Genomic DNA, 263,098 nt, shown 5'->3' with positions numbered 1-263,098 from the left:
AGTCTCAATTACCAGCTTCTAAACTAATCTTGTTTAATCTGTAATCTATTCATCTTCCCTCTTCAACCTCCCCATATTGCTTTGAAGGAATCCTAGAAAATATGCTTCTTTCGTAAGTATTTTGGTATGTATTTTTAAAAGATAAGGACTTCTTAAAACGCACCCGATGAATACCATTATCACATCAAAAATTTATAATTTCCTGATATCAAATATTTAGTTTTTGTAAACAGTTCGAGTCAAGATCCAATGAAAGTTCATGTTAATGAAGTCTCCCACTCTAATTTTTTTTTCATTGCAGTGTATGAAGAAAATAGCTTTTTTGCCCTGTAGTTCCCCAGATTTTGCAGTTGCATCCTTTTCATATCATTTAACCAATTTCTGTGGCCTTTATGTTTCCTGTAAGTTTGTTTCGGATCCACAGACATAATCGGATTCAGATAATTGTCTTGTTGGATGGGGACAGTATTTATAGATGGTGGTATTCTTCCATCAGGTGGCAAATAATGGGTAGTTGTCTCTTCTTGAGCTACTAGTCACTATTGATCAGCGCCTAGATCCGTCAATTTAACGGGTTACAGAGTGACAGTATTTTTTCATTTGTTTGATGCAGTACAGAAACTTGGTCACTTGTATTTGGTTATCTAGGGTGTGCGTGTGTGTGTGTAGGAAAGATAAGGTAAATTATGTTTGATTCTTTATTTGTAAGTTTCAAAATAAGTTGCTTCACTACCATCTTCTAGTAGTGACTAGTTTTGCATTTTTTCCTTCTTTGGCTTTTTATTATTTTATTATTTTTTAGGTTCTATGAGCCTTCATATAATTTTTCCTTTCCTGGAGAAATCTAAATGAAAACAGTTTTTTTCCAAATTTTAAAAATTTAAAAAAAAAAAAAAAAGGATGGGCACGGTGGCTCAGCCCTGTAATCCCAGCACTTTGGAAGGCAGAGACAGGCGGATCACAAGGTCAGGAGATTGAGACCATCCTGGCCAACGTTGTGAAACCCCGTCTATACAGGGAAAAAAAAAAAATCACAGCACATCTAAGGAGTGCGATGGAAAAGGCAATATAGGAGTGATAGAAACTAATGAGAAGATTTGTATACACTCATGCAGGCAAATTAGGATAGGGGATGGGTAATTAATACAGTATCATAACTGATGATTAATACAGTATCATAACTGAATTGGATTTCTTTTTTTTTTTTTTTGACAGGGTCTGTCACCCAGGCTGGAGTATAGTGGTGCAGTGTTGTGATCTCAGTGCACTGCAACCTCTGCCTTCCTTGCCCAAGCAATCCTCCTACCTCAGCTTCCCAAGTAGCTGAGATCACAGGCATGTGCCACCATGCCTGGCAATTTTTTTTTTTTTTTTTTTTTTTTGTATTTTTGGTAGAGATGGGGTCACCATGTTGCCCAGGCTGGTCTTGAACTCCTGAGCTCAGGTGATCCACCCACCTCACCCTCCCAAAGTGTTAGGGTTACAGGCATCAGCCACTGCACTGGCTTCCAGTGTGTGTTTTCATAAGATGGAGTTTCTCTCGTTGCCAAGGCTGGAGTGCAATGGTGCCATCTCGGCTCACCACAACCTCTGCCTCCCAGGTTCAAGTGATTCTCTTGCCTTAGCCTCCCAAGTAGCTGAGATTACAGGCATAGGCCACCACACCCGGCTAATTTTATATTTTTTAGATGAGATATGGGTTTCTCCATGTTGGTCAGGCTGGTCTCAAACTCCCGACTTCAGGTGATCCACCTAGCTTGGTCTCCTAAAGTGCTGGGATTACAAGCGTGAGCTTCTGTGCCCAGCACAATGCTTTTAAATATTTTTTGAGAGAAGGTCTGGCTCCGTTGCCTAGGACTCATTGCTACCTCTGCCCGCCCCCATCCCCCCAACCCCCAGCTGGCTCAAGTGACCCTCCTGCCTCAGGCTCCCTAGTAGCTGGGACTGCAGGCATGTGCCACCATGCCTGGCTGATTTTTGTAGAGAGAGGGTTTCACCGTGTTGCCAAGCTGGTCTCAAACTCCTGAGCTCAAGCAGTCCGCTCCCTTTCAGCCTCTCAAAGTGCTGGCATTACGGGTGTGTGCCTCCGTGCCTGGTCAGCTTTTTTAAAAGATGGGGTCTTGCTCTGTCACTCAGGCTGAAGTGCAGTGATGCAGTCAGTGAACTTGGGATCCCAAGCTGATGGATCACACAAAACTCTCAGTGGTTGCTTGAGGTCCTGTAGTCAGGAAAGGCAAACACACTCTTGTTAGCAGAAATTGCAGGGCCTCCTGCTACAGGAGACTTAATGTAACACTAAGTTGCTAGTTGGTTTCTTCAAGGGACAATTGAACTCAACATTGCTGTCAGGACATCAGGCAGCAGCAATTGGATCAGTCTTTGTAAGTGGGAGCCCTTGCTGCTGGACAGGCATAGCTTTCATCTCTCCCTCTGGCCACTCCACTCCTGTGCTTACTATACCCATACTGCAATGGTGGATGACAGACTGGCTGATGTCAACCATTGGCTAAATCCTACTTGGTTAAATCCCTCTTCCCTCGTAGATACTGTCTGGTAGGCATTAACATGTCACACGAGATCCTCACATTCTTTGCCCATAACCCTGTCTATGGGAAGGGCAGGCACAGCAGCTTGAGGCCTTTGGCCTTTGTTACTATACAGGATAACCTGTATCTGACAGGCAAAGGATGTCATGTAGGGATCATGCCAGTTACTGAGTGTGTCAATTCTAGTTACACATCAGAGACGGTAATGACCAGCTGAGGGATCCACAGCGCGTGTGCCGCTTTAATGTGAGCATTTCATGTTACCTAAATATAACCTAACGGGCACTCCATACCTCCATGTGCACCCCTCATGATGATGCTTTAGGTTTCTGGGCACAATGTCAACTTGGACTCTGTATCCATCAGCCTTCAAACTATTTATGCATTCCCTTTTATCCGGTGTCCAGTAACCTGAATAAATCGCCATCATTTTTGCGGGGGCAGGACTGGGGAATTGTAGTTGGTACTTGCTGGGTTGTTGCAAGGTCCTTCTTCCTGGAGACTGAACCTCGTGACTGCAGAGGTAATCAGGTTAAAATGCAGTCATCAGGGTGGACCCTAATCCAAAATGATTTAAATAAAAGGAATGCATAAAGGGGAGATGATAGGCAGAGATGGCATCTACAGGCTAAGGAAAGAGGCCTAGAACAGCTTCCCTCACAGACCTCGGAAGGAATCCATTCCACCACCTTAATTTTGGACTTGTAGCATCCAGAACTGTAAGACAATACATTGCTATTGTTTAAGCCACCCAGTCTGTGGTATTTAACAGCAGCCCTACCAAACTAACACAATGGCCTGCTCTGATAATTCAGCAGGACCCTCTAAACATTTCTCCTTAGCATGGTCAGCATAAGCTTTGTACAGTTGAGCTTTGTCACTACAAGAGAAAGGGGCGACTTTTCTCAGGTCTGGCATGCTTTCCCTGGCTGCTTATTACCATCCCGTTGTCAGGCATGGCTCAGCCCCAGCTGTGACCCTGAGTATGCAGTCACTCAGCCAGCTTGCAGCTCTGGCCTTGGCCCTGTGAATACCTCCCTAGCTGACAGGTGGCTCCCTTTGAGCCTGTCCTTCGGCCTGGGCTCACATAGCCTGGGAAGGTGCTCCCTGCTTGTGGCTGCAGTTTTCTGTCCTCTTGTACTCTGGAAGGGGGGTGCCAGCCTCAGCCCACGTGAACCCCAATGGTGTGTTTCCTTCTTGCCAGTCCTGGCCATGATTCCCTGCTTGCCTGTAGCAGCCTGAATGTGCCTCAAAGGAATGTTTTCCGGAGACTGACTCGGCTGTCACCCAGGGCCATCCAGCAAATGTCCCTGCCATACAGTGGGCTGCAGCCACACCTCCACAAGATCTGAATCCCAAACTTGGGGAGAGACATACCTATCCAAGTTTGTTTCTTCCTCGGGTACTTTCCCTTCACCCTAGGATATCCTATAAAGTTTTCTCTATCCATGTGTAAGGTCATCCCCTTAGACCTTGACTCATACAAAGAGTGATATGTAAGTTTATATTCAGATTTTTTTTTTTTAAAAGACATTTTTGCTGTTGTCCCCTAGGCCGGAGGGCAGTGGCACAATCTGAGCTCACTGCAACCTCCACCTCCCAGGTTCAAGCGGTTCTCTTGCCTCAGCCTCCCGAGTAGCTGGGATTATAGGTTCCAGCCACCAAGCCCAGCTAATTTTTTACATTTTTAGTAGAGATGGGGTTTTGCCATGCTGGTCAGGCTAGTCTCAAACTCCTGACCACTGGTGATCCACCTACCTCGGTCTCCGAAAGTGCTGGGATTACAGGTGTGAGCTATCATACTCAGCCTATATTAAGGATATTTAATGCTTAGCCCTTTCCGCTACTTGGCTGTCTGAATGCTGGTAGCCAGGTTTATTCTTCCAGCCAGGAGATGAGAAGATTCTGTGCAAAATGTGGCAGCTGATATTGGGGGTCTCCAGGGAAGCTGCAGTTTCAGGAATGCCACAGTCAAGAAATCCTACTCTGTGAACCAGTTGCTTCCAGTCAGCTTCTTGTCTCCCTTTTCAATATGTGCAGACAGGCAAGGATGGCATTTGAGGAATGCCTCTAGGGTGAAAGGCAGAATCAAAACCCACAACCCCAAATAGAACAAAGTGGGATTGTAAAGGGGAAAAAAAAAAAACAAAAACAAAAACAAACAAACAAAAAAAAAACAAACCATTTTTAAGGAACTGCCACTAATATCCTCAGGTTTTGAAAAAAAAATTTTTTTTGAGATGGCATTTTGCTCTTGTTGCCCAGGTTGGAGTGCAATGGTGCAGTCTCGGCTCACCGCAACGTCCACTTCCCAGGTTCAAGCGATTCTCCTGCCTCAGCCTCCCAAGTTGCTGGGATTACAGGTGCCTGCCACCACGCCCAGCTAATTTTTCTATTTTTAGTAAAGACTGGATTTTGCCATGTTGGCCAGGCTGATCTCAAACTCCTGACCTCAGGGGATCTGCCTGCCTCGGCCTCCCAAAGTGCTGGTATTACAGGCATGAGCCACCGTGCTCAGCCAGGTTTTGAAATTGTAAAGTTTTTCTCCATCTAAGAAAAAGAGGCCAGGTGCAGTGGCTCATGCCTATAATCCCAGCTCACTGGGAGGCTGAGGTGGCCAAATCACCTGAGGTCAGGAGTTCAAGACAATCCTGACCAACATAGAGAAACCCTGTCTCTACTAAAAATACAAAATTAGCTGGGCATGGCAGCGCATGCCTGTAATCCCAGCTACTTGGGAGGCTGAGGCAGGAGAATTGCTTGAACCAAGGAGGCGGAGGTTGCGGTGAGCCGAGATCGCGACACTGCACTCCAGCCTGGGCAACAAGTATGAAGCTCTGTCTCAAAAAAAAAAAAAAAAAGGCATATTTAGAAAACAAGACCTGAAAATAGAAATTAAAAACTCAATAGACAGGTTAGAAGATGAAGTTGAGGAGATCTCCTACAAAGTAGTACAAAAAGAACAGCTGGAAAGTAAGAAAGAAAAGACCAGAATAAAAGGCCTCAGATCTGAATAATGAGCATGCCATAAAGAGAACTGAAGAAACAGCAGAGGAAATCATTAGTGAAGCAATTTAAGAAAATTTAACTGAAAGCCATGGCTTTCAGTGCCCAGCACAATATATAAAAACAGACCCACACTAGGGTATGTCATTGTGAATTTCAGTACAAAGAATATCTGATATAAAAAAGAATTTAAAAGTTTCATACACAGAACTGAGAATCTGAATGCCTCAAATAACATCAGATATTAGAATAAAGTAGATCAATATGTTTAAAATTCTGAGGGAACGTTATCTCCAACTTCACTTAGTGTAAGAGTAGGTGGAATAAAAAGGCTTCCGGGCATACCAATTCCCAAAAATGTTATTTATTTTCATTTTTTGAGATAGGGTGCAGTGGTATGATCTCAGCTCATTGCAACTTCCACCTCCTGGGTGCAAGTGATTCTCGTGCCTCAGCCTCCCAAGTAGCTGGGATTACAGGCATGCACCACTAATGCCCAGCTAATTTTTAAATTTTTGTTAGAGATGGGGTTTTTACTATATTGGCCAAGCTGGTCTCGAACTCCTGGCCTCAAGTGATCCACCTACCGTGGCCTCCCCAAGTGCTGGGATTACAGGCATGAGCCACCACATTGGCCAGCAAAAATGTCACTTCTTATGTGCCTTTATCAGGAAGCTGTTCCTCAACCATGAGGGACTAAATAAGGAAGACGCAGGGTGTACCAAAGAAGGGAACTCCCAAGGTGACAGCATACACAGCAACCAGTCCAGACAGGAGCCAGTCAGGGGTACTTGAACATTTTAAGAGGAGATTTATACATCTGGAGAGTTTCGGGTTGAATAAATGATTGGTACAAAGAACACTAAGAAAAAATTACTGATTCATAACAGAATCATATCAGCAAGAAAGGGAAAGTCATAGTCTAATTCATGGCTCAGCTGTGATTGGCATGTCATTGTCATAATAATGTAAACATGGGTTATTAACTAAATTCATGCACGCCCTTATTGGGAAGAGGAGGAGTTGAGGGGTGTTGATGGTAGTGAAAGAGATAGTCCTCATCTACCATAGTGATGAGATACTGATAATGCTTAAACATGAATAATTTGGAAGTATCTGAGATCTGGAGATGAGAAGAAAGACAGTGGTTGTTTCTGGAGAGTGGAAAGAGTGTGAAGTGGGGAAGGGAACTGCTGGTTTCTCAAGCATGTTTTCTAGAGCTTGTTGGATTTTTGGGGGTCTCAGACTATTTTGCCATCAAGCTCCCCTTTGAATATGGTAAGCAACTATGGGAAGTACAGTCAGCCCTCCATTTCCATGAGTTCCACATCTGTGGATTCAACCAACCAAAGATGAAAATATTCCTGGAGGGAAAAGCCAGGTGCAGTGGCTCACACCTGTAATCCCAGCACTTTGGGAGGCCAACACGGGAGAATCACTTGAGCCCAGGAGGTCAAGATGACAGGGAGCTATGATCATGCCACTGTACTTCAGCCTGGTGACAGAACGAGACCTTGTCTCAAAATAAATAAATAAATAAATAATTTTAAAAATTGAAGAAGAAAAAAATATTTGGGGGAATAAAAACAATAAAAATACAATTTAAAAAATAATATAATAATTATTTACCTAGCATTACATTGCAATAGTTGTTATAAATAAGAGATGATCTAAAGTACACAGGATGATGTGCGTAAGTTATTTGCAAATGTTATCCTATTTTATATCAGGGACTTATGCGTGTGTGGATTTGGATATCTGCAGGGGTGTCCTGGAACCAATCCCCCTCAGATAGCAGGACAACTGTACTTCTTTTTTCTTTTTTTCTGAGACAGGATATCACTCTGTCACCAGGCAGGAGTGCAGTGGTGCCATTACATCTCACTGTGGCCCCAACTTCCCCAGGCTCAAACGATCCTCCCACCTCAGCCTCCCAAGTAGCTGGAACTACAGGTGCGTGCCACGATGCCTGTTAAATTTCGTATTTTTTGTAGAGACAGGGTCTCACTATATTGCCCAGGTTGGTCTTGGACCGCTGGGCTCAAGCTATCCTCCTGCCGTGGCCTCCCAAAGTACTGGGATTATAGGTATGAGTCACCATACCTGGCCAACTGTACTGCTTCGTTACCAAATGAATGCTTCCAAATTTTGAAGATTTGGAGGAGAAGCTTTAAAAATATATATAAAATACATATAACATAAAATTTCCATCTTGACCAGTTTTTTTTGTTTCGTTTTGTTTTTTTTCTTTCTGGAGATGGAGTCTCACTCCATCACCTGGTGGCGCAATCTCAGCGCACTGCAACCTCTGCCTCCTGGGCTCAAGTGATTCTCCCACCTCAGGCTACAGGCGTGCACCACTACGCCCAGCTAACTTTTTATTTTGGTAGCGAGTGTTTCACCATGTTGTCCAGGGTGGTTTCGAACTCCTGAGCTTAGGCAATCTGCCCACCTCGGCCTCTCAAAAGTGCTGGGATCACAGGCATGAGCCACTGTGCCCAGCCTTGACCACTTTTAAGTGTACAGTTCAGTAGTGTTGGAAAAGAAACAATTTTTTAAAAGAAAATGTACACAGAAATCAGTTCAGGACTGGAAATGCTAATACCTTTTGCTTTCATGGTCTGCACTGACATATTTGTTTAATGTTCTTTCATTCATATTAACTTGCCAGAATAATGTTAACATTAAAAACTTTCAAATGTTTCCACTGTAGGTAAAACTAGAACCCATTACAACTGCTAAAAATATTCAAGAAACTCGTTTTTCCCCCCACTTCACAGTTAAGAGCCATTTGAAATGAAAAATGAAAGAATGTTTCTAAATCTAAGCAATCTCAAATAAATGCCCATTGTTTCCTGAGAGACAGACAAGACATCATCAGTATGAGTGACAGAATAACACCCACAATAACATCTTGGATATATTATTTGCTCTCTGAATAAAAAGTTAGGCAGACAGCTTTTCTATACAATAACCGGAATTGTGCATGGTCCCCCTCCACATTGCTCTGAAAATGAACTTTTGTTTTATGCAGATGTAGGCGAATTAGAATGAACAAAGGCCCGCATTTTAAGGCTGAGAACATTCAACTGAAAATTAAAAATGGATTTTTCTTATGTTAGACAGGAGAGCAAATGTAAATGTTTTGCAGTGGGCAGGCTAAGGCAGACCTGAGGCCCCAGAGTTGTCTCCTTTGAAAGTGGCTGGCTATTGGCAAGTATTAATATTTCCTGAATGCTCCCGTCAAGGGTCCTCACATGGCCCATCAGAAGGGATAAACAGGAAGAAGTCAAAACCACTTTCTTGTCTCCTCTGGCCCAGTATCTACACAAAGAACCAACTGCTTTTCACACTCATTGTAGTAGCTGGTTTGTTTCAAGGTCTGGACCACTTGCTAGAGGATTGAACCTACAGAGATCTATCTATGGGGTTAGGCCAGGGGTGGTGGCTCACACCTGTAATCCCAGCACTTTGGGAGGCCAAAGTGGGCGAATCACAAGGTCAGGAATTTGAGACCAGCCTGACCAACATAATGAAACCCTGTCTCTACTAAAAATACAAAAAATTAGCTGGATATGGTGGCAGGCACCTGTAATCCCAGCTCCTCGGGAGGCCATGGCAGGAGAATCGCTTGAACCTGGAAGGTGGAGGTTGCAGCAAGCTGAGATTGCACCACTGCACTCCAGCCCAGATGACAATGTGAGACTCCATCTCAAAAGAAAAGAAAAAGGAAATCTATTACATATTAACATAAGTAACATTTTCATGAGAAATAGTAACATGCTCCAAAATTATAACATTTAAGGAGAAGAGTAGCATTGTTTACCTTTTACAAATCACTTTAATATTGGGTTTAATGTGAGAGCTGGATTCTGATATCTGCTTTGGCATTTAATCTGTTGCAATCTATTAGTAGAAGTATATATATGTATTTAAAAACAGCCTCATTAAGATATGTTGGAAAACAAACTCACAGACTCCTGAAAAGGATCTTAGAGACCCCAGGAATGTTCGGCCACTGTTTTTTTTCTTGAGACAAGAGTCTGATTGTGTCATTCAGGTTGGAGTGCAGTGGTGCAGTCACAGCTCACTGCAGCCCCGACCTCCTGGGCTCAAGCGATCTTCCCACCTCAGCATCACAAGTTAGCTGGGACTACAGGCTTGTGCCCCGACACCCAGCTAATTTCTGTATTTTTTGTAGAGACGGGGTCTCACTGTGTTGCCCAGGCTGGTCTCAAACTCCTGGGCTCAACAGATCCTCCCTCCTCAGCCTCTCAAAGTGTTGGGATTACAGGCTTGAGCCACTGTGCTCTGCCCTCAGCCACATTTTAAGAACTACTGCTCTAGGCCAGTGAGACCTCCCCTGAAGAAGAGGTTGGAATCATCCTCCCCTGGAGCACAAGGCCATTCAGGGAAGGAGTGGATGCCTGAACTTCCCACTGCTAGGAAGGAAAGAGGAGTAAGTGGATACTGTTAAGAAGAAGGGAAGATAATGACTGATAACCCTTTTCCAAACTTTTCTCTAGAACACACAGTAAGCTTTTTTGTTTTTAAATTTTCACTTAGCAAAATACACCTACCATATAAATTACCTTCCTAACTTTTTTTTTATTTTTTTATTTTTTTGAGACAGAGTCACGCTCTGTCACCCAGGCTGGAGTGCAATGGCACAATCTCAGCTCATTGCAGTTTCTGCCTCCTGGGTTCAAGTGATTCTCCTGCCTCAGCCTTCCACGCAGCTGGGACTACAGGTGCCCACCACCATGCCCAGCTGATTTTTGTATTTTTAGTAGAAATAGGGTTCTCGCCATGTTGGCCAGGCTAGTCTACAACTCCTGACCTCATGATCCGCCCGCCTTGGCCTCCAAGAGTGCTGGGATTACAGGTGTGAGCTTCTGTGCCAAGCCTTCCCAACCATTTTTAATGCACAGTTCAGTGGCATTAAGTGCGTCTTCACTGCTGTGCTACTGTGAATAATGCTGCTCTGAACGTGTGTGTGCAAACATCTATTCGAGTCCTTGCTTTCCATTCTTTTGGGTATAGACCAGATGTGGAACTGCGGGATCATATGGTAGTTCTATTTTTGCTTTGTTGGGCAACTGCCATACTGTTCTCCATAGAGACTGCATCATTTCACATTCCAGCTCGAGGGGGTAAGGGTTCCAATACTCCAGATCCTTGCTCACGCTTATTTTTGTTTTTTTGATAGCAGCTATCCTAATACAAGTGAGATGGTCAGAGTAAGCACAAATTGATGATGTCATTTTCCCGGTAAAATTCTACCACGGCTTTTAGCTCCCTTGTAAAGTTAAAGTTCACGATGATTAGGACTGGCAAGGCCCTGTTGTTCGGACCCTGCCCTCCTCTCCGCCTTCCTCTCTTCTCCTCCTTGCTCACTGTTCTCCAGCACACGAACCTTTCTGTTTTTCGAACACGCCAAGGGGCTGCCATCTCAAGCCTTTGCACATCCTCTTCCTTCTGCCTGGAAACCTCCATTTACAGCTTCCCAAGACTGGCTCTTTCCCTTACTCAATTCTCAGCTTCAACGCAGGGACTTCCCGAACACTCCCCTGCCAATCACTGTCACATCACCTTGCTTTCAACGTTTGACAGATATTTTTTGAGCACATATTCTATGACAGGCCCTATACTAGCTGCTGGAGATAGAGCAGTGAACAAAACAGGCTAAAATCTATACTTTTATGCAGCCTACATTCTAGTGATGGTCTAAAGTGCATAATCACGACTGCAATTATCTTGTTCACTTTCCTAATATCTGTGTACTGGCTGGTCATTTCAGTGGTGTTTATAAAGCAAAAGAGTTGGAATAGCCCAAAGGCAGAATAGTAGAGGTTAGTTTTTAAAATTTATAGTTCATCCTTATACAAAACTATAGTAATAATATGAAATAAAATTATAGTTCATCCTTAATACAAAGCCATAATTATAATATAAAGCCCTATAATGTAAAACCATACTTCTGTTTCATGCGCTGCCATGGAAAAGTGACCAAGATATACTTGTGTTGGACACAAGGTTCTATTCTCAGTCCGCTTAGCACCTCCTAGACCAGGCGTCCCCAAACTTTTTACACAGGGGGCCAGTTCACTGTCCCTCAGACTGTTTGAGGGCTGCCACATACTGTGCTCCTCTCACTGACCACCAATGAAAGAGGTGCCCCTTCCTGAAGTGCGGCGGGGGGCCGGATAAATGGCCTCAGGGGGCCGCATGCAGCCCGCGGGCCGTAGTTTGGGGACACCTGTCCTAGACCCTCAGCCTCTTATTCCTGCTTAACACATAGTTCTACCATTTGAGCCCATTTGCTTGGGGAGAGCAAGACTGTCACCTCTTGCTACCACTACAATGTATTTTTAGTAGAGACGGGGTTTCACCATGTTGACCAGGATGGTCTCAATTTCTTGACCTTGTGATCCACCCGCCTCGGCCTCCCAAAGTGCTGGGATTACAGGCTTGAGCCACCGCGCCTGGCTCCCAGGTTTTAAAAATCAATGTCATATAGATAAATTAACTTAACACTAGTTACGAAATCATCAAATTTTGCCCTTCAGGAACAGATTTGTGACTTTCAATGACCAATATTTATTTCAATAATCATTCAATACAATATACAATACAATGTCAATACGTTTTATGAAATCTGTGGTATAAAATGCTGTATGATGGAAACAAGTTTATCTAACCAAAGATTTAGGAAGCAGTTCTCTTTCTTTAAGGCCACAATATTGCTGGGTGCAATGACGTGCCTGTTGTCCCAGCTACTTGGGAGGCTAAGTCCAGAGGATCATTTGAGCCCAAGAGTTCCAGACTGTAGTGAATTATGCCAATCAGGTGTCTGCACTAAGTTCAGTATCGATATGGTGAACTTCGGGCAGTGGGGACCACCAGGTTGCCACAGGAGGGGCGAATTGGCTCAGGTCTGAAATGGGGCAGATCAAAACTCCTGTGCTGATCAGTAGTGGGATCGTGCCTGTGATCCCACTGCACTCCAGCCTGGACAACACAGCAAGACTCTGCCTCAAAAAAAAAAAAAATGGCTACAGTATTCTGGAGAAAGAAGAGTAAATGAAATTAGACTAAAGGAATGTTGTAATTTCTAAAAAGATGAAAACAAAAAATGAGAAAAATCTACACGGCATCTTTCAGGAAGATCTACAACATTCATGTATACATGCATGTGTATTCTAAGCACTTCCAAAACAATCCAAAATATCACTGTGGCATAAAGCTAAACAATTCACTACCAGCAGCTCAAGCCAGCCTGGTCTTTTAGTTCTTGTTTAGTTTGAGACAGGATCTTGTTCCCCAGGCTGGAGTGCAGTGGTGTGATCTCGGCTCACCGCATCGACCTTCCAGGCTCAGGTGATCTCTCACTTCCACGTCTCAAGCAGCTGAGGCTACAGGAGATGCCACCACACCTGGCTACCTTTTTTTATTATTATTATTTTTTGTAGAGACGAGGTCTCACTGTGTTGCTCGAGCTGGTCTTGAATTCCCGGGCTCAACTGATCTTTCCACCTCGGGCTCCCAGCGTGCTGGGATTACAGTTGTGAGCCACCTCACATGGCCTACTCTGGTCTTACTGGCTAGCCTACAAGGGCAGATCAATGCTGCACCATTTTGAATGCTTCTAGAAAAAGAAAAAGAAAAAGAACCAGAAAATTAATTATATTTATAGAGATTGGAAAAAGCTCTATGTATTAAAAACATTAACCATGATCCTTTTTTACATATTTTACAAATATCTTCCATTATTTTCATTTGCTTTTTAATTCTATTTATGTTGTTTTAACTCGCAGATGTTTTACCTTTCTGGTAGTAAAATCTGAGTCACTCCTTTATGGCTTCTTTCCTTGCCGTTGTATATAGAAAATTTTTCTATCTTAAATCAACTAGTAACCACACATAGTAACCATTTCTCTGTGGAATTCCCTAGAGTGTGAATACAAACTGTGGCTTTCCAATGTAAAATCAAGGTGGTGGTGCACAGAAAGACTCCATTTTCATGTAATAGCACCGAATGAGCTTTGCACTGCTCCAAGGTGATCTCAACTACCCAGGCGTGGGGTGCCCAAGTGCTTGACTCTCGTGGGGGATATGGGATCATCAGTTCCATGGCTTCTCCGGGTCCTACAGGCTGCTGCTACACTCTCTGCAAAGCAGCTACCACAAATACTACGGCAGACCCTTGGGGGTAAGACGTTGGGTTTTACCTAAATCTATAGGTAGTTAGGATGCATGTTTATGCTGTATTAACGTGTGTATATTCATTCACACAATTTTCTTCATAAGGCTTCAAAGGACTGAACAACAACAAAAACTAGCTTCAAAACAGTCTCCTACAGTAGCAGAAAATTAGATAGGGATGGGAAAGAACATTAACAAACAAAACCAAATGTCATTATAGGTCAAAACCCAGAATTTTCTATGTTTGTGAGTATGTGAGTGAGAATTAGTGAAGATGAGGAAATTTACAACATGCAGATGGGCTAATTGGTAATGAGTAGTAGTGAATTCATTCTAAGCATTTATTGAATTCAAATGAATTCCAAGTAAAGGGCTCTGCTTTCGGTCCCTTGTGAGAAAACATGGAGCCTACAGGAGGGAGGATGGCATTTTTAAAGGTCTTTATTTTGGTTCTACATTGAGCTCACGAAGGGTCTGGATACAATTACATCTCTTTTTTTTGTTTTGTTTTGTTTGAGATGAAGTCTCACTCTGTTGCCCAGGCTGGAGTGCAGTGGTTCAATCTCAGCTCACTGCCACCTCCACTTCCTGGGTTCAAGTGATATTCCTGCTTCAGCCTCCTGAATAGTGGGAATTACAGGCACGTGCCACCACACCCAGCTAATTTTTGTATTTTTAGTAGAGACCGGGTTTCACCATGTTGGCCAGGATGGTCTCAATCTCCTGACCTTGTGATCTGCCCATCTCGGCCTCCGAAAGTGTTATGATTACAGGCTTGAGCCACCACGCCCAGCCCCGGATACAGTTACATATTACAAAAGTTATATATTAGCAAATATATATATGGTTATATATTAGCAAATGTAATATTGTTCCCTGTGCCACATAATTATCAAAAACGCCTTCAGAATTATTGCAGCCACCCTCTGTCACATTAGAAGAAGATATGAAGTTCATCAGCAGCATGCGAGTGTGTGATGACAAGGTGGGGTGGTAATTAGTTGCTAATTAGAACTTGCTGAAACATTAGGGTAATCATCATAGGAAAATCCCACTCAATGTTTTACGTAAGTTAAAAATGCCCCAGGGTAGCTATTAATTTCTGAAAATAGCAGCAGGCATGAGCACTTCAGATGAGGTTAATCAACATTTCTATTACCTATTCGGTTTCTAGAGATTACAATTTTAGATTTTTAATGGAACAACATCAGTCTGGTATTTATACCCAGATTATGTGATTTATAAATTTTAAAACATCTCATTTTATTATAAAGCTGCTGTCAAGGAGAAAACAGGTTTTAAAGAGAATTTGCTTCAGTGAACATTTTTTTTTTTTTCATATTGGATGCAGTCCTCTTTCTTTTTCCCTTGGAGAGTTTTTTTCCTTTTCATCAAGAAAGGTACTTAGGTAACCCACACACATGAAGGTATAAGCAGATCTTAGAGACAAGTCACGTGGTCCTTATATGAACCTTCACTTTGTAGTGATACATTTCAGATCTTTAAACAATAGAGGCTGGGTGTGGTGGCTTACACCTGTAATCCCAGCACTTTGGAAGTTTGAGGCAGGAGGATGGCTTGAGGTTAGGAGTTTGAGAACAGCCGAGACAAAAAATAGGGAGACCCTGTCTCTACAAAAAAATTTTAAATTAGCTCAATGTGGTGGCATGCACTTGTAGTCCCAGCTACTCAAGAGGTTGAGGCAGGAGGACCGCTTGAGCCCAGGAACTCAAGGCTGCAGTGACCTATGATCGGGCTACTGTACTTCAGCTTGGGTGACAGAGCAAGACCCTGTCTCTTATTTTTTAAAATGTCTATGATCTCTTAGTTTTTGAGTCAGGCCTCTGGCAATAGCTTTCCCAGGTGTCTCAGGCTCTCGGTCTCTCATGAGCCTGCAATGAAGCTGTCAGGCAGGTCTGCGGTCTCATCAAAAGACTACACTGAAGTGGAGTCCACTCCCAAGCTCACATGCCTAGTTATTGTCAGTCTCAGCAAATCCACTTCCAAGCTCACTGATGTGGGCCTCTCCAAACGACTGACTCACATGGTGCTGGCTCTCCCCACAGCGAATGATTCCAGAGAAGGCCAGAAAGAGTCACTGCATCTAAAATGGAACCGGAAGTATTTTGTAACCTCATCTCAGAAGTGACAAACCATCACTTCTGCCATAGTCTTGTCTTTAGAAGTCAGTCGGTTCAACCCACAGTGAAAAAGGGGATTATGCAGCAATCCCATTACTGGTTATATACCCAGACAAATATAAGTCAGTCTACTGTAAAGACACACGCACGTGAATGTTCACTGCAGCACTATTCACAATAGCAAAGACATGGAATCAACCTAAAGGCCCAATAGTGGCAGATAGAGTAAAGAAAATGTGGTACATATACAAATGGAATACTATGCAGCCATAAAAAGGAGATCATTTCTTTTGCAGGAACATGGATGGAGCTGGAGGCCATTATCTTTAGCAAACTAACTCAGGAACAGAAAACCAAATACTGCATGTTCTCACTTATAAGTGGGAGCTAAATGATAAGAACACATGCCTCAAGTAGCTGGGACTACAGGCATGTGTCACCACGCCCGGTTAATTTTTTGCATTTTTAGTAGAGACAGGGTTTCACCGTGTTAGTCAGGATGGTCTTGATCTCCTGACCTGGTGATCCGCCTGCCTCGGCCTCCCAAAGTGCTGGGATTACAGGCGTGAACCATGCCACCTAGCCTTACTTCTAAAATTTTATCTGTCTATCTATCTATCTATCTATCTATCTATCTATCTATCTATCTATCTATCTTGCTCTGTTGCCTAGGCTCTAGAGCAGGCGTCCCCAAACTTTTTACACAGGGGGCCAGTTCACTGTCCCTCAGACCGTTGGAGGGCCGCCACATACTGTGCTCCTCTCACTGACCACCAATGAAAGAGGTGCCCCTTCCTGAAGTGCGGCGGGGGGCCGGATAAATGGCCTCAGGGGGCCGCATGCGGCCCTTGGGCCGTAGTTTGGGGATGTCTGCTCCAGAGTGCTCTGGAGTGCAGTGGTGTGGTCACAGCTCACTGTACTGCAGCCTCGACCGCCCAGGCCCAAGTGATCCTCTCACTTCAGCCTCCCACCCAAGTAGCTGGGACTACAGGTCAGCATTACCATACCTGGTTAGGGTTTTGTTTTGTTTTTTTGGTTTTTTTTGTACAGACCCTGTCTGTACTCACTGTGTTGCCTAGGATGGCCTCAAACTCCTTGTCTCAATCCTCTTGCCTCTGCTTCCCAAAGTACTGGGATTACAGGTGTGAGCTACCACACTCAGCCTTTTAAGTTAGTTTTAATTTTTTTCACTTGCAACAAAAGTGGTCCTGACTTTTGTTGATCCAGATGTGATGAATCTGGAAAAGTGATCCAGATGTCTCAAATATTCTAGTTTCCCTTAATAAAGCCATCGTAATAATACCTTTTATGAAGGTATCTATATATGTTAAGTACATTCATATTTTTGAGCCTTATTAGTTTAAGACTTAGAAAACTCACCTCCATGTGTTCCCTATTGTGTGAACTACTACAGATAATACCTTCTTGTAGGCCACAGTGGCTCATGCCTGTTATCCCAGCACTTTGTGAGGCTGAGGTGGGCAGATCACTGAGGTTGGGAGTTCAAGACGAGCCTGACCAACATGGAGAAACCCTGTCTCTACTAAAAATACAAAATTAGCTTGGCATGGTAGCGTATGCCTGCAATCCCAGCTACTTGGGAGGCTAAGCCAGGAGAATCGCTTGAACCCAGGAGGCAGAGGTTGCCGTGAGCTGAGATCATGCCATTGCACTCCAGCCTGGGCAATAAGAGTGAAACTCTGTCTCAAAAAAAAAAAGAAAGAAAGAAAATATCTTCTTGTTCCACTTAAGTTCCCCAAGAGCAAAGAGAAATGCCTTAATTATTATAATACTTCACATCTCACACAGCATCGGGTCACATAGTAGATCCTCAACAAAGGAATTTTTTTTTTTTTTTTTTTGAAAGATAGGGTCTCACTCTGTAGCCCAGGCTGAAATGCAGTGGTGCAATTGCGGCTCTCTGCAGCCTTGACCTTTCAGGGCTCAGGCAATCTTCCCATCTTAGACTACCAAGTAGCTGAGAATGCCAACAGGCACATGCCACCATGCCCAGCTAATTTTTGTATTTTTTGCTGAGATGGGGTTTTGCTATTTTCCCAGGCTGGTCTTGAACTCCTGAGCTTAAATGATCCTCTCACCTTGGCCCCCTCAAAGTGCTGGGACTACTGGTGCGAGCCACCCTGCCTGGCCTATGGATCTTCTAAGTATAATTTAGATGATTTTTCCCAAAGTTCAATATCTTATTTTTGTCCATGCATATAATATTTTCTCCCTATTCACATGGCCTCACACTAACTTCAGGTTATTCTCATATAGTGGCGATTTTCGTAATCAGAAGAACTTAATGTCACTGTACCTACCCACCTTCAATAATTCATAAAAATAGTGAACAACGATAGTCATAGGGGAACGCCAGTGTTTACACTCATTCCTCCAAGAAGTACCCTTTCTTCCTAAGCCATTGTTTCTTGTCTCTAAGCAACTTCCTCGTGCATTGCACCGGTCTCCATCATACCATGTTGACTCAATTTTTAAAACAGCCTTTTGTGTGGAGCTTTGTGAAAGGCTTTTTGCAAATCTAAATAGATGCCATTCATGAGCTTTTGTCCCTATGCATATGTGCCTCCTAAAAGAGCTTTAATAGATGGATGAAGCCAGTTTCCTCCCATTGAAACCATACGTTCTCCTCCAGCTCCTTCCTTGACTCTGGCAGTCATATTGGCATGCAATTATCTTTTGGGGGAGCAGGGCTCACAGCCCTTCCCTGTTGACCTGCTTTGATTGGGTTTTTAATCCTTGTGCAATATTGTAGAAGAATGCAGGGTTAAGATGACCAAAATTGGCCGGGCGCGGTGGCTCACTCCTGTAATCCCAGCACTTTGGGAGGCTGAGGCGGGCAGATCACCTGAGGTCAGCAGTTCGAGACCAACCTGGCCAACATGGTGAAACCCCATCTCAAAAAAAAAAAAAAAAAAAAAAGATTACTAAAATCTAACTATCCTAAAGATACTAATCACTATGGTTAAGTTCACATGCTGAGGTCAGAAACAGGGAAACACAGACTTATGTGTGGTAAATATGGGCAGAGAAAAGGAAGTAAGGTTAGAAATACAGGAAGCTGGTGGTTGTCAGTCAAGGGTCAGGAATGGTTTAGGGTCATGCCCTTTAAGAATTTGACAGTTCTCCATTTCCCTTTTCGTTAAATTCTCTCCTCCTTTGATTCCCTCAACGCCCTGCTCTCATCCTAACTTGGTATACGTTCCTCCTCAGACTCCTTCCCTGGAAGCTCTTCTTCCTGTCTCTTTTTTTTTTTTTTTTTTTTTTTTGAGACGGAGTTTCACTCTTGTTGCCCAGGCTGGAGTGCAATGGCGCGATCTCGGCTCACCGCAACCTCCGCCTCCTGGGTTCAGGCAATTCTCCTGCCTCAGCCTCCTGAGTAGCTGGGATTACAGGCACGCGCCACCACGCCCAGCTAATTTTTTGTATTTCTAGTAGAGACGGGGTTTCACCATGTTGACCAGGATGGTCTCGATCTCTTGACCTCGTGATCCACCCGCCTCGGCCTCCCAAAGTGCTGGGATTACAGGCGTGAGCCACCGCGCCCGGCCCTTCCTGTCTCTTTAATGTGGTTTTCTTCCAAGTTCCAGCCTTGACTTTATCTTGTCTCCCTTTACAGGTTCTCCGTTGTCAACTTCATACATTCCCGTGGATTTAGGTAAACATAGATTAATAGAATAAAAATGGACATTTGAGCTTTAGATAAATCTATCCACCTGCCTAGTGTAGATTTCCACACTGATATCCCAGACACTCCATTCTTAACATGTCCAAAAATCAAAGGCATCATCTTTATATAAGTTAAGGCCTTTTTCATTTTATGTGACAAAAAAAAAAAAAAAAAAAAGAAAGAAAGAAAAAGAAGAAGCCAAATAGCCCAGGGAGAGAGCTAAGCTCAGAAACAACTGGAACCAAGACCTGGAAATTGCAGTGACTTTCTTTCTTCTGCAATAATTTGTTTATTTATTTATTTATTTATTTATTTCCTTTCCTCTTCTTTCTTTCCCTCCTTTTTTTTTTTTTTTTTTTTTTTTTTTTTTTTTTTTTGAGATGGAGTCTCACTCTGTCATCCAGGCTGTAGTGCAGTGGGGCAATCTCAGCTCACTGTAGCCTCTGCCTCCCAGGTTCAAGCGATTTTCCGGCCTCAGTCTCCTGAGTAGCCAGGATTACAGGCACCTGCCACCATGCCCAGATTTGTTTTGGATTTTTAGTAGAGCCAGGGTTTTGCCATGTTAGCCAGGCTGGTCTCGAGCTCCTGATCTCAGGTGATCAATCTGTGTTGACCTCCCAAAGTGCTAGGATTTACAGGTGTGAGCCACTGTGCCTGGCCCCTATTATTTTTTTATACTGGGAATATTTTATATCCTCCTTCTAGCTGTTGAGGTTTATTCATCTTTGATTTCTGAATGTAGCACAGCAACTGAAACAGCAGCAACCCATCATGTGCTGGTTGAAATCAATTGTTTCTTATATTTCAGTGACTATTTAAAGTGAAACATTGGGCTGGGCACTGTAGCTCACACCTGTAATTCCAGTGCTTTCGGAAACCAAGGCAGGAGAATCACTTGAGCCCAGGAGTCTGAGTCTGCAGTGAACTATGATTGTGCCACTGCACTCCAGCCTTGGCAACAGAGTGAGACCCAGACTCAACAAAACAAAGTGAAACACTGTATTTTTTATATATCTATATTTTATGGCTTATAAATAAAACCATTTATTTAATGGTTTATATATAGGTATACATTTGCCAGCCTAGATTGGACTATTTCAAAGTACGACATTTTCAATTAAAAAGGGGAAAGAAACTGGTTATCAACTACCTTAACGCAAGATAAAAATATAATATGAAATTAATGAAATTGATCATCATTGACTTCAGTAGGTTGTTGGAATATGTGCAAGATGTCAAATCACGGTTTTTTTCTTATTTTGGGAGTAAAGCTTCCCAGGTCTCATTGCTGTCCCTAGAAGTAGCTGTCTTTTAGGATATATTGAAACATTATATTTGGAATTTTTGTCTCTTCTAGTCCTACTCTTCCTGCTTAGCAATATTGTTATTGTTATTCACAATATGGCAGAGAGAAACTTATGTATGAATCATATTTATATAGCACCTAGAAGCACTCAAAATATGCATTCCACTATGCCTGAAATTCCAGCACTTGACACTAATTCATTTTTGTTAGGCAATATGTCTTCAATAGCTCTCTATTAAAATGCTGATACTCCAGAGTGAAAGAGAGAGAGAGGGCATGTAATAAAAAAGTAATGTTTGTGAAAGACTTTTTATGTTTTACTGCTTTGGGAAATTAGAAAAGATATTAGTTGATTCAGATATAAGGAGGGAAAAGCAGATTACAAAAAGTAGCAGGTACAATATGGTATTGAATATGAATTCATGAATCATATTATATTCATAAATCAACTCATGAATTCATATTCTATACCATTTTGTACCTGCTACATACATATGTGTGTGCAGGAGAGACATACAACAAAAGGCTATACCGACACACTGAGTGGTTTTATTGCAAGTGACATGTACTACTCATTTCCTCATGCACACGCACACAGTGTTTTTTCCACAATTAACATGCCCTATTTACCTATTTTTGTCAGTTTTTTATACAGGTTAAAAAAATAAAGCACTGAGGCCTGAAGTAGGTTTAAGCACCAAAAAAAACCCCACAAAGTCACACTGAAATCTGTAGCTCCGCATCAGATCCCACACAGGTTTAATAATCTTCTCAGGGAAAACAGATGCCAAACTTTTAGGCTGGGCATGTTGGCTCACACCTGTAATCCCAGCACTTTGGGAGGCTGAGGCAGGACACAAATTGTCCCAGCAATGTGGACTTTGTGGACAAAATGTGCATAGGAGAACCCGTATAGTCCACAAAGGGTGCATGATGGAATCCCACAGGTCTCACTCCTGGCAAATCGAATGTAAAATTTATTTTTTGAAGTAGTGTTCTAAGCAAATTATTTCATCCTCAAACAACACTATGTGACAGGCAATTTTATCATTTCTATTTTAAAGATGAGGAGCTGTGGCCAGAGAGGTTGTGTAACTTGCTCAAAGACATTCAGCTAATAAGTGGTAAAATTTAGATGAGAGTCATAGTCTGGCTCCAGAGTCTGTGTGCATAAGATTATATGACTGTAAAACAACAGCTGCATCAAAAACACAGACATTGGACTAAAAGTTTCATTTTCTTGGAGTTTTCTTTCTTTCTTTTTTTTTTTTTTCTGAAACAGAGTCTCACTCTGTCACCTAGGCTGGGGTGCAGTGGCTTAGTCATCTTGGTTGGCTGCAACCTCCACCTCCCAGGTTCAAGCAGTTTTCTTGCCTCAGCATCCTGAGGATCCAGGATTACAGGCACCTACCACCATACCCAGGTAATTTTTGTATATATAGTAGAAATGGGGTTTCGATAAAAACCCTGTTTGGGGTCTTTACCCAGACTGGTCTCCAACTCCTGGGCTCAAGCGATCCGCCGGCGTTGGCCTCCCAAAGTGCTGGGATTACAGGCATGAGCCACCTCACCTGGCCCAGCTCCAGAATTTCTGCTTGATTCTTTTTATCTCAATCTCCTTGTTAAATTAATCTGATAGAATTCTGAATCCCTTCTCTGTGTTATCTTGAATTTCTTTGAGTTTCCTCCGCAGAGAAGCGGAGGTTCAGCAAGCTGAGATTGCACCACTACACCCCAGCCTGAGCCACAGAGTGAGACTGTTTCAAAGAAAAAGAAAAAGAAGAATCCAGGAAAATGAAGCTTTTAGTCCAATGTCTGTGTTTTTGATGTAGCTATTGTTTTACAGTTACATAATCTTATGCACACAGACTCTGGAGCCAGACTTGCCCTTATCTAAATTTTACCACTTGTTAGCTGAATATCCTTCAGCAAGTTACGCAACCTTTTGAATTCTCTGTCTGGAAGGTCATATATCTCTGTTTCTCCAGGACTGGCCCCTGGTGCCTTATTTCATTCACTTGGTGAGGTCATGTGTTCCTGGATCGTCTTAATACTTTTAGATGTTTGTTTGTGTCTGGGGATCGCAGAATTAGGTATTTACTGCAGTCTTCACTGTCTGAGCTTGTTTGTAACCATGCTTATTGGGAAAGCTTTCCAGATAACTGAAACAACTTGCGTGCTGTGATCTAAACTGTATGTGCTTTAGGGGGAAATCTAAGTTCAGTAACACTGTGGTTCTTTCAGACTTGTAACTACCTGATGTTCTTGGATGAGACTGGAAGATTTCTCTGGATTACAAGACAGAGACTCTTGTTCTCTCCCTTTTCTTTCTCCCAAACAAGCAGAGAGTCTCTCTATTCTGAGCCACCTGAAGCTTGGGGTGGAGTAATATAAGCATGTCTGTGGCCATCAGGGATGACTGTGCTGGGTCAGAACTGAAGCCAGCACAGCACGGAGTCTTTCCTAAGGCCCGCCGTAACCACTCCCTGGCTATGGCCTATGTTCACTCACAGCCTGGGGCTCTACAATCAGCATGTGGGAAAGCCAGCCAGGCCTGTGTGCTTTCCTTCCGGGTGGCGAGTTTCCCCAGTTCCCAGGCAGGTCTAGATGCCATCCAGGAGTTAGGGACTAGAGTGGAAAACCTCAGAAGTCTACCCGGTGTTCTACGGTTTTGCAGCTGAGCTGACACTCAGACCACAAGATGCCGTCCTTCCCACTCTTCCCTCCCCTTTCAAATGGGAAAGGAGCCTCACCCCGTGGCCAGTGCCACCGCAGGCCCACAAGCAGCACTGCCAGACTACTGCTGACGTTCCCTTATGGTCCAAGGGCTCTTCAGTCAGCCGGTGGCGAATGCTGCCTGGTCTGAGGCTCACTCTTCAGGCCTATGAGCTCCTCTCTGGCCCCAGGCAGGTCCAGAAATGCTGTCCAAGAGAAAAGTCCTGGAATCAGGGACTCTAAAACCCTGCTTGTTGCTCTATCCTCCTGTGGCCAACCTGGAACCGAAGGTGCAAGACAAAGTCGTCTCTACTTTCCCCGCAGCTTCTCTAAAGCAGAAGGAATCTCACCTCACAGCCATCACAGCTAGGAACGTGCCAAACTCCACCTGAAGCCAGTCAGTCTCAAGAGTCCCACCAAAGACCCTTGACACGCTCTTACAGTAGGTAGCTAGTGAGGCATGAGCAGAGCAGGAGAGGGCACTTCCCTGATAGGAATGTCAGGCGACCATCAGGTGTTGGCAGGCGGTTGTCACACTGTCTCCCTAAAATAGTAATTGGTCACAGCCAGGGCCAGGGAAAGGCAATCTCCCAATAGATAGAAACACTTGAAACTGGTGCTCAGCAGCTTCCCAATAAGATCTCGGGAGTTCCGTGAGTGGGCTCAAGCATGCACATTAAGAAGCAACTTACCAGAGATTAACTGCTATATGACCTTCCGGGGACATGCCACTAGTAAGGGAAGAATGTCTCCAGTGAGCATGCGTACAACTCCACTACACACTGAACATGCTCACTTCTCAAGTGCTTGCAGGCCACTGGATATGTGAATAGCCCACCCTAAGGGAAGAATCAGGAGAGAAGGGAGGTAAGACCCCATAAGTAAGCTGATGTATAAAATCCCAGGTCAGGTCAGGCTGTGCACTTGTCTTTCAAGTTGCCTGCTTTGCCCTCTTTCAAGTGTATTTTCCTTCTTCTGTTTGTTCCTGCTCTAAAGCTTTTTCATAAACTTTCACTCCTGCTCTAAAACTTGTCCTAGTCTCTCCTTCTGCCTTCTGCCCCTCAAATTCTTTCTTTTGGCCAGGTGCAGTGGCTCATGCCTGTAATCCCAGCACTTCAGGAGGCCAAGGAGGGTGGATCACCTGAGGTCAGGAGTTCGAGACCAGCCTGGGCCACATGGTGAAACCCCATCTCTATTACAAATACAAAAATTAGACAGGCATGGTGATGGGTGCTTGTAATCCCAGTTACTCAGGAGGCTGAGGCAGGAGAATTGCTTGAATCTGTGAAGCAGAGGTTACAGTGAGCCAAGAGCATGCCACTGCACCACAGCCTGAGTGACAGAGCAAAACTCATTAAAAAAAAAAAAATTCTTTCTTCTGAGGAGGCAAGAACTGAGGCTGCTGCAGACCCACCAGTAACACACTTTGGTGTCATGACTCAGATACATTCTACCACAAACATATTTTGGTGCCAGTTGATTCTGATAACTTCCACTGCCCACATACTTTGGTGCTGCATGATCAGATATGTTCCCTAGTGGCAATAAATCTCTATGCCCTGCCTTCTCCATGTGGAGACATTCAACCCCTGTACATGGTTTTCTTCTTCCTGTCTCTCTCCTGTTTACTAACCAACCCCCAGAACAATTCCTCTCAGCCATATGTGACTCTGCTCCCCTGGGCTGATCACTCAGCTCATCCTGACGGGGGTGAGCTCCTCACAGGGGTGGGAAGGACATTGAGGTTCACACTGATGCATTAATGGCTTTCTTGGATAGGGGCTCACAAGAGTGGTAGGGCTAAAGCCTAAAACTGTGCAATGTCAGGTTTCCTCTTCTTTTTCAGCTTAAATTTACCAAGAACCCACACTGCCTATTCTGTTTTTTTTTTTTCATGTGTGTGTATGTTGAAATGGCCTTGTGCACCTGCCGGACCACGTGCCTTGGGGGCAAGTCTGCCTCTTTGCTCTCACTTTGCCTGCCACATGGCTTCCTAAACACACACTCCCTCCTCGTTCTTTGTGTGTCCGTGCCTTTTAATGTGTTTGCATGGCAGCAAAGAAACGAGCTCCCTTGCAGATATCCCCTGAGATTTATACTTGTTCTTACCCTACCAGCCTGCATGACTCTAACCCTTTCCCTGTCTGCTGGCGCATGGCCAGGACACACACTAATTGGAGCTCCAGCTCCGCCAGCTCCGCCAGCTCCTTGACTTACCATATGCTTTTTGTTCCTGTTATGCTCCAAGGCCAAGTTTTCCAGTGGGATTTGATGTAGTTTGTCCCCCTGCACAGGGCCTCAATCCAATGCCTTAAGAATCCCACCTATTTGCTTTTTTGAGTTAGCACTCCTTTGGAAAGGAGGGGATAACCTTCTTTTACCAATTGCAACTTCTTGCCCCAAGCCCCAAGTCCTCTGGAGGTTACTACTTTGCATTAAGAGGGCAAATAAATGGGGCCAGGTGAGGTGGCTCACACCTGTAATCACCGTACTTTGGAAGGTCGAGGTGGGCGGATCACGAGGGCAAGAGTTTGAGACCAGCCTGGCCAACGGGGTGAAACCCCATCCCTACTAAAAATACGAAAATTAGCCGGGTGTGGTGGTGCACACCTGTAATTCCAGCTACTTGGGAGGTTGAGGGAGGAGAATTGCTTGAAGCCGGGAGGCAATTTACAAAAGATCTGTGAGTTGTAAAAAAAAATTGTGAAAGGAAATTTATGAAAGAAATGCTATACAATTTTAAAGGATATTAGACCTACTAAATAAGTGTTTCATAAACTGCCACTATGACTCTTAACTGTACAACTTGCCTGCTTTAAAGGTAGGTAAGGCCTGGGGACATACAGAATTAGCCATGCTCCCTAGCTATGCTAGAAAGAGTCAAACCTTATCTGCATTTCTGTCTGGCATCACGGACTCAAAATTTAGTACATTATTAGAATCGCTTACTTACCAGGTTCTCACCAAAAGTAAAAGCTGCTAAGAGTTAACAGCGCAACATGTACCTAAGACCACTGGAAAAACAGTTTTACATGCATGGAAAGTAAAGAAGGTAGAATGTGCTTTTGGTAAAAGATTATAAGAAGGCATGGTAATGTGGGGTTTTTGCCTAGTTTAGAGAGTTAAAGAATTGTTTTAAGTTAGATAGGATAAAGCTAAAGGTTTGAGCAAGCTGTGGAAGGTTTGTGAAAGATTAATCTTGTAAAAAGTTCTGTGTGAATAAATTAGCTAAAATTAAAATTTATTCATAAATTGAACATTGGAATAAAGACACACATAGTTTTCTTAGAGTATTATTCTGCTCTTTAACATAAAATTCTAAAGGATTATAAAAAGTTTACAAAAATTTTACCTTGGCTTGACATGGTGGCTCATGCCTGTAATCCCAGCACTTTGGGAGGCTGAAGCAGGTGGATCACCTGAAGTTGGAAGTTTGAGACCAGCCTGGCCAACATGGTGAAACCCCATCTCTACTAAAAATACAAAAATCAGCTGGGTGTGGTGCCATGCACCTATAATCCCAACTACTCAGGAGGCTGTCGCAGGAGAATTGCTTGAATCTGGGAGGTGGAGGTTGCAGTGAGCTGAGACCACACCACTGCACTGCAGCCTGGGTACTTAACTGGTTCTTTAAGTAATATGAAGGCTGTGAATCTTTTCTTTTCTTTTTTTTTTTTTTTTCCCTGAGATGGAGTTTTGCTCTTGTTACCCAGGCTGGAGTGCAATGGCACAATCTTGGCTCACCGCAACCTCCGCCTCCTGGGTTCAGGCAATTCTCCTGCCTCAGCCTCCTGAGTAGCTGGGATTACAGGCACGCACCACCATGCCCAGCTAATTTTTTGTATTTTTGGTAGAGACGGGGTTTCACCATGGTGACCAGGATGGTCTCGATCTCTTGACCTCGTGATCCACCCGCCTCGGCCTCCCAAAGTGCTGGGATTACAGGCGTGAGCCACCGCACCTGGCCCGGCTGTGAATCTTTTCTTTTGGAGGGAGGAAGTGCCATTTGCCCCCATTACTGAAAACAAAACAACCAACCAACAACAACAACAACAAAAATTTTACCTTATGGTCAAAGTGATTAAGATGGAATCGATTTGTCAACAAGGTTTAGTTAAGAGCTGGATTTAGTACACTAATGCTCAGGTAACATTTGGTTTTCTTTGGACTCCATTGTTTAAGTGTTTTATTGGCATGTGTTCCAGAATTATGCAAAACTCCTATGATTCTAAAATAACTTAGTATACGTTAGTCAGTCAGTAATAACTATACTTGTTATGTTAAATTATTGTGTGCCACAGAGGTAACAAATTTCCTTGTCAATTTTATCTTTGACTGTGCCTGCCCTAAAACTTTTTGTCATCCACAGACAATTGTTGCTTTGTTTAAATCCTCTTTAAAAGGCGGTTTTATGATCAGCTCTAGGACTCCAACAGGTGCTCTTAAATGCAGGTTTCTGATAACTTTGGAGATTGTGACACTAGAATAAAGGAAAAAACTTTCAGGACTCTCCTGGAGAGCTAAAGTGTTCAGGAATATCAAGCAGAATGAGTTAATTGCATGGACTAAACTAATAGAAGACTGAAATCATCCTCATGACTTTTTGCTGAACACATTGCTAATTCTCTGTCAAAGCCAAGAAAATTTTTCTTTGAGCTATGTACAGATTTTAACAATTGACTCAAGTATATACCTGTGTATTAGTTTGCTTTCACACTGCTATAAAGAAGTACTTGAGGCTGGGTAATTTATAAAAAAAAAAAAAAAAAAAAAAAAAAAGAGAGAGAGAGAGATTTAATTGACTCATAGTTCCACAGGCTCAATAAGAAGCATTTACTGGGAGGCTGCGAGAATCTTACAATGATAGTGGAAGGTGAAGGCGAAGCAAGGACCTTCTTCACGCAGTGGCAGGAGAGAGAGAGAGTGAAGGGGGAAGTGCCTCACACCTTCAAACAACCAGATCTCCTGAGAACTCATTATCACGAGAAGAGCAAGGTGAAGTCCACCCCCGTGGTGATTCAACAACCTCCCATCAGATCCCTCTTCCAATGCTGGCAATTAAAATTCCAGATGAGATTTGAGTGGGGATACAGAGCTATACCATATCATTCTGCCCCAGCCCCTTTCAAATTTAATGTGTTTCTCACATTTCAAAACCAATCATGTGGCCAAACTGGTGAAACCCCACCCCTACTAAAAACATAAAAATTAGCCAGGCATGGTGGTGGATGCCTGTAATCCTAGCTACTTGGTAGGATGAGACAGGAGAATCATTTGAAACCAGAAGGCAGAGGTTGCGCCACTGCACTCCAGCCTGGGTGACAGACTGAGATTCTGTCTCAAAACAAAAACAAAAACAAACCAATCATGACTTCCCAACAGTCCCCCAAAGTCTTAACTCATTCTAGGATTAACTCAAAAGTCCACGTCCAAAGTCTCATCTGAGACAAGGCAAGTCCCTTCCACCTATGAGTCTATAAAATAATAAACAAGTCAGTTACTTTCAAGATACAAAGGAGGTATAGGCATTGGGTAAATGCTCCCATTCCAAAAGTGACAAATTGGACAAAATAAAAGGGCTACACATCCCTTGCAAGTCCAAAACCCAGGAGGAGAGTCATTAAATTTTAAAGCTCCAAAATAATCTCCTTTGACTCCATCTCTCACATCCAGAGCATGCTGATGGAAGGGGTAGGCTCCTAAGGTCTTGGGCAGCTCCACCTCTGAGGTTCTGCAGGGTACAGCCCCAGTGGCTATTTTCACAGGTTGGCGGTGAGTGCCTGCAGCTTTTCCAGGTACATGGTGCAAGCTGTCAGTGGATCTACCATTCTGGGGTATGGGGTGGGGTGGCCCTCTTCTCATAGCTCCACAAATCAGTGCCCCAGTGGGGACTCTGTGTGTGGGATCCAACCCATTTCTTCTCCAACTGGCTTCACAGAGGTTCTGCATGAGGGCTTTGCCCCTGCAGCAGACTTCTGCCTGCACATCCAGGCATTTCCATACATCCTTTGAAATCTAGGTGGAGGCTCCCAAACCTCAACTCTTGCCTTCTGTGCACCTGCAGGTTTAACACCGTGTAAAAGCTGCCAAGGCTTGGGGCCTGCACTCTCTGAAGCAATGGCCTGAGCTGTACCTTGGCCCCTTTTAGACATGGCTGGAGCTGTAACAGCTGGGATGCAGGGTGCCATGTCCTGAGTAAAGAAGCAGGGCCCTGGGCCTGGCCAAGAAAACAATTTTCCCCTCCTAGGCCTCCAGGCCTGTGATGGGAGGGGCTGCTGTGAAGGTCTCTGATATGGCCTTGAGATATTTTTCCCATTGTCTTGGCTATTAACATTTGGCTCTTCTTATGCAAATTTTTGCAGCCAGCTTGAATTTCTCCCCAGAAAACAGGTTTTTCTTTTCTACCACATGGTCAGCCTGCAAATTTTCCAAACTCTTATCCTCTGCTTCCCTTTTAAACATAAATTCCAATTTCAAACCATCTCTTTGTGAATACAGATGACTCTATGCTGTTAGGAGCAGCCAGGCCAAATCTTGAATCCTTTGCTGTTTAGAAATTTCTTCCACCAGATACCCTAATTTCTTCTACTCATCGCTCTCAAGTTCAAAGTTCCACAGATCCCTAGTGCAGTACCACAATGCCACCAGTCTCTTTGCTAAAGCATAACAAGAGTGACCTTTGCTCCCGTTCCCAATAAGTTCCCATCTCCATCTGAGACAGTCTCAGCCTAGACTTCACTGTCCATACCACCATCAGCATTTTGGTCACAACCATTCAACAAGTCTCTAGGGAGTTCCAAACTTTCCCTCATTTTCCTGTCTTCTTCTGAGTCCTCTGAACCCTTCCAACCTCTGCCTGTAACCCAGTTCCAAGGTCACTTCCATTTTCAGATATCTTTATAGCAATACCACACTCCTGTTACCAATTTTCTGAATCAGTTCGTTTTCACACTGCTATAAAGAACTACTTGAGCCTGGGTAATTTATTCTAATAAAGAGAGTTTTAATTGACTCACAGTTCCACTAGCTTAAGAAGAAGCAAGACTGGGAGCCTCAGGAAACTTACAACCATGGCAGAAGGCAAAGGAGGACCTTCTTCACATGGTGGCAGGAGAGAGAAAGCATGGAGGGAGAAATGCCACACACTTTCAAACAACCAGATCTCATAAGAATTCACTCACTGTCACAAGGAAAGCAAGGAGGAAGTCCACCTCCATGATTCAATCACCTCCTACCAGGCCCCTCCCCCAACACATGGGGATTACAATTCAAGATGATACTTGGGTGGGAACACAGAGCCAAACCATATAAACCTGTAAATAACACTTGAAACATATTTGTTTCTCTGTATCTGATTTCTTCAGAATTTGGAAACTATTTGTGAGTATTCTTAACTAATGGGAATATAGTTATTTGCATAAGTGGAATAAGAATCTGTTTTCCTTTGCAACAGGACACAATTGGAGAAACAATTACCAAGGCTTTGACTGGAATGACATGCGTTCCTTTAAGAAATCAAACGATTATTATAGAGACTATAAAAGCCCCCTGGGAAAACAGGCCTCACACCTTGTCTACACAGTCCCTGTTCAAGGTTCCTGATCTGTGGTAAGCAAAGAATATCACTTTCTAACAGGACCTAGAACTCAATTTATCTTGAGACTTCAAGAGAAGAAAAATTTACCCAGTTCATACAGGTATTTGATGGCAGCAACTCATGGCTTGGCTTAAGGCTTTAAAAAGAGTGTTAGGCCAGGTGTGGTGGCTCACGCCTGTAATTCAAGCACTTTGGGAGGCCCAGACCAGCATATCATCTGAGGTCGGGATTTTGAGACCAGCCTGACCAACACGGAGAAAGCCAGTCCCTACTAAAAATATAAAAAATTAGCCAGGTGTGGTGGCACATACCTGTAATCTCAGCTATTTGGGAGGCTGGGGCAGAAGAATTGCTTGAACCCAGGAGGCAGAGGTTGTGATGAGCCGAGATTGGCCATTGTACTTTACCCTGGGCAACGAGAGCAAAACTCCATCTCAAAACAAATAAATAAGCAAAATAAAATAAAATAAAATACACCCATGGGAGCTCATTTGCCCTTTCCACCATATGAGGACGTAAATGAAGGTGCCATCTATGAATAAGAAAGTGGGTTCTTAACAGACACTGAATCTGCTGGCACCTTCTTTAAAACATTTGTAATTTCATTTTCATTTTTAGAGATGGGGGTATCACTTTGTCTTGCCTTGTCGCCCTGGCTGGATTGAAGTTACGTGTTCATAGGTCACTGTAGCCTCAAACTCCTAGGCTCAATCAATCAGATTCAGCCTCCTGAGTAGCTGGGACTACAAGCATGAGCCACCATTCCCTGCTATCTGCTGGGAGCTTGGTCTTGGACTTCCCAGATACCAGAACTGTGATAAATAAATTTCTCTTGTTGATAAGCCACTTCATTTATGGTATTTTATTTAAAAAGCCTGAACAGACTAAAAAAGTTCCCCTGCCTTTTTTCCTCGTTTTTTTTTTTTTTTTTTTTTTTCTAGGACAGAGTCTTACTTGTTCCATCACCCAGGCTGGTACAATCTCAGCTCACTGCAACCTCTGCCTCCTGGGTTCAAGCCATTCTCCTGCCTCAGCCTCCTGAGTAGCTGGGATTACACGTACGTGCCACCACACACAGCTAATTTTTGCATTTTTAGCAGAGACAGGATTTCACCATGTTGGTCATGCTGGTCTTTAACTCCTGACTTGAAGTGATCTGCCCACCTCGGCCTCCCAAAGTGCTGGGATTACAGGCGTGAGCCACTGTGCCTAGCCCCGCCTGCCTTTTTTGTCTTTTACAATATCGAAAGTTTTGAGGAGCTCAGGCCACTTTATTTAGATTTTTACTAGTTGACTTTATTTAGATTTTTACTTTTCTTTAAAAATTAAAAAAAAAAAAAGTTTTGTAGGGATAGGAACTTGCTATGTTGCTCAGGCTGGTCTTGAACTCCTGGGCTTAAGCAATCAACTCACCTTGGCCTCTGATAGTGTTGGCATTACAGGCATGAGCCATTGCACCTGGCCTAATTTAGATGGTAAAGGATTGTGACAGTGTTAGTAAATTTTATGACAATTTAACAAAGAGAAATTCCTAAATCATTTGCACTAAGATTCATCCTGTCACTTTGCAGACTATGCTAAATTTTGAATATGAATAAATCTCATTTTAAGAACTAATACCCTAAAATTGCTTAATGACTTAAATGTGCTATTATGTAAAAGTAGAAAACAACAAATACTGCATTTTTTCCTGGTGAAAGGAGAAGCAGTTGAGACATTTTAGTGCTATTTTATTTTGTCATTTTTGTTTTATGATCACAGGATTACTTAAAAAGGTGGATGGCTGGGTGTTGTGGCTCACGCCTATAATCCCAGCATTTTGGGAGGCCAAGGAGGGAGAGTTGCTTGAACCCAAGAGTTTGAGACTAGCCTGGGCAACATAGTGAAACCCTGTCCCTACAAAAATTTTTTAAAAATTAGCCAGTTGTGGTGGCATGAGCCTGTAGTCTCAGCTACTCAGGAGGCTGAGGTGGGATGATCACTCGAGCCTAGGAGGCTGAGGCTGCAGTGAGCTGTGATCTTACCCCCACATTCCAGTCTGGGTGACAGAGGAAAAAGAAAAAGGGGGCCTAACTTTTTCACAAGCACAATACTTGTGTGGTGAATACACAAAGTCAATTTTTTAATGTGTTCAGCAGCTGAGATGGTTGTATACTTCCCCATGTGAAATGAAACAGAAAAACACTTGTTGTTTTAGAACCCCAGAATATGCATGAGAGAAAGACATGCATTTTTTCCTGATGAAAATGACTTCATTTCACTTCCGGAATTTCAAAACTACCATCTGGTAGTCAACCCTGTTTTTCCACCAGATGGCAATAACCCATAATGGGTGAGCAGGATGAATGGAATGTACACAAAACAGTGCAGGGTGTAAGCATTAAAAGGGCTGTGAACTTGAAATGTGGTAATGTGGGAAAAATGAGGAGTCCCAAGAGAAGGGGATACATAATGGACTGCTTACTCTGGCACCCTTGAAGCTAAAAACATCCATCATAAAAGGGCTCACATCATTTCAGAGCAAACTTTAAAAGCAAAAGCGTTCCATTATTATTATTATCATTTTGGTTTGTTTTCAGAATCAGATATTGTAGAACAGCTGATAGAGTAGAAAAATTGTTGATATTTAAATTGTGCTGGGCTGGGGCACCTTAGGGGCAGTATGGTGAGTCAGAATCTGTACTAAAAAGATATTGTATGTTCCTAACAGAAGTGATAAATTCAGAGAAATTATTTTAGGAAAAAGGAGGGAACCGGAAGAACTGCTGATAAAATCTGCAGGCCACTTCTCTTCCCCTCCACCATCACTTCAAGAATCCTGCTGACACCTCACACTTCTCTTCCCAAATCTGTTTAACTGGGTATACCTACTTGGTTTGGATTTTAGGTGGCATAACACAACCCAACCCAATGCTATTCAAACTCATGTAAACAATTGACAGTACGCTGCAGTCCCAAATTACCATACGGTTTTCTCTTTTGACAGGTCTTATGTAAAAGGACTTCCCCCCCTACTAAATATCTGTCCTCTTCTCTTGTTCTGGGTTCTTTTTCTGAGAACTAGACATCTCTCTGATGAAGGCTATGTTGTTCTTTTTGAAGACTAAATAATACTAATTTTTATCATTATTTTTATCACTTTTCTTTCTTTTTGAAAATTCACAACATGGGCCTGGGAGACTGGAGTGGACAGATCACCTGAGCTCAGGAGCTTGAGACCAGGCTAGGCAGCACAGTGAAACCCCATCTCTACAAAAATCACAAAATTATCCAGGCATGGTGGCATATGCCTGTAGTCCCAGCTACTAGGAGGCTGAGGCAAGAGGATAGCTTGAGTCCAGGGAGCAGGTTTTGAAGTCAGCCGAGATCTTGCCATTTCACTTCAACCTGGGCAACAGAGTGAGATCCTGGACCTTGCCTCAAAAAAAAAAAAAAAAAAAAAAGAAAAAAAGAAAAAAAAGAAAGAAAGAAAAGAAAAAATAAAAATAACAATATAGCCACTCAATTAAATTTTAAAAAGAAGTTCCAGCTTGTCAGATAAAGATTAGAATCTTAAATAGACTGGAAAGAATATAAACAAAGGTGGTTATTAGGGCACATGCTTACACAATTTCACAGGAAACAGAAACAATTCTTTTTGTTTTGGTAAGTACATCAATGATCTATTTAATATAGATGAAGATGTACATAAAACAACAAAGAAATGAGATGTAGGCAATTAAGGTTTCCTTATATGGCACATTTTTAAAGGCTACTCTAATTAAAGCTGTTAAGCTCTTCTCTCTCTCTTATGTTCACTGTAAATGTCTTAAGGAATCAATATATAACTTTTAAAAATATGAAAAAGTAAAAAGAAGATATCAATCTAAAGACAACTAATATTAATATTTTTAGTATATTTTCTTTCATAGTTACTTTTTCTAAAAATAATTTTCTTCATCTTAAAAAAATCTGATTATTTTATGGGTATTTAATAGCATTCATGACCTCATTTCTCATATTACATGATAACGCAAGTCTTTTCCTAGGTGATTAGAAACACTTGCTAAAACAATTTTAATTGCTTCACATGTTTCAGTATGGTGAGCCATATTTTAATATATTATTGCACATTTATTTAGTTTTTCCTTTTGCTATTACAAATAGCACTGTGATGAATGCTTTGGTGTATATAAAATACTTTCCATATTTAGGCTGTTTAGGATGGATTCCTAAGAGTGAAATTACTAGTTCAAAAAGCATAAACATTTTTAATGTTTTGACTTTTATTTGTATCATTGCCAATTTTTTTTTTTTTTAACAGAGCTGAGTCCATTTACACTGCTCCTAGCAATGTGCGAGAAAGCAGCTGTCACACTGATGCCATTACTGTATTGTTATAAAAAACAACGAACCAAACACTTTGGGTCTCTCATTAGTGTTTTAATTTACATATCTTTGATTACTAGTGAGATGGAACCTTTTCCCACTGTTTGTTAAACAACTGAATTTCCTCTTTTGTGAATTGTCTACTATGTCCTTTGTCTGTTCATCTCTTGGGGTCTTTGTTATCCCTATTTACATAGAGAACTGACAAGCACTACCCAGAGAAAGGCCTTCTGTATGCCAGACCATGGAATTCTTCCTCATTTAAGTTATTCCAGACTCAGCATTCAAACAGCAATGTGAAGGGGAAACCAGGAAGAGCGAAAAGATCAGTGACATATTTTTCTGTGCTGTTCAAATGAAAAAAGGTTCATCTTACTGTAGTAAAATGGCTCTTTTCCTTTAACTAACCCAGTACTCATTTTAATACTGTGTATTGGAAGTTTTGATCACTTTTCAAACAATTCATTATACATTATATAACACCAGGAGTACATCTCACCATGACTCACTGCAAAGCTATGGTGGTTACGCAAAGTGTTGCCATGCCGGGCTCATCTTTTTAAAATGATTTAATCAGATGTGATTTTAATTTAATTTAACTTGATGGAGTGTCATATTTTATTCTGTAGCCACTTCCTGAAAGGTTGGCACTTCCATATACAGTTTTTCTTCTGAATGTGATTAGAGCAAGTACAAGGAGGGGATATAAATGCAGACTCCTGGCTGGGTGCCGTGACTCACACCTGTAATCTTAGCACTTTGGGAGGCTGAGGTGAGAGGATCCCTTGAGGCCAGGGGTTTGAGGCTAGCCTGGGTAACATAGTGAGACCCTGTATCTATTGAAAAAAATAATAAATAAATAAATACAGACTCCTGGCTTTGAAGTGAAGGTGGTTCCGCTGAACTATTCTCACTCTCTGTACTGCAGTGTCCAGTCCCAGCCCTCAGTAACATGCCTGCCATTGGCAATGGCAGGGCTTCAAGCCAGTAAATAAGATCAGGAGTGGTGGCTCATGCCTGTAATCCCAGCACCTTGGGAGGCTGAGGTGAGAGAGGGCATCTAAGACGAAGAGTTTGAGACCAGCCTGGCCAATGCAGTGACATTTAAAAAAAAAAACAACAATAAATTAGTCTAAGACTGCCTTTGTTCCACTTGGTCAGTTATGGAACCTTCCTAAACTTCCCTATCTGAAAAGTGGGCATAATAATGGTTCCTCCCATCCAAGATATATTTTAAATGTTATAAGAGAAAAATATTTAGAGGATGAAAGCAAGTGTTAAGTATTACTATATTATAAGAAATGTTATTTTAAAATGTAAGAACCAAAGATAACTTCTTTTGTCAAATATCTTAAGGTCATAAAGAAAATCAAGACCTATTAGGACTGAATAGGATCTGAGAATCAGCCAAGCCAATCCTCCCATTTGACAGAGGAGAAACTGAGATCACGGGAGATAATATCCAAGAGAAGACTTGTCCAAGATGGCGCTGCTAATTAACAACAGAGCTAGAATGCTAATTGGAGAGCTCCATCAAGAAATCCCCTCAAGAAATCTTTCTACTGCTTCTTCTCGCCATCCAGTGGGTAGAATGTTACAACTAAGTACTTGCAAGTAAAGAATTCCATATTATTTCCTTATCATCTTTAACAGAAACTGGTTTTGGCTCATGCCTATAATCCTAGCACTTTGGGAGGCCGAGGTGGGCAGATCACTTAAGGTCAGGAGTTTGAGACCAGCCAGACCAACATGGTGAAACCTTTGTCACTACTAAAAAAATACAAAAAATTAGCCAGCCATGGTGGCAGGCACCTGTAATCCCAGCTACTTAGGAGGCTGAGGCAGGACAATCACTTGAACCCGGGAGGTGGAGGTTGCAGTGAGCCAAGATCGTGCCACTGCACTCTAGCTTGGGCAAAAAGAGCAAAACTCTGTCTCAAAAAAACAAAACAAAAAAACAAAAAACTGTTTTCGGAACTCCTCTTTTATTTTATACCTAATAGTGAAAATAACTAGTATTTAAAATACGGCAAAATACATAAAGTTTTCTGACAACAGAATGTAAATTTGGGTAAACTAAAAACATTATATAAAAGTTAAAAAAATAAATATCAAAGAGCATATTTCAATCAAACAGAAGCCTCTTTTGAGTCACACTTGCAATGCAGTCCCGTTCTGTATCAGCCAGTGGGGTACCGCAAACACACAGGAGAACGAAGGTCAGCGAGATGAAGTGGAACCAGTTTGACAGAGAATATGCAATCTTTGCAATCTTGTTTCAACAGACTGATTAATATGAGAAGAAATAAATTTGTTAGCCACTAAGAAGGGCTCCGGAAGCTTTGTGATTTAAGAGAAGCACATCATAAAAGGGAATCTACCCCTTTTTCAGTTAACCATTGAAGTGAAGGCATGGAAAACTCTATAGAAATAAAGTGGATTTGCAACAAGGAAATTCAATATCAACACTTTGAAGGATCTTATTCATAAAAGACTGGCAAAGCAGGCAGCAACTTGGTTTATTTGTGTGAAGCTATGGGAAACTATTTTTTGTTTTTATTTGTATAGAGATGGGGTCTCACTATGTTGCCCAGGTTGGCCTCAAGAGATCCCTCAATGTCTTGGCTTCCTAAAATGTGGAGATTACAGGTGTGAGCTACTGTGTCTGGCTGGAAACTATATTAATAGATACTTTCAATTGGTTAAGTGCTGAAAAACATAATTATAAGTAGTGCTAGGGAAGCCACATGCTCGGATGGAGAGCCAACACAATTTGTCTGTCAAACTCAAGGGAGACGGTTTTTGTTTTACCCCTTTTCCCCCAATTTCTTTAACGATTACACAACTTTTGCTTTCTTTCATATATTTTCCCCCATATAAAATAGGATTTCATATATATATTTAGCTATAGAAAATTATACTTCTCTCATTCTACACACACACACACACACACAGACACACACACATGCGCACAAAACAGAAAGTTAATCAAACAGAAAAAAATGGTCAGAAAGTTCTACATGGGAAAGACTTTTCTGGTACCTTTTTTTTGTGTGTGAGATAAGATCTTGCTCTTTCACCCAGGCTGGAGTGCAGCGGCACAATCTCGGCTCACTGCAATCTCTGTCTCTTGGGTTCAGGTGATTCTCATGCTTCAACCTCCCTAGTAGCTGGGATTAGAGGTATGTGCCGACATACCTGGCAATTTTTTTTTTCATTTTTAGTAGGAAGGGAGTTTCACCATGTTGTCTAGGCTGGTCTCTAACTCCTGACCTCAAGTGATCCACCCGCCTTGGCTTCCCAAAGTGCTGGGATTACAGATATAAGTGACTGCGTCCAGCTATTGTAGTGCTTTTTCTAAGTAGCCATATTATTTGCCTATTTCTCTTTCTTTTGTTAAAATAAATATTTTGGACTTAGCACACCGTGGATAGTGAATAGATGTTTCAGAGTCAGAGGACAGTTCACTTTGATTTCACAAATTTTACAGAATATGCAAAGTACAGAGGCTTTACCACATCTCTAGATTTGAATGTGGTAGTCCTGCCAATTCTAGAATCTGTGATGTTATACCGGGAAATGAAAGCTAAAAATATCTAACTTTAGCCATTAATTTTAATATTTTCTCTCATTAACCTTCAAACAAAACAAATAACATGGTGAAAAATGTTCAAAGCTTTAAACTTTCCCACTGACCTTATACCCCAAAGATCAAAGTAAAGAATACGCTGTGATTGCCTAAAAGACAAAAAGAAGAGCGATCAAGGCTCTGCATTAATCACGAAGTGAAAATTTGTCTTAAAATCAATCAAAATAGACTTGGCAGGAATACCGAATGAAGCCAACACTTTGCTCTTGTGAAACTCACAGATCGCGTAGTGGCTGCATTTTGTGTCTCATAGAATGGTGCCTCCAGCAATGTGAGTGAGAGCACTGGTATTTTTCTGACTCATAAGGGCAGGAGTGTGCCGCCCGCTGAATCACCCTCCTCATTTTCTGGGGTGCCTGGATGTTCCAAGACATTCATGGAGGATTAAATGATGGTTGCCATGACAGCTCCCTAAATGCCGTCATGATAATATCAACGGCAATGGTATGAGTGCTCCCTGAATGCTGACTTATTTTCCCTTCCAAAACCTCAATAATTTTTATAATCAAAGTTCTTCAATAACTATGCAAATCAAAGAAATTAGTAAAATCATTTTTTCTTAATTAGATAGGTTGCTGTATTAAGATACAACTCGGCCAGGCGCGGTGGCTCAAGCCTGTAATCCCAGCACTTTGGGAGGCTGAGGCGGGTGGATCACGAGGTCAAGAGATCGAGACCATCCTGGTCAACATTGTGAAACCCCGTCTCTACGAAAAACACAAAAAATTAGCTGGGCATGGTGGCGTGTGCCTGTAATCCCAGCTACTCAGGAGGCTGAGACAGGAGAAGTGGCTGAACCCAGGAGGCGGAGGTTGCGGTGAGCCGAGATCGCGCCATTGCACTCCAGCCTGGGTAACAAGAGTGAAACTCCGTCTCAAAAAAAAAAAAAAAAAAAAAAAAAAAAAAAGATACAACTCATCTCTTTCTATAAGATTTATTCTTTTGAGTGAATGGTAATTGACATATGATGTTGTTCATTATATTTTTATAAGGTAGAATGCATAATATCAAAGTTGGTATAAAAATGGAAAGTTCTCACAATTTTTTAAAGTTGTGGAAGCTTGAATTTGAGGACACAAGTCTGAATTTTTTAAGCATTAGCTGGCATTAAGGTCCCTCTCCCGCTTCCATTCCAATGATTTGAGACATCAGTGAGTAGAGGCAAAGGAAGAACTTCCTTGCAAACCTGCATTTTTATTTTAAAAAATCTCACTGTTGGGAGGTTGCAATACCTTTTAGGAGTACTACCTTAACGCGTCAAGTACTGAGCGTCAGTTAGAGAACATCACAAAACTTTCAATGACCTGGACGCTTACTGAAATGTCTTCACTGAATGTTTTGAAACTAGGTAACTCTTGAGTCTTCCTTGCTGCTTTGTGATAGGGTGTCATCCTCTTTTCATTTCACTTTCTCTTAGGATGTTGGCTATTACTTTTTTGCTGAGATGTTCCTGGAATCCTTCTAATTTTAGTTGCACAAACATTGATCAAAGAACCTGTTATGTTCCCAAACTGTTCCTCGTTAGGAAAGCAGTGAATCAAGTCAGGGTCTTGTCACAGAGAAGTCCACTCAAATGAATTTAACGGAAACAGACTTAAAGATGGGTTATTCACAAAGGTTAGGGTAGGGTTAAAGGAACCATTAAGAGACGGTGACACAGGAAGCGTGACAGATCTAGAGGGAGCAGGAACCACCTTTATCATTTATTGACATGATATGCCATATGCCAGGTTTTGCTCCTCAAACTATTTTCCATGAAATCCCCTTGTGATCTCTTTCTAAAACGACAAGGGCGTATTGCAAAAGGGAAACTGTGCCGTGACAGGAATGTGCTGATTGTATTACCTCCTTTTATCCTCCCACCCATCTCAATATACCAATCATATGGATTTTAACACTATAATTTGTTTGTATGTTTTTATCTACTGTACTAATTATATAAATTTACATGAAGTTTTCTCCGCCAATGTACTTACTGTTGGATACTTCTAGAACCTCCAGTGTAATGTTGACTAGGAGTGGCAAAAGCAGGTGTTTTTGCCTTGTTCCCAATATTAGAGAAGCACTTTTATTTTTGAATCAAGAAATACTATTTTTATCTTAGCTGTGTTTCATATAGAAACATTGTATGCCCCAATGTGACAAATAGTAAATGTTTTTCATGCAGTCTAAATGATCTCAAATAATGAATTATTGATTGCTGATTTTTATTAAATTTAGGGTCACTTCCTTAGAGTCTATATCTGAGTGAAACTAAAATGAGTATATAATTTGGAGAATAACAGCAGAACAAATGATCAATTAAAATATATCTGAACTTTGATTGGCTGATTACACATTTTAAATTTGAAGACCAATCACTAAATTTTCTTCTATTAGGTAGCCAGGTCTACATAATTTTGGAAAAAAAAGCTCTAGGTGACAATCTGTCTGTTAGCCCTTCGCTATGTTGAAGTCAAAATAAAATATAGAGATGAGTCTCTAAATTAAGCATTTTATTTAGGAATCACAGAATTGCAATTCAGAGCATACACACAGACCACAGAGGCTTTCCAGAAGCCCAATGGACAATTCCAAAGTCAATTTTAGGTTAAAAAACTTTTAAATTAGAATTTGGTTTTGGGAAAGTGTAAAGATGTTAAAAGGCTTAAAATATTTAATCAAAGTAGAATTACATGCCATTGAGAAGTAATAGCCATTTATTTAATCAGAGTGATTTAAAAAAAGTCTTCAAAAGCAAATACAAAAAGTAACATAGGCCAGGTGCAGTGGTTCATGCGTATAATCCCAGCACTTCGGCAGGCCAAGGTAGGCGGATGGCTTTAGCTCAGGAGTTTGAGACCAGCCTTTGCAACATGACAAAACGTCATCTCTACAAAAAATACAAAACTCAGCCAAGTGTGGTGGCATGCGTCTGTAGTTCCCAGCTGCTAGGGAGGCTGAGGTGGAGGAATGCTTAAGCTTGGGAAGTGGAGGCTGCTGTGAACCAAGATCGCACAACTGCACTTTAGCCTGGGCAACAGAACAAGATGCTGCCTCAAAAATAAGTAAGACTGGAAGGGCGTGGTGGCTCATACCTGTAATCCCAGCACTTTGGGAGGCTGAGGTAGATGGATCACCTGAGGTCAGGAGTTCGGGACCAGCCTGGCCAACATGGTGAAACCCTGTCTCTACTAAAAATACAAAAAGTAGCTGGGCATGGTAGCACATGCCTGTAATCCCAGTTACTTGGGAGGGTGAAGTAGGAAAATTGCTTGAACCCAGGAAGCAAAGGCTACAGTGAGACAAGATCATGCCACTGCACTCCAGCCTGGGTGACAAATTGAGATTCTGTTTCAAAAAAAAACAGAACCCCGGGCGCAGTGGCTTACACCTGTAATTCCAGCACTTTGGGCGGCCGAAGTGGGTGAATCATGAGGTCAAGTGATCAAGACCATCCAGGCCAACATGGTGAAACACCGTCTCTACTAAAAATACAAAAATTAGCTTGATGTGGTGGCACACACCTGTAGTCCCGGCTACTCGGGAGGCTAAGGCAGGAGAATCACTTCAACCCTGGAGGTGGAGGTTGCAGTGAGCCGAGATCATGCCACTGTACTGCAGCCTGGCAACAGAGTGAGAATTCTGCCTCAAAAAAAAAACCCCAAAAAAACACCAAAAAAACCCACCAAAGAAATCTAAAATCAAAAACACAGTTGAGACAGAGAAAAAAAAATAAAACAACTTGGCTCTGTATTAAGATTACTTAACTTTTTCCAAGGTTTTTTCAAAACCCTAATAAAAACAGGAAAAGTCAAGAAACTACCTTATAATATAACGTATCTGTGTTTTAGGCTGATTATTTAAAAGGTAAAGAAAAACCTCTTGTGGCTGGGTGTGATGGCTCATGCCTGAAATCCTAGCACTTTGAGAGGCCAACGCAGGCAGATCACTTGAGGCCAGGAGTTTGAGATCAGCCTGGCCAACATGGTGAAACCTCCTCTCTACTAAAAATACAAAAATTAGCCGGGCATAGTGGCACATGCCTGTAATCCCAGCTACTCGGTGGGCTGAGGCACGAGAATTGCTTGAACCCAGGAGCTGTAGGTTGCAGTGAGCTGAAACCGTGCCACTGCACTCCAGCCTGGGCAACAGAACACGACCCTGTCTCAATAAAAAGAAAAAAAGAGAAAAACCCTGTCTCAAAAAAAGAGAAAAACCTCTTGTAGTATGACGTTTCTTTTCATGGGATGACTGTTTGAGTTGCCTGGAAGTCAAACTTCATGAAAAGATACTAGCATTTAACACTGGAGGAGTATGTGACTAAGGTTACAAATATACACCACGTTATAGAAGAGTCATGTAAACAAGAAACCTGTACCTTGAGCAGGAGTGTATATGGCTTGTAAATTTGCCTAGTTACACAGAACAACTTTGACACACCAAGAAAAGCCAAGAGTACAGAATCAAGTCATACCAGAGGAAGCATTGTTCTCTTGGGACTTTAAGGCAAACATGCATCAGGACACAACACTAGAGTCAGAACTGGGGAAAAAAAAAGCTACAGAAATTGGTCAAACAGTTGAGAAAGAAAGTCACTGAGATATTACACAGAGCTAGTCATTTTCTTATGTTTCTTTTAAAGAAAAATCCCTAAAAGTTAACTTGTTGTGCTCGGTATACAGGGAACAATGCATTTTACTCTCATCTGTACATTTATTTTTAGGTGAAACTCATATTTTATGATCTTAAAGCAGCAAGTAAGGACAAATATAATCTTGTCTGGCCAGCAAATCAAGCCACTCCATACCCCCAAATGCGTGCTAACAATTTTGAAGACATTTTCATTTTTATCAACAAATCTAAAATTAGCTGCTTATCAAAGATTTACTTAAGTCTTGTGAACTAAAAAAATTTTTTTTTAAATTAGTTACTATATTTTGGATAAAATATTTGATTTAAGCACTTAATTTTTCCTTTTAAGTCAAATAATTAGGGTTCTTTTATATATTTTGGTAGAAAATGATCATAGGCATATAGAAATTAAAAAAACCGTAAAAACATACAAACAAAAACAAAGATCATACAGTTTTTTGTTTGGTTTTATTTTTGAGACTGGGTCTTGCTCTGTTGCCCAGGCTGCAGTCCAGTGGCACAAACATAGCTCACTCTAGCCTTGACATTCTGGGCTCAAGTGATCCTCTGGCCTTAGTCTCCTATGTAGCTGAGACCACAGGTGTGCAACATGCCCAGAGATTTTTTTCTTTTTTTGTAGAGATAGGGTCTCACTGTGTTGCCCAGGCTGGCATATAGTTTTTATTGAAAGTTTATTCTTGAGTAAAGCATAGTAATATAAATTTACTGGTTTATAAGAAGACAATTGGATTCAAACCATATGTTTGACAACATAAGATAAAGCTAAACTTTAAGGTTTTTTGTTTTGTTTTTTGTTTTTGAGACAGAATCTCACTCTGTCACCAAGGCTGGAGTACAGTGGCACAATCTCAGCTCACTGCAACCTCTGCCTCCTGGGCTCAAGCCATCCTCCTCCTCAGACTCCCAAAGTGCTGGAATTACAGATGTGAGCCACCACACCCTGCCAGAGCTATTCTAACAAGATTTACACAGTATTTTCTTGGTTTCTGTTACTCATCCTTGAGAATAAGAGTGCTGCCTTTCATGGAAATTTCATCTTTTGCTTTCAAGAAACTGCATTAAGGCCAGAATAACTACAGAAATACTATTAAAACTATAGTTTTGTCTGGGTGTGGGTAGCTCACACCTATAATCCCAGCACTGTGAGGTTGAGGCAGGTGGATCACTTGGGGACAGGAGCTCAAGACCAGCCTGGCCAACACAGAGAAACCCTGTGTCTACTAAAAATACAAAAATTAGCCATATAGGTGGTGCATGCCTATAATCCCAGCTACTTAGGAGGCTGAGGCACAAGAATTGTTGAATTTGGGAGGTGCAGGTTGCAGTGACCCGAGATAGTACCATTGCATTTCAGCTTGGGTAATGGAGAGAGATTTTTGTCTCTAAAAAAAAAAAAAAAACCCTAGAGTTTTAATGGTAACTATTAAGAATAGAGTCTTATTAATCAGTATGCCAGAAAAGCTGAGGAGTTTTGGAAAAAGAGAGTTTGGCATATAGAGGGATAAAGGGGAGGAGGTATAGGAAGGGGTGGGAAAAGTTTTGGGGGAGAATGAGTCCCAGGTAGCTTTGTGACATTACTTTGCAGTGAGGCAATCTTTGTCTTGAATGTGAGTTTTTGAGCCTCAAGATACCAATTGAGATATTCATCCTACTTGGACTATATGATTTCATAGATGTGACCCTTTATTTTAGTTCTAAGAAAAATGGACTGTTGTAATGATCCCATAATATTTCAGCATATCAACTGGAGTCTCAGAAGGGGTAACTATTTTGGCATACCTTTGAACTTTGAGAACCCATATGTAAATAAATTTACTTAAGCAATTTTGTTTAATGCTGAATACACAAAAACTAATTATGCACACACACACACACACACACACACACATATATATATACACATACACACACACATAGAGATGGGGAGTCTCACCATGTTGCCCAGGCTGGTCTTGAACTCCTGGGCTCAAATGATCTGTTTGCCTAAGCCTCCTAAAGTGCTGGGATTACAGGCATGAGCCACCGCTCCTGGCCACAAAAACCAATTTCAAATATAAGTCTGTAAATGAATCAGAAAATAAAGTATGTACTCCCCAAGAGGGATGATAAGCCTTCTTTAACAAGGGAGAGAAAAAAAAATCCCTTTTAAACAGGAGTCCTCATAACCAGGAAGAAAAAAGTATTCATCTTAACCAAATCTATAGCAAGGAGGGAGAAAGTTCCTCTAAACAGAAGATTTCATAACCAGTAGTGAGTAGGTTATTTATTCCCAAATAAAACTGAACTAAACCAAAATAAAAAATATGAGTTCAAGCCAACAGAGACTCACCATGGGGAAAAGAGGTTGCTCGTAGAAGTTTGGGGGCTCAAGTGTCTTGAATGTGGGTACTTCATGCCACATTCCAGAAGCTAATTCTGTGAAGTGAGTCTGCTTGGATCCCACCTCTGACACCAAGTATGTAGAAATCAAAATAAAATATAGAAATGAATCTGTAAATTAAACATTTAATTTGTACAATCAACTATTACAAATACTAATTACGCTTTAAAAAAAAAATTTTTTTTTTATATGACATCTCGCTCTGTCTCCCAGGCTAGAGTCCAGTGGCATGATCTCGGCTCACTGCAACCTCTACCTCTTGGGTTCAAGCAATCCTCCTGTCTCAGCCTCCTAAGTAGTTGGGATTACAGGTGTGTGCCACCACACCTGGTTAATTTTTTTTATTTTTAGTAGAGACGGGGTTTCACCATGTTGGTCAGGCTGGTCTTGAACTCCTGATCTCAGATGATCCACCTGCCTCAGCCTCCTAAAGTGCTGGGATTACAGGCATGAGCCACTGCACTTGACCACAAATACTAATTCTTTATGCCTGTATTTGTCTTTAATAAAAGTGTTAATTAAAACTGATCATACTAATTTATATAGTAAAAGCAGTGAGATTTCACCAAGAAAATAATTAATAAATCTCCTAAAACTCTTAAAGATGTGTTACATAAATCTGACCGCTATTGTACTCATGATTCTCTTTGAGTTTTCTGAAAATGAAACCCACAAATAAATATAATCGAATACTGAAACGTATCAGACAAAATCAGTTACAGGGCATCTGTGTAACCCATGGAAACAAGAAGCAGTTGATATCACAAAGCGGGCGAGTGAACAGATAATCAGAGAAACACATGCCTTTAGTGTTTTTCCCAAAATATATTTTGTTGACCTTAATTAGCAGACAAAAGACCCATGAAATTCTAATTTTATTAAAATGGAGGATCCAATTTGTTAAAACTTGTTCAAGGAAGGCTCTACTAAACTTCAAGAAAAATAAAACACTTCTGATAATTTATATACAGTTCATAAAATGTATACCAAGCCTCAAAATAAATGTAGTAACTGGATTTTAAATTATTATGATAAGAAACAGACATTATTCAATCTGAACTTAAAAACTCGAGGTTTTCAAAAGTTTGCCTATGAGTACTTGTTTATCTGATTATTATTATTTTTGAGACAGGGTCTCACTCTTTCACTCAGGCTAGGATGCAGTGGCATGACTTTGGCTAACTGCAGCCTCCACTTCCTGGGCTCAAGTGATCCTCCCACTTCAGCTGAGACCACAAGCGCATGCCATCATGCGTGGCCATTTTTATTTTTTATTTTTTTTGTATTTTTAGTAGAGACGGGATCTTGCCATGTTGGCCAGGATGGTCTTGAATTCTGAGCTCAAGCAATCTGCCTGCCTCAGCCTTCCTAAGTGTTGGGATTATAGGCGTGAGCCACTGCACCCACCCAGCCTTCTTGATGTGTTTATTTTAATCAGGTAAACTTTTTTTTTTTTTTTGAGACGGAGTTTCGCTCTTGTTACCCAGGCTGGAGTGCAATGGCGCGATCTCGGCTCACCGCAACCTCCGCCTCCTGGGTTCAAGCAATTCTCCTGCCTCAGCCTCCTGAGTAGCTGGGATTACAGGCACGTGCCACCATGCCCGGCTAATTTTTGTATTTTTAGTAGAGACGGGGTTTCACCATGTTGACCAGGATGGTCTTGATCTCTCGACCTCGTGATCCACCCACCTCGGCCTCCCAAAGTGCTGGGATTACAGGCTTGACACCGCGCCCGGCCTTAATCAGGTAAACTTTTATAAAACAGATGAAGGCCGGGCACGGTGGCTCACGCCTGTAATCCCAGCACTTTGGGAGGCCGAGGCGGGTGGATCACGAGGTCGAGAGATCGAGACCATCCTGGTCAACATGGTGAAACCCCGTCTCTACTAAAAATACAAAAAATTAGCCGGGCATGGCGGCACGTGCCTGTAATCCCAGCTACTCAGGAGGCTGAGGCAGGAGAATTGCTTGAAACCAGGAGGCGGAGGTTGCGGTGAGCCGAGATTGCGCCATTGCACTCCAGCCTGGGTAACAAGAGCGAAATTCGGTCTCGAAAAAAACCACAAAAAAAACAACAAAACAAAACAAAACAAAACAAAAACAGATGAAGTCCGAATGTTTTAATAACAACAAAAAAGATGCCAGAAAAATTTTAAACATTTTCACTATATGAATAGATAAAACATTCTGATATTTTGAATATCAAAAAGTTTAAATATGAAGTCTATTTCTTATGCCTTCCATCTACTGTGTTCTTATATCTCAACAGTTAACTTCGTTCTAGTTTAATACATATGCAATTTAATATAATATTCTGTACCATATTTCTGCATTTTTCACGTAACAAAAAAATCTTGGAGATATGAATGTTAAAGAACTCTTATTTATTTTTTATTTTTTGGTTAACAGCTGTACAACGTTCAAACATACGGCTCTATCATAATTTAACTAGTATCCTGTTGGTGGATACTTAGCTTGTTCCCTATCTTTTGCTATTCTCAACAATAAAAAACACCTTGTGATTTCTTATATGTGGAGACATCTGTGGTATAAATCCCTAGAAATGAAATTCAAGGCTCCAAGTATATATGCATTTGTAATTGTAACAGATACTGCCAAATTCCTGTTTCTTTATAGCGCAGCCCAAGTAGTGATGCCAGATACAATTTTATGCTTTTTCATTTAGAAATATACAATGAAAAGTAGGTTACTTATTAAAGAATTAGAAAGAAAGTAGGACAAGTTTATACAGAGTACAGACTACATTTTCACCCAAAAATACATTCAACAGGAATTTATTGTGCATCTACCTATGCCAAGTTCTTTTAGGCACTTGGGATATATATACACAAACAAATCAGACTCAAATCTCTGCCTGTGTGTGGAGCTTCTATTTCAATTCTCCATTTTGGAACTCTCTGGTACTTCACAAGAAGCCAGTTAAATGTCAAAATCCTGAAAATGATCTGTTGAAATCCTGAGCACAGGCGCCAGACATATGCTACAAGTGTTATTTAAAAACTCACTAGAGGCAATGTTGCATATGATCATAGCTCTCCATCAGGTTCTTTTAAAACAACACACTAGAGAGAAAGCTCTTTTTATCCGACTCCATCTGCTGTTGGTGGTGATCAGCATACTGTGGGCATTGTGCTATCATCCGAGATTAGGCTGTGAAATAGGAAGTGGAGTTACAGGCAGATCAGCAAGTGTGTGCAAACTGTTGAGTTCTTTCTCTTGCTGAAACCAAGGGTGCCTAATTCAGGTTTGGAGAGGAGGGAAGATAAGGTTATCAGCACATTCCTATCAGGGTCGTTTCCTTTTTGCACTGCTCTTGTTTTGGTTTCATAAGGAGAATACAGCAGAGTCTATGGAAAACAGTTTCAGAAGCATACAGGCAATACTCTTTATACTGAACAAATACATGAAAGCAGAACGGGTTAGAAACTGAGGGAGACAAGGCGGTGAACGCCAAGGACTGTGAGAAGCGAATGCAAAGATAGAGAAAGCAGAGTCTCAGGTTTATTTATTTATTTTTTAAAAATACTCATAGTAAGCCTCTTTCCTTTCTAAATGGAGAATATATTGACACTTTAGCTCGCATTAGACTTAATAAGGATGTTGTAAACCACAGTTGTTAAAAGTCTTGCCACTGCCCTATTGGATTCTTGGCATCCTGTAAGGAACGATTCGGAGTTCAGCTGGTTGATAAGGAAGCCAGGGATCGTGACATCTACAAGCACAAAGTGGAGCAAAGAAAAGAACCAAGTCTGGAGAACAGCTCTCGAGCGCTCGAATCACATATATGCTGGGTGTCTCCCCCCGCTTTCTAGTCTCTATTACTAATAAATATTTCATCGTGACACCACAACAGGCACAATCAACCACTGGTTAAAGAATGAGTCATTTCTCAACTTCCAACATCTCTCAGTTATTTTTTCTCACACTCATTGAATTCTAGAGCTAGAAGGCGGCTCATTTGAGAACTGAGGTTCAAAAGACTGACGTGCCAATACATGGCAGAAGCCTCTCGCCCGATTCCCATTCCAGCTGAGCTCCTGCTGCCACAGGCGCTTCAAAGACCTTCCAGACGTGTGACTTCCGGGCTCGGTGCGGCCCCACTGCGCACCGGGCAGACCCTGGAGCCGCGGGCCCGCGGACGGCCGAAGGCGGCCCGGCTGGGTCCGCCCCGGAGCGGCCGCCCGCGCCCAAGGGTCTGCCCGGCACGCGGCGTGCGCGGCGGGTCCTGCCCTGTGCGCCCGCGGCCCGGGCCACCGACTCAGTGCCCCGAGTCCCCTGCCGTCCCCCCGAGGCGGCCCTTTTTCGGGTGTCCCAGTGGCCCGTCCAGGCCCGTGGACGACGGACCCACGCCCAGCGGCAGTGCCAGGCGCCGAGGAAGGGCGCGGCAGGGCCCGCGGCGGGTCGTCCTTCCCCGGGCTCCGTTCCCGCCCCCCCCGGCGCTCCGTCCGCCCTTCCCGGGTTTTCCCTACGAGCGTTTTCCTGACGCTTCCCAGTGCTTGTTTACAAAGTGCCGAGCCCCTCGGCCGCGGGGCCAAGTCCCCGCCCCGCACCCCGCGCCGCCCCCGCCCCGCCAGCCCGCCGGCCCAGCGCCCCGCGCCCGCCCCGACCGTCCGGGAGCCCCGCGCCCGCCCCGCGCGGCCCGTCACGTGAGCCGCCCGCCCCGCCCCCGCGCGTCACGTGAGCCCCGCCCCGCGCCCCGCCCCCGCGCCGGCGCGCTCCGACGTGCCCTGGAACTTACCCTCCCTCGGAGGCCAGCCTGCGGGGACCGGCCGGCCGCGGCCGCGCCGTGTGGAGGCTCCGCGAGCTCGCGCCGCCGACCCGCAGCCGCCGGGCGGGCTGAGGAGGGAGCCGCCCGCCGCGAGGCCGCCGGGCTCCGGGTGAGGTGCGAGGCGCGGGTCCTGGCGGACGGAGGGGCGGGTTGGCGAGGCGCTGCACAAAGGCGCGCCGGGGCCCGGGCCGTGCCCGCCGCGGGCGGTGGAGTCGGGGGGAGCCGTGTGCCGGGGGCGCGGCCGCGGCGCCGAGGTGCGAGCCGGTGGGGGCCGGGCGCGCCGCGGGGGGCTCCGGGCGCGGGGGCGGGCGCCGCGGGGAGGGGGTCGGCGCAGCCCATTGGCTGACGTGGGCGAGAGGGTTTAAATGAGCCGAAGTTGTGGCTCCTTTGCCCGCTGGGTTTCCTGACTTCCTGTGTGAGGGCAGCGCCCGCCGCCCCGCCCCCGGGGAGGAGAGTGTGAGGGTGCGCGGGTGTGTGTGCGAGTGCGGGCGAGCGCGCGAGTGTGCACCGGGCGGGTGTGTGCGCGCGAGTGTGCACCGGGCGGGTGTGTGCGTGTGTGTGCACGGGGCGGGTGTGTGCGCGTGTGTGTGCACCGGGCGGGTGTGTGCGCGTGTGTGTGCACAGGGCGGGTGTGTGCGAGTGCGGGCGAGCGCGCGAGTGTGCACCGGGCGGGTGTGTGCGCGCGAGTGTGCACCGGGCGGTGTGTGCGCGTGTGTGTGCACCGGGCGTGTGTGTGCGCGCGCGTGTGTGTGCACAGGGCGGGTGTGTGCGCGCGTGTGTGCACAGGGCGGGTGTGTGCGCGTGTGTGTGCACGGGGCGGGTGTGTGAGCGTGTGTGTGCACCGGGCGGGTGTGTGCGCGTGTGTGTGCACAGGGCGGGTGTGTGCGAGTGCGGGCGAGCGCGCGAGTGTGCACCGGGCGGGTGTGTGCGCGCGAGTGTGCACCGGGCGGTGTGTGCGCGTGTGTGTGCACCGGGCGTGTGTGTGCGCGCGCGTGTGTGTGCACAGGGCGGGTGTGTGCGCGTGTGTGTGCACAGGGCGGGTGTGTGTGCACAAGGCCGGCCCGGCTCCTCCAGCGCCCTGGGCCCGCTCCCTAACCGCGGTGGGGCTCGCAGGCCTCCGCCCACCCGGGCGCCCACCTGGGGCGTCCCTCTGGGGCGTCCCTCCGGTGCTGTTGACCTTAAACCGGACACTTTCTTCTTTGCGGTCTTTCTCGATGCCCCGCCACTGCTGGACGGACAGGCCTTCGCTCCCCTCCAGCTTCTCTGGGCGGAATCTCCTCAAAGTCCTTGAATTGAAAAATCCTCTTTACCAGCGTGCTGCCCGCCTCCCGTCTCGGGGGAGCTGGTTGTCTTCTCAGAATGGCTGTCCTTTACGCCTTGCTACTTAAGTGACTGCAGACCCTCTGAGAAGAAATGGCCACACCGTCATCGTTAGAGAAAAAGGCACGCCCTTCAGCTTTCGAGGCGTGTGATGTTTTCCTTTTGACTGCAGCTGCAGTTTTATAAATGCATTTGCAAAGGTTAAAGCCCGACGTGGAAAGGACCTTTATCGAAAGTTCTCCTGTCATCCCGAGTGAAGTGTTTGTTGTGAGCAGAGGCTTTTAGCACTCGAATAACACGATTGCTTGTGGCTGGCTTTATGGCTAATCATGACATAGAGAAGTTTATTTTATCGACTGTTTAGGCATTCGTTCCTAAAGGGAGGTCCTGGAGGAAGGAAGCCTCACGCGGGCTCTGGTTCCCATTCTGCCACCCGACTTCTAGAGGTTAGACCTAGGGAGACTCCTGGTGTTTCAATGGAAGTGTTAAAAAAGTATCTAACTTCTAGCCACGCCTCTTTAATACTTAAAAGTCGGGAACGGTGGTCTAAATGTGTATTTACTTGGGCAAATCACATTTTCTTTACTTGATCGATAGGAGGGTGTTTTACAGATTGGGTCGTCGTCTTCTGCCTCCTCTGTTCTGAATAGGCAGTCTCGCTCCTGGCGCAGTGTTTTTTTCTTTGTTTTAAAATTGCCTTGGAAACGTTTCAGAGCAGAGTTTTGTGAGCCCAGAGCAGGAAGTGATCCCAAGCCATGCCACCTGAAAAGCCAGACCCACTGGGCACATTTGTGCGACCCCTGGTAGTATGTAGCCACTGCTGTGAAGGTGTTTCTCTGTTGGGGAAAAATAACCCCCAAGAGTATAATGTAACATATTATGGGTGTGTGTATATTTATGCTTCAGTATTTGTTGATAGATTTCTGTTCGTATTTTATCAACCACAGAAGCCAGAGAAGATTGATGAGTCACCCATTCTTAAGATAATGCCGCCTGTGTAGATTAGTTGTTCATATGTAGTGATCAATACATTACATCTCTTTCGACTTTATGTTTACTAATACCAGTTGTTTTGAGGTGCAAATGAAAATAGATAAGTGCTGTAGAAAATAGATAAGTGCAGCATGTTACCTGTAGTTAATCATTTGGCTTTAGTATCTGCTTAGTAGTTTTTTAATAGGCTGAAAAAGTGAGCTTTACAGATTTTTAAGTACTTTATGTAAGTGACATTACTGAAAATAATAAGGGTGATTAAAATCTTTAAATAGAGTAAAAACTGTTAATAGTGGTGATCCGTAAAACCATTGAACAGTAGTACTAATATTTTACTTACCTGAGAAAATAGGCATTACAGTTTTATAATAAATCATGGGAGAGAAAAGTGAAATTAAACTTTTGTCCTGTATTTAACAATTTTGGCTAGAATTGCAAATATGCACTATTTTGTAGTGTGAATCAGATGTGAAATGTGTGGTAGTACCACATAGCATCACTGTACTTCAAATCGGGCTTTTCTGATTATCTCTTTTGAGGAACCTGTTGGGCCATTGTCTTTGCTTTTTTTTTTTCCTTTCAGTCACCTGGCCCTGGCTCACTGGTATATATATGGCTTTGCTGTGATTCAGCCATTTCCCTATTACTTTCATTGACTTCATGGACTTAATGAATATCCTGCAGTTTCATTTTGCAGTTGATTAGCTTTTTATTTGAACTGAACTGCCAAACGGTGTATTCGCTAAGCCTCCCTCCCCCGTTGATAATCTAGTGCTTCTCAAACTTTAATGTACATAGGAATCGCCTGCACTTCTCTAATATCCGCTTGGTCATGTGAATGCTGTTCTGCCAGACTACAGACCACTGTTTTCCAGTAGAAATATAATGCCTATGTAAACTACTGTGTAGTGGGTGCTGTGGCTCACGCCTGTAATCCCGGCTCTTAGGGAGGCAGAGGCGGGAGGATAACTTAAGCCCAGGAGTTCAAGACCTGCCTGGGCAGTATAGTGAGACCCCATTCTCCACAAAAAGGAAAAAAACAGACAATAACAACAACAAAAAATAAGCATAAATTACTGTGTAATCTTAAAGTTTCTAGTATTCACATTATAAAAAGTAAGCACATGGAAAAAAGAAATAGATGAAATATATTTTACTCATTCACAATATCACTTTAACATGTAATCAATATGAAAATTATTAATGAGATATTTTATGTTCTTTACACTGGACCAGGTTTTTTGAAATATAAAGTGTGTTTTACGCTTAGAGCTTATTGGGCACGTTTGATTAGTGGCTACTGTGTTGAACAACAGTTTTGGAGTCTAAAGTCTAGACCAATGTTATTCTTAGTGTATTTTCAGATTGGCCCCATCAGCAGTCCTTGGGAATGTAAATTTTAGGGCTCCACCTCATACTGGTGGTTGTTAGATTATCTAGTGCTGGGGCCTGTAGTCTGTGATTTGAAAACTCTCTGGGATGTGGCTACACAGTGTATATCTGGCATCCTGGATGGTACCCTGGAACAGAAAAAGGTCATTAGGAGAATGCTAAGGAAATCTGAATAAAGTGTAGACATTGTTATGTGTCAGTTTGGGCTCATTGAATACGACAAATGTACCATACTTACGTAAGTTGCTAACTGGGGAAACTGGGTCCAGAGTACATGGCAACTCTCTGTACTATCTTTATAGTAATTATGTCAATCTAAAACTCTTTTAAAATAAGTTAATTTTTAAAAAAGTAGTTCTTCAGATTATTCCATTGTTCACTAAACGTTTGAGTATTCAGTGATCTAGATGATTAATCACTTACACTACTGTAGCCTGGTTGGGCAGGATGGTGGCTAGTATTGGGTCTGGTAGGATAATAATAATAGTATTTTTGTAATAAGAGCTAAAATTTCTAAAGCACTTGCCATGTACCAGGCTCTGTATCAAGTGCCTTACACAGGTTTACTTATTTAATTCTCCTAATATGCAGTATGTATTATTAATAAGCTCCATTTTACCGATGGAAAAAAACTGAAGCTCAGAGAGGTTAAATGACTTGTCTGGAGTCATACAGCTAGCAAGAGAGAGACAGGATGTTTTATAAATTATCAGTGTGTTTGTAACTATTTTTCTACTCACAGCTTTTCCTTCCTTGAATAAATACCAATTAATATAGATACTCTGTGATGTCTTAAAAGTTACAAAGTTCTTTTTCTTCTTACAAAGATCTTTTGAGTTTATATTGTTTCCTTTGTTTTACAGACAAGTTAAGGTGCCTAGGGTCCTGAGAGCTGATAAATGGCAAAGCCTAGATTTAAATTTTAGACCTCTGACTTCGAGTTGTATGCTCTTTTCCTGCATTGCAGTAGAATTTAAAGTATGTTACGAGGTTAGAGTGATATCTTTTAAAGTTGGTTGAAAATTTTCTATATTTTGCTACATATTTTTAAAATTTCAGTTTTTTGAAGATATACATAAAATACACTAATAGTCAACAATGAAAAAGAAGGAACTGTGGATACAACATGAATGAATCTCAAAGCGTTAATCTAAGTTAAACATGTCAGACACAGAAGGCTATGTACTATATATTTGTATTTTTCTAGTATCACAGCTTTTTCTTCCTTGAGTAAGCAGTGATTAATGTTATGCCATCTATCATGCTTTATATCTAAGTGCTTTTTTCACATTTTCTCTTCACATTCTTACAAGGATCTTTTGAGGTTTGTACTGTTCCCGTTTTAGAGATGGATTGTATCACAATTTGTATTCACAAGTTCATAGTCCTTTGAGTTTTCAATTTCTGGCCGTTATGAATGTTAATGTAAGTGTTTTGTATGGACTTACGTTTTCATTTCTCTTGGGTAAATACCTAGGAGAGGGATTGCTGGATCATATGGTGAGGATATGTTTAACTTTATTAGAAATGACCAATTGTTTTCCGAAGTGGTTGTACCGTTTCGCATTTCCACCAGCAATGAAGAGAATTCCAGTTGCTGATATCGTACAAATGTTCTCTGTGTTTCTGAAAGTCATCTGGTAGGTGGGTAGTGATATCTGGTTGTTTTATTTTGCATCATTGGGGTTTTGTTTAACAGTTTTTTAAAAATACCGTTTTGAGATGTAATTGCTGTGTAACAAGCTGCACATACTTTAAGTGTAGAATTTGAAGAGTTTTGACATACGTATATACTTGGGAAACCACCAACATTTTCAACATAATGAACATACCTTTCACCCGTCAAACGTTTCCTTGAGCTCCTTTGTAATTCATTCCTCATGTCCCCTGGCAACTTTTGCTCTGCTTTCTGTCACTATCAATTAGTTTGATTTTAGCAAATCAGTTTTCTAGAATTTTATGCAGATGGACTTATGTAATTTGATTCTTGTCTGGATTTTTTTTCACTCAAGAAAATTATTTTGAGATTTACCGAGTTTGCTATGTATCAGTAGTTCATTTCTTTCTTTCTTTTTTTAATCTCCAATATTTATTTATTTATTTTATTGCATTTTAGGTTTTGGGTTACATGTGAAGAACTTGCAAGACTGTTGCATAGGTACACACATGGCAACGTGATTTGCTACCTTCCTCCCCTTCACCTATATCTGGCATTTCTCCCCATGCTCTCTCTCCCAACTCCCCATGCCCCACTGTCTCCATTTCTTTTTATTACTGTGTCATATTCCATGTGTGGATATACCACAGTTAGTTTATCCATTCACTTGTTGATTGACGTGTGAGTTTCTCTTTGTTACAAATGAAGCTACTGTCTTTGTGTGGACATAATGCTTTAATTTTTGTTGGTAAAATACCTAAGAGTAAAATCCTGATTCATGTGGTAGATGAATATTTTACATTTTAAGCATCTGCCGAACTTATTTCAAATGCTGGTTCTGTTTTACATTCTTACCAGCTTTGTGTTTGAGTTCCAGTGGCTCTGTATTCTCAAAACCACTGGTATGCCCCATCTTAGCCATTCTATGAGATATGTGGTGACATTTCTTTTCAGTTTTAATTTGCATTTCCCTGATGACTAAAGATGTTGGGCATATTTTCATGAGGCTATTTAAATACCATGTGTAGATCTTCTTTGGATAAGGCTGTTTAAATCTTTTGCCTTTTTTTTCTGTTAGACAGGGAGTTACTGTGTCACGCCCGGCTGGAATACAGTGGCACGGTTACAGTTCACTGCAGTCTCGAACTCCCAGGCTCCGACAGGCTTCCCGCTTCAGCCTCCCAAGTAGCTGTGACTACAGGTGTGCAGCACTATGCCCTGCTAATTTTTAAACTTCTTTTGTAGAGACAGGGTCATGCTATGTTGTCCAGGTTGGTTTTGGACTCCTGACCTCAAGTGATCCTCTTGCCTCAGCCTCCTAAAGCACTGCAATTACAGGTGTGAGCTACTTTGCCTAACCTATGATTTTTCTTTTTTATAATGTCTTTGTCTGGTTTTGGTGGAATGGAGTTGGGATGTTTTCTCTCTCCTTCAACTTTTTATTTTTATTTTTTTATTTTTTGAGAGATTTGTGTAAAATTGGTATCTTTACATTTTTGGTAAAATGCACCAATGAAGGTGCTTGGGCCAGTTTTCTTTGTGGAAAGCTTTTAAAGACTAATTCTGTTTGTTTAATAGATAGAGGAGTATTTAAGTTATCTGTTTATTCTTTAGCAAGCTTTGGTTATTTGTGTCTTTCAAGACATTTGTTAGAAGGGCATGTTAGCATGCACCTGTGGTTCCACCTATTCAGGAGGCTGAGGCTAGGAGGGTTGCTTGAGCCCAGGGATGATTAGAGGCTGCAGAGAGCTTTGATAGTGTGTTGCACTCCATGCTGAGCAACAGAGCAAGACCCTGTCTCTTAAAAAAAAAAAAAAAAAAAAGATATTTGTCCACTTCATCTGTGTTGTTGAATTTGTTGGCATGAAGTTGTCAATAATATTTTCTGTTTTCCTTTTAATATCTTCAGGATCTGTAGTTATGTCTGGTTACCTTTTTGATAATAATTTGTTTCTTTTTTTGTTCTCATTAGTTTGGCTAGAGTATTGACAGTTTTACTGAACTCTCTCTGTCTAAATCTCTTTCTCTGTGTGTGTGTGTGTGTGTTTGAGACTCGAGGACTTGCTCTGCCTACCAGGCTGAAGTGCAATGGCATGGTCTAGGCTCACTGCAGCCTTTGCCTCCTGGGCATAAGTGATCGATCCCCCTGCCTCAGCCTCTTAAGTAGCTGGGACCACAGGCGCATGCCACCACACCTGGATACTTTTTTGTATTTTTGGTAGAGGTAGAATTTTACCTTGTTGTGAGGGTGGCCTTGAACTTCTAAGCTCAGGTGACCTGCCTGCCTCGGCCTCCCATAGTGCTGGGATTATAGGCATGAGCCACTGTGCCCAGTTTTACTGATCTTCTTTAAGAATCAGCTTCTGGTTTCATTGATTTTTCTCTAACATTTTTATGTCTTTTTTTTTTTTTAACTGCTTTCTGCTCTAATCTTTTTCATATCTTTTCTTCTACAAACTTTGGGTTTAATTTGCTCTTCTTTACTTTCTTAGAGTGGAAGCTTATGGCATTGATTTGAGACTTTTTTTCCCCTCTGGCATTTAGTGCTGTAAATTTTCTCTGAGCACTACTTCAGCTGTATCCCACAAATTTTGAAATTACATGTTTTCATTTTCATTCAGTTCACATTTCCTGTTTGGTTTCTTTTTTCTTTTTTGAGACACTTTCACTCTGTCACCCAAGCTGGAGTGCAGTGACACAAACTGCAGCCTCGACTTCCTGGGCTCATGCAATCCTTTTACCTCAGCCTCCTTGGTAGCTTGGCCTACAGGTGCGTACCACCATGCCCAGCTAGTGGCTTTTTTTTGTTTTTTTTTAGTTTTTGTAGAGTTGGGGTCTCACTAGGAGTTCAGAACTTGCCAGGTTGGTATTGAACTCCTGGCCTCAAGTGATTCTCCCACCTCTTGACTTCCAAAGAGCTGGGATTACACGGGTGAGCTGCCTTACCCAGCCTGATGTCTTCTTTGACTTCTGACTCACTAAGAAATGTGTTGCTTAGATTCCTAAAACAATTTTGGTATTTTTAAGATACTTTTTAAGAGTTTCTAACTTAATTTTATTGTGATTACAGAACGTACTTTTTATGATTTCAGTTCTTTTCAATTTATTGAGTTTTGTTTCATGGCCCAGAATGTGGTATACAGGAAAACTTAGGTTTATAAGAAACTACTAAACTGGCTGTACTATTTAGCACTTTCACTAACACTACATAAATGCTCTAGTTTCTGGTATCCTTGCCAGCACTGTATATTGTCTTTTTTAAAAAAATAAATAAATAAATAAATAAATAAACAGCTTTATTGTAGCTGATGTGTAGCAATATCTAATTTTGATTTTAGTTTACATTATTGGGGTTTTTTTTGGTTAATTTGAAGAAAACTTACAAATCATAGAGTGTTTTTCTTTTTTCTAGTAGATGACAAAATGTTCTGAGGGATTGGTAATAGTTCGTTTGTGTGCTGCATACATGCCACTTTTCGGTTTTCTAGGAGTTTGAATGTTTATTTGCTTTTTAATATTTACTTTTTTTTTTGAGATGGAGTCTCACCTTGTGGCTTTTGAGTAGATAGGTATGCAACAATATCTTTAGTGAAATATACATAACGTAAAATTTACTGTTGTAGGCTGGGCACGGTGGCTCATGCCTATAAAACCAGAACCTGTTGTAGGCCGGGCACGGTGGCTCATGCCTATAATCCCAGAACTTTGGGAGGCCAAGACGGGTGGATCACAAGGTCAAGAGATCAAGACCATCCTGGTCAACATGGTGAAACCCTGTCTTTACTAAAAATACAAAAATTAGCCAGGCATGGTGGCGCACGCCTGTAGTCCCAGCTGCTTGGGAGGCTGAGGCAGGAGAATTGCTTGAACCCAGGAGACAGAGGTTGCGGTGAGCTGAGATCACACCATTGACTCCAGCCTGGGTAACAAGAGCGAAACTTTGTCTCTCTCTCTCTCTCTCTCTCTCTCTCTCTCTCTCTCACACACACACACACACACACACACACACACACACACAAAATTACTGTTGTAATTATTTTTGTGTGTACAGTTCAGTGGCATCAGATAAATTAACTTTTGTCTCTAGAACTTTTTCGGCTTCCTAAACTGAAACTCCATACCCATTAAATAGTAGTAACTCCCTGTCGCTGTCTTCCTCCATCCCTTGGTAACCACCATTCTGCTTTCTGTTTCTGTGAATTTGACTACTCTAGGTACCTCATAGACTTGAAATCAAATAATATTTGCCCCTTTGTGGTTGGTGATATCCCTAAGCATAAATAGTCTTCAGAGTTCATTCACATTGTACTGTGTGTCAGAATTTCCTTCCTTTTTAGGGCAGAATAATGTTTCATTTTATGTATGCATCACATTTCTTTGTTCATCTATTGATAGATACTTAGTTTGCTTCCGCCTTTTGGCTATTGTGATTCATGATGCTGTGAACATGGATATACAAATACGTGTTCGACTTTCTGCTTTCAGTTGATGTGGCTGTATATACCCAGAAGTGGAATTGTAGGATAATATGGTAATTGTATTTTTAATTTTCTTGAGGAACTACCAAACCGTTTTCCCTATTGGCTGTACCGCTTTACATTTCCACCAGCAATGCAGAAGAGTTTTAGTTTCTCCACATCCTCACAAACATTTGTTATTTATTTAGTTATATGTATTTATTTGAGACAGAGTCTCACTCTGTTGCTCAGGTTGGAACCGTGGCACAATCCCAGCTCACTGCAGCCTCAAACTTAGACTGGAGCGATTCTTTCACTTCAGCCTACTGCGTAGCTGGGACTACAGGCATGGGCCACCATCTCTGGCTATTTTTAAATTTTTCTGTGGAGACAGGACCTTGCTATGTTACCCAGGCTGGTCCCAAAATCCAGGGCTCAAGTGATCCTTCTGCCTTGGCCTTTGAAAGTACTGGGATTACAGGCATGGAGCCATTGTACCTGGCCTATGTTTTAATTTTTAAAAAATGATAGCCATCTTGTTGGGTGTGAGGTGGTATCTCAGGTGGTGTGTTTGCATGTATATTTTATTTCCCTAATGATTAGTAATATTCAACTAATTTAAAAAAATATTTTTTTTAAAAAAATTATATATATATATAAATCATTTAAAAAAATATAATTCAATATTTTTTTGAAACAATTAAATTGAAGATATTTATTAAATAAAAAGGTTACACTATGATTTTTACACACTGTTGAAACAATGACTTTTATTTATTTATTTATTTATTTATTTATTTATTTATTTATTTTTTTGAGACGGAGTTTCGCTCTTGCTACCCAGGCTGGAGTGCAATGGCACAATCTCGGCTCACCGCAACCTCCGCCTCCTGGGTTCAGGCAATTCTCCTGCCTCAGCCTCCTGAGTAGCTCAGGTTACAGGCATGTGCCACCATGCCCAGCTACTTTTTTGTATTTTTAGTAGAGACGGGGTTTCACCATGTTGAACAGGATGGTCTCGATCTCTTGACCTTGCGATCCACCCGCCTCGGCCTCCCAAAGTGCTGGGATTACAGGCTTGAGCCACCACGCCCGGCGACTTTTATTTATTTAAAACCAGCAGTAGTACCCATTACTCTCATAATGTTATAGTTAAGCCTTGCTAGTTCCAGAAAATAAATAGGGTAAAATTTTAATATTTCCCTAGGTTTGTCTGCTATAAGGGAATTTCAGAGTATGAAGGTAAGATGAAGCAGATACAGAAGAACATTTTTAGATACTGATAATTTTTCCTTGGAATTTAGTTAAAATTTAGTTTCTTCTCAAAATTCTGTCCTTCTATCCATAGATTTCTATTTTAGTAGCTCTAAAAGAACTAGGTGAGAGAAGAAACATCTTTGCATGTGCTTACGGGCCATTTATATACAGATGCTTCTTTTTTTTTTTTTTTTTTTTTTTTTTTTGAGACCGAGTTTTGCTCTTGTTACCCAGGCTGGAGTGCAATGGTGCGATCTCGGCTCACCGCAACCTCCGCCTCCTGGGTTCAGGCAATTCTCCTGCCTCAGCCTCCTGAGTAGCTGGGATTACAGGCACGTGCCACCATGCCCAGCTAATTTTTTGTATTTTTAGTAGAGACGGGGTTTCACCATGTTGACCAGGATGGTCTCGATCTGTTGACCTCGTGATCCACCCGCCTTGGCCTCCCAAAGTGCTGGGATTACAGGCTTCAGCCACCGCGCCCGGCACAGATGCTTCTTACTTTAAGATGGTATTGTTCTGATAAACTGATCATAAGTCAAAAATGTAGTGAGTCAGAAATGCATTTAAATTAGCCTGAGCAACATAGTGAGACCCTCATCTCTTAAAAAAAAATAAAAAATTTAGCTAGGCATGGTAGCACATACCTGTAGTTCTAGTTACTCAGGAGACTGCGACAGGAAAGTTGCTTGAACCCAGGAGTTTGAGGCTGCAGTGAACTATGATGGTACCACTGCACTCCAGCCTAATGGACGGAATGAGACCCCCATCTCTCAAAAGAAAAATAAAGGTATTTGATACTCCAGTAAACTCACCATAAAGTCAAAAAATTGTAACTGGAACCAGTGTAAGTCGGGGACCATCTGTATCTTCTTTTGTAAAATGTCTACTCAGGTTCTTTGCCCACCATGACTCTTCATATTCTAATGTTTATTTGAAGTAAATGGGCACAATTTAAACATTATAGAGTGTTTGTTTTCTCCTTTTTTTGGGTGAGTTACTGATATCTGACACTAGAACTTTGCAGTGGCCAAACTTAAATAATTGCTGCACTTACAGAAGTATTTGCCTTTGTTTTGTGGATTATATCTTTCTAAGACATGGGGATTGGTAAACGCATGAAAGTGATTGTAAGTCATCATTTAAGAGATTTTCTTTAAAGAGACTAATGTGTATAGTTTCAGAATACCTGAATAGCTTGGGGAGGAGAAGATACCTGGGTAGCCAGTAGTGTTGTGAAGTGAATGTTTTTATTCTAGAATAAGTTGTTAGGAGAGTGAAAGTTCCGTTGAATTTTTATAAAGACCAGAGTAATGATTTCTTTCTTCCTTCCTTTCTTTTTTTTTTTTTTTTGCTGGGGGGACTCAGTCCGCTTTGTTGTCCAGACTGGAGTGCTGGAGTATAGTGGCCCGATCTCGGCTCACTGCAACCTCTGCCTCTGGGTTCAAGCTTCTCCTGCCTTAGTCCCCTAAGTAGCTGGGGTTATAGGCATGTGCCACCACACCTGGCTAATTTTTATATTTTTAGTAGAGATGGGGTTTCACTATGTTGGCCAGGCTGGTCTCGAACTCATGACCTCAGGTGATCCACTGGCCTCAGCCTCCCAAAGTCCTGGGATTACAGGCATGACCCACCACCCTACTGGCCTGATTTCTTCTTATTATGTAACTACATGGAATAAGTGTGTGCCTTCCCCAAGGAACATCAAGAAGGTGGTACTATGTGATCAGGTAGACAAGATGTCCCAGAGACAAGATAAAAATTTTATGAACTATAAAACGGTTATAACTATAAATTCTGTGAACTATAAAAAGGTTCCTGTTTTTAAAAATTATAGAACATTCTTATTAAGAAATTAAAATATGGGACTTGTGGTGATGAGGGGTGCAGAAGGAAGAAGCCTTTGGAGTGCAGCTAGAAGGGAGTAAAGAGAAAGCTGAAAAATTTAGACACAGAATGATTGTCATAGAAGGATAGTTGTTTTTTTCTTCTTCTTCTTCTTCTTCTTCTTCTTCTTCTTCTTCTTCTTTTTTCTGAGATGGAGTTTTGCCCTTGTTACCCAGGCTGGAGTGCAGTAGCATGATCTTGGCTCGCTGCAACCTCTGCCTCCCAGGTTCAAGTGATTCTCCTGCCCCTGCCTCCCGAATAGGTGGGATTACAGGCATGTACCACCATGCTCGGCTAATTTTTGTATTTTTAGCAGAAACGGGGTTTTACCATGTTGGCCAGGATGGTCTCCAGGTGATCTGCCTGCCTCAGTCTCCCAGAGTGCTGCGATTACAGGCGTGAACCACCACGCCCAGCTACAAGGATAGTTTTAAAGGCTTATAAGGTGGAACTGTTTTGGACATAGGGAGCTTTTGATGAAATAATAGAATCTGAAGGGAAATGATGGTTAATCTGTTGGCTCAAGAAAAAATTCTTTTTGTTCCTTAGATTTATTTATTTATTTTTACTAATTATGTTTTTTTTTTTTTTTTTTTACTTTATAGGCTCTCTTCTTGGTATCTTACATTGTCATATTAACGCTCTCTTAGTGTGGGCAAGGAGATCTGAAGGGATGAAAACACAGCTTAATCTTTGGTGTTTTTTGATCAGGAAGGGCTTGGTCAGGGCTGTTTAATATAAAGTATTGAGTTTGTGAATTTTTGTTTTGTTTCTGTTTTTTTTTTTTTTTTTTTTTGAGACAGGGTCCTATTCTGTTATCTGGGCTGGAATGCATGAACAGCTCACTGCAGCCTCTATCGAACTCACGGGCTCAAGTGATTCTCCCACCTCAGCCTCCTGAGTAGCTGGGACTGCAAGCATGAATCAACATGCCTAGCTTTTTTTTTTTTTTTTTTTTTTTGTAGAGGTAGGGTCTCACTATGTTGCCCATGCTGGTGAATCAAAAAAAAAAAAAAAATATGGCAAATTCCTCAGTTTCTACTTTGCTGTATATCTGTATATTGAAGCCAGGTGCAGTGGCTCGTGACTATAATTCCAGCAGGTTGGGAGGCCAAGGTGGGAGCATTGCTTGAGACCTGGCATTCTAGACCATCCTGAGCAAAATACTGATACTCTGTCACTCCAAAAAATTTAAAAATTTAGCTGGGCATGGTGGCATGTACCTGTGGTCCTAGATACTCAGGAGGCAGAGGTGGAAGATTGCCTGAGGCAAGGAGGTTGAGGCTGCAGTGAGTTATGATGACACCACTGCACTTCAGCCTTAGTGACACAGTGGGGTCCCATCTCTCCAAAAAAAAAGAGCCTGAATATTTGAAGATTTGAAGATAGAAGAACCATTCAATAATGGAGAACCCTAGTACTTTGTAAAAAATTGTACTTTATGTTTTGGTGAGAAAAGCAGGCATTGTGATTTGCTATGAACTCAGTGTTTAAAGGTAAAGAACAAAAGAAATATGTCTGTAAGTTGTTTAAATTATTTAAACATGGAACAGCATAATGTAAGATTTTATGAATATGAGATAGCTATGCATTAATTTTAACTTGAGTTTTAGGTTCAGAACACAGTTGCCTAGTAATAAACATTTAAATCAAGTACTTAAAATCTAGTTTGGGGGAAAGTTATTATGGCATTACAGGATGCCCTGTACCTGCCGATCTTGCATATTTCTTGCCCTTTTCCTAGAATCAACCATTTTTCTGAAGACCTCTGGTCCTTTTATTTTGAGAATGATGCAAGATGCCACAGCTGAGTGCTAGGTGTATTTGTTGCTGCTAGCATGTCATTTTTACTGACAGCCAGGAAATACGTGTGTGTGTGTATAATATCAAGCAGTGTATATACACATCTGTAATATTTCTGTATAACCACTTTATATATTTGTGATAAACTAAAAATGACTTCCTACTGATGTCTCCATGTCTAATCAATTGGTTCATTCTAGCCTCCTTCTCTTGCTTATCTGTAAAATTTCACTCCAACATTGAGAAATCTGGTGCCTACTATCTACCATTCAGTTACTTAAATTGTTTTATTCCAGTATACATGTAAGCAGCATCAAGTTTTTTAACTCATGCCCCTAAGGAAAGAACTTTATCTACTTTTGTGCAGTTCCTTTTGCCGATTTTTCCTTTTGCAATTAAAATTATTTTTAAATTTTTTGTAGGTCTAGCCTTACTGTGTTGCCCAGGCTGGTCTCAAACTCCTGGCCTGAAGTGATCCTCCTGCCTTGGCCTCCCAAAGTGCTGGGATTATGGGTATAAACTACCATGACCAGCCCCTTCTGCCTGTATTTTTATAGACTCCACTGATTTCCAAAGTAACTTATGTCAGCATTTCCCTCCCCCACTGAACCTGTTCAGTGAGGTCATTTCACATATTTGTAGTACTGTTAGATTCTTGTCACATCTGCTTTCCATCTTGGGATCTTGCCCCTGCGCAGTGGTATTTTTAAATTTGCATACATTGGAGTTCATGCTTTTCACTGCAAAGACCAGTGGGCTTTGATAAATGCATAATGTCATATATCTACCATTATAGTATTACTGTATACAAAATAGATTTGACTTAAAAGCATCATCTGTCCTTCACCTGTGGAATTCTCTCTCCCCTTCTCCTGCTCCAGACAATCACTATCTATGGTTTTGACTTCCAGAATGCCATAAATTGAAATCATTCAGTATGTGGCTTTTTCATACTGGCTTTCATTAGCAACATATATTTAAGATATATTATGTTTTATCATGGTTTGATAACTCATTTTTTCTTTTCTTTCTTTCTTTTTTTTTTTTTTTTGGAGACATGGTTCTGCTCTGTTGTCCAGGCTAGAGTGTGGTGACATGATGATGACTCACTGCAGCCTTGACCCCTGGGGATCAAGTGATCCTCCTGCCTCAGCCTCCCAAGTAGCTGGGACTATAGGTGTGTGCTACTACACCTGGCTAATTTTTTGTTTTTTCTAAAGATGGGGTCTTTCTTTTTTGTTCAGACTGATCTTGAACTTTTGGTCTCAAATGATCCACCTGCCTTGGCCCCCCAAGTACTGGAATTACAGGCATGAGCCACTGCACCCAGCCCTGATTTCCTTTTATCACTGAATAATAGTCCATTGTATGGATGTCTCACAATTTGTTTGTCCTTTGTCCTGTTGAAGGACATCTTGCCTTTTTCCATTTTGGGACAATTATGAATAAAACTACTATACACATTCACGTGCAGGACTTTTTGTGGACATGTTTTCCACTCATTTGGGTAAATACCTAGCAGTGTGATAGCTGGATCCTATGGTAAGGGCATGTTTAAGTTTGTAAGAAACTGCTAAACTGTCTTCCAAAAATTTTGCATTACCACCAGTAAAGAATGAGAATTCCTGTTTTACATCCTCATCAGTATTTGGTAATGTTAGTTTTTGGATTTTAGCCATTCTAATGGGTGTGCAGTGGTCTCTCATTGTAGTTTTAATTTGCAGTTTTGTTATAATGTTGAGCAGTTTTTTAAGTGCTTATTTGCTCTGTATGTGTGTGTATTTTTTATTTTATTTTATTTTTTTGGTGAGGTGTCTGTTCAGATCTTTCACTCATTTAAAAAATGGAGTTCTTATTGAGTTTTTAGAATTTTTTGTATATTTTGGATACAAGTCTGACAGACTTGTATTTTGCAAATATTTTCTCTTTGTGTTTTCATTCTCTTAACAAGTGTCTTTCACAGAGGACAAGTTGTTAATAGAATACTAGCTTAATTTTTTCTTTGAAGGATCATGAATTTGGAGTATCTAAAAACTCATCGCCAAACCAGAGATTCTATTTCATCCTTTTGAATTGGAATATTTTGAATATTTTATTTCTTTCTTGCATTTAAAATTATTATTATTATTATTATTATTATTTTGAGATGGAGTTTTGCTCTTGTTGCCCAGGCTGGAGTGCAATGGCGTGATCTTGGCTCACTGCAACCTCCGTCTTCCAGGTTCAAGTGATTCTCCTGCGTTAGCCTCCCAACTAGCTGGGATTACAGGCATGTGCCACCACCGGCCCCCCACCCCCACTAGCTAATTTTTTGTATTATTAATAGAGCCAGGTTTTCTCCTTGTTGGTCAAGCTGGTCTGGAATTCCTGACGGCAGGTTATCTGCCTGCCTTGGCCTCCCAAAGTGCTGGGATCACAGGCATGAGCCACCACGCCTGGCCTAAAAAAGTAATTTTTTTTTTTTTTTTTTTTTTTTTTTGAGACGGAGTTTCACTCTTGTTACCCAGGCTGGAGTGCAATGGCGCGATCTTGGCTCACCGCAGCCTCCGCCTCCTGGGTTCAGGCAATTCTCCTGCATCAGCCTCCTGAGTAGCTGGGATTACAGGCATGGGCCACCATGCCCAGCTAATTTTTTGTATTTTTAGTAGAGACAGGGTTTCACCATGTTGACCAGCATGGTCTCGATCTCTCGACCTCGTGATCCACCCGCCTCGGCCTCCCAAAGTGTTGGGATTACAGGCTTGAGCCACCGTGCCCGGCCAAAAAGTAATTTTTAAATACTGAGTAGATTTTGGGTAATGATATGGGAGGTTTTTTTTTTTTTTTTTTTTTTAAATTTTAAGTAGAAGACATGTCTTCCTGTGTTTCCCAGGCTGGTCTTAAACTCCTGTCCTCAAGCAGTTCTTTTGCTTTGGCCTCCCATAGTGCTGGGATTACAGGTGTAAGCTGCCATGCCTGACCTGAATTGGAATATTTTCTACATTCTTATAACATTCATTTTATATTGTCTACATTCTTATAACAATCAAGAAAAAGTCATTAAGTCCACTCTATTTCTAAGACTTCATGGCACAAATCTTTTAAAAATACCCAATGCAAATGTCATTTTAATTAAAACCTGCTTGCTTCCTGAAATGCTTCCGGTATCATTTACTAATTTTTGTTTCAGATTCAAATTTTGGTTTTGAATTTACTTTACCAGTTTACACTTGATTATATTTCTGCCTGCTTTACAATTACCCTATTATTTCCTTTTTTTTTTTGGAGACAGAATCTTGCTCTGTCACTCTGTCGCCCAGGCTGGAGTGCAGTGGCTTGATGTTGGCTCATTGCAAACTCCGCCTCCTCGGTTCCAGGGATTCTCATGCCTCAGCCTCCCGAGTAGCTGGGATTGCAGGTGTGTGCCACCATGCCCAGCTAATTTATTTTGTAATTTTAGTAGAGACAGGGTTTTGCTTAGTTGGCCAGGCTGGTCTTGGACTCCTGGCCTCAAGTGATCTGCCCGCCTCTGCCTCCCAAAGTGTTGGGATTATAGGCGAGAGCCACTGGCCTGGCCCGATTATTTCCTCTATCCTTTTTGCTGTTTTCTGTTTTTGCTATTTCTTTATGGCCAGAATGGTTTATAATAGAATCACTAAACTTTCCTTCTCTTCTTTGATAGCCTACCTAAATTCAGATGAGAAACATCTTATATTTTGCATCTGTTTTTCTTATTTTAAACATTTTTTGTAGAGACATCATCTCACTATGTTGCCCAGGCTGGTCTCAAACTCTTAACCTCAAAGGATTCTTCCACATTAGCCTCCCAAAGGCGTGAGCCTGTGTGCCCAGTCCTTTTTGTTGTTGTTGTTGTTGTTGTGGTGGTGTTGTTAAGAAAGCAGGGAATATTTATTTAAAAAAAAACGTAGTGCCTAGTAATGACCTATGATTTTTGTTAAGTGTACAACTTAATGGAAGTATTTGATGGAATGATTTATTCTGCTGGAACTTATACTGGAATTGTTCTTTACTGTTTCATTGTGCTCATTAAGATTAATTGATTTCTGCAGTAGGGGTCTGGTTAGCGATTATTAATTTTAAACAAGTACTTCAAAAAACTACTTGGAGGATTTAATGCCAAGTATCCGTGCTTAAAGTGGTAAAGTTGCTTAATATTTTATATATTTGAAGCTATGTTAATATTTTATAGTTAACAATATTAGCATTACTAAATAGGTTATACGTATCTCAATTGGACTTAAATTGTAAACTCATTAATTAAGATATATTATGTTTCTTTAACTTTCTGTTTACTTTACTTTTTTCGATATACCTGGTAAGGATATCATGCTGAGATATGTGGTTGGTTAAAACAGATGTCCTGGGGAGGAAGACAACATTTGCTGAACGGTATAATTTTTGGTAGGCTTCTTGGTATTTTTAAATGGGAAGAAAATTTTAAAAATTGGCAGATAGGAGGCTTTTAGATTATAAAATAGAATGATAGGAAATTTGAATCTGCCTTGGGGGCAGAGAAGTAAAATATATAAGCAGGCATGTGTGTGTGTACATATGTGTATGTGTGTTGCTGAAACATGAGGAAAAAGTGTCTGGAGAAAGGGAGAAGGAAGAAAACTGGTAAGAGGCATGAAAAGCTTGTGTGGGCATTTTTGACACTGCTAAGAACAGCATCCGGGTGTAGCAGGCAGTAGACAGGCAGACGTTGTGTATTCTGGGAGTTGGATACTTAGTAGTTCTAAGGGTGTGGGTTAATATGGATGGAGGTGTGTGGTGATGGGTCAGAATAGAATACATTTCAGTTACAGGAGTGTCATCCTTGGACAGCATTGTATTTGACTGAGCAAACTCTTAACCAAAATACTTTAGGGTAACAGGATAAACAGCGTTCAACTTTCTCTAAAGAATAGAATCTACAGGTTTGGGGAGTAGAGGAAGAAACAACCCAAAATTAAAACTGTAAACTTTTGTTTCAATACAGCTTATGTTTATAAGTAAAAATAGCATAAATTATTCACACATTTGCAGAGACTTTTACCTGGATCTAAATTTTTAGTGCCATCCCATAATAATTTTAATTATTTTTTTTCAGAGAATTTACTTGATTTATTTTTATCCTTTCTGTGAAGTTTAAATTTCATCTTTTTAAATGTAAATTATTTCATGATTTCATTTCTGCATTCTCAGCACATTTTAAAAAATTGATCACACTGTTTTTAATTGTTTACAATCTGGTGTTTTGAAGTACATATACGTAGTAGAATGGCTAAATCTAGCTAATTAACATTACCTCACATAGTTATCATTTTTGTGGTGAAAGCACATATCCACTTTCTGCAGTTTTCAAGAATACAGTGTATTGTCATTTACTGCAGTCACCTCCTGTACCTCTTGATATACCTTGCTGTATCTCTTGAAATATATTCCTCCTATCTGATGTAATTATAAGTCCTTTGACCAATATCTCAGCATTTTTCCCTCAGGCACTCAGCTCTGACTACCACTATTTCACTCTCTTTTTTAGAACTCATCTATTTTTTTAAGATGAAGTTTCGCTCTTGTTGCCCAGGCTGGAGTGCAGTGGTGCAATCTTGGCTCACCGCAACCTCCGCTCTCCAGTTTTAAGTGATTCTCCTGCCTCAGCCTCCTGAGTAGGTGGTATTACAGGTATGCAGCACCACACCTGACTAATTTTGTATTTTTAGTAGAGACAGGGTTTCTCTATGTTGGTCAGGCTGGTCTGGAACTCCCGACCTCAGGTGATCTGCCCACCTTGACCTCTGAAAGTACTTGGATTATAGGTATGAGCCATCACACCCAGCCTCAACTTCCTTGAGATCAGTTTTTTTTAATTCCACATATGAGTGAAACCATCTGGTGTTTGTCTTTCTGTGCCTAGCATATTTCATTTAACATAATATCCACTGGGTTCATTCATGTTGTTTCAAAAGGCAGGATTGCCTTCTTTTTTATGGCTGAAAAGTATTCCATTGTGTGTATATGTGTATGTATATACACATGTATCCTTTGATGGACAGTTAGATTAATTCTATGTCTTGCCTATTTTGAATACCGCTGCAATAAACGTGGGAGTACAGATATGTCTTCAACATACTGTTTTTATTTCCTTAGGATATATGCCCAGTAATGGGATTGCTGGATCATATAATAGTTCCATTTTTAATATTTTGAGGAAGTTCCATATAGTTTTCCATTATGGCTATACTAATTTTCATTAACTGTAATAGTATATAAGGGTTCCCCTTTCTCCACATTCTCACCAGCTTATCTTTTGCCTTTTTGGTAATACCCATTCTAACGGGTGAGGTGCTTTCTCATTGTGGGTTTTTGATTTGCATTTCCCTGATTAGTGATGTTGAGCATTTTTTTCTTATACCTGTTGGCCGTTTGTGTGTCTTCTTTTGAAGAACATCTATTCAGGTCTTTTGCCCGTTGTTTAGTTGGATTATTTGTTTTGTTGTTGTTGTTTGCTGTTCAGTTGTTTGATTCTTTATCTCTTTTGGATGTTAGCCCCTTGTCAGCTGTATAGCGACATGCAGAGGAATGAAGCTAGACCCTTATCTCTCACCATAAAGAACAATCATTTCAAAATGGGATTAGAGAATTAAATATAAATCCTAAAACTATGAACCTGCTATAGAAAGAAAACATAGGGGAAATGCTTCGTAACATTGGTCTGGGCAAGGACTTCTGGACATGACCTCGAAAGCAACAAAAGCAAAAATGGCAAATGGCATTATTATTATTTTCTTAATAAAAAATTGTACTAAAAGCATTCAGAATTTTAACAAAACAACTGCAGCTTTTTGTTTTTGCGATTACAGAGTGGTATTTAGTTAACAGAAAATTATTTTGTATAAGCTGCATAGAGACAACTGCAGATGAAGAAACTACCATCTCCATATGTAACTGATTTTTTCTGTGCACCAAATACCTTTAAATTCCATGCCATTTTATAGCCACCATATTATGCCACGAAGGTTAGTGGCTATTGAAAATACCACCAGGACAGGGCTATCTGAAGACACATTTGGTAGTGTATTAACTGTACAAAAAAAGAGAAACACTGTACAGTTTGAAAACAAATCTTACACAACCTTACATTTCAGTTTTTTCTTCAAAAAGAGTGAGTTGTGTATAGGCGAGGGTTAAATGCTTTATAGACAAAAAAACAAAAACAAAAACAACAAAACCTAGAACCACCTGATTTGTCATCATCTTCATGTTTATCTTTATTTTCCTCCCCTTCATTTTCCTTATCTTCCTTCTTTTTCTTGCCTTTTTTTCAGCCTTAATGACCCCTGTTTTTTTTTTTTGGAGCATCAGTCTTTAGCTTGATATGCAGCAATATCATTCTTGTATTTTTCCTTCAGCTTCACAACCATCTTTCCATAACATTGCTTGTCACCTGCAGCAGCAGCATCTGCATCCCTCCCAGTTTCTTTGCGATATTTCCAGTGGATAGGCCAGGATGTTCACCTTTTATTTTTGGCCCAACTCAGAATGGAACAAGAAAAAGGCCAAACAAAGGAGGCCTCTTGGGTGTCTTGGGATCCTTGAACTTCTATTTTGTTTAACCTTTAGGAAGCATGTAGGTTTTCATTTCTCATTCATAATTGGCCTGGTTTGTCTTTGCCTGTCTTCACATTTTCCCTTTTCTTTAGCAAACATGGTTTTCCACCTCTTTGAGCACTTCATAGAAGACCCTGAGAAGCTGAGTGAAGCATCTGGGTGCTTCTCGTGCTCCTCCTGGCAAGTTTGCACAAAGAACGCATATGATGACATTTTGCTTCGTGACTTCTTTGGATCTTTGTTCATGTTTGGTTATTTTTCTTCAGCAAGGCACAGAGTTGCTCAGTGCCTGTCTGGCTCACACTTGCCCTGGCATTGTTTCTGTGGAGCTCAGTGTACTGCCGACACATGGGATTATATCAAACAGATGCTTCTGCATGGCAAGGGAAATAGTTGACAGAATGAAGAGATGACCTACATAATTGGGAAAATATTTGTAAACCATACATTTAACAAGGGGTTAATATTTTCATTCTTTCTGAATCTATAATTTATAATACGCTTTTTTCTTTCATTTTTATGTGGCTCTTCCTTGACCTTGGATTGTCACATGTAGTTCCTGCTATGTGGCTTTCTGTATGTTTATAATTTTAATAGTTTATCTTGGGGCTTCCCAACCTCTTTCCCCACCCTTCACCCTGGTATTGACTAGAAATCTGTCTTAGCTCTTATTTTTTATCACATTGTGTTCACTCTTGCTCATTTTACCTGCCTTGGTATCTAACTACCTTTTTTATAGAGATACCTTTTGGCTACTTCTCCATCTCCTTTGCCCTCCTACTTCTCGTTGCCTTTAACTAAAACTCTAGATTGGATGTCTCTTGTTTAACCTAGTGGAACCAACTTCCTTACCTTTCTCCCTAACTCCTTCTTCGTACTTTGTAGTCACTGGGGCAGGTGTCGTCATAAAGTCTGGCAGTGAAGGAGATTGAACGTGGACTGGCCTTTAACCCATTGTTGTTCTCCAGCCCCATAGTTCCTCTCCCACCAGTGTGCAACCACATAGCTCACTTATTATTCTTCATCCTTCTTTTCTCCATTCTTATGGGTCAATGTCTAACTAGCTATAATGTGTTTGAGCTGATGTAACCTTCTGAAAAGTAGCTGCATATTCCCTCACTCATCTCTGTATCTTCAAAGATATTTCTTGTTATTTTATTACTTCCCTGTAAAAAAAACAAAACAAAACAAAATCACCCAAGAATAAGCATTTCAGTGTAAAATTTTGAAAAGTTGTGAAAAATTTGTATAGGTAAAGGATCAAAGCATATAGTGTCCTGGTAATGCATGAACATAACAACTGAACGTCAGAAAGGTGAGAATTCCTGTTTACTGTGATGGGAAAGACCATGGGGTGAGCATATTTGGCAGAGCTTGAGTAGGATAGAGATGGGAATACATTTTAGATATGATGAATTTGAGGTATTTATTGGACCACCAAGTAGATTTGATTGTTATGTATCAGTAGTCATTTTTAATCTAGAAGAATCCCATTCCCTTGATGGTACTTTTTTGAAGAGTTCAGGTCTGTTTTCTAATAGAATGTCTCACATTCTAGATTTGTTTGATTGTTTTCTAATAGTTACTTAAGGTGAAACGTGCTTTTGACAAGTATACAACATAGGTGACATTGTGTGTCTCTTACTGCATCACATAGACATCAGGTTGCGTAAGTGCTGTTAAGTTTGATCATTTGGTTAAGCTTGTGCTGCCAAATTTCTCCATTGTTAAGGTATTTTTCCCTATTTAAGTACGCTGGGCACGGTCGCACCTGTAATCCCAGCACTTTGAGAAGCACAGGTGGGTGGATCATGTGAGCCCAGGAGCTTAAGACTAAGCTGGGCAACATGGTGAAACCTCATCTCTACCAAAAATACAAAAATTAGCAGGGTGTGGTGGTGTACACGTGCAGTTCCTTCCACTCGGGAAGCTGAGGTGGGAAAATAGCTTGAGGCCAGGAGGTGGTGGTTGCAGTGATTCCGCATTGTACGGCAGCACTCCAGCCTGCATAGCAGAGTCTCAAAAATAAATAGCTGGGTGTGGTGGCTCATGCCTGTAATCCCAGCATTTTGGGAGGTTGAGGTGAGCAGATCGCCTGAGATCAGGAGTTTGAGTCCAGCCTGGCTAACATGGTGAAACCCTGTCTCTACTAAAAATGCAAAAATTAGCCAGTCATGGTGGCTCATGCCTGTAATCTCAGCTACTTAGGGGGCTGAGGCAGGAGAATTGTTTGAACCCGGGAGGCAGAGGCTGCAGTGAGCTGAGATTGTACCACTGCACTCCAGCCTGGGCAACAGAGTGAGGCTGTCTCAAATGAACAAACAAACAGTGGACAAATGTGTTAGGACACCTAATGACTTTTAAAATATGTTTTTATTCTCTTTACCTATTCAATACCATAAACTTGAAAAGCAGTTCTTTTAACAGTTTTATAATACAAGAGTTTTTTTTTTTTTTTTGAGATGGAGTTTCGCTCTTGTTACCCAGGCTGGAGTGCTATGGCGCGATCTCAGCTCACTGCAGTGTCCACCTCCTGGGTTCAGGCAACTCTCCTGCCTCAGCCTCCTGAGTAGCTGGGATTACAGGCACGCGCCACCATGCCCAGCTAATTTTTTGTATTTTTTAGTAGAGACGGGGTTTCACCATGTTGACCAGGATGGTCTCGATCTCTTGACCTTGTGATCCACCCGCCTCGGCCTCCCAAAGTGCTGGGATTACATGCTTGAGCCACCGCGCCTGGCAAGAGTTGTTTCTTATGTAATCAGAAGTTTACAAAGATGCTTGTCAGAATAAAAAAATAAGGGACAAAACGAAGTTGAGACAGTGTAGAAATGTAGCGGGAGAGGGCAGTGGTAAAGCCAGCCTCAGTGGCTGTTGGTGGTTGTGTTTGCACATGTTTGGAGGGTGGTGCTGACCACAATCTTGATGTATAAAACTTCCCTGGCTCTTTATAGCTGTTATTAAAAAAGTTTTGCTTCTAAAATTATAAGCAGCGTTATATTCTTAGTCTTATTTCAGTGATCTTGGTTTGAGTTAATGATCTTTTTTTTTTTTTTTGCAGGTTTAAATGTGATACTGGTATAGATCTCCTTGTTCTAAGGTAATATTTTATTTTTTTGAAACTGTATTTTATTAAATTTGTTAGTCAAGTAGTTGGCCTAGAAAATAAATTTCGGTTACTAAAATTGTATCAGTGACTAATTGACTTACCACCTAGCCTTATAGGCTTTATCTGTCACAGAGAATATTGTTATCCTGAGGAGAACAATGGTTACCACACCTGTAGTGTACAGTAATGTGCTTAGTACTTGTGTGTTGAAGAAAATTAGTAGGTTGTTATGGAACCTCAGGTTTACACATTTTTGGTAAATCTCAGTTTGCCTTAGGATCCTTGAGCATTGGGTTGAATGCATTTCTTTCCTAGGGCTGTTGTAACAAACACTACAAACTGGGGTGCTTAAACAGCAGAAATTTATTTTTATTCTCTCACTGGTCTGGAGACTTGAAGTCCAAAGTCAGTTTTGGCAGGGCTGTGCTCCCTCAGAAGGCTCTAGGGGAGAATCCTTCCTTCCTCACCCCTTCCCGGCTTCTGGTGGTTGCCCGCAGTCCTTGGTGTTTCATGGCTTTTAGCTGCTTCACTCCACTCCAGTTTCCGTCTCTCTCTTCAGATGGTCTTCTCCCTCTGTAGCTTTCCTCTCTGTAAAGCGCCTTCTCCTTTTTTACTTTCTTTCTTTCTTTTTTTTTTTTTTTGGAGACAGAGTCTTGCTCTGTCACCTAGCTTGAAGTGCGGTGGCATGATCTTGGCTTACCACAATCTCAACCTCCCGGGCTCAGGAGATCCTACCTCAGCTTCCCAAGTAGCTGGGACTACAGGTGCAAGCCACCACACCCAACTAATTTTTATAATTCTTGTAGAGGCGGGGTTTTGCCATGTTGGCCAGGCTGGTCTCAAACTCCTGGGCTCAGCCTCCCAAGATGTTGGGATTACAGGTGTGAGCCGCTGTGCCCTTAATCTCCCTCTCCTTATAAATGCATCAGTCATTGGATTTTGGGGCCCACCCTAAACAAATAAGAACTTGTCTTAACTTGATTACATCTGTAAATACCCTCTTTCCAAATAAAGTTACATTCCCAGGTCCTGGGGTTAGGACTTGAACTATCTTTTGGGGGAGCACAATTCATCCACAGATAGGTGAGAACTGGCTTATGCTATAGCGACATGAGGATGCAGTGATCATTTAAACATGTAATGTTATGTTCTAGGAGGTACTAAAATATTTAGGAATTTGTATAGAAATAAAAGTAAATGCATATTGGTTATTATTAGTGAGCCTTTCTTTCTTTCTTTCTTTCTTTTTTTTTTTTTTTTTTGAGACAATGTCTTGCCCTGTCGCCAGGCTGGAGTGCAGTAGCGCAACCTCTGCTTCCCGAGTTCAAGTGATTCTCCTGCCTCAGCCTCCCGAGTAGCTGGGACTACAGGCACGCACCACCATGCCCAGTTAATTTTTGTATTTTCAATAGAGACTGGGTTTCACCGTGTTGGCCAGGATGGTCTCGATCTCTTGACCTTGTGATCTGCCTGCGTTGGCCTCCCAAAGTGCCGGGATTACAGCGTGAGCTACTGCGCCTGGCCATTAGTGAGCCTTTCTAAGAAGGTGAATGAGATTTGAGGGAGTCATGAAAGGAAGGAAAGTTCTTCTCAACTGTTCTGTCTACCTGGTTAGCGTATATTTACTATTCTAGTTATTGGCTTTGGTTTTGGTCATAAGAGACTGAAAAATGTAGATTACAGTTAGAATGAAAGTGTTTTTAATGTAGCAGTACATATTATATTAGATACCCGTTTGCTTTTTGGGATTTGAAGTAATGTTCTTTAAATGGCCTATACTGTATGATGCTTGTGAGTAAATACCAAATCTAGTTTCCATTAACTTTTTTCTTTATTCTCTTCCTCCATTTAAATGAAACAGCTATCTTCATCCAACAACCCATAAAGCCATAATGTGGCATAACATCCTTTTTGAGAGGTGAATATTATTGAGTGAAAATGGCTGACAGAAGTGGGAAGATTATTACAGGACAAGTATATATTGAGGTGGAATATGATTATGAATATGAAGCAAAGGACAGAAAGATTGTGATAAAACAAGGGGAGCGGTACATCTTGGTGAAAAAGACCAATGATGACTGGTGGCAAGTCAAGCCAGATGAGAATTCCAAAGCGTTTTATGTGCCAGCCCAGTATGTGAAGGAGGTCACGCGCAAAGCTCTGATGCCACCTGTTAAGCAGGTAGCTGGTCTGCCAAATAATTCCACAAAAATAATGCAGAGTTTGCATCTTCAGAGATCAACAGAAAATGTGAACAAATTGCCTGAGCTTTCAAGCTTTGGAAAGCCATCGTCGTCTGTTCAAGGAACAGGTCTTATTCGTGATGCCAATCAGAATTTTGGACCCAGTTATAATCCAGGTCAGACTCTCAACCTAAGTCTGGACCTGACCCATAATAACGGAAAGTTTAACAATGACTCACATTCTCCTAAAGTTTCCAGCCAAAATAGGACACGCTTATTTGGTCATTTTCCTGGTCCAGAATTCTTGGACATAGAGAAAACTAGCTTCTCCCAGGAACAATCTTGTGATTCCGCAGGAGAAGGCTCTGAAAGAATACATCAAGATTCTGAATCTGGTGATGAACTTAGCAGCAGCTCCACTGAACAGATAAGGGTAAGATTAAAAATAGAATGAGGAAACACTTGTACCACCCTAGTAAAAACATTAGTTACGGTTTTTCTTTTAATTGAAATATTTGTGAGAGTTAAGACTTGTTTTGCTTTGTATTTTCAGAGTACATGGGTTCTCTCCTGATTTAAAGAGATAGAAAATATGTGAAATAACTTGTGGAGTTGATAAAGGGTTACTTTTTGGTTTTCATAATTATTTTTATAGCATTACAGGACTAGATCTACTTTAAGTGTGGAAACTATTTTTTCCCCTCTCTCTATTGATTATGTATAAAGCAGAGGGGATTTACTTAATTTATTCAGTAAATGATGATATTTCTTTTAATAGGAAAGTTTTTACTCTTTTCTGCCTGTACCCATTTTAACTTGTTTCCAAGAAGTCTTCAGGTGATAATGGTTATATGAGGAAAGATGTCATTGGAATATTAACTGCTAACTTTTGTCTTAAGTGTCTTAAGTATCCACACTTGATTTCAGTGCATATTACCTTGGAAAACATTTTCTGTTTTCATGTTTCTTTTTTTTTTGTTTTTGTTTTGAAGATAAGGTCTCGCTCTGTCACCCAGGCTGTAATGCACTGGAACAGTCATGGCTCACTACAGCCTGTACCTTCTGGGCTCAAGTGATCCTCTTACCTGAGCTCCTTCCCAGTAGCTAGTACTACAGGTGTGTGCCACTACACTCAGCTAATTTTTAAAAAAATTGTTTTTGTAGAGACAAGGTCTCACTATGTTGCCCAGGCTGGTCGTTTCCTGGGCTCAAGTGATCCTCCTGCCTTGGCTTCTAGAGAGCTGGGATTATAGGTGTGTGCCACTGCACCTGGCCTTTTTTTTTTTTTTTTTTCTTTTTAACCTAACTTTCTTTTGAGATTAGGTCTATGCCATTTTATTTCTTGAGTGAAGTGAAGACATTGTAGAAGTACATGCATGAAGTTGAAACTTGAATATATTTTGAAAAGTTTAATTTTAAGTGAATTTAAAAATAATGAATTTTTGATGTAAAGCTCTGTTGTAAGATTATTCATCAAGTCTGTGAATAATTGTGAGGTGTGCCCTTAAGTGAGGTCTGATTGTCATGGAAGTATATTCTTTCTGGAGGTTGTAATTTTCCTTGTGACATTTTGGAATGAAAATAGGAAAAAGGGAAGACTCTCTGGAAAAACTTCTAGTGTTTGAGATGAAGGAAGCTACATTAAATAGCTCTGTCAGTTTATCATTGTGTGTGTTAATGGGTTTTGATTAAGTCTTTATGTGATACTCTGACATAGAATATATAGCTATTTTTCTATATATAGTTCCTTAGGGAATTAATGGGCTTTAGGAAAGACCGGATTCCATCCAGCCATCACCACTATTTCACACTTCAAATTATGTTTTATATTTATGTACACACACAATCCTATGTTTCTTTCATTACAGTCACCTTAAATTAAATTCACTGCCCTAGAGTTCCATGGCTTGTAATCTCTCCTGGGGCCTTAACACTGTTTGGAAATCCTTTTAGATTTCTCCAGCCAGCCCTCTTCCTAATTCTCCATGGCAGCTGTTTTAAACCTTTTCCATTTTCCTTAGTTATCTGATTCACTTTTCCATGCTCTCGTGAGAAGATAACCTTGCCTTCCACTGTACTGCAAACATGAAAGCCATGGGATGGAAACTACTTCAACTTTGGGGAGCCCATAGTTAATAGTAGGCTTTAGATTGGAATCTGTTCCTGTATCACTTGTCAGCTGTGTGATAATCGGGGAAAATTACTGAACCTCCTTGTTTTAGTTTCTTCATTTTAAAGTTGGACTCTCAGGGTTCTTGAGGCACATGATAAATGCATTATATATTTATTGATGCTTAATAAACTATCCCCATTTTAAGTGGCTTAAAATAGTAAACATTATCACTTGATTCCTGTGAGTCAGTAAATCAGAAGTAGGTTAGCTGGGTGATTCCGAAGGCTAGGGCTGTCTCCCAAGGTTGCAGTCCTAATGAAGGCCGGGGCTGGAGGAGCTGCATCTGAAGATGGCTCACTCATGTGGGGCTAGTTGGGCCTCTTCATGGCTGCTTGTGTGTTGTTTATAGCTTTCTCCAGATGGAGTAGAGAGAATGTGGTAGACACTGCATTGTCTTTTATGTCCTCTTTTGGAAATTGCCCACTGTCATATCCAAATGATTGTGCAGTTCAACCTTCTTCTGTGTGGGAGGAGACTACACAAGGGTGTGCATACCAGGATTTGAGGATCTTTGAGGAGCCCCCTTGGGGACTGGCTATAACAATATATACCATGAAATATAGCTGCCATTATTATTGTTGTTATCTTATTATTTCCACCATCAGATCTATAAATACACCTGTATCAACAATCCCCTTTTCCCCCAGTACAATGCAGGCATTTCATGTTCAATCAAAGAGCATTTTCTTCTTATTCACTCTTCCTACATTTCACTCACCTTGTGCCAAAGATTATACAGTATTGTGCTCATAGGGTTTTAGACTTGTTCTCAAGTGTTTTTCAGCATTTACATTTGCTCGTGTTTTTCTCATCTTAGTAAGGCTCTTCTTCAGCTGCGCCTTCCCCTCTGAGTATTGTTTTATCATCCTTTTACCTTTATTGGTGACCTTTGGAAAGCGTGGTATGTATTTACTTTTCTTCATTTCCTCATTTCCCACTCACTTGGTAACCTCTCTAGTGTGATTTCTTGCTCCATCACACCACCCAAACAGTTTCTGCTAAAGATACTCATGGTTTCATTGTTGATACATTTACAAGGCAGTAAAAAGAATTTTAGTGTGTGCCTCTAGTCCCAGCTATGCAGGAGGCTGAGGTGGGAGGTTAACTTGAGGCCAGGAGTTTGAGACCAGCCTGAGTGACATAGTGAGACCTCGTCTCTAAAAAACAAAACCCAAAAATCTCTAAAAATTTTATACATAATACAACTATCACAGTCAACAAGATTAATGATCAGATGCCAAACTGAAGTAAGTTATTGGCTGGGCACGGTGGCTCATGCCTGTAATCCCAGCGCTTTGGGAGTCTGAGGTGGGTGGATCACCTGAGGTCAGGAGTTCGAGACCAGCCTGGCCAACATGGTGAAAACTCGTCTTTACTAAAAAATAGAAAAATTAGCTGGCCGTGGTGGCAGGCATCTGTAATCTCAGCTACTCGGGAGGTTGAGGTGGGAGATTTGCTTGAACCTGGGAGGTGGAGGTTGTGGTGAGCGGAGATCACACCACTGTACTCTAGCTTGGGTGACAGAGTGAGACTCCCATCTCAAGAATAAAATAAAACAAACAAACAAATAAATAAATAATTTTTTAATTCAGGCATAGCCAGGGTGTAAATATTATTAATTTTCAGTGTATGGCTTGATGAATTTTTACTTATGTATATACTCCGTAACCCATCTCAAGCCCCTTCCACAATATCCACACCGTCAGCTCCTGCATCTCTCCTAGGAGGTTTTCATTTTTCTGACTTATGTCACTACCGATCAGTCTTCTTTAATTAAACTTTTTATTTTGAGATAATTGTAGATTCATAAGCAGCTACATGAAATAATTTGGTGGCTGCGTGAAGTGGCACATGCCTGTACTAGCACTTTTGACAGGCCAAAGTGGGAGGATTGCCTGGGCCCAGGAGTTTGAGACTAAACTGGGCAACACGGCAAAACCCTGTCTCTACAAAAATTGGTTGGGTGTGGTGGCATGTGCCTGTAGTCCCAGCTATTTGGAGGCTGAGGTGGGAGGATCATTTGAGCCCAGGAGGCAGAGGTTGCAGGGACCTGAGATTGTGCCATTGCACTCCAGCTTGGGCAACAGAGTGAGATCCTGTCTCAAAATAATGATGTTGATAATTTGGAAAGGTCTCTTGTACCTTCTATCCAGTTACCTTTAATGGTAGCATGTTGCAAAACTATACTGTAATATCACAATCAGGGGTTTTATATTGGTACAGTTAATATGCGGAGCATTTCCATCACCACAGGGATTCTGTATGTTGCCCTTTTACAGCCATAACCAATTCCCTCCCACCTTAACCCTCTTTAACCCTGATCGCCACTCATCTGTTCTCCATTGCTATAATTTTGTCATTTGAAGAATTTTATATAAACGGAATCATACCTTTGGGGATTGGCCTTTTCATTCAGTATAACTCTGTAGACTGAGCCAGGCTGCTGTGTGTTATCAATAATTTGTTCTTTTTGTTGCTGAGTAATACTCTATGGTATGGATGTACCATAGTTTAACCATTCATCCATTGAAGAACATCTGTGTTATTTCGAGTTTTTGGCTGTTGCAAACAAAGCTGCTATAAACATTTCCCTACAGATTTTTATGTGAATATAACTTTTCATATTTTTTGGATATATGCCCACAAGTGAAACTGCTATTCATAAAGTAGTTGCATGGTTAATTTTTAGGAAATAGTCAAAGCATTTTTACAGAGTATACCATTTTACAGTCCCACTAGCAACGTATGAGTAACCTGGTTCCTCTGTGTGCTCAGTGTTTAGTGTTGTCACTTTTTTTTTATTGTAGCCATTCTGATAGGTGGGTAATGATATCTCATTTTGATTTTGATGTGCATTTCTCTGATGGCTACTGATGTTGAATATGTTTTCGTGTGTTTATTTGCCATTGATACATCCTCTTTGTGGAAATGTTTCTGCATGTCTTTTGCCCATTTTCTAATTGGATTGTTTGTTTTTTTTTTTTTAACTGTTGAATATTTGAGAGTTTTTTTCTTACATAGTTTAGATAGTAGCCATTTGTCAAATACATGGTTTGCAGATATTTTCTCCCAGCATGTAGCTTGCCTTTTCATCCTCTTGATAGAGGTTTTGTAGAGCCAAAGTTTTTAACTTTGATGAAGTCTTGTTTATCGGGTTTTCCTTTTGTGGAATCGTGGTTTTGTGTTAAGTCTAAGAACTAGTTTTAACTTTGTGGAAGTCCAGTTTATCAGTTTTTCCTTTTATAGATCATGCTTTTATGTCAAGTCTAAGAACTCATAGCTATATTAGGCTTCTCTGGAGAAATAGAACTGATAAGGGAGTCTATGTGTGTGTGTGTGTGTGTATACAGTCATGCACTGCATAATGACATTTCAGTCAGTGATGGACTGTATCTATGATGGTGGTACCTGAGATAATACTGTATTCTTAATGTGCATTTCTATGTTTAGATACTCAAATACTTAACCATTTTGCTCCAGTTGCCTACAGAATACAGTACAGTAACAGATTGTACAAGTTTGTAGCCTAGGAGCAGTAGGCTATACCATCTAGTTTTGTGTAAGAACACTCTGTGATGTGTGCCCAAAAATGAAATTGATTGTTACATTTCTCAGAAAATATCCCCATCGTTAAGTGATGCATGAAGTCCAGAATTTGCAGTGTGGACTGGCAGGCTAGAGACTCAGGGAAGAGCTGATGTTGCACTTCAAATTGATACACTTGTCTGGTGGCAGAATTTCTTCTTGCTTGAGGTAGGTCTGTCTGTTCTATTCAGGCCTTCGTTCGATTGGATGAGGCCCACCCACATTTGGCGGCGGGGGGGGGGCGCAATCTGCTATACTCTCAGTCCACATTTAAAAGTGTTAATTTCGTCCAAGTAAAACCACACAGTCAAAGAAACTTGCAGAATAATGGAAATATCTGGGTATTGTGGCCCAGCCCATTTGACACATACAATTAACCATCACAGAAGCCTTAGATCCTGAATGCTATCTTATTTTTTTTTAAGTTTATAGTTTCACATTTTATGTTTGAATTTGTAATCCTAAAAAGAAGAAGAATTTTTTTCTTCTTTTTTTCTTCTTGCTCTGCCGTCCAGGCTGGAATGCAGTGGCACCACCGTAGCTCATTGCAATCTTGAACCCCTGAGCTCAAGTGACCCTCTCAGCCTCCTGAGTAGTTGGGACTACAGGCATGTGCCACCATGCCCAGCTAGTTTATAATTATTTTGTAGAGATAGGGTTTCACTGTGTTGCCCAGGCTAGTCTTGAACTCCTGGCCTCAAGTGATCCTCTTGACTCAGCCTCCCATGTTGGGATTATAGGAATGAGTCACTGTACCTGGCCATGAGTTTAATTTTTATATGAGGTGTGAGCCTTAGATCAAGGTTCTTTTGTTTTCGCCCATTGATAGCTAATTATTATAGCACCATTTTTTGAAAAGACTGTCTTTCCTCCAATAAATTGTGTTCTACCTTGGTCAAAATAATTCGGGCTCCTTTGTGTGGATCTATTTCTGAGTCCTCTATTCTGTTTCACTCATACATGTCCTGCCTTTAATAACCATGCAGTCTTACTTACTATAGCTACACAATAAGTCTCGAAATCAGGTAAACTAATTCCTTTCCCTTTATTCTTCTTTTTTAGAATTGTTTTTAGCTATTGTGGTAGGCTAAATAATACTTACCAAAGATAATAGGTCCTAATCCCTGGAACCTGTAAATATTACCTTATTTGGGAAAGGGGTTTTTGCAGTTGTGATTAAGTTAAGGATCTTGACAAGATCATCGGAACCCTCTGTGTAATCACAAATGTCTTTATAAGAGAGAGGTAGAGGGCACTGTACACAGAGAAGGCTATGTAAAGAAGAAACAAAGATTTGAAGATACCAGCCTTTAAGATACGAGTGATGTGGCCACAAGCCAAGGAATGCCAGCAGCCACCAGAAGCTGGAAGAAGCAAAGAGGGAATTCTCCCCTTTAGCCTCTGGTATACATATGCAGGAGTGTTAGAATTGTTAACTTGTACGCCTGTGGAATGTGACTTTTATCAACTAGAATATAGTATTTATGTACTAGAATATAGTAACTTTAGTTGTCCACATTCTACACATTTTCAAAGCTTTTGAGATTAGCACCTTTTCTCTTATCTTGGTTTAAGGAGGTAGTTTCAACCTTTTTTTTTTTTTTTTTGAGACGGAGTTTCGCTCTTGTTACCCAGGCTGGAGTGCAATACCTCGGCTCACCGCAACCTCCACCCGCTGGGTTCAGGCAATTCTCCTGCCTCAGCCTCCTGAGTAGCTGGGATTACAGGCACATGCCACCATGCCCAGCTCATTTTTTGTATTTTTAGTAGAGACGGGGTTTCACCATGTTGACCAGCATGGTCTCGATCTCTTGACCTTGCGATCCACCTGCCTCAGCCTCCCAAAGTACTGGGATTACAGGCTTGAGCCACTGCACCCGGCCTAATTTGTATTTCTTAATAACAAACAATGTTGAGCATCTTTTCATATGCTTATTATTTTGCCATCTTTTTATCTTCTTTGGTGAAGTGCTTATTCAGGTATTTTGTCAGTTTTTAATTGGGTGGTTTTCTTATTGATGAGTTTTAAGAGTTCCTTGTATGTTTTGAATGTAAATTCCTTAATCAGATAGATATTTTCCTAATACTTCCTCCCAGTCTGTAGCTTGTCTTTTCATTCTCTTAACAGTGACTTTTGTAGAGCAGTAGTTTTCAGTTTTAATAAAGTACAAAACTAAACAATTACTTATCTCTTGGATCGTATTTTTACTGTTGTATCTAAAAATTCATTGCCAAACTAAAAATCACCTAGATTTTCTTCTTCAATTCTAGAATTTGTATAGTTTTTCTCCTTAAAATATGGGCCTGTGATCCATTTTTAATTAATTTTTTGTGAAAGGTGTAAGGTGTTTATCTAGGTTCATTTTCTTCACATATATCCATCTAATTGTTTGACCATCATTTGTTGTAAAGACCTTTCTTTCTCCATTGAATTGACTGTTCCTTTGTCAAAGGTCAATTCACTATATTTTTGTGGGTATTTTTCTGAACTTTTTATTCTGTTCCATTGATCAGTCATTCTTTTGCTAATACCATGCTGTTTGGATGTAATGTAGCTTTATAGTAAGTGTTGAAAATAAGTAATATGTGTCTTCCTACTTTGTTGTACTTCAGTATTGTGTTGGCTCTTCTAAGTCTTTTGCTTTTCCATGTAAGGTTTAAATTTTACTTTGTCCATATCTACAAAATAGTTTGTTGGGATTTTGATTGGAATTGGGTTGAATCTATAGATCAAATTGGAAAGAATTGACATCTTAACACGAGACTCTGGTAATCCATGCACAAGGACTATGTCTTCATTTATTTAGACTGCTTTTGATAACGTTCATTAGAGTTCTGTAGTTTTCTGTACCCTTTAGCTATCACCCCACTGTCCTCTATGCCCCGCACCACAAATCAACCGTTAATCTACTCTCTATCTCTGTAGATTTTCTTATTCTGGACCTTTTATTGCAGTGGAATAATATTTAGGTGGTCTTTTGTGACCGGTTTCTTACACTTGGCTAAATGTTTTCAGTGTTCAGCCATGTTGTAGTATGTATCAGCACTTCATTCTTTTTCATGGTGGAATAATCTGTTGTTTATCCGTCTGCCACCTTTGGAGCATTTCAGTTGTTACCACCTTTTCTGGTCAGTATGAATAATTCTGCTGTAAATGTCTGTGGACATGTTTTTATTTCTCTTTAGTAGATACCTAGGAGTGGAATTGCTGGGTAATAGTGCAAATTTGTGTCTAACTGTTTGGGGAACTGCCAGAGTGTTTTCCAAGGTAGCTGTACCATTTTACCCTTCCACCAGCAATGCATAAGGGTTCCAGTTTCTCCACATCCTTGTAAATACTTTTTATTATCTGACTTTTTGCTTACATGGTTTTCATTTGCATTTGCTTTATGATTAATAATGTTGAACATCTTTTTATATGTTCATTTTCTATTTATATATTTTCCTTGGAGACATGTTTATTCAAATCCTTGGCCCATTTTTAAGTTGTGTGGCCGTTTTATTACTGAGTTGTAAAAATTTGTTATATAGTTTTGGTAGAGGTAACTTACCAAATACATGATTTGAAAATACTTTCTCCTGTCTCCCAGTATCTCTTCTGTAGTTGTTTTTTCATTTTCTTGATAATAGCCTTTTTTAAAAGAGACGGGATCTCACTAGATTGTCCAGGCTGGAGTGTGGTGGCTATTCACAGGTGCAGTCATAGTTCATTGCTGCCTTGAACTCCTGGGCTCAAGTGATCCTCTCACCTCGACCTCCTTAGAAGCTAGGACTACAGGGTATACACTACTGCACTGGGCTTGATAATGTCCTTTTAATCACAAAAGATTTTAATTTCGGTGAACTCTGATTTATTTTTTTGTTTTTGTTGCTTGTGCTTTTGGTGTTATATCTAAGAATCTATTGCCATATCTGAGGCCATAAAAAGATTTACTCTTAGGTTTTCTCTTGTTTTATAGTTTTAGCTCATACATTTCAGTTTCTGATTCATTTTGAGTTACTTTTTATGTGTGGTGTCAAGTTAAGGTTCCAACTTCATTTTTTTCTATTTAGTTGTCCCAGTGCATTTTGTGGAAAAGACTGACTGAATGGTTTGGTACCCTGTTGAAAATAATTTGACCAAAGACACACGGTTTATTTCTGTACTTTCAGTTTTATTCCATTGATCTGTTTATCCTTATGCATGTACAAGATTGTCTCGATTACTCTTGCTATGTAGTAAGTTTTAAAATTAGAAAGTGTTAGTCCTCCTACTTTATTTTCTTTTTCAAGAGTGTTTTGTCTCTTCTGTGTCCTTTGCAGTTCCATATGAATCGTGGAATCAGTTTCCGTAAAGAAACCAGCTGAGATACGGGTAGGGATTGCCTTAAGTCTGTAGATCATTAGGGGAGTAATGCCATTTTAACAATATTAACATTCTGGCAGAGCAGATCTAGTTGCACTGATTTCTCTCATTTTTAAATTTTTTGAGACAGGATCTTGTTCTGTCACCCAAGGTGAAGTTCAGTGTCGCAGTCATAGCTCGCTGCCTCCTGGTTGAGTGTGCAAGCAATACTGGGCTCAAGCAATCCTCCTGCCACAGCCCCCCAAATAACTAGGACTGTAGGTGTGTGCTACCACACCTTATTATTTTTTTTCTTATTTAAATTTTTTGTAGAGTCAGGGTCTCAACTTCATGGCCCAGGTTGGTCTTTGGTCTTGAACTGCTGGCTCAAGTGATCCTCCTGCCTTGATCTCCCAAAGTGCTGTGATTATAGGTGTGAACCACCGTGCCCAAGCCCTCATTTTTTTTTTTTTTTTTAAATGGAGTCTTGCTCTGTCACCCAGGCTGGAGTGCAGTGGCATGATCTCAGCTTACTTCAACCTTTGCCTCCTGGGTTCAAGCAATTCTCCTGCCTCAGCCTCCCGAGTAGCTGGGATTCCAGGCATGTGCCACCACATCTGGCTCATTTTTTATATTTTTGGTAGAGATGGCGTTTCACCCTGTTGGCCAGGCTGGTCTAGAACTCCTGATCTGCCTGTCTCAGTCTCCCAAAGTGCTGGGATTATAGGCGTGAGTCACTGCACCTGGCCCAGCCCCTCATTTTTATTTGTTCAAGAAAATGTTTATTTCTACTTAATTTTGATGCATAATTTCTTTGGATGTAGAATGCTAGCTGTAATTATTTTCTTTCTACCCTTTAAATATTTCGCCCCACTCTCTTGCATGGTTTCTGAGAGAAGTTTGCTGTAAGTCTTACATCTTTGTTTCTCTGTAGTTAATGTGTTTTTTTCCTTCTGGCTTCTTTCAGGATTTTCTCTTCATCTTTGGTTTTCTGCAGTTCAAATACGATATGCCTTTGTGTAGATTTTTTAGTATTTATCCTGCTTTCAGTTTGGGAAGTTCTCTTGGCGTATCTGCAAGCTCACTGATTCTTTTCCCAGCTGTGCCCAGTCTACTAATCATACCACCAAAGGCATTTTCTATTCTGTTACAATGTTTTAATTTCCTGCATTTTTTTTTTTTTTTGATTCTTAGATTTTACAACTCTGCTTAGGTTACTCATTTGTTCTTATAGGTTGTTAAATTTTTCCTTTAAAGACCTTAACATATTAATAGTAAATTTTTTTTTTTGAGACAAGGTTTTGCTCCGTTGCCTAGGCTGGAGTGCAGTGGTGCTATCGTGGCTCACTGTAGCCTTCACTTCTTGGTTTTAAGCAGTTTTCCCACCTCAGCCTCCCAACTAGCTGGAACCACAGGCACCTACCCCCATGCCTGGCTAGTTTTTATATTTTTTTTGTAGAGATGGGATTTCACCGTGTTGCCCAGGCTGGTCTCAAACTCCTGGGTGCAAGCGATATGCCTGCTTTGGCCTCCCAAAGTGCTGGGATTACAGGAGTGAGCCACTGTACCTGGCCTAATAGTAGATATTTTAAATTTCCTGTCTAATAGTTCCATCTGTGCCACAACTGAGTTTGATTCTGATGCATGCTTTGTTTCTTCAGACTGTTTTTTTCTTGCCTTTTGGCATGCCTTGTAATTTTTGGTTGAAAACTAGACATCATGTATCAGATGACAGGAACTGAAGTGAGGTATTGGGTTAATCTGGGTAGAAACTGGATTGCCTTTAATGTTTGTTGTAGTTGTAGGTACCAGAGGCTTTAAACTCCTCAGACATCAGTGTTTTAGTCTCCAAGAGCTTTTCCTTAGTATCTACTTCATGTAGGCCCTTTATCCAACTTCCACCCTGTGCCCCTCAGTCCAGTGTTAATGTACTGGAGACCTGTTGGAGTGATGGTGAAGTGTGGGGAAGGGGGGATAGTGTTCTGTTAGGGTTAAATCTCAGCCTTTAGTGTGTATGTGTTATTGAGCTGTGAACTTCACAAGTTTCTCTTAGTTTACCTTTTCCCTTAGGCAAGACCAGGGATATAGAGTCTGGGAAGTGCCCTTTCCTCAGGTGGGATAAGGCTCTGGTAAGCCCTTTTAAGTCTTTGTAAGTCTGGGAAGTAAGTCGTCGTTGGGATGAATGACTTGGGCTTATTTCATTCTAGTTATTTTCCCCTCCCCTTGTCAGAGCAATGGGAGTACACCTTGGCTTTTTACTATAGGAAGCTGGTGTTTTTGGAAGTAACCTGCAAAAGTGTAAGGTCCCTCTTTCAAGACTGCCACTCCCAGAAGTTAGTCATTCTCATCCAAGTCCACATGTATCTTCTAGCAATTCGTTGAAATTACCATTTAAATGTTCCTTCCGGTTTATAGCTCCAGGGTTTCTTTTCCAGGGAAATGGATCTGTGTGACTCTGAATTCGCCATGCTCTCCAAATTTTGAGGTAGTGGTTTGTCTTGTGACTTTGGTTCTGTAACAGGTCCAAGAAATAATTATTTTCAGTTTGTTCAGCTTATGTCTTGATGTTAGGATGAGAGTGATGACTTCTAAGCTTGCTACATGTCTGAGCTAAAATAGGAAGTTGTGTAGTTGATTTTTACATTCATCTCGTATCTTGCCACCTTGCTTGACTCATTGGTTCTATGAGATGTTTTTGTATGGTTTATTAAGAACCATACACTTTGCCGAAGTCCTGTTTTTTCCTCATAACCTCACTGATGTTCCTCTAATATGTGTGTCTTACCAATCTTGAGTATCAAGTTTCCCAGGTCCCTGTCTTTAGAAAGTGTCATCTAAAACGGAGGAGCAGAAATAAGACTTTTCTTTATGATGCGGACATGGTGCCAGAAGGATAATTGACAACCTGACGTTTAGGAGGAAAGCCAGAAATCTATAAAGCTTAGAATCACATTATTTTAAAAATGCAATACTAAGTTTTATGATGGCGACCATAAATCCAGAAATGTTTACATTTATTGTATACTCACTTTTTATGTTGGCATATACGTTCGTACAAGGAGTTTATTCATTAAAGATAAAAAACTAACACGTTTCTGGCATTTGAAGCCTAATCTTACATTAATTTGGAAAATTTTATATATGGAAAAACTCATCAACCAGCATTTCAAGGTGCTATTTTCATAGTATAATGAGTTCACAAAACCAATTCCCAAATTTGTTATAGATTTGTGAGATACACAGATTTCTCTTCAAAGAATCAGTCTGTTAGTACGTTAGGCTCTCTTGTTCTTTGATTCTCCATTTAAAGTTTAAGTTTTAACTTCCTTGTGGTTTCAGTAAACAACCTTTTTCACCAGTTCTAATCAGTAGTTCACATCTGTTGCTCTAGTCTCCTACTCTGTCCTGACTCATCCTGGTCCCTGTTCTGGTCACCTGCTCTGGTCACCTGCCCTGGTCACCTGCTTTGACCTGAGTCACCCCTGGTCACCTTCCCACCAAAACCATGCTTCCCACAAACTACCCACCCCGCCACTCCAGCTTGTACCCCTGCTTCAAAATAACCAATTGGAATTAGCTTAGACTGTGTGGTCCAACCCTAGCCAGTAGGGGAATGACACAGCAGTAGGGGCTACCAGCATCAGGAATAAGAACCCCTTGTCCAGGTGTGCACTTGCCCATGCTCCATCTGTGAGATGCACCCTTCTATAGAAGTAAATTGCCTTGCTGAGGAAATTTACATTTGAGTGCTACTTCTTTTACACACTGAAAATTTACATATAACAGATTTCAGCTTTAGTTCTAATTGAAAACCATTTAAATGTTTCCTTTTAGTCTTTTTTCTAAATTCTGTGGGCTGCTAATACAGGTGTTTAGTGTATTTTAAAAATATATTTTTAAGTATATATGCATATATTTGCAAAGTATGAATCATGCTGTATGTGCAGTTTCACTATCAGGAAAAGTATTTCTATAAAATGGAATTTCAGTTAAGAATGCTTGAGGAATGGGATTTTTCTTAGGCTAATTGGATTTTCTGGTTAATTCAGGATTAGGTATAAAGTCCTTTTTGTTTTAATGTTTGTTAGAGATTTTCCTAAATCTATTTCTACATAGACGGTACTGAATCTAAAAACAAGTATAAACTGGCTTTGAATAGCCAGTTAATAGTGTCCCCTTTCATCCAAATCCTCGCTCATTGCTCATAAATCTTTTTGATAAGTCCTCTCTTGCCACACTCCTGGAACCATGGAGTCATTTAGCTTTCTTAAAATTTTCTGAAATGCTGCTTTGTCACCAGCCCAGTCTTACCATAGACTTCCTACTTAATTCTTTTATTGTTTAGAGTGTGTCTGAAGTTAGGAATCCTAGGCAATTTAAGGGCTTAGTCTTCCTTTAGTATCTGTGATTTCTGCTACATAATGGCCTAAGTAAATTTTGGTGAATTAGAAAACCTAATTCTGAGTATTTATAACATAATAGTTTTTGGTAAAACATACTTGAAGTTCCAGTCATCTTAGAAAACAAACTATTTGTAGGTTGGAATTATTTTTGTCTTTTTGAGCACTAGTGTAATTGTTGCTTTTAGTTTTTTAAAAATCTAGGATAATATGGGGACTGAACTTGGTTTGGGACTGATTTTGCTTTTCAGATTTGGGGTCTGCTACTGCTTTGCTGATCCTTAGGTGAGACACTTAATCTCTAAGCCTCATTTTTCTCTCCTCTAGAAATGGACCTCGGAATTGTCATTAGGTTTAAATGAAATTCTGTTGGGAAACAGCTTATGTACCTGGACTCAAAAAGAGGTACTTCGCACAGTATTAGTTCTGTTAACTACACAGTAATGTAGATCAGGTAGTGTTGGAGATTAGAATGACTAAGCACAAGTATGTATAAGAATTTCATGGCTCTTTAAGATCCCATGGTTTTTTCTGTTTGTTTTCATTTATGTATATTAAAGTATACAAAAATCTGTCCAGGCATCGTAGCTCATGCCTGTAATCCCACCATTTTGGAAGGATGAGGTGGGTAGATCACTTGAGGCCAGGAGTTCAAAGACCAGCCTGGTCAATGTGGCAACACTTCCTCTCTACTAAAAATACGAGAAAAAAATATTAGCTGGGCCTGGTGAGCATGCCTGTAGTCCCAGGTACTCGGGAGGCTGAGGTAGGAGAATCGCTTGAACCCAGGAGGCAGAGGTTGCAATGAGTTGAGATCCTGCCACTGCACTCCAGCCTGGGTGACAGAGTGAAAGACCCTGTCTCAAAAAAAAAAAAAAAAAAAAAAAAAAAATTAAGAAAAGATATCAAAATCCTTATTAGATTCATTAACCACAGAAGATAATTTTTTTTTTTTTTTTTTTGAGACCGAGTCTCACTCTGTCCCCCAGGCTAGAGTCCAGTGGTATGATCTTGGCTCACTGCAACCTTCATCTCCCAGGTTCAAGTGATTCTCCTGCCTCAGTGTCCTGAGTAGCTGGGATTACAGGTGCATGCCACCATGCCTGGCTAATTTTTGTATTTTTAATAAAGACAGGGTTTCACCACATTGGTCACGCTGGTCTCGAACTCCGGACCTCGTGATCTGCCCGCCTTGGCCTCCCAGAGTGCTGGGATTATAGGCATGAGCCACTGCGCTTGGCCATAAAAGATTAAGTTTTTAAGTGGTTGCTGGATTTTTATACCTTAAAAGTTATTAAAAACATTTTTAGAAAGTAGTATTTTCACTTGAGTGCAAAGTTGAGCTTTGTATTATTCATTATACTAATTAGTGGTAACATTTGTAGTGCGTTGTACTTTTTTGCACAGAAACTGAAGGTCACTTAGATGATTATGTGACTGGCAGAGCATTACTTAATCAAAGCAGTTGACAGATGATATTCAGTGGCTTTGCCATAGAAGGCTGGCCAGCTAAATGACTGTCAGATTCTGGGTTTTCTAAATCCCTTTGCCTAGAATGTGTAACCTAGTATTAATAGTACTTGATTCTTAGGCCAGGCGTGGTGGCTTATGTCTGTAATCCCCACACTTTGGGAGGCTGAGGTGAGTGGATCATCTGAGGTCAGGAGTTCAAGACTAGCCTGGCCAAAATTGCAAAACCCCGTCTCTACTAAATACACGAAAAATTTAGCCAGACATGGTGGTGGGCACCTGTAATCCCAGCTACGAAGGAGGCTGAGGCAGGAAAATCACTTGAACCTGGGAGGCAGAGGTTGCAGTGAGCCAAGATCGTGCCATTGCACTGCAGCCTGGGCACCTGGGCAACAGAGGGAGACTGTGTCTCAAAAAAAAAAAAAAAAAAAAAAGAAAAGCCCTCTTATGTTCACCTCCCGTTTGTCTTTTCTCCAAATCAGCTTCAGAACTTCCGTTTTGACCCTTTTCTCACCTTTTTATTTTCTGAAACAAATTAATCTCTTTTTCTTAACCTTTCTTTCCTAAACTGTGCGCTTCTACCTCATGATTCCTAGATGCAGTTTATCTTATATTTTATATTTATTTACCTTTTTTTCTGCTTTAGTCCTTGTGTATTAGAACTCTTAATTTTAAGTGCTGGAAACTCAACTGTGCCTAGCTTAGACAAAGGGGAATGTTGAGGCCCAGGAGACCCAAGTCAAGGTGGGGTTTATACATTTGGACATTAGGAATTATTGGAACTAGGGCCTTGTTCACTGTCAGGATGCTTTTTACCTCTTTGATCTCTCATTTCTCCTTTCCTCTCCATGATTCTGGTATTCTTTCAAAGAGATTTCTTCCACATGGCTGTGGACGAGTTCTGGCACCTTCCAGGATCACATTCTTAGTTTTTAAAATTAGAGTATCCATTTTTTCTTTCCTTAGTTCTAATTGAGAAAATCCCAGAGAAAGAGTCTGGCTTTGCTTGCCTTGGGACCTGTTTAGACTTACGGCCAGGAGCTCGATTGGACCCCACCCAAACTGCCTAGGTGGGATTGGAGGAGAAGGAGTTCCTCCAGAGAAGTGGTTGGTTGTTCCCAAATAAGGGAGACATGTAATTGTTCCCACAATAAGGGAGAGGTGCCAGGCAGACAAAATAGTAGTTGTCATATCCTCTTTTTCTGATTGTGGGTCTCTAGGTCTTCCCATATTATATGTATTCTGTACCAGGCCAGTCATTGACACCAGCTGCTGTGAAGACCAGGGAGGGAGCTGGCAAGGAATAGGGCACCCAGACTTATTCTAGTTCACCATTGGAAGTTGTGAAGATTCAGACTTTGAGTAGAGAGGAATTCTGTGTACCGTAAAATAGGAAGGGCAAAATGATACTCCCTTTGAATGAGATTTTGTGCATGTCTTTCTCTCTCCAGATTGTAAAGTCCTTAATGCCAAAGATTGTGTCTTATTGATCTAAGAACGCTTTGACAACAGGTAATGTAGTAAATAACCTGTTGTATAGTGAAGGGAATACCGATGTGATATGTATACCATGTGACAAAGGGTGAACTTGTGATGCTTCATTTTATGTGTCAGCTTGGCTGAGCCACAATGCCCAGATATTTGGTCAAACATTATTGTGGGTGTTTTTTTGAAGGTGGTTTTTTTTTTTTTATGAGATTAACTTGTAATTTAGTGGACTTTGAGTAAAGCAGATTACTCTCTGTAATGTGTGTGGGCCCCATCCAATTTGGTGAATACCTTTGTTAAAACAAAGACTGACCTTCCCCTGAGCAAGAAGAAATTCAGCCAGCACACCACTTTTGGAGTCAAACTGCAGCTCTTCCCAGGATCTTCATCCTGCCCCTCTACCCTGCAGATTTCAGATTTGCCAAGCCTCCACAAGTACATGAGGTAATTCCTTAAAATAAATACATCTTAAAATAAAACTCTTTCTGTCTCTGTCTCCCTGTATGTATACACATACATCCTTTGGATCTTCCTGGATCTGTTTCACTGGAGAACTCTTGACCGATATACAGGGTATAGCTACTGACTGCTCTACACTTTCATTATCACAATTAGATACTCCAAGAGAAAAGCCTGAAGTTCGTATGTAAAATGCTTTGCAAAAACTTCTCAGCCTAGCTTAGTTCTTGGGCCAGTTATTCTGGTTGCTAGGTTAAGCACTGTCAGTCCTTTTGTGAGGTGTGCAGGGTAGTATGATTGACAGTTTCATCAGAATCACATCATTTGAGGGGGAGCATAACCGAAGAAAGTAGCGGTGGTGGTGCTAGTACCCCAAAAAAGGGCAGTCGAAACCAATAAATGTTTATTTAGAAGATTTACTGTACATTGGAATATATCTATCTTTTGGAATATGATATCAATATATTTTTTATATTTCAGAATTCTTGGATACTGTATAAAGTCATTTGCATGTAAATTTCCATCACATCTGTACGTGGATTCTGATGCTGGAATATTCATGTGCTTCAATCTATTATTAAAAAAAACCTTAGATGGTATGTTTAAAGGCTAAAGCCACAGTGTCAGTTGGCTTGGACTGTCAGGAATTTCTCTTTCTCTGTGTACATATGTATCTATACAAACACAAACACATAGATAATTGTATTATTGTAGGAGAGTAGCAGTAAAAAGTATGGTTGGAAAGCTGGCATAGAGTCATTAAAAAAATGTGTACATTAAAATGTTCTGTGTTTTCACCCTGTTTTCTTTCTAGAGAAGAATTTGCTAATCTAGGTGACATACCAACAAAAACAACAGATGTGGAAACATTTTTGCATTTTTGTTGAGAAAAATCTCATTTGTATGCATAGAATATCTTTAGCAGTTCCTTCAGTAAATGCCAAACAGATGGTTTAAACTCAGGATGACTACTCAAATAATTTTATCACAACAATTAGTTTGAAGTCTGTTATAACAACAGTCAAGATCAGAATTTTAGAAAATGATGAATGTAGGTTGGTGTACATTGAAGGGGTATAGGAACAGGCTTCTGAATCAGAAAATTGGTGTCACAGAATCTACAAAAGATTCTTAACTTTTGAGGCCCTCTTTTTGTAAGCTATGGTTGAATAACTGCTTGTCTTTTTTTTTTTTTTTTTTTTGAGACGGAGTTTCGCTCTTGTTACCCAGGCTGGAGTGCAATGGCGCGATCTCGGCTCACCGCAACCTCCGCCTCCTGGGTTCAGGCAATTCTCCTGCCTCAGCCTCCTGAGTAGCTGGGATTACAGGCACGCGCCACCATGCCCAGCTAATTTTTTGTATTTTTAGTAGAGACGGGGTTTCACCATGTTGACCAGGTTGGTCTCGATCTCTCGACCTTGTGATCCACCTGCGTCGGCCTCCCAAAGTGCTGGGATTACAGGCTTGAGCCACCGCGCCCGGCATTGTCTTTTTTTTAAATTAAAAATAATTTTTATTTTGATACAGTTTCTTACTCTGTTGCCCAGGTAGTGTGATCTTGGCTCATTGCAACCTCTGCCTCCCAGATTCAAGCGATTCTTGTGCCTCAGCCTCCTGAGTAGCTGGGATTATAGGTGTGCACCACCATGCCCAGCTAATTTTTGTATTTTTAGTAGAAACTGGGTTTTGCCATGTTGGCTAGGCTGGTCTTGAACTCCTGGCCTCAAGTGATCCACCTGCCTCAGCTTCCCAAAGTGCTGGGATTACAGGCTTGAGCCACTGCACCTGGCCATTTGTCTGTATATAGCATAATAGAGTGGAGATTCAAAACATAAAAGTTGTTGGAAAGTAGGCGAAGCAGGTGGGAACTCTTGGGTTTTTAATGTGATAGAAAAATAAAAAGCCAGAGGCTATTCGTTAAAGTGAAAGATAGATGAGAGAGTGAGAGGGTATCTTCAGTGTGTCAAGCACTGGATAGGTACTTACATGTGTGATTGCTTCACAGCTGTCTTGTAAAGAGGTATTTTCTTTTTACATTCAAGAAATAGTTTCCTATTCCTAGGTTAAGAAGTCAAGGAAGGAATTATACCTTTTAAAAAATACTTAAAAATGATTACATTAAAATTTTGCTGCTCTTGTTTGGGAAATTTTACTTGAAGGAATAACTGACGCACTGATTATTCATGCTAGGACATCAGATGTTTTCTCAAAAATGAACAAAGTAAGCATGTAATTTTAAAGAGAATTATTGATTTTTGCTTGAGGAAATACTCTACTCTCCATGATGTACTTATTTTACATTGCATGCCTGTATCAAAACATCTCATGTGCTCCATAAATATATACACTTATGATGTACCCACAAAAATTCAAAATACTTAAAAAGAAAATAATTGATTCTTATTGACTATGATAACATTCACGCTTTCTTAAAATTTATCAAGAAATGATGTGGATGGATTACTTGAGCTCAACTGAAGATTAGAACTTTGAAAACTCAGATTTGCTGTCATGAGCTTACAGATTCTCAGTCTCAAGACTCTCCTGATGAAAGCAGTGGTGAAATTAAAGTTTTTGTTTTTAATGTTGTTTAATGAAATGTTTCGACATTTGTAAGATAAGCAAAACTCAGTTACCGAGTGTTCTTTAAGTAAGCAATGTGCAGTGAGTAAGAGAGCCATTCACAGTGCAAGGTAGACCAGTGGGTTTTAATGTGAGAAAGCACAAAAAGTTAATTGTCATGATTTTTGGATTCCACATTGCAACTCATCTTTAAGAAACCACCACTTGTTGAGTTTGGGTGGAGTGTCTGAGAAGAATGTTCACAGTTGTATGAAAAAGCTGTTAAAGTAATATTTCTTCCTTGTCTGACATTTCTATAAGGACATTGTTAATACATACTTCAAAAAAGTTGCAAAATATTGAACGTAGAAGCCAATGTGAGGATCTAGGCAATAAAGAGATACAAAATGTAAAACATTTAACTGATTTTTTTTTTTGGAGGGGAGATTAATCACTTTTTCATAAACACATGTTAATATTTAACAGGTTTATTTTTAAATGAACTAATAAATTTTTTTTAGTTTTAATTTCTAATACTAAATATCAGTAGATATGAACTCACATAGCTAAATTCTTTGTGAAAATTTGTATCAGTTAATTTGCAAAGAAGCAGTCTTTTAATGATACATAGAATTCTTTTTTTTTTTTTTTGGGTGTAAACATACATTCCATGTTACAAACTATAGTAATATTCGTGTATTGGAACTTGTTTTGGCTTAGAAAAAGTTTAGGCCAGCAGTGGTGGCTCATGCCTGTAGTCCCAGCACTTTGAGAGGCTGACGTGGGTGGATCGCTTGAACTAAGGAGTTCAACAGCAGCCTGGGCAATGTGGTGAAACCCTATCTCTACAAAAAATACAAAAAAAATTAGCCAGGTGTTAATGGCGTGTGCCCTGTAGTTCCAGCTACCTAGGGGGCTGAGTTGGGAGGATCACTTGAGCCCAGCAGGTGGAGGTTGCAGTGAGCTGAGATCGCGCCACTGAACTCCAGCCTGGGTGACAGAAATACTTTTTTTTTTTTTTTTTAACATAAGGTCACATTCCTGAAATGAAAACACAGTATGAAAATACTCAATTTTGAGATGTGAAAACCTTCAATGTGCAAAAATAGGAATGACAAGAAGTGAGACTTATGTTTCTAGTAAGGATGGAAAGAGGAAGAAAATATTTTCTGTAGTTTCGGGTCAGACTGTTTTAAATATTTTTGTGCTGAAGTTGGAAAATGGAAAGCTTAAAAAATCTCTGCTGTGTTGGTGCTGCTTTAAGCATGATATGCAATGTGAGAGATAGCCTGGTGAGAACTGTTGATAAAATATTGAAACCATTTCTCACCTTTTATCTATTTAGCTGGTTGAACTAAAATTTGAAGCAAATTTAGGCAAGGGGATAATTAATGTAAGTCTTAAAAGAGCAGATATTTCTTAACACAGAGAAACTTCAATCAGTTTCTTGGGGGACAGAATATTTTGCTCTATTGAAATTTCCTTAGTAAGACAGGGATATCCAATATCTGGTTTTCATTTTCTACTTACTAAAAGCGTCCAGTGTGCTAGATAAATGCAAAGTCTTGCCTAGTTTCTGTCACCCAGGCTGGAGTGCAGTGGTGCGATCTCGACTCACTGCAACCTCCGTCTCCCACGTTCAAGGAATTATCTTGCCTCAGCCTCCCAAGTATCTTGGTTTACAGGCATGTGGCACCACACCCAGCTAATTTTTGTATGCTTACTAGAGACAGGGTTTCACCATGTTGGCCAAGCTTGTCTGGAACTCCTGACCTCATGATCTGCCTGCCTCAGCCTCCCAAAGTGTTGGGATTACAGGTGTGAGCCACCATGCCCAGCCTAGTTTCTGCTCTTAAGGAGCTCATAGTTTTGTGCATTTTTGCCCACTCTCCAGCGTTATTAAAAGTAATATGTAAGTTTATTGGCCCTTTCTTTGAAAAATTCACGTTTTCAGTTATTATTTTTTACTCTTAGTTCTCTTTATAGTATTATATTTGTTAGTGTGGAATGTCTCCAGGTCATACACATTACTTTTGGAGAAAAATATAATTATACCATCAGGCATCAGTTGCTAAACTCCCCTAAAATGGAAATATTGGGAAAATTCCAGGTAGCAATTTGGTTAGATAGGCTCTGGCTACTAAAATATTTTAAACATAGATGTTTATTCTTAGTTTATTTTCATCTGATTTAAAGAATACATCTAAACAAAATTTTTTCCTGTTCTTTTAAATTTGAAACATTTGTTTCTTCTGTTTTATGAACACTTATAGTATTCTTAATATGCCAGTTATGAAAATATTTTACACTGTGGCAACAAATGTATTTTTTAAACACAGCTTGAAGAAGTGGTTGCTAATACTTTTAGTACTTGGTAGGGACAATATGGATAGTGAGTAATAGCCTGGACTTTGGAAACAAATACACCTTCCTGGTTTTGAATCTTAGTTAACAACTTCCTCATGAAGAGGAATAATTAAGCTCCAGCTTATTGAGATGATTGGCAAGATGACTCAGTCAAGTGCTCAGAGTAAATGCTTAATAAATCTTTAACTTATTGTTTCTGTTGTTGCTAAAGGAAATTGCATTTCAATAAAATGTTCAAAACTTTGTGTACTTCTATTTGAGACCCGTTGAAAGAGATTTTCTGACTTTCAAAGCAGCTAGCAAAAAATCTTAAATGTATACTTTGCATATTGCTTTAGAATTGATGTTTTATGGGTTTTCTGTGTGTGTTCTGTGCTGGCCTCTTATGTGTCTGTGAGCCCAGGACGTTTATTCTTGTTTTTCAGCCTATAGGTATAATGTTACTGCTTTAGGCAAGTTTTTTTTTTTTTAAACATATATTGCCCATTACATGTATATTATATTTGGTGGTTAGTCCTTTGTCAGTTTTAATATTCTTATGGAAAACCGATGTGGTACAGTTTGTGTGTGTGTGTGTGTGTGTGTGTGTGTGTGTGTATGTGTGTTTTAAGGAACTCATGCAGTCATGGACACATTGCCGTAGTCTCAGATACTCAGAAGGCTGATGGGGATAGAGGAGGAGGAGGGGAAGGTGGGAAAATCGAGGTCAGTGCAGGTTGGCTCACTGCATCCTTGACCTTTTGAGCTCGAGTGATCCTTCCACCTCAGCCTCCAAGTAGCTGAGACCACAAGTGTGTGCCACCACACCTGGCTAATTTTTGTATTTTTTTATAGAGACAAAGCTTTGCCACATTTCCCAGGCTGGCCTTGAACTCCTTGAGCCCAAGCAGTCATGCTGTCTCAGCCTCCCAAAGTGTTGGGACTATAGACATGAGCCACCACGCTCAGCGAAAAGCTCTTTTAATATTTAAGAAGTATAATTTACTTAACAAGTGAATATATGGTTATAAAATTTATAGAAATACAGTTATCAACCTGATTGAAGTATTAAAGGTAGAACTTACTGATAATTGCCGGGGGTAGTTTGATACAGTTAACTTATGTGTATTTAGTTATATTACATGAAGTGATATTAGGCTGTGTTTTCTAGATAAACATTTTTCTGAAACTATAGCAAGACAGGGCATTCAGAAGTAGAATCTGCAATGTATTCTTTTTGTTTCAGAAATGTTTGAACCCATCAAATTAAGCAAAAGTGGGTTTTTGTTTGTTTTTCTGTAGAGATGAGATTTCACTATGTTGCCTAGTGTGGTCTCAAACTCCTGGGCTCAAACAGTCCTTCTACTCTGGCCTCCCAAAGTGTTGGGATTACAGGCGTGAGCCATTGCACCTGGGCAAAACAAAAGGTTTTGAATACCAACTTGAGCTCGGGATTTTAAGAGCACATTACGTTTTTCATGCATATTTTGCTAAACATTTTAATCATTGTTTTATTTGCAAAGGAAGAGAAACCACTGATGGGAAAGAACAAAATAAAGCAAAACCCATGACATCAAATAAAGAATAATGAAATATTCATATACTCATTTAATATTTATTGAGCATCAGCTAGGTACCTTGTATTGTGCATGGTTCAAGGAATATGATGATGAGCAAAGAGCATATCTTTTAACAGAACCATGCTTATGAATAAAATACCTGATACCTAGATAGAATGGTATATTATTTCTATTGCTTTCCTATTATCTCTGATAAGAAAAAAATTAAACTTAACTGGATGCTCCCTGACTTCTGGGTGTTGTTAAAGGTACCTGCAGAGAATGGTCAGAAACCTTATAGAAGCATGTAGGCATCATCACTATAACCATTAGGAACTTGGAATACATAGGGTATCCCAATAGGATTCTAGTAGTGTAGGCACTGATGGTATTAGTTATGGGATTTTTCTGATTTTAAAATTGCCAGCTTAGTGTCAGCCTGATAGTCTAGAAAGTATTGTCTTTTTTAAAAATGCTAGAGCCAAGTGTGAGCCATATTAGGTGATTTGTGGAAATGTAGGTAATTAGTAGGATGAAGCAATGAATAGGGTAAGATTGAGGTCAGAGGAGAAATATGTGGGGAAGATTAAGTTATATAAGTTAAACACTTTTAAAAGGTAGAAATTGTCTATTTTGTCTATTTGACTTGAGCCAACTACTAATAAAATTATATTTTTAAAATAAAATTTTTCATTTTTAAAGAAAACCACTCAAGTTTTTTGTGATAATTATTTCCATAGTTAAGAGAAATATTCTGATCTTTTTGTTATCGTTGTTTTGAGAGAGGGTCTCGCTCTGTTGCCCTGGCTTGAAATCTCTGCCTTCCAGGTACAAGTGATCCTCCAGTCTGAGGCTCCCAAGTGGCTGTGACTGCAGGAGTGTGCCACCACACCTAGCTAAGTTTTGTATTTTTTTTTGTAAAGATGGTGTTTCATCATGTTGCCCAGGCCGGTCTTGAACTTCTGAGCTCAAGGAATCTGCCTGCCTGAGCGAGCCTCCCAAAGTGCTCGGATTACAGGTGTGAGCCACTGCACTTTTCCTTATTCTTGTCTTTCTTAATACATATTAAAATTTACATGTAAATTAACACAGTTGAAATACACTGTTAATGATAAAGTGACACTTTGGCCTGTGTTCTATTTTGCATAGCTGAAATAGCTGAAGAATATTTCATTTTCTGTTCATTCTCTCTGATGTACAGAAGGGGACTCTTAATGTCAAAGGAATGGAACTTCGTAATTATTTGAAAGAATTACTTTGGAAGAATGAAGAATATATATTCATCTAATTCTTGTGTACATGGTTTTAACAAAATCTAGCTTAAAATAGTGAGTGTATTTTCATAGGACTTAGCAAACATTTTCTGTAAAGAGCCGAGTAACAAACATTTTAGGTTTTGTGAGCCATGTGGTCTCTGTTGTAAGTATTCAACTCTGCCGTTGCAGCATGAGAGCATAAGTGTAGCCAATATGGAAACAAAGGAGCATGGCTTTGTTTCAACAAAACTTTATTTACAGAAGAAGGCAGCAGGCAGGATTTGGACCATAGTTTGCTTATCCCTATACTATAAAGGAATATAGGGAGCTGCTGTACTTTTAAAATTTTTTACGCTTTTTGCCTTATTTTGATAAACGTAAAATATAGTAAACATTCAAATACAGAATTGCACAAGCACTGCTGTACAGATAATAACTAAGGCTTCTGAAACAGAGGTGTCTTATGTGATTGGTCAAAAAGCTAATCAGTTGGTGTAAGGAAGTCCAAATTTTATTTATTGAAGTAGGTTTAGGAATTTTAGTTTGAAATTATGGAAGTCCAAGACGTTTGAAAGTTGAAAAATCTGTGTAAAGGATCACAGCCTGTACCTATTATGATTGTATTATGATTACAACCTCATTCAGGATGTCAACAGAAGTTACAATTGGGTGGTGGATTTCTGCTTTCTTTTTCTTTTTCAACTTATTCTCTGTTTTCCAATTTCTAAGAGAAGGCTACTTTTGACTTTTGTATCTATATTTCATAATTTAAAGAAGATTATGTATAACATTTTGTGCAGCTTAATCATCACTTTTCTGGTCAGGAAAATGCTATGTTTTTTATTTTTGTGAGACAGGGTCTCCTGTGTCACCTACGCTGGAGCTTACTGTAGCCTCCACCTACTGGGATCAGGGGATCCTCCCACCTCAGCCTCCAAAGTAATTGGGACTACAGGCATGTGTCACCACACCCAGTTAATTTTTGTAGAGACAGCACACAAATTGATTTTTTGTAGAGACAGGGTTTCTCCATGTTGCCCATGCTGGTCTCAAACTGCTGGGCTCAACCTGTCTGCCCACCTTGACTTCCCAAAGTATTAGGATTACAGCATGAGCCATCTCACCCAGCTGGTTTTAAAATTTCATTATCTTTTAAATATCTTCCTTAAATGTGACAGATTTTCTTTCATTATTTTATTATGCTTATTTTGAAAAGCCTTGTTAAGTACTTGTGATGTAGAAGATACTGATAAACACTCAAGTAATTGTAACACATACATTGGGATCATAACTTGTAAAAAGCCTTCTATTTCACCTTTTAAAGTGATTTTTTCTTCACTGGTAGTTTTGTTAATGTAATTTAAATGTGTTTTGTGGAGAAAAATAATCTGTTTGTCAGATACAATAACTTACTAGCCAGCTTTTCTTTATATACAATCAAGTGAGGAGTGTGATCTTTTTGACTTTTTGGCTTCAGATTTAATGACTTAAAATGGGAATTGATCAATGTTAGTTTTCCTCTAGAAACTATAGGTAGTTAGAAAAATGGAATGGATACTTTATAATAGTATTTTATTCTGATGTATTTCTATTGATACATAGGTAGGTTTTCTATTAGTGTGTTTGCCAAAACAGAATACGAAGACTGAAAGCTGGGACAACCAGACTTGTTTCTTCCTCTGGGTAGCACTTTGTTCTATTAAAAGGAACCAGGCATCTTTATGCTACTTTCAGTCTATCTCATTCTAAAGTGCATCAGTGTCCCAAAAGGAAACACTGGGCAAGAAGTTAGTAAATCTTAACTGACTTTAGATCTGCCACTGAGCTTTCTCGTTTGCCTGTTTGATTTCTCCTTGGGATGTTGAGATGCCTGATGAAAAAGAACAAGCATGGAACCAAAAGGAGCTGACACATGTCTCAAGTGATCTTGGAACAGGATAGTGATTCTTTAAATGAGGATCAGGAGTTAATCTGACTTATGGAGAAACTGAAGAAACATGTCTTTTGTATTTTAGAACCTTTTCTAAAAATTCTGAACTGAAAGCTAGTTTGAGAGTAGGGGTGGTGTTAACTTCCCTAAAAGGATTCTCAAGACCTTGGAAAACAAACTGCATTTGTGACTAGCACTTCCTGTAACACTGGAGTATACGTACTAAGTGAATTTTTGTTTCCTGGACTTTGAAATATGAGGAGAATGTTTTATATTTCTTTCTTTGGGGATGGGGGTATTTGAACTAAAGAAAATGAACTAAATTGCTTTTAAATTTAGCTGCTGACGGATTTTTTTTCTCCGCTTTTGAATAATGGTCATCAGTGCATATATAAGATGTTGTGGAGAAGAAAACATGTAAAGTATTAGTGGGTTTTTGTTTGTTTTTAGATGGAGTCTCACTCTGTCACCCAGGCTGGAGTGCAGTGGCATGATGTCAGCTCACTGCAACCTCCACCTCCCAAGGTCAAGCATTTCTCCAGCCTCACCCCATAGGTAGCTGGGATTACAGGTGCGTACCACCACGCCCAGCTGATTTTTGTATTTTTTAATAGAGATGGGGTTTTGCCATGTTGGCCAGGCTGGTGTCGAACTCTTGTCCTCAGGTAATTCGCCTGCCACAGCCTCCCAGAGTGCTAGAATTACAGGTGTGAGCCACTGTGCCCGGCCTAGTGTTATTTTTTGATAATGACGTTTATAGAGCAATAGGTAAGTTTTATTTGAGCAGTTTTAAAAGAGAAGGGCTCTGGGTACATACCCCAAAGAATTGTAAGCCAGGGGCTCAAACAGATGTTTGTACACCATGTTCATAGCAGAATTATTCACTGTAGCCCAAAGGTGGAAGCAACTGTGTCCATTGATGGATGAATACATTAATAATAAATATACACATAGACATACACAATGGAATATTATTCAGTCTTTAAAAAAAAGGAAATTCTGACACATGTTAAATGAAATAAGTCACAAAAGGACAAATACTATATAAAGCTGCTTACATGAGGTGCTTAATCAAATTCATAGAGATAGAAAGTAGAATGGTGGTTGCCAGGGATTGGGGAGAGGGAGTATGAGGAGTTAATGTTTAGTGAGGATGGAGTTTCAGTTTTGCAAGATGAAAATAGTTCTGGAGATGGATGGTAGTGATGGTTGCACAATGGTCTGAAAGTATGTAATGCCACTGAACTGTACACACAAAAATGGTTTAAATGGTGCATTTTATGTTATGTATATTTTATTACAATTATTTAGTGAAAAGACAAAAGTGCTGGAAATAAATAGTGTCTAGACAGGCCTCAGTTTATAGAACTTTAGGATGAATTGCTCAGTTAAAGAGGTGGTGAACTTTTGACCACTGTCATTATAGAACAGTCCTGTTCGACCTCACCCATCCTTCCCTACCAAAACCAACTCTGTCTTTTTCGTTAGCAATTTGGAGAACTTGCTTATGGAAACTGTATTCTCATTGTGGCTTTTTATGAGGATTATAATTCTAAACTTAGTGACTATATTTCTGCTTAGACTGAAGCCAAAATATCTGTGACCTTGAATGAATTACTCCTCCTTACCTACTCAAGATTTCTGGGTAAACTTTAAGTTTTGAGTATTGACCTCCATGAGTATCATAAGTGTTCTGTGCTTTTAGAGCGTAGCTAGAGAATTTCTTAAAGATCATTCCAGAATTGTTAGATGTCTTTAAAATTAATGGCTCCTTTTCTCCCATAAGCATTTTCTTTTTAATCTCGTTTCAAAATAGATATACTCCTTCTAGAATAAATTAGAAAGTACAGATAAGTAAACAAAAAAACCCAGCCATAATTCCATGACTCAGAAATAAGTGACAGAAGCTTACATATGGTCTTCTGTCATTTTTCTGGCAAATACATGAGCATGTATATGAATTTTTTTTTTTTTTTTTTTTTTGAGACAGTCTTGCATTGTCACCCAGTCTGGAGTTCAGTGGCACCATCTTGGCTCACTGCAACCTCTGCAGTTCAAGAGATTCTCTTTCCTCAGCCTCCCGAGTAGCTGAGATTACAAGGGCCTGCCACAATGTCCAGCTACTTTTTGTATTTTTAGCAGAGATGCAGTTTCATCATGTTGGCCAGGCTGGTCTTGAACTGGTGACCTCAGGTGATCCGCTTGCCTCAGCCTCCCAAAGTGGTGGAATTACAGGTGTGAGCCCGCATGCCTGGACTGACTGTATTTTTTTTTAATACTTAAAGATTCATATTATATATGTCTAACTACCTATTTTAAATATCTCTTGCTTAACAAATTCAGGGCTTAGGTATTTTTTGCCCTGGTAAAAAATGACCATTAAAATGATGGAAAATTATCTACTTTTAATTTTCTTTCTCATAAAGTTTTCAAGACAGTTTTAAGAAAATAATGCTTTAAAACTTGTAATTACACACTAAGTCTGAATTTAATAAAATAGATTATCCAAGCAGCTGTGTTATGATTTTCTCATGCATACTTGTTAATGAATTGGTACAGATAGTTAGAAACCTATTTATGTAGTTGTGTTCATTTGAAGTGAACACAACCTTTTCCACTACCTTTTCCTTAGGTAGTGATTTTTCAAAATTTTTGTCTTCTGAAATTAAACAAACAAAAATAGTTATTAGAAGGTGAAAGACAGAAAAAATGGTATGTTGGTCATTTAAATGTGCACCTTAAAACGATGGATCAATTTTTTAATATTTTTGAAATTCATGATTTGTTTTGCTGCCCCCAGAAACCTCAACTTCTAAGTTTAGATGTATTCATGTTGTTAATGCTTTCAACAAGTAATCACAGATGTAGTTTTCTCATTTGCAGTTGTACCATTAACTTTTTAATCTCTAGAAATATCAGCAACAGAGTATTCTTTAGTCATTCTCTGAATGCTGATGATGGAGTTACCATTCAAGTCCCCAGGGAGGGAGATTTATAATAATGAATGGCAGTGTACCAGGTCATTGCATGTTGCCTTACCAGCATAAAATAGTAACTAAATCTTACTATTTCAGCATAATGTCTCATTTAATTTTCTTTGCTTTACTGACCAACAAGGACATACATATCTGGATGAATGCTTTTAACACAAATTAATAATGAAGTTTCATCATTAAATAGTAGTTTCTAGCAGCTAACACATTTACCTTTCAATTTCTTGAAAAATTCTGTGGATTGGGAAAACAGTTACTGAGAACAGGAGAATCATCAGAGTCTGTGTCAGGGCTTGAGAAGGGGTCTTTGGTGTATTCATTTATTTCTAGGATTTGAGAATATGTAATGATAAGACATGGTCTTGTTCTTAGCTCATAAGTGGCTTACAGTTTAGTGGGAGAGACAAAAATGACAATTAATTATAATGTAGTGGGATGGGGGCAGTCCTACAGGTGAATACAGAATGCTGCAGATTGGTGCTGGCCAACAGTAGCCACTGGTTATGGGTAGTTATTGAGCACTTGAATGTGGCTAGTGAAACTGAATAACTCCAGTTTTAACTTTGTTTAATTTTAATTATTTATTATAAGTTAAAATATAAAAACTGATTCTGGATTCATTTATTGGGAAACTTCGGAGAATGGAATAATTTGGATTTGTAAGTCTACTTTTTCAACTATACATTTTAAGACATCAAAACATAGATAAAGTATTTCTGATGAAAATTTAGGATCTGAATTGAGATGTACTGTAAAATATACACTGGATTTTGAAGACAGTCCAAAAATATAAAATATCTCAATAATTTTTGTGTTGATTATATGGTGTAATAATATTTTGGATACATTGTGTTAAATATATTTTTAGAATTCATTTGATCTCTTTTTTTTACCCTTTAATGTGGCTAGTAGAAAATTTAAAATTATATACCTGGCTCATGTTATATTTCTATCAGACAGTGATGCTCTAGATTCACAGAAAGCCTATGAATTCTGCCTTTGGGGAATAAGGGAGCATTTCAAAGAGTTTGAGTCTGTTCTTTATGGTTTTGAATGTGGTTTGGTAATTGGGAACTGGTTGTCTCAGAGGAATAAAGTAAAGATTTAAAGGTGTGGGAGGACAATAGTATGCATTAATAATAGAATTGTGAATAGTATGTGAATTTTGGAACAAAAGATATAGGGAGAATGGCAATAAATGAGGCAGAAAAGATTGGGACTGGAGTATTTAAGAGCCACAGTTCTCTGTAAAGGTCTTTGGACTTATTTTATAGCTAATGAAATTTTCGTTGATGATTTTAAGCAGGTGAGTAACAAGATCAGATTTGTGCTTTTAAAGAATAACTAGTGGTACCATGGAGGATCAAGTGGGTAAGGCAAAGAAATGGGGGCAGTAGACCCCATAGGTGATTTTAGTCATTCAGTAAAAGACAAACTAAGGCAGTTTATCTTGGGATAGGAGAGGAAGAAATTCAAGATACATTAGGATAGAGAATTAGTAGTACTTTGTTGGGGAAAAGAGAGAATACAAAGATGACTTTGAGAGATCTCTGGTTAAGGAGTTTATGATACTATTATTTGAACTAGTGAATACTGTAGGGTAGTATATTATGGAAGAAGGTTGAGGAAGAGGATGTAGTGAGTTTGAGGTACACATGGAATATCCATACTGGTAGGTCTTTAAGAATACATGTCAGTAGCTCGGGGAGAGGAGGATGTTTCAGTGAGAGATTGTGGTTTTATTGAAGCAATGGAATTTAGGTAATAGATTTCCCAGAAGACTATAAAAACAGGAGTAGGGAGTTAATTTTAGTGTGTGGATTTCATGATAGCTTATTTAGTTATATAAAAGTAATTTTCACTCAGGAACTTACTGAGTCTAATTTGTGCAAATGCTATACGACACTCTGAAGATGAAGAGACAAGACAAATGTTTCTGCCTTAAAGAGAATGAAGTTCTAGAAGTAAAGGCAGACAAGTAAATCTGGGATTAGAGTTTAGTGTCATAAGTACTGTGATGAGCTACAGAGAAGTAAGGCTGGGGAGGAAAGGTTGCGTGTGAAGGCGTGAAAGAAAAGACTGGAGAGATGTGGACTTGATCTTGATGGGGAAATTTGTCCTTTTTGGCAAATCTTTTGCCCGTAATAAACTTCTTTATCTTTTAATTTTTTATTTTTTTTAATAGAGGGTTTCACCGTGTTGGTCAGGATGGTCTCGCACTCCTGATCTTGTGATTTGCCTGCCTCGGCTTCCCAAAGTGCTGGGATTACAGGCGTGGGCCACCGCGCCTGGCTGCCTGTAATAAACTTCTGACTGCACTCCCGTGACTCTGTGTACTGGTTCCTCTTAGTTCCTTTATTCCTTTTCACTGTGGTATCTGTCACCTCTTCTCTGTCAACCCTCTGGGTACAGATGGATAGTCTTTATCAGCGGTTGTAGTTTATAGCCTGTCATGATTGCTACAATAAACTGCTTGCAGCTGTTACTGAGAGGGTTGGTAGCAGAGAGATGACTTCATCAGTATGTTTGTGTATGGCTTTTTATAAACAAGCGTTTGTCAGACATCACAGCTTTTCTACCTGATACCTGCCTTATTATTTATTGTCTTTGTCAGGGGAGGCAGGAGAAATGGTGACAGATCTGTGATGGTGTGAAGAGACTGTTCAGGCTGTTGGCCAAAGTGATAAAAAGAGAGCGGGAGGACAGAAGCAAGCTGTAAGGTGAAGGCTAAGTTTTAGCATATGAATACAAGGTATCCAATCCTGTAGTAATAGAGCACCCTTGAGTTGCTGTAACTAGAAAATGACCTGAAAAAAAAATCAGTAAGGAAGATCATGTGTGAAAACTGATGTCTATTAATGATATCATGATAGTGAATTCACTTAGTTACCAGTTGTGTTTCCTTATTCAAAGGCTGTTTTCCATTTCTGTGTGTTATAGCCTAAGAACAGTGAGGGGTTGCTTGTGCTTGAAGTGCCCTTCACCACTCTCTTGACTTGCTCCTGTTTTCCTTTAAAGATGATGTTTTAGTGTGTGGATTTCATGATCGCTTATTTAGTTATATAAAAGTAATTTTCACTCAGGAACTTATTGAGTGCTAATTTGTGCAAATGCTATGAGACTCTGAAGATGAAGAGACAAGACAAATGTTTCTGCCTGAAAGAGAATGAAGTTCTAGAAGTAAAGGCAGACAAGTAAGTCTGGGATTAGAGTTTAGTGTCGTAAGTACTGTTGACGACATCTGCTGTGAACTTCTTTCTGCATGCTGTGTCTCACCTCCTCTCTCTGTGTAGCGCTGGGTTTTTCTGTGCTTCTAGAGCATCCTGTACGTTCCTCTCTGCAGCAATGAGCTGTGCCATTGGAGTTATTTTGTCCTCGTTACTAGGCTCTTGGCTCCTCAAGGACAGGGATTGTCCTATTTTCATCTACTGCCTCACTCATAATTAGTACTTAAATGTTATGTAAGTAAACCATGAAAATATCAGTATACTTTCTAGAGCTTGAAATCTCAATGTAATCATGCTTTAGACAGGAACATTAGAATTTATAAGTTTTTATTTTCAAAATTACTAAGGGTAGTGTATGTTTTTTCCCAAAAAATTTGGCTTTAAATGACTTTTCTTTTACAAAGTTGTATTTTTCAGGTAATACTGATCATGCAGGTTTTTTTTGTTGTGAAACTAAACAAAATTTGTGAACTAAGATGAGTTTTAGTTCTGTTTTAGCTGAGTATTGTCCCGTTGACAGATTTTTACTTTTTGTCCTCTATTATGTTAACTGGCCCAATGTTATAATTTATATAGTCGACATAATTATTATTATATAAAAATTATGGTAAAGGAGACTTTGTTTAAGCAGCTAAATTACAAAAATACATAAATGGCTTTTTTTTTCTGTATGATTTATAATAGGATTTACAAAATAAGTTCAGTTTTAGAGCCTGATAACAGTCAGGCTAAACATTTACCATTTATGTAAATTTTTTTCCATAAGTCTGAATCAAAGGTATGATTATAGGCTGTAGGGATTTATATTATTCAGTAATATAAATATAATTCTGTACTTGTAGTAAGAAAGATACCTGAGTATTAATACTGAGTAGCATGTGCTGATTAAGAACAAAGAGGTGTAGCTCCTTAGTATGGATTCTCCCATTCTCAGAAGTTTATTATAGAAGGAATTCTTGAACTAATGTCAAAAGTAAAAAGAGGACAAATCTTAGTATTTTTTGGTATTAGAAAGTAACGACGCAGGTAGAAAATAAGTTTAAAGTTACTTTATGGTTCTCTACTTTTTCTTTTCAGTGGATAATGGGAGGATTATTTTAGTCTATCTATAAAGTAGAATAGGCCAAGTCTTTTTTTAAATATAAAATTAGGTCATGTGCAGAGGTACTGGTCCCAGTTCAGTTGTTAATTAATGACAGATATAACCCATAAAATTAACTTTGATTTTTTTGGGGGGTGGGGGGTGGTAGGGCAGTATTTCTTTTTTTTTTTTCCTCACGGAGTCTCACTCTGTCGCCCAGGCTGGAGTGCAGTGGTACAGTCTCGGCTCACTGCAACCTCCACCACCCAGGTTCAAGTGATTCTCCCACCTCAGCTTCTCCAAGTACCTGGGATTATAGGCAACCACCACCACACTTGGCTAATTTTGTATTTTTAGTAGAGACAGGGTTTCACCATGTTGGCCAGGCTAGTCTCAAACTCCTGATCTCAGGTGATCTGCCCGCCTCAGCCTCCTGAAATGCTGGGATTACAGGCATGAGCCATGGCACCTGGCCAGTTTTTTTTTTTTTTTTCTTTTTAAGTATGAAAAATCCATTTATTTTTGTTGGTGACAATTCATGAACCAGGGTTCTTATAAATATTAGAAACCTGATTTTTATTTGACTCATATATTGGAAGTACCCATATCTTACTGCTTATTCATTTTAACTCTTCTTTGACTTATCTGCAGAGTAACAGCAAATGGTGGTATGGACTTAAGAATTGCCTTTAAGTATTTATGTTTTTATAATACAAATTTATTGGGCTGAAGATACTAGTTTGCCTTAAGTCCACTCAGGAGGATTGACTTTTATTACTGTCTTTTCATTAATAGTGTACATAAATATCACAGAATACTTAAAAATATAATTTTTGTTTTGAGGCAGGATCTTACTCTGTGTCACCCAGGATTAGAGTACAGTGGCTCACTGCAGCCTTGACCTCCTGGGCTCAAGCCATCCTCCCACCTCAGCCTTCCAAGTAGCAGGGACCACAGGAATGTGCTACCATGCCTGGCTATTTTTTATTTCTTGTAGAGACAGGGTCTCTCTGTGTTGTCCAGGATGGTCTTGAACTACTGGGCTCAAGTGATCTTCCCGCCTCAACCTCCCAAGGTGCTGGGATTAGAGGTGTGAGCCACCACACCTGGCCCGAAAATATATATTCTTGACTAACCCCTGACGACTATTGCCACTTTCCACCCTCATGTGATTCTGATGATCCATTGTCCACCTGTGAAGAAACACTAGTTTCTACAGGGTTAATACTATTGTCGTCACTTTTCTAAGTGTGGTTGACTAGACAAGTGCCTATCTGTCCCACATTCTTGTTCCCAATCAAACTTTAACGGTGATCATTCTCGTTATAATAAAATTGGGAAATAAAGCACAAAGAAGAAAGCATACATAATACTATTATCCAGAGAAAACTAACAGTGTTTTAGTTTGTTTCTCTCTATGCTTTAAAATTTAATTGGAATTTCATTATACTGTTTTATCTTCTGCTTTTCTTAGTTGACCTTATAGGTTTTTTTCCCTGGACCTGCTGATGGCAGATAATACAGTTTTGTTTTGTTTGTTTGTTTGTTTGTTTTTGAGACAGAGTCTTGCTCTGTCACCCAAACTGAAATGCGGTGGTGCCATCTCGGCTCACTGCAACCTCCACCTTCAGGATTCAAGAGATTATCCTGTCTTAGCCTCCCAAAGTGCTGGGATTACAGGCATGAAACACCGTGCCCAACCAGATTTTTTTTTTTTTAATCAGAAATCATTCATAGCATTGTCATTACTGATACAGTATTGCCTCATCTGTTGAGTCATGTTTTACTTAATTATTTTTCTGTTGTTAGATGTTTAGATTGTTTCTGATTTGTTTCTTATAAATAACACTGGAATGAACATCTTTGTTAGGAAAGCATTTTTTTTCTGTCTTTAGGAATTTTCTTCCTTTGCTCAGGGTTGTAAAAATATTTTTAAAACCTCTTGAAACGTACTGCCAAACTTTTCCAAAAGGGTTCTGCTGATTGAAGTTACCAGCAGTAAACTGGAGTTGTTACATCCCACCTTCACCAGCATTGAGTGTATTTGTTAAAAAACATATTTTTGGTTTCTTGGAAAAGACAGTGCATTATTACATAACCATCCCTTGCTGCAGTTAAATATATATTTTGTGCATATGTAAAAATTAGTTTGGTATTTTACACTGAGAATTTTTTATACCAAGAACCTATGTTTTCAAGCATGAGGAAAATTGTTGGTAATTAATCAGTGTTAATTCCTTTGAATTTTTCAAAGGGTTGGGCAGTTAATAATAAATACATGAAATACATGCACTTTCTTTTTGCCAGAGATCAGAGTATTTCACACATACAGAGTCCTCGTCTATTTTTTCATACCCTTTGAAAATTGAAGGTTTAAGCTGATTTTAAGTATGGAACTAATTCAATAAGAAAATAAGGTTCTTATTTCTGCTAGAAACTAACATTTTACCTTTCATTGTTAATAAACCTAACTATCTGTTCATCTACTTATAATTACTGTTAAGACTCTAGGTTTCAAACATAAGTCCACCTCTGTTTCTTGGTTTAGCAATCTTGAAGAATGCCATCCAACTTTAGATTCCCTGATGAGGGGCCAGGTGCAGTGGCTCATGACTGTAATCCCAGCACTTTTGGAGGCCAAGGCAGATGGATCACGTGAGGTCAGGAGTTTGAGATCAGCCTAAGCAACATGGAGAAACCCTGTCTCTACTAAAAAAAATACAAAATTAGCTGGGTGTGATGGCGCATGCCTCTAATCCCAGCTACTCAGGAGGCTGAGGCAGGAGAATCGCTTGAGCCTGGGAGGTGGAGGTTGCAGTAAGCTGAAATCATGGCATTGCACTCCAGCCTGGCCGGCAAGAGCAATACTCTATCTCAAAAAAAAAAAAAAAAAAAAAAAGTGTGGGGGTGTGTGTGGGGGGAGCATTTCCTTCAACTTTTTGTGTTCTCAGTGTTTGATGTTTATAATTATTTCCATTTCTTGTGTTATTCCCAGTGTTTGTCCTGTTCATTCACCAGGATTGCTAGACTCTGGGTTTCCCCTTACTAGGCTGATTTCTGCAAACCACTTCCGGGCACAAAGGCTGGGAGTGGTAGGATTCACCTTGTTTGTTTCTCTCTCTCAAGGATTACAGTCTGCTGCTGCTTGTTGTGCAATGCCTCACAATACTTGTTTCTTGTGTGGAGAGTAGACCCACAGGACAAACAAAACTCTTATGGCAAAATATGATGCAAAGAAAACCACATGAAAGAAGTCACAAAACGTTTCTGAAGAACCCCAAAAGTTAACCATCAACAACATAGAAAACCATGATCCATGATTCTAGCAGGGAAGTCTCTATATTTTAATGTCAATTCTGCCTAAATTGTTTTAAAAAATCAATATTCAACATCCTTAAAAGAATTTTCAACACAGAATTTTATATCCAGCCAAACTAAGCTTCGTAAGCAAAGGAGAAATAAAATCCTTTATGGACAAGCAACTGCTGGGAGACTTTGACACCACCAGACCTGCCTTACAAGAGTTCCTGAAGGAAGCACTGAACATGGAAAGGAACAACCGGTACCAGCCACTGCAGAAACAAACCAAATTGTAAAGACCATTGACACTGTGAAGAAACTGCATCAACCAATGGGCAAAACAGCCAGCTAGTATCATAATGGCAGGATCAAATTCACACATAACAATATTAACCTTAAATGTAAATGGGCTAAATGCCCCAATTAAAAGATAGACTTGCAAATTGGATAAAGAGTCAAGACCCATCTGTGTGCTGTATTCAGGAGACCCATCTCACGTGCAAAGACACACATAGATAGGCTCAGAATAAAGGAATGGAGGAAGATTTACCAAGCAAATGGAAATTAAAAAAAAAAAAGCAGGGGTCGCAATCCTAGTCTCTGTTGGTTTAAAGTCTGTTTTATCGGAGACTAGGAAGCAGGGGTCGCAATCCTAGTCTCCAATAAAACAGACTTTAAACCAACAAATATCAAAATAGACAAGGGCATTAGATAACGGTAAAGGGATCAGTACAACAAGAAGAGCTAACTATACTAAATACATATGCACCCAGTACAGGAGCACCCAGATACATAAAGCAAGTTCTTAAAGACCTACAAAGAGACTTAAGACTCCCACACAATAATAGTGGGAGACTTTAACACGCCACTGTCAATATTATACAGATAAACAAGACAGAAAATTAACAAGGATATCCAGGACTTGAACTCAGATCTGGACCAAGTGAACCTAATAGACTCTCCACCCCAAATCCACAGAGTGTACATTCTTTTCATCACCACATCACACTTATTCTAAAATTGACCACGTAATTGGAAGTAAAACACTCCTCAGCAAATGCGAAAGAATGGAAATCTTAACAGTCTCTCAGACCACAGTGCAATCGAATTAGAACTCAGGATTAAGAAACTCACTCAAAACTGGACAACTACATGGAAACTGAACAACCTGCTCCTGAATGACTACTGGATAAATAATGAAATGAAGGCAGAAGTAAAGATTTCTTTGAAACCAGGGAGAACAAAGACACAACATACCAGAGTCTCTGGGACACATTTAAACTAGTGTCCAGAGGGAAATTTATAGCACTCCATGCCCACAAGAGAAATGAGGAAAGATCTAAAATCAACATCCTAACATCATAATTAAAAGAACTAGAGGAGCATGATCAAACAAATTCAAAAGCTAGCAGAAGACAGAAAATAACTAAGAGCAGAACTGAAGGAGATAGACACACAAAAAACCCTTCAAAAAATCAATGAATCCAGGAGCTGGATTTCTGAAAAGATCAAAAAAATAGATAGACCGCTAGCCAGACTATTAAGAAGAGAGAGAAGAATCAAATACATGCAATAAAAAATGATAAAGGGGAATATCACCACTGAACCCACAGAAACAGAAACTACCATCAGAGAATACTAAAAACCCCTCTATGCAAATAAACCAGAAAATCTAGGAGAAATGGATAAATTTCTGGACACTTAAACCCTCCAAAACTAAACCAGGAATAAAGCGAATCCCTGAATAGACCAATAATAAGGTCTGAAATTGAGGTAGCAATTAATAGCCTATCAACCAGAAAAAGTCCAGGACCAAATGGGTTCACAGCCGAAATCTATTAGAGGTACAAACAGGAACTGGTACTATTCCTTCTGAAACTGTTCCAAACAATAGAAAAAGAGGGAATTCTCTCTTAATTTATGAGATCAACATCATCCTGATACAAAAACCTAGCAGAGACAGAACTAAAAAAGAAAATTTCAGGCCAGTATCCATGATGAACATCAATGCAAAAATCCTCAATAAAATACTGGCAAACTGAATCCAACAGCACATCAAAAAGCTTATCCATCACGATCAAGTTTCATCCCTGGGATGTGAGGCTGGTTCAGCATACGCAAGTCAGTAAATGTAATTCGTTGTATAAACAGAACCAGAGACAAAAGTGAAATGATTGTCTCAATAGATGCAGGGAATGCCTTTGACAAAATTCAGCAGCTCTTTATGCTAAAATCTCTCAATAAACTAGGTATTGATGGACCCTATCACAAAATAATAAGAGCTATTTATGACAAATCCACAGCCAGTGTCATACTGATGGACAAAAACTTGAAGCATTCCCTTTGAAAACCAGAACAAGACAATATGCCCTCTCTCACCACTGCTATTCAATATAGTACTGGAAGTTCTAGCCAGGGCAATCAGGCAAGAAAAATAAATAAAGGGTATTCAATTAGGAAAAGAAGAAGTCAAATTGTCTTTATTTGCAGACAACATGATTATATATTTAGAAGACCCCATTGCCTCAGCCCAAAATCTCCTTAAGCTGTTAAGCAAAGTCTCAGAATACAAAATCAGTGTGCAAACATCACAAGCATTTCTATACACCAATAACAGACAGCCAAATCTTGAGTGAACTCCCATTCACAATTGCTACAAACAGAATAAAATACCTAGGAATACAACTGTTAAGGGATGTGAAGGACCTCTTCAAGGAGGACTACAAACCACTGCCCAAGGAAATAAGAGAGGATACAAAAAGATGGGCACTTGCTCATGGTTAGGAAGAATAAGTATCATGAAAATGGCCATATTGCTCAAACTAATTTGTAGATTCAATGCTATCCCTATCAGGCTACCTTGACTTTGTTCACAGAATTGAAAAAAAACAAAACAAAAACCAAAACTTCAATTCTGTATGAAATCAAAAAAGAGCCTGCATAGTCAAGACACTCCTAAGCAAAAAAACAAACAAAAACAAAGCTGGAGGCATCATACTACCTGACTTTATATACTACAAGTCTACAGTAATCAAAACAGCATGGTACTGGTACCAAAACAGTGTTGTAGACCAGTGGAACAGAACAGAGGTCTTGGAAGTAACGCCACACATCTACAACCAGCTGATGTCTGACAAAAACAAGCAACAGGGAAAGGATTCCTTATTTAATAAATGGTGTTGGGAAAACTGGCTAGCCATATGCAGAAAGCCGAAACTGGATCCCTTCCTTAGATCTTATACAAAAATTAACTCAAGATGGATTAAAGATTTAAACATAAGACCTAAAAAAAAAAAAAAAAAAAAACCCTAGAAGAAAACCTAGGCATTACTATTCAGGACATAGGCATGGGCAAGGACTTCATGACTGAAACACCAAAAGCAAGGGTAACAGAAGCTGCAATTGACAAACGGGATCTAATTAAACTAAGGAGCTTGTGCACAGCAAAAGAAACTATCATTAGAGTGAACTGGCAATCAACAGTATGGGCAAAAATTTTTGCAATCTACCCATCTGACAAAGGGCTAATATCCAGAATCTACAAAGAACTTAAAGGAATTTACAAGAAAAAAACAACCCCATCAAAAAGTGGGCAAAGAAAGACACTGATACAGCCAACAAGCATATGAAAAAAAGCTCATCATCACTGGTCATTAGAGAAATGCAAATCAAAACCACATTGAGATACTATCTCATGCCAGTTAGATCATTAAATCATTAAAAAATTAGGAGACAACAGATGCTGAAGAAATGTGGAGAAATAGGAATGCTTTTACACTTTGGTGTGAGTATAAATTAGTTCAACCATTGTGGAAGACAGTGTGGCGATTCCTCAAGGATCCTGTTACTGGATACCTACCCAAAGGATTATAAATCATTTTATTATAAAGATACATGCACATGTATGTTTATTGTGGCACTATTCACGATAGCAAAGACTTGGAACTAACCCAAATGCCCATCAATGGTAGACTAGTTAAAGAAAATATGGCATATATATACCATGGAATACTGTAAAGCCATAAAAAAGGATGAGTTTATGTCGGCTGCAGGGACATGGATGAAGCTACACACCATCATTTTTAGCAAACTGACAGAAGAACAGAAAACCAAACACTGCATGTTGTCACACATAAGTGGGTGTTGAACAGTGAGAGAGAACACATGGGCACAGGGAGGGGAACATCACACACCAGGGCCTGTCGGGGGGTGGGAGGCTAGGGGAGCAATAGCAAGTGGATGGGGAGCTAGGAGAGGGATAGCATTAGGAGAAATACCTAATACCTAATATAGATGACGGGGTGATGAATGCAGCAAACCATCATGGCTCATATATACCAATGTAGCAAGCCTGCACGTTCCGCACTTGTATCCCAGAACTTAAAAGTATAATAATAATAGATAAAGAGTCTCGCTCTGTCGCTCGGGCTGGAGTGCAGTGACTGTGATCTCAGCTCTCTGCAACCTCCCCCTCCAGGGTTTAGGCATTTCTCTGCCTCGGCCTCTGGAGTGGCTGGGATCGCAGGCACCCACCACTACGCCTGGATAATTTTTTTATTTTTAGTAGAGACTGGATTTCACTGTCTTGACCAGGCTGGTCTTGAACCCCTGACCTCCTAATCTGCCCACTTTGGCCTCCCAGGGTGCTGGGATTGCAGGCGTGAGCCAGCACACCTGGTTCATCTTCTTTAAAACAGATGATTGGGACTTGCCAAATGATGGTGGCGTTGGAGGATTGGGATTGTTAGTAAATATCTGTAAATTGCGACGGGTGTAGTGGCTTGTACCTGTGATCCCAGCACTTTGGAAGGCCAAGGTGGGAGGATTTCTTGAGTCCAGGAGTTCGAGACAAGCCTGGGCAACATGGTGAGATGGCAACGTTCCATCTCTACAAAAGATAATTTTTTAAATTAGCCAAGTGTGGTGGTTTGCGCCTGTGGTCGCAGCTACTCCGGAGGTTGAGTTGGGAGGATCGCTTGAGCCTGGGAGTTTGAGGCTGCAGTGAGCTACTGTCACATCATTGGACGCCAGCCTGGGCAACACAGTGAAACCCTATCTAAATGATAATAATTTGACAAATAAACTGTCTCTTAATTTTTAAAAATGTAAACTGTTTAAACAACAGGAATTGTTTCTTGAAGATTTAGTAGAGTTTTTGTCATTAACATCGTTTAGAAAATGGCTGTTTTTTGGTATCTTTATTTCCCCAAGTTCTACTGAAGTATCAGGAGCAAAGTAAGAACATCTTTAATATTGGTCAAATAAATATTTTCTAGATATTCTAGGTTCTGAGAAATGATTTACCATATAGAATTTTTATATTAGCAGAATTTGTTTTCATTAGAGAAAACAAACTTTCTAGGATATGGAATTAATCTGAAGGAGAAATGATACCTGCCTCCATGGTTAGATTTTCTTCATAAAAAGATGTTGTTTAGTGATAAATTTGAAGCTAACATTTAAAGGGAAATAGTCAAATGTGCACCACTGAATACAGTACTTGTGTAACTACCATGTGTAAGAAGACCAAAAGTGACCATTTTACAAACATGTATTTGTGTTTTGGGTTATTTTTTACTGTTTTCGCAGTTGGAGCTTACTCTGTGATTTACACTCCATTATTTGGAGACAAATATTTTTACATGTTAAAGTAATTTAATTTCAATAAAACTGATTCAGGGTTTCCATTCACATGCTTCTTTTCAAATTCAGTATTTTAAAGTATTCATAAAACTCTAGATACATTACAGAAATGATTGAACATCTGAATATAATTCTAGGATTTATAGGGAAAAGCAGCGGTTCCTCAACTAGGGCCAGCTTTGCCCCCAAGGGACATTCATCAATGTCTGGAGGCTTTTTAGTTGTCACATCAGAGGGCGTGTGTGTGTGTGTATGTGTGTGATGTGTGTGGCTTGTGTGCATGCGCCCCTGTCATCTGGTGGGTGGAGGTCTGGGACGCTGATAAACATCCCACAGTGCAGAAGATGGCCCTCACAACAAAGAATTTAGTGTCTCAAAGTGTCAGCGGTGCTAAGGTTGAGAAACTCTGTTGTAAAAGGAAAATATATAGTGTGTATATTTATACAAATTCATAGTATTTATAGTATATATAGTGTATATATTTATACAAATACGAATACATAGTGTAAGCAGGTGTTCTCAGACGTGTGCTTTTTTTTCTTCAGCAACTGAAGTTCTGTGTGTAACCTAAATACGATTTACAGTGTCCTTATATGAGGGGTATGACATATCCTGCTCTTGACTGACATCTAGTGAGATACTTAAAAGTAAATAAAGCTGTAGCTTAACATTACGCATGTAAATCAGAGTTACTACCAATTCTTATTTTTCTACCGTTAGAAAATTTACAAGTAAGGAAGCTAGGAAGAGATTAAATGATTTGTTTATAGCCTCTAAGAAGTTATACCTGAGAAGGACTAGAATGTAGTAAATTCTTAGCTTAAGTATTATTCCTCTTTTATGTTTCACGTATATTCCTGATTTAATGTTAGGGCTTAGAATATGAAATCTTTCTTTTGATAATTCTCATAATAAAAACTACGCCATTCATATGTAAAACTTTTTATATTTTAAAAGATTGCCTAAAATCATAGAACTTGAGAGCCAAAGACGACGACCTTGGTTGTTTAGTCCAATTTCCTCATTTCTTGAGAGAACAAATGTCAGCTTCAGAGAGGTAGAGTGATCTTACCCAATATCATACAACTTGTTAGTGCTAGATCTTAAATTAGAACCCACGACTCTTAGCTGTTCATCGCATTTTCTTTCAGGTAAAGGAAAGTATTATGCATACTTTGGATTCAGTTTGAAGCTTTTAATTTTCGATCAAACTATGAATATTAAAACTGTTAAATTATTATTTCCTTAGAATATATGCACCTGTATATATGTTTTTAAATTAATTAGTATTAGGTTTATAAATCTTCTTGTTTCATTTAATTTTGACCTAAATGTTATATCAATTTAAACATGAAATTTAAAAATGTTTATTTCACAGGCAACCACACCTCCAAATCAAGGAAGGCCAGATTCTCCTGTCTATGCTAATCTTCAAGAACTGAAAATATCCCAGTCTGCTCTTCCCCCACTTCCTGGGAGCCCGGCAATTCAGATTAATGGAGAATGGGAAACTCATAAAGATAGCTCAGGGCGTTGCTATTACTATAACAGAGGAACACAGGAAAGAACTTGGAAACCACCTCGTTGGACTCGGGATGCAAGCATTAGCAAAGGAGATTTCCAAAGTCCAGGGGATCAAGAGGTATGAGTGATTCAGGAGCAACCACAAGTTACCAGATTTTCTCTTTTCATTATTCAGAAACCAAAGAAGTAAATAGTTTTGTTTTTTACTGTCAGCATGTTAGAACACTTGAGTCTCTAAGAAGATTAAAAATTATTTCCAAGCTTTACTAATACTATTGCTGGCTACTTCCTTATCTCTGACTAATGGACATCTGCTAATCTGATAGTGTGTGAACTTGTTCCAGAACTGGGGTTAAGTTGTTTAGTGCCAGTGCCTTCCCTATGTTTTAGAAGATACTATTTCAGTTGTTACTGCACAAGCCAATGACATTATACATTTAATTTAATTCAATTTTTTAAGAGATGGAGTCTTACTCTGTTGCCCAGGCTGGAGAGCCGTGGTGCAATATCTCATTGTAGCCTCAAATTCCTGGTCTCAAGTGATCCTCCCACCTCAGCCTCCCCAGTAGCTGGGACCACAGGCACATGCCACTGGCTAATTTTTTTAAACTTTTTTTTTTTTTTTGTAGAGATTGGGTCTTGCCGTGTTTCCTAGGCTGGTCTGATACTCATGACTTCAACCAGTCCTCTTATCTCAGTCTCTCAAAGTGCTGGGATTACAGGCATGAGCCACTGCACCTGGCTGTCCAGTGACATTTTTTAGAAAAAAATGGAAAACATGTGACACAGCTAAATAAATGGAAATAATATTTTTCTCTGTTGGCTTAGTATGGCTACCAGACTACTTCCCAGTTTGTCAATCAGTGGTACAAGACCATTTTTTTACTTATATATAAGGGAAATAATTATAATTCCTTTGCTACAATTATTCTGTTAAGTCTAACAATTTGCTTTAAAATCATTTTCTCTAACAAGTGTCTGTACTCTTTTTCTCCTCCTGGTTTTGTCTTCCTCCATGCCTCTTGCAGGATGGTGCAGTGAATTGGCCAGCTGTATTTTCAGAAACACTTATCTCATTAGTCTGGCAAGAAGCCTTGGGGCTATTTAGATGTACAGGAGTAACTTGGTAGGATTGATGGAACAGAGTGAAATCCTGCCATTTAATAGATTGAGCCTCTCCACCTGCATAGGACATTCTGCTCTTATAGAAAGCAGCTAGCTCATACAAATAAAAGTAGGCTTCAGGTAGATAGGAGCTAGAAAAATCAGGGAACACATCTTGTATTTAGCAGACTCCAAAAGCTTTTTGTAGTTAACTCTTTTCTTGTCCCATTTTTCTGTTGGTTTATTTATAGCTTTAGTTTGGTAGTAACTTGTGTTTTTAGTGTTCAAGTGAGAGCAAAAATAGAAAAATCGTTCATGTTTAACTATTAATAAGAAAGGTAAGGGCTGTCTGGGTCTTGGTGTTGGCATTCATTTTGCACCTGGTCTCTCAGTCTCCCTTCTTTCTCTTGGTATCTATGTCCCTGTTGTGTCTGTTTTCCCCCAACTCAGAATCTTAATATTTTTCCCTTCTCAGAGGGAATAACTCCCCATACTTATACTTCTGCTGGGGTAGGGATGGGCTACACACCAAGCAGCCAGGTATGTGGAAGGAGATTCTGGCAATATTAGTCCTTATTTTAGTACCACTGCTTTCACTCCCGTTTCAGAAATACCTAGTGTTGTCAGTTCCTGAGCTATTTGCAGATTCTGTTCTGTAAGCTTGTCGGGTTTCATTTTCCCCCACTCTCCTTCATTTTTGTTCATCTGCTTGACTGTTCTCACTGTTGTTGTGGGATTGCGTCATTTTAAGAATATTTTGCTGTTGTGATTTTAGTGGAGTTTGAGAGGGAGCAACTGTTGGCTCTTCTATCTTAACATAGAAGCTTATTATTTTAGTATTTATTACCCTAGAATAATCATTCGTAAGTAGGGCTGATTTTGCCTTCCAGGGACATTTGGTAAAGTCCGAAGATTTTTTTGTTGTTGTCACAGTGGGGAACGTGCTACTGACATCTAGTGGGTCGAGGCCTGAGATTCCGCTAAGACAGGATCTTGTTATGTTGCCCATGATAGACTCAAACTCAAAGTCTTGGACTCAAGCAGCCCTTTTGCCTCAGCTTCTCCAGTAGCTAGGACTGCAATGCACAGCTTTAGCATGCGTAATTTATGCATAGTCTAAAGTTTATCACTATCTTCTTGTTCCTTAAAGCAATATAGGATATGTGTGTGCTGTTGTGCTGTTGCTGTCATATGTTATATTTCTATTTTTAGTTCCCACGTTGTTGTACATGACTCCTAGAATTAATCCTGATTTTTGCCACTTTGTTTTCTCACATTTTCTTCTTCTGTCATAGATATGAGTCTTTTCTTGGCGGGAGACAGAGGTTTGCTCTGTTACCCAGGCTGGAGTACAGTGCTGTAGTCATAGTTCGTTGCAGCCTCAAACTCTGGGCTCAAGCCATCCTCCTGCCTCAGACTCCCAGGTAGCTGGGACTACACGCGTGAGCCACCATGCCTGGCTATTTTTTTAACTTTTTGTATTAATATTTTGTATCCTGGTTTCACTATGTTGACCAGGCTGATATTGAACTTCTGGGCTCAAGCAATCCTCTCACCTTGGCCTCTCAAAGTGCTGGGATTACAGGCATGAGCCATTAGTACATGCTTTTAATTCCTTCATGAGAGTATGTTAGTAATGGAATCTTAGTTTTTGTCTAGAAATTTATTTATTTTGCTTTTATTTTTGAAGAGCATGGGTATATAGTTCTAAGTTAACTGTTTACTTGTTTATTTTTTCCTTGTTCATTAAAGATTTTATTCTCATATTTTCTGGCATCCATTGTTGATGGTGAAAATTCAGATGTCAATCTGATTGTCTTTCCTTTAAGCATAGTTTGTCGCTTTTTGTGGGCTGCTTTAAAGATCATGTATCTGTATTTTTACTGTGATGTAACTGGTGAAGGTATTTTTAGTTTCTGCCAGGACTTCGTTGGGATTTCTGAATTTGGGGAGTCCTGTCTTTGACCAATTCTGGAAAATTCTTAGCTGTATCTGTATATAGACTTGCCCCATATCCTCTTTCTTCTTCTAGAACCTTGATTAGATGAATGTTTAATCTCACTGTGTTCATCTGTGTGTCTCTATGCATCATTTTCAGTATTTCAAGATCTAGCCAGCTTCTGTCTGGTATTTTTCTCTTTGTGTATACCTTCATTTGATGTTAAACCAATTCTTGAATTTCAGAAAGGTATATTTTAAATTTGTTTGGGGGAGTTTATTTGCTTGGGAGAGTTTCCTGATATCACTACTTTGAAAAGTTTTAAACCTTCAACAATTTGAAAAAATAGTACAGTGAACATTAATATGCCATGTACTATTCATCTAGATTTACCAATGGTTAAAATTTTGCCACATTTGCTTTATTTGTCTCTCTCTCCCTTCACTTGCCCAAACACACATACACACATGTGTGTAATGAACGACTTAAAGCAGATAATATATTTTACGTATTAGGACTTGTTCTAGTAAAACCACAATACATTTATCATACCCAAGACATATAACATTAATATGCTATTTAATACATGGAGTTGTCAAGTAATACCCTTTATAGTTTTTTTTCCTTCAATGAAGGATCAAGTGAAGATTATATGTTGCATTTATTTGTCATCTCTCTCTAGTCTTATTTTCTATTTCATTTTTGTTAATTTCTGTATATAAAGTTTTAGAAAGTCTGATTATACCATTTTTCTACTGACTGTCACTCAGGGTGTTTTGAGAGTGTATCTGTTTTAATGTGAGGTTATAGTTCTTGGAAAGTCATAAGTAGGAAGTCTTTAATGTTGAGGTTAAAGGTGGTTTCCTTCAGAGGTGAGTCTCTTCTGCTGTATGCCTAGGGAAACTATGAATATTTAAAAGTAACATCTTTAGCTTTAGTTTTTATAAGCCACACAGGTAGTGTTAATAGTAATCTGGATTTCATGAAGACTCTTGTGGCTGGAGTGTCCCCTTATTTTTCCCTAATTGTTGGGAAAATTTTCTATGATTTTCCTAGTGTGGAATAAAGGGATAAGATGTGTTTATGGTTCACCCATAATTTGTGGGTATAAGTCTTTGGAGTTCCCAGCTCTGTATTGCGGGATATCCTTTTAGACTTCCTGCTTTTGGTAATCTTGAGTCCAGTTCTCTAACACTCCTACATGGTCTTGAAAACTAACATTTTAGTTTGGGGTCTGGCAAATGCCTTCAAGAGGAAAGCAGGTCTTTTTTTTTATTCTTCGTGACTCTGTTGATTCTTGTTTCCACTTAGCTTTTGACCTCTGAGTATTTAATTAACCTTTCGTTCATGCATTATTTTTAAAAAGCATTTTATGTAACATTTTTAGCAGTTTCTGTTCAGATGATCAATTGGGATACCTACCTGCCATTCTACAATAAATGGAACATCTGTCATAGCCCACTCGTATTTGTGCTAGGTTACCTTTGCTGCACAGTAGAGCCCAAAGTTACTGAATTGGTTACATCTTTGAATGGAGTTACTAGGTTTAGAATAGTTAACATTTGTAGAATGCACACCAAAAATAATCTTAACTTTTATTTAACTGCCATTAAACAACTATTTTTCAGTAGAGAATATCCAGATCTTAAAGTCTGTTTCTGTAGTATAATATAAAGCATATCAAGATATTGGAGGTTACTTTTCATGGTAGAAGAGAACATCAGATTTACTCTGCAAAAGTTGGAAAATTACAATGAGAATTTTGTCAACTAGAAACTCATGTCTTTGAAAAATTCTGTGATTTTAATTATTTCTTAAATTAATTTTACTAATTCAGTTGCCCTTTTTCTGTTTCTAAACATTTTATTGCACTTCTCTTATCTATGAGCTTGCATTTTAAGTTGCCTCAGTTAAATAAAAAGACTACTCCTGATTTTTGAATTAGGTTTTCAATGCTTAACAATGTATTTGTTGTAAAACACATATAATTCACTTTATGCAGTGCTTATGTGAAGTTGCCTATGTTTTTGTGAACATATTAATATTAGGCTCTTTATATCTTTAACTACAATGTTGAGAATCTACCCCTCTTAGTGTTTCAGACCAAATTATGATGATAGAAAATATGAATGAATAAGTTTTACTTGCCGAAACTATTCTACCTAGAGGTAATAGAATTATTTGTTGCACATAATTAATAATTCTTATTAAATAATAAATAATTCTTAAATGAATCTTAAGTGCAGAAAGCAAATTGCAATTTAGTCATATTATGGTGCCTCTTGTCAGTAGGCATAAAAAGTTGCTAAATTTTCCCTTCTAATTTGCTTCTCTCATGTGTCTGCAGTTTATCATATGTACCTATATTATTTTCTTCTTCTTCTTTTTAATAAAAAATGGAGATGAGGTCTCACCATGTTGCCCAGGCAGGTTTTGAACTTCTGCACTCAAATGATCCTCTGGCCTTGACCTCCCAAAGTGTTAAGATTACAGACGTGAGCCACTGTGCCTGGCTCCTATATTGTTTTTATACAGAATTTTTTATTTGTCTCTCTGTATTATGTTTGAATTTTCTCAATATTATTTTTTCTTGTTTTGAAGTTTAGTTTCCAGCAGTCTTTAATAAGCATTTGATTGAATGGGTTAGAAAATTTTGCCAATAAAATATAACACAAATTACAGAAAAATAGTTTGAGATTTATTTATTGAGCAGTGTTGTTTGCCCCATGTGTCTATGTGCTTGTGGTACATGAGAGGGAGCTCAGTCTAATGAAGTTCCCTATTGCCTCCTTTGTTTACACATAGATATGTGTGCAAATACCCACTCCTCTCATTTTAAAACTTGATTCTAGTTCAAAAGCAGCATTTAAGAACATTCAGTCTCTCCTTAGTCTGAAAACATTGTTTTCAGTTTTATTATGGTGAATTTTTCTAGGATTGCACTAATGTGATAAAATAACTGCTATTAATTTTACCTCACCACTTACAGTGTACCATTTAAAGACTCATCAATTTATTTTCAAAAATCAAATATCAAATATATTTTAGATATCTTAGTACTTACAGTCAAATAAAATTGATTCATTAGACTTTCAACTGCTCCATGTTTATATTCAAAGAAGAAAAATTCTTATGTTTCTGACTGTTTGTAGCTTCTTTCATCAGAAGAAAACTACTACAGCACTTGTTACAGCCAGTCAGATAGTCAGTGTGGTTCTCCTCCAAAGGGTTGGTCAGAAGAGTTGGATGAACGTGGGCATACCTTATATACCAGTGACTATACTAATGAAAAGGTACATTCTTTTTTTCTCATCTAGTGTTTTTTGGCAAAATTCTCTCATAATAGTTTTAGTAGTATTTAAGAAAAATTATGAAAATATTCTTTATCGTCACTTTATAATCATGCCAATTGACAATATGAAAATCAGAATAACTGCTGATTCATGGTTTTAAATTGCTAAGGATGATAGTGATTTTTGTGGTCTTGATACCCAAGGAAGACCTTTTAAGAGTACACCTGTTAAATGTTATTTGTTTAGATTTCTTCAGTAGGCATATTTCTTTACATTTTTCTGAGGGAATAGTTTTTTGGAAATAGTTTTCTCTCTGTGCCATTATTGTACATTGTCTCACTACCTATTCTCCTTTTTCTATTACAATCAAATTTATGTAAAACAAAAACCATGAATCTAGTATTTTATGATTAATTAGTTTGGAAATGAATATTGACATTTTTTGTGTGTATTGCTTCTGGTATCATTTGAGAAAACAGCTGGTTGATTGTGCATGTTCTGAGAAGATACGCTTGGGGATAAATGGGGTAGGCTTTTATCCCTCTTTCCTGCCTCAATTATTTGGCATTAGAACATACGGAAGCAGTTTTTTCATTTATTTCATCCTCAAGATCATATGTTTGTATTAGTAATACATAGCCTTTTATTTCCTCGTATTTTCTGTGTTATATTGCACGATGTTCTGTTGTTGCAGTTATTTAAATTTTGTTGTGTTTGACCACAGAAAGTAATTCCTAAAGGTTTGCATGAAATTAGGCTTTAAATGGTTTAGTCGTACACTTAATTGAAAAGCAATTCCCTTTGTCAGTTCCTCAAACCATTCTGTGTTCAGAATGGGAGTGTACCTGTGTTCCAGTGCATATGTACATCTGTGTATCTTTATGTTATATGTTGTTCATTGTTAAGTGGTGCTTGAACAACTAGCCAGACATTGGAGAAGAGAGAGAGCAAATAAAGTCTTGTTTAATAATGAGTATAATTATTCTTACCGAACTTAAACTGCAAGTCTGTTAGTATAATTAGTAAGTTAGAAATTTTTGTTGCAATGTTCTTGAGCAAGTAGAATAAAATTCATAAGAATTAAATCTAGTATCTCTGATAGTAACTCACTGTAATTTAGATTTAATTTAAAAACACCTGTTCTGTTTTTATAGTGGCTCAAGCATGTTGATGATCAAGGTAGACAATATTACTACAGTGCAGATGGATCTCGGTCAGAATGGGAATTGCCAAAGGTAATAAACCTTAATGCCAAATTTCTATTTAAAAATAGTAGATGAAGTAATACCTGGAGATGGTTTCAGCAGATTTATTTTAAAATCTTCATTCTACTTGTACAAAGTAGCAAGAATAATTTTTTTCAGAATTCACTAAGAATACTGAGTAGTATAAGTTTTCTAAGATGTACAGGTATCTTCACTGTGTGATATTGATTATTCCTATTCAGAATTTCTTTTTGTTTAACTTGAAATTGGCCTTTACTGATTCTTAGAAGAATTCTCTTCAGTTTCAATAATGCCATCTTATATCTAGTTGTGTTGAGTATATTGATTTAAAGTTGCTCTTATATTTAATCATTTTTTAAGAGAAAGAAAAGTAACTCAGTATTCAAGTTTATCCTCTTATGTAAATGTATATTATAATTGAGCCACTCATTGGCTGAGACATAGGCAACATGTGATAAGATGTCCTAGGATTTAGTTGGACATCTCATTCTGGACAAGTGCACCATGGCTGCTGAGTTTATCTAAGGCAGTAGATTTCCAAGTGGTCATATGTATATCACTGTTGGTGCTTGAAATAATTTTAATTGATATCTGAGCAAACATATAAATTTTAATTGTTGCATTATTTTAATGTTCTAGAAAACAGTTAAAATTAGCAAACAAATATGTGGTGTCAATTGTTACATATACTTTAGTTTTTAAAATTTGTCTTTTCCCCAAAGTAAGTCAATTTAAAGAAAAATATTAATAGTATAAATGAAATGTGGATCTAGAAAAAAACCACTAGATGTTACTAAATTGACTATAAGTTGGGAAACATCTAGTAAACTAGTATTAATAGTGCTATCTTCTTTATGTGCATGCTATCTGGCCTTTAATTATTTTATGAAATTCTAAGGCTTGTTTTGGGTAGGATGAAAATGAAATACATATCCTGTAATTGATTTTTAAGAATACCCTTGTGAGTCTGAATTGACCAAGTAGCAAAAGAGAGCTCCATTGTAACTGACAGCTTTTACAATTTTGTGATCTCATGGAACAATATGTAGGTGGCTATAGTGGAAAAGTTCACGGGTGTTGAAGATGAGGAGATAGATAAAGGAAATACTGGTTCCTTTAATTTGTTTATGAATTATAGCCTCAGAATTTTCTTGTAGTTTAGAAAACTTGTCACATCTTCAGATAAGCATTTTTTGATCCTTTATCACACATTTTATGTAGGTACTTTCTCTTTACTCAGCAGAAAAAACTATTCCATAGAATTTCATTAAAAAATACATGTAATTTTTTTTTTGGAGATGGAGTCTTGCTCTGTTGCCCAGGCTGGAGTACAGTGGCATGATTCTGGTTCACTGCAACTTCTGCCTCCCGGGTTTAAGTGATTCTTCTTGCCTTAGCCTCCCAAGTAGCTGGGACTATAGGCGTGCACCACCACGCCTCACTAATTTTTTGTAATTTTAGTAGAGACAGGTTTTCACTGTGTTAACCAGGATGATGTCGATCTCCTGGCTTTGTGATCTGCCCCCCTTAGCCTCCCAAAGTACTGGGATTATAGGCATGAACCACCGCACCTGGCACCTGGCCCAACTATTCCATATTTTAAACAACTCTGTTGTTTGAATTACACTTTCTAAATTAGGAGTCATATGAAAATGTACATTTATATGATAGGATTGTTTTTAAAAATACTATTTTCAGCTTAACATATTAGTATTAGTGAAGATAATTTTAGTATTTTAATTATAAGAGCTCCTGTATAAAAAAAGTTAAGAAGCTATTAATATTATCACATTGTGTTTTTACTTCATCAATTGTAAAATACCACGAATGAAAAGATCCAAATAAAAAGTCTATCTAAATGTGCCACAAATCACGTATTTCAGGGTTGAATGTTTGATCAAATTACTTTTTAAAATTATGAAACATAATTCAATAAAACATTGGTGGATTTTTAAATTTTTTTTTTTTTTTGAGACGGAGTTACGCTCTTGTTACCCAGGCTGGAGTGCAATGGCGCGATCTCGGCTCACTGCAACCTCCGCCTCCTGGGTTCAGGCAATTCTCCTGCCTCAGCCTCCTGAGTAGCTGGGATTACAGGCGCGCACCACCATGCCCAGCTAATTTTTTGTATTTTCAGTAGAGACGGGGTTTCACCATGTTGACCAGGATGGTCTCGATCTCTTGACCTCGTGATCCACCCGCCTCAGCCTCCCAAAGTGCTGGGATTACAATTTTTAAATTTTTATTATTAATTTGTATTTTTAGAATGTGATTCTGAAGATAAAACCTTATTTACCCTTGAAACTTTGAAGTAGTGCCAAGCACTCATAACTCTGTAATATTTTTAAGAATTATAGCTTAGCAGTTGTGATACTCTAGCAACAGTTTTTTAAAGTTGAATATTATAAAAGGCTTGATAACCTGCCATTTTATTTTCTAAATAGTTCATTGTCTTCCAATAAAACTTTTAAGTGGGGAAATCATACCTCAAGCTTAATAGGACTGTTACCAACTTTTAGGGGAAAGGAGATAAACATAATAACATAAGCAATTTATTAATGTGCTATGAAGAAGTAGTAGAATACCTCAGATACTACTCTTCAAAATTGGTACCATTTATTTTTAAAAAATTTAGTGATTAATTTGGAAAGAATAATTTTATGGATCATGATGGCCAAAATGTATAATAACTTATATGTTGGGGTAAGAATATTGTTCTGGGGGGATGTAATTATTCAGTATTGAAAACTATATATAACAGGGATTGGTTCTGTTAGGCTGTTCTAGTAGGGGTTATGCTTATACAATACAAGATTTGATTTCCACTTGAAGGAACCAGAAGAAAAATATGCTGAAAGTTTAGTTCACTGAAAATGATTTAGGTTATAGAAGACTAATACTTCATTAGCATAATAATTAAATACACATATTAAATTTTTTGTTCCACTTGACAGATTTGAATTGTAGCTCCTACCAGTACCTCAAATACCAGTTGAGTTTTAGAGAAATCTTCTGCTGTATCTTTCTTCAGAGTGGGTTCTGATTCCCTGGATAATGGCCTCAATCACAAGGCCTCTTTTGAGCGATTGTCCCACGTTAGGGTCCTTTGAAAGCAGAGATTCCCAGGATAGCCTAGTATCAGGAAGAATCTGGAGCCTTAACTGGTAGCTAAATATTTCTATTGGGTTTCTTAATAACTCACTTCTATAATTTCCTTGGTCAGAAGAACTATAGGCTGCATTAGGAAACCTTTTTGCTTTCAGAGATACCTTTAGTGAAAGAAAGAAAAGAGGCAAGAGACTGAATCAAGACCTCAAAAGGTATTTTATAGCAATGGAAATGGGTACTGATTGTGACCAGTGTTGAATCCTCAGTTTTGTGATACTATTTTATTTTCTGCTGCCATTTGCTGCTTAGCATAAATTGTTAGAAGGTCTTGACAGTTTCTTTAACTCTCAGTTAAATTGGATATGGAGAACAGGTTTGGGTTAAATACTGTAGAAATGAGGAAATAAGGAAAAATGTTGTAGAGTCACTATCTCATAGATTGTTACTATATGATAAAAACAACTGCAGATTACATTCTGCACTCTAAGCAATTTAATACTTACTTAGTAAGTCTAAGATAAATCCTGTCAAACTTGTAGCCTCCCAATGCAAATATTAAAATTTAGTTTAACTGCTGTTTTCTGATTACGTCTTTGGTGTTCAGTATTATGTGATATGTTGTGATAAATGCAAATACATAGGATATGGTCCTATGTATTTGTTATAAGATTGGAAAGAAGAAACATATTCATATGACAGCTGAGTAAAATAGAATATATATATAAATACAAACACTCTGGATTGGGTGTAGGAGAAGGGAACCACAAAACTATTAGAGAGGAAGGAGGATTGAGAGAAAGAAAGAAAGGAGAGTAAATGAAGAGAGAGAAAGCAAAACATTCCTCACTCACAGTGAAGTCTGCTGTTCAATATTTCAAATAAAATGCATGAAGAAATCAGTGCTGTTATTATAGACAGAAAAATCAAGAATCAGGACATGTCATTCACTCCAGATGAAAGTAATGTTCATAATAATTTAATAAAGGCTTAAAATTAGGCTGTGGATGATCAAAGTTAAATGAAGACTTTCATTTAAAAAGAATAAGAAATTGGGAAAAACAAAAACATACATGAATAGGTAAATAAAGAAAAATCTTTAAGATGAAAAAACATAGTTATTGAAATAAAAAATACAGTCAGTAGCATAAACTTTAGACAGGGACAGAAAGATAACAAATGTGAACGCATAGTTAAGAAAAAAGGAGAGTGAGTTGAAAGTTTCCTATGTTCGTATATTAGGAACTCCAAAAGAAGAAAATGGAAGAATGGTGCAGAAGCAATATTTGAAAATACAATTTTTAGGAGTTTTCTAAAATTGAAGGAAGACATGAGTCTTTAGAAAATATGCTTTGAATACTGTCAAGGGTAGATAAAAATAAATCAACATGTCAACCAATTTTGCTGGATCTGCAGAACTTCACAAGAAGGAGACAATCTTAAAAACCATCACAGGGTGAAAGGACAGATCATCTACTGCAGTAGATGGTAGTATCATTGGATCCATTCTTTCTTTAGTATTAAGTTCTTTTCTGTGTACCATTATGGTGGCCTCCTACTGTGGGTGGTGGGGGAAGGAATTGTCCTGTCATTAACTGAGTTCAGCTGTGTGGCTTGCTTTCACTGGGACGTGAACAAACATGACACAAATAGAGTATTGACATGGGCTTGTAGTCAGGGCTTGCCCCTGCACTTCTGCCATTGCTACGAGAAGAATGTGCCCAGGCTAGCCCCCTGGTTCTAGGAGGAGGATGAGAGACAGAGTTGTGTAAATGAGCCCCTCAAGATCAGCCAGTTTTTAGCCAACCCGCAAATCTGTGGCAATACATTATCAGCATTTTAAACCAAGTAAAGCACACGCTCTCTGTTTATTATACCTACTCTGTTCCAGGTGGACACCGCAAAATAAAGCATTTCCTTCTGCATGATATTATGTTATGAAGCCCGGTCAACCATCCCTAACCAACGCTGTTGAAACAGCACTCTCCCCGTCCCTGCCTGGGTGCCGTGGAGACTATGGGGTGGAGCCCTGTTGACTAGGCCCAGAGTACATGCAAGGAACCCTGTGATTCATCCGCCCTGTGCACTAAATGGACAACAGCAACAGGGCAGCACCCCACGCTGTCCCAAGCAGAGTATGGGAAGAGGATTATGGAAAGGAAGGAGCCAGAGAAAGGATTTCTAAACTATGTATAAGGTCCTAGACACCATTCCCAGAGGCCTATGCATGAAAGCAACCAGAATTAACATAGCAAAAACTTTGAGAACTGAAACATGATGTAGCGTACTGCCCAGGTTTCAGACTGGCCTCTGAGTAGTGCACAAACAGGGCAGATCAGAACAGTAGTGAAAAGATTAATAAAAAAGAAAGAAAGAAATTGACATTTGAACTACGGGCCATAAAAGCAGGCTGAGATATGCATTCTGGACGTAAACAGGATTCACAGCCGGCTAAAATATGCCTGAATAGAAACCAAAGTCTTAATAGTACTCAAAACATCCAAATATAACCTGGAATTACTTGTCATACCAAGAAGCAGGAAAATCTGAACTTGAATGAGAAAAGACAATCAGTAGATTGGTGACACACCAAGATGACAGGGATGAATGAGTTATCCCATAGGATTTTAAGTCAGCTTTCATGAAAGTGCTGTAGCAAGCAATTGTAAACACACTTGAGGTAAATTTGAGATAAATGAAGAGGTTGGAAGTCTCAGCAAAGAAATGGAAGATACACAGAAGAAACAACGGGAAATCTTAGAGCCAAAAATTAAATACTAGGTGGCTCAATAATGGAATGGTGGTAAAAAAGTAGATGATCCATGATCTTGAAGATAGGTTAGTAGGAATTATTTAGTTTGAACAACGGAGAGACAACAGATTTCGGGGGAAAAAAAAGCAAAACAAAAAACAGTGCCTCAGAGACCTGTGGGAAAATACAAAAGTTCTAACCTTCCTTTCATTGGCGTTCCAGAAGGAGAAAGGAAAGAGTGTGAGGCAGAAAAATACTTTGAAGAAGTAGTATTTGAAAACGCCCCAATTTGGCAAAAGACAAACCAGTAGAGTCAAGAAGCTAAATAAACACCAAATAAGATAAACCCAAAATCCAGGCTCATCGTAATCAAAATTTCTGAAACCTTAAGAACCCCACTCCTCCTGACAATGTCTTAAAAGCCTCTCAGTGAAACAATACATTACCTTTAGGATGATAATAATTTGACTGAAGTGAGTGCCTTATTAGAAGCTATGGAAGCCAGAAAGAAGTGGCATAACATTTTTCAAATGCTAGAAGAAAAGAACTGCGAACCCTTCTGCAGTAAAAATACCCTTCAGGAATGAAAGTAACATAAGGACATTTTCAGAATGAAACTAAACTAAGAAATTTATCCCCAGAAGTCTTGCTCTCAAAGAGTTGCTATAGGAAGTCTTTCAAACAGAAGGGAAGGGTTAAGAAAACTTGTAATATCAGGAATGAATAAAGAACAGCAGAAAGGTTGAATATCTGGGAGACTTTTGTCCTGGGTGTTTAAAATTGTGTTTGACATTTGAAACAAAAATTATAACATTTCTGAAGTAGTCCTGGTATGCAGTAATGATATTTAAGACAACTCTTTCATAAAGAGGGAGAGAGTAAAGGGATATAATTTTTGGTAAGGTTTCTGTATTCCACTAGAAGTAGTTAGATGTTGATACTAGTAGACTGATAAATTATGTATATTATAATCCCGAGAGCAAGCACCAAAAAACTGTAACGAGAGGGTTAAGAAACTGTAGATATTTTAAAATATAATTGCTCAGGTAGCCCACAGGAAGGTAGGAAAGGAGAAACAAAATTAATGATAAAATGCTAGACTTAAATCCTAACATTATAAATAATTACATTAAATGTAAATGTTCTAAACACATCTGTTAAAAGATTTGCAAAACGGATATAAAAACACTATGATCCAAGAATATGCTTCTATAAGGAAATCACAGTTATTTATTTAGAGACAGACTATTACTCTATTGCCCAAGCTAGAGTACAGTGGTGAAATCTCAGCTCACTGCAGCTTCGGCCTCAAGCAGAGCTTGAAGTTCAAGTGTTCTTGTGCCTCAGTCTCTCGAGTAGCTGGGCTTACAGGCATGCACCACCAAACCTGGCTAATTTTTGTATTTTTAGTAGAGACGGGCTTTTACCATGTTGGCCAGGCTTGTCTCAAACTCCTGACCTCAGGTGATCCGCCCACCTCAGCCTCCGAAAGTGCTGAGATTACAGGCATGAGACACCGCAGCCAGATGCAAATCACTTTCTTATAATGACACATTATGCTAAAGGTTATCTATTAAATAATCTGCAGTAAGTCTCATACTTCATGGTGAGATTACAGAAGCTTTCCCATTAGAGTTAGGGACTAAACTAGAACGTTTCTATCACTGCTTCTATTCAACAATTTAAAAAAGGAAATAAATAATGGAATTAAAAAGGAAGGATGCAGTTGGGTTTTTTTGATTATTAGAAAATCCAAGAGAACCTGCAAACTTAAAACTGATGTTCAGCAAAGTTACTGGATATAAAATTAACACGGAAACTACCCATTTGTCTAGTAAAAAGTGAGTTTGAAAATGTGATAGCAGTAAAGGTACTGTTTACATTAGCAGCAGTAGCAATAAGAGTTGTAACTAAGAACGTGTTTATTAAAGATCTGTAAGATTTTAATAAAGAAAATTTCAGAACAGAATAAAGGAAGACCCAAATAAATGGTGCAGTATACCATCATGATCTTGGATTGGAAGGCTGAATTTTATAACAATGACCAAATTAATCTACAAGTCCAGTGCATTTCCATTTAATACCCTTTCCCTCACTTTATAGGAAATGGAACCTATAATATATTTGCAAACAAATATCCATAAAGAGTCAAAATATTCCTGTATAGGGAGTAGTTGGTGGGTGGGGGACAGGAGAGAGAGAGTTCCAACTATGGTAATTAAGTTGGGATAGTAAAGGCACATGTATAAAGATTGGATGTGGCATTATAAATCAGTGGAGTTAGGGAAAATTTGGCTCTTAAAAAAGAAAAAGCCAAGTGTGCTGGCATGTGCTTGTAGTCCCCGCTATTCAGGTGGCTGGTACAGGAACATCTTTTGAGCCCACAAACAAAAACAAACACACACTGGTTTGCGTCACCTGAGATGTTGCAACAACAACTGAAAAGAAAACATATCAATGGAGTAAGCATGGACTAAGTAAGAATGTTACTAAGATTATTGGTTATTCACGTGATAAAAATGAAAATAAAAGTAGATCTTGACCTCACTTCATGCTCAATGATTAATTTCAGTTAGATTAAAGAAATAAATATAAGATGTAAACCTTTAAAGACTGTGGAAGAATATATCAAATTATAGGAAAGATTTCTTGAACAAAATTCAGAAGCCTATATAAAAGGAAAGATTGACAGATGTGACTAGATTAAAATTAAACAAAACACCTTCTCTATGTAGGAGATGTCATAAACAAAAGGAAAAAGATGGGCTATGGACTCGGAAAAGATATATTCAACTCACATAGCTTAGAAAGATTTAGAATCCAGAATATGTAAAGAACTTACTAGTTCATTTTGAATTTAATGTTCGGTTTAGGTTTTTAAAATAATGCTTATTTTTTATTTTAGTAGAAGAGGTAGAAGTAGAAAAATTAATTTATCTGATTTTATTTTATAAATTATGATAGTTAATATTTATTAATGTACTATTTTTATACTTTGTTCTTTAATACTTTGATCTTTACAGCAACTCTGTGAATGAGATGATATTTCTGTTATACCTACTTTACAGTTGACAAACCTTAGACTGAGTAAGATTAGATATTTTGCCAAAGATAACACTAATTTGGTCTCTGTAACACCAGAGTCTGTGATCTTCTCAATTGTGCCACAGTTCCGGTTAAAGATGAGAAAACTGAGGCTAGAAAATGTATGGAGATGTTATATGATGAACTTTGCCTAACAGTCATTGTCATTTGGAGCCAGGATGTTTAGATTCCACTTTGGTTTCTATTGTTTATGAAGTACATTTCATGTTTTTTGCTTTGTTTTGTTTTAGTATAATGCTTCATCCCAGCAGCAAAGAGAAATAATTAAAAGTAGGAGCCTGGACAGGCGACTGCAAGAGCCAATAGTATTAACAAAGTGGAGACACAGCACCATTGTATTGGACACTAATGACAAGGTAGGACTGTTGAGATTTTTGGCAAGTTCTTTGCATTATATTGTACAGTGAATTATAACTATTTGTACTAATATTTTATGTGTTTAATAAATATGATTAGCTAAAGCATTTGATTTTTTTAAACTAATTTAAGCTCTTGATCTGCATGTTTGTTGAAATGTTTCTACATTGTTTCTTTCTTTAACCAAATTGCATACTTTAATGACTACATATTTGTGTATTTAGCATCAGTTTGTCATGAAGTAGGTTTTGGTTGGTTTGGTTTTTGCACAATGGACTGACTTATCTGTGGCTTACTGATGTGTATACCTTGATACATTTGATCCTAGTAGATGACAGATTTTTCTTGCCTACCTTATTTTAAAGTCACATATCTGTTATCCTTTGTCTTCAGTCTCTAGGAGATTTCATAGGGAAGACGTTTAATTAATTTTCCTCATCCCAGGGAATATTGGAATTCTGTTCCCTTTGTTTTTCTAAATGCTCTCTGCAGAAGGCAATTCTATTATCAATCTGATAAGTCATGTTCTCTGTTTAGAGGGACTAATTTTAATGCAAACATTAGAATGGATATTTTAAATACTTCTTTAGAAGTTACTTATTCACAGTGCGGCTTCATTTGGGGGATAAGTTGGGAACTTAGTATGAATTTGCAGAAATTTAGGCATGCTCATGTTCAGATGTGAAGGTTTTTTAACCATCAGGCTTCTTATAGCATGATTAACAGCTTTCCTGTAATTTTTATGTGTGTTCGGGAAAGCAATGAACCATCTGTAAGGCATATTTCATTATGTTCGGATACTTTCAGTCCTGAATTATGATAGTTAATATTTCCTTTATAAGTAATCTCAATTGATCGGTCAAAACAAGTGTAATATTTTGGTGCTACAAGTGACTATAAAATTAGACTTTGTTAAATTTAAAGGTGGAGTGGAGCTGTAGAAACAGCCTTCATACATGCGTATTAGGTAGACTAATAGAAAATAATGAAAGTAGCTGACTAGTTTCCAGTTTGTATTTTGTAAGGATCTTGTCTTGAATGTAGAGACTACGTTAAATGAATGGCATTCTGGAGTCTGTGCTATTGAAGATATGCTTGAAAATGTATTAGTATTGAGATTAATCTAGGTAAGTAAGATACTTAAGAGATTTCTAATAGGAAAAATTCATTCAACCAAGAACCAGATTACAATTCAGGATAAATAGGAAACTACCAAATACCATATACACTGTTCTAAGGCAAACCATTATTGAACCAACTCCACCACCTCTTCATACTGAAACAAATAGGATGATTATTTTGATGATTTATGCTTACAATTTCTTACTCTTTTTTCTTTTTTTTCAACATCAAGCAATCTTACTCCTTTTTAATCTCTCTTGATTCATTTTTTAAAATTAATTTTCAGTCAATTGCTTTAAATAACTTGTATGCAGTTCTTATTACATTTCCTCTTTCATCTCATTGTCCCAGAGTTGCAAGAATATGATTTTTCTGAGTTTAGAGATTTACTTATTTTTGGTAGAAATGTCTTTTTTTTAACCCGTCCCCTTCCCCCCCTCCCCACTATGACCTTACCCTTTGCAAATGGATTCATAAGTTTCTTAACATAGGGCAATTTTTGAGGTTTTGACAAAGGCACTGACTACTAGAACAAACTAGCTAATACGTGATAAGGGATGAAATATGTATAACTTAAAATGTAATCACAGCAACGTAATACAGATGCTCTGCAGCTTATGATGAGGTTACATCCCAGTAAACCCACATAAGTTGAAAATATCATAAATTGAAAATATCACAAGGTGAAAATGCATGTAATACACCTAACCAACCCACTGTACGTCATGGCTTAGCCTAGCCTACCTTAAATGTGCTCTGAGCATTTACCTTAACCTACAGTTGGGCAAAATCATTCGGTAGTATGGTACACTGTAGAATATCAGTTGTTTTCCTTTGCAGTCTGTTTACCCTGGTAATCAGGTGGTTGACTAGAAGCTGCAGCTAGATGCCTCTGTGCAGCATTGTGAGAGAGTGTCATATTGAATATTGTTAGCCCAGGAAAAGGTCAAAATTTAACGTATGTTTTCTAGTGAACGCCTATCACTTTGCCACCACCTTAAAGTTGAGCAGTCATGAAGTCAAGGACCATCTATTATTGTATAGCAAATGTTGTTGTGATGACATAGGTCCTAATTCACTTGGCAGATAACCTTAGAGAGGTAGATGTATGTATATCTGTGTGTGTATATGTGTCAATGCATCTGTTTGTTTCTGCTTTTTTTTTTCTGTTTTTACTAAAACCACTATTCATAGATATTAAGATGTATATTTACATGCATATATCTAAATATAGATAAATGTATACATGTAAAATTATTTCTTGTTTACAGTAGTTATGATCATATATACATTATTACTTTATTTGTGGTTTTTATGTCTGTGGGACTGAATGTGCTGTGAAAAATATCATAATTATCAGTCATTTTATTCTGTTACTTATTTTCTAGTTTATGGATCTTCGGCTCTTATCTCTTTCTCATAGTATTTTACTATCTGGCAGTCCTAGGAATCAAAAATTGATCTGATTTTATCAGAAAAAATACTTAAGTGAAATTTGGACCTTAAGTTAAATTTTTTGAAGTTTTTTTATTCGATGTGATTTTAATATTTTCTCCATTAATAGTGCCTTTTTGATTGATTTATAAGCTTGTCCTTTCAAGGGTTTCCATGTAAACTTTCACTGCTACCTAGTTTCTATATTTACAAATTGTGTAGGATCTAAACCTGAAGACATTTTTCCAAACGAATAAATGTTGAGTTAATGGTTTTTTGCAAGTGTTACTTACAACAGATTCCTCGGTTGGTTGACAGTACCTTCTCCAGATTTATAAACATAGGAAACTAGGATGATACATACCTAGAGACGAATGTTCAAAGGAACTTTTTGGTTTGATAGAAAAAATTGCTAATAGGTAATGGTGTATAGTTTAAAAAATTATCTTTTTCTGAAATTATTCAAAACATCTAGGGAAATGGAGAAAATTTAAGTGGAGGTAGGCTGTTGCTACCAAAAATAACTGTTCTTCTGTCTTACCTTCCGTGAATAGTCCTGTCAAAGTAGTCCTATTATTTGTAATAGAAATCATATTCTGTGTTTTAATATTGACAAAGCAGACTGCTTAAAAAACAAGCTATCGGTTTGCTCTAATGATACTCTTGTAGGCTTAGACATTAAAACTTTTTTTCCTGGGGAGTTACTAATCTTTAAATCTTAGGTTTCTTTCTTGAATTTAAAATACCTTATTTCCAAATTTTAGCAAGTTTCCTATGAATTACCTTACATGCTAATAGCAATTTCTTATATAGCTTTTGACTAAAATTAAATTGTCTTTCTGGCATTTGCCAGGTTACTTCTGTGACCTTGCCTAATCCTGTGTATTTATACTTACCATACCAAGAGCAAGTTAGTATCATGATTATAACATATTTATCCAGAAGTGTTTAGGTTTTACTTATTTTAAATATGGTTAATTCAAACTGATGTAACATCATGATTCTAAGGCAGCATGCATCATTTCTTTTGAGTAATTCCATGTGCATTACTTAAATGTAACTATAATTGCTATAAAAGCACTGTATTTTATAAACCTTTTATAACATTTATAGTTTTCAAATCAGTACCCTGTTAGCTTTGGAGCTGAATATAGATGGAAAATAACAAGGAAAAAATTTCTTATTCTCTCTTACTAAGCTCTCCCACTGTGAGTAGAGGCAGAAATATAGTTATATAAAATAGAGTAACTTTTTTCATTACTTATTTCTTGTAGGAATCTCCACCTGCCTCCAAACCCTGCTTACCTGAAAATGAGTCTTCTCCCTCCTCACCAAAGCACCAAGATACAGTTAGTATGATAGAAGCATATCTTATAATGTAGTCCAGTTATTTCAATCAATTTTAGCAAATTAATTTACTCTTTAATGTTAAAATGGACTTCTATTAAATTTCATTGGTTTTTCTAAAAAATCACAATCAAAATAAGTTTAGCAATCAGATTTTATTGATTTAAAAGTCCCGCTTTTGTTTAAAATATGGTGTCTTATATGATTAAATTATGTGCCATATTTTTGAGTGATGGACTTATATTTGTTTTTAAAATTATAAAAATTCCCAGGCAATACTATCAAATTATCCTTTACTCTTTTTTCCTCAGGCCAGCAGTCCAAAGGTAAGAAGCATTCATTTCCTTCTTACTGGGCATAGACACCTTCATTTTCTGTGCTGTAAAGTATATTGCCAAGTCTGTGCCAGATGAATATTGGAAATAATGTAGCTCAACTGTTAAGTTCTCCTAAACTGGAAAACGTCCGTGTGACTTCTGTTAAGATACCTGTCTTAACGCTGATGAAATTTTACTTGATTTCTGTATTTATACTCCCAGTCTTTTTTATCTGTTGCTGATCATGCTGTTCCCCTTCAGTGGGTTCTGGGTTTTTGTTGTTGTCATTGTTGTTTTTTAAATAGAAACAGGGTCACACTGTGTTGCCCAGGCTGGAGTGTAGTAGAGCGATCATAGCTCACTGCAGCCTCAGTCACCTGCCCCACCCCCACTAGGCACAGGTGATTCTCTCATCTCAGCCTCCCTAGTAGCTGGGACCACAGGTATACACCAGCACACTTGCCTAATTTTTTTTATTTTTATTTTTTGAGATGGTATCTCACTCTGTTGCCCAGGCTGGAGTGCAGTGGCACAATCTTACCTCACTGCAACCTCCACCTCCTGGGTTCAAGCCATTCTTCTGTCTCAACATGCCAAGTAACTGGAATTACAGGCATGCGCCACAATACCTGGCCAATTTTTTGCATATTTAGTAGAGATGGGTTTCACCCTGTTGGCCAGACTGGTCTTGAATGCCTGACTTCAAGTAATCCACCCGCCTTGGCCTCCCAAAGTGCTGGGATAACAGGTGTGAGCCACCATGCCCAGCCTACTCAGCTAATCTAAAAAAAAAATTTGTATAGAGATGAGGGGTCTTGGTATGTTGCCTAGGCTGGTCTCAAACTCCTGGCTTCAAGCAGTGCACCTGCCTTGGCGTCCCAAAGTGCTGGGATTACACATATAAGCTATTGCACCCAGCCTGTTTTCTTGTAGAATGAAGCCCTAAAATTCCTAATGAGCACGAGAAGGCCATGCATGCTCTGGCTCCTGAGTGCCTCCACTACCTCGTCTCATATTTCCTTTTTCCCTTCTTGCTTGTTGTCCTACTACACTGCCCTTCTTTCAGTTTCTCAAAGTAGTCTGCCTTTCAGCTCAGGGTCCTTGCATGTGTCATTTCCTCTGCATGCTGAAACATTCTCCCCCACATCTTTGCCTGGTTAACTTCTGTTCATTCATCAGGGCTTAGTTTGAACCTTACTTCCTCAGATAATTTTATTCTAATTGTGTGGGTTAGGCAAAGTTGTCCTAGAATATTCTTTATAGTATTTGATTATATATTATTCAATTACATAAAATAACTTGATTATTCAATTACATAAAATAACTTGTCATTATTTATTTCTTATAGGAACCTCCAACTCTCTCTTAATGTCTGTCTTCCCTACCAGACAGAGTAAAGCTTCATTAGAGGAGGAACGTAGTTACCCCACTACCTCCCTCAGTGCTCAGTATGGCTGCTCAGTAAATATTTGTTGAATAAATAAGTGAAACCTTAAAGCTTTTTAAAAGACAAACATTTATCATGGCTTCTCTAGTTTATGAAGTTATAATAGACTGTTGTTTATTAGGATACTTCAGATTTCTTAGAGGTAAAGATTTCCACAGATACTGTTTCATTTTTTCTAACTTTTTCTCCATTCGCTAGTATAATCTGGTCTTTTTGGCTCTAATCAAGGGTTGTACACATTTCCTTCTGATGCTGGCTCAAGGGGTCACCCTGCCTAGAGTGGGCCTTGCCTTTTCTATACATAGTTAAATCCTGTACCTCCATCAAGATGGGACCTTCTTCATCTCTGAACTCTGAAGTTGCTAATTGTATTGAATAAGTGCAAGTTGTTATACGTACCTCTAGTCTCGCTGCCAGGTTTTAATCTCCTAAAAGAAGTTTAAATAGGAGATAGATAGAGACTACATGTATCCTTTTGCATTATTTACTGGATAAGCAAACATTACATCATGATAAAAGTGAACCTGATTTTGGTGGTTTTGGCAAGAATTGCCATATAAATCTAAGGCACTGTTACCACAGTACCTTTAATCCATCAGTTTATCTGGAAAAAGCAGAAAACCCTTTAAAATTATTTTAAATGTAGATAATACACAGTTTCCACAAAAATCTGTTTATACATTATTTTTATTTTGTTAAAAGAGAATTCCTAAGTAATCCTAGAAACACAAATTTTTAATGTTCGACATGCAGTTACAAGGACTGTTTGCAAATTACTTCACCACCCATTTATCCATTTTCTGAAACTTGACAGCAGCTAGACCATGCCAGACTCACAGTACCCTCTGATGGCCATCACAGGGAACTGCCTCGCCAATGTTTCTTCTGCTTCAATCTTTTTTTACCTTTAGGTGAAAAAAACAAACCACCAAACAAACCAGAGGTGGTTCTGTGAGGTGGTTCTGTTTTTCCATCACCAGATGGTGTTCCTTTCTTCCTGAATGCTCTGTCCCTGCTGTCGTGGCCTCCCGTCGAGCCTTCTGCCCTTTGTGATGTCTCTTCACTCCCTCTGTCCTCTGGTTCCTCCTCTGCACTTGCTTGGCTTCTAGTAATCTTGCCTTTCTTTCCCACTCTTACCCAGTTACTACAAGGAGATATTTCCCTCTTTCTTTGCCAATTAAAATCTGATTGGTCTAAAGGCTTAGTGATAAGAAAGAAGGAAGCTACAAATTTAGAAGTGAAAGTGATAACACCATCATGGTTAGTTCCCTAGTGTCACCTTAAAAATCTCTGCAAATTGCTCATCTTTCAGTCAAACCAGATTTAAGATTTCGTTCCTTAATAGAAATTTTAAGCATGTTAACTTTTTCGTCTTTGCTGATTTTTAAATGATTGTTACTTTTTGTAGTCCCTTTAAATCTGCTTGAAATAGGCAGTCTATGCATTTTTTTAAAAGTCACTAATACATTTTTTTACAATTTGACTACAATATGGATTAAGTAGGTTTTCGTGGCTGATCTGAGAAGCTATTCTTTATTTGTTCCAATGTATCTATGAGAATATGCATTTTAAAATTCCCAATTACTGAATACTGAGTAAAGTTTTGGAATATGCAGTTCAGAAACTTGAGCTTTGATGTTGTATGTCCACTTATGGTATTAATATGCATTAATCAATTTAGAGAAAAAGATATTTCAAAATTTAATGAGTATTAAAGTATTAGTGGACAAGTTTACTTATTTTTTCATTGAATGTTACTATACTAAGGCCTTTTTAAAAAACATGAATGTTTATTTTTGTAACAATTTGCTTTTTAAAAAATTTACTTTTATTGAGGTAAAATTTATGTAATATAAAATTAACCAGTAACCATTTTAAAGGGTACAATTCAGCGGCATTTAATGTATTTACACTGTGTTCAGCTGTCACCTCTGTTAGTTATAGAACATTTCATTACCCCAAAATAAAACCCATACCCATTAAAAGTCACTCCTCATTTCACCCCTCCCAGCCCCCTGCCCTTGATAACCACTAGTCTGCATTCTGTCTCTATGTGTGGATTTACCCATTCTGGATGTTTCATAACACTGGTGTTTTTCCAACACTATAGGTACAATTGTGCAAGTTCATTTGTTCTATATTTTAAAATGTCATTATTACACGATTAACTGAAGATGAGGATTTTGATCAGATGTATTGATTTTGGTATAGCACACTTGTTAGCCTATATTGAGAAGTACCTACTTTACTAAAAGAATACAACATTGATTAGAAATTCTGGAACCTGCAAAGTAATTATGAACCTGTGAAATTTTTCCCAGATTACCTGGTAGAATTTGAAGTTTATTGTTTTCTTGCCTGTTAGGACATAATATTGTTACTCAATTTAACCATAATTTGCTAGTCTTTATTAAAGCATTTCTGCTTATTTTTAATATAAAGTTTCTTTTAGAGTATCAAATATTTAGACCAACAAATACTCATGTATAAGTTGGTATATATTTTATGGGACTTAAGATGTTTTTTATGAAGCTTTCTTAGTAAGCAATACAAAAACATTGGTTGAGTTTGATGCATATTATGTGGAGAAAGTATACTAAGTAGTATGAAATAAAAATCTGTTTAAATGTTTTTTCTCACTTTCACCTGTGTATTCAAACCTATATTACCCATCTGCCTATTTATTTTTATGTCAAATTCAAAAACTTAGGTATTTAAAAGTTAAAGCTTTATTTTCTCTGTTGCTGACCTTCTTATATTTCTTTCTTGTTAAGTACTGTTAATTTATTGGTAAATTACTTCAAATATGTATTGAATACCAGCTACGTGCTAATGTAGTACTAGACACTGACTATTGATGAACATAACAGATATGGTGCCAGTTTATGGCCTAATAGAGTGGATAGTGAAGTAATAAAAGATATGTAATTGTACCTCACATTAAGTATAGCATAGTCCATTGGGGCTGTTATAGCAAAAATATAAATAAACAACAGAAATTTATTTCTCACAGTTCTAATGGCTGAGAAGTCCAAGATCAAGGCACTAATAAATTCACTGTCTGGTGAGGACACCTTTCTGATTCATAGATGGTTCCTTTTTGCTGTGTCCTAACGTGGCAGAAATAACAAGGGTTCCCTTTTATAAGGACACTAATTACATTCATGTAGGCTTCCCCTTCATGACCTGATCATCTCCCAAAGACCCCACCTGTAGGTACCATCACATTTGTGATTAGATTTCAACATATGAATTTTGGGGGACACAAACATTTAATCTGTAGTAAATTCAGTGAGGAAGACAAACTGAGGCAGTCATAAATAATGGGAGGTTTACTTAAAAGTGGTCAGGAAAAGCCCTAAAGTGACATTGAAGTTGAGATATCACCATTTACCCAGTGCTCAAGCTTGGCGATTTCCCCAAGATCTTTGCTCTCACCCTCACAAAAGTCTCTGTCAGTTTTATCTCCTGAATCTTGTCAAATTGAGCACCTCTTCTCTCTCCCTGCCACTGTTCTAGTTCAGATCTTCATTGTCTCTCATAGTAATTATTAAAATAGTGTTGTAGTTGGTTTCTGGTCATGCTTCCTTTTCTTACTGCACTTAAAATAGTGTTGTAGTTGGTTTCTGGTCATACTTCCCTTTCCCTTACTTGTGCTACCTCATTTCTTGCCACTTCACCTCACCCAATACTTTGAGGGAATTTAAAGGCCTTCAGTATGAAATACTGTCTTTAGCCCCTGTGCCTTTCACTGTTGGTTGTTTTTACCTCCTCCCATTTCTGTCTAGCTGACTCCTGTTCCTTAGTTCAAGTGTCAAGTTACCCAGGAGGCTGTCTGACTTCCTTCTTTCTCTCCTAGGTTGGGCGAAGCATCGCTTTCTGGTAGCACGTATCACATTGTATAGGAATTGTTCTTTCTGTTTGTACGTTTTGAGTAGAGCAAATTTTGTTCTTTATGTTCAAATTAGAGTGATTAATACTTAGATCATTAGTACTTGGGTCTTGATCCCTGTAAGAATTTGGTGAAAGTTCTGGACCTTTTCTTTGAGTGATGCATGTATACATGCTCAGTTCTGTGCCAGTTTCAGTCCATCCATTGATTTCGGTGAGAATCCCTGATCTAGACTCTCCCTCTCATCCTTAGGCTTAGGCTATCTGTCACTACTGCTGCTTCATCCATTTTTCTTCTTGTTTTGATGTCTGTGTTTCCTTCCTGCCTCTGCTTTTTTTTTTTTTAAACAAATTCAGCTGTGGCATTTTTTAAAATGGGCTTAATTCCCACCTCTCTGCCTTTCAGTTCCTGTGTTCCCTAGCTCAAGTAATCAGTGCCCATCTACTCAGATTAATGTTGTTACTTAGTTTCCATATAATTGACAGATTTCTTTTCTTACTGCTTACCAGAGGTACAGGCAGCAAATTAAAAATGTTCTTATTTAACGTCTAATGTGGTTTCCTTGCTGTGATTTATTGAAAGTCAGCCCTCAACATGAGGGTTTATAAGAAAAAAAAATTTTCACATACTTATAATTGTTATTGATGTTTTTGTTGAGCAATACAGTTCTTATGAAAAGTGTCAGACTTGCATATCTAAGGAGATTTAAGCTATGCTTTATGAAAAAAATTCAATAAAACTTCATATGGGCTATTTCCCAAGTCCCCAGTATACCAAAAATGTAAATTGACATTACAGTTTGTCAGCTTTGTCTACAGATGTAGTTTTTATCAGATCAGACAACTTTCAGACATTGGTAGAAAAATACTCAATATTATGTTTATCTCTTGTGCAGAAAAATTTATATTTTATGTTTAAAGTACATTGAAAAAATATAGCAGAGGAATCAGTTAAATAGAACTGGGGATATTTCTTCCTTGAGAGAGAGAGTTTGTGTGTATGAGTGCTTTAGTTGAATTAAAATTGACTATTGTTTCATGTACAGACAGTGCTTACTAATGTTGAATGATCACTGAGGGCTCAGCTCATTTTTGTTAAATTGATTTGCTTCTAGGAAACTAAAGCAGTGAGAAACTGCGTGATTTTCATCTGGAAGAATTTTAAGATAATATTAACTTTTAGCACAATGGCTTTTGCCTCATAGGGTTTGATGATAAAGCTTGTGTCACTTGTTTTTGACGTCAGCTGGCTGATAATTCCAGTTTGTCTAGAGCTGAATTCACAATCTGATAATATGCTTAATGAAGCACATGTTAATTTTATTATACTACATTAAGGCAAGTTCTGTGCATGATACCAATTAACTTTTGAGTAATTTATTAAATACAGTCACTGTATTTGGTTGAAAGATTTGAAGGGATATTTTTACATTTTGATAAAGTGATTATATTGAATAATTTTCAGATTATATAGTTGTAAAATAACAGCAAAGTAAATCATTCCTATTTTGTAGAATTTATTCTTGTAGCATTGTATTACTTTCTTTGAATAGAGAGACATAAATTATTTTAGAGTGCTGCTTTATTCATATGGAAATCTAATTTGATAGCAAAGTATCTAATAGCTGCTGTGACTCAAGGAGATAAGAAAGTGTTTAATTATAAAATTAAGAAAAAAACTACAAAAGTTTTAAGAAAGTTATATTCTTAATATCTTCCAGAACTACACGTTACACATTGACCAATCTTTTCTTTTAAGCTAATTTTTAGAGAACGACAGCATGTTGATTCAGTCCCATGTAAGAACTTGGACCTCATTGTTGATGTAAGTGATATATAAACAATATTACTCTGTTCCATAGGATCAAGAGAAATATGGATTATTAAATGTAACAAAAATTGCCGAAAATGGGAAAAAGGTTCGGTAAGTATACAAGTCATTAATGTTCTTACATGATTCATCTGATTGAAATAAATTAAAAATTATCATTATAATTATATTTTAGTATAAACAATAGGTTCTGAAGAATCTCTCACCATTTGTTTTCTGTGTAATCACGTATGTAAGATTGTCATGAAATGTACTAAAATTTTTCTTTGTCTTGACATACTGGCTAAATAAAATTAAGAGCTAATAAGGAAGAGGGTTCTGGGGGTGCCTTTGCATTAATATTTTTTTTTCAGTAAGCAATAAATGAACATGGTAAAATCCAATGGTACACTAAATATTGAGTGAAAAGTCAGTCCCTGAGCCAGCATTAGTTCCCCTCCCCAGAGGCAACCAGTGTTAAGTCTCCTGAATTCTACTGCTTTCCTCCAGAGATAGGATATATATGTATATGTTTGTATGTATAGAGATTAATTTTTTAAACACAATCTTTTCACAGTTTGTCTTGGAGATGGTTTCACTTCTTGCCCGTAGAGCTGCCACATTGTTTTTAAACTGCTGCAATTGTATATTGTTTGGCTGTACAATATAGGGTATTTACCCATTATTTATTTGCAAGTTTTTAACTACACCTATCTATTGGTAGACAAGTTGGTTTGTCATTTTTGCTAGTACATGTAATATTACATTTAGCATCTTGCATGACTCATTTTGCAAGTATGCAAATCTGCCCATAAAATAAATTTTATAAAAAGTGGAATTGCTCGGCCACTTGCAAAGTCATTTCAGCGGTGTTCCAAATTGTATTATAAGATACTGAATCCGTTTCTGCCTCCAATAGCCATGCATTCCTCCACACTTTTCATCAGTTTAGTATGTTGTTAAATTCTTTTATTTTTGCCAGGAAAGAGAAGAGAGATTATATTTTCATTTGCATTCCTTTTTAGTAGGTTACAGTTTCATAAACTGTTGGTATTTCCTTTTTTGTTGAATTGTGTCTTTATACCCTTTGTCTGTTTTTCTATTGGATTATTGAATTTATTTGGTTAATGTGTAGTACCTCCTAGTGATTTAAGGAAATTAACTCTATGTAATATAAGTCGCATTTAAAGAGTTTTAAATTTACATGTAGTTGAGTTTTTTAGGTTTGCTTTCATTGAACTGTTTTTGTCAGATTTTGGTAGTTAGGTTTTTTTTTAAGTGCTCTGAAATAGCTTTATAAATACTGCAATTATGAATCCCCTAAACTGTTCTTTGGTAGACTTCAGTTGTGAATTGGGTCTTTATTTTTCTCTTTCTCCATTTTGGGAATATGTAGTAAAGATAGCTCTTGGGCTGTTTTCTTTGTTTTTGTTGTTTTTCCTGTGATAAATAGCCTTAAGATTCTCTGCTTCTTTTGGAATACCTTTTTCAGTTTATATTTTCCTAAGGAAATCATCTATTTCATCATTCAAATGTATTAACATAGAGTTGAGGAAAATAGTCTTTAATTTCCTGTATATTAGTGGTTTGAGACTCCTTTAAATGCTTAAAAATTATTGAATATTCTAAAGAGCCTTGGTCTATATAATATTTAATAATATTTATAATGTATAGGTTATATCTATAGATACTGTGAGAAATTAAAACAGAATTTTTAAGAATAATTCTTTAAAAACCTATTACAAATCGACACAAATATTATTATGAAGAAAAACTTCTGTTTTCTAGGACAAAAAATTTTCCATAAGAAGAGAGGCATTATTTTGCATTTTTTGTAAGTCTTTAGTATTTGGCTTAATGGAAAACAGCTGAATTTTCATCTCTGCTTTCAGTCAGTCTGTTGTGACATATTATTTTGTTTGAAATGTGAAAAAAAATTCTCCCTTTCACAGCTGAAGGTGGAAAATGGAGGAATATTTTAAGAACCTTTTCAGATAATTGTGCATTTTTCTGCTGCTCTGAAACTCTCCAAATGGTGGTTTGTGGAGGGTTAGTTATAGTGAAGACTCGGAAAAACAACCAGTGAATGGTTCATACTCAGTTACATTAAAATCCATTGGTCTGTGTTACACTTGAATGAATCCTTGTCCATGCTTAATTTTGTAATATTTTGTAGGTCATTTGTAAAATACTAGTTAACTAACTTTGCTCATTTCTCAAATGTTTACACAGTTTATTTTATAGTATCAAAGAATCACAAATCAGTACTATCAGAAAAGTATTGGGAAATTGTCAAATCCACTGTAGCAGGTGTCAAGTGTTCCAAAATTCTACTTTCTGTTTGAAAGCTTCAATTTTTTTATGGTGGTGAAAAAAATGCATAAGTTTGCTATATTAATCATTTTAAGTGTACATCTCAGTGGTGTTAAGTGTATTCACATGGTTGTGCAACAGATCTCTAGAACTTTTTCAGCTCATAACACTGAAGCTCTACACCTACTAACACTAATTACCTCTTCCTTCATCCCCCAGCCCTTAGTAACCACCTTTCTGCTGTTATTTTGACGACCTTAGATATTTTGTGTGAGTGGAATGATATGGTATATGTATGATTTTTGTGACTGGCTTATTTTGCTTGGCATAACGTCCTTGAGGTTCATTCATGTTGAATGATTTTTTTTTTGTCTATAAATAATTTTTTATTGTCTGTAAATAATTGTTTTCTTTGAGAACTTCATTTATTTTTAAAACGATGTTTGCCTGCCACATATCCAAGTCTGAATAACTATAGTGTGTCCATCAGTTGTTTTTTCAGGAGAAAATATTGGGTTCCAGGGGGAAAAAAGTGACTAATTCACCTTGCAGCTAAGTCACACAAGTACTTAGTTTTTAAAGCAATCATCATTATTTCACTATTTAAATATTCAGTATTTGTTCTCAGATACATATTTACTAGTTCTGCAGTTTTTCTCATTTTGAAAATTGGACTAAAAAAGCTTACTTAAAGTGGAAATAGGCTAATTTAAGTATTTTTCATAGTAGGGAGTCAGTAGATGATATGTAAAGAAATAGAGGACTGAGAATATAAAATGAATTTACAAATAAAATAAATACTCCCAAAATATCTTGACATCCAGAAAATAAAATCAAATGATGACAGAAAAAGCACCGTTTATACTGTCAATATCAGTAAATGTAAATGGACTGTACTTATCTATTGAAAGAAAAAGGTGCTCGGACTGAAGCGTAAAAAAGCAAAACTTAACTAAGTTTTATATGTAAAAGAAGTTTTATGTCACCTAAAGATGATTCAGAAAAGTTGCGGGGGAAAAAAAGCAATAAGGTGTATCAGAGGTATACAAAGTAAAGCAGGACTAGGGATCTCAGTCGGAAGTTCATCCCGGGGAGAGCACTAAGCATTACAAAAGTGGTATTTAAAATGGTAAAGCATGTGGAGAAGTCTCAGTGACCATGTAATTGTCAGGAATCACCATTCACCCAATAAAGTGGCATTAACTACTATAAGCAAAAAAAAATATGAGAAATAAATGGAAACATAGAAACTTAATAGTAATTAACTTTGTTTCACTTCTCTTAATCCATAAAGTTCAAGTAGAAATAAAAAGTAATAAAGTAGGTCTCATTGTTAGATACTAAATTCTGCATTCTGAAAAGAGAAAATAATCCTCCTTTAGAGGTTTTTACAAAATTGGCCACATGTTTAGCTATAAGGAAAGCTTTAATAAATTCCTGCAGTAGACAGATTTGACATTCGTTTTAGCTTCCTAGCAACTGAGTCCCCATATAGGGTAATTTTAATTTATTTTCCTATTTGTAAATACTGATCTATACCTGCTGTTTGGAAAGTACTGTGCTAGGCCTGGGGTAGATACAAAAATAAATAAAAGCTGTTTTCTTTTTTCAAATAATTTATAATTCCTATGAGAGAGAAATATTTACATAAAAATGTCGTAATATGACAAGGAAGGGAGAAGTGGAGGGGAATCTGGCTGGGGTATAGTATTCAAAAGCTTTAAAGTTCTAAATAGGGGCACTGATAATAACATGCTATGTGAGTTTTACTTCTGTCTCTGGAATTAGGACAGTAGATCAGTGGACATTTTCTTTAAAAGTGCCAAATTATACCCAAGTCTTAACATTACTTACCTCTGGAGTGTGGATTGAAGGAGAAGCAATGGGATCCCTTTTCCTTTACACATTTCTGCATTCAGAGTTTTTGCGTGCCGTATATGTGTTGCTTTTGTAATGTAGGAAACTTTTTTTTTTTTTTGTTTTAATATCATGTGGTCCATCGGTATGCAATTCATTGTATGCCTGTAATACACCTAGTATCTACTACCTGGGTACTCCAGCCCAATTAGGAGAAGGCAGATAGCCAAGAAATGTAAAACAGTCTGTATAAAAAATTAGGTGAGTGAGGGAAGCATCTTTGTCTAATTTTTACTTGCAAGTAAGAATTCTTAGCAAATACAGTATTCCATTTGTGTGGCTTTAAAATAAATTAGTGTCTTTGATCACGAAGTGCTGTATTAATTTCACATGAACATAATTACATGTATCATTTATTCATAGTTATTCTGATAACTTATTTCTCTGATTAACTTCATTTGTTTTTGGGCCCTCATGATTAGGTTTGTACCATAAAATGACTGTGCATTTCATTAGTATCTATCTATCCCCAATAAAAACAGTTAAAATGTCCACAAGAACTATAAATGGTAGATAATATTGATAACAGCTAAGTAGGTCTTAATTTTTTGAATCTGGCTGAAAGAACTTGAGAGCGAAGCCTTAATCGGTCATCTTTTTAATTACAGAAAGAACTGGTTGTCTTCTTGGGCAGTGTTGCAGGGTTCATCTTTACTTTTTACCAAAACTCAAGGAAGTAGCACAAGTTGGGTAAGTATTTCTTCTTTTTGGAGATTTTATACATGTAAATTATGTACCCACCTGAATTTCAGGGGGTAATTTCCAGTCCTTTTAGTTACAGGTAGTGTGCAAATAAAAAATAAATAAAATTTTCTTAAATATTCATTTTAACTTAGGAGAGAAAAAGGACTAATTAGGACATTGTAATTAGTTGTATTATTAAAAACAACATTCTATTTTATCCATTCAACTGAAAAGTGGGCTTATTACTTGGACATTATACAGCAAATACATTTCTTGATTCATTTTCAGGATATTAAAGCTTTCCTGTGTTTGTGACTCTGCTATTTCATGTATTTAGTCAGAAAATAAGCAGTAATATGGCAAGCTGTATCTGAAATTGTTATCTGACCCTTGGTTACAAATCAGTGATTCAGGTTTGTCAATGTCTGTATTGTCATCCAGCTTTCAAAAGAAAAAGAAATGTCACCATTACTTGTGGGGTTTTGAAGCTTTTTATTTGTTTGAGTGCTTACCTTCATTATGCTTCAATTGCTTCTTCAAACGCTAAAAATTATAATTTGTGACATAATAGCTACATTTTTTGAATGCTCATTATGAATCCCACATATGTTCTTAGTGCAGAGGATTGTATACATACTGTCTCCTTAATGCTGGGATAACTATTGCTCTGATTTTGCCCTTCCCCCATCATAGATGAGAAAATGAGGTATAAAATAGTTAAGTATAGTAACTTACTCAAGGTCTTGGAGCTACCAAGTGGCAGATCTGGGTTTAGAACTTTGGCTTTTTTTGGTTCTGGAATCCATGCTCTGGCTATTTCTTTTCTTTTCTTTTTTTTTTTTTTTTTGAGACGGAGTTTCGCCCTTGTTACCCGGGCTGGAGTGCAATGGCGCGATCTCGGCTCACCGCAACCTCCGCCTCCTGGGCTCAGGCAATTCTCCTGCCTCAGCCTCCTGAGTAGCTGGGATTACAGGCACGTGCCACCATGCCCAGCTAATGTTTTGCACTTTTAGTAGAGACGGGGTTTCACCATGTTGACCAGGATGGTCTCGATCTCTCGACCTCGTGATCCACCTGCCTCGGCCTCCCAAAGTGCTGGGATTACAGGCTTGAGCCTGCTCTGGCTATTTCTAAAAGTGTTTGGTAATTGAGTTTGAGGTGCTCATGCTCAAGTAAAATTTAAAATGAAATTATTCTAAATGTGTTTGGTCTGCCTCATGTTCTACTGTAACCAATATTTTCTTACACTTACTGAGTTTCTTTAAAATTAATACAAAACCTATGGATCTTAGGTTTGATGAAAGAAAAGTTCATTTATAAAATTTAAGCAAATTTTCGCCATCCACATTTATAATGCAGCCATATAACATGGTTCTGAACCCTCAATGCCAGAGAACATGTTATTCCTCAGCTTCTCTGATACAGAAACCTAAAAATCCACATGAATTGAACTCAGATGTGAACATTTTAGATCATTTTTTTCTGTTTGGCTTTACTAACCCTTTAATTTGCTCCCTGTTCAGCCACTACAGTAGAAATGACCTGCAAAAGGGTTGAAATTTTGGTTTGATATATCTTAAAGTAATTGATAATTATCTTTCCCCTTTCCCCCTGAGGTGAAACATGTGGGGCTCAACCGTGTAACTGTTTTCTTCTTCCTACTTATGGCTCAACTTTTATTTGAAATTGAGTGAAGAAAATGAATGAAAGAAAAGGAATGGAGAAGGAATGAGAGATTAATAAGTAGTTTTTAAAAGTATCTGAAGAAAGCTGGATAGTGGTCACTTATTTGATAATTACTGATACTTAAAGATTGGAGGTTGTGGCAGGTACAGATGAAGCCAGTAGACAGAGCATCATAGGTAGGCAGGTTTGTACATGATTTTAAAAAATGAAAACTTATTTTGAATTTGAAGATGTTAAATGATACTTTCTAGTACATAATCATTAGTACAGAATGGTTACTTTTTTTTTCATTTAAAGTTTCATTTTAGAAGATCTTACATGAGTCAGAACTTATGATTAAAACTAATACTGACAAAGGAGGTGAGGTATGTGTTTATCTGCCAAGGTTGTATTACTGTGTTACCATGTGGCAATAGCTGAAACATACTTTAAAATTTACTGAGCTAGCCAATTTTGAAATTGTAAAATTTTCAATGAATTTTTAATTATAAGGATTCACTATTTGAATGTTTACCTTTAAATGACATCTTATTACTATTGATATATTATTAATAATATAATCATTTCAGATAGGTATAATTTAAAAAACATAACCACACCATTTTATAGTCTCAGTAAAATCTAAGATTAAAGATGTGGTAAAATGCTTGGTTGTACGGTCGATATTCATAAATATCAAAATTTAGAGAAACATACAAGTTGCTCTTTAACTCTGGAATTAGGATTATCAGAAAGAAAGTTAAAGAATTGTAGCTTTGTTGATCTGCTCAGTCACCAACTAGATCTATTATAGGTAAAATGTCTTCTATTTATACAGCAGAATCACATCTTACCTGAGGACAAGATTCTAAGACTGAAATATAAGCCAAAAAACCAACAATCAACTCTAGTGAAAACTGCTCTTTTAGGAAGATGCTATACAGAAGCTGATCTTTAGCAGAGCCCATATTTCCTTTGGTGTTAGAAGGAATATCTTTTCCTTCATTTGAGTTTGAATGGCTTATGTTAAGGGGCCACATTATAGGAAAAATCTATATAGTTCTTTAAAAATTAGATGCACACTTAGTACAAAAACTTGAGATCCACTGGAGGAAAGCAGTTTCAAATCTTGTACTCACTCCAGGGCATGTACTCATTGATAGAACAGAGCAGAGTCACCCACATTATTCAAAGTTCTATTTTTTAAATTATTCATGCTTTGAATTGATATATATATATATATATATTTTGCAGAAAATGAATGCTTAAAATTGTGTAAATGAAATGCACATAGGCTGCATGCAATTCCACTGCAATTCCACTTTATAAGAAATTGGTGCTGTCTCATCCAAAAATCTAGTGAGCCTTTCCTACTTCTCTAGGACTGATACCTTCCAGTGGTTTTCTGGAAAACAGTTATCCATTGGATTGTTATATCAGTAACATAAACTTATAGTTGTTTTTTCTTATCCCATTTCACCTCAGAAATGTATGTGTGTATGTTTGTTTGTTTGTTTGTTCAATAGACCTAAAAGTCTGCTGTGTTCTGGACATTATTAAGCTTTGAGTTTAGAAATAAATAACATGGTCCCTGTCTTCAAAGCTTACGTTGTAATGGGAAACACTAACAAGTGAACAGGTTCAGTGGGACATGAAATACGTTTTGCTTCTTAGTTATCATTCATCATATTCTTTGAGCATTTAAAAAAATTAACCCATAAATATTCAAACATTCATTTGTAGTTTATTCAAACATTCATTTGTACGTGCTTTCAAATATCTAAAAATAGTCACTCTTTTGGACCAGATAATTATTTGTTATGGTGGGCTGTCCTGTGTATGGTAGGGTGTTTAGCAGATGACTAGCACCCTGCCTGTAGTTGTGACAACTAAAAACATCTCCGTATTGCCAGATGTCCCCCAGAGGACAAAATTCCCTGTCTCCTAGAAGTATCAGTGTCCTAGAGGAAGGAAAAGACAGGCTAGATGGTAGGGCTACTCCCTACTTGGAAAGGGACACCCGAAGATACTGCTCAGCAATTCATGAGGTGAAAGCTCAGGGGCTTTTGGACAGGATCTATCAAGATCGTGGCGGGCCCAACAGGACTCCTCTCAATGCCTAACACAAGTCTACTTAAGATAAATTCTATAAAGCACTCATCTTAAAAAATAAACTTATGTAACAACAATCAGGATAAATTCTAGGACCTTTGCAAAAATATTTGGAAATTTAGCTTTGCTTAAATTGTATGTCTGCATATGGAATTGCATCCTTGACCTGTCTGGTTCCATTATGCTTTTCTCTTGTGTGTCATTTTGCCATGTGCGTTGTTATGATATCATCATTTTCTTCCCTTTTTCATCAAGTCCTTCTGCCAACAAGGCTCAGTCTCTGAGCTCTTGCTTTCGCTGCTTTCTACTTGGAAAAATTCTGTCCGTCATCGGCCTGCTGTTGCATATGTAAAGTCTGATCCTGTTTCAGCCGTCACTGTATGTGTTCCTGTTGCATGCCCTTTGCCACAATAATTCTGTTTTCTTTGCCATGAATACGTTGGTGGGAGGTTGATTACAGTAGAGAAATGTGGGACTAGATTGTGGAAAAGAATAACAAAAGGTTGCCAGCTATACTAATTGTGGGGTTTTTTGTTTGTTTGTTTTTTGTTTTTTAGCATTCCATGTCATGTCATTGTATTTATATTTAATTGCTGTATCTTATTTGGTTGCTTATTTGCATCTTAGCTTAGAGCTAGCCATCTACAGCATGTATAATGACAACAAATTAAATAATTGATATGTGTTATTTTGTTAACTATATGTTCAAGTTGGATAATAACATTTGCAATATATCATTTCTGCTCAGAAAGTTGTCTGTACCCAACATACAGCTTTATCTTTAATTTGTCTTTTGATCGACAAAAGGTACTTAAGGCAAAGACTTTGTAGAATACAGTTAACATTTCTATTGTGGTTTTTATTATGATTCCATAAATTCCATGTAATATCCTAAAATTTGCCTTTAGTCTACTAATAAATTTTATGTTAACTCCTAAATTTTGTTAAAATTAGTACTTTAAATTCATACTGCTAGCTAAAAAGATGTAAAAGGGAACAGGTTAAGGCAAACTACATTTGAAATGTGAAGCTCCTAGAGTAGAGTTACTGTGATTACAAATCGTGAATAAGTTATCACAAGGTTAGGTAAGATAATTTCTAATGACAAGTTAATTTGACTTGAAAATGTTTTAACAAATGAAATTCTCTGTAGGAAATATTTATAATAGATTTTTGTGATCTTTAGGTTACAATTCAGTAGACCTTACAGGTTTTAAAACCTTTAAGCCTTTTAATACCGTAGGACTGTTACTTTCTATTCTTAGTTAACAGACTAAACAGAAATTTAAAGATGTCATGGTAAAGTAGTGTATATTTAACATAAATTTTCTACTGTTTTTGCTAATCTTTTCCTTCTGTAGTTAACAAAATATAATAGCTGGCTACGTACTTCTTCTTCTGAACCTATCCGTAACAACTGTCTTCCCATTCTTTTCATAGTCCTCATTAAGTTGCTGAAGCTTTATAGCATCTGTCTCTAGTCACAGTATCTAACAAAGACAAAATAAAAGAACATGGGACTTAGTGTTTTCTGTTTCCACAAGTTATTGTTAACAATGTAACTCAATAAGGAAATACTTCTAAAGGACAAAATCAGTTTTAGAGAACATTTATGAGGTGGAAAATGCACTTGTTATCTACCTGATATTGTTTATTACATATATTAGAGTATTGCCTTTGTGAACATAACATTTTACAAAGTCGTGTGTAGTGTAGGATAAATTCCAAGATACATAACTGCCAAGCCAAAGTATACATACATTTATAAATTTGTGAATATAGCATTACCAGTTTTTCTTTTCTAGGAGTAGTTCCAGTTCATATCCCACTTGCATATGAGGCCTTTTTAGTCCATAGCCTGACCAACATAGTTTTGAAAAAAAATTTTTCCATTCTTACAGTAAAAAAAGATTTCAGTTTGGCTTTTTATGTATATATATTTTATATTATGATGGAAGTTGAGTAATTTTATTTTGTTTTCTATGAATTGTATATTCACATATTCTAGATATTTTTCAATTTTAAAGTAGAAATTGTTACTTTATAAAGGAGAAAAGAATTTGAGAAAATCTATTTGATCTATTAACAACATAAAATTGTTTTTAGTTCCTTTTGAATACATATACACATGATGATCACATGAAGGTATTTTTTTTCCTTTTTCAAAAATTAAGTTTGGGAGTAATCAGTCCAAACCCGAGTTCACAGTGGATCTCAAGGGAGCAACAATTGAGATGGCGTCCAAGGATAAATCCAGCAAAAAGAATGTATTTGAGGTAATACATTTTTATCTAAGTAAACTCTAGTAACTAGATGTTCTGTTTTTTTGAACTATTTTGGGAAATTGTTTTTCATTGTGACTAGTTAAGGAAAAGTTGGTGATTAAGTTAGATGGTATCATAATTTAAGAAAAGACTGATATAAAAACTGACTTATTTGCATAAGTTGTTTGAACTCATTATTACAAGCCTTTGTTTTACGTATCCTTTTTCCAGCAATAATAAAAAGGATGTGCTTCCCTTTACTTACCAAACCTAATATTAAAAGATAAATTAAGAGGAATGTTGGTAAGCTGGGAAGCCATGTATGTGTGTGGAGGCAGAGGGCATATGTAATATCTCTGTATCTTCCTCTCAGTTTTGCTGGAACCAAAAACTGGTCTAAAAAAATAAAGTCTGTTTTAAATAAACCTTTCCATTTTATCCTTTAAAACCTTCCCCAATAATATATGATTCTGTATTAGTTGCTTCTTGCTGCGTAAGAGGCCATCTCAAAACTTAGTAGTTCAACAAACAAACAGTTTTGTTTGCTCAGTCTGGCCTGGGCTGAGCTGGGTGATTCTTCTTCTAATCTCATTAGGACTGTTCATGAGGCCTCAGTCGTCTAGTGGCGTTATTGGAGCTGCATGATCTAAGGTGATTTCATGGCTGGTATTGGCTAGTTGTTGGCTAGGCCTCCTTCTCCACAAGATCGCTCATTCTCAAGGGGGCCACCCAGGGCTGTGTCAGGTGGCGACCTCAGGGTTCCCAGAGGGTGAGGGTAGAACCTGCAGGGCTTCTCAGGGCCTAGATTTGGAAGTCACACATTACTTTCAGAGATTTCATTGGTTAAGACTGTTTAGGATGTTAGCCAAGTATTGAGTTGTGGGGAGAGAGAAGCTGCTGTTGACAGAAGAGCAGCAACGTCTGTCCCATTGCAGAAGGGTGCGGTTACAGAGCTCCAAGGCTGATTTTGTGGACAGCCTTCCATATCCCAGCCTCTTTTTATAGCCTCATGTCTCAGGCCTTTCCTATTCTGTTGTGTAGACAGATTGGTTTAATTGCTGTTTTTCAGGTAAGCCTAGGTTTTCCGGTCTGTCTGATTTGTGCTCTTTATTTTTCTGCCTCTAGCACCAACCCATGCCAATCTTTCCATGCCAAATGCTCCCTTTCTCCCAAGACCCATGACAAGCATCACCATAACAATGAGCCTACTTCTTTATTTATATTTAAATATTATTTATATTTAAATATTTATTTATATTTAATATTTATTATTTATATTTAAATATTTATATTTATTATTTAAATATAAATAATAATATTTATATTTAAATAATATTTATTTAAAAATAAATACTTTAAAATAAATATTGAGCTCGCTTCTGCAGCACATATACTAAAATTGGAACGATACAGAGATTAGCATGGCCCCTGCGCAAGGATGACATGCAAATTCGTGAAGCGTTCCATGTTTAAAAAATTTTTTTTAAGTTAAAAAATATATATAATAATAAATATTTAAAATAATATTTATTTTAATGTACTTGGGTTATCATTTGTCAATTATTTCCCTCATTAGATGATTACAATTTTTTTTATTTTTCCTTTAAGTAGAGAGACTGTGTTTTTCCTTTATATAAGAACCTATAACAGAACAGAGTATCTTATGTGCAGTGAACATTCAATATTATTGGCATGACCAGCTCTAAAAAAGTACATGAAATAAGTCACTATTTCCTGAATTAGCCTTGTAGTTTCAGAAGGTAAATCCAGAATAAAAACTGTTCCATGGTCAAATAAATTTGAGAGGCAGTGTATATTTTATTCTTATCTTAGAAAATCACAGTGCACCCTAGAATATCAAAAGCCTGTGACATCTTGAAGGAGAGAATCTAGTTAGATATAACTTTTTCAATAATTGTTTTTTGAGGGTACCTTTTAAAAACAGTATTTGTGAAACTATGTTTGAGGAATATGTCTTTCAGAAAGTTGCTTGGAAAACATTGCCGTATCTTCCTCTAGGGAAAAAAAATCAGTTTTTAATCGGAAAATGGGAGGAGCGGTTTCCACAATGTGTCAATATTATTCCTCAATTAAGTGCAAGAAACTGCAAAACAGAGATTGTGCATAAATTAGTTATTGCCTTCATATAGAATAATACGTAGTATTCTTCAGGTCATGATCTGACACTTAATTTGTAATATTTCTGCCCAAAAGGGGTGTGATATTTATCTATGATGCCCTTTGAACTAAGCCATTATATTTACTTACTAATTAGGAACTATTGAAAGTCTTTATGTATTCTTTCTTCTGTATTTTTTAGCCAGAGAGACAGAAAAAAATTTCTCAGGTTGTGTAAAAATGTCATAGATTTTATTTCTTTATTCTAATTTAGAATGTACTGCTTTGATACTTGAACTGATTTTTAAGTGATAAACCATACTAGTTTCAGCGGGTTTTATGGCATTTGTATGATGGTATTTGGGATCCTAAATTATTAGATTTTTATGAGAATTTATTATGAGAAACAACTTTATGTTTTATTCAACTGATACTACTTTAAACTAAAAAGGTATTCCATAGCGGTGTAGTACTTTAACCTTACATCATTATTACGTAATATATAGCATCATATTATAATCATTACATTATTATTACATAATATATAGCAGCTACTCTTGGTGACTTTAACTTTGAATTAAAGATATTCATGTATTTTGCTGAAAGCACAAACCAACCATATTTTTTTTTTCTCCCTGCTTTTCTCTAAAGCTGAAAACTCGTCAAGGAACAGAACTGCTAATTCAGTCTGACAATGACGCTGTTATTAATGATTGGTTTAAAGTTCTTAGTAGCACAATCAATAATCAGGTATGTCTTTAACTTAGGTAAAATTTTTACTTCAGAGCTGTTTTTTTTTTAATTGCTTATTTTATATCCACATTGCAATCTATATGTGAAAAGACACTTTATATATGTTTTGACAGAGATGGATAAAACAGTGGTCAATTTAGCAGCCCCCAGGGGACGGTGAATGATTTAACATTCTGACTTATGTGATATTTGCTACCAGTGGATTTGAAGTAATGTTCACATCAGGCATTGGCTGAAAACAAATAGTTCAGAAAGAAAGGGTAAATGGTGGTTAGTACATAGTATTTATTCAGTAACTGAGTGAGTTGGAAATAATACTATTTGGTGAAAGAGGAGGTCTGAGGTAAACTTGTGAGATGAATGAAGCTGCAGTCTGTTCGTTCTCATTTTTTCTTTTCTGGTGAGATTCCCTGGTGTTTCTGCCCCTCCCCTCCAAGCTGTTCAGTATCCTTGTGTTGCTGGTATGTATCTTCTTCTTTATGTAAAGCAACCAAAGAGATTCCCAAGTTTACATTCGGCAGGTATATTAGTAATCATAGCTCACTGCAACCTTGAACTCCTGGTCTCAAGCAATCCTCCCTTTCAGCCTCCCAAGTCACTGGGACTACAGGTGTGTGCCACACTCTGTATTCTCCTTTTCACTTTTCCCCATATGAGGACATGGCTCTTCATTGGGGATCAGATTATATTAATGACAGAAATGAAAGATAATACTTATGGGAAGTAAAAGAGAGCTTGAACTCTTCAGCAAATCAGTTATGAAGCTATGTATAAATCCTTCCTTTGGAGTTTGTAATATCACATGATATTTCTGAATCTTGTCCTTTCTTTTCCATTTATTCCTGAAACCATGAGGGCAGGCCTTGTATCTTCATACCAAGATAAGAGTAACCTCCTAAACAGTTTTTTTCTTATTTAATCTCACCCATCACTGATTCATTGTTAATGCCGTTGCCATGTGAAACTTTCTAATGCCAATTTTCTAATCCCCTACTGCACAGAAAGCTGTGATTCATTAAAATTCAACAGTGTAGGCCCAGCCTATCTTTTCAAATTGTACCTTCTGTTTTACCCAGTATGGACTTTCAGCTCTAGTCACAGTAATATATTCACTGTCTCTTGAAAGCAGGTATGCTTGCATTCATTAATAAATATATGAATGCCTTATGCACTGGGGACATACTGCACTTTCCTAGGCTGAGGTTATAGTCAAAGACAGGTAACAGTTTATATAATGAAATGTGATGAGTGTTATGGCAGGGGTGTACAACATTCTATAAAAACACCAATTAAATAGGGCTGAACCTAGTGTATTAGTTACGGAAAGTGGGTTTTTGTTTCGTTTATTTTATTCCCTACAGGCTCAGGGAATAAGCCAAGTGAAGAGAGATGATTTTATATGTGTGTGTGTGTGTGTGTGTGTGTGTGTGTGTGTGTGTATTTTAATTTTTTAAATTATTTTTATTTTTTTGAGAGAGTCTCACTCTGTCACCCAGGCTGGAGTGCAGTGATCTGATCTCAGCTCACTGCAACCTCCACCTCCCGGGTTCAAGCCTGCCTCAGCCTCCCAAGCAGCTGGGATAACAGGTGCCCACTGCCACATCTGGGTAATTTTTTGTATTTTTAGTAGAGACAGGTTTTCACCATGTTGGCCACGCTTGTCTCAAATTCATGACCTCGAGTGATCTGCCCACCTTGGCCTCCCAAAATGCTGGGATTATAGGCGTGAGCCACTGCACCTGGCCTATAGTTTTGATTAAAAATTTTTGTCCGGGCGCAGTGGCTTACGCCTGTAATCCCAGCACTTTGGGAGTCCGAGGCGGGTGGATCACGAGGTCAAGAGATCGAGACCATCCTGGTCAACATGGCGAAACCCCGTCTCTACTAAAAATACAAAAACTAGCTGGGCATGGTGGCGCACGCCTGTAGTCCCAGCTACTCAGGAGGCTGAGGCAGGAGAATTGCCTGAACCCAGGAGGCGGAGGTTGCGGTGAGCTGAGATCGCACCATTGCACTCCAGCCTGGGTAACGAGAGCGAAACTTTATCTCAAAAAAAAAAAAATTTTTTTTTAAATACATACTGTTTCCAAAGTGTCAGAAGATATCAAGGACTAAGTGTGGCAAGAAGTGCAAGACCTCTGCAGGGAAATTACAAATCTTTATAGAGAAACACTGAAGAAAACCTAATTAAATGAGAAGTATATCCTGTTCGTGCATTAAAAGATTCAATAATGCAAAGATAATAATTTTCTTCCAAATGATTTATAGATTTGAGATACTTGAATCTCATTTAAAATCCCAGTAGTTTCTCTGGTAGAACTTGACAAGTTTATTCTAAAATTTATGTAGAAATGCAGAGCACTAAGAATACCTAAGACAGTCTTGAAGAAGAAAGAAAAAGGACTTGCTCTGTCATATATCAAGCCTTTAAAAAGCCGTATTAATTAATAAGTGTGGTATCCGTACAGGGATAGACGTACATACCTGTGAAACAGAATAAAGAACGTAGAAACAGACTCACATACTTGTGGACACCTTACGCCAGATAGAGCACTGTAGAGGAAGTAAATGGTGCTCGTGCAGCTGGGAACCCAAGAAAAAACTGGAACTCTTCCTTACACCATCTACAAAAATAAATTCCAGGTGGAGTAAAGATCTCCATGTGAAGGCAGACAAAGTTTTTTAGCTTTGAGAACTCAGTTCTTTATTCTGTACAAGTGACCTTAGTTAGGTTATAGATGAGCTCTAGAATTTCTTTTTTTTGGAGGGGAGACAGAGTCTTGCTGTCGCCCAGGCTGGAGTGCACGGCACGATCTTGGCTCACTGCAACCTCCACCTCCGAAATTCAAGTGATTCTCCTGCCTCAGCCTCCCAAGTAGCTGGGATTACAGGCACATGCCACCATGCTCAGCTAAATTTTGTATTTTTAGTAGAGGTAGGGTTTCAACATGTTGGCCAGGCTGGTCTCAAATTCCTGACCTCAGGTGATCCGACCACCTTGGCCTCCCAAAATGCTGGGATTAGAAGTGTGAGCCACTGGGTCTGGCCACTCTAGGATTTCTTTCAGTTGACATCCATGTATTTGGAGTATGAGTCTTGTCCTGTCGTTACAGTATAATACTCTTGTCAGGTCCATGTGTAGAAGTCTTATACAGAAGTCACAGAATGTAGCTCTACTGTGTTTTTCAGCATAGATTATAGCCTCACCTTTTAAGTATTAGTGTCACTAATATGCAGTTGATTAAAATGAGGCAAGATAGCTTCATTATCAGCGTAAACTCATTATCCTGTGAATTTCAACAATAATTTCTTTTTTTTGAAATCAAAATTAATGCCATCTAAAGAGAAAAAGGTATTTATCAAATATGTAAGTCATACATACTGTATACTAATTGGCTTCCTAAAATTGTTTGGAAGAACCATTTACTAATCATCGTAAGAATCATGCTATTCCAACAGTAGTTATTCTAGAAGTGTAACACGTGTCTGGGAAATATCTGACCCACAGGCAATAGAGAGTGATGAAGGAATTGAGGAGGAGACACCGGATTCTCCAGGAATAGAAAAGCATGATAAAGAAAAGGAACAGAAGGATCCTAAAAAACTTCGTTGTGAGTTGTCCTTTTCCTATTTTGCTAAGGATTTGAGCTTATTCTCTTAGCATTTCAAAGGTTTTATATACATAAAAGCTGAATGGAATGTCCAGTGTTACCAAAAAGTGGTGCAGCTAACCAGTTGCAGTCTCGGCGTCAGTGCTCTTTCGTGTTAACTTATTGTTGTCGTTTTTCAGCCTCATAGTATGCATCCTATGGCATCATATTCATTTTAAGATATTGTGCTACTTTCAGAGAAGGAATATAGTGCATTTTTGTTGAGGCCTCTAGGAAAGTGAACTTTATTGATTTAAAAATATATGCTTACTATTTAAGATTCTATATGGAATCTTATACTTTAAGCAGTCAAAAGTCATGGGATATTTACTGTGATTTCCTTCTGGACACCAGGCATCCATCTGTCTCTGGACTAGGATATATCTGTGCATGTAAACAGATGCAAGCATTTCTGTCTTCGGATCTTACTGCAGAAAGGAGCATAGCGAAAGCCAGCAGCTTTAAGAAAAGCGTTTTCTAATGTTGGGCTCTTGTGAATGACATTGCTTAATTAGGCCATTAGCTGTGACTTGGTACTTTGTTCAGTCTATTTTAACAAATCCACATGTTTAACTGAGAACTTTTTGGCCTTCATATTAACTGAATGATTAGAAAATCAGTTCTGTTTTTCTGTATTTCTAATGAAGTTTTGGCCTATTACTGACATTGTCAACATGTAGCAATTCAGCATAAAAATGTGATTATTTTTTATTCCATATTATAGATTCTTTGTGCTTTCAGCTTTCCCCAAATAGAATTATTTTCAAGAAATATACCTTTTGAATTTTTGTCACTATAACTGAAAAAGAAATTAGGACTAAAGGCAATAAAAGACATTTTCCAGGTGGTTCCATTCTTAGCTCAGAGTACAAATAATTACAATGAAAGTTAGCTTAAAGTACAAGTATAATAGTTATGATGGTTCTATGTCTGCATTTATATCTCTGTATATCTTAGGTGTCACATATCTCCAGTTTTCTTCTTCAGTAAAGATAGGGATTTTTTTGTTATGCATTTTATGTATTTTTACTTTTTAATGGTCATTTTACCTTCTTAAACTGATGTAGAATCAATGAAGATAAGTAGTTAATCATTTATGAAATAATATGTTAGAGTAAATTAGGGATGTCTTGGCAGATATACCATAGAAGGTACAGTTGTCATGTTTTTAGTGATAAAAATGAAATGTTTGTTTGGTGTATAACTTTGAAGTGGGGTCTGTGTTAATGTAATTCTTCACATCTTATCCTTAAACCACATTAAGCTAAAGTAACTGAACTGTACTATGATCTTGACATATGAGGTTAATTTGTTTTTGCATGCTAGCTGGAAAAACTTTTGTCAAAAAACTTTATTTTTACAAATGCTTATTATGTGTCTTTTTGTGTTAAGCCTTGAAAGTATCTACAATAGATTCTTCAGAACAGAAAAAAACAAAGAAAAACTTAAAGAAGTTTCTCACACGACGCCCCACTTTGCAAGCTGTTCGTGAAAAAGGTTATATTAAAGGTTGGTAGGAGAAGTATTGTTGATAATAATGAATGTTGGCCTACATCAGAAATAAGATGTTTCAAATTAAAAACAAATCTTTTCAAACAGTAAGAATGTTATTTATTCAAGTATTCAGATGCAATGATTAAAAGACATTTAAGTAATTAAAATAGATTTTTTAAAAGTTTATTTTACCTAAAGCATTGGACAGACATACCAAACTAAACTTTTAGAAAGCCTGTTTCAGGGGAACTATGTGGGTGTGATTGGTGGCAGATTTTTAGAAATGATGACAATGGAAAGTTTAGTTTTGACATGTAAAGATCACAAGAAATAGGAAATTTTGAATAAACTATCACTAACAGAAGAAAAATGAACAAATTTTTACCTTTGATTGTCATTTAAGGTCATTTAAAAATTAGCATAAAGTGGTGTTTTTTTTTCTGATTTATATACTTATTTATAAGCACTATAATGGACTAACAGAATCTTTTTTAATAGAAAAATATTCTTTAAAAATTACATTATTTGTGTATGCTTTTAGTTCTTACAAGCATGTTTAATTGCAGAGGTAAATTTTTCTAATATATGAGTTAAAACAATGGCATTTATTCATAAAAATAAAGGTAAAAATAATAGTCTATAATGTATATGTCTGTCTCTGATTATTATGAAGTTTCTTATAAAGACTGTCTGTTTGTGAAGCACCTGCATTAAAATACGCAAACAAGTTTATTAAGAAGGTATTTAAAGCCAGGTGCAGTGGCTCACATCTGTAATCCCCCCACTTTGGGAAGCAGGAGGATTGCTTGAGTCCAGGAACTCAAGACCAGACTGGTTAACACAGGGAGTCCCACTCTCTACAAAAAATTAGCTGGGTGTGGTGACACATACCTATAGTCCTAGCTACTTGGAAGGCTGTGTGGGAGGATCACTTGAACACAGGAATTAGAGGCTGCAGTGCAGCCATGATTGCACCACTGTACTCTAGCCTGGGTGACAGAGCAAGACTTTGTCTAAAAAACAGTATTTAAGACTTCTAGGAAGAGTCTAGCTAATTAAGTCATTCAAATTAGCAACTTCAAGATTTATAGATCACAGGTATTCTCAAATAAAGCATATGAATTTGCATGATGAGTTTAGAGTCCTGAAAAAAACAAAAAAGGCCTGGCAAATAAATGAATGAAAACTGCTGCTAATTCGTTCACCATGCCTTTTGCCTGAGAAATATAAACTGTTGTCACTTTATGGCCTTACTCATCACTTCAAATTGTTTATTTTCCTGAACGTTTACTGCTGATACAAAATTTCAAAACTGTCAGGTTGAAAGATTCATAGAAGAGTCTTTGAAATACATTCTGTGAAATCAAATGTTGGTATGTGATGAGTGGTTAGATGCTTATTTGAATACTTTTAAAAGTAATTGAGTATTTACTAAGTGCTAGGCATGAGTCTAGGTGTTACGAATACCTGTTGGTATTCAGGAACTACATGGTCCTTTCCCTCATGAAACTTATGCTCAAGTGGGAGGTAGACAAGATAATGTGAAATAGTGACAAATGCTATGATTCTAACATAGTAGTAAACTAGGATGTGACTAGAATTGGTTTGTCTTAGGTAAAGATGGTCAGAGGGGTTATTTAAGGATGTGACTTTTTGCTGAGACTGGAGTGAAGAAGGAGCCAGTTGGGTGGAATATTGCTTTCTGCAGAAGCAATAGAAAGTACAAGGTTCTCAGGCAAGAGTGAGTGAGGGTCTTTATGAAGTCTAAAAATGAATTTTTGATGTGAAATTGAAGAAGTAGGCAAAATGTATATTCCATAAGGCATAGGGCCCTCTTAAACAATACCTGCTTACACTGGATGTTTCTGTTGCACTATGAATGGTTAGCCATTTCATCAACTGAACTTTAGCAAGATGATTGACTTTTTGAAAATAAATCTTTTTCAGATCAGGTATTTGGATCCAATCTTGCTAATCTGTGTCAGAGAGAGAATGGCACAGTGCCAAAGTTTGTGAAGTTATGTGTTGAACACGTTGAAGAACATGGTAAGAGAAGGATTTTGATTTTTTTTTTTTTATTAAGCAAACCAACATCTTGTTTTGCCATCAAAATTCCTAGAATTTTTATGATTTTGAGTGATACAACCAAAATTTCCTTATAGTCCTAAGATATTAGGAAAATCATTTTGTTTGCAAAACACTTACAGGTTTACCACTGTTTCAAATCAAGACCTCTCCCGGCATCGGTTGAATGTTTGGTACTCACAGTTAAGTGTATGGTATTCTTTGAAGCGATTTCATTTAAGCATTTGCTTAAAATGAGGAAGATACTGATTGTGAAATTGAGTTTATTTTTAAGAAATAATCTGACACTTTATAAGATCTGAGAAGATTGTGTTTACTTACTAAGTTTCTTCTGTTCTAAAAATCAGATGACATTATAAACTGTTAAGTCAACCACAGTTGTCTCATGAGATAAGTACTTTTTACATCGTTTTCTGTAAAATATGACAAACTAATTTCTGTTGTTAATTTAAACATAGCTATAATATTTATACTAGTTTCATATAAATTAGCACTATATCGATTGTAATAGCATTAACTTATATCTGTATATCATCAAAAACATTTTATACAATTAAAACACGTAATTTAATTTGTAATTTCTGCCAGTTACAAATCTCTTGTCTCACTGACTCCTCTTGTCAGCATGGCAATAGAGATACCACACTATTGTCTTTATTTGAAGCTAAATGAGTAGTGCATTTGATAATGTGCTTTAGTAAGTTTGTACACCATTATCATTTAATGAATAGCTGAAATTTCAGGGCTTAATTGTATGAATTTCAGATGATTCTGTTCCACATATGAAAGAAAATAATAAATTATAGCAAATTACCTTTGTGTTTATAGAATCATTAGTTTAGTTGTTAGCTTATATTAAGTTTACTTATTACAAGCACTTAATATGACAGACACTTTCAATAAACTTTTTATACTATGTGCGTTTATATTATAAAATGGTGTGCAACATATGCATGGGCTGATTTTACCTACTGGCTTCCTTTACTTTTTGAATTATCCCTAGTTGTTTGCAGAAATTGATTTGAAATTGTTAGTGTTTTAAGATTAATGAAACAACTTCCTTGAGCTGATTCACACTCTACATGATGAGCAGAGTAGAGTTACTGCTCTTTATTAAAAAGAATTCAGAGTGAATCTCCATCTCTCTTCCTTGCCAAGCATCTACCAGAAGTCATTTAAATAAAGAGAATATTTGTCCATTTGATTTTAGGTTAATGCTAATGAGTAAGAATTCTGACACATGCAGACATGTTCAGAAGAGGCAAACAGGTAGTTTAAACACACATACAATAATTATTATTGTCTCTTAGGTTTGGATGTTGATGGAATATACAGAGTAAGTGGCAACCTTGCAGTGATCCAGAAACTAAGGTTTGCAGTCAATCACGGTAAGATTATATTCCCTGTTGTTACTCAGATTCATAAGTTTTTGAACTGACTTAAAGTCGTTTTTTACAATGTCCAATTCCTGCTGTCTTTCAGATGAGAAATTGGACTTGAACGACAGTAAATGGGAAGATATTCATGTCATTACTGGAGCACTCAAAATGTTTTTTCGAGAATTACCAGAACCTCTTTTTACATTTAATCATTTTAATGATTTTGTTAATGCAATTAGTAAGTATGTAATTCTATTCAGTTTTTTCTAGATACTGAAAATTCCTTGCACAGATTAAGCTGCCCTATTTTTTGATCTATCTTTAAGCAAGTATTTTCAAGATTGTTTTACTGTGAACATTTTAAATGTGACCACCAGATGTCACTGTGTATTACCAAATATCAGCTTCCAAACTGTCATTGCGTTCAGTTTCATAAGAATTTGCTGTAAAATATCTGCTTCTTATTATCCTTTTTTCAGAGCAAGAACCAAGACAGCGAGTCACTGCTGTTAAGGACCTAATCAGACAGTTGCCAAAGCCAAACCAAGATACAATGCAGATTCTTTTCCGACATCTCAGAAGGTAGGAGGACTGCCCAGTCATGGGATGTGGTATAGCATAAGGGGAAGCGGGAAGGCCTGCGGGGCCAGGGTCGCTCAGACCCAGGTTTGGATCCCAGCTATGCTACTTGCTGTCTTTGTAACTTGAAAAAGGTACTCAACCCCTTTTCGTATCAGTCCATCATGGGTACAATGATTTGTTATGAAGAATACAATAAAGTAGACATTATATGTGACGTATTTATGTAATGCTAGCACATAATAGGTGCTCAGGAATTGTTAATATGAAGTTAATATAAAGTTAATATGAAGATGAGATTGGATATTAATTGAGGTGTATTATGTTATCCTATAATAAAGCCATCATGGTTCTGGGCTACTACATAGCTGCTTTAATAACTGAGTTATTTCATCTGATAGAAAGTACACTGGAATACTAAAACAAAAATTCCTAGCTAGAGAGATTTTTTTTTAAAGAAGGAACATAAAATGAGTAAAATGGAATTTTAATCTCCATACCCTAATAAGATTTTTTTCCCATCAGCTTAATGGGGCAATCATTGTTAATCTGAATTATACTTAAATGTTATATTTTCAAAACTAAGCTAAAATATCACACATTTAAAAGTTTGTTAGAGTATGCTTAATTACACTGTTCAGCTGTGTTTATCAAAAAGAAAGCTTCGCATGGCATTTAGACAGAATTCTACTTGGTTAAATAGTTTATGCATCATTTTAGGAAAATGATCATTACTTCTCTTTTTAAAATGCAGGCTGTTAGGTATCTAATACCATTTGAAGAATTTTCCCTGTCTTTTACTTTCTCTTTTAACAACTTCTTTTTTTCCCTTCAGAGTTATAGAAAATGGAGAGAAAAATCGAATGACCTATCAGAGTATAGCAATTGTTTTTGGTCCCACTCTGTTAAAGCCAGAAAAAGAGACTGGTAATATAGCAGTTCATACTGTGTACCAAAATCAGATTGTAGAATTAATTCTTCTGGAGCTAAGTTCCATCTTCGGACGTTGATTCTTATGAAGACAACCTGTGGAATAGACGCTGGATTCCATCAGATTTCAAATGTTTATACACAAATGTATTTTATTTTTTTGGACCAAGCAGTGACTCTTTGATTTTGCACTTTTTTGTTTTGAGGGATCAGAAGGGAAGGGGAGAGTCAAGATGTGTGTTAAGCCCTCAGATTTGCTGCTTTGTTGCAAGTTGATAGAGCTACATGTAATGATGAATTCATTTTATCCTGAATGTTTGCATTTCATACTCTGAATTTCAGTAAAAATCAAAACTTAGAATTCTAACCAGTCATATACACTGGATAATTTGGTAGGAAAACTATATTTTTTTCCCTGAAATTGGATAATGTAGACTTTCTTCTCAAGATCTGTAGATCACTTGATAGAACAATACTTACTATCAGTTATTTTGGAAACGCTCTTGGGCATTGTAAACAAAATGAAGTATATCCATTTTGAAACCTGTGTATTTCTGTTTCAGGATTTCTGCATGCCGTGGCAGTCTAAGTGCCAAAATTCATTATAAACCCAAAATAACCCCTTGATGAAGGCTTGCTGTCTTTTGCTGTGTTACACAGCATCCTTACTGGATATCTTAGTTGCTTGTTTGGGCAGTACACTAATATTACTTAAAACACTGTGATATACTGGAGTTTTAGTTAGCTTAAGTCACTTCAGGACATTTTTAGGGCTGTCTTGCTATACTGAATTGTAGCTAACAATCCTAATTATACCTAGTGCCATACTGAGTTCTTGGTATGACCCTGTGGAAACAGACATTATTTTATGTAAATATAGGCTAAAGACTTAATGTCCTTTAGCTTGTGTATATAATTGTGTTGTATAGTCTCAGAGTACATTCTAACCCTACATTTCTAATCATGATATTGGTAATCTTTTCTGTGAATATTAGATTTCCTTCAGAAATAGGCCATTATTGGGGAAAGTTAACTGTGTGCACTTTTAGATATTAATTACATTTACAGGCAAATCACTGTAATGAGAACGGTACTGGAAAAATACTGAATAGACTTGCTAAATAGCACATGCACTACAAGAAGAACCTTTTAGGTTATTTAATATGTACAGAAAACAAAGAAAAATTTTATTACAGAACTCTAATTCCAGTATGAATAGTGGAAACACATCTGTAAATTAGATGGTTGTTGGGTGGAAAATGACTTTGCTAAATTCAAGAATTTCTTTTTACCTACTAATGTAGATTGATTTGTATAATAAAACACAGGGTTTGGAAGGTTTTGTTACAGGGAGCATGGTCTGTTGAAGATTTTTAAAATGTATTTTTCTAGATTAACTGCTGTAAATGAAATGTCTAATAAAACTATAAGAGGTTTAGAGATTTTTCCATTGGAAATGTGCATTTTGGTTTTTAATTTTTTTTTTGTTTTTTCATTCACTGGCATACTCTTATACCTCATTTTAAAAAATCAACTGAATCCAGTATTCCCTGTGACAAATACATGTTCCTCATTTCATGCACAATACATGTTCCTCATTTCCTCTCTTCCATGCCAACATTTCTCTGCCCTCATGTACACTTTTTATTTCTCAGTGTTTGAAAGTGAGTGATTTGTGTGTGACCAGGATTTTTTTTCTTAGGAATGCATTTATAATTTACAGATTGCCTTCCTTGGGAATAAGTATGTTTTTGTATGATCTGTCTGTAAACCTCTCACCTGAATTTTGTGGTAGAAATCCTGTATTTGTTGTTGTTGTATGTTAAATTGATAACAAACCAAACTACTTGATAGCTAAAGTAGATTGTTTTGGTTGGGGAGAAAAAGCCCTAAATCAGAATGTTTGTATTTGCCTAAAGATGTCCTTAATAACACAATATGCTTTAGATCTTGCTTATATAGTGATTGTATACCAAGAAAACAATTAGACTCAAATCAGTGATGTTCTTGCTCTTGGTGTTCATGAACATATATCAAAGATTGAAATTGTCCCGTGTTTCTTGTGTCAAGGTACGTGTGTGTGTGTGTGTGTGTGTGTGTGTGTGTGAAGTCTTAAATGTTTTGTCTGCAGTTAATCAGTTTATTGTAATATTCTATGTACAGTGAGATTAATGTCTTGTGTTTTCATCCTTTGTGAATTAAAAGTTCTCACTTGTTTTTGTGATAACAAAATCAGTAATATTTTCCTGTCTTCACAGCTTGGTTTTATAGTAGAAAATATATTAAAAGCTGAAATAAATTATCAGTGGAATTTTATTTGTTAGTAAGTCTTTCTTCAGAATGTCATTGAAAAAAGTAGTTGAAGATTTAGAAAAGAAAGTATATTCAAATAAACTTGGCATTCCAATGAGAAGAAAAATACTTACCTAAATTTTACAGAAATAAGAAATTTTACCTTTTACTCTGGAGAAAGTAAGTTAATTATTAAATATCTCAAAAAAAAGATGTTCATATTTTAGATAGAGACAAATCTTTAAATTGTTTTTTTCCTATGTGAAAAGCACAAATGAAATAATTTAGTGAAACCTTGGGTTTAGTGGTAGATGGGTTCTATGTGTGTTTATACATATATACACAAACTTATGTTTGTGCTACGTGTGTGTGTGTGCACACCATTGTTTACATACAAGTGAAAACTCACCAATAATAATGGCAGCTACATGGAGACTTTTTTTACTATTTCAGTTTCATTCCATGCTTCTTTGCCAGCCCACAATACTGGATATTAAGATAGCAGTGAAGGGAAAATAGTTATTCCATAATTGTGCCAAGAGATTTTTTCCAGCTCATGGGAGAGGCTTCTAATTAAATACTTAAACATGTAGTTTCCCATGACTTGAATTCCTCAAAGATCTTTAGACATTTTTAACGAAATACACAGAGGAGTCCACATGTCTTTTTAGTAAAGAAGAAAATAAAAATAGTCAAGTGGGTGCCACATTCTCACTAGTCTAATAAAAATCAAATGTTCAAATATTTCATCTCTATAGAGAATGGAAAATGGGTAGAAAATAAGATTTTATGGAGTTTACTATTATCCCTGAACTGCAGCCATCAGCTCTAATGATCTTCTTTTACAGAAAGCACTTCTCTAGTGTAAGACTACAGAAGGTGTTTAATAGGGCCTTTAGCCTGCGTGTTACAGTCTTGGAGGCGGAGCATAGTTTTTGTTCTTATTTTTTTTTAATGGTATTCTAGTGCAGCTAACATAGTACTATTAATTGCAACTTTAGTTTGATACAAACAAAAAAATCAAATGGTTGCAAAACAAAATAAACTGTCTTATAATGATGGTGTATTAGAATCTATTGGAAATTCACAGGCGGTATCCTAAGGCTGATCAGAGTCAGACTTAGTATTCTAGAGAAGGGGGAGGTACCGAATGCTTAATGAGACATCTGTAACTACCAAAGACAAGGGAGTTCTCCTGAAGAATCTCAATTAGTCTGCTCAACTGAAGTTTTGTGGTCCAGTGGTGGCTGCAAGTATATTCTGCTGGATTGAGCTTTTACAAATTAGCCTTATGTGAATATAGCACTTAAATGAACTCTTTCATTTCCTTCATTGCTTCCCTTCTCCCACAGGAAAAAAAAAAAAGGAAACAAAGAAAGCACTTTTACAGTGCCCTCATAAACAGAGCACTTGGAGAACAAGGTAACTGTTTAACAAACTACTACAATACGTATTTACAATAGGTGTTTTTTTTCTCATCGACCCTCCCCTCCCTTTATTTTATGTCCTCTCTTTTAATGTTTTCAGAAAAGTGGTCTTTGGTAAATATTTTAAATTATTAATGCTGGTAGCCAGATCTTTCAGGTAGTTCTGATAGTTGTGGCTCATACTGCAAGTAGCTTTGAAACTTGTAATACTGCCATAAATTTTATAATGATGAAATCCATGGTGACATGATAATGACAAATGATGCTCTAGAGGGCTTTATAAACAAGGCATTTGCAGAGGTAGAAATTCAGCACAGACTTCAAAGCCACCTTTTCCTCCTAGGCGTTTTGAGAGATTGTTTATACAGTCACATGATCGTTAACGATGAGGATATATTCTGAGAAATGTATTGGTATATTCGAACATCATCAGCTATGTGGTGCAGACTATTACTCCTAGGTTGCAACTCTCTACGTCAGGTGACTACTGGATACTGTAGGCGATTGGAACACAATGGTAAGTATTTTTATATCGAAACATATCTAAACAGAAAAGTTACAGTAAAAATACAGTACTATAATCTTATGAGATGACCATGGTATAATAAATGCACTCTGTTGTTGACTAGAACATCATTATGCAGTACATGGCTGTATTTAGGTAAGAAAAATGGGAATCTTACATGCCAAAGTCATACTCTTACGATTGATAAAGCAGGAAAGGACCTGTAGGGTCCCTCGCACATTTCACAGTTTACTGTTTTATAGATGAAATAACAGACCCAGACTGATATGAATGCCAAAAGTCGTATGCTTAGTGACACAGAATGATAAGCCTAAGGCTGAAGAGAAGTAATATTTTGATTAGCTATGTTATTTCCAAAGTTTGTGATAAAATTAAAGCATATTCTGGCATGTTCAATAATATTTGAGGAGCAAACAAGTAACTTGCTTTCTGTTTCACACTAAGCTAGTTGTTATCCTTGTGGCATATTGAAACATATTTTCCAACATCTGTTATGAATACAGAAGCAGCAGAGGGTAGGTACTGCTTTTACTGGTCTCTCGTTGTTCTGGTTGCATAGGAAGTAAGCTAGCCTCCCTCTCTGTCCCCCGGCAAATAATCGGAATTCAGTGATTCTGTTTCTATCCACTGACATTCCTGGATAGGCCATTGTGTATATTCATCTCTTCTTAATATGGATTTCTGCTTTCACTTATGTTCTAGAATCATGCTGTCCAATTGCTGTAGCCACCAGCCATATGTGGCATTTAAAAAAAAAAATTGTGGCAAAATATGCATAACATAAAATGATAACCATCAAAATCATTTTTAAGTATACAGTTCAGTTGTATGAAATACATTTATATTGTTAAGCAACCATCATCACCATCCATCTCTGGAACTTTTTTCATCTTGCAAAACTGAAACTGTGTATCCACTAAACAATCAATCTCCATTTCCCCAGCCTTATGAAAACCACCGTTCTCTCTCCGTGATTTTAACTACCTCATGTAAGTGGAATCATGCAGTATTTGCCTTTTTGTGACTGGCTTATTGCACTTAGCATAATGTCCTCAGGGTTCATTTATGTCGTAGCATACTGCAAAATTTCCTTTTTAAGGCTTAATAATACTCCGCTGTGTGTATATGCCACATTTTGCTTATCTGTTAATTTGTCAGTGAACAATGGGTTGCTTCCATGTTTGAGCTATTGTGAATAATTCTGTGAACATGGATGTATAGATATCTTAGAGATTTGCTGAATTTGGTAATAATTTTTTGGATATGACACTAAAGGCAGGGCAACAAAAGAAAAAGACAAATTGGACTTCATAAAATTTAAAAATATTTGTGCATCGAAAGACATTATCAATAGAGTAAACAAGCAACAGGAGAAAATATTTGCAAATTGTATATATAATAGAGGATTGGTATCCTTGATATAGAGAGAACTCCTAAAATTCAACAACAGTGAGAAACCTGATTCAAAAGTGGGCAAAGGGCTTGAACAGACATTTCTCCAAAGAAGATACACAAATGGCCGATAAGGACATGAAAAGATGCTCATCATCACTAATTTATTAGAGAAATGCGTATCAAAACTGAGATATCACCTTACACCCATCAGGATGACTTCTATCAAGAAACCAGAAAAGAAGTGTTTGCAAGGATGTTGAGAAATTGGAATCCTTTTCCACAGTCGGGTGGGAATATAAAATGGTACATCTACTGTGGAAAATAGTATGATGATTCCTCAAAAAATTAGAATTAACACATGATGCAGCCATTCCACTTCTAGGAATTTTAAGTAAGTTTTAAGTAAATTTAAACATCCAAAAGTTTACTTAAAATTATATAGTACTTAAAAATTTAGTTACTCTGTTACAATAGCTACATCTCAAATGGTCAGTAGGGACTTGGAGTTAATGGCCGCCATATTGAACAGTGCAGCTATAGAACAGTGTCATCAACAGAAATATCTACTGGATAGTGCTATTCTAGAAGGTTGGGATGTGGGGAATAAGCAATTGCAGAATGCATGTTTTGCAAAATTCTTTTAAAAATACATGATTTATAGCATGTAATATTTCATCCATCTCCCTCATGCTAGTCTCTTGAGTCCATGACACTAGGAAAGTCCACTGGCTCCAAGTGGCCAAGGATGACTTTTAATGCTGCCCGATAAAAATTTGTAAACTTTCTTAAAACATTATGGTTTTTTTTTGTTATTATTTAGCTCATCAGCTATTGTCAGCATTAATGAATTTTACGTATGTCCCAAGACAGTTCTTCCAGTGTAGCCTAGGGAAGCCAAAAGATGGGACATCTTGCTCTAAAGCCACAGTAATTTAATATTGATATAAAGATATAGACAGAAAAGTTGAACAAAGGCTAGAAAAAACATCTACACACATTACTAATTGTCTAAAGATATTACTGATTTTCAGTAATGAAAGTTAACTACTGACATATATTGACCTGTATGAATCTCAAACTTTAATGTTCAATCAAAGACTCAGAGGTTATATGTTCCCTTTCAAAATTTCAAAAACAGCAATCAAGACCAGTGTCAGAAGGCAGCATAGTGATTACTTCTGAATACTGCTAGAAGATAAACTCAGATATCCAGGAGATTAATGAGAAAAACAAACCATCAAAAATGGCAGTAAGCATTGAATCTAATTACCTATAGGAGGCCAAGACTAATATAGGTATTATGATTTGAAAATTGAATGTTGGGGTTGTAAACCTTGATAACAGAATAGATACATATCTATATATAGAGAGAAAGGGGAAACATTTTGAATTCCTATAATTCTGCTGATTTCCTCACATTTTATAGGCAAAAGCTGCCATTTAACATTGATAAATAGCTAAAAGTATGTTCAAAGTGTAAAGATACAATGAGGTAATCAAATAAAACTGTAGCAGAGAAGAACGTAAAAAAAGATATTACTGCTCCCAGGAGTCAAACATAATAGAGTATTCAAGGTATATGAAGTTAAAGTTAAAAGATGAAACACTAGAATAAAAGCACAAACGTTCCAAATTATCTGAAGAAATACAGAAACAGCAAAGAAAACATTGGCCATACAGTAGACGGAGCAAAGAAAGCACCAACCATATCATAAAGCATAAAACCAAAAAGAATGCACAAGAAAGAAAACAATCATCAAATAAGAAGATAGAACCAAGATCAACCTTACCTGCCTTGTGAATAAGTGTAAATAAATGGGCTATGTTCATCTACTAAAAGAGACAGACTCAGATAACAAAGCTTCCCCAACAGTGTAATGCTCTAAAGACACAATGTAAACGAATGATTCAGAAAGTTTGTAAATAAAAAGATGGTAAAATCTATACCAGATGTATGCAAGCAAAAATACTAGGGTGTGATCCTAAAGTCAGATGATTTTGAATTTAGAACAAAATCATTAAAAAGAAACAGAGACATTAAAAATAGCAAGGAGTGTGTATCATGATAAAGTTACGAATGACGGGCCAGGTGCGGTGGCTGATGTCTATAATCCCAGCACTTTGGGAGTCCTAGGCGGGCAGATCACCTGAGGTCAGGAGTTTGTGTCTAGCCTGGCCAACATGGCAAAACCCCATCTCTACTAAAACTACAAAAAGTAGTCGCGCATTGGTGGTGCATGCCTGTAGTCCCAGCTACTTGGGAGGCCGAAGTATGAGAATCGCTTGAACCTGGGAGGTGGAGGTTTCATGAGCCAAGATTGTGCAATATACCCCAACCTGGGTGACAGAGTCAGAGTCCGTCTCAAAAAAAAAAAAAAAGTAAGTTACGAACTGTGCAGTAGATAGCAGAGCATCAGCATTTACAGAGAAGCTATAGGGGGAACGAAAAAATGCAGAAAACACAGCAGCTCAGTTATTTAATTCATCTGTTTTACTTTTGTTAAACGTCAAGAGGATCAAAATTTAAAAACGACCTAAATACGATCCTTGATAAGGTAGAAATATGTGTGTGTGTCTCTGAAAATAAAAACTCATTCTTTTTAAGTGACAATGAAGCATTCATTAAATTTTTACGTAAGGCCTCAAAGAAGACTTCAGTGAATTCTCAGTAGTAGAGAATATATACATTCTTTGATCACAGTGCACTAAAAGTACAAAGCAGAAAACAGATCAGGAACAAAAATTCTACTACTTTGATGTTAAAAACCTCTCAACTCAACTTTTGAGTCAAAAAGGAAAATTTGGCCGGGCACGGTGGCTCACACCTGTAATCCTAGCCTTTGGGAGGTGAGGAGAGAGGATCACAAGAGCGCAGGAGTACAAGACCAGCCTGGACAACATGGTGAGATGTCGTTTCTGCAAAAATTTTTAAAATGAGCCAGAAGTGGTGGCATGCACTAGAGTAGTCCCAGCTACTCTGGAGGCTGAGGCAGGAGGATCACTTGAATCCAGGAATTTGAGGCTGCAGTGAGCTATGATCACACCATTGCACTACAGCCTGGTGACAGAGCAAGAGCCTGTAAAAAAAAAAAAAGAAGAAGAAGAAGAAAACTTGGCTAACATTACAGGATATATAAAAGACAAATGATAAGAAAACTCTATCAGAACATACGGGTGCTCAGAAGAAAAGGTATAGCCTTATTTATTAATAAATGCAAGACCTAACTTAAGAATATACCAAAAACTTTAAAAAATTAACCCAAGGTAAGTAAAAATAATTTGTAAACACAAAACTGAACTTAATTAATTAGAAAACAAAAATGGTCTAATAAGTTGACTGAAGAGCTGGCTCTTTGAAGGAAAAAATTAACAAAATAGAACTGATAAACTGTTAGCTAACTTGTCTGGGTCAATGCAAAATGTAATTATTTTAGTGCTTATTTAAAAAAAATATGTGATGGAATTATATAAACAGGCTTGAAACGTTGCCTTTTGGGATTATTTAATTTTTATTTTCTTATCTCTAGCAAAATTAAAAGTTGTGTCGCTAGATGGCATTTTGTTTTGTTGGTTTCTGGAAAAGTGGATACACATTCAGATCCAGTTCTGCTGGTCAAAAACACATAATTCAAAAATTAAACCTTTAAAGCTATTCAAAAATTAAACTTTTAAAACACATTCAAAAATTAAACTTTTAACTTTTAGGGTGGCTCATGCCTGTTATTCCAGCAATTTGGTAGGCTGAGGCAGGGGATTGCTTGAGGATAGGAACTTGAGACAACCCTGGGCAACACAGTGAGTCCTATCTCTACAAAAAAATAGAAAAATTCACCAGGTGTGGTGATGTATGCCTATAGTCCCAGCTACTCCAGAGTCTGAGGTGGGAGGATCACTTGAGCCTAGGAGTTCAAGGCTGCAGTAAGCTATGATCACACCGTGGAACTCCAGCCTGGGTGACAGAGTGAGACCCTGTCTCTAAAAAAAAATAACAAACTTATAAGATTCAGTTTAGACTGGGCATGGTGGCTCATGCCTGTAATCCTAGCTCTTTGGGAAGCCAAGGCAGAAGAATGGCTTCAGGTCAGGAGTTGAAGACCAGCCTGGGCAACACCTTAAGACCGTCATCTCCACCCAAAAAAAAAAAAAAAAACAATAGCCACGTGCAGTGGCCTATGCCTGTGATCCCAGCTACACAAGAGGCTGAGGTTGAGGTTGAAGGATGGTTTGACCCCGGGAGCTCACAGCTGCAGTGATTGCACTATCACACTCTAGCCTGGATGGCACAGTGAGACCTTGTCTCAAAAAAAAAAAAAAAAAAAAAAAAAAATTTAGTTATACTAGATTCAAAAGTCGAAATAATATTAAAAGATGTATAACACATGAGAAATTTCACTCACACCCTGTCCTCGTTCCTCCATGTCCCAACTCCAGGTCACCATTTTATCCTTGTTGTCACTTCAGTATTTATGCAAATAAAAGCAAATTGGTATTTTATTCCCCTCTTTTCTTTAAAAAATTTTGAAGTGATTTCAAACTTACAGAAAAATTTCAAGAGTAGCTGGGCGCTGTGGCTCACGCCTGTAATCCCAGCACTTTGGGAGGCCGAGGCGGGTGGATCACAAGGTCAAGAGATTGAGACCATCCTGGTCAACATGGTGAAACCCCGTCTCTACTAAAAATACAAAAAATTGGCTGGGCATGGTGGCGCGTACCTGTAATCCCAGCTACTCAGGAGGCTGAGGCAGGAGAATTGCCTGAACCCAGGAGGCGGAAGTTGCAGTGAGCCAGGATCGCGCCATTGCTCTCCAGACTGGGTAATAAGAGCAAAACTCCATCTCAAAAAAAAAAAAAAAAAAAAAAAAAAAAAAAAAAAAATTTCAAGAATAGTGCAAAGAACTGTCATATACCTTTCACCCTGTTACAGGTGGCCAATTTGTGATTCTCTTTCATTTCTCTCTTACATGTGATACATATTTTGTTTCAGAATGTATTTCTTTCAAAAACATACTTAGTTGCATATCTGCAGACAATCATCAAAATCGGAAAATTTAACTTGATATACTACAGTATTACTATGTAGAATCCTAATTCAAACCAAATGTCTCCAAATTTCCCTTTTACTAATTTAATTTTTTAAGGCTCCAATTCAGGATCATGCATTACGTTTTCATGTCTTTTCAGTCTCTTGTGAAGTTTCTTTAGTCTTCCCCCTCCCCACACCCCTTTTTGGTCTTTTGTGACATTGACTTTCTTGCATTTATTTTGCAGAATATCTTGCAACCCAAATCTGTTCTAACTGATAAGATTCAGGTGAAATACAGGTTGCATCTTCTCAGTGTAGCACGTCAGAGGGCATATGATGTGAGATTTTTCCTTATTGGTGATGTTAGCTTCATGAATCAAGGAAATGGCATCAAACGTATTCTTCACGACGTACCTGAAGAATAAAAAAAGCAATTTCATTTAAAAATGTCAAGAAGGAAGCAATTAAATTTTTAGTTGTCTCAAATTTTGAAGTATGAGTGCACATAAAACATTTTTACTGTAGTATGATGGTTATCTCGAGGAAGTCACTTGTTTTTTTGAGAGGGAGTTTTGCAGCCTCTGTCTCCTTGGCTCACGCAATCCTCCTGCCTCAGCCTCCTGAATAGCTGGGACTACAGGCGTGTGCCATTATGCTCAGCTGATTTTTGTATTTTTTGTAGAGACGGGTTGACCCTGTTGTCTAGGCAGGTGTCGAACTCCTGGGCTCAAGTGGTGGTCCCACCTCAGCCTCCCAAAGTGCTGGGATTACAGGCATGAGCCACCACACCCAGCCAGATGTCACTTTTTGAGTCCCAAACTGAACTAGCTACTTTTTCATGGAGGACCATTTTTTATTTGCAAGAACTACTGATAATCTCTGGTTACTCAGACTCCAATACCTGGCAGACACTTTCTCAAAGACAAATGAAGTGATCCCCTCACCTTAAAGGAAAGGACCAGGAGTACTTGCTGTGGATGGCAAAATTCAGGCTTTCAAGAGAAAACTGGAATTTTAAAAACTTTTATCCACCACTATGAGCTGAACAGCATCTCTGTATTTAAGGCTAATTGGGATGAGATTAGTGGAAATATTAACAAATCTGATTATTTAAATGTTGTATAATGAGATATGTCAACCTTTGGAAGCTCAACACGGTGCAGTGAACTGATTTTTATTAAAGGAGAGGAATGCATGTGTGATATTATAAAAACATGATGGATAAAAGAGCCATTCAAATTGCAAGATAGAATCGTGGGTTATAGTTTAATAAAGCATGAAAAGTTCATTGATATGGTTTCAAATTCCACTTGCCATATTTTATTGTTATGAGAAAATCTCTAAAATTATCTCAAAAAGTGATTAAACCTCTCTTTTCCAGCTACATACATGTGTGAAGCGGGATTTCCCCCCGTGTTCTTCAATCAAAGAAATAGCTTGAATGTGGAAACAGCTATGAGAATTTTGCTGTCTTCTATTAATGCAGATATTAAAGAAATTCACAAAGCATATAAAATAATAGTTTTATTTTTTAAAACAGCATTTTTCATAAAATGTTATATTAATGTGAAATATTTTAAATTAATAAGTGTTTTTAAAGTTTTTCCATTTTAATTTCTAATATGGTAAAAGGCAATAGATAAAATCCACAGAAACACAACTTTGAAACCCTCAAAAATTTTTAAGAGTGCAAAGTGTTCCTGAGACCCAAAAGTTTGAGAACTATTGGTCCATGATGTAAGTTGTCGGGGTTTTTTTTTTTTTGCCAGATTGTCAAAGTCTCTCGACTTTTTGTTATACAGACATTCTTAATTTTTATATAGTTGAATTATTCTTTTCTTTTAAAAAGAGTGTCTGGATCTTGATTTGTGGTTAGATTTTCCCTCACTCCAAAGACACAAAGGAATTTACCTGTACTTTCTTTTCTTTCTTTCTTTCTTTTTTTTTTTTTTTTTTTTTGAGAGAGTGTCTTGCCCTGTCACCTGGCTGGAGTGCAGTGGCATGATCTCGGCTCACTGCAGCCTCTGTCTCCCGGGTTCAAGCGATTCCCCTGCTCACTCCCCTGAGTAGCTGGGACTACAGGCGTGCACCACCATGGCCAGCTAATTTTTTGTATTTTAATAGAGATGGGGTTTCACCATGACCAGATGGTCTCAGTCTTCTGATCGCATGATCTGCCCACCTCGGCCTCCCAAAGTGCTAGGATTACAGGTGTGAGCCACTGCACCCGGCTAAATATGCCTGTGTTTTCTTGTGATTTCATTTTTCACTTTCTGTGTTTCGAAATATATAAAATATCTGTCCTACCCAATTATCCTAATTTAAAAGTCATCTTTGTCCCACTGGCTTGAGATGACACCTTTATCACATACTGAATTTCCAAATGTTGGTTCATTTCATCCTTGAACTTCCTGTTTATACCATTGGTCTATAATTCATGTGCTCATGTTATACCATTTTTTGAGACTTCATGGAATATCAGCGGATAGAACTTGTCTTTCTCCCTCTCCCATTACTTATCCTTTTAATAACTTTCTTGGTTTATTTGTTTGTTTTTTCATGTTAACTTTGGATCACCTATGGATCAGTTTCTCCTACAGGCTTTGTTCTCGTCCAGGGTCACCGGTGCCTTAGGCCAGACTTTGCTACTGGCTACAAGAAGCTGTGGCATACACGGCGGACATGCCCTGTTAGCTCCTGCCCGTGTGCTACAAGTAGGATAGTGAACATTCTGCTCATGTTTTATTTGTTTATATTCAGGCAGCAGAGGGTCAAGTTAGTGGAATACAGCATTGATTATTATCTGAACTCAATGCAAGTAAATAAAAATTCCACAAGACTGAATTCACAGCAATGGAACTACCTATGAATTTCAACTTTTGTTTTAGATTCAGATGTACACGTGCAGGTTTGTACTTGGGTATATCGTGTGATGCTGAAGTTTGGGGTATGGATGATCCCATCAACGAGGTAGTGAGCATGGTACCCAATAGCTAGTTTTACTGCCTTTTTCCTTCTCCTCCTTCCCATCCCTCTCTTCTAGTCCCCACGGAAACTACTTGACATGGTCCCATGTTCTCTGACGTGACTGGTGGTCTGACCATCAGATGGCTGCTCTTAAATCAGAGACACTTTGTCTCTCAGATGCCCTGGAGATGAATATGATATATCAAGGCATACTTATACTTTTTGAGAACTTGGAATAGTTAGGCGTTAGGTTTAGCTGAATTGTTACCCTGACTCTCTGAGTGTGATGAGAAATGAAATGTAGTTTAATGAGTGTTATTCACAATAGTATAGAATGAAAAGACAGAAAAAGTCAGCAAGTGCTTTGCTTTCTGTAGACTGTAACTTTCACTACAGTTTTATTATTATCATACCAGCCCTCTCCTTGATTTTTCTCTGTGGTGGAATGAGCTAGGATTAAACTTATAATGACTTAGAAACTGCATTTGACCCACTTCCGGGATTGATGTTGTTTTAATTATCATTCTGCCTCTAAGGAAACATCTTAAAACTGAAGCAACGAGGCTCAGTGGCTCACACCTGTAATCCCAGCACTTTGGGAGGCAGATGCTTGAGAATTGCTTGAACCCAGGAATTCAAGACCACCCTGGGCAACACAGTGTGACCCTGTCTCTACAAAAAGATAAAAAATTACCCAGGTGTGGTGTCACACACCTGGAGTCCCAGCTACTCGGGAGCCCAAGAGTTCGAGGCTGCAGTGAGCCAAGACTGCACCACTATACTCCAGCCTGGGCGACAGAGCAAGACACGGTCTCAAAAAACAAACACACTAAAAAAAACCTCACTCCCCACCCCTAAAAACCATGAAGCTGATTTCTTTGGTAGCTGGTTACACGGGAGACAGTGGTAAAAGCAGAAACATTTAAATCACGTTTGAAGAATAAGAAATCTAACATTTTTTTTTCAGGGTTGTATTGCCCTATTCTTCCAAAACAGATCATTGGGAAAAAATTTTCCTCATATGAAAGAAATATTTCTTTTTGAGACCTATCTCAAACAACTTGTCTATGCTCAAAAACTCCATTTCTGAAAAGTCCAGCAGGCAGTGGGATCAATTAAAACTCTTGTCCCAGCCGGGCGCGGTGGCTCACGCCTATAATCCCAGCACTCTGGGAGGCCGAGGCAGGCCAATGACCTGAGGCCAGGAGTTTGAGACCAGCCTGGCCAACATGGCGAAACCCTGTCTCTGCTAAAAATACAAATTTAGCTGGGCATGGTGGCACATGCCTGTAATCCCAGCTACTCGAGAGCCTGAGGCAGGAGAATCGCTTGAACCTGGGAGGCGGAGGTTGCAGTGAGACAAGATCGCGCCACTGCACTCCAGCCTGGGCAATAAGAGTGAAACTCCATCTGAAAAACAAAACAAAACACAAACAAACAAAAAACTCTTGGCCCAATCACCTTTGGGTGAACTTATACCTGGGTTTCAAGTATCAGCATATGTGTAACATTGATTGGCACATCCCACATTGACGTGAAATTTTCAGTGACTTTGTCCTACGTTGTTTTGGGTTAAAATCACTAACACAGAACTGTCAACTCAGTTTAAAATGACTAAATTTTGGACGACATTCTAAAGGGAAGGAGAAAACATCTTTCATTTAGTGAATATAGAAGTTGTTTGTCCAGAGAATGCCCCGTTTCCCTTCAATTCACCTGAATGCCGTGATAAATCTGCCGAGAGTTCTAGTTGTCACACCAATCATCAATAAAAAACAGTCTCTTTCTCCAAGTTGCTGAGTCGGCTTTAAACTTTAATAGTACTATTTTTATTAGCTCCACTGCTTAAAGCTTTTCTCTCAGAGAATGGATACATTTTATTGAGAATAATTGTGCTGCCAGGTAATGGAAAATAAACATTAAACACTGATACTATCATCCTCTTGACTCTTCTGATTTTCCTGGTTCATAATACATTGTGGCTAGACTGATGAAATCAAACCACAATGGTAAATTAGCTATCAGATTGATTTGTCTGCTCTGTTCATTATCTTTGGTGAAAGAATGCTGAGATGGTTGTGCGCATGTGTCTATATGTGTGTGTGAATTTTGATTTTCTTGAACTTCAGATAGGAGTTGAAAATGCTTCTTGGCAGAAAGTAAACTTAGTATGTGCATATTCAAAATAAAATAGTTATCCGCTCATAACCTAGTCAGATTTTCAAAAAACAATCATCATGCTTTCTGTTTTGATTTTTCTTGTTTACAGTGATGAAACTTAGGGTCCTAGAAACCGTAGTGAAAACCCTTGAAATTGTCACTCTTCTCTACCATCCAAAGGAATATTGAGGGCATGCCTGCAGAACACATCAGTACGCTAGGCACTGAACACAGAGGGCTTTCCTGCTCCAAGCGTGATTGAAATAGAAAACTGCTTTGCCCTGAACACATGAAGACCTTCCAAGAGCAAAATGGTAATTGTAAACTGAGTCCATAGTAGACTGAAATAGTTCATTCAAAACTAGAAGTGTAGTCAAAGTGTAACTCTATTCAAAAACGTAGGAAACAATGTATTTGGATCTAGAGGCAGTGGCAAAAAATTTAAACTTTAAAGTTAAAAGATATTTATTTATTTATATTTTATTATAAAAATAGAAACAGAGTCTTGCTATGTTGCCAAGGCTGGTCTCAAACTCCTAGGCTCAACTGCTCCTCCTCCTTGACCTCCTAAAGTGCTGGGATCACAGACATAAGCCACTGTGCCTGCACCTGGCCAAAAGATCATTATGTATATACATATGTATTTTTGTTGAGACAAGGTCTCACTCTGCTACCCCGGTGGGAATGCAGTGGTGCCATCATGGCTCATTGCAGCCTTGACCTCCTGGGCCCAAGCAATCCTCCCTCCTCAGCCTCCTGAGTAGCTAGGACTACAGGTGCAGGCCCCCATGCCTAGCTAATTTTTAATTTTTTGTGTGTGGAGATGAGGTCTCACTATGTTGCCCAGGCTGGTCTTGAACTCCTGGCTTCAAGTGATCCTCCTGCCTTGGTCTCCCAAAGTGCTGGGATTCCATGTGAGAGCCACTATACACCTGGCCCCAGATTTCTTGACTGGAGTCAAAGCAAGAATCCTGAGCTTTTAGGGCTTCAGTTTCTTCATGTATAGAATGCTAGAATGTAGACAAAAACATCTTTACAGTTGTGTTTGTTTGTTTTTGAGATGGAGTCTCACGCCGTTGCCCCGGCTGGAGTTCAGTAGCGCGATCTCAGCTCACTGTAACCTCTGCCTCCCACGTTCAAGTGATTCTCCTGCCTCAGCCTCCCAAGTAGCTGGGATTATAGGTGCCCACCACCATGCCCAGCTAATTTGTTGTATTTTTAGTAGAGACAGGGTTTCCCTATGTTGGCCAAGCTGGTCTCAAACTCCCGACCCTGTGATCCGCCCACCTCAACCTCCCAAAGTGCTGAAATTACAGCCCTGAGCCACCACCCTGAGCCCACAATTTTTAAAATAAGGATTAAATGAGGTAACGCATTTGAAGCACTTTGCATAATGCCTGGTTTATAGTAAGTATCCGATCAGGGTTTGCCATATGGCACAATTTGATATCAATTCAGCCACCAACCTGTCATAAAATTCCTTACATTTTTAATATATTGGGTTTCAGTTGTCGTTGTTGTTGTTGTTTTAGACAGTCGTGCTCTGTTGCCTAGGCTGGAGTGCAGTGGCGTGATTTCAACTCACTACAACCTTCATCTGGGTGCAAGTGATTCCTGTGCCTTAGCCTCCCAAGTAGTAGCTGGAAGCACAGGCAGGCACTATCATGCCTGGCTAATTTTTGCATTTTTAGTAGAGAGGGGATTTGGCTCTGTTGGCCAGGCTAGTCTCAAAGTCCTGGCCTCGACCTCCCAAAGTGCTGAGATTATGGGCCACCATGCCCAGCCAGTCCACCAGACTGCACTGCTTTTCTCTCAGTCTGTGGAATCCTTATTAATTCTAGTGGTGAGGAAATAAACACAAATATGTGTGTTTTCTCCCCTGAGGAGTTAAGTAACTGAAGAACTGTTTTATTGTGATCAAATGTACATAACGTAGAATTGACTATTTTAGCCATTTTTAAGTGAATGTTAAGTGTACAGTGGCATTAAGTGCATTCGCAATGCTGTGCAGCCATCAGAACATCTAAAGAACCTTTTCCATCACCTAAACAGAAACTCTACCCAGTCCTGGCCTGGTGGTTCAGACCTGTAATCCCAGAACTTTAAGAGGCCGAGGAAGACAGATCGCTCGAGCCCAGAAGTTCAAGACCAGCCTGGGAAACATAACGAGATCCCTTCTCTATAAAAAATGCAAGATTAACCAGGTGTGGTGGCACATACCTGTAGTCCCAGCTACTTGGGAGGCTAAGGTGGGAGGATTCTTGAGCTGGGGAGGCTGAGGTTGCAGTGAGCAGAGATTGTACCACTACATTCCAGCCTGAGCAGCAGAGTGAGACTCTGTCTCAAAAAAGAAGGGGAAAAAAATAAAGAATAAAACCTCTGTTCTCATTAAACAATAACATGCCATTTCCCTCTTCCCTAACCTTTAGTAACCTCGAATCTACTTCTGTCTCAATGAATTTGACTACTGTAGTCAACTTGTATAACTGGAATCTGTCCTTTGAACCTGGAATTTGTCCTTTGAGTCTGTCTTACTTTATTTGGCATAATGTTTTCAAGGTCTGTCCATAATGCAGCGTGTAACGAAGTTTCACATCATTTGATAGCTATGTAATATGTGTAGACCACATGTGATTTGTCTGTTAGTCTGCCGATGGGCACTTGGGTTGATTTCACCTTCGGGCTACTGTGAGCAATGCTGCTGTGACCATTGATATGCACATATCTGTTTGAATCCCTGCTTTCTGTGCTTTGGGGGCTAAGCCTAGAAGTGGATTTGCTGGTCATACAGTTGTTCTGTGATTTACTTTTTGAGGATCTGATCATGTTTTCCGAATCACATTTTTTGACATACACTTTATGAATGTTTGTCCCTTTCAAATCTCATGTTGAAATTTGATCCACAGTGTTGAAGGTGGGGCCTTAGTGGGAGGTGTTTGGGTCATGGGGGCGGATCCCTCATGAATAGCTTGGTGCTTCCATTGCGGTAATGAGTGAGTTCTCATTCTATCAGTTCATGCCAGAGCTGGTTGTTAAAGAGTGTGGCACACCTTGCATTGCCTTCTGGTCCCTCTCTCTCCTGCTCCCTCTCTCTCACCATGTGACACACTGACTCCCTCACCTTCTACCATGAGTGGAAGCTTCCTGGCCTCACCAGAAGCAGATGTGGGCACCATGCTTCTGGTATGGCCTGCAGAACCATGAGCCAAATAAGCCTCTCTTCTTTATAAATTATCCAGCCTCAGGTATTCTTTTATAGCAGACTAAGACAGTTCTCATTCCGAACCCCTCCAAGACAGTTCCCTCCTGCATGCTCCTGTAGCACCTGGGACCACACAGTCAGTGTTTATGTGCAGCTTCCTTCCAGCAGGGCAGGGCCTGTGCCTCCATCTAGCACAGTGCCTGAGCTGCAGGCACTCCTGTAAAATCTGCTGGATACATTCCCTTTGATGGCTTTTTTTTGAGATGGAGTCTCAGATGGAAATTTGGCAGCCACCAAGCAAACACCTTGGTGTCCTCCGTTGCCCAGGCTGGAATGCAGTGGCATAATCTTGGCTCACTGCAACCTCTGCCTCCCGTGTTCAACTGATTCTCCTGCCTCAGCCTCCTGAGTAGCTGGGATTACAGGTGCCTGCCACTATGACAGGCTAATTTGTGTATTTTTTTAGTAGAGATGGATTTCACCATGTTGGCCGGACTGGTCTTGAACTCCTGACCTCAGGTGATCCGCCCACCTTGGCCTCTCAAAGTGTTAGGATTACAGGCATGAGCCACCATGCCTGGCCTGATGGCTGATTTATACTCTGCTGTTATTCAAGTTGGGGCCATGAAACATGGCTTCTGAGAGTAAGTGTCTCCTTCAATGGGACTTGGTACAGAACAATGTGGACCGAATGTTTGGAGCTCAGCTAAGTCCTGATTCTGGCCCCATGGAGACCTTTGCTGAGGAGCTGCCCTGGGGTCTAAGAGTGAGGGCAGAGGATGGAGCACAGCACCCCGGACCAAGGTAAGCCTGTGGGTAGGCTCTAATCACTGGCGAGGCTGGACTCTCTGGGCTGAGTGCTTTCCCGCAATCCCATGGGCTTCAGAAATGTGTGCAGCCTTTCCAGAGGCCACCTTTGGAAACAACCGAACACTTTCCTCTTTATTCCCTTTAAGTTTTTTTTTTTTTTTTTTTTTTTTTTTTAGTTTTCTTCAAAAAAATTGTGGCCACATGTATTCATCCATTTTTACATTGCTGATAATTCAAGATGAGATTTGTGTGGGGACGCAGCCAAACCATATCACCAGGCATGGTATGTCATGCCTGTAATCACAGCATTTTGAGAGCCTGAGGTGGAAGGATCACTTGAGGCTAGGGTTTAAGAGCAGCCTGGGCAATATAGTGAGACCCCATCTCTACAAAAAAATATTAAAGAAATTATCTGGGTGTGGTGGCACAGGCCTGTAGTAGCAGCTACTCTGGTGGCTGAGGCGAGCATACTGCTTTAGCCCAGGAGCCTGGGGCTACGGTGAGCTGTAGTTGCACCACCGCACTCCAGTCTGGGAAACAGAGTGAGACCCTGTCTCAAAAAATAATAAATGATAAAATAAATAAATGAATAAATGAATATACATGATCTCAAACTAACTTTTTTTTTTTTTTGAGACTGAGTCTTTCTCTGTTACCCAGGCTGGAGTGCAGTGGCCCATTCTGGGCTCACTGCAACTGCTGCCTCCCAGGTTCAAGCAATTCTCCTGCCTCAGCCTCCTGAGTAGCTGGGATGACAGATGCGTGCCACCATGAACAGCTAATTTTTGTATTTTTAGTAGAGATGGGGTTTTCACCATGTTGGCCAGGATAGTCTCGAACTCCTGACTTCGTAATTTGCCCTCCTCAGCCTCCCAAAGTGCTGGGATTACAGATGTGAGCCACCACGCCTGGGCAAACTGACCATTTTTAAAGTGTGCAGTACATTCACATTGCTGCGCACCTTTTCCATGAGTTTCGAGATCTTTATTTATAGCCAAAAGACAAATTGCCTTTCTAAATACTAAAACAATACTAAATACTGAAGGAAGCAGAGTTGCTCTGCTTGGATGATTTTCATGAGTTTGCAACTCGTTACAAATACAGCAGGTAAACAGGGCGAGGCGTTCTCTGTGCTATTGAAGAGAGGGTGTGAACCACAAATTCAGTTAGGTGCTCCTTCCTCTCCCCTGCTATCCTCCCCTTGTCTCCATAGTGTTAGAAGTCAGTGCTACAGGAGGCTGTTCCCTCCTCACTGGGAATAATAGTGATTAATTTCTGCTTTTCTGCACCAGGTGATGGGGGTGGCAGCAGGGAGACCAAAGAAAAAACAAGAGCTGCAGCTGAAGGCTTGATTTTTTTTCACCCATCCCTGTTTTAAGCTACGAACCTGTTAGGTTCTATTTTTGTGCCGTCGTTTCAGAGAGCAACATCTCGGAAATTTGGCAGCCACCAAGCAGACACCTGACCTGGTCACCTTGTGGCACTGGGCACTGGGCTGGCCACCAAGGGACTTGGGTTCTGATTTCAGCTTCATCATGAGGCATGACATGCCGGTGGCTTCTCTGAAATTTGGTCTCCTCGCTGGCGACGTGAAGAAGGTATATTCAATGCCTGCAGAGCTCTCTCCTTGCTCCGGAGTCGGGGGGCTGTCTTCCTTCTACTATTCAGGGAGGGATTCTTGGAGGAATCTCACCTTGACACTGAGCAGTTGTGGAATCAGAGCTGGAAGGACTGGAGGGAGCTCGCCCTGCACCCCCATTTTACAGATGGGTCCAACTCCCTCCAGGGAACCACTGCGTCCCTCTGCCTCCAGGCTGCAGGGACCGTTGGGCCTGATCTGCCCTGTGGCTGAGGCTGCCGTCTTTAGGCTGGGGAGCGTTCGGCTCGTCAGGCAGCTCTAAGGGTTCAGAGCTTCTGGATTTTTCCAGGGCCTCTGGAGGAAGAGATGAGGGGTTCCTGGGATTCCTGCCCACCACCAATGCTCAGAGCTTAGCTGTCAGTGTTGCCTTGCAGGATAACCACACACCCCTTTCTTCCTCCTTTTTCTTCCTTTCTACCCAGGCTTGCAGATGCTCTCCCAAAGATGTGGGCCTGTTGTTGATTTACAGGGGCCTGGCTCCTCTGTGCGCGCCTGGTTGCATAACTTAACAGGATCTGTCACCTTCAATAGGCCGCTGCGCAGCTGCGTGCGGGAGCAGCTGCCTTCGCTGCCTTTGTTTGGTCTCAGTTCTCATCTTATCCAGCACAGCCAAGGGGCCCCCTCTCCTCCCGGCACCTTGATTAGTGCTGACTGTCCCCTGCCCACCAAATGCTTTGGGTGGCCCATGAATACACAGGGTCTCACACAGTTTATGATAGTGATGGCGACCAAAGGCCGTTCATAAACAGTGAGTCGTGGGTGGCGGCATTAGCTCTTAAAAAATCATAATCAGCTCTCCAGGTGGCTTCTTAAAAGTGCTTGGGGCTTTTCTTCTCATCCATAAAAAAGGCTACTTTAGCCAGAGTCCCCAGAGCTGGCAGGAGGACAGAGCACATGTTTGGCCTTTGTGGCCTCAAATGAATGCACAATCCCCAACTCAGACTGATAAGAATCTGTGCTCTTAAAACATACATGCATGTGCACACACACACACAGTTCACACATGCATGTCAGACATGAACACTCACACATGCACTCACATGAGTATATACACGCTCACATGTGCACACTCAAACACGCATACTCACAGGCATCTGAGGCCCCACAACCACTGTGGGCTGAGCTCTGGGGGTGGAGGAAGCAGGTGCAGCAGGCACAACTGGGCATTCAGAAATGTTTCTCCCCCGGTCCCTGGCTCCCGTTTCCCGCCATCATGGCTTCCCCTCTACTTCCAAATCTCAATGCTAGCGACCTCATCTCCTGCCAAATCTTAGAGAAGATCAGATCTCATTTGCTCAGACTTGGTCTGGGGACATTTGGGTTTGAGGCCCGTTCCAGACTGTGGAATGAAATACTGAGAGTAGGTGGGTGGGGGGCTCTGGAGTCTGCTTCTCTGAGCCCCTGCTGTCACCAGCTCCAGGTCAAGGTGAACTGTGAGTGCCGCTAGATCTGCCTTGGTGGGGGCAAAGGGTGGAGCTGGGGACAAGAGTCAATGACATGGCCCTGAAATCCCTGCTGACTGGCCAGAGCTTCAGCAGTGCAGTCTAGGGCGGTGCTCAGGATTGGCAGGCCAGACACACCCACGTTTGCTGGGCCTCCGTTTTTCCACATCCTGGCTGTGAGACCTCGGGCAAATTGCTTATTTATCCTCACTGAGCTCAGTTTCCTCATCTATGAAAATGAAGATGAAAGAACGTACCCCAGAGGGCCCGTTGAGAGGATTAAAAGAGAGAATGTGTGCAGTTGTCTTATTTGAGAATCAAGACATGGCAGCTGAAATAAAGAGTACGTTTCTTATCTCCTTGGCTCAATAATTTTTGTTTGTTTGTTTAAAATTAGAGAAAGGGTCTCTGTTACCCAGGCTGGAGTACAGTGGTGCAATCATAGCTCACTGAGATCTCAAACTCCTGGGCTCAAGTGATCCTCCCACCTCAGCCTCTTGAGTATCTGGGACTATGGGTGTGTGCCACTATGCCTGTCTCACTTTTTAAAAAATTACTTTTTGTAGAGTTGGGGCCTCACTACGTTTCCTATACTGGTCTTGAACTCCTGGCCTCAAGTCATCCTCCTGCCTTGGCCTCCCAAAGTGTTGGGATTACAGGTGGGGGCCACCACACCTGGCCTGGCCCAGGACTTTGATCTGAGGAAGAGAAGACATTCAGGGGCCGTGTATGCTGAAAGAATCCATGGCTGGGTGCGGTGGCTCACGCCTGTAATCCCAGCACTTTGGGAGGCTGAGGCAGGTGGATCACCTGAGATCAGGAGTTTGAGACCAGCCTGGCCAACACGGTGAAACCCTGTCTCTACTAAGCATGCAAAAGTAGCCGGGTGTGGTGGTGCACGTCTGTGATCCCAGCTACTCAGGAGGCTGAGGTAGGAGAATCAGTTGAACCTGGGAGGTGGAGGTTGCAGTGAGCCGAGATTGTGCTACTGCACTCCAGCCTGGGCGACAGAGCGAGACTCTGTCTCAAACAGAAACAAAAAACGAAAACAAACCCAGTGCTGGTCTTAGCAGCAGGGCAGTGAAAGCCTCACCTATGAGAAGTATGTCTAATGGGAAGGGAACGCCAGGGTGTGGCAGGTGACGGACAGCTCAGGGGTCCTGGTTGATTCCCTAACTCTGCTAGTCTCCTCGTGCCGTCCCTTGGCACTGGAGTGTCTCAATCTGGAAAGCAGGAAGAAGAGAGGAAGATGGGGTTCTGAAGGCCATAGTCAAGGTCAGGCAGCCAGTCCTGGCCACCTCAGGGGTAGGCCCTAGGCTCCTGTCAGGCCTTGTAAGACTTGCTGACATAGAAGAGAGAGGCCATGTGCACTAAACAGCATTGACAAGAAACCAAAGAAAGCCCTGCATTCAATGGAAGTGTGGAGCGGAGGGGCTCAGGACAGCACCAGAGAGACCATGAAGTCTGGGGTCTTGCTCTGTTGCCCAGGCTGGAGTGCAGTGGTGCAATCCTAACTCGCCACAGCCTTGAACTGCTGGTCTCAAGCAATCCTCTTGCCTCAGCCTCCGAGTAGCTGGGACTACAGGCGCATGCCACCATGCCTGGCTAATGGCCTCAGGCCAATGGCTTCACGTTGCCCAGATGCTAGATGAGTCTGTTTCTATTTGTGATTCTCCCCTCCTGACGTGAAAACCCAAACTCTGCCCTCTGGCATATGAGAAGGACAGGTCATGAAGTCTTGTGAAGTTCTTTTAGAGATCATTGCTTAAGTTGACTTAAGCCGTCCGAATGTCTGCCCTGGGACAAAGCTGGAGGCTGGGAGATGAGCCTGGACTTTCTTTTCCCCTCTCTGGTAGCTAGTGCCCATCCAGTTTCCAGACAGCCTCCAGCCCATGTGGGCTGCTCTCAGGGAGCTGAGGCCTGACTCAGCCTCTCCCTCATTGCTCCCCTAGCTGGACACACTCATCTCTGCTGGCCCATAACAGAAAATCTGAAGCTGGAAGTACATAGTTCTACACTATCGGTGATGTGGTTCAGTTTAGAAAACAAAACTTTTAAGATTTGACAGAATATTTATAATATTTTTTAAGGACATAAGGAATGAGCAAAAAACTATTTACACAAAGTTTGGATGTGTAATTTATAGCAAGTTATGTGAGTTCATAAAGACAAGTTCAGAATTTGTATAACTTTCCAGATTATGTTCAAAATATAAAAACAAATACATGGAATCTGTTCTTTCAAGGTATAGTGCTATTTAACAGTGAATGGTAAAATAATAGCTTTTGAAAGAAATAGCTAAAGCATCTTGATTTCCAGTATTATGTGATTTTATTGCTGGAAAAAGTGCGGTTATATGTAAAAACTCTCATATTTGCCCACTTTAAAGTGTGGAAATACTTCAAAGACCTAAAAACAGAAATACCATTAGACCCAGCAGGACCATTGCTGGGTATCTACCCAAAGGAATATAAATTCCTTCTATTATACAGTCACATGTACATGTATGTTCATTGCAGCACTATTCACAATAGCAAAGACATGGAATCAACCTAAATGCTCATCAATAATAGACTGGATAAAGAAAATGTGGTAGATATACACCATGGAATATGATGCAGCCATAAAGAAATTACACCTGTAATTCGAGCACATTGGGAGGCCAAGGCGGGAGGATCACTCCAGGTTGGAAGTTTGAGAATAGCCTGGTCAACATGGCAAAACTCCACCTCTACTAAAAATACAAAATATTAGCCAGGCATTGTGGTGGGCGCCTATAATCCCAGCTACTCAGGAGGTTGAGGCAGGAGAATTGCTTGAACCCGGGAGGCAAATGCTGCAGTGAGCCGAGATCACACCACCACACTCCACCCTGGGCGACACAGTGACACTGAATCTCAAAAAAAAAAAAAAAAAAGGATCATGTTCTTTGTAGGGACATAGATGGAGCTGGAGGCTATTATCTTTAGCAAACTCTCAGGAACAGAAAACCAAATACCGCATGTTCTCACTTATAAGTGGGAGCTAAATGACGAGACCACATGACACACAGAGGGAACAACACACACTGGGGCCTATCAGAGGGTGGGAGGAGGGAGAGGATCAGGAGAAATAACTAATGGGGACTAGGCTTAATACCTGGGTGATGAAATCATCTGTACAACAAACCCTCATGACACAAGTTTACCTAACAAGCCTACACATTGTGCCCCTGAACTTAAAATCAAAGTTAAATTTTAAAAAAGAAAAAAAACATGGAAACAGAATTTTCTGACTAAAGATCTTCCAATGAAAACTTTAGTGTTTTGTATGTATTAAATGTAAAAAATGTAAGACCTCTCGGTTGACATCTTAGAAGCAGAAAATTTATTTAGCTTAATGTCAGTACAAATCTGTGTATACTTAGTATATGAGAATGAAAAATTAATTTCTTGATTTATTAAGTGTGCCCAATTATGTCTTTCCTCTATTTATATCTGTCTTTATAAAAGATCGTTTTGAATGATAACTATTATAACCAAGAACAGAAACATATTGAACTTTCAGTTCTATCAGTGTTAAACTCAGACTTTTATGATTGATCAAATCCAAAATCAAACGGCTGTTTTTAAACCAAAATATTTCTGAAGTGTTAATGAATAAAATAGAACAAATTTAAAATATTGCTTAAAATTTCCATATCATGTGTTTTGTAATGCATATAACACTTTTAGTTTGATAGTACCTATATATAATTTATTAAAAGTAAATATTTATTCATTAGGGTGTATGCAAACGTTATTATTATCATCTTGAGACAGAGTCTCACTCTATTGCCCAGGCTGGAGCGAAGTGGGCAGCCTTGGCTCACAGCAACCTCTGCCCCCACGTTCAAGCGATTCTCCTGCCTCAACCCTCCTAGTAGCCGAGAGTATAGGCATGCGCCACTATGCCTGGCTTTTTGTATTTTTAGTAGAGACGGGGTTTCACTGTGTTAGCCAGGATGGTCTTGATCTCCTGACCACGTGATCCAGCCGCCTTGGCCTCCCAAAGAGCTGGGATTACAGGCGTGAGCCACTGGGCCTGGCCCAATTTTTTGACTTTTTCAAATGATGCAGAAGTCATCTTATGTAGAAGTCATTTGCTACATTCCCGCTGATTTTCCTGGGATAGCTTTTTAGAAGTGGGAATATTTAATCCAAGAGTATGCTCATTGTAAGGGAATATTTTATTATTGTTTAGTCAGTTTACAAATTTCCTACAGAGGGACTGTAATAATGGACATGCCCATCAGCAGCGAGGACAGTGTTTTCCCCCAGCCCTTGGGTTTCTTTTCATCTAATTTCAGCTGCTAGTTACAGGGGGAGGAGTGTGGTCTATCTGGGAGCCCAGGGCTCTGGGGAAGGTAGTTTTGGGCAGGGATCTGGGATGACCACAGACTATGGATGTCCACAACGGCCGTCCATGCATCAGGGCAGTCCGTGCATTAGGGCAGTCTATGCGTCAGGTCCTTGCTGGTGGTAAGGATGAGCTCCCTGGGGACTCAGGGCAAGACCCTGGGGTTGTTGAGGGGTCAGGTGCAGCACGGTGTGGAAAGGTGGTCATCGCGCTCTGAGGTGGGGATGGGCAGGTCCCCAAGGGGCCTCTGTTTTGGGAAGGCTGGCTGTGGGACGCTGCCTGTTGCCACGTGGCAGTGTCTGAGGATTCAAAGCGAGTGGAAGGAGGCCTCCTTCTCTCAGCCCATGTGGAAAGCATTTGTCTCCGGCTGGAAATCTTGCGTGAGAACAAAAGCCAGCCCTGGTGGAATGCTTGCAGGCCCTGCGGCCAGCTCTGCTCCTGGCTCTCCCCGCCTTCTGCTAAGATAGCAGAGTGGGGCTTCCCACCAGAATCAGCAGAAAAGCCAAAGTTTCCGAGCAGCAGGCACTCGCAGCAACATGGTGGCACTTTGTTCTCATCTTCTCAGCCCTGTGAGCAGCAGGTTGCCGCCTACCCCGGCCTTTTCTCTGTGTGGAGCTCCAGCCCCTCAGAGCCCTGCCAGGCATCGGCTGATCTGACCCAGGGGTTCAGGCAGAGACGCCGAGAGGGGCTCGTGGTTGAAGAGGCCAACCTCGCAGATGGCATTTGCAGGCTGTCCTCTCTCCAGGAGCAGATGGGCGGGGACGATGACTTGGTCACTCAGGCTTTCTGGGGCTGCCGCCCCACCACCCTGGCACCCGGCAGCCCCACCTTTGTGCAGTGTGGGGTCTGGGGAGCCAGAGGTGAGAGCAGCAGGCATTTCGCTTCCAGCTTTGTCTCTGGCCCCCAGGGAACCTTCACCGAGCCTCTCAGCAGCTCCACACCCGCTTCTTCCTGCCTGGGTCCTCCTAACCCTACCCAAGGCTGTAGGAGCCCTCGGGGGTGTATAAAGCCTGCAGGCACAGAGAGGGATGAATGTGCCGTGGCGTCTGAAGACAGGGTGATTGGATCTGCCCTGCAGGAACGGAGGACTTGGGAAGACGGTGACCCCCTAGCCTCAGATCATTCACGTAGGTGTTCAGGCAGCAAAAGAGCCTGGACGGCTGATGGAGAAAGTCTCCTAGGAGAGGTAGGGGAGATGAGGAAGAAAGATTAACTTCTTTACTGGTGTCCTTGACCACCTTCTCCCTCTCCCTCTCCCCTGGGATATGTCTCCTCTCTCTCTATATATATATGATGTTGTTTTAGTGTGTTTTGTGTTGCTGTAAAGGAATACCTGAGACTGGGTGATTTATTTGTCTCATGGTTCTGCAGTCTGTATAAGCATGGCTCCAGCACCTGCTCCGCCTCTGGGGAGGCCTCAGGAAGTTTTTACTCATGGTAGAAGCGGAAGGGGGGCAGGCGTGTCACATGGTGTGAGAGGGAGCAAGAGACACCGCCAGGAATGTTTAAAAATATTTTTAACTTTAAATTCTGGGATACATGTGCAGAACGTGCAGGTTTGTTACATAGATATACATGTGCCATGGTGGTTTGCTGCACCTACCAACCCGTCATCTAGGTTTTAAGCCCTGCATGCATTAAGTATTTGTCTTAATGCTCTCCCTCCCCTTGCTCCACCCCCCACGACAGGCCACATGTGTGATGTTTCCATATGTTCTCTGGATGTTACATGTGTTCAACTGTGTGTGATGGTCCATGTGTTCAACTCCCACTTATGAGTGAGAAGTGCAGTGTTTGGTTTTCTGATCTGTTCTTTTTCATGGCTGCATAGTATTCCATGGTGAATCTGCATTTTCCTTCTTCTGCAGGGTGGGAGGCACCCAAGGTCCTGCAGTTTTCTTGGTGAGAGCTCTGAGTCATCAAAACCTGGGTATTCATACTGACGTGACTTCATTTGTACTTGCAGATTAGGTGGGGTGTGGGGACCTTTCAGGTGGGCTAGTCTTGAGTTGCACTTAAATACAGTTGCACTGCCCCAACATCACATTGGAAGATCTCCAAGGTAGACTATTTTTGGTAAACTTGGATAATTTTTAATTTTTTTGTTGAGATAGGGTCTCACTATGTTGCCCAGGCTGCTCTTGAACTCCTGGCCTCCAGGGGTTCTCCCTCCCTGGCCTCCCAAAGTGCTGGGATTACAGGCATGAGACATTGTGCCCGGCTGGTAAGTCTTTACAGGTACCAAATCCAGTAGATTCTGTGCTGTGGAGTTAAGTCATTTGGAAAGTAAGAGAATGTAGGCTCAGTCACGAACCCGTTGACCAATGTTTCATCACTCTGCTCCTTAAGGCTTTGAAAGTTTGTGAAATTGGCTGTAAGTCCTTCAGAGCCAAAGTCTACAGGTTGCAAAATCACTGGAATCCTTCAGAACTTTAGATTGTGACCACATTGTAACAGGAGGAGGAAGAAGAGAAAAGGAAGACAGAGCAAACTGGGATCCTGGAGGCAAGCAGGTGGCGGGAGCCATTCACACTGGTGTAGCAGAGAGCACACTGATTTCTACCTGGGCTCTTGACAGCTGAGTGGCCTTGCTCAAGTTCCCTAGCGTCTCTGGGCCTGATTCATCTGTAAAGCCAGGGGGTTGGACTGGATTATTTATGGCCTGTGCCAGCTCTGATATCTGACAGTTCTATCAATCTTTACCCGGGAGCCGTCCCATATCTCCTTGGATTAGATGGGAAATTCATCTCCCTTGTAGATTAAACACCTATTGATTTTTTTCTTTTCTTTTTTCTTTTTCCTCCAGCAAGAGGGAATGAGACAGCTATTTCTCCCTCTGCAGACAGAGGCAAAGAAAAAAGCAAAGTCAAATCAAGCTCCCATTCAGTGCTTAGCGGTTCAGGCCTGAATGAACAGTGTTGGCTTGCAGGCGTCGCTCAGACCCTGTAGTTCATAGAAATCTGGAGTTGGTAGGGTCCTGACAAGGAGCCCTCTCTTTAAATTGAGAAAATAGATACCCCTAGATGGGAAGGGGCATAGAATCAGGTAATGATGGAGTCTGAATTAGAGTCTAGATAGATATCCAGGAGGAAGAACCCGCCGAGGGCCTGTTATTAGAGGCTCCTCGTGCTCTCGTGGTGCTCCCTTAAGTATATAGGATTAGGTAATCCTGTCCGAGTTTTCTTTCTGATTGGAGTTTATGTTAATCTCAATTAAACCGTCAGCCGGGCTTCCCAGAGTGAGGCGTGGGGGCGTCTCTCCACCCTTTGTAAGGAGACTCGGCCGGTGATTGGTAGGCTCGGGAAGCGCCGGCGGCCAATGGGGAGCGCGGAGGGCGGGGATACTGGGTGGGGATGGGCGGGGCCGCGCGGTCGCCGTGGTTACTGAGCATGCCCGCCGCCAATCGGCAAACACTAACCGGACGTCCCACCCCGAAGCTCGGGCGGCGAGGCGGCGACAGGACCCTCCCAGCTCCGCCCCACAGCTTGGCAGGAGTTGCCATTTTACTGCCCTTCTGGAACCTGTGCTTCCTCCCGGGCGCAGGAGGTTCCCCGGCCGCGGGCCCAGGTCCTGGAACGAGATGACCCGAGGAGACGCGGCTCTCCGGGTCACACGGCAGAGGCCTAGCGGGACTAGCCTTGCGCGGTCTGTCCGGACCCGGGGCAGCGCTCGGGATAGTCCCCGGTGGAGCAGAAACGCTGTTTCCTGGGTGAGGACTCTTCGTCGCCCACCTGGACGGCGGCGGAGACACCCGCGCCACCTGCTCCCTAAATCCACCGGATGCGCGTTCAGCAGGGGTGCGGGGCAGGGGCTTCCTTCCTTGGGGGCCTCGCTTAGAGCTCCCGCCCCAGGATGTCCAGACCCCTTTTCCCGCAGCACGCCCATCCCCCAGCACGCCCACACCCCCTGCACACCCACACACCCTGCACACACCCCCCTCAAGCACACCCCAGCCCCCAAAGCACACCCCTTTCCCCCCAGCACGCCCACCCCCGCCTCCACCTGTCCTGTCGAGGGGAGGGGGTTACTTGGGCGACGCCCACGGGACTCACGTGGGCCTCCCGTGCTCCTGTGCGCACTCCACTGGAGATTACGGTCCAGCCCATCCAGAGGACCGGATCCGAGCCCGAAGCGCCCCCATCCCCTTCCCAGCGCGGCGTACTGCAGCGGCCTTGTCTGATCACCTGCGTTTCCATTTCCTCTGCATTTACAACCCTCCCGACCCGCGCGGAGACTCGGGCGGCTTAGGCAGCCAATCGTCTCTAAAGGTCAGTGTGACGCACATTTCCCAAGATCGTTCACGGACTTCGCCCTTCGATGCCTTGTTCTCATGACAAAATCTGGCTGCCAGCACTTGATATGATTTACCCCCATCTCTGGCAACTTAGAGAATAAAAAGCTAAACATAAAAATCAACCCTTTAATTATAGCGTAGTGGTCAGTCTTATGCGAATAAAATTCTCACCTAGGACCTCTCATCTTAGGAGCATGGCATGAAGTGAGTTGGTCTGCATTCTTTGTTTTCCAACCATTTTTTCCTTCATTATTTTATTTTTTATTTTTAAATCTATTTTTATTTAGAGACAGGGTGTCCTGTGTTGGCCAGGCTGGTCTCTAACTCCTGGCCTCAAGCAATCCTCCTGCCGCAGCCTCCAGGGTAGCTGGGATGACAGGTGTAAGCCACAGCACCTGGCTTTACTCATAATTTTAAATAATTGCATTTTTCCTTTAGCTGTCGTCACACAGCTGTTTGGAATTCATTGATTTTACAATCTTAAATTTCATGGAAGGTCAGAGGTGGGGCTCAGGGATAGGAAAGGGCAGGGAAGGACCGGAGTACACGCCTGAGTGGTCTCTTTCAGATGAGATTTGTGAGCCTTGACATACGCTGAAACTCTTCCCATTCCCATCCTTAAAAAATCATGTACTTTCATCAGTATTTCTTTTTGAAAATTTATTTGAAATGTTATGGGTTGGTAGTAGGTGTATCTATTTATGGGCTACATGAGGTGTGACACAGGGACACAATGTGTAATAATCACATCAGGGTAAACAGGGTATCACCTCAAGCATTTATCATTTCTTTGTGTTCTTTCATCATTATCTCTATGCTTGAAACACAAGATGATTCTCAGTTTCACACTGAAGTCCTAAAAACACAAACTCCCTGCCCTGCAGTCGGAAGCATGGAGCGCAGCTCTAGGGAAACCTGTCTGTAGACGGGACATGTCGCGTTGTTCCCACATCCATGCTTAGCCTGCCCAGAACGCCTTTCTTTCATCCCTGGAACGCTTCTCCACCCTGCAAATTCCCCATTCTCCATTCACATCTGGTGAGTTCCATAGTCCTGCCCTTAACTGCATTTGCCTCGTTAAGTCCTAGAATAAAGGGCCTTTCAGATGGGAGGGTGAGTCCAGTCCTGGGGGAGAGGCCTCCAGTTCCCACAGGGCCTGACTGCCCAGCAGACCCAGCCTGGCTCTGGCCTTCATGTGGGTGCTGGTTTGTGGGGCAGCCTAGAGGGTCCAGGAAAAAGGAATTCATCTGTAACCAGCAAACTAGAATGAAGGTGAAGTTAAAGTGGAGAGGAGCTAGTTCAGGTCTGCATTTGCAGCAGCGGAGGCCAGTTTGGGATTTGTCCCAAGCTCAATAATAACCCTAGACAAGATACCAAAATCATTTGGAGAGCTGTGTTTTTCCCTGCCAATTTATGACTGGCCGCGTCTGGCCAAGAAAAAGAAGGTGGAGGAAGCTCGCCAGGAATCACTTCCAGGCGTGCAAGGCAGAGTCTGAACTGGGGCCGACCAGAAATTGCAATTAGCGTGGAAATAAAGATCTTTTCAGAAAAGAAAATGGCCCCGGCACTTGGGTTTTATTGTCTCTCTCATCCCCTGGCACCCGCCCAGACAGCCCTGAGACAGCCTCTTGGCTCACAGACTTGTGAATACCCAGGCGGGCCAAGGGGGAGAGTCCCCGTCCTCACCTGCTTCTAGAAGGTGCGAGCTGCCTGTGGTGAAGGGAAAGCCAGGCCCCCGCATGCCCCCAGGCCAGAGACTCTGCTCCCTTCAGAGGCTACACACCTCCAGAGGCAAATCCTTAAGCCAAATCGTGGGGGCTTACAAAATGGTGTCCCTGGGACACCCTCCTTTTCATGAAAACGTATTAATTACATACAAAGTCAGTGCTCTCTGCAAGAAGGCTGAGAACCCTGAGCAGAGGACACAAATATGCACACTTTTTTTTTTTTTTTTTTTTTTTTTGGCAAAAAAGAGGATGGGATGTTTTCCATTCTCATCCTGATTTTGTTTACAGCGTAGGGGTGGAAAGGCATGCTAACCTGCATTCTGCGCATTTTATTTTTTAATTTTTTTCTTTTAAAAATTGTATAGCTACAATTCAAGATGAACATTCTGCTCATTTTAAAAATACAGCGGCATTTGATAATTCAGCTTCGGAGCATTAACAGGGAGTGGACTGGAGGCTAAGTGCATTGTGTGTGTGGTTTTATTTTGTCTCACAGCAGCCCCACGCCGTGGGAATTAATATCACTCCAGTTCACAGAAGAGGAACTGGAGACTCAGAGAGGTTAAGTAACTCTGCTGAGGCTCATGAGTGATAGCGTGGGATTTGAACCAGGTGATTCTAAGCTGCAGCCCAGCAGTTCTTTGTGCAACCCCCTGTGAGGCCAGAGAAGCATGATCGCAGGCAGGACAAGACCCAAGCCCCCAAGAGGGTCAGAAGGGGTAAAATAATTCCCCCAAGGTCATCTGCTGTTAAGCATCTGAGTCAGATTTGACTTCTTGGGACAGGAAGGGAAGGTTTGGGAATTGGGAAGGAGTCGAAAACTTTTGGGTAATTAAGGTCTGCCAGGAGGGTGAGAAGTGTGGGCAGCTGGGGGCCGATGTGTGTTTCTTGGTGAGTGGGAGAGGTGGGGTAGGCTGGCAATGGAACAAACAAGTTCCATTCTTCCTGTCAGTCAACAGTTGATGTTGACACTACCCCCGAGATATGTCTTCAGCCACCTTTTATCACCTCCATGGCTGTAGCCAGCGACCACCAAACCTACCCAGGGTGACCGCAGTCTCCCGGTGGCTCTGCCCACTTCTACCCTTGCCCACCTTGCTTCTGGGCCTTTGGACCTTTGTATTCCCCTGCCAAACCTCCAAGAGTCTCCCCACCCCACTGCGTGGACTGCCTCCTGCTTGGTGTCCCCCACCCCACCGCGTGGACTGCCTCCTGCTTGCTCCCACATCTGCCCGACCCCACTCCGTGACTCTGCTTCATCGGCTCTTGCCCCAGGGCCCTTGCACTCGCTGATCTCTCTGCCCACAACGCTGCCCCCCAGATACCCTCACTTCTTGTCTTCAGTCAGGCACAGGCTGGACCATGGCAGTGGGTTATCAGAACTTATTAACATGACTGTCACTAAAGTTGGTATACAGCCTCCCCCCCCCACCACCACCACTGCTAATTAGACTGGCTTTAAATTTTAAAAGCAAACAATAACTTCAGTAAGGCATTCCCTGGCCTCTTTATTGGAAATTTCAACCACCCCTGACACCTCCTAACTCCCTTCTGTTTTCTTCCCCCGCTGCAGTGACCCCTAACTTACGCTTAATTACTTATCTCTTTCACCTTCTATCTCCCCAGCTAGAACGCCAGCTCCATGAGGGCAAGGGTTTCTGTCTGTGTGGTTTGGTTGGTTTCTTCCATCTCCTGCTATACTCCCAGTGTCCAGGACAGTGCCTGGCACACATCATGAACTTAATAAATATTTGTTGAACAAATGAATGAATGCAGGAAGCCCCACAATTCAGTTCCTGTCATGGGAAGGAGCTAGAGTCTTCTGATAGGACAGGAGGCGGGGAGCAGGAGGGTTGTGGAAAGTGAGATTGAGGAGGCTGCATTGGTGATGAGGACAGTGACCCGGGAGCTAAAAGTGGATGTCCTGGAAGCTGGCGGGTGTGGGAGACCACCTCTGCATCTGTCCTCTCCACTCCGCCATCACACACTGGGGACGCTCACAGGACACCCTCATGTAGGTCCAGGAACAAAACGTGATGCAGAGACAGCAGTGTTGGAAATGGACGGCTGGAATGAAATGGCCCGGCCTTAAGTAACAAGAGGCCGAGAGAAAGCCACGGCACCAAGGCGGGAGCTGTCCCCTCCTCTGCTAGGTCTGCTCGGGTCCCTGGCACCCAGCAGGAATGTCATGTGAGAGCAGCCAGGAGAGACCCAATGGGCCATTGGCAGAGCCAGACCCTCTCCTGCTGGCCCAGCTCAGAGAAATGGTGAAGCCAGAAGGCTGTGGGGTGGGGCAGGAGGGACTCCTGACCAGGCCACAGAGCAAATGGCACAAATTCCCGGGATGCCAGCCCAGCAGGAGCGTCCCTGGTGCTCTTCCAGCTCTCCACAGCAGTTTGAAAAGCCTAGGCTTCTCATTTCCAGATTAGAGGCTGCTGGGACTGGGAGTGAGACACAGCTGGAGGGAGTCCAGACTCCACCTTTACTGCCTGTGTGATTTCGAGCAGGTCTCTCTTCTATCAGTTGTGAAACATGCGGTCGAAAGTGACCGGGTGACTCTGAGGATTCAGTGAGATAATGCACAGTTTGGCTAGGCATGCCGGTGCACAGTCAGCCCTGCCATGCTCCTATTTTCTCTGCTGTCAGGGTCACATTTGGGAATGGGAATGGGGTTTTAATAGGGCTCTTGAGAAAGCAAGAATGAAGCAGGAAATCTGGAAACCCAGGCCCTGGCTCCAGCGCTGGCTGAGTAAGGGTCTGGGCAAGGTTATCCCATGTCTCAACCCTGCGGTCTCTGTACAGAGGGGCTTGAATTCCCTGACCCCTAAAGTGCCTTCCGGCTCCAGTATTCTGTGATTCCTGAGTCTGAACAAACATCATTTTTTTTTTTTACTGGGCTCCGTTAAATGGAGGAAGCAGGGCCGGGCACAGTGGGTCAAGTCTGTAATTCCAGCACTTTGGGAGGCCAAGGCAGGCGGCTCACTTAAGGTCAGGAGTTCGAGAACAGCCTGGCCAACATGGCGAAACCCCATCTCTACTAAAAATACAAACATTAGCTGGGTGTGGTGGTGGGCATCCATAATCCCAGCTATTTGGGAGGTAAAGCAGGACAATCTGGGAGGCAGAGTTTGCAGTGAGCCAAGATTGCACCACTGCACTCCAGCCTGGGTAACAGAGCGAGGCTCTGTCTCAAAAAAAAAGAAAAGAGGAACCAGGAGGCCAGGGCCTATCTGACTTTACAAAGGAGAGTCTCAGAGGTTTTCTGCATAGACTGGATGGGCGTTTACAAGGTAACAGACTGTGCCCTCTGAGGAACGATGCTGTTATGCTGATTATCGTCATGATTCACACATCAGACCTGACCTGCCTATGAAAGAACAAAGTCCTCACACAGCGACAAGCTGGTTAGTGATTCTGAAACCCAGCTGTGCCCCAAGTTCTCAGGGGCTCCAAGCACAGATTCTCAGACCACCTCATGCCTAGTGGTTTAGAATCTCTTAAGGGTGTGCTCAGGAGTCAGTACTTCTGTGGTTTTAGAGACAGTGCCTTTCTCTGTCACTCAGACTGGAGTGCAGGGGCATGATCATGGCTCACTGCAGCCTTAAACTTCTGGGATTAAGTGATCTTCCCACCTCTGCCTTCCAAGCAGCTAGGACTACAGACACTCGCTACCTTGCCCAGCTGATGCTTTTTTTTAGTTTTTGTAGAGATGAAATCTCACTATGTTTCTCAGGCTGGTCTGAAACCGGCCTCAAGTGATCCTGTCACCTGGGCCTCCCAAAGCACTGGGACTGTAGGTGTGATCCTCTGTGCCTGGCTAGGAGTCAGGATTTTTATCAGTTTTCCCAGGTGATACTGTCAACTATAAGGACACACTTTGGGGACTCTCCAATAGCACCTGTTCCACATGGACAAGGGAGGATGCTCTGCTTTCCCAAGCGCCTTAGCTTGGAGGGGACATCTTTGAGTGAAAGCGTTTCAAGCTGCCATGCTCTGGAAGGTCGAGACCAGCCTGGCCAACATGGTGAAACCTTGTCTCTACCAAAAATACAAAAATTAGCTGGGCATGGTGGTGGGCCTCTGTAATCCCAGCTATGTGGGAGGCTAAAGCAGGAGGGTAATGGTCACACCTAATAGGTCACACCTGTCAGGAGAGAGAGCGCTGTGATCAGGCATTGGGAATTTGCTTCTCAGGGTTTAGGGAAGAGGCACCTCGAAGGCCTGTAACACCTGGTTGGGTCAAAGGAGGAACAGAAAGAATGGGAAGCCTGTGTTCATCTGCTAGGGCTGCAGAGCAAAGCCCCACAGACAGAAATGTGTGTCCTCACAGCTCTAGAGGCTGGAAGTCCAAGATCAAGGCAGGCAGGGTTAGTTTCTTTCAAGGCCTCTCTCCTTGGCTTGTAGATGGCTGCCTTCCTCAGATGTTTTCACATCGTCTTCCATCTGTGTGTGTCTGTCCTTTAATCTGTTCTTCTAAGGTTACCAGTCCCGCTTGGGAGAGCAGAGCATCCTCCCTTTTCCATGTGGAACAGGTGCTATTGGAGGCCACCCTGGTGACCTCATCTCACCTTCCTTACCTCTTTAACGGCTCTGTCTCCCAATGTGGCCACATCCTGAGATCCTAGAGGTTAGGATTTCAACACATGAATTTTGGGGGGACCCAGTGCATCCCCTAGCAGGGGAACAGGGGCAGCGTGGAGAAGGGAAAGGAACATGAGGCTGAGGGGAGAGGTGGGGCCATGTCACACCTGCTCCTTCTGCTCCAGGCCTTTCCCAGGCCGCCTGGCCTCTGCTCTCCACCAGCCTCTGCAGGCTCACCATCACCACCACGCTTGGGAGACAAAATGGGATCTTCAAAGCCCTTTCCTAGTTCTTACTTCACTTATTCTTTGCAACCATCCTAAAAGGCAAAGCAGGGCAGGGATCTAGTGTGATTCTGTGGAAAACCAAGAGTGTAAAGAAGTGAGCAGGACATCTGAGAACACCATGGTTGGCACCGGATTTGACGACACCCAGAAAGGTGTTCTTTCCATGGCCACACAGAGCACCTGCTACGCATGAGATGTGCTTTTCCCTGGCTTCCAGGAACTGAGGGTGCAATGCTCCAGGAAAGCTCAGAGGTCCAAGTGAGGGCTGCTGAAGGGGAGACATGCAGTGATGAAGAGAGATTCCATTGCTTTTTTTTTTTTTTTTTTTTTTTGAGACGGAGTTTCGCTCTTGTTGCCCAGGCTGGAGTGCAATGGCGCGATCTCGGCTCACCTCAACCTCCGCCTCCTGGGTTCAGGCAATTCTCCTGCCTCAGCCTCCTGAGTAGCTGGGATTACAGGCACGCGCCACCATGCCCAGCTCATTTTTTGTATTTTTAGTAGAGACGGGGTTTCGCCATGTTGACCTGGATGGTCTCGATCTCTTGACCTCGTGATCCACCCGCCTCGGCCTCCCAAAGTGCTGGGATTACAGGCGTGAGCCACCGCGCCCGGCTCCATTGCTTTTTAATAAAAAAGTGTCTCTCACATTCTACCCAGAAGTGGAACTCCTGGGAGAATAAAGCCTGTGATGTGTATTTAGCTAAGTGTTTCTCCTTTTTCTCCCTATTAAAAGCATGGGGCTTGCCTAAGTCATGAAAAATACATGTTCCATTTGCTTTGATGCAGAGGGTGAGAAGATGGAAGAGCCGAGGAGAGCAGTCTAGTTCAGGTCAGGCTGTGCTCCTGGAGCCCCAGAGGCTGATGGCTGAGCCGGGAATTAGCAGATCTGGAGGATCCCATTCACTCTACACACACTTAACAAGTGCTCACTATCCCAGCGCATAAACGATATACAGCTCTGCTGCCATGTCATGGAACCTGAGCAGGAGACAGCCAAATAAATGGATGGTGACATGACGGTGTAGAAAGGCAAGAAATGGAGACATGTACATTGAGGTCCTCAATAATGGCCCAATAAAGGGGCCAGGAGACAGGCAGGAGAGGCAGGAGTCGAGGTCCAAGGAAGGAGTTGGGCTGGAGAATAATGGTCACACCTAGCTCGGTCACACGTGTGTGTGTGTGTGTGTGCATGTGTACGTGCAAGCATGCATGAGCACACATGAACATGCACTAGCACGCACTAGCTCTTGGGATGTACAGCACGTGTCCCAGGATGCATTCTCTGTGTTCCTCGGAGCCTGAGCCACGCAGGTGGATGCTCTGTGAGATTCACAGAATTTGCAGCCAGCGCTGCGTACTGCAAGTGGCTGATGGCCAGTGGGAGAAGATGCGAGGGAGAGAGGCTGCCTCCCTGAGGGGAGGCTGTACACCAGCCACCTGGAAGGCAAGCTCAACTGCCTAGGAGTTCTCCTGGTGAGTCTAGATCTCAGGAAGGGTGGGAAGGAAGGTTAAAGCCTAATCTGCAAGAAACCAGAAATGGGAAGCAAGTGGGCAGACAGTGGTTGCAAACTGCAGAAAGACAGCCCGTGCTGGTGACAGTGGGGAGAATCCAAGTCAGGGCCGATGACCCTCTTATCACCCTGTGGTTTACTCTGACGTGGGGACTTCCCAAAGGAGCATCCTTGGACTGCCTAGGCCAGCAGGACAGTACTTTCTTGTAGACGTGGGTCCACTAGTCACTGGTGATAAAGTCCCCTCCATTACTGGGCCTAGAGGTCACTTTTGGTACTGCCTGTGCCTGTCCCCCTGCCCACCTTCCCCAAGATCACTGCTCTCATGTCCTGGACACAATCAGCAGCGTTCCTGGAGGAAAGAAAATCCCAGACTGCCTGAGAGTCATGGACGACATCAATGTTTGGACCGCCTTAGTCAGCTTATAAACCGTTCTTCCTCAAGGCCAAGGGCCAGAACGGCGAGTTCATTTTTAAATCCCGATGCTAATCATGGGGTGATGACAGTTTCTTTTTTTCTTTTTTGTTTTAGAGACAAGATGTTGCTCTGCCGCCCAGGCTGGAGCACGGTGGTGCGATCACGGCTCGCTGCAGCCTGGAACTCCCGGGCTCAAGGGATCCTTCCACCTCAGCCTCCTGAGTAGCTGCGACTACAGGTGTACCACCACATAGGCTAATTTTTGTTTGTTTGTTTGTTTGTTTTGGTAGAGATAGAGTCTCCCTACCTTGCCCAGGCTGGTCTCCAGCTCCTGGCCTCAAGAGATCCTCCCACCTTAGTCTCCCAAAGCGCTGGGATTACAGGCATGAGCTGCTGTGCCCACAGCTGGCCTGACCGTTTCTTTGTAACCAGGCTCCCAGAAATCGCGTTGGATGCTTGAGGCAGCCCATCACCCTAACACCAATTTCTGCAGCTCATAGGACTGAAACTCCCCGTACCCAGGAGCGAAGGCCCAGAGAAGAGAAAAGCGGGTCGGGCGGAGGGGCTGCTTCCGCAGGAGCCGCAGGGGAGGCTCCAGGCTCGTGAATTAGTGGGAAGGTGAGTCCCCTGGCTCATCAGTCCCTCCCTCCCTGAGGCGGGCACTGGGCCTGCAGAGCTTCAGCCCATCCACCCTCCCAGCATGGGATAGGGGCTCACAGGGGGCTGGAGAAGCAGGGAGGTGTCCTCCCCTGAGCTGGCCCGGGCCCAGCGGCTGCTCGGGGCTGGGGATCCACAGGTCCGGGAAGGGCCTGTGGGCTCGAGTGGGGTTCAGCAGGGAGCCTAGACCGGCTGCAGGGGCGGCAGCGAAGGCCTGGCCTGCGGCCAGCAGACAGCTTTGTTTTACCGTGGCAGTTTGCTTGTGATACTTCTTTCCTGAGACGCCAGCTGACAGGGGGAGGGGAGAGGAGACAGGCGTTGAAAGGGACAGGCTGTGGCCACCTCTGAGAGTGGGAGCCAGTGCTTGGCAAAGCTGCAGGGTAGGGGCTGTCCTGCCACCCCCGCTCTGTCTCTTCTTGCATCTGCCCTTCAGATCTCGCGGCCAGGGCAGCAGATGTCTTGCTGGAGTCTCCATCGAGAGACCCCCTCCCCACCCTGGCCTCCCCTCTCCCCTGAAGCCCAGCCGCGCTGAGAGGTGGCCTGCCAGCTGTTAGGCTCCCGCGGGCACTGGCCCGGCCCTGCTGTGTGTGTGCCAGGCGCCAGGTGCCAGGCAGGGGGTGCCGGCCCTGCAGCTTGTGGTGGAGGGGCTGGATGTGCGGGGCTGGGCGCCGGGGGTGTTGGGGAAACGGGGATGCTCAAGGGGTTGCAGGTTGCTGGGACAAAGAGCAGAGGCCGCTTCTAGATTCAGGTCTGGAGGGTCCAGGCCTCCTCCTGGCAACAGCTCAAAAATGGAGAAAACACCAGGCTGACGGGATAGAGTCTTGCCCTGAACATGGGATTCCGCATAATTCAGTTTTCACTGGGAAAGATGGTCTCCCACTGCGGTCTCTTTTCCAGGCCTCAGCGACTTTCCCCCAGGCAAGGGGACGTCAGCAGAGGAGCATAAGTGCCGGGAGAAATTTCTCAGGCTGCTCCTGCAAAACCTCATCTGAAGCGAGCCCCGACTTCTGCCGGGATCCCCAGAAGGGGTGATGCCCTCAGCTGAATAACTGGCCAGGACCCTCCCCGGCTTCAGGCTTCACCTGGGGCTGCCCACCGCCCAGGGACCCGCCTCGGAAGCCATTCAGACACCTTCACCTTAGCGGGGAGAGCAGCTGCTGGCTGTGAGGTCACCAGCTGGCTGTGAGGTCACCATGGTGACTGGTGACAGCAGGCAGCCCCAGTTCCAGCCGGCATCCTCAGGCCTGGCCTCGTAGGCCCCCGGGGAGCAGAGGTAACAGCCTGCCCACCGGCTGCCTCGGGGCATCCTCTGCAAATCTGACCTCCCCCTGGCAGTACCAGTTCAAAAGCAGGGCTCCAAGCAGAGGCAAATGCTGTCCAAGGGCCTCTCCAGGAGCGCTGTAAGGCATCACAGACTTGACTATTGTCATTATAAATAAAATCGAACTAATTACTGGTGAGATAATAAAAATTATGACGTTAGAAAAAACCTAGCCTAGTCAAAATATCCGAATTCTCCTTGAGGGTCCCCAGACCTGTGACTCATGCATTTATCTAGTTTTCTGATGTCTTGCTGAAATCTGCTTGAAGATTATTTACTTCTATTTGTCTGAGGTGCAGGACGAGGGATAACCTCGCTTCTCAAAAATCTTCAGCTATTTTAAGGCCAATTAAGCCTTCTCTTCTTTAAGCTAAGAGAATCCAATTACTTTAGCTAGTGCTTTTCTCTTTCTTTTTTTTTTTTTTGATAGAGTTTTGCTCTTTGTTGCCCAGACTGGAGCGCAGTGGCACGTCTTGGCTCACTGCAACCTCCGTCTCCCAGATTCAAACAATTCTCCTGCCTCAGCCTCCTGAGTAGCTGGGATTACAGGTGCCCATCACCACACCCAGCTAATTTTGTATTTTTAGTAGAGATGAGGTTTTACCATGTTGGCCAGGCTGGTCTCAAACTCTTGACCTCAGGTGATCTGCCTGCCTTGGCCTCCCAAAGTGCTGGGATTACAGGTGTGAGCCACCGCGCCCAGCCTAGCTAGCGCTTTTTTTTTTTTTCCCAACGGCATTGATATATCTCCCGAATGCATTATCTTCAACCAACTTACTCGACTCTTAGAAGTCTATTTGCCAATAAAGAAAAGGGAAAAGAAACGAAGAATTCAAGGAAAGGGTAGGAAAGTCAAATGACCATTTATCAGGATGAGAAAAGCAGCACCCAATTTTTTTTAAAAAAGTGTTACTTTTTTTTTTTTTTTTTGAGAGCTATATTTTATCTCTTTAATCATCTATATTGCCCCTCTCTGAATCCCTTCTAGTTTTAAATGTTCTTCTAAAGGATGTGGCCGGGCACAGTGGCTCACACCTGTAATCCCAGCACTTTGGGAGGCTGAGGCGGGTGGATCACCTGAGGTTGGGAGTTCGAGATCAGCCTGACTAACATGGAGAAACCCTGTCTCTACTAAAAATACAAAATTAGTCAGGCCTGGTGGCACACGCCTGTAGTCCCAGCTACTCGGGAGGCTGAGGCAGTAGAATCGCTTGAACTTGGGAGGCGGAGGTTGTGGTGAGCCGAGATCACGCCATTGTACTCCAGCCTGGGCAACAAGAGTGAAACTCCTCAAAAAAAAAAAAAAAAAAAAAAATGTTAATCAAAACTACTCATTATTCTAATCAGGGCTTGAGTTGCTACATTGTATCAGAGGAGAACTGCTTTCCAGTCTCTGGAAGTCACACAAGTATCTTGTGCTATAGTCCAGTCATCAGCTCATTTTGTTTCTTTGCTTCTAGCAACACTGACTTGCTATTTCATATCGAGGTTGTGGTCGGCTAGGGCCCCTGGAGTTTGGTTTTTGTTTTCTGTTTTCTGTTTTCTATGCCTGTGCCTGACTACCAAGTGTCTGTTATTAGTATGCGCTCCCTGCCATTTCATACAGAACTTTGTAATGGAAGCATAATAAACACCTATGTAAGAGTATACATAAGTATACAACTTGACACATTTTCACAAGCGGAAAACGCTGGTGTAACCACCATTCAGAGTAAGCAACATTATATTATCAACAGCCCAGAAGCCCCTCTGGTGTCCCCCTTTACCATCCTTGCCCCACCCTGCTGAGGTTAACCACTATCCCAATCGCTAACACCGTAGATTAATTTTGCATGTTATTCTTCTTTATGATAATTCAATCACATAGTGTGTACTATTTAGTGTCTGGTTCATTCACATTGCCATTCATTTTCACTTTCCTTTCTTTCACTTAGCCTTTTCGTAAGTGGGCCTAGAAGGATGTAGGAGCCGGAGAACCAAGGTGTTTCAACTCCAGACCCGTCTGTTTTGACTGTGGCTAAGTAGCACAGTCCCTATGACATGCCAGATCTCTGCATTAGAATTTTACTTGAACCATTTACTGGTTATGTTGTTCCTTTCACCCTTTGAAATCAACTACCTCCATCCTAGGTCAATTCATACTCTTATATCAGGGTAACCTTAGAAGAAGACTGTGTGTGTGTGTGTGTGTTTGTGTGTGTGTGTGTGTGTGTGTGTGTGTGTGTGTGTGTGTGACTGCTTTAGCCCCATGGGAAATTATTTCTGCTATTATAAGGGAAATGATTATTGAGAGTTGTGGTTATGTTAGGGAAGTCTTTAAGTCGGATGTTCAATACGGCGTTTAATCCCTAGTTGTGGTTGGTACCAATGTTATATATAGGCTTGGGGTCTCAGAGGCAGGGGGATAACGTGTGCGCCAATGCCTCAGAGCAGGGTTTCCTGACCTTCTCATAAGAGCCACCATAAAACACGATCGTATTTATATGGCAAACTGGCATAAGTGGCAGGGATATTTTTGTGATAGTAACTGATAACACATAAGACAATGCTCTACCACTATTCAAATCTCTATATGTATTTACATGTAGGTAGACATTATGTGTAACATAATAGAAGTATATTTAAGTACATTTGCAAATATATTTAATAGATATTTGTATGTAAGAAAGCAAGCTTTTTTTTCCTTTGTATCATATGCAATGTTGGACTTTTGTGTGCATGCCCATGTGAACAGAATTTCAAATCCAAACTAATTTATTTTGCATCAATTATTTCAGAATAAAGAAGTTCTAATTTTCAGAATAAACACACATTGTTAGAGCGGTGCTTCATCAACTGTCTTGGACGTCACCAAAGGGCACATCACTCAAAATCGCACCAGAAATCTCCTGTCTGTGTGAAGACAGAGGTAGAGCTGCCCCTGCTGGGAGCCCATGGTCTTTGGGCTGTGGGCCACGCTCCTTGGGCACGTGGAACACAAGGTCCTCTAGCTGCTTGTGGGCCTCTTCTCCATGTACAGCAGCTGCAGACTTTGTGGGTGGCTGCTTAAGCCCATGGCCAGGTGGCGGAGGCAGAGCAACAGGTGGGGCAACTGCACACTGTGCGTGCTGCCTGCAGGACCCTGGGCCATGCCTGCAGACCCCAGGCCCCCTGGTTGCCCTCCCAGGAGCATTAAGTGAGGCTCCTCCAGCTGCTGCAGGTCCTGCTCAGCTGCCCTGAAGGATCAGGGGATCGTCTTGCAGGGCGTGCCTGCAACTCATTTGTCGCTTTCTAGTTTGCTCACCATTCAAAACTTTCTTCCTAAGGTGCTTTAGTGATCAAGACCATATGCTCTAGAACCTTCCAGGAAGCAAGCTCATGGGTTAGCCAGTTGAGAATAGGAGAGCCTTGTTGGATGACTTCCTGATTATCTAGTCAGAAAGCTGGTGGAGAGGTGTCTGCATATGTGTAGGGCTGAAGACCTTTACACAGGATACGGAAAGGTGACTCAGATCCAGGAAGTATGAATCAGGCCTGCTGAGAACCCGCGAGAACTGGCAGTAGTCCGAGGGAAGAGTTCCATTCCAAATTCAGCTGGACCAGGCCAGGCTGTATCAGAGAAGTTTGTCATAGGCAATTCAAATGGAGCAACTGAGAAAAGTTTTAAAAATATTTAATTCTTTTTTTAGAGACAGGATCTTGCTCTGTTGCCCAGGCTGGAGTGCAATGGTGTGAACATAGCTCACTGCATCTTCAAACTCCTGGACTCAGGCAATCCTCCTGCCTCAGCCTCCCAAGTAGCTGGGACTCCAGGTGTACATCACCATGCCCAGCTAATTTTTAAGTATTTTGGTGGAGAAGGGGTCTTGCTGTGTTGCCCAGGCTGGTCTTGAACTCCTAGCTCGGCCTCCCAAGGTGCTGGGATTATAGGCATGAGCCACCATGCCCAGCCCAGCAAAGTTTAATAAAGAAATTATTGACAAGAGTTTACAGAGTTAAGGGAAGTCAAAAATAGTTAAAGAAGCACTACAATAGGAGGGAGCCATTACCCCCTCTAGGCCTAAAGAGAAGGAGCAAAGGGAGGGAACAGGTGTCTGGACCTGGGAAATGAAACTCTGTGTGATGGAAGCTGTCACCTCTGGTACAGTGTTGGGGCCACTAGTAACGTGCAATCCAGTGGGAAGGAGCAGGTAGAAACAATGCTACGGCCCACTGTCCTCCTGCGTCCAGTCTCCTGCTAGTGCCTGCCTCTGGCCAAACCCACATAGCTGCTGAAGACCATGGAACCCACTGGCGCAGTCTGCAAAGGCCCGCCTGTGGGACACAGAGTAGAGAGTGGAGAAGAGACCACCCCGCACCTTCACCTTCCACTGAACGACAGTAGGTCGCTAACATCCATCATGCTCCATCTCAAACCTAAAGGGTAAGCCACGATGCTCTTCATGTGAGGTTTTGGGGTGAAAGTGAAGAAATAACATCAAGTAATTAACATAGAAGTTGCTACAGTGCCCACTTCTATACCTGCTTCTGAGGCAAAGTTAATAGTGGCTGCCTCCTCTTACTGCCTACTACATATTCCCTATTCTCTGAAGGCACCTCGACTGATCAGCGTTCTTTATGCCTTCACGATCAGCATCCTTGGTGGTCCTGCTGTTATGAGGTTGCCTCGATTTTCCACTGAACAGTGAATGAAGAGAATACTAAGCACTGGCCTTTGAATTCCTGGATTCTGCATAAAGTCTTCCCTGCCCTCATTGTATAGTGGCAGGCCAATTTATCCTTTCTAATCATATCAGATACCTTGGTCAGCAGTGTGAGCCCCGCGTCTGCCTGTTGAATCAGTAGAAAGAGAGGCTGAAATGGTTGGAAGGCAGTCTCAGCGTCGCATTTAACAGAACCTTGCCAGTGTTCACTTGTTCTTCCCTTGCGCACAAAGACCTGCAAACCCACTGAGCTCAAGGTTGCAAGGATCGGAAGCAAATACCTCTTAAGAGGATGCAACAGGCCGGGCGTGGTGGCTCATGCCTGTAATCCCAGCACTTTGGGAGGCCGAGGCAGGAGGATCACTTGATGCCAGGAGTTTGAGACCAGCCTAGCCAATGTGGCAAGACCCACATCTCTGCAAAACATACAGAAAATTAGTCGGGGTGGTGTGTGTTTGTAGTCCCAGCTACCTGGGAAACTGAGGTGGGAAGATCACCCGAGCCTGGGAAGTCGAGGCTGCAGTGAGTTGTGTTTGTGCCATGGCACCACTGGCATTCCAGTTTGGGTGACAGAGTGAGATCCTGTCTCAAAAAATAAAAAATAAAAAGAAACCATGTACTGCACCTTTTTAAAAAAATCTTAAGATGAGTTTTCTAAGCATAGGCAATATAATCTATAGTGATGAATAAAGCACTCTAAGGATAGTGTTGGTAGAGTGTTACAAACAGGGAAACCAAAAGCATGTAGGTTAGAGATCTGTTCACATAAGGACCCATCACTGCCCCACTGTGTTCGAAGGGATTTTGTATTATTAATCTGCCTCCAGACTGATGGTGACTTCAGCTCAGGGAATAATACAGACCATCCCTGACTTACTATAGTTAAACTTACCGACTTTTATAATGGTGCGAAAGTGATACACTTTCAGTAGGATCCGTACTTCAGTTTTTGAATTTTGATCTTTTCCTGGGCTAGCAATATGTGGTTCAATACTCTGTGATGTTGGGCAGAGGCAGCAGTGGCAGCTCCTGACCAGCCAAGTAATCCCAAGGGTCAGCCACCAACACTCTGCAGTGCACTGTGTGGCCAGACGGCTTTGCCCAACGCCAAGCCAATGGTAGTGTCTGAGCAGAGCTAAGGTGGGCAGGCTACGCTGTGTTGTCTGGTAGGTTAGGTGCATTAAACACATTTTCAACTTAGGATGTGTTCAACTTGCAATGGGCTTATGCGGACATAACCAGGTCGTGTGCCTAGGAGCATTGATGTCACATGGGGAACTCAGCAGAGACTTCTGCTATCGGTCTTCATCCTAGAGAAGACGTGGAACAAGCCACCTTGTACGTGGCCTCAGTGATTAAGTCCAGCGATGCCCTCTGGTAGGCACTCATGTAGGACACAAATGTCTTCACAATCTGTGCGTAGTGAAGTTTATCGGCATACCCTCCCCCAGACCTCCTTGTGACCAATATTCCAACCTTGTTCTTCAGTCCTTGACCAGTTGGCCAATCCATTAGCGTCTGCTCATGAATCTGTGCACATCTGTACTCCCGACCATTTCTCGTTCCATTGCAAGTGAATAATCTGATGTTTTTCCCAAATTGCTGCCCACTGGGATGATTTTCCTTCACTACTCACGTTTACAGTCACCTCTGAATAGGGATACAATGACACCGGCCATCTGCTCCTGGCCGATGCTGTGTGTCTTTAAACCAAGCCTGGGTTTTTCTCTTCATTAATTAGTCATAGGGGATTTCTACAAAGCCAAAAATGTAAGTTGTGGGAAAGGCAAGTAAGTAACAGGAAGAGGTTCCAAGAGTCGGAGCTATCTGCTTCAATTAGGGTTTTCCAAGAAATGAAGCCAATAGAACATACATATATATAGAACGATCTGTTGCAAGGAATTGGCTTACTCAATTGTGAAGGCCTGGTGAGTCCAAAATCTGATGGTGGTAGCTCAGCGGACTCAGGAAAAGGTTGCAGTTTGAGTCCAAAGACAGTCTGCTGGTGAATCCCCACCTGCTTAGGCAAGGTCAGCCTTTTGTTCTATTCAGGCCTTCAACTGATTAGATGAGGCCCACCCACATTATGGAGGGCAATTTGCTTTACTAAATCCATGGATTCAAAGTTTTCTCATCCCAAAACACCCTCACATAAACATATGGGAATAATATTTGACTAAATATCTAGGCACTGTGCCCCAGTCAAGTTGACATATGAAAATTCTCAGCATACTGCTTATGCAATTTACTTGGGGCTGATTTTTAGGTGAGATAATGCTCAGGTCATGACAGCTGGCCCTGGTCACATAGTTGCTTGCTATCCTGTGACCAGGGAGGAATTCACCGTCTGCCAGAGCCTAGTGGCAAGCAAGAAGCTGCTTTGCAAATATCAGCAAAAGAGGCCTTATACCCGAAGCCTTGGTATCTGCATGCAGTTTTGTTGGAGTCCTCCAGGGATACTGATTACATTTTATATAGGTGTATTCATCTGTTCTCACACTGCTATAAAGACATACCTGAAACTGGGTGATTTATGAGGAAAAGAGGTTTTATTGACTCACAGGTCCACAGGCTGTACAAGAAGCGTGGTTGGGGAAGCATATGGTCAGGATGTATGGTTAGGAAACATACAATCATGGCAGAGGATGAAGGGGAAGCAAGCACTTTCTTCACATGGTGGCAAGCAAGAGAAAGAGCCGAGGGGACAGTACTACACACTTTTAAACAACCAGATCTCATGAGAACTCACTCACCAAATAGCAAAGGGAAAATCCATCCCCATGATCCAATCACCTCCCAGAAGGTCCCTCTCCCAACAATTTGACATGAGATTTGGGTGGGGACACAGAGCCAAACCATATTAATAGGCTACATTAAAATGCTTCCTCTACTACTGGGTCTGCTTATTCATAGACACCAAGAGGCAGAGAGTCTTGCATCATAACCAGAGAATATTTTGGTCTCATGTCCCTTATAACTGGCAGCTTAAATGCTCAGAGCAACATAACCAAGAATGATCAAAACCCACAGGTCCACCAAATGTTGTATCTCTTTTTTGTGGTAGGAAGTATAAGATGTAGCAATTTGTTACTCAGTCCTAACATTTGCCAGGCCCCAGAAGCCCTAGAAACTTTATGATATGGAAACTCCTACACTTTCACGGGGTTTATCTCCCATCTCTTGCAGGCGTGTATCTTACTAGGCCATCTAAAATATTTGCTACTTCCTGTTCACCAAGTCCAATTAACACTCTGTCACCAGTGAAACAGTGGTGTTCTCTAAGAGATCAAGATGTCAAGTTCTTGTGGACTATATCACAACAGAGAGCAGATCCCTGATACAGCCCTGATGTACAGCCTCTGATGAATGGGTACTGTTGGCACTGCCATATGAAGATAATCAGCTTCACTGGTGGAAATGGAAGAAAAAGCACTTTCTGAGACCACAGCTGTGTACTAGGTGCCAGGGGCATTTTTGATTTGCTATGGTAATACTCATTTGAAACTGCAATTACAATTGGCATCACCAATATGACTAAATTCTCTATAATCTACAGTAACTCTCTATCATCCATCTGGCTTTTGTGCCAGCCACACATATGAGTTAAATATCAATGTGGTAAGATTCACCACTGCTGCATCTTTTAAGCATTTGATGACTGCACTAATCTCTGTAATTCCCCCATGGTTATATTTCTTCGGATTCACTGTCTTTGCAGTGTGGGAGAAGACAGTTCCACTTGGAAGTGAGCTGCTGCTACTTGGCCCCTCCTACCATTCCAGATAAAATTCTGCTTAATATATCTATTACCATCATACTTTCTGGGCCTGGAAAAGTAACTGCAGGATACATCTTCAGTCCTACCGGATGCAAGGTAAGATAGACTTGGGCCACTACTCCACTTATCACCTGGTCTCCACGAGCTCATTCTGACTTGTGGACTACAGTGGCAGTTTGAGACTCTGGTGGTTAGCATGAGTTCAGAAATAGCATATAGTGGTCCCTGGAAGGTCTAGGTATTTCCCCTTCTCATTCTGCCAAAAGATCTCTGGTCTCTCTGGAGGATTGGAAAAAGAATCACAGTATATGCCTATGGCCACATTGCAGGGCACTTGTCCGAAGAGACCGTTCCTCGCTCTCCCAAAGTCGGGGGATTCTGGGTCTCTGGGTTTTGGTGTCTGAACACTAGGTAAATTCCCAGTATGATTCTGCTCACCAGACTCAGAAGCTTTCTGCTAACACACGTCAAGCAGCACCCTAATGGTCTACATATCTATTGCAATCCTAGGCACTCCATGATTAGTTAGCCAGTGCCACAGATCCTTATAGGATAAAACGCTCCAATTACCATACCAGTCCTGCAGCTCATTAGTGTAATTGTGTCCCTTGTGCCTTTGAGACATCTGGCCTCTACTACTCTGGGATTCCATTTTTTTCCATTACAATCATGGAGCTTAATTCCATTGCAGCCTCTCCCAGTGTCATTTCCTGCTTACAGAAAACAGCCAAGAAGTGCTTTTTCAGGATGCCTGTGAACATTTCACTAATGGAATTCTTATGGCCTTTGAAGGGAGTGTCTTCTGGCCTTCCTGGGGAGTGTGGTTAAGGCGTGGTTAAGAATGTTGCACAGAATAGATCCTCTCCAACATTCCCAACTTCCTAAGCCTTCAGTTTCCTTTTCTTTAGAATGCTAGAAAAGTCCTCATTAACTGCCAGCCACTGCTGAATGAGACTTCTGCTAGCCAGCGTAGTTATGAAGACCACTCCCAGGTGCTCAAGCCAGCACAGTAAATCCTGAATCTTGACTGAATCCACCCATATCATTACATTCTCCTTGATAAAGTTTTGCATTTAATCCTTCTCCAACTAATATCCATAGGACTCCCTTCCTCACATGCTCTGCACACTTCTGCCAATTTTCCTGCAACTCTTCTGATGTTCAGACCCCACTTTATCCTTCCCCATCTGGGATATACTGGGATGTAACTCTCATTATGGGCCTGTAGGCAATGAGGGATGTGGAAGTGGATCCTGAGGTTACTTGGGAGTCACGTCTGTGTCTGCTTAAATGTCTCGATCTGTGAATCAGCGTCCCACCTGTAAGCCAAAAATAAAATTTCAGATCACCTCAATACCAAGGGCATTCCAAAGTTAACTTGAAAAACTAATTCAGGTCGTAATACAAACTGAGGGGTCAGACATGACTGATTATACTCTCCTCCCTTTGGAATTCAGGCACAGTTGACCAGCATTAATATTAAAACATATACCTTAAGACTGACAGAACACATTTTAAGTCTAATAAAAAACATTCTCTTCTACTGATTCCAGTTCTTTAAATAATAGCCAAACTCTTTCAACCAATTGTCTATCAGAAAATCTTTGAATCTACCTATGACCTGGAAGTCCCCGCTTTGAGCAATCCCACCTTTCCGGACTGAAATAACTTACATCTTATATGTATTGGTTGATGTCTTATGTCTTCTTAAAATGCATAAAACAAAGCTGTAGCCCTACCATCTCGGTTGGGCACATGGTCTCAGGATCTCCTGAGGGCTGTGTCATAGCAATTGGTCACTCATACTTGGCTCAGAGTAAAGGTCTTCAAATATTTTCCAGAGTTTGACTCTTTTCGTCAACTTACCATTGTCAACCAGAGGAAAGCATAAGAAATCTGGTGGTGCTGAAAATGTAATTGGTACTGCATGTCTGTCACCTTTATCATCAGTCCCTGGGCTCGGCCCCCAGTCATATCTGTCCTACAGGAGATAAGGAACTTCTGTAAATCTACCATCAAGGACTTTAGCTCTCCACCCATGCTCTGAGTGAGGCATGCAGGACCTTCAATGTGTTTACGTATGGTCTCTAGGGCTATCAGAAGAGCTGTTCCACACCACAGACTGGTATTATTTATTACCAGCATAGCCAAGCCACTTGGTCTGCCAACATCTTGCTATCCATCTATATTTTTCCAGTGCCAGTACCGGTGATAATTCGAGTAACCATGGTACAATCATATTTTATAGATAATCTACATTCTATATCCCTCTGATATGTAAGCAATCCCATCCTAGAATTTCATTTGAGCATTATTTTCCTCTGGGGCTATTCCTGGTCCCAATTACTTTGTCAGTCAGGGTTTCAGTGGGAAAAGGATGGCACACTGAAACAGCGTAATTAAAGAGGGTTCAACAAAGAGATATTTCCAAGTTGTGAGCAGGCTTAAGGGAAATCAATATGGTATGGCTTAGGACGCTCGGACTGGAAAGAGGTGGGTTGTTTTATGTAGGTCTGAGTGGTTACCAGAGCCTGGAGAGAGAGTGTGGGAAGCTGTAGGAAGAGGGCCAGAGAAGAGAACCAAGAGGAATGCTGTTACTGCCAATCTTCAGCTCTACAGGGCAAATCCTCAGCTCTCTAGAGCAAATGAATACCCCTAGCCTGATTCTTTTTCTGCCTTTCAGTTGCCTGTCAGTGAGTCCCAGTGGTTGAATCTAACCAGAAGCAGCAGAACGAGGGAAGCTGTTGATACAGTCTGAACGAGTCCGTCTTCTGGGTCATCCTGAACGGATCTTGAGGAACTAATGTACATATTATATGTATCAATTGATGTCTTATGTCCTCCTAAAATGTATAAAACAAAGCTACAGCACACCAGCCAATCTTTCAACTTTCTTTAGGTACAAAAGTTACTTAAGTTAGGGTAGGAAAAGGAAACAGTCTTTCATCTCCCTAAGAAGGAAAAACATTGCTCAGAAACAGTTACTGCAGTGGTTTCAGCCCAGGTCTCAAGGGCTCATATGGATGAAAAAAAATTCTAACAATTAAAGATCCTGTTGTTGTAAGGCTTTTGGGGATCTGGGTCTTCTTTATGCTCCCTGAAAACTACTGCTGAGGTAAGGCAACTGATATGGCTTGGCTGTGTCCCCACTCAAATCTCATCTCGAATGAATTCTCCTGTGTTGTGGGAGGAACCCACTGGGAGGTAATTGAATCAAGGGAGCAAGTGTTTTTTGTGCTGTTCCTGTGATATTGAATAAGTCTCACAAGATCTGATGGCTTTATACAGGGGAGTTTCTCTGCATAAGCTCTCTTCTGTTGTCTGCCACTATGTGAGATGTGTCTTTCATCTTCCATCATGATTGTGAAGTCTCCTCAGCCACATGGAACTGTATGTCAATTAAACCTCTTTCTTTTGTAAATTGCTACGTCTCAGGTATGTCTTTTTCAGCAGCATGAAAACAGACTAATTCAGTAAACTGGTACCAGTAGAGTGGGGCGCTGCTGAAAAGATACCTGGAAATGTGGAAGCAGCTTCAGAGCTGGGCAACAGGCAGAGGTTAGAACAGTTTGGAGGTCTCAGAAGAAGACAGAACAATGTGGGAAAGTTTGAAACCACCTAGGGATTTGTTGAATGACTTTGCCCTAAATGCTGACAGTGATATGGACACTAAAGTCCAGGCTGAGGCAGACTGAGTGTGCCCTTTGTCCCAGCTGCTCCAGCTGTGGCTAAAAGGAGCCAATGTGGAGCTCTGGTCGTGGCTTCAGAGGGTGCAAGCCTCAAGCTGTGGCAGCTTCCATGTGGTGTTGAGCCTGAGAGTTCACAGAAATCAAGAATTGAGGTTTGGGAACCTCGGGTGTATGGAAATGCTTGGATGTCAGGCAAAGTTTTGCTGCAGGGGCAGGGCTCTCATGGAGAACCTCTGCTAGGGAAGTGAGGGAGGGAAATGTGGGGTCAGAGCCCCCACACAAGAGTCCCTGCTGGGGAACTGCCTAGTGGAGCTGTGAGAAGAGGGTCACCATCCTCCAGAGCCCAGAATGGTAGATCCACTGACAGCTTGCACTGTGTGCCTGGAAAAGGTGCACACTCAACACTAGCCTGTGAAAGCAGCCAGGAGGGAGGCTGTGCCCTGCAAAGCTACAGAGGTGGAGCTGCCCAAGACCATGGGAACCCACCTCTTGAATCTGCATGTCCTGGATGTGAGACATGGAGTCAAAGAGATGATTTTGGAGCTTTAAGATTTGACTGACTCGCTGGATTTTGAACTTGTGCGGAGCGTGTAACCCCCTTGTTTTGGCTGATTTCTCACATTTGGAATGGCTGTATTTATTACCTAATTCCTGTGCCCCATCGTATCTAGGAAGTAACTAACTCGCCTTTGATTTTACGGGCTCATAGGTGGAAGGGACTTGCCTTGTCTTGGATACGACTTTGAGGTGTGGACTTCTGAGTTAACGCTGAAATGAGTTAAGACTCTGGGGACTGTTGGGAAGGTATGACTCGTTTTGAAATGTGAAGATGTGAGATTTGGGAGGGATCAGGGGTGGAATGACATGATTTAGCTATGTCCCCACCTAAATCTTATCTTGAATTTCCACGTTGTGGGAGTGACCCAGTGGGAGGTAATGGAATCGTGGGGGCAAGTCTTTCCAGTGCTGTTCTCACGATAGTGAATGAATCTCACGAGACCTGATGTTTTTAAAAAGAGGAGTTTCTCTGCAGAAGCTCTCTTTTCTTGTCTGCCACTGTGTGAGACATCCCTTTCACCTTCCATTGTGATTGTGAGGCCTCCCCAGCCACGTATAACTGTAAGTCAATTAAACCTCTTTCTTTTGTAAATTATCCAGTCTCAGGTGTCGTGGACCGTCCGGACGGGTAGGCATGTCTGCCCGGGGGTCTCTCAACCTGCAAGAGGGTCCCAATACCTGGAAGAGGGAGTGCGCCTGGGAAAATATGTTCCCCACACTCAGGTATGTCTTTATCAGCAGCCGGAAACTGACTAATATAGGAACTAATTTCTCTGACAAATAAGACATTCATTTTAATCTGCGTCATGATGGATTGCAGAGAATGCAGAGAAATTCTGACGAGGAAGATAATCTTAGTTGTCGAAGGCCACTAAGAGAAGATTAAGAGATATCAAGGGATCCTGAATGTGACCCAAGCCTGGCTTCCACCAGGGAAATCTTTGGAGATAACTATCTTCAAGTTTTGGGTTGATTTTTACATTTTTCTTCTTTGGGCTAGCAACAATTTCTTTAAGCTCTGGAATGCCTGGGAAAGTTGATCCCCATCTGGAGTTGCCCCTTGATGCACATGGTTCTGTCCAGAACAGATTCATTCCAAGCCATTAGCTTGGTCTTTCTACTAAAACTGGCAGGGAAGAGACAGGAGGGAGCAGCAAAGACAGAAGTGATTGGAGCTCAGTGGTAGAGGATAGTGACCCTGTGAGTGATCCCGTATTCAAGTCTGATGATGTCCACAACATCTCCCATTGCTCAGATTGGTGAAGAGGGCCTCTGTGGGGCAGTCATAAAGCTCACAGTTCTCTTTAGAAGACTGAGTACTTAATTTTCTCTGTCTTAAGCTTGGGCCTACCCATCAGTACCAGAACAAGAGAGAACATCAGCTCAGCTTCATGTTATACTTGGCTCTGTGATTATTAGACTAGACTAGACTAGACTTTCCCAAGGCTCTATGGGGGGTTAGTGAGATGATAAATCCTGCCTCCAAAGCTTGTCCACATTCAGTGTCATATGGGATGATTTGAGACAGCCAAGATTTAAAAGTAGCTGTCCAGTACTAGAGGTAGCATTTGGGAACAGAAACAGCAGTTATCCCATTCACTTATGATCTGTGTTCCAAAGTTTACCAGAAAATGATGGAGGCCAGAGAGAGCCAAATGCCAGTAACTTCCCTTGTTTCCCAAATGCTGCACAAATTAAAACCCAAGAATTTTGAACTTGGGGATGCACTATTATCTGAAGAGTGGAAGGGTTGTTGTGAAAGGGACCAATGGTATGGTTTTCTCCATGAATGGGAAATGGATTGTGTTCAGAAAATGATAATAGAGTTGAACTATTGAACTATGACTCTTGATCCTTCTGGGAAAAGTCTGAAAAAAAATCACATTGTCTGAAGTCAAGGTCAGTAAGAATGTAAGTAATGGTCGTACAGCTCTTTGGCATCCTCCAGTGTGGCAGTGCTTAGGAACTCAGACAAAATACAAAAGTGCGTTGTGAACCCAGAAGTATCTGAAACTAGTCTCCATCAATTTACAAAGCTTATTTTGCCAAGGCTAAGGACACAGCCTCAAGAGGTCCCGATGCCATGCGCCCAAGGTGGTCAGGGCACAGCTTGATTTTATACATTTCAGAGAGACACGAGACATCAATCAATATGTGTAAGATGTCTATTGGTTCAGTCTGGAAAGGTAGGACAACTCAAAGCAGGATCTTCCAGGTCATAGGTGGATAAGAGACAAACGATTGCATTCTTTTGAGTCTTTGATCAGCCTTTCACTGAATATACAATTTACGTGTGAGGGGAGGTAAAGGAATAGGCACTTACGCCTTCGTCTGGCTCAGTGAGGCTGCATTTTCACATAAACACTGGGGCAGAGGAAACATCAGATATGCATTTGTGGACAGAGGGATGACTTTGAGTTCTGTCCTTTTTCCTGCACCTGTGAAGATAAGCCATCCATTTAGATTGCCAAGGTGAAATTCAAGAGAACTCTTTTAGCGTAAAGATCTGGAAGCCCAGAAGGAATTTCTTTGTGGGCAAATTTTGAGGGAGGTATGTAGCTTTTTTTTCCTTTTTTTAAAAAAATCTTTGTAGTTATCTTATTTAGGAATAAAATAGCAGGCAAGTTTGGACTTGAGGCTGCAATGCAGTGGTGCAATCATAGCTCACTGCAGCCTTCAATGCCTGGACTCAAGGGATTCTCCTGTCTCAGCCTTCTGAGTTGGGACTAAATGTATGCACCACTACTCCCAGCTTGGTCTGTTTTCTTTTCTTTCTTTCTTTCTTTCTTTTTTTTTTAATGTAGAGACAGGGTCTTGCTATGTTGCCCAGGCTAGTCTGCCTGTTACCTAAGTGCTCTGCAAAGTGTTACACAGGTATAAGGTGATATGCTAAATAATGAGAGAGAATAGGTACTGATTATTGAATACTCTAATGAGCATTGTGTATACAAAATTGGGTTTGCTGCTTACAACAATGCTGTGAGATACACATGATCATCTTTTCTCTACAGATGACGAATGCACTTGTCCATGGTTGTTGCACTAATTTCCTATTCCCGCTATAAGAAACGACTTCTGTTCTGAAATAATTGAAAGGATCAGAGTCCAGTTTAAAGAGTATTCAAACAAAAAGCTGGGAATGGCCATCTGGGAGAAAAAGACTGCAGAGAGATGGAATCAGTGCTCCAAAGTTAAAAGTTAAGTTCTTGATGATACATGCAGAAAACAGAGACATTTAGTAGGATTATAACACTTCCTGTATAAGGCTGGCTTATGAGCTACAACAATTTAATTAGTTACAATTTGTTTTCCGATGGCTTGTTTTCTTTTCTTTACAGCTGGTTTTCATTTTCTGTCCAATTTAAAAGAGTGTATTCAACCTTCCATCTTCAGACAATGTGATAGCTATGAGGTCTTTGTGTGAGAAAGCTAAGAGGGAAGTTAATTTGCAATTAAGATCAACAGGGAAGGGGGAAGGGATCTTCCCTGGTGTCCTTTAGTCATTTGCAACATTTTACAAAACAATGTAGGTAGGGAAGAAAGCTAGTCTATAATCAGAGAAACAAAGCTTATAGCTGCCTGTGTTACAGCTGTCTGCCACATGACTCAAGCTCCATAAGCACATTCTCTTAAGGCTCAAAAAATAAAGGTGTTAACAGGGCTGTGTTCCTTTTGGAGGCTCCATTTCCTTGACATTTCTAACTTCTAGAGACTACTGGCTTCTTTGGCTAGGACTCCTTCTCTTCCGTCTTCAAAGCCAGCTTTTGCTTCTATGGTCACATCACTGCCTCAGGTTTTTCTTGCCCATTGCACAGATAAAACAAATCACTGAGATTGCAGTATTGCCTTAGAGAAAGAATTTAATTAATGCAGAGCTAGCCAAATGGAAGAAGAGGAGTTTCTTACTCCAATCAGCCTCCCCAAGGACTTAGAGGCTGGTGTTTGATGGGTAATTTAGTGAGCAGAGGGCCACGGAATGCATGATGCTGATTAATAAGATGAAATCATAGTGGTATAGAAAACAGTCCTTGTGTGCTGAGTCAGTCTCTGTCTGGGTGGGGGCAACAGGACTGGTTGAGTCATGAGTTTGGGTGGGCTTGGTCTGTTGCCAGAATCCAAAAGTTTGAAACAAAGTCTCAAAAGACCAATCTTAGGTTCTATAATAGTGAGGTCATCTATAGAGACAATTTGTGACTTCTGGTCACATAACTCATGAGCAATAAGGGCTTATAAAAACCACACTTACATTTTAGCAGAACTTAGGTTCCTTCTGTAATCCTAATCTCATGACCTTTTATTAGTTTTACAAAGGAGCCTTCCATCCCTGAGCAAAGAGGGGCTTAGTTTCAGGGAGGGACTCTTTTCTTCTTTCCTTCAAGGTTGAAACTACAAATTCCTCCCATGGTTAGATTGGCCTATGCCCAGGAATGAGCAAGGACAGCCAGCCTGTGAGGCTACGGGCAAGATGGAGTCAGCCACACTAGACTTCTGTCACTGTCATTATCTTTGCAAAGGCAGTTTCATGGCCCTTCTGCCTTTCTTTCAGAAGAACACTTGGGTTTGGGTGTGGTCACTTACGTCTGTGATCCCAGCACTTTGAGAGGTCAAGGCAGGAGGATCACTTGAGGTCAGGAGTTCGAGACCAGCCTGGCCAACGTGGTGAAACTACGTCTCTACTAAAAATACAAAAATTCGCTGGGTGTGGTGGCGGGTGCCTATAATCCCAGCTATTTCAGAGGCTGAGGCAGGAGAATTGCTTGAACCTGGGAGGTGGAGGCTGCAGTAAGTCGATTGTGCCATTGCACTCCAGCCTGGGTGACAGAGCTAGACTCCATGAAGACAAACAAACAACAACCAAAAAATAGAAGAACATTTGGGCTCACCCGAATAACCCAGGATAATCTCCCCATCTTAAGATTCTTAACTGAATCATGCAAAGTCTGTTTTGCCATGTAAGGTAACATATTCACAGACTCTGGGATTAGGATGTGAACATCTCTGGGGAGCCTTTATGCTACCTACCACAGTTATGAAACCAATGAGTGCCCATCTGACTCCAAAGCCCATTCCCAGGGCTCTTCCCTCAAGGATAATGATCCAAGGAAATGCCAGATAACCTCTGAGCCGCTTCCTCCTCCGTAATTATAGTCTTCTACACTGTCTAATTTATCAAGAGAGGGGCTGGTCTGAATTTCATAAGCCTTATTGAACGAATGTTGAGTGAGTCACTGGTCTTAATTTAACTGAGAGAGAAGAACGAGGCTTGCGAGGGCTTTTACCATGAACGGTGTGATGCTGTTCTTGTACACCGTGGTTGGAAAGCACGCAGATGTCATGGCCCGTACATTCTGGCTTCCTGTGGTTCTCACACTGAAGCTTTGTAGAAGGAGAAGTGGTAGAGAATGAAAGCCTCATGGAATGACAGGACAGTCTCAGCAAACACATGGGTGCAGCAGAGCCTTCGGATCAAAACATGCATGGGAAGGTAGCGTCTACACCAGCCTCAAGAAGGAACCTAAAGAAGGTTTCCCACTGCCCCCCAACGACACCCCCAATGCTTTTCTTTCCCAGATTATTCATTTTTACAAAGTGAAAATATAGATGAGCATAAGGGAGAAAATTCCTATAATTCATGTAGATTTTAACCTGTTTTGCTTCAGCTTTTTTCCTTACATATTTTTACATGATTTAGATCACACTGTATATGTAATTTTGTATCTTGCTTTTTTTAAATTTTCCTCTCAACATTATATTGTAAGCGTTTTCCCAAGTCATTAAAAACTCTTTGTAAACATCATTTTTAATGGCTGTATAATGATCACTTGTAAGAACGTCCCATCATTTACTTAATCAAGACATTCTTTTTTGGACAACTAGGTTAGACTTTTTTTTCTAATTTTTTTTAACTGTTAAGTATGTTGATTCAATTAATATCTTGGTACATAACTTTTTGTGTAGTGGAATTGCATCTTATACTGGGGCTGGGCTTTAAAATCAAAGCATAAAGCAAAAATTAAATATACTTAAAATAATTTTTTTGAGGCAGGGTCTTGTTCTATCGCCCAGGCTAGAATGCAGTGATGTACTCCTAGCCCGGGTTCCACAGTCCTCCTGCCTCAGCCTTTCAAGTAGCTAGGGCTACAGATGCATGTCACCACACAAGGCTCAATTTTTTATTTTTTGTAGAGATGGCACCTTACTATGTTGCCCAGGCTGGCCTTGAACCCCTGGCCTCAAGTGATCCTCCTGCCCCGACCTCCCAAACTATTGAGATTAAAGACATGAACTACCACGTTTGGCCTAAAATTAATTTTGAAAAAAAAAAATTACCTAAAGCAGTTCCATCAAACAGTCAATCCACCAAGGCTACTGGAAGCTGAAATGCTGAGAATTAACTACTTGTCTTTCTCTTTGCCTTTAGCTGTGACTTCTTTCCTTGGGGGCAGTGAAGAAGCTGGACTTGGCTAAGAAAGATTAATTAAGTAAACAAAGACATTTTTCTTTCCCTCCCATTCCCTCCTTTTTCCCACTCCATCTCTTCCTTTCTCGCTCTCTCTTAGGTGTAGTTAAGCACACATACCGTTCCATAATTGGATTATTCCCTGGATGGATGCTCTGAAGGGCGATTCTGGAGACAGGCTCTGTGCTTCCGTGGTGCATCCTCGGCACCTCTTCAGTCCCCTTGGCCCTGCTTCTTCTTCCACCATTGTTTGTCAGCTAAGTGCAGGTGCTTATGGGCCTCCAGATTCCCCCTGGCCTCCAGATTCCCCAGAGCCTTCTGATTCCCCATGGCAGCTAGATTCCTGCAGTGTGGCTTTTCTGAAGGCTTGCCATGAGCCAGTTGCGAGAAGCTGCTCCCAATCTGAAAGTGTAGGAGCATGAATGCCTGCAGAGCAATTTTGACCTGCAGGCCATGAGGGGCCGGTGGATGAATGCTTCCCCTTCCTTCCCTGGTGGGAACTTCCAAGATGAATTTCATGGGCCTTTCGAGTCATTACTTCAATGGTGCCCTCCAACTCAACGACACAGACTTCTTGGGCTTGCTCAGACAGGACTTGGGCACCAGCCTTGGGCCCTAACTTTATGGAAGATACATAAGCCCCTCCCACTAGGCCCAAGGCAAAGGGCATAGATCTTCCCTCCCCACCACAACTACCTTTGGGATGAAGGTGGGACCCACAGCTCCCAATAACTCTCAAAAATCCTCCTTACAGCCGGCCGCGGTGGCTCACGCCTGTAATCGCAGCACTTTGGGAGGCCAAGGCGGGTGGATCACGAGGTCAAGAGATCGAGACCATCCTGGTCAACATGGTGAAACCCCGTCTCTACTACTAAAAAATACAAAAAATTAGCTGGGCATGGTGGCGCATGCCTGTAATCCCAGCTACTCAGGAGGCTGAGGCAGGAGAATTGCCTGAACCCAGGAGGCGGAGGTTGCGGTCAGCGGAGACTGCGCCATTGCACTTCAGCCTGGGTAACAGAAGCAAAACTCCATCTCCAAAAACAAAAATCCTCCTTACAAAATTGGCTCTTCATCTTTACTGTCTCTCGACTCTTATTTACTTGATGTAAATGAGGGATTCAAGGTTGTGTCATCGATTTTCAGCTATCTGCTTTGAAATTCTGCAAATGATCTAAGATCTCCCTTATATACTACGACATTTATTGCAGCTGGCGAAACTTCCAATTTAACATTCTGTTACAATAATAGTCCTAACAACGTGCTATGCTAGGTGTTTGAGATACCTTAGTCTTCACAGCCATCCTGCGAGCCTGTGTTATTGTCTCCAATTTACAGATGAAGACACTGAGGCTTTGAGAGAGTTCATGACTTGCTCCTGGCTACACAAATGAAAGAGCCAGAGCCAGAGTTTGAAGCCCAGTTCCTCCTGCTGTGTGCGTTCCTTCCTGTATCTCACCCCATGCCCCTCTCCATGACAAGGGGGTGGGAGGTGGCCATTTTCCCACTCCCTCTCTCCAGTGGATGTGGAAATGCACTTGTCTCAGTTGAGCTCAATTATCCATGGAATCATCTGTTTCACGTTTGTTTTCCCTGCCCAGAGATAAGCTTCATGAGCTTAAACACCCGGTCTCCCTTGACTCTCCAGCCTGGTCCAGCACCCGGCACGAAGGAGTGTTTGTTGCACGTCAGACAGGTTCTTGGGATGAGGATGGACAAAGACAGGTCTATGTTGGACATTAAGGAATTAGACGAAAAGGAGGGAGAGCAGAGAAGGGAGACATTATTGAGAAAGTGAAAAAGATAAATGTTGTGGAAGTAATGGGGAGGGAAGTTTGGTTTTCTTGGACTAGATGGTATGTCCCTGGGAGGCCCCAGCTGGAAAGAAAGGCTGGGATCAGAGTGGAAGCCTCCATTTCAAGGACAAAATCTTCCAAGGAACCAAGGGTCAGAAGAGGTCATCCTAGCGTTGGAGCGGGTGTTTCCAGAGACTAAACCATAAGAGGTGTTTCTCTGGAATTTTGTATATCCTAACCAGAAGCAAAACTCAACATAATGTAATTCATTATCAATACCACCCAAATCTTTTATCTTTGAATGTACTTTATCTGCTGTGGTTACATCACAGATCCATTAAAGCATTTCATGGCAATTGTTTTTTTGTTTTTGTTTTTTTTTTTTTTTTTTTGGTTAATAATTTATGTCTTTCTAGATTTCATACTTTATGTATTGTTATCATATTTGGTGAATATTTCAGATTATTTTGCTCACAAAACAATAGATTGAATACACAAATCCCCAAATGGCTTTTTTGCACACTCCTAAACAAACAAAAACCTACAAAATAAATAATTACATGGCAAATCCAGTTGATCTGACCTTTGAGAATATAAAAATGTTGTTTTTATTTTTTGATTTAATGATTTGCTTTAAATTCTACTTCTGCTATATTAATATTGCCAATTTTCTTTTCTCTTTGCTCATGTTTCTTCTTATTTTTAGCTACCACAATCCTTTTATATTTAGCATGTTTGGGCCATTTTGTTTTAAATATGACTTTTTTTTTTTTTCTTTTTTTTAACGGAGTCTTGCTCTATTGCCCAGGCTGGAGTGCAGTGGCATGATCTTGGCTCACTGCAACCTCCACCTCCCAGGTTCAAGCAATTCTGATTATCCTGCCTCAGCCTTCCAAGTAGCTGGGATTATACGCATGTGCCACCATGCCCAGCTATTTTTGTATTTTTAATAGAGGCGGGGGTTTCACCATGTTGGCCAGGCTGGTCTTGAACTCCTGACCTCAAGTGATCTGCCTGCCTCAGCCTCCCAAAGTGCTGGAATTACAGATGTGAGCCCATGCACCTGGCCTGTTTTAGATATAACTCTTGTATGCAGAAAATTACTGAAGTTTACTTTTTCAGTTCAATATGAGACTTTGGAGAAATATAAGCCATTTATATTTATTGCTATAATTTGATGCTTAGTATGACTTTTTATTTACATACTTACCAAATATTTATTGCATACCTGCTAAAAGCAAAAATACGAACAAAGTAAAAGTCTTTGTCTTTTGGGAGATCACAGTCTAGTAAATTATGAGTCTACTAACAATAGCCTCATTCAGGAAAAGGGAAAGAGTGATAATGAGAGAACTGACTGACAAAAACTGATTTTAAGCTCTAATCTACTATTCAATTGAATTTATATGAGAATGCAAAAATGTATGTTTTTTATTTTTATGGTTATTTAAAGGATTTTTTTTCTTTTTCAAGTGACATGTTGTGATATAGATGATATCTAAAGGCGTTTTCTTGAATTCTCTATCCATAGTACCATGTTTCTGGAAGAATAATTTTATCTTTGTAGCCACTTTGGATCATTTCAATTTGATTTCAATATAATTTTTACTTACAGATTGAGTATAAAGATAAGACGTGTTATACAATACCATTTTGTAGGCCAGATGAATGTTTCTACTCTAGAAGGGGATAATCTTTTTTAAATGAATTAAAAAAATTTCCATCAAAAAGTTAAAAACTTTTTTTATTCTTTGGGGTCTGAGGGGAGAATATTTCAAATAGACTACTTTAGATTTTTTTTCACCTCTGGAAATAGAGGAAGTTGTCTTTTATAGACCTCTGGCTGGCTGGGTTAAACAGGGGTAGGGCCTCGGAGAAGATGGCTTCTGCTATATCCTTGCTCAGGGTGGGGTAAGGATTTTGAGCAGAGGGTCTGTCACTGTCTGTAAGAAGGAATGAAGGATAATAACATCTGCCTGGACCTTTTGACAGAAAACCAAGGATACGTAAATGTTGCTGACCTGAGGTCTTATCTTCTGATGGACTCAGAGAAGCTAATGGGGATAGTAGGCCTGGAATTCCAACCTCAGGACCCAGAACTCTGCTGTGTTTTGCAGCTGGAGTGGGGGTTGGCAGAACTCAATTTTTTTGCTGAGAGCAAGTAGCAACTCTGACAAGAAAAATATCCTGGATTTCCTCGTCTGTAGCAGAATCAGCTTTTTCTGGATTAAATTGATCCCCTTTCTCTCCATTCCCTACTTCCACATGGCCTTCAGACAGGCATGGTCGCCGACCTTCCTGTGGACCTAGGGTCACTTGGGAATTACATTATAAATAAACCTAATGGACGGCCAGCCCTGGAATCTGCACCGATTTAGAGCTCACAGTCATAGCATGACCATATGTCCCAGTTTGCCTGGGACAGTCACCGTCTACACCTGTCGTTCTGGCGTCGTTATTAATAGCTCTCCTTTTCACTGTCAACAGTGTCCAGATGTAGACAATAAATTTTACAGTTACTCTTTAACTTTTCATCTGAGACAAGGCACATTCTTTGGTTTATACTGACACCTGTAGGCATACAAAACGGCTTGGGAGAAATGGAAAAGCGGAAGGCACGCACCTTCCTCAGTCTCTGGGATTACCTCGGGACTCTACTGAGAACCCCAATTGTTTGCTGTGATTTTAGAAAGGGGCAATGGCAGGGCAAGATTTCTCCTTGAGGCTGCTACGCACTCTGCTGCCATAAATGCCCAGGGTCCTACAAACACTGACTACTCCAAAGAGGATGTTTTGACCACTCCTGTTGGTGGACGGGAGTCACCATCAGTTTCAGGCCACACTGTAGCTGGGTTTTTCTTGGACACCGGTGATTGTTGTGGGTTCTCGGCCTCCAACCTCCGAAAGGATAAGCGGTGGGGCCGCTATAGCTGCACCGTATGCTCGCAAAGTGAGTATCAGACCCAAAGAAGTGTTGCAGAAAGGTGACTTTATTTAGGTAGAGACGAGGGAAGGAAAGGAGAAGAGAAAGGCTTCCAGGAAGAGTGTGGAAGGGGATTCCAGAGGGGAAAAAATCCCAGAGGGAGCTCCCACGGCGTGGGAGGGGATTCCAGAAAGCTGGAAAACCCGGCGCAGGTGCGGGAGCACGGACTTTTATCCTGGGAGAAACGCCCGCCCTCTCCAGGACCCTGGGCCAATGAAAGGCGCTCCTTACAACTTCCGCTGGAGTGACTGACTTTTAGTTTCTTCCGGTTCCCGCCAAATTCAAACGTCAACCGTTGACTCTCCCGGATGGAGAGAGGTGGGAGCATGGCGCCCCCCTCGTCCACCCGGAAAGAGAACACATTCCCTCCAAACCGTGAGCCCCCACGGCTGCGTGTCGTGGGCCCGTGGATGGGGGCTGCAGCCACGCACGGCCAGCCGTGGGGACCAGCAGTCGTCTGCGAAGCGCAGGAGCAGCCTCGTGTGGGCGACACAGGAGCACGTCGGATGGAAGCTCGCCGCTGGGGAGGCTCGCCAGGAGACTCCACCAGGTCAGTTTCGAGGGTCCCGGGCCTGCGTGTCGGAAATTAGGTCGCCCTTAGTCTGCTTTGACAAAGAAGGCTCCGGACATTGGAGGGCGACGTGAGATGCGGTACGCGGGGGCCTGACCCTGTCGTCTCCCCCGGGTTCCGTCACGACACCTGGCCTCCGATCTGAACATCAGAAACAATACAAAGCACTTAAAAAAAAATTAAATTCAGAGGTCGGGACAGCTTGGGCAGGACTAATTTGTGTGCTTGGCTGTCACAGTGACGGATTTGAGACAGATTAACCCTTGGGCTCCTGGACCCTGCAGCCCGGGGGAGGTGGAGGCGGGGTGCATTTTCCCCCGCATGAAATTACGTTTGTGTCGGGCCCTCTGTCCCGGCAGATGCCGCTCCCGTCTGTTCCCTCACACCCCTGGGCCAACTGTTGTCAACCCCAGAGGAGTGCAAAGAGGCGACTGCCAGGATAAGAAAGGAGGCTTGCCACTGTGTTTGTCCTACTCAAGTCATTCTGGAAGGAAAGGGAAACACAGGATGTTGTCTGACTTCCAGGTATTCTTATAGGTTTTTACGGGCTTTTGTTTTTGTCTTTTTTTTTTTTTTTTTTTTTTTTTTGACAGCCGTGGTGAAGTCTTTACTAAGATAGAAACCTAGGGCTTCACCAGTTCCCTCTGAAAGGGGTTTGAACAGGATTCTCTCAGACTCCCTGTGAGAAAATCGCAGCCGTGCCCCCTGACCCATGTCTCCGGGCTGTGGGGGCTGGGCTGGCTGCCTTCTGGCTGACACTCTCTGAGCAAGCAGACCATAATGAGTCAATTCTCTGCTGTCTGCTATTTAAAACAACGGGTTCCTTCCTGTTTCCTACACACTGACTGAAGCGTCTTCTGTGTTAGGAAAAAAAAAAAAAAAAAAAGGAAACTCAGGAATAAAGTGCCTCCTATCACAATGAATGGGCTACACATTTGGGGCCGCGGTGACACAAAAGCTCCTGTTTCATCCGTACAGATGGCTCTCATTTGGTGTTGGTGGCATGACTCTGTGAGGTAATTTCCAAGATACTTGGTCCATTTAACTGGAGGGGGGTTAAAAACCTCCTCTAAGCCAAGCTAGAATCCTCCAAGAAATAGAATTTCTCTTAGCCCTGAGTGTGAAATGTTTGCAGAAGTCCCTGAGCTGCAAATGTTCCCTCCAAGAGGGAAGGAGGGAGAGTGTGCAGTCCCCCTGGTCTGAAGTGAGAACAGCCCATGCTTGGATTTTGTCCTCCTCCCCAGGGAAGTCCAGTTGCCCACTGGGAGTGAGCCACCCCTTAACCCTGCATGAGTCGGTTCCCCGGGAGGGGCGGCCTGGGAAGTGGCAGGCATGACCTCGAAGGTGGGCCAGGGGCTTCCTCAGGTGAGTCTTGCCTTAACTTTGGCTCCATCTCCATTTCTGAAACTAAGCGTGGGGGGTTTTCTGGGGGGAAGCCAGGTTTCCTTGGTTATGTAACACTTGAGTTGCGAATTTCAGTAGCAATGACAGCAGGCAAAGCAGCTCTGGCTTTCTTAGCGACACCATCCAACTGCTGGGGCCAGACAGACACCAAGATGATTATTTCTCTGTGTGCACAGCTCGGTGACACTGGGGGCCTGGGCTTCCTCAGGGAGAGACCAGCCTTAAGAGTGACCAGGAACTGCTGGGACGTTGGTTCATTCCCTCATGCAGCAATGTACCTGTCCCCTGCACCAGGGACAGAGGCAGGGGATGAGAACAGCATGGCTCCCTCCTACACGAGTCCTGCACGAGCTGTCAGTTTTCGCATGGTGGGAATGTAAGAGCCACATCAGGGAAGCAGGTTTCATGGAGGAGGCACTGTTGGGCCAGGTCCTGAAGAGAAGGGATAAGACTCTGTTAGGCTGAAAGGGAGGACAACGTTCCCAACAGAGGGGATAATCGGAGGCAAAGCACAGAAAACATATACTTGTGGTATGTTTAAGAAATATAATAAGCAGCAGTGGCATGTCCTAAGTGCAAATATTGGCACTCTGTCAGGAGCTGCACGTGGGAATAACTAGAAGGGCATGGCCAGAGTATGGTGTGCATGTATGTGTGTGTGTGTGTACATGTGTGTATGTGTGTAGCGGGAGGCCTGTGGTGAGGTATAGGACCTGAGGCTTGAAAAGACCGGCTGGAATCCGACTGAGAAAAGTCTGCTAGCAAAGGGAAGCCTAAAAAGAAGCTTTAAAAATCTCAAGATCTACAAGAGTTGGTTGGTTAGAATGAGATAATCAGGCCTATATCTTCAAGTGCTCATCCTGGATACCATCTAGGGAAGGGTTTGGGAGTGCAAGGTGGGCAGAAGGCGTGAGAATCTAGGACTAAGCAGGAGTGGTAGAGACGGGGACACCCCCTTTGTGCTTGGGGGTAGTGTGGGGAAGGGGAGGAGGCCCCCGCTGGAGTGGCAGGAAGGATGTTGGAGCACTTACCGAGGTGTTGAACTTGGGAGCAGCTCATCTAGGGAAAGAAAGCGAGTTCATTGTTGTGAATTTGGGCTTCCAGAGGGACAGCAAGACCAAGCCCATCCTGCAGGGCTGTCAGGCTTTGCAAACCCACGGATGGGCAAGTAGAACCCCCGAGACAGAAACGTCCTTCACAAATGAGAGGAAGCCCAGGAAGGAAGCACTGATGAAAGGGGTGGGATCCCAAGGTCTTAGCTTTACCTCTGTGGCTCTGCAGGGTACAGTCCCCATAGCTGCTTTCACGGGCTGACATTGAATGTCTGTGGCTTTTACAGGCACATGATGCAAGTTGTTGGTGGATCTACTCTTCTGGGATCTGGAGGACAGTGGTCCTCTTCTTACAGCTCCAACAGGCAGTGCCCCAGCAGGGACACTGTGTGAGGGATTCAACCCCATATTTCCCCTCTGTGCTGCCCTAGTAAAAGTTCTCCATGAGAGCCCTGCCCCTGCAGCAGACTTCTGCCTGCACATCCTGGCATTTCTATACATCCTCTGAAATCTAGGCAGAGGCTCCCAAACCCCAACTCTTGCCTTCTGTGTACCCACAGGCCCAACACCACATGAAAGCTGCCAAGACTTGGGACTTATACCCTCTGAAGCAGTGGTCTGAGCTGTACCTTGGCTCCTTTTAGCCACGGGTGGAGCTGGAGTGGCTGGGATGCTGGACACCATGTCTCAAGGCTGCACAGAGCAGCAGGGCCCTGGGCCTGGCCCATGAAACCATTTTTCTCTCCTGGCCCTCCAGGCCTGTGATGGGAGGGGCTGCTGCTAAGGTCTCTGAAGTGCCCTGGAGGGATTTTTCCCTTTGTCTTGGCTATTATTGTTTGGCTTTTCTTCACTTATGCAAATTTCTGCAGCCTTGGATTCCTCCCCAGGAAATGGGTTTTTCTTTATTACTGCATGTTCAGGCTGAAAATTCTCTAAATGCTCTGCTTCTCTTTTACATATGAGTTCTAGTTTCAGGTCACTTCTTGTTTATGCAAATAAACACAGGCTGTTTTAGCAGCCAGGCCACATCTTGAGTACTTTGCTGCTTAGAGCTTTCTTCTGCCAGATACCCTAAATCATCTCTCTCAAGTTCAACATTCCACAAATCTTTGGCGCAGGGGCACAATGCCTGCCAGTCTCTTTGCTAAAGCATGGCAAGAGTGACCTTCACTCCAGTTCCTAATAAGTTTCTCATCTCTATCTGAGACCACCTCAGCCTGGATTTTACTGTCCATACCACTTTCAGCATCTTGGTCACAACCATTTAATAAGTCTTTAGGAAGTTCCAAACTTTCCCTCATCTTCCTGTCTTCTTCTGAGCCCTCCCAACTGTTCCAACTTCTGCCCATTTCCCAGTTCCAAAGTCACATCCACATTTTCAGGTATCTTAATAGCAATGCCCCACTGCTCTGGTACCAATTTTCTGTATTAGTCAATTCTCACACTGCTATAAACAACTACCTGAGGCCAGGTGTGGTAGCTCATGCTTGTAATCTCAGCACTTTGGGAGGCCAAGGTGAGTGGATCACAAGGTCAGGAGTTTGAGACCAGCCTGACCAACATGGTAAAATCACATCTCTACTAAAAATACAAAAATTATCCAGGCTGGTGGCACATGCCTGTAATCCCAGCTACTCAGGAGGTTGAGGCAGAAGAATCACTTGAACCTGGGAGGCAGAGGTTGCTGTGAACCAAGATCATGCCACTGCACTTTAGCCTGGGTGACAGAGCGAGACTTCATCTCAAAAAAAAAAAAAAAAAAAAAAAAAAAACCTACCTGAGACTGGCTAATTTAGAAAGATAAGAGGTTTAATCAACTCAGTTGCACAGGCTGTATAGGAGGCGTGGCTGGGGAGGCCTGGGGAGACTTAATGGTCATGGTAGAGGGTGAAGGGGAAGCAAGCACTTTCTTCACATGGTGGAGTGGAAGAGAAGGAGGAGTGAAAGGGAAGTGCTGCATACTTTTAAACAACCAGATCTTGGGAGAACTCACTCACTATTATGAGAACAGCAAGGGGGAAATCCGCCCCATGATCCAGTCACCTCCCACCAGGTCCCTCCTCCAACACTGGGAATTACAACTTGACATGAGATTTGGATGGGGACACAGAGCCACACCATGTTGGCGTTCCATAAAGCTCTCAGGCATGAACACAACTGAGCCGAGTTCTCTGCCACTTCCTAACAAGCACGGCCTCTCCTCCTATTTCTAATACCTTGCCTCTGGTTTCCATCTGAGACCTCATCAGAATGGCCTTTCCTGCCCGTATTCCCACCAGCGTTTTGCTCACAACCACGTAGGTACTCTCTAAGACGTTTTCGTCTTTCTCTACGTCTATTCTCTTGTTTTGAGCCCTCACCAGAATCATCCTTAATGCTCTGTTCAGAGCAATACAGGCTTTTTTCAGCATTCACTTCAAAACAGTTCCAGCATCTACCCATGACCCAGTTCCAAAGCTGCTTCCACTCTGGTCTTTTCAAGGACTCAGCTGGAGAGCCTTAGATTGCTGAAAGATGAGGTTTTCCTTATGCTGGGCAAGGAAGGCCCTCAACAATGATAGGTTCTTAGAGAGGAAACCTTCCTGGCCCTCCTGCCTCCCGGCCCTCCCAAGATGCTGCCTGGCCTCGCACCTCTCCAAGACATCTCTTCAGCTCTGGCTAGAGAGCTCCCCATTTTTGTCGGCGCCATGGGATCCCCAAAGCCATGGTTTCTCACGGCTGAGAGGTGAGAGAGAGAATGTGGCTCAGGGAGGCTTGCAGGGCTCTCTGTGCTGGACCCCACACAGGCAGGGCAGAGGAGGAAGACAGTTCCGGAGCCTCTACATCGAAGATTACAGGCTTCTCGCCAGATCTCCAATCACTCTCCCCCTCATTATACCTCCAGGCTGCAGTTGGCACACAAACCCATGGGCCATCAGTTGCTTTTGTTTTTAAGATAAAAATATCGTTATTTGTGACTAATAAAACTGAGTGGAGAATTACTAATAAAATTGGCCTTAGATCTGCAGCCCAGAGGGCATTCAAATAATCTCCATTCCCTTCTTTAATTGAACTTGTCCTCCCAAACATCAAACCCGCCCCGTTATTCTTCAACCATAGGGTGCAATTAGTTTTTACACAAGCACCCTACACAATGGGGAGACCCAAGAGAGAAAGTCGGGGAGCATTTATAAGGTTTATTGAAGGGATTAGGGGACCAGAATAGAGGGGAGGAAGCAATTCTGCCAGTGGAAATCCTTTCTCTACTTAAAAAAAAAAAAAAAAAAAAACCTCACCACACACAAAGACCTCAAACAAAACCCCTGTAAGAATTTTGTTTTGAAAGCTGTTCCCTGCCCCAGGTCAACAAGAAGGAAAGGAGGGATCCGGGCTTCAGGACACGCTCTCCCACGGTGGCGCCCACCCTCTAGTTCCCTGTCTTTTCTCTCCAGGAAGTTCGGGTCCCTCAGCCTGGGCCTCATTCGAGCTTTTAAATAATAAACAGTTGTTATCCTTGCCCTCATTTGTTACATTTTTTAAAAAGGAAAATAAGCTAAACAAAGCAGAGAAGTATGTACCTAAAAACCTTTCTTCGATGGCCGGAGAAGCAAGGAAGGAAAAGACCGCCTACCATTTATTTTTTATAAACGTCATACTAAATAACACGGCTGTCAACTTATGGCTGTGAATAGCATGTGATGTTTTCACTGTAGATTTCCCCAGCCCTAAAGTGATTGCAGGGAAGCCCGCAGCCACCCTGCCCACCCATCGCCGCTCGAGGTCCCACGTTATCTACGCCTCCTTGTTTCTAGAAGTTGCACTTCTGTATGTTGCCCAGAGTTGGTTTGCATGCCAGACCCTTGCTTTCCTGTTTTTGCCTCCTCCCACCCTGGGCCACCCCACCCCACCCTGACGCTCTTTGGGATGTCCCCTCGCCTGCCCTGCAAGGACACTTGATGGAGAGGCTGCTGGGTTATGGCTTCCTTCCTCAGCTGGCCCACAGGCCCGTGGCCCCACAGATGTTCTCCCTGGGTTTGTTTTGATAACTGTTTTAAAAACAGTTCATATCCACCAACTGTTCAGATAATAATATTCCAAGTAGCAAGCAACTGTGATTATTTTTGTCACTGTTTACCCTGACTAGCACAGCTCAGCTGGAAAATATGGGGCCGGGGGAATTCCCCTTCCTTTCGCTTCTAATTGTTGCCCATATTTGCCACAAAGAAGTGGCATCTTTGGCTTTCTCTCACATTGAGCTCCATGTTCCCTAGGGAGGAGAGAGGAAGGGGAGAAAATCAGATGAAGGAAATATAGTATGGGACCTGTCGGACTTGATAACCCTCCTTCCAAGTCAGATTGTTTCACTGTCAACACTAAGAGGAGTTTCTGTGCACATGGGTGTGTGGGGTGACATAAAGACTGGCACTTTGAACTGGCTCTCTCTCCAACATCTCAGGCATCCCAGGCCTAAAATCGAACTTCTCGTTTGCCTCACCAGTCACAGAAACCCCTGTGCTCTCCCCTAAAAGTGCAAAAGGTCCCCACTCTTTCCCCAGGTTCCCAGAACAGGCGGACTGGTCCCTCTGACTGTTCCAATCCTCTGACCTGCAAAGTCAGTTATTTGTAAAGTCTGGTTGATTTTCCTGGGACTTAAAAAAATTTTTTTTGTGCCGATCCCTTCTTTTCCAGGTGTACCACCCACCTCCTCACAACAGTTGGTCCCTTCCCTGTCCCCTTTACTGCAGCAGTAATTTCAACCATGTCCTGGCCTTCCATCCCTCTCCTCCCATTTCACCCTCATACCATGGCTAGGCCCAGCTTCCTAAAGCTTGGCACTGTTGTAATTTACCTGCTCAGAAATGCTTAGCAACTTCCCACTGTATGCAGAGTAGAGCCATGGTGCCTTTGCCTAGTGTTCCAGGCCCTCCGTCCCCTGGTCCCTGCCTGATGTTTCTCATTCCCGGGTCAGATCCCTCCCACGGTCTCCCCAAGCTCAGACTTTCCTGAACTTTTCCTGCTGAAAAGCACAGGGCTGCCATGTGGCCAATTCCACACTGTTACCTGAATGGTTTCCTAGAGGTGAATATGGTTCAGCTGTGCAACCAAGTGGCCCCCCCCCCACCCCGGGCCTTTGAACATGCTGCTTTCTCATTCAGAAGTGTCCTCCTCTCCCAGCTCCACCTGTCAAAATCATACTATTCTTCAAATGCCACTTCTTCCATGAAGCCATTGGTGGTGATTTTTGCTGGAAAGGGTGGCTCTTGATCATGAAAATCTGAAAAACGTTGTATTGGAAGTATTTAAATTTTATTTGTATTTATATGTCAGATTTTCTTACACAAAACCCAAACCTCCTTAAGAACAAAGGCTGTGATTACTTTCCTGCATATAATCTGCTGTTCCTAGCAGTCCATTTTTGTTGGCGGAATGAAAGAATAAATGATTTATTTTGGGCTTGGACATTTCACTGATGACCCCTGGGTGTACATTTCACTGATGACCCCTGGGTCCATTTAAATTCAGCACACCTGTCAGGTCATCCTTATTTGCTACTCTATGCTGCCAAGTTTGGTAGAGTATAGGGTAGGAACCTGGGGACATTTCCTTCATTATCTGCATCACATAATCACGAATCAGAGATTGTCAGATATCTGATGGAGCAACTCCATCAGATACTGACTGGCCCAGTGCTTTGCAAACAATCGCTCAGAGCTCCGAGTCCCAGGACACGTGGGGGTGTCCAGCAGAAGGAGGCTGTGGAAGAGGGAGCTTTGGGCTTTGCTCCCGCTCCAACCAGATTAGCTCTGCTTGTATCTGTTTTATATCTTGAGGTCTGGTAGGAGTTATCTTTACCAGAGGCCAAAAAGACTTTTTATGAAAAACTAAACCAAACCACAGATATAGTCCAAGTTGATAAAAATGCAAAACTTAAGAGAAATGCCTGTCTAAACCTATCTGGAGGGATCTTACAGAAAGTACATTCAACAGCTTCTAATCTATAGCAGTCACCCACACCATCACAGGATGGCCCCACAAAACAATCACCAGACCCAAGAGATCCATTAGAGTCCAGGAAAGAGCTGGAGGAGGTGAGTCATGCCAGGTTTCGGCTCCAGCTCCGTCAGGAACAAGTTGTGCAATGCAGCAAGTTCTTTCGCCTCTCTAGACTCAGAATCTCATTGAAAAGCATCCAGTGGCCCTAGCAGCCTAGACTGGGTGGTTCAATGGTTACTAAGGGCACAGCCCAAAAAGACACTGGAAGAGGAGAGGTGCCCAGCAGTGACACAGCCAGCAGGTGCCTTCACAGGGAAGAGGCACCGAGAGCTGGTCATTCTGCTCTTAGCCTTAACTTGGTGATCTCAGAGGCCCAGCCCAGCTCTGACATCTGTGACTCAGCTGGCAGCCGCGTGGACCCTGTTGCTGGGGGAAATGCTGCACGCACATTTATTCTGGGTTTGGATATTTAAAGAGCCAGGCGTGTTGCGGGACGTTTCGGAAGTGCTTGGGGAGGGAGAGGACTGCAGACTGGGCTTTTCTTTAAACACTTATAGATATCCTGTCCTGATCTCTTGGTCCACAAAGAGTAATTTTCTTCCCCTAAGAAAGTGACGTGGGTCTTGCCCATTGTGTCCGCCTCGCTGGCTCCCAACCATGCCGCCCAGCAGGAAGCAGGTGGCCTGAGGTAAAATACATGCCCAGCCCGGCTTGGGCCACTTCTGGGTTCCCCTCCAAGGGCGGCCTTGTTCCCCACAGGCAAATCTCGGCATGCCCATTAGGCTGCTGGGCACCTGGGGCATGGGGCTAACCCTCCACTGGGAGGAGAAGAATGGAGCTTTCTCTGAGCCCCCAGGGGTCCTGGCATAGGTGGCAGCCGTGGGCCCCGGGGACACGGGGCAGCCTGAGCTTCCTCTTCCGCACTTGCTGTTTTCACTGGCTCAGGAAGCTCCGACTGCAAGCTGGGACTTTGTTTCCAAATGCCTGCGTCATTTTTACTATTTGAATGGCCACTTTGGGCTGCTTTTAGGGAGGTGGCTCTTTTGTCGCTTTCCTCACTCAGGATGTTGTTTCCAATAGATTTCCTCACCGACTCCGTCTGCTGCCTTTGTTTTCCCTTCTGGGCACAAACAGAGAAATCTTCCAGAATGGAGCCTGCATCAGTGATTCGGACCTGCGGTGCTGTAAGCCAGCATGGCTTAATTTTTCTCTTATGACGTTTATTGTTTTCATTTCTGCTCTCAGAGGTCATTGTGTCTACATGCGCATTATGGCACTTTTGAAAAATGTGGGAAACACATATAGGTGATATAGAAGGAAAATGAATACTGCCCGTAGGCCCAGTAGCCAGAGACCTACCTAGAATTCTGGTGATAATTTTTGTTTTGTTTTGTTTTAAATTGGGCTCATACTGCACACATTGCTAAGGAACCTGCTTCTTACACCCAACCCTATATCCTTAACACTGTCCCATGCTTTTATTTTTTGCAGACGCAGTTTCTATTTTCATTTTCTATGAAGTCTCACTGTTACCTAGGGTGGAGTGCGGTGGCCTGATCTTCGCTTACTGGAACCTCCGCCTCTCAGGTTCAAGTAATTCTCCTGCCTCTGCCTCCTGAGTAGCTGGGATTACAGGCTCGCACCATCATGTCTAGCAAATTTTTGTATTTTTGGTAGAGATGGTATTTCACCATGTTGGCCAGGCTAGTCTCAAACTCCTGGCCTCAGGTGATCTGCCTGCCTTGGCCTCCCAAAGTGCTGAGATTACAGGTGTGAGCCACCATTGCACCTGGCTGCAGACCGTTTTTAAGTCCCCACAGCTCTCTTTCAGTCTTGCCACCAAAAATGCTGTGTCAAAGATGTTAGCTGGTGTGAAGGAGGAATGAGGACAGGAAAATGGAGTATGTCACACAGTCTACATCTATGTACAAAGCCCCGAGGAGTGGAGTTGTGGATGGCTTTGCTTTTCTTTCTTCTTTTCTAGAGTGTGCACATTTTTCTGGCACAAACACAGGAGAAGAGGCAGAATGATGAGACAGAATGATCGGAAGTGCAGGCTTCGGCAGCCTGAGGGATGGGTACAATCCTGCCCCCAACCAGATGAGGTGCTTCATGGCAGTGTGCCTCAGTTTCTTCATATCTAAAGTGTGAACAATAATGCTATCTGCCTCGAATGTCAGTTTTGAGGATGCAGGTGAAGTCCAATAAATACCCAGCACTCAGTGACAATTATGGCTTTAAATGAACATTGTGATCATAAAAAGTCTGGCCAGGCACGATGGCTCATGCCTGTAACCCTGCCCTTTGGGAGGCCAAGGTGGGTGGATCACCTGAGATCAGGAGTTCAAGACCAGCCTGGCCAACATGATGAAACCCTATCTCTACTAAAAATACAAAAAATTAGCCAGGCATGGTGGCTGATGTCTATAATCCCAGCTACTCAGGAGGTTGAGGCAGGAGAATCACTTAAACCCGGGAGGCGGCAGTTGCGGTGAGCTGAGGTCATGCCACTGTACTCTAGCCTGGGCAACAAGAGCGAAGTTCTGTCTCAAAAAACAAAAACAAAACAAAATAAAAATAAATAAATAAAAATAAATGAATGAATGAATAAATAAATAAATAAAAAGTCTAAAAGTGCCTGCTATGGGCTGAATCTGGTTCCTACAAATACATCTGTTGCAGTCCCAACCCTCAGCACCTCAGAATGAGACCATTTTGGAGACAGCATCTTTAAAATGGTCATTGAGTTAAAATGAGGTTATTGGGGTGGGTCGTCATCCAATACCACTGCGTTGTAACAGGAAGAGGAAGAATACCAGGGATGTGCTTGCACGGGGGAAGGGCTGCCTGCCAGCCAAGGAGAGAGGCCCCAGGAGAAACCAACCCTGCCCGCAGCTTGATCTTGGACCTTCAGCTTCCAGAATGGTGGGAAAGCAGACTTCCGTTGGGTAAGCCACCCACCCAGCCTGTGGTGCTTTGCTGTGGAAGCCCTAGTAAAACAATGCAGTTCCTTAACGAGAACATCGGCGTCATGGTTGCTTATCTAAACGCAGGGCAGAGGCGGCTGGTATACCCTGGACATGTGGAACACAGCCCCACTGCAGGCCTGGCAGTTCCTGCCCACCACTAGAAGCTCCCTTCGCCTTCACAGGTTACCCGGTGGCTGCAGGATGTCCTTTGGCTGCTTAGAGCTCCCTGGCTCTCACCTCACCAGGCCTGTCTCTTCCAGGCAACACGTCTTTTCTTGACTTCATTTGGAGGGCATATGCTTCCTCCTCTGTCGGGAACCTTGGCCAGCCATTTCCAATACAACATGTGTGTCTGCACTTGAATGAAGTGGTTTTCCACCCTCCAAACACCAGTGGTAGAGTTTTCATGCATAGTCCATTTGAATCACTGATATGATGCACCCGCTGTGAGAGTGGGGTGTTGAATCCGAGACTAAGACACAGAGGAGGCCGCTGGCGGATGTATGTGCAGTGCTTCCTCAGATTAGGAAAGCACAGCTAGCCTTCAGTTGAAAGCACAGGAAAAGTGCTTGCTGGGTAAGGATATTTTCCATCTTTGCAAACTGTGGGCCAGCTCTTTCTCCCTGGTTAGGTAAATAGCCAGTGCACCTTGTCTGCTAAGTCAGCCCCTCTTCATCCCTATTTTCTCAGGCGACAGCCTTATAAATCTGGCTAATAACTCCCATTTCATTTCCCCAAACTCCATTAGAGGGAAATTGTAATGAAGCTCAAATACTCACCAGGTTATTCATGGGAAGGACCTTTGGCTTTTTAAAAATGCATTTTAGATGGCTGGGTTAATCTAGTGGCGCATTACAATACAGCCCTGCTGAAGTTTGCAGGAGATTCCTGGCACCCGCATTGTGCACTGCACAATGCCGCCAAGAAGCATGAATTATCTTTACAGGAAGAGGCAAGAATTAATATGTCAGATGGAAAAGAGCCACTGGCAGCACCTGATGAAAACCCAGGATGCTTTGCTCCCTGTCAAGGTTCTGCAAGGTTGGAGTCATAATCACACAATTCACAAGCAAATGCCGTGAGCAGGCTCCTCTTTGCAAAGGGCATAAGGGCAGAACAGCAGAGAAGTGACACGCTACCCTCTCCATCTGGCCCTGCTCACCCACAAGTGTTGGGACAGGAATATTTGTAGCCTTGGAAAGAGGCCTTTACTGAGATGCTTAATTGATGATAGGCACATTGAGAAAAAAATGCTGATTTCATTCCTTTTATTGCCTCTCTGGCACAGCAAATTAATTAAAAAGAAAGTAGGATTGCTGCTTTGTATTCATTTAACAGGTTGATTTGTCATGTAAATATATGCATTTGTATGGGCATACATCAATGCAAGGATAATAACAATAATGATAGTAAATGAGCTCCAGATCCCAGGGAAGGACTGATCCACAGATTACTTACAACCCTTCCAACAACCCTGTTCCAAGGATTATAAATAATGTTGGCTTTACTGGGGCCAATGTTATTAAACTCATTTTGCTGATGGAGAAACTGAGGCTCAGAGTAGTTAAGGAATTTGCCTGAGGTCACACAGCCAACATGTGGTGTGCTGGGATTCATTCTAAATGAGGAAATAGTGTATTTGTGGCAGAGTGAACTGAAACTTCTCTCTGCACACTCCTGCCCCAGTCCCACCATCTGCCTCCACCTAATCGTCAGTCTGTCATGGGAGAAACCCTGTGCAGTGGAGAGAAGCCAGATTGACTGCCACTAATCACTGTTGTGCAAAATGAGGAAGCTCTGGAAGTCACCTGGAGCAGGAAGGGGCTTAGGAACCCTTAGCACGGGCATGGTAAGCACAGTGTGGTTATTTTGCAAAAAAACAGCTCCTTCATGTTAATCTGAAGAGCACACTTTTCTCATACAGATTAAGTGTGTTGATTTTTGGGAGGGCAATACTGCTTCTGGTGGTGAATTGTGTTTGGTTTCACATACCTCAGGAGAAAAGCAATCACACTTAAAGTGAAAGGCCAGCTCCATTTCCCCTCCTTCTTATTCTAACTTTTGCTCCTTTATTTCTCCTGAGGAGCAAAGGGAAACTTGGTGCAGGAGAAAGCTGCTCATCTTCAGTGAGAGGATTACTCAAATCCTTCATGAACATGCTCAATGAAGAATGCATTCAAAAAGTTAGACTTTTTTTCTTCCTGGCAATAAAATCTTGCCAAAATAAGTACCAAAATTAGTGCTTCAACAGTTGTATTTCGGGGAAGCCAGAGCTTTCCCCAAAAAGGTTTTTTCTTGTTTTTTGTTTGGCTGCTACGAATAAAGCTGCAATAAACATATATGTACACATCTTTGCACAGAATTAGCTTTCTTTTCTCTTAAATATAGGTATCTTTCATTTTATTGCACTTTGCTTTCTTATGTTTCTCAGATGTTATTATTTTTGCAAATTGAAGATTTGAGGCAATGCTGCATAAAGCAAGTGTATCTGTACCATTTTTCCAACAGCATGTGCTCACTTTGTGTCTCTGTGCCACATTTTGCTAATTTGGGAATACTTTAAACTTTTTTATTACTATTGTATTTGTGATGATGATCTGCGATCAGCAATATATAGTGTTACTACTGTAATTGTTTTGTGGTCTCATGAATGGCATCCATATAAGGTGGTGAACTTAACTGATAACCTGTTCTACTGCTCTACTTACCAGCTGTTCCCCCATCTCCCTCTTTCTTCTAAGGCCTCTCTGTTCCCTGAGACACAACAATATTGAAATTAGGCCACTTAATAACCCTGCAATGGCCTCTAAGTGTTCAAGTGAAAAGGAGAGCTACACATTGTATCAGTCCATTCTCACATTGCTATAAAGAACTACCTGAGACTGGGTAATTTATAAAGAAAGAAGGTTTAATTGACTCACAGTTCTATAGGCAGTTCAAGAAGCATGGCTAGGGAGGCCTTAGGAAACTTACAATTACTGGGGAAGTTTTGTAAGGGGAAGCACACACCTTCACATGGTGGACCAGGAGCAGCAGGGAGATGATACACACTCTTAAACTAGCAGTTCTTGGGAGAACTCTATCACAGACAGCACTAGGGAGAGGGTGCTAAACCATTAGAAACTGCTCCCATGATCCAGTCACCTCCCACCAGGTCTCACTGTTAACACTGGGGATTATAATTTGATGTGAGATTTGGGTGGGGACATAGACCCAAACCATCATATTCTGCCCTGGCCCCTCCCAAATGTCACATCCTTCTCACATTTCGAAATACAATCATGCCTTCCCAACAGTCCCCCGAAGTCTTAGCTAGTGTTAACTCAAAAGTCCACAGCCCAAAGTCTCATCTGAGACAAGGCTAGTCCCTTCTGCTCCTGAGCCTATAAAATCAAAACAAGTTAGTTATTTCCAAGATACAATAGGGGTGTAGACATTGGGTAAATACTCCCATTCCAAAAGGAAGAAATTGGCCAAAACAAAGGGGCTATAGGCTCCATGCAAGCTGAAACCCAGCAGGGCTGTCATTAAATCTTAAAGCTCCAGAATAATCTCCTTTGACACCCTGTGTCACAGCCAGCCCACACTGATGCAAGAGGTGGGCTCTTAAAGGGCCTTGGCCACACGTCTCTTGCTTTAAATCAGAAGCTAGAAATGATTAAGCTTAGTGAGGAAGGCGTGTCAAAAGCTGAGATAGTCTGAAAGCTAGGCTTCTTGCACCAAACAGCCAAGTTATGAAGGCAAAGGAAAAGTTTTTGAAGGAAATTTGTTACTCCAGTGAACACACAAGTGATAAGTAACAGAAACAGCCTTATTGCTGATACAGAGAAAGCTTGAGTGGTTTGAATAGAAGATCAAAGGAGCTATAACAGTCCCTTAAGCCAAAGCTTAATCCAGAGAAAGGTCTTACTCTCTCCAATTCTGTGAAGGCTGAGAAAGGTGAGGAAGAAAAAAAAGTCTGAAGCTAGAAGAGGTTGGTTCATGAGGTTCATGAGGGAAAAAAAAAATGTCTGTAACATAAAAGTGCAAGATGGAGCAAGTCCTGATGGAGAAACTTCAGCAAGTTATCTAGAAGCTGAGACAATTTGAAGATAGATATAATAAACATCAGATTTTTTTTTTTTAGACAGTCTCACTTTGTCACCTGGGCTGGAGTGTGGTGGTATGATTAAGGCTCACTGCAACCTCTACCTCCTGGGTTCAAGTTATTCTACCTTGGCCTCCCAAGCAGCTGGGACTACAGGTGCCTGCCACCATGCTTAACTAGTTTTTGTATTTTTAGTGGAGACAGGGTTTTGCTGTGTTTCCCAAGCTGGTCTTAAATTTCTGAGCTCAAGCAATTTGCCTGCCTCGGCTTTCTAAAGTGCTGGCATTGTAGGCATGAGCCACTGTGCGGCCCAGATGTCTGAATAGAGATGAAAACAGCATTCTATTGGAAGAAGATGCCATTTTGGACTTTCAAAGCTACAGAGGAGCCAATGCCTGGTTTCAAAACTTCAAAGGATGGGCTGACTCTTGTTAGGGGCTAGTGTAACTGTTGACTTGAAGTTGAAGTCAATGCTCATTGGCTATTCAAAAATCCTCGGGCCCTTAAGGATTATGCTAAATCTACTCTTCCTGTGCTCTAAAAATGGGACAAAAGAGCTTAGATGACAGAACATCTGTTTATAGCATGGTTTACTGAATCTGTTAAGCCCACTGTTTGGACCTATTTCTCAGGGAAAAAAAAAATACTTTTCTCAAAGTATTGCTGCTCATTGACAATGCACTTGGTCACCTAAGAGCTCTGATAGAGATGTACAAGGAGATTAATGTTGTTTTCATGACTCTAACAAAATGTTCATTCTGCAGCCCATGGATCAAGGAGTAATTTCAACTTTCAAGTGTTATTATTTGAGAGCTACATTTTGTAAGGCTATGGCTGCCATAGATAGTGATTTTTCTGATAGATCTGAGCGAAGTGAATTGAAAACCTTCTGGAAAGGACTCACAGTTCTAGATGCTATATAAAGATGTGTGATTCATGGGAGGAGGTCAAAATATCAACACAACAGTAGATTGGAAGAAGTTGATTCCAAATCTCATGGATGGCTTTGAAGGGTTCAAGACTTCAGTGGAGGAAGAGACTGCAGATGTGGTGGAAATAACAATGGCACTAGAATAAGAAGTGGAGACTGAAGATGTGACTGAATTGCTGCAACCTGATGGCAAAACTTGCATAGATGAGAAATTATTTCCTATCAGTGAGCAAAGAAAGTGGTTTCTTGAGATGGAGTCTACTCCTGGTAAAGATGATATGGACATCATTGAAATGAAAACAAAGAGTTTTGAACATTCCATAAACTTAGTTGATAAAGCAGTGGCAGAGCTCAAGAGAACTGACTCCAAGTTTTAAAGAAGTTTCACTATGGGTAAAATGCTATCAAACAGCATCTTATGCTACAAAGAAGTCTTTTATGAAAGGAAGTCAGTTGATGTAACCAACTTCAGTGTTGCCTTTGTTTTTTTCAGAAATTGCCATGGCCACCCCAACCTTCAGCAACCACCATCCTAATCAGAGAGTAGCCATCAACATGTAGTTAAAACCCTGCACCAGCAAAAATAACTGATTTGACAGTTATTTGCTTTCAGCATCTGGAAAATGTCATGGCATTTCCTTCTGGCATCCATGGTTTCTGATGAGAAATCTGTCATTTGAATTGGTTTACCACCCCCACCCCCCACCCCATAGGTAAGGTATTGTTTATCTCTCCCTGTTTTCAGATTTTTTATTTGTCTTTGGGTTTTAGAATTTTGACTCTGATATGTGTTGGTGTAAATTTCTTTGAGCCTATCCTGACTGGAGTTTGTTCAGCTTCTTGAACCTGTAAATTTGTGTATTGTTAGATTTTGAAAATTTTTAGCCACATTTCTTCTAATTTTTTTTTTCCCTTCTCTTCTCTTTTCAGGACTCTGAAAGCATGAATGTTAGGTCATTTACTACAGTTCTATAGCTTCCTAAGGCTCTGCTCTTTTTTTAAAGTCTATTTTCTATCTCTTGTTCAGATTGAATAATTTCTATTGTTTTATCTTCAAGTTTTTTTTTCCTTCCCTTTGTTCTCCTTATTCTGTTCCTGAGCCCATTCTCTAGTCTTTTAAAATTTTAGTTATCATATATTTTTTGGGTCTAAAATTTTCATTTAATACTCCTTTATATTCTCTATTTATTGGTTGAGATTTTTTTACAAATCTGTTTGCCATTGTTCGTTGAAACATTTTTATAATGGCTGCTTTAAATTCCTTGTCAGATAATTCTAATGTCTGTATCATCTTGGTATTAGTGTTTATTGAATGTCTTTTCTCACTTATTTTGTAATTTCTCTGGTTCTTAGTGTGGTGAATGATTTTTTGTTTGTATCCCGAGCCTCTGTATTGCTATGGACTATGGATTTTAGATGTTCTCTTCCAGCAAGCTGCCACTGACTCCACAGGGGCCAGGGTAAGGCAGACTTCTTACCACTGGATGGTAGTGATAATTGTGGTTTCTCATTCACCTTTCTCTGTAACCAGTGTAGAGGAGAAAGAGGTACCTTGTTAGCCTTGGGTGGAGGCAGAAGTCCAGGATCCTCATGTAGTCTCCACTGGTACTGGTGAGGTGAGATTATAACTGCTGGGTAGCTATGCAAGTATCCTGTCAGTCTTCTTTGACATCACTCTGGTGGGCAGTAGAGGGAAGGGTGCCTCATTACAGCCTAGCAAAGTGGAAACCTATCTCCTCATTCTGTGTTTGCTGTTGGGGATGTCAGTGCAACTGCATATTTTTTTTCTTGATGTTTGGCTAGGGGTGAGACTGTTATTGTCTAAAAATTTTCCATCTTGCTAGGTTACTATTTGTCTTTGGCTAGGGAAAGCAGGATTTTTTTAAAGGCTTTTTTTTTTTTAAAACTAATCCCATTGGTATTTTCAGATTGCTGGCCTTTCAGGAAGATTAATCTAGCAGTGTGTCCAGGAGACAGGTGAGAGTAGAAGCAAAAAGAACAGTTACTTTAGTCAGAAGGGAACACTGAACATTGTATACCTGGAAGAAGCAATAAGAATAGGTAGGGTATGAAAGCATTCCAAAGGAAGCTTCTGTAGGATAGTCAATTACTGGTTACTGGGGAGGGCTTCAAAATATGGTTGTTGCATACATGGCTTTTCTTTAGCTGCTGACAGTAGGAACTCTTTTCTGCCAAGTTTTCTTCCTTCCAGCTCAGATGTTACGTATCTTTCAATGGGGTGTTTTTCGCCTCATACTTTTGTACATCTGCATCTATAAAAAGTCCTCTGGGCCGGGCGCGGTGGCTCAAGCCTGTAATCCCAGCACTTTGGGAGGCCGAGGTGGGTGGATCACGAGGTCAAGAGATCGAGACCATCCTGGTCAACATAGTGAAACCCTGTCTCTACTAAAAATACAAAAAATTAGCTGGGCATGGTGGCGTGTGCCTGTAATCCCAGCTACTCAGGAGGCTGAGGCAGGAGAATTGCCTGAACCCAGGAGGCGGAGGTTGCGGTGAGCCGAGATTGCGCCATTGCACTCCAGCCTGAGTAACAGGAGCGAAACTCCGTCTCAAAAAAAAAAAAAAAAAAAGTCCTCTAGCAAATTGCTTTCAAGTTCTTGGCTGTTGATCTCCTCAGTAGTACTGCTTAGTGGTGGTGAAGCATAGCTGGTGTTCACAAAGCTTCATGGAATCACGTATGAAGTTCTTGACTCATGGGAGCCCCTATTTTAAGGACATCAATAGGTTTGCCATCCATTTGCTGATGGTGGTGAGAGAACCCTGCACAGAGAAGGAGAAGAGCTGGGCGCTTTCCTTCTGGGATGTCATTGATATCCAGAATGTCCCCTCTAGGTACACTGGCCCAAAGGTAAAGATGTGGGGAGGAGAGTGCATCAGAGACAGCAGGTGCTGGGGTTCCATTGTGCTTTATGACTCCCAAATGGTATATCCAAATTCTTCTTTCTGTGTCTCCAAATGTTCAGGTCTTTTCAGACAACCAGAGACATGTCTCAAGTTCTAGGTCATATCAGATCAATAGTCACCTTAACAGTGAAAATGTTGGTTAGGTCAGACACTGTTTCCCAAAGCACAGTAGTCTCCCACCCACTGCCCTCCATCTGTGGTGACACATTTGAAGACCCCTAGTGGATGCCTGAAACCACAGATAGTTGTTTATTGCAATATGTCTCTATTCACTTGTTCCACCCACAAATTTAATGCCCTTTTCACCTTAATTAAGCATTTATCATGAACTATGGCTGTCACTTTGGCAGACTGGGGTGAGACAGAAAAACTAGTCCAAATTACCTTTTCCTTCTTTACAATTTTACAGATAGATTATTTTTACTAGAGATCATAGCAACTTGAGCATGTAATTTTTTTCTTTCCTCCTTAAGATGAGAACTTTCACCTTTTCACTTAAAAGAAGCACAGTACAGCTTCTCTTTGGCATATCCATAGTGCCAGCATCACTACTCCTGCGCTTTGGGGCCATTATTAAGTAAAATTAGGGCTACTTGGACACAAGCACTCAGTGGCGTAGACAGTGTGGAGATGCCGGACAAATGGAGGATTCACATCCCAGGGAGGCCAGGAGTGGGACAGTGTCAGTGAGATGTCATTGCACTACTCAGAAGTGTGCAATTTAAAACATATGGATTGTTTTCTTTTGGACTTTTCCAATTAGTATTTTCAGACCATGGTTGACAATGGGTAACTGAAACCAAGGACAGCAAAAGTGTGGATAACCGAGACTACTATATAGTCCATGGAACTCCAGCCCCGTGAGTGTCCCTCACAAAGAAGTCTAATCTGCGAGGAAAGGCTTCATTCTCTGTTTTCTTTAGGAAGGGTCACAGTGCATGTTACCATATTAAAAGCTCTGAGAAGTCCTGTGAATAAGGAAACTTCTAGTCTATTTAA

The 263,098-nt window shown here is 40.6% G+C and overlaps 1 protein-coding gene, 1 long non-coding RNA gene and 1 other non-coding gene across 15 annotated transcripts; 2 read left to right on the top strand and 1 right to left on the bottom strand.

Moving 5' to 3' along the window:
* The first annotated feature begins 50,929 nt into the window (after positions 1-50,929).
* ARHGAP12 (Rho GTPase activating protein 12) lies at positions 50,930-185,978 on the top strand. Of its 13 annotated transcripts, none has more exons than XM_039478860.2 (20): positions 50,988-51,134; positions 76,443-76,481; positions 78,352-79,106; positions 123,848-124,111; positions 130,189-130,329; positions 131,484-131,564; positions 140,748-140,873; positions 144,705-144,779; positions 145,089-145,103; positions 152,295-152,356; positions 157,081-157,162; positions 163,108-163,209; positions 165,967-166,065; positions 169,577-169,679; positions 171,111-171,227; positions 173,160-173,258; positions 174,608-174,685; positions 174,780-174,914; positions 175,156-175,258; positions 176,091-185,978. In XM_039478860.2, exons 3-20 carry the CDS (start codon positions 78,429-78,431, stop codon positions 176,263-176,265), a joined length of 2,535 nt encoding a protein of 844 aa, XP_039334794.2. In that variant the 5' UTR covers positions 50,988-51,134; positions 76,443-76,481; positions 78,352-78,428; the 3' UTR covers positions 176,266-185,978. The 13 variants fall into 13 exon arrangements, with proteins under 13 accessions (XP_074261344.1, XP_039334796.2, XP_039334794.2 ...); XM_039478861.2 differs by having other exon boundaries at positions 50,997-51,139; XM_074405239.1 differs by lacking the exon at positions 50,988-51,134 and adding an exon at positions 70,963-71,455.
* LOC120367716 (U6 spliceosomal RNA) lies at positions 164,567-164,670 on the top strand. Its single transcript, XR_005582030.1, has one exon. It is a non-coding gene; the product is annotated as a U6 spliceosomal RNA (small nuclear RNA).
* A 2,787-nt stretch (positions 185,979-188,765) lies between the features above and the next one.
* On the bottom strand, positions 188,766-207,688 carry LOC141585478 (uncharacterized). Its single transcript, XR_012519032.1, has 2 exons — positions 207,498-207,688; positions 188,766-204,622 (listed from the first exon to the last, which is right to left on the bottom strand). It is a non-coding gene; the product is annotated as an uncharacterized LOC141585478 (long non-coding RNA).
* Between the last annotated feature and the right edge of the window lie 55,410 nt (positions 207,689-263,098).

Source organism: Saimiri boliviensis, chromosome 8 (assembly GCF_048565385.1).
Source record: "Saimiri boliviensis isolate mSaiBol1 chromosome 8, mSaiBol1.pri, whole genome shotgun sequence".
NCBI classification, from domain to species: domain Eukaryota; kingdom Metazoa; phylum Chordata; class Mammalia; order Primates; family Cebidae; genus Saimiri; species Saimiri boliviensis.
The sequence above is the reverse complement of the archived record's forward strand: the minus strand, read 5'-3'. Positions and strand labels throughout refer to the sequence as shown.

What these genes read in the sequence shown, in the direction of transcription:
- ARHGAP12 (XM_039478860.2), top strand. Translation starts at nt 78,429, where the DNA reads ATGGCTGACAGAAGTGGGAAGATTATTACAGGACAAGTATATATTGAG. An exon ending in AAAGTCCAGGGGATCAAGAG is followed by an intron (nt 124,112 to 130,188) that starts GTATGAGTGATT and finishes GACTGTTTGTAG; the next exon opens with CTTCTTTCATCAGAAGAAAA. An exon ending in GCAAAAAGAATGTATTTGAG is followed by an intron (nt 163,210 to 165,966) that starts GTAATACATTTT and finishes TTTTCTCTAAAG; the next exon opens with CTGAAAACTCGTCAAGGAAC.